At 33.1% G+C, this 252,221-nt stretch overlaps 8 protein-coding genes and 2 long non-coding RNA genes across 11 annotated transcripts; 3 read left to right on the top strand and 7 right to left on the bottom strand.

The window, feature by feature from the left end:
* Window positions 1–21,777: 21,777 nt before the first annotated feature.
* On the bottom strand, window positions 21,778–24,558 carry LOC123658248 (circadian clock-controlled protein daywake-like). The gene is made up of 5 exons (XM_045593688.1): window positions 24,543–24,558; window positions 23,623–23,845; window positions 23,230–23,357; window positions 22,842–22,997; window positions 21,778–22,507 (listed from the first exon to the last, which is right to left on the bottom strand). The coding sequence occupies exons 1-5, from the start codon at window positions 24,556–24,558 to the stop codon at window positions 22,356–22,358; spliced, it is 675 nt and encodes a 224-aa protein (XP_045449644.1). The 3' UTR covers window positions 21,778–22,355.
* A 2,769-nt stretch (window positions 24,559–27,327) lies between these two features.
* LOC123658733 lies at window positions 27,328–30,825 on the bottom strand. Of its 2 annotated transcripts, XM_045594078.1 has the most exons (4): window positions 30,687–30,825; window positions 29,579–29,657; window positions 29,036–29,166; window positions 27,328–27,490 (listed from the first exon to the last, which is right to left on the bottom strand). In XM_045594078.1, the coding sequence occupies exons 1-4, from the start codon at window positions 30,715–30,717 to the stop codon at window positions 27,432–27,434; spliced, it is 300 nt and encodes a 99-aa protein (XP_045450034.1). In that variant the 5' UTR covers window positions 30,718–30,825; the 3' UTR covers window positions 27,328–27,431. The 2 variants fall into 2 exon arrangements, 1 of the variants encoding a protein (XP_045450034.1); XR_006743924.1 differs by lacking the exons at window positions 27,328–27,490; window positions 29,579–29,657; window positions 30,687–30,825 and adding an exon at window positions 29,405–29,572 and having other exon boundaries at window positions 29,074–29,166.
* A 9,673-nt stretch (window positions 30,826–40,498) lies between these two features.
* On the bottom strand, window positions 40,499–43,914 carry LOC123658210. The gene is made up of 4 exons (XM_045593653.1): window positions 43,761–43,914; window positions 42,774–43,026; window positions 42,408–42,538; window positions 40,499–40,661 (listed from the first exon to the last, which is right to left on the bottom strand). The coding sequence occupies exons 1-4, from the start codon at window positions 43,789–43,791 to the stop codon at window positions 40,603–40,605; spliced, it is 474 nt and encodes a 157-aa protein (XP_045449609.1). The 5' UTR covers window positions 43,792–43,914; the 3' UTR covers window positions 40,499–40,602.
* Window positions 43,915–46,540: 2,626 nt separating this feature from the next.
* Window positions 46,541–51,761, top strand: LOC123658209. The gene is made up of 2 exons (XM_045593652.1): window positions 46,541–46,776; window positions 50,746–51,761. The coding sequence occupies exons 1-2, from the start codon at window positions 46,659–46,661 to the stop codon at window positions 51,540–51,542; spliced, it is 915 nt and encodes a 304-aa protein (XP_045449608.1). The 5' UTR covers window positions 46,541–46,658; the 3' UTR covers window positions 51,543–51,761.
* Window positions 51,762–66,147: 14,386 nt separating this feature from the next.
* Window positions 66,148–75,656, top strand: LOC123658545. The gene is made up of 3 exons (XM_045593930.1): window positions 66,148–66,406; window positions 71,982–72,251; window positions 74,422–75,656. The coding sequence occupies exons 1-3, from the start codon at window positions 66,364–66,366 to the stop codon at window positions 74,451–74,453; spliced, it is 345 nt and encodes a 114-aa protein (XP_045449886.1). The 5' UTR covers window positions 66,148–66,363; the 3' UTR covers window positions 74,454–75,656.
* On the bottom strand, window positions 71,945–73,014 carry LOC123658547. The gene is made up of 2 exons (XR_006743909.1): window positions 72,484–73,014; window positions 71,945–72,227 (listed from the first exon to the last, which is right to left on the bottom strand). It is a non-coding gene; the product is annotated as an uncharacterized LOC123658547 (long non-coding RNA).
* LOC123658546 (agrin) lies at window positions 75,065–78,511 on the bottom strand. Its single transcript, XM_045593931.1, has 3 exons — window positions 78,373–78,511; window positions 75,978–76,181; window positions 75,065–75,197 (listed from the first exon to the last, which is right to left on the bottom strand). The coding sequence occupies exons 1-3, from the start codon at window positions 78,398–78,400 to the stop codon at window positions 75,139–75,141; spliced, it is 291 nt and encodes a 96-aa protein (XP_045449887.1). The 5' UTR covers window positions 78,401–78,511; the 3' UTR covers window positions 75,065–75,138.
* Window positions 78,512–84,445: 5,934 nt separating this feature from the next.
* Window positions 84,446–94,851, bottom strand: LOC123658213 (lysine-specific demethylase 3B). Its single transcript, XM_045593655.1, has 7 exons — window positions 93,367–94,851; window positions 93,101–93,242; window positions 91,627–91,757; window positions 91,372–91,460; window positions 89,183–89,396; window positions 86,319–86,843; window positions 84,446–86,132 (listed from the first exon to the last, which is right to left on the bottom strand). The coding sequence occupies exons 1-7, from the start codon at window positions 94,276–94,278 to the stop codon at window positions 85,095–85,097; spliced, it is 3,051 nt and encodes a 1,016-aa protein (XP_045449611.1). The 5' UTR covers window positions 94,279–94,851; the 3' UTR covers window positions 84,446–85,094.
* On the bottom strand, window positions 94,278–220,390 carry LOC123658247 (actin cytoskeleton-regulatory complex protein PAN1-like). The gene is made up of 12 exons (XM_045593687.1): window positions 220,322–220,390; window positions 215,629–215,778; window positions 210,313–210,426; window positions 198,216–198,437; window positions 195,583–195,667; window positions 194,413–194,480; window positions 170,552–170,663; window positions 133,786–133,827; window positions 103,705–104,182; window positions 95,846–96,038; window positions 94,432–95,550; window positions 94,278–94,379 (listed from the first exon to the last, which is right to left on the bottom strand). The coding sequence occupies exons 1-12, from the start codon at window positions 220,388–220,390 to the stop codon at window positions 94,278–94,280; spliced, it is 2,754 nt and encodes a 917-aa protein (XP_045449643.1).
* Window positions 144,658–166,077, top strand: LOC123658214. Its single transcript, XR_006743846.1, has 3 exons — window positions 144,658–144,937; window positions 158,578–158,582; window positions 166,066–166,077. It is a non-coding gene; the product is annotated as an uncharacterized LOC123658214 (long non-coding RNA).
* Window positions 220,391–252,221: the final 31,831 nt, after the last annotated feature.

Raw genomic sequence — 252,221 nt, 5'->3', positions numbered from 1 at the left:
TTACGTAGATCGTCGGTCCAGCGGACCGGAGGACGTCCCACACTGCGTTTGTCAAGACACGGTCTTCACTCCAGGAAACGTCTGCTCCAACGGCCATCAGTCCTGTGACACAGGTGACGAGCCCACTACCGCTTCAACTTGCTAATTCTGTTGGCTATGTCGGTTACTTTCGTTCTCTCCCGGATAGTCTCATTTCTAATCCTATCTTTAAGAGAAACCCCAAGCATAGCGTGTTCCATTGCACGTTGAGCAACTTTAAACTTGTGGTCCAGTCCCTTTGTCAGTGTCCACGTCTCGGCTTTCGTAGTCATTAAGAAGTTTAACCGAACAAAGCTCCAGGGAACCAGTAAAACCCGGCCGCCACACCGCGCCTTCGCGCTATTACAGTGTTTTACCTGTATCAAGGTATAGATATAATAATATACCAGTATTTACTTAACTGATACAAATAGCAAGCCAAATGACGTTTTGATTTTAGTTTAATTATTTAATTTTATTCTTTTAATAGAACATTTTATTTTTTTTAATAACGTAATCGTTCGTAAAGAGTAGTATGAAGCTTACACACATACTTTTTTATTGTTTAGTAACTAGTTTCTAAGAAAAAAATAATACATTTTTTTTCAGTTTATTTGTCAATATAAGACAAATCATTACATAGTATGAAACAAAGTCGCTTCCCGCTGTCTGTATACTTAGTATTTTTATACTTAGTATTCTTAGTACTTATGTATTTTTCTGTCCATTCTGTCTCGTTTTTATAGCTTAAAAAGAAACAGTATATTTGTTGATAAATAGTATGACAGCTCACCCTGAATTAAATATCGTTATTGATATTTCATGTAAAGTATTAACTTACTTATTTGATCTTTAAAACTACGCAACGGATTTTGATGCAGTTTTCTTTAGTAAATAAAGGGATGCCAGAGAAAGGTTTTATATGTACAATACATGCATAATATGGTAGAGGAACACTGATAGTTTTAGAGGTTTCGTTTAGAGGATAAACAAATTTTTTGCGCTTACATTGCAAATATTTATTTCGTATTTTATATTCAGTATCAGCAGTGCACTCGTGTGAAGTCGGGGCGGGTCGCATGCACGTTATAATTTTAACAGTTAACTACGACGAAAACTTCACTCGTTTATCTGTGTGTAGAGAGTTTTTCACTTCATGATGCCTATTTTTTCAAAAGGTAGACTTAGATATGATGCCTTCTCATGTAACTAAAATCTTTTTTTTTTTTCATTCGTATTTAAAATGTGCTTTTCTTCTTCAATATTCTACTGTTCACGGAAGAACTTTTGCCGTCCGTAACCTAAATTCATTCCAAAGTAGAACATTAGTGGGCTGTGTCAACTTGAACTGTTGAAAACTTAACCAATAGTAGTTTACCTTATTAAGACTCTTAGGATGAGATAACACCTGTTTGTTATTAGTCAATTGCATAACTTATATTATATTTTTTTAACTGTATTAAATGTCTTGAATTATACAGAAAAGTATTCTAGTAATTATAAAAACAAACAAACTGACATGACCAATATCTAGATTACTTACTTTAATGATCTTAGAGATAGGTATTTAAAATGTTCATTCGTTTAAGTGCTTTTTGCTAGTACCTTTATTTAGAACCAACACCAATTAATATAATGGAGGTCTAGTGTACATTGGAAAATTAATATCTGTTTTAAAATGAATATTGAGCAAATAGAGTGAGACACCGTCAAACTTAACAATAAAGAAGTCATTTGTTGTGAGTGACACTTTCAGATCGTTCTTATATAACAAAAATAAGATGAATAAAAACATTTCAATTCGTGTTGGCCCGAAAATAAATAAAAATGTTGGAACACAAATGGTTGTTAATTCAATTAATGCATTAATTAAAATTGAAAACTTTTACGGTATATTCAGATTTCATGCAGTGAATGGCGAGTTGAAAACATCGACAAAAACTATGAAAGTTTATAGCATGTTGATGATATGTATTTTTGTTATTCCATATTGTTTACTCCTAAGAGGCGTTGTTATGTCAGATATCACAGGAACGGACAAAGTGGTAAAAATAATGGATGAGATACCGGTCGTGGTTATGGTTATACAACATATTATATTTATGGTGTACTTTTTTAGCATGAGTGAAAAAAATATTATCTTTATAAAAGCAATAGCACGAATAGATTCCTACCTTAACCTGTCTAGAAACAAAGATTTTTTTAACGGTTGTCGAACACACTTGCTGGTAGCTTTGGCTATATTTTTAATAACTTACGCAATAACATGTATATTTGATTTTATTAAGGACGATTCCATGATCTTTTACTATTTAATAACAACGTTCATTGATTTTGAACGTCACCTCGAAGCATTTGCTTTTTATGCGTTTATAAAAATGATAATTGATAGGATTGATATCATTAACAAATATTTAACAAATATTAGTCAACTTAAAAGATATTTAAATCAATGTGAACAAAAACCTTATGCGATAAAAAAAGAAGATTTTCTTTTCATTGGAACTATTTCTAATAAAAATACTAAAATTATAACATTAGCTGCGGCGTATGACGTCATCGGTGAGGCATTTTCCTTAATCAACCAAATTTTTAACCTCCAAATATTTTTGACTATGGTTTCCACGTTTACTTATATCATTATAACAATATGGGTATCGATTTATCCATCTAATACAATGAAGGTATCGAAATCTTTATTAAGTATATTTTTACAGTGCGCGGCCGAACTTCTCTCATTAGGTCTAATGTCCTATATTTGCGAAGCAATGAGCCAAAAACGTGGCTTAACTGAAATATTACTTAACGAACTAATGAGAGATTACGAAATTCCACAAACTATGAGACGCCAAGCTAAGTCTTTTATGGAATTAATAAAAGCTTGGCCACTGGAAATATTAACATTTGAAATGCTAACTTTAAACATAAAATTATTGATTAAATTTATTAGTGTTGTATCAACATATTTAATAGTCATAACACAAATATCCCACTTTTTGTAAGGATTATAGCTTTTTTCGTTATGTAGGTATTGCTAATCAAGGATAAAAGTATATTTCTAATATATTATTTTTATAATCATAAAAGTTAAAGGCCCTAAAATATCTGTGAAATAACTATCACAAATACAATATAAAATCGTAACTTAAAAGTTACAGTAAAATTTTGCCCACTTAATATTATTCTTAACTATTAAGATAACTTGTAATTTCTTTTCATTGTTACAAATAATGATATTGTATGGATAATTGTTTAAAATTATTGTATAAATAAATACAAATATAAGGTATATAAGAACGTTTTATTTGATCAAAATAGAAACCTCATATTATTTAATTAAATCCCACAATATAATATACCCACGGCGTGTTTCCCCGGTTGTGGATAATGTTTATCCTGGATATAAGTTACAAATAGACATTAACAGCACTAGGTAGAATAGGCTATTAGGACCTGTTTGACCTATTGCGAATATAAATTTCGCATAAATATAGTGGATTTCGATAGTAAAAAACAATAGGTATATCAAAAACTTTTGCCTGTTAGATCCCATTATCCGTCAAATAACATTATCCACAACCGATGGAACGGGCCCTACATACCTTTACAACAGACACAATTTTGGAATACTAGCTGTGCCTTCGTCCGCGTGGAATAATAACTGGATATATCTTTTGGTTTATTTTTAACACCAGATTAGCTTTAGCATTTTGTCTCTTGTCGCAAACTTATGAAACATTCACATAAATCTTACACATTTCCATACGAACATTCATTCTCTATTCTTTACTGTTATTTTATACCCTTGAGGGTAAAACTTTTACAAACTTTTATTTGTCATATTTATTTATGACAATCGACAGCCTTAAAAATAAGTTTCAAGTTTCTAGCTCTAAAAATGACGACACTTCCATACAAATTTTATCCCCACCTTTCAACTCCTTACCCCCTTTTAACGCATTAAAAAGTAGCCTATGTCCTTTCTCAGGCCCTAGACGTTCTTTGTACTAAATTTCATTTAAATCGGTTCAGTAGTTATGGCGTGAAAGCACGACAGACAGACAGACAGAGTTACTATCGTATATATATATATATATATATATATATATATATATATATATATATATATATATATATATATATATATATATATATATATACGATATATATATATATATATATATATATACGATATATATATATATATATATATATATATACTAGCTGTGCCCGCGGCTTCGCCCGCGTTGAAATCAGTTTGTCACAAAGTTTTCCCGGCAATCTTCCAGTGAAACTCTCATCGAAATCGGCTTAGCCGTTCCATAAACCTTCCTCTTGAAGCCCTCTCTCTATTGGTGAAACCGCATGAAAATCCGTTCAGTAGATTTTGAGAGAATCGATCACATACGCCTTTGGGGACTTTGTTTTATAATACACTAACTGTTGCCCGCGACTACGTCCGCGTGGTTATGAAGATATGCATTACTATTAAGATGCTTAACGCAAATTATTTTTTTATTTCAGTTACTTGAAATGCTTATCATTCTGAGTAACTTTTTCAAAGGCAAAATTTAGTATAATTTAATAGTTATTTGTATAAAACCTCTTTATACACCACATTTTAAGTTTTATTTTCAGGCTGCAGTATAAATAACCCTATCCTATATCAGGGGAACTTATAGCTGCTGTATATGTTTCATACAAACTATCAACCCCAATTAAACTCCCTTAGCGGTAGAATATCGCAAAATCCGTTCTTAGCGGACGTCTACTAACTATAATCTACCTCCCTGCCAAATTTCATCTTTGTCCACCCTGGATGGACCATCCAGCAGTTTTTGAGTTCTCGTGATGAGTGAGTCAGTACCTTTCTCTTCTTCTTGAACCTTTCTCTTTTATATATATAGATTACGATGCATTATTTGGACACCTCCTCACCATCTATAGAGCATACATTTTAAATTTCAAGTCTCGTACTTCAAAAAAACAGGACTTTTATATAAACTTCCAACCCCCGTTTTATCCCCTAAGGGGTCGAGTTTCATAAAATTCGTTCTTAATAGATGTCTACGCCGTATAAGGAACCTATCTGCCAAATTTCAAGTTTTTAGGTGTTACAGTTTCGAAGATTTCGTGATGAGTTAGTCAACCTACCATCCCCCGTTTTAACCCCAAAAGGGAGTTGATTTCTAAAGATACATTATTTGAACACCTTCTCACTATCTATAGAGCATAAATTTTAAATTTCAAGTCTCTTCCTTCAAAAACATAGGACTTTCATACAAATTTCCAACCCCCGTTTTATCCCCTTAAGTGTCGAGTTTCATAAAACCCGTTCTTAGCAAATGTCTGCGCTTTATTAAAAACGTACTTGCCAAATTTCAAGTTTGAAGCTGTTATAGTTTCGAAGATTTCGTGATGAGTGAGTCAACCTACCATCCCCCGTTTTAACCCCAAAAGGGAGTTGATTTCTAAAGATACATTATTTAGACACCTTCTCACTATCTATAAAGTATACGTTTTAAATTTCAAGTCTCTAACTTCAAAAACATAGGACTTTCATACAAACTACCAACCCCCGTTTTACCCCCTTAGGGGTTGAGTTTCGCAAAATCTATTCTTAGCAGATGTTTATACCCTATAAGGAACGTACCTACTAAATTTCAAGTTTGTAGCTGTTATAGTTTCGGAGATTTCGTGATGAGCGAGTCAACCTACCATCTCCCGTTATAACCCCAAAAGGGAGTTGATTTCTGAAGATACATTATTTAGACACCTTCTCACTATCTATAAAACATATGTTTTAAATTTCAAGTCTCTTACTTCAAAAACATAGGACTTTCATACTGTTTCAACTTCCAACCCCCGTTTTATCCCCTTAGGGATTAAGTTTAGTAAAATCTGTTCTGAGCGAATGTCTACGCCCTATAAGGAACCTATCTCCCAAATTTCAAGTTTGTAGCTGTTATAGTTTTGGAGCTTTCGTGATGAGTGAGTCAACCTACCATCCCCCGTTGTATCCCCAAAAGGGATTTGTTTTCTAAAGATACATTATTTGGATACCTTCTCACTACTATTTAGAGCATACATTTTAAATTTCAAGTCTCTTACTTCAAAAACATAGGACTTTCATACAAACTTCCAACCCCCGTTTTACCCCCTTAGGAGTAGAGTTTCGTAAAATCCATTCTTAGCGGTAGTTTACGCCCTATAAGGAGCCTACCAGCTACATTTCAAGTTTTTAGATGTTATAGTTTCGGAGATTTAGTGATCAGTGAGTTAACCTACGATCCCCCGTTTTAACCCCAAACAGGAGTTGATTTCTAAAGATACATTATTTGGACACCTTTTCACCATCTATAGAGCTTACATTTTAAATTTCAAGTCTCTTACTTCAAAAACATAGGACTTTCATACAAACTTGCAACCCCCGTTTTACCCCCTTAAGGGTCGAGTTTCGTAAAATCCGTTCTTAGCGGATGCCTACGTCTTATAAGGAGCCTACCTGCCAAATTTCAAGTTTGTAGGTGTTATAGTTTCGGAGATTTCGTGATGAGTAAGTCAACCTACCATCCCCCGTTTTAACCCCAAAAGGAGGTTGATTTCTAACGATACATTATTTGAACGCCTCCTCACCATCTATAGAGCATACATTTTAAATTTCAAATCTCTTACTTCAAAAACATGGGACTCTCATACAAACTTCCAACCCCTATTTTACCCCCTTAGGGGTTGAGTTTCGTAAAATCCGTTCTTAGCGGATGTCTACATCCTATAAGGAGCCTACCTGCCAAATTTCAAGTTTGTAGGTTTTATAGTTTCGGAGATTTCGTGATGAATGACCTTTCGCGTTTATATATATTATAGATTATAAAGCTGGATAGTTTGTTTACTTCAACGCGCCAACCTCAGAAACTACTGGTCTGATTTGAAAAAGTCTTTCAGTGTTAGATAGCCCCTTTATCATCACGTTAAGACCAATAGGAACGGAGCACCAATGAATAAAAAATTATGTGGTGTCATGGGACACCAGGTAGGAACGAATTTCCTTCGTATACTATAGAAGCAACACAATTTGAAAAAAAATGTTGAAATATATATATATATATATATATATATATATATATATATATATATATATATATATATTAGTAAGGATTGGCAGCGGTCCTAAAAAGCTAAAGTTTTCAAGAATTCTCACTCAACTTCGAAGATAGGTATCGTTAAAAATATCGTTATTTATTCTTTTTAAAAATTTTAACGGTATATAAAGTATCGAAAAAAAATAACGTTATTTAATGGTATTTTATAATGGTAATAATTGGTAACTTTACCAAGCCCTGGGACAGACTTTGAAATGAGGCAACGCATTGTCAAACCATGACGAAAATAATAGGTTGTGTTGAGCTTTTCTCTCTTCTTTTGGACATAATACATCGCGACAATGAGACACTAAAGGAAGCTCCTAATTTATTAAAATAAACTTAGATAAGGATATGTTCTCTCCCGACTTGACAATTACTAAGTGTTCGTTTATATATTGAGTAGACCGAAGACTCGACTGTGTCTACTCACCACAGAAATACAGCACTATTTTATTTATTATATAATAATTATTATTTTTTGATCTTCTGTAAAGATGAGGTATTCTACACAGTTGGACTACTCCAGATTTGAATAAAATATTTTCTGCTGTGCTAGAGAGGGTAACAGGGATGAAAACTTTGGCAGTATTACGATAGGGGTGATTTCATCGTTAGTCTCGTGCGTCATATCCAGATATTTACAGTCATCTTAAGTTTTAGCTTTCACGAGGTTCTCGTCTTGCGGGATGGTGAAGTTCACTCAAAATACCTGTATCCTGTCCATCACTACGATATCCTTATGTTTGTTTTTACTTGTTTTCCTGTGTCGTCCTGTTCGTGGCAATAGGCAGGTCCTAGAAGACCCGGACTCCATCGCGTTCCAGTACTGGCACCGTCATGTCATTAATAATACGCGATCCTTTATAGTAGGACACCTTTAATTAAGGGCAAGCTATTGCGCGAAAATATTATTATTATTATCAGCAATGCTAACAGAGAGGTTCACTAAGTTAATTCTGAGGTCACAAATAACATAAAACCCTAAAGTAACTATTTAAGAATATTTTTACCACAGCAGTTGTCGCCATATAGGTATAGTCTTTAGTTTGTTTTAAGAAATTTAATATTGAAAGTACAATTGACATCGCTCACAAACCGACGATTGCGGGTTCGATGCCCGCTCGGAATGGATATTTGTATTTGTATAAATATTTCTTTCCGGTCTGGTTGTCTGTTCATGTGGAACACCTACAATGCCTCGAAAAGTGCATTATGCCTTCGGTCCCGATTGTTATCATAGACGAAGGATAAGATAGACGTAGGATAGCGATGGCTACTCATAGTAGGGAATATATCCATCCCGTAGTGGTGCAGCGTTGTGAATTAAGCTTCTCCCACATAAAGAAAAAGGCCATGACTAGCTGTGGGGTTTTACAGGCTAAATCGTGTGATGTTTCATAATATTACGAAATGTACACATTTCGTACAATCGTATTGACGTAACCGTATTTAATCGATGGAAATATAAACCATTGCAACAATGTTTATTCATAATGTCATTTTATAAAATTTGGATTGATTGATTGATTGAGTGATAGATTCAGCCTCTAATGTTTTATCAAATGTTTATCTTGCTATTAATTTATATACTTTATAACAATCACAGAAATGTACAGTCCAGTACTTATTCATAGATAAGCTTATTAAATTAACGATATTAACGGTATTAATTAACGGTATATTTTAAGTGACTTCATTTAATTAAAATTCTAATGTTTGCGACTCGTCGCTAGGTAGCAAAAAAAGCTATTAGCATTTATGAAAACTCAACAAAAACAGAAATAAAACTATCTTGATAAGTATTAAGTGAATTCCTGTCAATAAAACGAAGTATTTTCCAAAGTTTACTTTGTTAATGGAAAATTTTAATAAATAATAAATTTGACACGTTTTTTGTTTGAATAAAATATAAACATATATGAATTAAACGTAAGCTTTTAAGTTAGCTGTAAACAACAGCAAATTTAAAGAGCGATAATATTTTATTTTAAATAATAAGTAAGAAATGTTGTTTGACTAATTCTACATTCGTAGAAAATCTTAAAGTAAAAAAATGAAAAATGTAAATTTTGTTTGAAAATTGACATTATTCAATAACTTTTTATATATTAAACATTATTTGTAAGTTTTCAAAATGATTAAATAATGCTTAATTTTATCATTATTAAATAGTGATCAATTTCCTGACTAAAATTGTTCATAACTATTGTATCAAAAACAGATAGAACATGTTTTTCCAGCAAACTTTATGATAGTAACCGGTTTTAATTAAACTATTAAATTAAACTATTTTTTTAAAGATCATTTGTGATAATGATGATTCATGAATTCCAATTTCTTTAATAATTAGAATTTTTTTTTCTTAAATTAAGTAATAATTTGTAAATTCAACTCAAATTATGCTATGTAGAAAATAGGGTTCAGCATGGGTTAATCCCAGTACCTAATAAACAAGGATTTCCTGGTTCTTTGGTTAGTCAAAAAAAAAACGCAAAATCAAATTTCAGTCCCGTTCCAGTTTCGGTACGGCTGCTAAAGCTGTGTGGCTACGGCAATAAAGAATATAGCCACCCCCTCTCTTCCTGTGAGTGTCGTATGAGGCGACTAAGGGAAAACACAGTTCCACTACCGCCTTAGAACTTATAAAGCCGACCGATGGCGGGTTAACCATCCAACTCTGGCTTTGAAATACACTGGCCGAAGAGGGGCAGCAGCGTCTTCGGTGCGATAAAGCCAACTCTGCGGTCACCAACCCGAGTGCCCAGCGTGGTGACTATGGACAACACACATGAGTTCGCGCCATTTTTGGCGTGAATTTGTGGAGGCCTATGTCCACCAGTGGACTGCAATAGGCTGAAATAATGATGATGATGATAATGATGATGAATTCATATTAAAGCGAACTAGAGATAAAATCTGTGCATCCACGTGATGAAATTAATAACATGTCCTTAAGAGAAGGCTGCTATGGTAAAAATATGACGTTAGAAATATCTCAACAAGCTCTTCAGAAATCTTCATTATACATATGGTAAAAACTCACGTAGAAAGAACCGCTCGATGGAGAGATGAAAGGATACCTAAAGGTTATAAATGGCATTACAAACTACCTCGCGTGGATGGATTCTAAAAGTTTGAGTTGACATTGAAGGATGGATCTGCGCTTTGCAAATAAGAAGCAAAATGTCCGAATACGAGACATCACCTGACCCTGTTCAGTACCATGAGCTTTTTAGCAGCTAGTTTGGTATTACTCGTTAAATAGCCTCCAATAAGCCTCAAGGATCTTAATATTCGGGAAGGTGAAATTCAGAGCTACAATGAAGAGCAGTTTGTACGCGCTTATGCGTTCAAACTTTTGTCTTTCACTTCCATTTCAGATATAATTAGGCCTGCCATCATTTTAGCCATAACAAATAGTAAAACTCCAGCATTAATGGGGTTTACGAGCATACTCTTCCGACCACAATTTTATTTTGCGCTCGATTAGGTAATTGGTTTCTAGAGTGTATGATACTCTGAAGCGATCGCACGATGGTTTCTATGTCAAAATAGCTTTTTGTGCCAGTCCCAACAAAAGGCCGTTCGAATATTGATACCGAGTGACATAGCTTCTCCCGTTACCTTTAATATCGATTGCTGAACGGCATCAAAAGAAATCAAACCCTACGATACTACCATGTTCCATACCAGTAACGTGGCCGGCAAGCTATTAAATCACTAAACTTCTTGCTATAAAAATAATGAAGAGTGCAAAGAATAGTTTTTTACTCAAACTCACTTCTTCACGCATTGATTGTCTATATCAAAGGATGATTGGTGGTGCATTTCCCACATTGTCAATATTTTAAATCGACGCAGAGTTGGTAACTACTATTTTACTTTGCTCTGTATGCCTTCTGGTACATGCAATGATGTTAGTGAAGGCTGATAGAGGCTACCTTGTACTGATTTGGTAAGACACCAAAAAGCACAGGTTCCACTTGGTAAGCCTAAGTTATCTATATATGTGTATTAGAAATGTATCCCAGCAGTTTACTTCTTGCAAAACTTAGCTACATACATTACTTCTCTTTTTAGAATCTCTTCTTCAGGATAACATATACATATATATAGGAACTTGGAACCAGTGACATAGCCCTAAAAAGATGGACATGGACAATTCGCGACGGTAACTGTGCAGATAATGTTTAGTAATTTTTGACTTGTTTATTACTACTAAACACAAGAATAGACAAATAAAAAAATCTTAATGAGAACACTGAGTGATTCAGCTATATTAATTATTCTTTTTTTTTTTGAAAATTACTTAAAATTCAACAATAACTATTTAAATTTTTAATTATGGTACGCTTTTGAAGAATAAAACATATTTTATATGATAAAAACTAAAGGAAAGTACCGAAGTAATAAAAAAACCGGCTTCAATTATATCGCCTTATAAATACGTTTTAGCTCGAAAAGTCTTGTTATTCTCACTTGTCAGATCTCAATTCCTAAATGGAACCACATTACACGCACTACCCTTCGATTAAAAAATCATCGAAATCGGTCCACTCAGTCAAAAGTACGGAGGTAACAACATACATAAAAAATACAGTCGAATTGAGAAACTCCTCCTTTTTTGGATATCGCTTAAAATAATTAATTAAAATATTAAATTAGTAAAGAAAAATTATATTTCAATATTTAGTGTATATTTTTTATTATTGTGGGATAAAGGAACGATATTTCTCAATTCCAAAATCAAATCAAATCACTTCAATCTGAGTGATACGAGTATACTTTTGGCCACAACAGATGCAGATTGCAGATGAAATTTATTATTACTATCGCTTTTCTTGTTTTTTTTTTTTGTTTTTTTTTTGTATATTATAATTTTAATTTTGCTTTGGTTTGAACGTAATTATGTTTTTTTATGCGTTTTGTTTATATGAAATTTTATATATGTAGATAGATACTGTATCACTCATTCTCTACATATATTTATAACTTATTATTATTATTATTAAATTATATCTAATATTTTTTGTGATCTATTTATGTATAAAAATATTATCTGCGATTTGGATGACAGCCCAATTGTTTTTTCTTTCATTTTCCAATATAAGTATGTGGACGGCAGCCATTTAACAACATTTTAAAATCATGCAGTTTGTAGGCCTTAGAAATGTCACCGTAAATAAATTTACTCGAATAAAGTAAATTATTTCTGCTTTTTCTACAACTTCATTACATTAATGGACATTAATTTTATTTATATTGGAAAACAATTGAACTCTTATAAAATAGTGGAAGTTATTCTGTTCTAAGCGCTAGCAAGTTAGACAACTGTTTGTGTGAAAAACTAAATATAATTAAATATCGAAAAATTATGGATAGAAAGAGAAATGAAAAAGCTAGAATACGAATAATTCTTAAGGCGATTGATCCGTTATTAAAGATCGAAAAATGTTATGGAATATTTAGATTTCACTTAATGGGCGACCACCTGGTACGGACGAACAGAAAAATGAAGGTTTTTGGAATCTCATTTATGTCTGTACTCCTTATTCTATGTTTTTTATATCTTATACACATTTCGCACACAATAAAAGTTTTTAACATTGCAGCTATTGTGGAACTAGTAGATATAATGCCGTTAGTCATTGTTGCTATCCAGTATTGTGTATCAACCATCATATTCTTACAGTTAAGTGACAAAAACATAGAGCTTATAAAAACATTAGCTAAAATAGATCACATATTAAACATATCCGTCAATTCAAACCATTTCAGGAAATTAAGAAAAAATGTAATTATTATTTTGTTTGTATTTATATTGAGCTATATTCTTTCGTCTATTCCAACATTCATTATACAAGTAGAAGACAATGACATAAGTTACGAAATGATTTATTTTACCATTGATTTTCCTCGTCATCTCGAATTTATATCTTTTTACATATTAATAAAAATATTGTCTGAAAGATTAGACATCCTTAATAAATATTTATTAAATTTTATAAAATTCAAAGACGATGAAACGTGTTTTTTGTTATTTAATAATATTGAATTTAATGAAGATTATAACAAAAGTTTAAACTTTGTAGGTCGAATTTCTAGTAAAAACAAAAAAGTCATACGGCTCGCTGCAGCGTACGAAGGAATCGCCAAAGCGAATAATTTAGTAAATGACATTTTTAAATTCCAGAACTTCATAACACTTGTATCGACATTTATTTACATTATTATTACACTGTGGACGTCAATATACTATTATCGTACATCTAAATATTCAAAAACGTTTTTAACAATTATTGTGCAATGTATTTACGAAATTTTTATTATAGCCATTATGTCTTACGTTTGTGACTCGATGACTTCAAAACGAAGTGAAACTAAAATATACATAAACATGTTAATTATGGATTATAATTTGCCAGAACCTATGAGAAATCAAGCGAAAGTTTTTATAGAACTGATCGAAGTGTGGTCTTTAGAAATATTCGCTTATATGTTTCCAATAGATATTAAGCTTATTCTTAAGTTTATAAGTGTTTCAACTGCGTATCTTATAGTTATTATACAAATAACGCATTTTTTGTAAATAAGTGTAAAGTTTGTTATGTTAATACAAGTGAAAATGGATCCAGGCCATTGCAAAAATATCGATGAGATACGGGTTGTAATTTTCGTGTTTTTTTTCAAATAAATTTTATGGTTAATTACGCATGTAATCATTACTCTAAGTTGTATTGCTATCATTAATCATTGTTTATGCGCATATTTATAATGAAATCAAATGACAAAAAATAAAATTAACTTTATAAATATTTACGTATTTTGAAATTTTTTATTATATAATCCAACTTCATATAATATCCTAACAAATAACACAGCTAGACCTGTCTTGTCTTATAAAGCACCCTGTTTACCCGTACAGCTATTTTGTCTTATTGTGAATAGACAGATATGTAGTCTGAAAGGTCTGAAGGAGCCTTACACACATTTGACTTACTTAGACAACTTACATAATGTTTAGTGATAGAAGAAGAGGTTTTGCCCACCTATTGGACTTTAATAGGTTTCAGTTCATGAACTTAATTTCTGACTAATAAAAATAATTTTTCAGTTATAATTGAAGTTCGTTAGGAACTCTGACTATAACTCTTTGACTATATAACTCCTGAACTCTTGAGGGAAGATTTTCGTCACCGGATCGAATTGTGTTAAAATTTAAAAAAGTATTAAGACGTTCTTTTGAAATACTAAGTCGAAGTATTTATAATGTAATATAATATAATTATTGTGAATGACATTCTTAAGTGTACAGAATTAAATCAATTTAATTTGTTTGCTTATTCTTTTTTTTTTCTTTCATTTATACATGTAGATATGTGTAATATTTTCTTACAGAAAAGTCATCAACTAACAAAAAATATTTTTAAATTACTACATTTAATAATTACAATAATCAAAGCGTGGTGACTATGGGCAAAACACATGAGTTCACGCCATTTTTGGCGCGAACTTGTGGAGGACTATGTCCAGTAGTGGACTGCGAAGGCTGATGTGATGTGATATTTAATAATAATAATAATAATACCAAAATTAATAAACGCTTCACACTCAACGGCCTCCAGTAAGATTTTCTCCTCTGTCGGGGGTCCGGAAACACGCACAATACACAAGTACAACTCCCAGACCACGGCAAACATCTATATGGCCGATACAAATATTTGTCGTGAGCGAAAATCGAACCCGCGACCGCCAGCGCAACAGCCAGTGCTATAACCGCTACGCCAACGCGTCGTCGATCGATCGATTGTATATTAGTAAATTATCTTATTAAATTTATATTATAAAACGTGTTAATAAGAGTTTTCTTATTAACATTTTTAGCGTTTGTGTTGAGAAATTTCAAGATAAGCGTTAGAATTTTTTTTATAAAAGAATCACGTTTAATACTATCAGATTATACAATTATGGAATATTTGTCATTATTACTATATTTTTTTACTAAAAGTTTTAAGGTATTCTTACGGCTTAAGTTTCGAAAACTAAAAATCATATACAAAATAAACATACGCTACACAAAGTAATAAAATTAGGAAGTTTTATTTTTAACCAAGATTAATTTACCTTAGTAAGTAATTATTATTAGAGTTATACTTCGATGGCACTTATTGTCATAGAGTATAACGACGACATATTTAAGGCCCGCGACGGATGCGGTGTCGCTACGTCGGTGATGGTTATAACTAGACAAGATTTTTTTTCCAGCGGTAATGAGAGTTTTCGCAAGCTGAACTGGTCGTACGACTGTCGATGATTTATGAAAGCTACATATGTTGTTCGTATAAAACTGCAGCGCCGAGATCTAATCTATATATTAATACGTGAAGCACAAATTTTATACCGCTTTTTACGAAAATTGCGCGCACGGAGGAGTATGAAATTTTGCACACTTATAGTTTATATGGAGAAGGAGTGCAGAATGCTAATATATTTTTTAATTATGCATAAAAAAACCATTAAATCAATAAAAAAAAACCATTACACACACTACCATATATTTGACGCACTCGCGTAAATCAAATTGAGAATAGATTATAGACTATCCAACATTGGATCCCTTGCTTCCAATCAGTGAACGTAGAAACCTGAGAATACTTTCTTACTCTCCACCCTTTTATCCTACCCCTCCTTACCTTAAATTTAAATTCACCTGCCTTTCCGAATCTCTTGAAAGAATTCGCCGCTCTTCAAATAATCTATCTCTTTCTACTGATAGTATGAAATGTCATCGATGAATAGTCATCGGTCTGGGTTTTTGTCTGATTCATTTGCTGTTATTGCTGTTCATCTCTGGAACACATTAGCTAAGTCCATCAGTAAAGCTTCACGTGAATCATTTAAGAGACAAGTTAAGGAGTTCTTCTTAGCCAAAATTTTACCTTATTTGGAGAACTCAATAAACACTGTGTAATTGTGTTTTGTTTACTGTCGTCAGCTTATGAAGTATTAAATATTATGTGTGTATGTATGCTTGTATCTGTTTATGTACCTATATGTATATATTTATATAGTATTTGTATAACTTATTTGCTCGTGTATACAACTATTGTCACAAACTTTGCCTTATTTTCCTCGCGTTTTTTCTCTTTTTTTTCTCTTAATATGAATTTTAGTAATTCCCAATTCTGCACACATACAAACATCCACTCTTGTACGTCCTAAGGTTGGCTGGTAGAGAATGCTTTTAGCATTAAGCCCGCCTTTTGTACAATTCTTTAATGTAGGAATTGTACAATAAAGTAGCAATAATTAAATAAATAAATATAGATTAATATTGTTGATCTTTACTGAATTTCAACTATAATAACTAATGTATACTTATCATTTAAATTAATTATGGTCGAATTTCGACCAATGCGCGACCACTAATTATTTCTCAAAAGGTATAAAATGGAAACTAACGTTCTGTTTCCTTGGTGGATGCGTATAAAAAAGCTCTATCAGTTCTCAGCCTAATATCATTAACTAAAGTGACAATGCCTTGTATTTAATTTCTATAAAAACTTAATACATTATCTTCATACGATTATATTATTTTATATAAATAAATTTTATCGTATTTATCATTATGAATGTAATCGTTGGAAAAAAATATATTTTTTATTTAAACTATGGTTTATTACAGCTTCAGCAAACTGCGGAGTAGTACCAAATATTTGAAGCCATTAATAGAAAAATTATGGATGATAAGATTAATGAAAACGCGCGACTAAAACTAATCCTTGAATCAGTCGGTCCTTTGTTGATATTGGAAAATTGTTATGGAATGTTTAGATTTCGCTTAAATAAGGATCAACTGGTGCCGACAAATATCGGAATGAAAATTTACGGAGTCTTTTTAATGTCTGTTCTTGTTTCGTCCTGCTTTGTACAATTTATAAGATATTTCATAACTGAAGACATTGTTGACGCAGAAAAGATTGTGGTGCTAGTAAATGATATTCCAATGGTAATAATTGCAATTCATTATATTACAATATCTGTGATGGTTTTGCGATCAAGTAATAAAAACATACAACTTATTAAATCATTTGCTAAAATTGATCACATATTAAATGTATCGGACTATGGAAATTGTTTCAAGAATTTTCGAAAACATCTTACAATTTTATTGCTTATGTTTTTAATTATTTTCGTTATTGCGAATATACCCTCTTTCCTCTCAGAAGACGTTGATGTTATTTATGAATTATGCTACATTGGAATCGATATCCCTCGCAATCTTAATTCCATTTCATTTTACGTATTTTTGAAAATACTGTCTGAGAGAATGGATACAATTAATAAAGATTTATTTCATTTTATAAAATCACAAAAGGATAAAAAAGTTTTTGTTATCAGTAATGCTGTTACATTAAATAAGGATTTCGATTTTATAGAACAAACGCTTATTAAAAAAAATAAAATTGCATATCTCGCTAAAGCATATGAAATAATCGGTGAAGCAAATAATTTAATCATGGAAATTTTTGAATTACACAATTTCATGGCCCTTGTATCCACGTTTATATATATTTTTATAACTCTATGTACTTCAATATATTATTACCGCACTTTTAGGTCTTTAAACGACCTCTTGCTTATTACGATGCGGGGCACATATGAAGTATTAAAAATAGTTGCAATATCTTACTTATGTGATGAGATGACTTCAAAACAAAATACAACTAAAAGATACATTACTGAATTAGTAACAGATTATGTTTTACCTCAAACTATTAGAACACAAGCTAAGGCTTTTAGAGAAGTAATCGAAGTATGGCCATTAAAAATATTTATTTCTCAAATTTTACCTATAGATATTAAGTTGTTAGTTAAGCTTTTAAGTATTTTCACCACATCCCTGATATTTATTTTACAAGTGACCCATTTTTTGGATTAGACACAATAGCGATGCAAAAATAGCTACATAACTAAAAAAAATATGATATGGCCAAAACTAATCCTTAAAGTGATTGATCAAGTGTGTTATGGATTAATTATCGGCCATAAGGATAATCTATCGTACGAGTATATCTTAAGCCCTAAGTTTACTTTTAAGCAATTTCGTTTATTTAAAAAATTTGTTAATAGTAATAAGAACATTTATTCTTAATTAATAGAACATTTAAATATTTGTGTGTTTTAAAAAAGAAATATTTAATTAAACATAATTCATAACAAATTGAGTGTATTTTTATTTTCTTGTTTTTATAGTTTTAGAATGTCGATTACCGGTATATCCTACATTAGAAAACCGTACTAAGTTCCTTATTGGTATTATGTGGAGACTTGTGAAACAATTTCATATTTCTTCCGTAAAACTGTTTTTAATATATACGATTGGGATGCGATAGGTTTCAGCCTGTAACATTCCACTGCTGAGCTAAAGCCTCTTTCTCCATGTAGAAGAAGGGTCGGATCTTAATACACCATTCCGCTCCATTGTAGAGTGACAAATATAATCCTTCTATGAGTAACAACCGCTATCGTGCGTTTATGGTAACAGCCGGGACCGACTGTTTAACGTGCTCTCTGAGGCACGGTGGGGACAGATAATTAGACCGAAAATAAATGTTTCAATGAACACAAACATGCACTTTGATCAGGACTAGAACACATTACTACATAGTAGTTGTGGAACTTAATAAGTTTAAATGAGCTTTTTTCTGCTATAATATTGATGTATGTTTTATACGATACCAAGAAAGAAAAAATTGATAAAAATATCAAAATGAAACGCATAAGTCATAATTGCGATTAACGAAATTTTGGCAATTCTTGACAGTATATGATCTATATGTTACGTGGAACATTAAAAACACTACATATATTGAGCATAATAATGACGGTAAAGTGTCATGTCAGTGTCTTATGTCATTTGTCCGAACCGACAAGGTAAGTCAGATTTTCAGCAGATTAGTGTTTATCATAACGATGTCAACAAGCCTGCAGCACACAGCACAGCAGGAAATACCCAGCTCAAAATCTGGAGTAGCCTGACTGGGAAAGTGCCTTACCTACAGGAAGTCACAGTTAAATAACACTGCTCTCAAGCAGTGTTCTATTCGTGTAGTGAGTAGCCTGACTAGAGCTCCTGGCAGGGATATCTCTAGGCCTAGATTGATGGCTAAAATAGACAGACGCAGCGGGAGACTTTGTTTTATAAATAATATATATTGATAGTGATAACATTTAAATAATAGATATTTGTCTACAAATCACTTTGGTTAGATAATTCTATTATAAGTACGAAAAATATATGTATTTAATAATTGATGAAACGAGTTACATAAAAAAAGCATAGAGGATATTAGTATTTGTACAATTATTGGTTTCTGGTCTGGGTTTGATGTCTGTCCTTGTAAGTCTCCCCACCGTGCCTCGGAAAGCATGTTAAGCTGTCGGTCCCAGTTGTTATCATGTACACCTGATACCGATCGTTACTCATAGAAATACAGTAAATGTAAAAACCAACCCACATTGGAAGCTGCCAGCATTGGTATATTACAGTGTAAAGTAATCAATAAATCAATATATTACCAGCTTGAAAAGTATAAATAGTGATTCAAAGAAATTTAGAAACAACATTTTAATATTTTATTAAAAGAGAAAATCAATATATTCAATGCCCACGTTTTAAAAAGTAATTACAGTAATGGAAAGAATGTATTTGAAAGTATTGTACTGATCGTCTTCATATTGAAAAATCATTTGTATTATATATTCATAGTACATAGACTACATTAAATAATCTACAGATCAAGCACGTGATACCGAATAAAAAAAATGAACCGCTATAAATGTGAAAACGGCAGAATATAACTAATTCTTGAATCGATAAGTCCATTTTTAAAAGACAGTAGAAATGTTCGGCATATTCAGAATTCGAGTAATTGATGATCAATAACCAAGAAGCGACGCCGACGTTGACGCCGCATTGGCGCAATGGTCACAGCTATGGATTGTGCCTGTTGCGCTGGCGGTTGCGGGTTCGATTCCCGCACATGACAAACATTCGTATTGGCCATACAAGTGTTTGTCGTAGTCTGGATGTTTGTGCAGTCCTTGTGGGTCTTCCCACCGTGCCTCGGAGAGCACGTTAAGCCGTCGGTCCCAGTTGTTCATGTACACCTGATAGCGATCGTTACTCATAGTAGGAAATATATCCGCCAACCCGCATTAGAGCAGCGTGGTGGATTAAGCTCTGATTCTTCTCCTACATGGCGAAGGCCTATGCCCAGCCGTGGGATATTACAAGCTGAAGCGTAAACAAGAAGCTCGCCCTTGTTATTTCAAGTTATGTATGCTGTATGATGACGGTTCTGGTATAATGGTGCGTGTGCAGTGTCGGCGGCGCCCAAATACGGGTCGGACGGTCACGGGTTCGATTCCCGCTCAGAGTAGATATTTTTGTGTTAATACAAATATTTGTTTCCGGTCTGCTTGTTAGTCCTAGTGGGTCTCCCCACCGTGCCTCAGAATCGGTTTCGGTTGTTATCGTGTAAACCTAATAACGATTGTTACTTATTGTAGGGAATATATTCGCCAACCCGCATTAGAGCAACGTGGTGGATTAAGCTTTGACCCTTCTCCTGCACGGGGAAAGAGGCCTATGCCCAGCAGTGGGATATTACAGGCTAAAGCGTAACCTATAAAGCGTTATCGATAATTTCACAAGCTGCAGCGACACAAATAATTCTAGTATCACTCGAAGGACTTCCTATATAATTGTCACTTAGATCAAAAAATACCAAGACTAACGGCGGCCCGCATGTATACTAGGGAATTAGTCTGCCATCTCCGCCGTTCCCAGTTGTAGTCCCGTTTTTCTTGGCCCGAACAATGACTCTAGCTTACTAAGTGGCGACCATTCTGGAGTACTTTCCGTACTCAGAACTACTGTTCGCACTCGGAATAACTGTCAAATTTGAACGCAGAAGTCTACAACCATACCCTTTACGCTTCGCCTCAGTAGCAATAAATGCATGTAGTGGTCAGTTGTTCAGAATCAGAAAATTACGATTGCAATAAACTACATAGATCCTCATCTTTAACTGTGGTTTATTCAGTAAAACCTCGTCCACTAAGCCTGAGCCTTTATTTATATTAAACTAGCTTATACGCGCGACTTCATCCGCGTGGAACAGAGGCGCGCGCAATACTTAATCATTATTTTACTGCGATGTTATTTAAAAACCGCGATATCTACTGAGATACTCATTGAAATCGAATTATCTAAAAGGCTATTTTGTTTTAAATTAAATACTTGTGATGAATAACGTATTTATTTAGATGAGGATTAATATCATATTTATAAAAACATCTTCGCAAATAATGCATTATTTTAGAACAAACTTGGTTAGCATAAAAAGGTTATATAGTGCGCCAACCTTAAAAGATAGATATATGCTGTCGCGGACTTTTTTTTTAGAACTTTTAAAGAGGATCAATTCTGTCATACATGATTTTTGCGAAACTTTAACTGTTTTCACAACGCACGTAGCGGAAGCTCTCAAAAGGAAGAAAGGAAAAGAGAAGAGAAAAGGAAGGAAGGAAAGGAAGAACAAACAAACAAACTCTTCAGCTTTATAATATTAGTATAGATACAAAACGAATCTAGCATTGCAATAAACAAATTGCATAAATATTATTAGTAGTACCTACTTCAATCTGTCAATTGAATCTATAATTTTGATTTCAGCGTATAACTCATTGAAAAAGTGGCGTAAACGTAAGATAAAAATAAATATGTAATTGATGATGAAAGTTTTTTAGATTAAAATGTTGTTGCAAAATAAAAGTCACATTTATTGAAATTTGTTTTTTCTTTTTGTTTGTTGTATTTAGCTAAAGAGGCTTATTGGTAAATAACGACAACTACTTTTAATCACAGCTTAGAGACATGATTGAATTTTAAAGTTATTTTTGTCGTTACGATGTGACGAATATAGAGTTAAAAAAATAGAGTTATATGAGACATAAATAATTCGTACAATATATATTTACATTATTATTTTAATTGGTTGAAAGAAAACTCATATTAATAAGTACCATAGTGATGTGCTTTACTCTATTATTTAGTAACATATTTCGTATTGATTCATAATAATAATGAATATTATGCGCTAGTTAACAGTTAGCACTCATTGTTTACGTACTTATCAGATTATTTAATGGAACCTTGTTTAGTAACTGGTTGAGATTACTAATTATTAAATTTATACAGTAGTTAATTAGAGGGCTTCCTAATTCATTTGCTACCATATACCAGTTTTCGTTCATAAAGTCTAGTGCCACTTTACCTGAAAAATAAGCAATATATTTATCATAAAGCTACTGTATCTACTGTATAAGCGATTAAGAATTATTTTTAAATTTCATTGGTAATGTTGTTTGTAAACAGTTTAACGTTTTACACTTAAACAAACAAACATGTGTACAAACGTTACTGTATATATTGTGTGTGTACTTATGTACGCACATAAGAAGCTATACTTCATTGGCTAGCTAACTTCACGTTGCTAACTTCTTCTTCGTTGACTACTTCAGCGTGTCGGTTTTTTTCATCGTAAAAATTTACTCCTATCATTTTCCTCAAACACGCCACAAGAAGTATAACTTTAAAAATATACTTACTCATATCGGCGTTTCCTTTAAAGAGGTTTGTCATATTATACGTGACGCGACCTTCGAAAGAATGGGACGTTTTCAAGTTTTTAATTTGTATGTACTTTTGACCTTCGTCTTTTGTTATAGAAGAAAATTGAATGTTCCAACGTATCTTTAAATTTCCTGAAATAAAAGTGTTATATGAAAGTCAAACAAAATAAAGAGTCGTAAAACATTTTTATCAATTTACCGGAGGAAATTGTAATGGAGTGTTTTATATATTTGTGGTTATCATCACAGATATAATACAGATAGTATCTATACCTAAATATGCCTTTATTTTAATGATATTGAAATAATAATTCAAATGAAGATTTTAATAATTGATGATTTTTATATAGAAGTATATACTTACTGCTAATGATTGTTGAAAGACCTTCCCCGTCGATTGGGAACATGAAAAGTCGTCCCGTAGACCGATATTTACCCTTGGTGAGCAGGTTGCAATTAAATTGAATATCTAAATTATATTCCTCGATTAGTCTGTAAGTATATAAATTTAGTTTCATTTTTAAAACAATATTTACCGAAAACTGCCAATATACATCACATTACAGTATACTTCTACGCCTGTCCATTTGGCAATGACCTCATCAACAAAACTGCATTTATGCTCCAAAAGACCAAATGTTGGTAAAACCTAGATATTACTAGGTAAATTCTAATCTTAAGATTTACTAATACATATTAGTAAATATAAAGATTTTTATACAAGAGACGATTAATATAAAATATATTTCTTACGTACCTTATATAATCAACATTGCATTTCTGAAGACCTTTTGCATAGGCGTCTTTAAATTCAAGCGTGAGCTCACCAGGAAGTTTTAGAACTAAACTATCTACTGCAAAAGGATCTAACGACGTAATTCCTAATTCTGGAATTCCATGTATAAATTCTGGATAAACTTCTTGAAGCGATCTCTTTAAACATTCAGGTGACGTATCTCTGCATGACACTTTGAAACCCTCTGTTAAATAATGAAAAATAAATAACGGGTATTAATAATTATATTATTTGTTAGATTGTATTCAAACAGTGAGAAAGTAATGGTACCAAACATATAATAAGTTTCTAGGTTCTTAGTTTGAAAATTGTTTATTTACAAAATAGAATAAATAAATTATTATTTAAATTTAATATTGAAGTTTTTCTTTTTAAAAAATAAAATAAAATCATGTATTATGTACGAGCACTAACAAGTGTGAACGAAAATTAATCGGTTAGGCAGTAAATACATTTTTAGATATGTAACATGTTAATTTGACAATATAATATCAGGAAATACAATGAAACAGAAATATAAAATAATACTTAAGTAATACTTACGAAACTGGGTGACGTTTTGAGCATTTGATATAGTTAAAATATAAAATATTGTAAATAAAATAATAGTATAAGTATAATAGCCCATTTGTTCGATCAATGATAGAGTTTCACGACGAAGAGGAAAGTACATCAAGAAGAGCGTTTCACTTATGACAATATTTGTATGATGTCTTTTGGTATTTATAGTGAAAACATTAATTATTGTATAATAAGTAATGACAGTTATTTATTAATCGCAAATAGCTATTAATTGTAATGAAAACGAGTTGTTTCAAAATAATTACAGGTCATTTAATTATGACTATTGAATACTTTTACCATTCTGGACAGTATTATACGTTTTGGTACATTCATTTCAAAGACAGTTCCTTAAAACTTATATTTTTATTTCACTTACAAGTAAAGATCATATACCCTTACAAATCAACTTTAGTAATTAAATTATAAAAAAATACATACAATATCACTACATACTATAAAACAAAGTCGCTTCGCGCTGTCTGTATGCTTAGATCTTTAATACTACGCAACGGATTTTGATGCGGTTTTCTGTAGTAAATAGAGTGATTCCAGAGGAAGGTTTATACATGCATAATGTAGTAGAGAAACACTAATAGTTTTACAGGTTTCTAATTTGATGTCTTTTTTTGCGCTTACATCGCCAATATTTATTTTATATTTAGTATTAGAGTTCCAGCCGGGTCGCTAGTATAAAATATAATATAAAATACATTGTTAACTAAATAATTTCTTATATGTAGAGATTGTGTCTATTCATTCATCATAATCTTGCTGAAAAAGCCTTTATTTTGAAAAAAAGTGTATCTCAATGTATTGTTTTCTAATGTTTATGCGAATTTCACTCATTATAATGAAACAACTTTTTCAGATTCTATCGCGGTTTATTATGTTTTTTAAATGCCAGTGACCATGGTTGCTGTAATGTATTGGAAACGTCAGACATCTAAAAAACATAATAAACCGCGACAAAACCCGAAAACGTTGTTTCGTTATAATGTAAAATTGATTCATTTCAGATCAGTCAGTTCAGTCAGTGAGATCAGCCTATCGCAGTCCACTGCTGGACATAGGCCTCCAGGCCTATAAATGGCGTGAACTCATGTGTGTTGCCCATAGTCACCACGCTGGGTAGGCGGGTTGGTGACCGCAGGGCTGGCTTTGTCGCACCGAAGACGCTGCTACCCGTCATCGACTTCAAAGATTTCAAAGTCAGCAGTTGGATGGTAATCCCGCCATCGGCCGGCTTTTTAAGTTTCAAGGTGGTCGTGGAACTGTGTTATACCTTAGTCACCTCTTACGACACCCACGGGAAGAGAGGGGGTAGCTAAATTCTCGAATGCCGTAACCACACAGTGTCGACCAATGTACACTTTTTATGATAATTTTCTAGACAACACAGTCTAAATCGTTAAACGTTATCTTCGTTCCTACAAAAACAAAATTTGAAGATCATTTTACCAAACTTGGATATAGATTAGACGAACAGATTAAATAGCTCTTCACCGACCAATTCTTCGAGTAAGAGAAGCTTTTTTGCATAAATCGGAAAAAAAAACTATAAATGATTTACATTAAATCAAGAAAAGATAAGTACCTTATCTCATTTCTAAGCAGTGTCAGAATTAGTTAGTCACGAATTTAAAATCTCGCATAAAAACATAAAACTTTCATAACTTCAGTGACTTCATTGTCACTATTAACCGGATCGTTAATAGAAAATTCGATATATTGTTTGTATTTTTTAAACTGTAACTAAGTGCAGTAAAACATGTGTATATATTTATATTTATAATAACGGGACCACATGACACGCACCACCTTTCGATTAAAAAAAGAATCATCGAAATCGGTCCACCCAGTAAAAAGTTCTGAGGTACCACACACAAAAAAATGAATCAGATGAATTGAGAACCTCCTGCTTATTTGGAAGTCGGTTAAAAAGTACCAAGTCGCCATAGATTCCATGTGAGTTAAAAAAGCTATTTAAGGTCAACGGTCGAAAAATTCGTTTTTGTTTAGTTAGATCCCTAAAAAGAATCTTAACAAAAAACGTAGCCCAGGTTAAAATGCACTGCGTTTAGTTTTAGGTTTTCCACAGATATGTATGTATAATATATCATCGGCTATTACATGTAGAGCAGCATTAATTGCCTTTAAGAACAGTCAACAGTATGTGCGTATGTTAAGCACATTAAAAATATCACATATTCAAAAGGGAGAAAGGCACTGTCTAGCTGCACTTCATTTATATATTTTTTTCTGCGCCAAAAAAGCCATAAGAAATTATAAAAAACATAAGACATGTTAATTAATTTGCAGTAAAACAAAGAGTCTAATTATGCTCTTTTTTGTCCTTTCCTATTATAAGAACAAAAACCTTTGGCCAGCAAGTTTTACACATGCGTATTGTTACTGCAGCGTACTTTACACGTAGAAACTGCACATGGCCATTCTTACAATAATTTATAATAATATCTTGTTATCAACAGAAACTCGTATTAAAAGTAGATTTTAATTGCCCTGTAAACAAGTTATTTGTTATCAATTAAGGAACGTTGCGTTGTATGTTTCTTTTAGAAGTAGTTGACAGCGGATTGTTTTTGAAGTAATTGACTTACTTGACTAGGGAGTAACTTGGTGAATGCGTGACGAGAGCGTTACGAAAAGTGTGATCGGGCTAGGTGAATGCAAGTTGCGAGGGAGATATAAAGAGTGAAGGTATAAAGCGCACTATAGTCACAGCCACCTCAGTCCTTTCACGACATCTAATAAATTCATTTTGTTGTAATAAAAAATGAACTGCTAATATCTAAACTTATCAAGTGCAAGAACATAAATACGAAATTACAATCGGGCAAATGATTATAATGAATATTGCTTTATTGCTTTTAATTTATCTGGGAGCTTCCTCTGACATAATGCTTCTGTTTATTAATTCTCCTGAGTCCTAAGCATATTGTTATCGTATTGCCTAACTGCCAGTGGTATCTCATCATATATTCTCAAATATCGACGTAAGCCTCATAGGTATATCTACTTAAGCCTCTAGTAAAAGAGTACATTGACTCGGTTGCATTATTATTTAAAAAAAAATGTTTAACATTAATTTTTAGCACTACTTTATTATACAAGTTAATTAGAACACTCTTATAAGGTTTATTTTTTCTTCTTAAAAACAAAGAATTTAATTATCACAATATAATAGATTACGCGGTAGGCGCAACTGTTGCAGTAGGACACCTCGACGACCTCAGTAGAGTTACACCTGAAAAACGACCACATGATGTTTAGAATATTTATAAAAATAATAATTGAATGTATTCATTTTGATTTGCCAAGGAACTAAGAAAATCGATCGGTAAAACAATAACATTAAGTAATAAAGTTAAAAACTACGATTTAAATATTTTTTTTAAGCATTAAAATATTGTTTTATATTTTATAGCCATTATAGAAGATAGTAAATTTATGATTTTAACGGTCAAATATAAGAGTTGGTTATGTTATTGGTTAAGTGTGATAATTTATGTCTATAAATGTCGGTGAGATTCTTCATATGATTTTCCTTGTATACGTAAGTGGTAGATTTACACAACGGAAAAACAATTGTTAATATTAATTTAGCTAATTAATCTCACGGCCATATTGTGTGAACGCAATAAAATCATAGTAGTTCGTTTGACGAGATTTTATTTTCTTGACTTAACTGTAATATTATATACCAAAAAAAAAAGATTCTTTATACAAAATTTAGTTTTGATTTTTAACCGACTTCCAAAAAAGGAGGAGGTTCTCAATTCGACTGTTTTTTTTTTATGTATGTTACATCAGAACTTTTGACCGGGTGGACCGATTTCGACAAATTATGTTTTGATCGAAAGGTGGTGTGTGCCAATTGGTCCCATTTTTTATTTGAGATCTAATAACTACTTTTCGAGTTATATCTAATAATGCGTTTTTACTTGACGCTTTTTTCGTCGACCTACGTTGTATTATACCGCATAACTTTCTACTAGATGTACCGATTTCGATAATTCTTTTTTTGTTGGAAAGAGGATATTCCTAGTTTGGTACCATGATAAGGAAACAAGGATCTGATGATGGGATCCCAGAGATATCGAGGGGAACTCTCGAAAATCCGCAATAACTTTTTACTGGGTATACCGATTTTGATAATTTTAAATTTAATCGAAAGCTGATATTTATCATGTGGTCACATATAAATTTTATCGAGATCTGATAACTACTTTTTGAGTAAACTTTGATAACGCGTAGTTACTTGACTATTTTTTCGTCGATCTACGTTGTATTACTCGTCGATGTAATTGAAGTCGGTTTTTTTTCGTTTGCGAGCAAACACAATTATTTATAACCAAAAAATATACCTATACACAAATTAGTAATTTATCTGTAAAATATGCTAACATTAAATATCAAATATAATTTTAAATTAATATAGTAGAAAAAATTAAGTTTCTTGTACTATGATAGCAACAAAATACTGCATATTTTAATTCTATTCATATTTAAAAAAATAATAATAGTAACATCGTGTTTATTCCAACATGATGAAATAATATATGTATATTCTTCAAAAACGTTCGTTCATCAGACTGACTTAAAATTGGAAGGTCATGACAAGACTCACAAGGTAAATATATAAGACAAACAGAAAAAGATTAACACAAACCAGTTTGCCAGTTGACTAGACACTTGTCACGTAACTGTGAATCAAATACGGAAAGCGAGACTATAGTCAGAAGATTGTAGCCTAACTATATAAGTTGTTTATAAAATAATGACTACTTACTGACTCCACAAAACTGATCACAGAACAATCTGCTTGGGTTATTATAAGTTACACCGTTTGTGCCGCAAACTGGGTTGTACTCTGACGTCACAGGGCAGGTTCTGCGGCACTGGTCTATGTTGGCTTGGTTTCTGATATAAAAAATACGTATTAAATTATAAACACTCGAATTTATGATAAACGACGAATTTTCGACTTAGAATTAGGGAAATTTATAGAACTGAGAGAGAAATCAAACGGGCGAGGCGCCACTATCTTGATGGTCTTGTGCGAAAACCGTTTTTTAACCTTACTTAAATGATGTTTTTTCGATTCTCATCCATTGAAAAAATCCATTTAAAAAAATCATAACATGTTTTGATAACCAACCCATCTACGTTGGGATTAGCTGTTGATGTGGATGATGTTGTACTCTGATCGGGCACGGGACGCGGTACTGGATCAGGACGAGGTACTGGCTCGGGACGTGATCCTGGGTTTGGTAATTGGGGGCCAGGTCTCCAAGGAGGAAACCGCCCAGAGTTTAACCAATTCCATCCATACCTATCTTCTAAATCACCTTCTTCTTCATTTTGTCGCTTTTGTCTGTTGCTCATGCCAAACGCTTCATAACTTAAAACTGCTGTAAGTGATAAATAATTTAAGTATAAATTGCAGATGTAAGCATAATATTTCTAAATAGAAAATATAAATCTTAGTTAATAGAGATAGAGAGAGATATTTTATTCGAGTTAAATGCAAAAAGGTTAACACATATAATTATGTTATTTTAACCCAACGCAAAGAGTACAATATTAATTGTGTTTTTAAACGAAGATCCGCTTACGATATCTTTGAAGCAGATAAAAAACAACATTTCATTAAAAATAATATTTTATACATAAAAACATAGCATGTGTGACTTTAAAATATTTAATTTACCCTGACTGAAACTGTATGATAATATGTATCTAATGAGTAATCCGATCCATAATTTGTTAAGGGAGCCAAAAAGATTTCATATTTTATACAAATCAAAAAGCTCGTACAATTAATAACACATAATAGACATATTGTTTTCTAATGTTTACGCGAATTTTACTCATTTAATGAAACAACTTTTTTCGGATTTAATCGCGGTTTATTATTATCTTTTGATTCCCGACGTTTCGGATACTTTACAGCAACCATGGTCACGGGAGGAATGAGGTGTCAGACGTCCCAACGTTACAAAGTTATTCGAAACTACCCGACATACATCAATATCTCATATAGTCCGGAGTAGGAATCAAAAGATAATAATAAACCGCGATAAAATCCGAAAAAGTTGTTTCATTAAACATAATAGACACTTATATCGCACCAAATTTAACAAATAACCATACTAGGATAGAACATAATACGCTACTTTGAGCGCCCATAGCGAAAGGACCTTTTACTGTATAATATTTTACATAAAGAAGATGAAGCGGTAGCTAGACTGACAACTAGGCATAAGACCTATAATAAAATTTAAAACCACAAAATTGGTAAAATTGGTAGAAATTTAGTGTTAAACATAAGCTACTAATATTTTGAAAAATAAACTTATTTACAGTTAAATGTGAATTTTCCCAATTAATCTGTTATTAATCTATTATTGTATATATTACAAAAAAAAATAATAACTTACCTATAATAAGTATTAAGAAGAGCTTCTCCATTTTTGTCACAAGTTTAGTATGTTTTGTCTCAAATATGTATGATCACTCTAAGAAGATCAATACAATACTGACGCAGCTTACTTGTGCCTTTGATTATTATAAGTTGATGCTTGTGTTGACGCGTTTACCAACTGGCCTGTAATAGTGTTGCTTATTATTTTTATCGATAATGAATTTACCTGACTTTAATTTTTTACTATACAAATGTTTTTATTATTGTTTTTTTTAAATGATTTTATATCTATATGATGTATAGAATGTTCATTTAACATATGTAAGTTTTTACTAGTCATCATAAATTAATAGACGACATGTATAAAAATATAGTGTGTATACTGAGGGAGGTTGCATATTGTACGTATGTAGGAAATAATAAAATAGGAAAACGTAAACGTGTGCTAGGCTGGAACAGACATGTAGGGACAGCTCACAGGGAGGCTCGATTATGCTATCAGGAATGGCTTCTGTATGGTAAACCTACAAAAGGGAATGTGTGACTCTAGAAAAATATTTAAGGCTAAATTAAAATATTGTTTAAATAATGAACAACAAATAAAAATGGACATACTAGCACAATGTCATGCAGCTAAACAGTTTAGTAAGTTCTGGAAATCTACGCGTAAACTTAATGTAAAATCGAGCTTACCTGTGAGTGTTGGGGGTTTCAGTGAGCCTAAAGATATTGCCAACCTATTTCAGCGGCATTTTAAAGTCGAGTCACCCTTGCTACGCGTGCAGAGGATGCTCGGCGCTGAGTCCAGAGCTAAGAAGGTTTCTAACATATTCACGGCGCAGGAAGTTGCGTCTGTTATTAATACTATGGTGAAAGGAAAGTCTCCAGGACACGATGGTCTCAGCGTTGAGCACCTTAGGTACGCTGGCACGCATTTACCACGGGTCCTTGCTTTATTTTTTAATCTCTGTCTTGATCACGGATACCTACCGCGGGATTTGATGCATACTGTAGTTGTACCTATTGTTAAAAACAAGACTGGGGATGCCTCTGACATGTCCAATTATAGGCCCATATCCTTGGCTATTGTTGTTGCTAAGGTACTGGACAGTTTGCTTGACAAACAGATGGCTAAGCACTTTGAACCCCATGACGCTCAGTTTGGGTTCAGGCCCGGACTGTCTACAGAAAGTGCCATACTGTGTCTCAAGCAGACCGTCTTGTACTACACAGCTAGAAAAACGCCAGTTTTTGCATGTTTTTTGGACCTGTCAAAGGCATTTGACCTTGTCGTACGATGTGCTATGGGATAAATTGTCTAATGATACCACATTGCCACCTGAAATAATATCTATCTTTGCATATTGGTATCAAAATCATGTTGATGGAGTTTGTAGGAACAATATCAGCTATACGGATGACATGGTGCTGCTGAGCCTATCCATTGCTCTGGCGCTCTTCGGGGTCTATTGGCAATATGTGAATCCTATGCGGTAGCTCACGGGCTAAGGTACAATGCAGTGCAAAGTGAGCTTATGGTTTTTAAGTCTGGTTTTAAGAGCTATTTGGAGATACCGGGAGTCGCACTCTGTGGCACACCGCTGTGCCGAGTTAATAAATTCAAATATCTGGGCCACTGGGTTACCGACAGTTTAAAAGATGAGTGTGATATTGAGAGGAGACGTAGGTCGCTGTCTGTCCGATGCAACATGTTAGCACGTAGATTTGCAAGGTGTACGAAGCCGGTTCAATTAACGCTTTTTAAAGCATACTGCCAGTCATTTTACACCTGCAGTCTTTGGGCAGACTACACACAGCGGGCATACAGCGATCTACGGGTCCAGTATAATAACGCATTCAGGATTCTGATGGGGCTGCCACGGCAGTGCAGTGCCTCAGGCATGTTTGCGGAGGCGCATACAGATGACTTTTAGGCCATTATGAGAAAACGGTGCGCCTCCATGTTAACCCGCCTCCGCGGCTCCTCCAGCGGAATGCTGAATGTGTTTGTTGACCGGTGGGACTCGCCACTGATGTATCGGTGGATGCAGCTGCACAAAAGACCGAATTGTGTGACTGTGTCGTACTAACATTAGTTTTTAGGTTTTAGAATGTTACTAACAATTTTTATGCATGAAAATTTTAAATAAATTATAATAATAATTATTATTATTATTTAATTTTAATTTAAGTTTTGATTGTAGTCGTGATTTTAGTTTTGATATTTGATTATGATTTTAATTTTGAATTTATATTAAATACGGTGATAATTTGAGACAATTTATTATATTGACATATTTTTATTTTTATTTGAATTAAATTGAGTAAGTCATTATTTTTAAGCTTTTAATTGATTGAATTTTACATGTTAATTTAATTGAAATTGTTATTTAAATTTATATGAATTAAAATGTATTGATTGAATTTCGATTTTAGTTTTAATTTTCATTGAATTTTAATATTAATTTTTGTTTGGTTTTTGATTTTAATTGCATTTTAGATAGAATTTTAGTATTGATTCTGTTTTTAATGTTAAGTATTGTAATTTTGGTTGAATTCTAGCATTTGTTTTTAGTTTTTAATTTTAAATATTGTATAATATTGATTGAATTCTAGTATTGAATTCGGTGATGATTTAAATTTTAGGTATTAATTGAATTTTAGTAAATTGATAATGATTTTAATTTTAGTGTTGTTTGATTGGATTTTTGATTTAGTATAATTTGTTTTGTCACAATTATTGAAACTAACATAGTTAAGGAAAAAAAATGTAACTAACAAAAATATAGACATACGTCTGAAATAAATTATTATTATTATTATTATTATTTATCGTATTATTTATTTTGGTTGATTTTAGGAAAGAACGCTATTTTTAAACGAGTTAGTCTTAAATAATTATACTATGCTTACAGGTTACAATATAGATTATACTATTCAAATATTAAAAAGACAAGTGATAAATATATTATCAATTAATTCAAATTATAATTATAAAGTTTTTTACTGAAATAAATTTTAGGTCATTAATAAAAATTTATATTTTTTTAATTATCGACAAAGACACATCTCTAGTATATAATTTATATTATAAGTTCAATACAACGTAAATTCCCAATGCTCTTAAATTCCCCGGGGTTAAGGAAATCACTATCTGTATTAATTTTGCTTACTAATGAAATCATACGAGTAATTAATGTGACATTATTCGATCTTTAACAGGTAAAGACATGTGTTTTGAAAAGTATATAATTTTTTGTTTGTACTTGAACTTCATTTTAATAAAAACACCGTTTTATGTAATGGATCTAAAATTCTTTTAATACTGCTACCCAATGGTCGAAATTTGACTATAATTAATTATAAGTTTGAATATTATTAAGGTTCTGATGTCAAAGACTATACTTCTATAATAATAAACAAAAGAGTATATATGCGTGTGTATCAAATACATGGTAGTGAGTGTAATGTTTTATTTATTGATTTAATGTATTTTTTATGAATGATTTAAAAAAAAAAATATTAGCATTCTCCTCTCCTTCTCTATACATATTAACTATAAGTGTTCGAAATTTTATACTCCTCTGTCCGCGCAATTTTTATAAAAAGGGTTACAAAGTTTTTATATTCTATATACATTATTTAATAACACTTGAAATTGAAATCAGTACATGGTATTTGTAACATGTTACCAATTTAGACGACGGTGATTCATTCTATTTTAATAAGTACCTATACTCTTATTTACTCAAAATGTCGAAGTACCGCCAATTTAAAACGAATTACATTTTTATCACGTGGAATCCGTATTTTACTATAATACCTGCTTCTAATATTAGAACTTGTCTATTGTGGTTTTTGTACAACCTTTTAGGTATACATATGTATAACTAACTGTAAGTGTTAAAGAAATAAAACCATGAATATAAATAAGTAACCATGGTACTTATTTACAGTCAGTGTAAATATAAATTGTAACACAAGTAGGTAAGTTGCTTGTTTATCAAAGTGTTTACTGGTATATATATAATTAAATTGTATAGATACATGTAATACAATACTTTAATAGTCATAGTAACGCAGTAATAAGAATAAGAAGGTGCAATATATATATATATATATATATATATATATATATATATTGCACCTTCTTTGCATATATATATATATATATATACCTGGCAAACTTCGTATCGCCTTATTTTTTTTCTAAATATAACAATTACATATATCAAAATAAAATATAGCCTATCTTTCAAGTTGGATCAAACTGCACACGGTGTGCAAATTTGATTAAAATCGGTTAAGTGGTTTAGGAGTCCATTGAGGACAAACATTGTGACACGAGATTTATATATATTAAGATATAGAGTTTCCTTCAGCCGAATTGAGTAACCTCCTCCTTTTTTGAAGTCAGCTAAAAAGCCTTTATCCAAGCCGGCAGCGAATCATTTTAACTCTCTCTTCTACTACTAATCCTTCACGATTTACTAAAAATACCGAGCTGAGCTCGGTCACCCAGGTACTGTTGTAATTATAGTAGTATTAGACATGATATATTACTGCGTTACTATGACTATTAAAGTATTGTATTACATGTATCTATACAATTTAATTATATACATACCAGTAAACACTTTGATAAACAAGCAACTTACCTACTTGTGTTACAATTTATATTTACACTGACTGTAAATAAGTACCATGGTTACTTATTTATATTCATGGTTTTATTTCTTTAACACTTACAGTTAGTTATACATATGTATACCTAAAAGGTTGTACAAAAACCACAATAGACAAGTTCTAATATTAGAAGATTATATATATATATATATATATATATATATATATATATATTTTAATGTATCTTCGGGGATAACTTCGTCGTTTATGAAAAAAGATTTTGATAATTCTTTTTTTGATGGAAAGGAGATATCCCTGGTGATCATGGGATCCTAGAGAAATCGAGGGAAACCCTCGAAAATCCGCATAACTTTACATTAACTACATAATACTTAACATATTACTGGGTGTACTGATTTTGATGATTTTTAACTTAATTGAAAGCCGATGTTTATCATGTGGTCATATTTCATCATTATCTGATTACAACTTTTGGAGTAATCTTTGATAATGCGTATTTCTTGACTATTTTTTCGTGTACCTATATTGTATTACTTGTCGATGTAATTGAAGTCGATTTTTTTTCGTTTGCCTGCAAACACAATTATTAATAATGAATAACCACACGATGTGTAGCAAAGGCAATGTATAAAAAAATTACGATAAATTAAAAATTGATACAAATTAGACAATTACAAGATTGAGAGTAATTGCTTCTCAAAAACTGATAGGCGCTCCAACAAATCGTGTTTTTTTTTTTTAAATCATATTTAAATACGAATTACATATTTATAAAATATGAATAGTATTTTTTTTACCGACAATAATAAAAAATATAAATAAATAATCATTGAATAATTAAAAACTAATAATGATACAATATGAATAATATTTATTCGATTTTACCGACATAATAAAAAATAAGAACAAAGAAATATTTAAATTTATTTATGCATTAACAAAAACTTAGAACTAACATTACAGATACCCAATGCGTTAGTTAAGTTTATTACAACAATAAATATAACAAACAATTTAAACAATTCAATAAAAACAAAATAATCAAAAATATAAAATAATCAATAAATAATCAATAATAAAAAAAAATCAATTAATAATCACACTTAAAAAATTCATAAAATTCATTAAAAACAAACATAATAATAATACAAATTAGTACATTTATATTAATAAAATTAAAATCAATGTCAATATGTAACATTAAATTTATCAATTAATTAAAACAATTCAATAAAATCAATAAAAAGATAATAATAATTTTACGTCTAATTAATTATATAATCAAATCTAAGAAAAAAAAAAAAAAAAACAAAATTCATAAACACAAAAATTCAATAATAATAACACAGATTAGTATATCTATATTAATACAATTAAATTAAATTTTTTATATGTCAGATTAAATAAATAATGTCGCGATTGATCAATTTTTAAAGAATTAAAAGATTAAAAAATAACGAAATAAAAAATAACGAGTGAAATTAGAAAAAGAAAAAGAAAAAATAATTGATCAGGGACATGGGGATTTGAACCATGATCTTCTCGGTTGATACCGACCGGCCGATTTCCCACCGAGCAACTAAATTGACAGATGCGAAATTTACCTTCGTATTCTAACCATAGATCAAGTACTTCATCTATGATTCTAACGATATTTTTCACTCCCTAAAAACAGGGATAAAACGACATTTTCTAAAAATGAATCCTAGCTAGATGGATTTATTTCCCCCGGAACCTTCTATATACTAAATTTTATGAAAATCGTTGGAGCCGTTTCCGAGATTCAGAATCTATATATATATATATATATATATATATACAAAAATTGCTCGTTTATTAGTATAAGTACGACATAATTATGACGTCTTAAATGAAATAAAATATCCACTATAATCATATATTTGATATGTAACTAAATTACACAGTGAATATATAATTATTATTAGTTAATAATATTTTGATATATAATTATTATTAGTTAAATGTAAACAGGATTTCTTTTTATTTTGCGTTTTATAATTAAAAACAATGAAACAAATATTAACCCTACCTTAACATTTTTTCTTAAATATTAAAAAAGTCATAATGAAATCTACTTTACTCCGCCTATTATTAACATTTTAGTAACTACAATTGGGTTTGCTAGCAAATAAAAAAAAAACCAACTTCGATTACATCGACAAGTAATACAACGTAGGTAGACAAAAAAAAAATTAACAAACGCACTAGTCGTCACTACGATTTTCTAGGGTTTCCCTCGATTTCTATGGGATTCCATCATCGGATCCTGGTACCATACTTGGTATATCTTCCTTCCAACAAAACAAGAATTATCAAAATTGGTTCATAAACGACCAAGTTATCCCCGAACATACATTAAAAAAATTATATATATATATGTTGCAGTCAGAACTCTTAACCAGTCAAAAGTACTATTGACTAGCGAAATCAGTCAAAAGTACTTTTGACTGGACAAGTTGGTCAAAAGTGGTTTGACTGAAAATTATTGGTTATTAGTACTTTTGACTGCAAATTCGCGGTTAAAAATACTTTTGACTGACGCTCTCCGTCAAAAGTAGTTTTAACAGCAAAAAAGCGTCAGTCAAAAGCACTATTAACTCGTTAGATGTGAATAAATTTAGTTAAATGATCTTGATAAACCATAATAAATTTATGCCCGCGATCTTCTTGCGACTGCATGTCAATCAGATCGACTTGGCAGCGGCTGTTCATTTCAGTGTGAAGGATCGGTTTCTAAACCTGACCCATCCTTTTCTTGCTTTTCTTCCTTTGGCATACTTTGCACATTGATAAATATATATTAATTATTTCTTTTGTAACATTAGCGTACTTTTTTGCCGTTTCATTCTTAAGTCTATCGCGACCACCATGCCCTATAGAAATATGAGCAGCATCAATAATGTCGTAGATTTCCTCAGCCGCCAAAAATATTTGACAGGTTCTGTGTTTGTAACTAATTTTTTTATATCACAAACTTCGGTGTGTGTTAAAGCGTTGTAGCCTGCTGTACTGTAATGGTGTTTCCTTTTCATTAAATTTCGCGTCTTCCACATCCATTGCAAACTTTTCAAATTTTACTTTTGTCATCACATTGAAATGACTATCTTTCATATCTTCCATCGCTAAAATTCTTTGCGAAAAGCCTTCTTTCTTTTCGTAGTCACTCATTTTTGTTCTAATATCAGCACATTCTCCACTAATAATGAGTAATATAAAAGTTTATATGTGCGTTTGTCGTTATTTTTATCGACCACCTTAACTTTTTAAGGGTTTTGACTGATACAACCAGTCAAAAGCACTTTTGACGGAATCATTTAGTCAAAAGTACTTTTAACCAGCTCCATTGGGCAAAAGTACTTTTAACTGTTATTTTAGTCAAAAGTATTATTGACTAAAGCAAACGGTCAAAAGTACTTCTGACTGATTTTGCTAGTCAATAGTGCTTTTGACTGGTTAAGAGTTTTGACTGCAACATATATATATATATATATATATATATATATATATTGTTGCGGACTAACGCAACACCACGGGCGCACGGTTCCCGAAACGGCTAATAAACCAGAGATATATATACAGTCCACTTAGTATTAATTTAACGTTCGCCAGAACACTAACAATATATATATATATATATAATATAGCTCATTTCTAAACAGTGTCAGAATTAGTCAGTCACGAATTTAAAATCTCGCATAAAAACATAAAACTTTCATAACTTCAGTGACTTCATTGTCACCATTAACCGGATCGTTAATAGAAAATTCGATATATTGTTTGTATTTTTTAAACTGTTACTAAGTGCAGTAAAACATGTGTGTATGTTTATATTTATAATAACGGGACCACATGACACGCACCTCCTTTCGATTAAAAAAAGAATCATCGAAATCGGTCCACCCAGTAAAAAGTTCTGAGGTAACATACACAAAAAAATTAATCAGATGAATTGAGAACCTCCTGCTTATTTGGAAGTCGGTTAAAAAGTACCAAGTAGCAATAGATTCCATGTGTGTTAAAAAGCTATTTAAGGTCAACGGTCGAAAAATTCGTTTTTGTTTAGTTAGATCTCTAAAAAGAATCTTAACAAAAAACGTAGCCTAGGTTAAAATGCACTGCGTTTAGTTCTATGTTTTCCACAGATATGTATGTATAATATATCATCGGCTATTGCATGTAGAGCAAGCAGGCTTTAATTGCCTTTAGGAACAGTCAACAGTATGTGCGTATGTTAAGCATATTTAAAATATCACATATTCAAAAGGGAGAAAGGCACTGTCTAGCTGCATTTCATTTATATATTTTTTTTCTGCGCCAAAAAAGCCATAAGAAATTATAAAAAACAAAAGACATGTTAATTAATTTGCAGTAAAACAAAGAGTCTAATTATGCTCTTTTTTGTCCTTTCCAATTATAAGAGCAAAAACCTTTGGCCAGCAAGTTTTACATATCCGGATTGTTACTGCAGCGTACTTTACACGTAGAAACTGCACATGGCCATTCTTACAATAATTTATAATAATATCTTGTTATCAATAGAAACTCGTATTAAAAATAGATTTTAATTGCCCCGTAAACAAGTTATTTGTTATCAATTAAGGAACGTTGCGTAGTATGTTTCTTTTAGAAGTAGTTGACAGCGGATTGTTTTTGAAGTAAAACCTCTTTACTTGACTTAGGGAGTAAGCTGGTGAATGCATGACGAGAGCGTTACGAAAAGTGTGATCGGGCTAGGCGAATGTATGTTGCGAGGGAGATATAAGTAAGATGGAGCTAAAGAAGTTTTACTTATTCAGTCGTGTGGTCTAAAGCGCACTATAGTCACAGCAGTGTAATAAAAAATGAAACGCTAATATCTTAACTTATCAGTTGCAAGAACATAGATACGAAATTACAACCGGCAAATGATTATAATGAATACCTATTGCTTTATTGCTTTTAATTTATCTGGGAGCTTCCTCTGACATAATGCTTCTGTTTATTAATACTCCTGAGTCCTAAGCAAGTAAGCATATTGTTATCGTATTGCCTAACTGCCAGTGGTATCTAATCATATATTCTCAAATATCGACGTAAGCCTCATAGGTATATCTACTTAAGCCTCTAGTAAAAGAGTACATTGAATCGGTTGCATTATTATTTTAAAAAAAATGTTTAACATTAATTTTTAGCACTACTTTATTATACAAGTTAATTAGAACACTTTTATAAGGTTTATTTTTGTTCCTTAAAAACAAAGAATTTAATTATCACAATATAATAGATTACGCGGTAGGCGCAACTGTTGCAGTAGGACACCTCGACGACCTCAGTAGAGTTACACCTGAAAAACGACCACATGATGTTTAGAATATTTATAAAAATAATAATTGAATGTATTCATTTTGATTTGCCAAGGAACTAAGAAAATCGATCGGTAAAACAATAACATTAAGTAATAAAGTTAAAAACCTACGATTTTAATATTTTTTTTAAACATTAAAATATTGTTTTATATTTTATAGCCATTATAGAAGATAGTAAATTTATGATTTTAACGGTCAAATATAAGAGTTGGTTATGTTATTGGTTAAGTGTGATAATTTATGTCTATAAATGTCGGTGAGATTCTTTATATGATTTTCCTTGTATACGTAAGTGGTAGATTTACACAACGGAAAAACAATTGTTAATATTAATTTAGCTAATTAATCTCACGGCCATATTGCGTGAACTCAATAAAATCATAGTAGTTCGTTTGACGAGATTTTGTTTTCTTGACTTAACTTAAGATTATATACCAAAAAAGAAGATTCTTTATACAAAATTTAGTTTTGACTTTTTATAACCAAAAAATATACCTACATATAAATTAGTAATTTATCTGTAAAATATGCTAACATTAAATATCAAATATAATTTTAAATTAATATAGTAGAAAAAATTAAGTTTCTTGTATTATGATAACAACAAAATACTGCATATTTTAATTATATTCATATTTAAAAAATAATAATAGTAACATCGTGGTTATTACAACATGATGAAATAATATATGTATATTCTTCAAAAACGTTCGTTCATCAGACTGACTTAAAATTGGAAGGTCATGACAAGACTCACAAGGTAAATATATAAGACAAACAGAAAAAGGATTAACACAAACCAGTTTGCCAGTTTTACCATATTTGAAATTGCTGTCGCGAAACGTTCTTTATTAACCGACTTCCAAAAAAGGAGGAGGTTCTCAATTCGACTGTATTTTTTTTTTTTTTTTTTATGTATGTTACATCAGAACTTTTGACTGGGTGGAGCGATTTCGACAAATTTTCTTTTAATCGAAAGGTGGTGTGTGCCAATTGGTCCCATTTAAATTTATTTGAGATCTAACAACTACTTTTCGAACTATATCTAATAATGCGTTTTTACTTGACGCTTTTTTCGTCGACCTGCGTTGTATTATACCGCATAACTTTCTACTGGATATACCGATTTGAATAATTCTTTTTTTGTTAGAAAGGGGATATACTTAGTTTAGTACCATGATATGGAAACCAGGATCTGATGATGGGATCCTAGAGAAATCGAGGGAAACTCTTGAAAATCCGCAATAACTTTTTACTGGGTGTACCGATTTTGATAATTCTTTTTTTGTTGGAAAGGGGATATCCCTAGTTTAGTACCATGATAAGGAAACCAGGATCTGATGAAGGGATCTTAGAGAAATCGAGGGAAACTCTCGAAAATCCGCAATAACTTTTTACTGGGTATACCGATTTTAATAATTTTTAATTTAAACGAAAGCTGATGTTTGTCATGTGGTCACATATAAATTTCATTGAGATCTGATAACGACTTTTTGAGTAATCTTTGATAACGCGCAGTTACTTGAGTATTTTTTCGTCGATCTACGTTGTATTACTCGTCGATGTAATTGAAGTCGGTTTTTTTTCGTTTGCGAGCAAACACAATTATATTATTTTGACTAGACACTTGTCACGTAACTGTGAATCAAATACGGAAAGCAAGACCATAGTCAGAAGATTGTAGCCTAACTATATAAGTTGTTTATAAAATAATGACTACTTACTGACTCCACAAGACTGATCACAGAACAATCTGCTTGGGTTATTATAAGTTACGCCGTTTGTGCCGCAAACTGGGTTGTACTCTGACGTCACAGGACAGGTTCTGCGGCACTGGTCTATGTTGGCTTGGTTTCTGATATAAAAAATACGTATTAAATTATAAACACTCGAGTTAATGATAAAGGACGAATTTTCGACTTAGAATTAGGGAAATTTATAGAACTGAGAGAGAAATCAAACGGGCGAGGCGCCACTATCTTGATGGTCTTGTGCGAAAACCGTTTTTTAACCTTACTTAAATGATGTTTTTTCGATTCTCATCCATTGACTACATTTTAAAAAAATCATAACATGTTTTGATAACCAACCCATCTACGTTGGGATTAGCTGTTGATGTGGATGATGTTGTACTCTGATCGGGCACGGGACGCGGTACTGGATCGGGACGGGGTACTGGCTCGGGACGCGATCCTGGGTTTGGTAATTGGGGGCCAGGTCTCCAAGGAGGAAACCGCCCAGAGTTTAACCAATTCCATCCAAATCTATCTTCTAAATCACCTTCTTCTTCATTTTGTCGCTTTTGTCTGTTGCTCATGCCAAATGCTTCATAACTTAAGGCTGCTGTAAGTGATAAATAATTTAAGTATAAATTGCAGATGTAAGCATAATATTTCTAAATAGAAAATATAAATCTTAGTTAATAGAGATAGAGAGAGATATTTTATTCGAGTTAAATGCAAAAAGGTTAACACTTATAACAATATATAAAATAATAATTGTGTTTTTAAACGAAGATCCGCTTACAATATCTTCGGAGCAGATAAAAAATAACATTTTATTAAAAATAATATTTCATACATAAAAACACAACATGTGTGACTTTAAAATATTTAACTAACCCTGACTGAAATTGTATGATAATATGTATCTAATGAGTAATCCGATCCATAATTTGTTAAGGGAGCCAAAAAGATTTCATATTTTATACAAATCAAAAAGCTCGTACAATTAATAACACATAATAGACACTTATATCACACCAAATTTAACACATAACCATACTAGGATACGCTACTTTGAGCGCCCATAGTAAAAGGGACCCTTTAGGGTATAATATTTTACATAAAGAAGATAAAGCGGTAGCTAGGCATAAGACCTTTACTAAAATTTAAAACCACAAAATCGGTAAAAAATTAATAATAACTTCGGTTTATATACGAAATTTAATGTCAAACATAAGCTACAAATATTTTGAAAAATAAACTTATTGTACAGTTAAATGTGAATTTTCCCAATTAATCTGTTATTAACCTATTATTGTATATATTACAAAAAAAAAAATAATTAAAACTTACCTATAATAAGTATTAAGAAGAACTTCTCCATTTTGTCACAAGTTTATTATGTTTTAGTAAAATTTTATATTATGTTTTGTCTCAAATATGTATGATCACTCTAAGAAGATCAATACAATACTGACGCAGCTTACTTGTGGCTTTGATTATTATAAGTTGATGCTTGTGTTGACGCGTTTACCAACTGGCCTGTAATATTGTTGCTTATTATTTTTATCGATAATGAATTTACCTGACTTTAAGTTTTTTACTATACAAATGTTTTTAATATTGTTTTTTTTTTTGAAAATGATTTTATCGTATTATTTATTTTGGTTGATTGTAGGAAAGAAGACTATTTTTAAACGAGTTAGTCTTAAATAATTATACTATGCTTACAAGTTACAATATAGATTATACTATTCAAATATTAAAAAGACGAGTGATAAATATGTTATCAATTAATTCAAATTATAATTATAAAGATTTTTACCTAAATAAATTTTAGGTCATTAATAAAAATTTATATTTTTTTAATTATCGACAAAGAAACATCTCTAGTATATAATTTATATTATAAGTTCTATACAACGTAAATTCCCAATGCTCTTAAATTTCCCGGGGTTAGTGAAATCACTATCTGTATTAATTTTGCTTACTAATGAAATCGTACGAGTAATTAATGTGACATTATTCGATCTTTAACAGGTAAAAACATGTGTTTTGACAAGTATATAATTTTTTGTTTGTACTTGAACTTCATTTTAATAAAAACACCGTTTTATGTAATGGATCTAAAATTCTTTTAATACTGATGGTGCGAATTCAATTCACAATCTGGATTTTTGTCCTTATCCGTTTTTAGAATAAAATTCACGTATAGCTATCGGTGCTTGGTTCTCCTCTCCTATTTTTTTTTTCATAAACGTTTTATAACAATCACTCTTGACTGGAAAATTTCCCGCCAATCGAACTGAGCTCTGTGCTTCTGCTGTCCAATGGTCGAAATTTGACAATAATTAATTATAAGTTTGAATATTATTAAGGTTCTGATGTCAAAGACTATACTTGTATAATAATAAACAAAAGAGTATATATGCGTGTGTGTCAAGTACATGGTAGTGAGTGTAATGTTTTTTTTATTGATTTAATGTATTTTTTATGAATGATTTAAAAAAAAAATTAGCATTCTCCTCTCCTTCTCTATACATATTAAGTATAAGTGTTCGAAATTTTATACTCCTCTATCCGCGCAATTTTTATAAAAAGGGGTACAAAGTTGTTATATTCTATATACAATATTTAATAACACTTGAAATTGAAGTCAATACATGGTATTCGTAACATGTTACCAATTTAGACGACGGTGATTCATTCTATTTTAATAAGCACCTATACTCTTATTTACTCAAAATGTCGAAGTACCGCCAATTTAAAACGAATTACATTTTTATCACGTGGAATCCGTATTTTACTATAATACCTGCTTCTAATATTAGAACTTGTCTATTGTGGTTTTTGTACAACCTTTTACGTATACGTATGTATAACTAACTGTAAGTGTTAAAGAAATAAAAAACATGATACTTATTTACAGTCAGTGTGTTCGCGACATCGCGCACCGGCATAGCTGACAGGGCGGTGGCTTGCTGCGTATACGGCTGGTGTTGCGTCCCTCCGCGCGCCCCTCCCCTTCTAGCGGTCACTTCTACTCTTAGCCGCACCGGGCTCACATCAAATAATATCAGTCTTTATAAGCATATATATTTTCTACAATAAATACAGTCTACTTGCTTTACATCTTTTATTTACACAAACAAATGGTCCTTCGAATGAAGAAAGCGACCTATAATTATAAAAATTGAAGATAACACGCCACACGTGCCATATTGGATTTTTACTACATTGGACAAACGATCGCCGGCCACAACTCGTGCAGCCCATTATAAGACGTTTGGAGTTAAAGGAACAAGAAGGAAATAGTACAGAGTGAGTTCGTTCCAATTCCTTTCTTTATTTCATTATTTTCATATTCCTTCATTTAATCCATTTCCAATAATTAGGATTGCATCTAATCGATAATTAAGAAAATTTACTTATCTTTTCATCTAATCATTAAACAATTTATGAAGGCATATAATAATAAGCATTGCATATTTAAATCACATACATACGTAAATTTAACAAATTTTACTTGCAGTTTATCTACTTATATATATCTACCCTCAATTATCAATTTTTTTTAACGTTTTAAATACAATATTATACCTAAGTTTTTAAATAATATTCATATTATATAGGTACTGCTACATATTAAATAACATTTCATATTAATTTCTACAATCGGCAATTGATTACAATCGTCGATATTTCTACAATCGTCAATTAATTTATCGCTTAACCGCATCCTACCTACATAATTTACTTGTCCATTATACTCGTAAAGTTCCGCTAAGAACAATAATTATTATACTTACATAAACTATAGAATTGACATATGTGATTAAACAAATACCTACATATTTCAGTTCATAAAACAAATGTTAAATAAATTAAAATAAAAAATATTAAATTTAATAATCATTAAACAAATACATATTATACTTATATTTTTATATTATTCTCTGTTTTGTTTTAAAAATGAGTTCTATTAAAGATTTAATTAAAAAACGCGGAGGCCTAAAAGCTAAACTTACATCATTCGGAAATTTTTTAAATCTTGTTAAAGGTCACGATATATTAGTGGATAGACAAAAATGTGAACTTGAATGTCGTCTTAGTAGAATTAACACTACATTTGACCAATTTGATGCATTACAGGCGGAGATTGAAACATTATCGGAACAAGTTGATGATGAATATAACGAGCGTATACAATACGAGGAGCAGTATTATAGTCTCGTAGGTGTGGCGCGCAGTATGTTAAATAGTGCAACGTCATCACCACCTTCTCGCGATGGATCGGTGTCGGGAGAACAAAATGTCAACTATACTCCTAAATTTAATTTACCGGTCATCAATGTACCACAGTTCGGAGGTGACTACCAGGATTGGTTGGAATTTCGAGATACGTATCTTTCAATTATTCATAACAATACTAATATTTCACAAGTACACAAATTTCATTATTTACGCGCTGCGTTGAAAGGTAGCGCATCTTTAATTATACAAAGTCTAGATATAACAGCAAACAATTACCCAATAGCATGGCAACTATTAACAGATAGGTACGACAACACACGTCTTTTAATTAATAACCACTTACAAGCTTTGTTTAAAACTAATCACATTACTTCTGAATCGAGTTCGGAGATTCGAAATCTTATTGATGTTTTGAATAAAAATTTAAGAGCACTTGGAGCGCTTGGTGAACCAGTCGATCACTGGGACACAATTATTATCTACATGATGTCGAAAAAATTGGATTGTGTTACAAATCGAAGATGGGAGGAATACAAAAGCAGCTTAAATTGTAATTCACCAAGTCTTGAACAATTTATACATTTTTTAAATAATAGGTGTGATTTGTTAGACACATTATATACTGAACCACCACCACCACCACCTTTGAATTACATTAATAAAAATCAATCAAACTTATCGAATAATAACAAAAATTCATACTTTAAAAAAGATATAGTAACAAGTAATGATAAATATAATAAGTATAATAAAAATATTTCATGCCCCATGTGTTCACAAAATCATTATTTGTTTTCATGTCCATCATTCATTAAACTTGATATCGACGCACGAATAAAAAAAGCCACGGAAAGCAGAATATGCATCAACTGCTTACGTCCAGGTCATAATCGAAATCGGTGTAGATTATCAAATTGTAAATATTGTAATCTTAAACATAACACTCTTTTGCACAAAGATGGTTTCAAAAAAGAATTATCATCATCATCTTCTAATTTAGCCCTTACAACAAATGTATCATCATCTCCTTATAGCTCTTGTGTCATATTATCCACAGCTTTGGTGCACGTGAAAGATAAAGACGGCTACTTTCATACAGCAAGAATGCTATTGGACAATGGGAGTACTTGCAACTTCATTACAGAGGAGCTGTGTCACAGGCTTGGTTTGGTAAGACGTAACACTAACTCCACTATTTCTACAATAAATAGTCATACAACAAGTGCCATAGAGATATGTGAACTAGCATTTGAGTCTTGTTGTGGTGATTACAGGGCAGATATCAATTGTTATATTTTGCCAAAAATCACTAATGCTCTTCCTAGTTCTTACATAAACATTACGCATCTACCTATTCCCCCAGAAATTAAATTAGCTGACCCTACATTCAACACACCTTCTTCAATTGACATTTTAGTAGGCGCAGAAATATTTTGGGCAGTATTAAATTCAGAAACCTGTAATATCGGTTCATCATATCCAAAGTTGCATTCTTCTAAGCTGGGATGGCTTCTGTCCGGTTGTATTTATAATAACTATAGGCAAAATAATAATGTCTGTTATCATACTTCTAATCACGAATTAGATCACACTTTAACAAAATTTTGGGAGTTAGATTCAATTTCTTCTCAATATTCATTTTCTCATGAAGAAAAAGCTTGTGAGGATATATTTCAAAATTCTACTTACCGCACTTCAACTGGTCAATTCGTAGTTACAATACCATTAAAGAGCTCACCAGACAGCTTAGGAGATTCATACGCTTTAGCTAAACGGCGATTTCTCGCACTTGAAAACAGATTTAAACGAAATAGTAAATTTAAACATGACTATGATGAATTCATTGAAGAATACATTGATCTCGGCCACATGTCGTTAAATTTACACAATTCACACATCGCCAATAAACATAATTATTACTTGCCACATCATGGAGTAATTAGAGAGTCAAGTACAACATCGAAATTGCGCGTTGTTTTTGACGCATCTGCCGTTACGACGTCTGGTAAGAGCTTTAATGATATACAAATGATAGGCCCTAAAACTCAAGATGACCTTTTTTCTATATTGTTGAGATTCCGTGAACATAAATACGCCGTAACTGGGGACGTCGAAAAGATGTATAGAGCTGTATTAGTCCATGAATCACAGCGCTCTTTACAACAAATTATATACAGATTTAATTCAAATGAACCATTTAAAACGTACACACTTAATACTGTTACATATGGAACCTCATCAGCTCCATATTTGGCCACAAATTGTCTGGTATCTCTTGCTAATGAAACATCAAATTTAAATGCCCAGCGTTCTATTAAACACGATTTTTACATCGATGATTTTTTGGGGGGTGCGAACTCAATAGAATCGGCTATTGAACTAGCTAAGGATATAAGGTCTACTCTAGAATCCGCAAAGTTTAACTTACGAAAGTGGCAATCGAACAGTCAAGAAATTTTAGATAGTTTGAATTTTAGTAATGATCGTACAAATAAAAAATTAAATTTAGACTCTTCACCTTCTAAAACATTAGGATTATACTGGGATACTTCAGTTGATACTTTTTATTTTTCAATAGACAATTCTTTTGAACATCAATACACAAAACGTAACATTCTTTCATTTATCAGTCAAGTCTTTGACCCTTTAGGCTTAGTGGGCCCTTGTATATTGCAGGCAAAAATTTTACTACAACACTTATGGTCGCAAAAGTGTGGGTGGGATGATGAAGTACCACCTAAAATCAAACACGAATTCATTAACATAATCAGTTGTCTCAGTCATCTAAATTCAATACGCATACCACGTTGGACTTTACAAGATAATCCCCAAGAAGTGCAACTACACGTATTCACAGACGCCTCAGAACGTGGTTATGGTGCGTGTGTTTATGTAAGAACTATTTCTACCAGTGGCTTAATTCATGTTTGCCTTTTGACATCAAAAAATAAGGTGTCGCCTCTAAAACCTACAACTATACCTCGATTAGAGCTATGCGGCGCTTTATTAGGTACAAGACTCTATAAAAAAGTTGAAAAATCCTTAACGATAGAGTTTAATGATTGCTATTTTTGGTGCGACTCTACAATAGTTTTGGGCTGGCTCTCAACAGAGTCAAGTTCCCTTAAGCAATTTGTAAGAAACAGAGTAAATGAGATAAAAGAGACCACAAGTTGTATGAAATGGAGTTATGTGCAGTCTAAACTGAACCCTGCTGACTTAGCTTCTCGGGGGGTGAATGCTGACTTCCTCAGCGCTTCCGCACTTTGGTGGAAAGGCCCTGACTTTCTACATACACCAGAATTTCATATTCCTTCTACTCCAAATTTTAATAACATTTCACTTCCAGAGCTTACACATCACGTACATAATAATAATTCATTAATAAATAATAAAAATTTATTACATCAATTAGTTCATCAAACATCAAATTTTAAAAAATTAATAAGAGTATTAGCATACATCTATAGATTCATTTTTAATTGCCGAAATAAATTGAATAAACTTAATAATTTTTTATCTTCTTCAGAATTACAAACGGCACAAAAGCGTCTTCTCAGTTATTCGCAGCAGGAAATGTTCCCTGAAGAATATGCATTACTCATGGCTTCCAAACCAATACCAAAGGGTAGTAGGTTACGAGCACTTACACCTTTTTTAGATTCAGATAATTTAATACGAGTTGGTGGAAGATTAAAAAATTCATTTTACACATACGACATTAAGCATCCCATAGTATTGTGCTCAAAACATCATTTAACTAAAATAATTTTTGAATGTAAGCATAAGGAATTATTTCATGGTGGCGCTCAATTAATTTTATCCAATATAAGAAATCATTTTTGGCCATTGGGTGGCAGAAATTTAGCGAAATCAATTGTTCATGCTTGCATTCGATGTACAAGACATAACGCAAAATCACCACAACCCATTATGGGTAACTTGCCAGCTGAAAGAACGTATCTTGAATTTCCTTTCCTGAATACAGGAGTCGATTACGCTGGTCCGATTTTAATAGCTGATCGAAAGGGACGCGGTTGTAAATTGCATAAGTCTTATATTTGTGTTTTCATCTGTTTTGCAGTCAAGGCCGTGCATTTAGAGCTTGTGACAGATCTTAGCAAGGACGCATTCTTGGCTGCGTTCAATCGTTTCATATCAAGGAGGGGTAAACCTCAAAACATATATTCCGATAATGGTACAACCTTCGTAGGAGCATGCAATGATCTTAAACGTTTTTTAAAATTTAATAATCCTTATATACAAAGTAATTTAGCCGAACTTAATATTAATTTTAATTTTATACCGCCATATTCGCCTCACTTTGGGGGTATTTGGGAGGCTGCAGTGAAATCTGTTAAAACTCTTTTGTATCGTATTTTAAATTTAACACATCTAGTTTATGAGGAACTTTCAACATGTTTATATCAAATAGAAGCAATCCTTAATTCAAGACCTCTTACGCCTTTGTCCACAGACCCTCTAGACCTTACCTTTTTAACACCAGCCCACTTCCTTATTGGACGACCGCTCATGTCTGTTCCTTATCCCCCACTTCAAGACGTGAACATTAATAGACTTCAACGCTTTCAGAGAATAGAGAAGCTGAGACAGCATTTTTGGAGCCGCTATACACATGAATATATACATCAACTTCAACAGAAACAGAAATGGCACGCATCTTCTGGGAAACTGGAAATCGGAGACATAGTCCTGATCAGGGATGCCAGTGCACCACCATTACTTTGGTCTATGGGGAAAGTAATAAAGCTGATGAAGGGCAGTGACGGAGTTTGCAGAGTTGCCGAAGTACAAACAAAGAGAGGCCCTATAATTCGAAGTTTTAACAATCTCTGTCCTCTTCCAGTTAAACAAATTTGAAGATCATAATCTTCAAGGCCCGGGAGTATGTTCGCGACATCGCGCACCGGCATAGCTGACAGGGCGGTGGCTTGCTGCGTATACGGCTGGTGTTGCGTCCCTCCGCGCGCCCCTCCCCTTCTAGCGGTCACTTCTACTCTTAGCCGCACCGGGCTCACATCAAATAATATCAGTCTTTATAAGCATATATATTTTCTACAATAAATACAGTCTACTTGCTTTACATCTTTTATTTACACAAACACAGTGTAAATATAAATTGTAACACAAGTAGGTAAGTTGCTTGTTTATCAAAGTGTTTACTGGTATGTATTTAATTAAATTGTATAGATACATGTAATACAATACTTTAATAGTCATAGTAACGCAGTAATATATCATGTCTAATACTACTATAATTACAACATAAGTACGACATAATTATGACGTCTTAAATGAAATAAAATATCCACTATAATCACATATTTAATATGTAACTAAATTACACAGTGAATATATAATTATTATTAGTTATATATTCATAATAGTATTTTAATATATAATTATTATTAGTTAAATGTGAACAGGACTTCAGTTTATTTTACGTTTTATAATTAAAAACAATGAAACAAATATTAACCTTACCTTAACATTTTTTCTTAAATATTAAAATAAAAGTTATAATGAAATCTACTTTACTCCGCCTACTATTAACATTTTAGTAACTATAATTGTGTTTGCTAGTAAATAAAAATTTATTATTTTATTTTTTAGACAAAATTTTTAATTTCTAATTTTTTACGATACAAAATTAAAAAATACATACAACCCTAAATTTTCAACCCTCTACCATCAACCCCTATTTTTAATAGCGTTTAGTGGCAAGACAACGATTGCCGGGTCAGCTAGTATATAACTATATATATATATATATATATATATATATATATATATATATATATATATATATATATATATATATTGTTGCGGACTAACGCAACACAACGGGCGCGGTGCGCGGCGAGGGACGGAGGGACAGCCCCACCATCGGATCGGAGCGAAGACAGCGGCGGCTCGACCTACGACACGTCAGCGACCCTTTGATTCTACGCATAAGACGATCTTTTTAATTTTTGCTGCATTCATATTTATGTTCCCGAAACGGCTAATAAACCAACTCAACTTCGAACAGTTTTCGACGCTTCAGCGGCCACCTCTTCAGGCGTGTCACTTAATGGTCGGTCCAACTGTACAAGAAGATCTTTACTTCGTTTCGATACGTTTCCGTCAACATAAGTATGTCGTTACTGGAGATATTGAAAAAATGTATTGAGCGATTGAACTCAATCCGTCACAACGCTCTCTTCAAAAGATTATTTTTCGTTATAATTCTAATGAACCGTTAAGAGCTTATACTCTTAATACGGTGACTTATGGCACGGCATCTGCGCCATGATTAGCCCCTAAATGTTTGGTTACATAAGCATCAAATGTCCTTGATGATGATGTGAAACAGTCTAAACAAAAAGATTTTTATATGGATGACTATATAGGGGGTCTTCTACTATTACCAATACCGTAACACTTTGCAAGGGCGTAATATCTACCTTAGAATGAGCTAAATTTAATTTAAGAAAATTAAGGTCTAATAATCTATCAATTTTAAAACAGACATCTCCTTGTTATGATAAAACGAATAATATTTTAAAATTTTCAGAAACTAATTCTAATGTTGCTTCAAAAACTTTAGATCTCAGCTGGATATGTGATTCTGATATTCTGTCATTTTATTATACATATATTTTTTTTTCTTTAATTGTAAGAACGTACAATTAGGCACGTAAACATCTTAATATCGATATATTTTCTAATAACCAAATGTATGTAAGTATACATATATAATAATAATAATTAGATAAATAACATTAAACTAAAAAAACCTTAAGTATATATATATGTACATAATATAATAATTAAAAAATATTATTAAAAGGAGTCCCTTTAGGCAAGGTTCCGAAGATACTGGCAGCGTTCCCCCTTTGAATAGCTAGACTAATTCTTTGTCCGAAGTAGCTGCCAGCTCTTCGGTCTCCTGTGACGTCGAATAACCTTTTCGATATTTCCTTAAAAAGTGTTATAGCACTAGGACCCCACGGACCAAGGGTCTCGACACCGAATGGGACAAAATCATATTCGGAGCCTAGACCCCTGTATTTGTCTGCTTTTGTTTTTTCCGCCGCTTCACAAGCCGCACCAGCTCTGTTGTTGGTTCCATGTAGATGGGAAGGGGCCAGCGTGTCTGAACAGGTTGCATCCCATACCAGCACCCGGCCCATCTTCCATGGAATCAAACTCATACCATCCGGTCTCTTGCCATCGTCTCTTGCAATACCAGTTGGCTCAAGTAGACTTGGCACGTTGACGGTGGCAAGGGACCGGCGTATGATATCGTTAAGTGCGGCATGTCTCGAGAAGCGGCCTGCACTTTTTAGGCATGACAGACCGTGATGTCCTAGCTTATCGACATCACTGCCACAGGGACATTTATGAGGAGCGCAGACCGGAACCCCAAGCGGTAGACAGGTTTCGATTCGGAGCGTGTCAGGCTCAAGAAATGTTATAAAAAGTTCGCATTTGCTAAAATTAAGTTCCAAACCAATGGCTTCAAATTTATTTTTAATTAAAAAAAGGTCCGAAAACACAGTATCCACATCACCTCCTAGGGTTCCGTCGTCCAAATACCATACGTTGAATTTTGAATTTAGATTTTTAATTATCGGATTTATAGCTAAACTAAAAATTGCAGGCCCAAGGGGATCACCCTGTTGACAACCTACTTCCGAGGACAGTTCATTAGAACGATATAATAATTTTGTTGGGTCAGCGTAACTGAGAAGAAGATAATTGTATAATTCCGGTATATACTGTTTTATTTCTGTCAGCAGGGTATCCCTATTTACCGAATTGAAAGCATTTTTGACGTCAATTTTGAGCAACACGTCAGGCCGGTCGTAAGGTAGGAAAGAGCGTAAGGCATGGACGGCTGCCTCACAGCCTCCTTTTACACCGAAGCCTAACTGTACGGGTTCAAATTCCGAATTTAATTTTGGTAAAATTTGTCTAACAGCAATTTTGGAGGCCAGACGTCGAAGTGTTGATCCAACAGCAATCGGTCTCACCCCTCCGTCCTTTTTGGTGAGGGCGATGAGGTTCGCGCCGAAAAGAATGGGAACAATTTCTGGATTGACATTACCGGAATACATAAAATTGATTAATTTAGTGATCGAATTTACAAGTTGCTCACCTGCATCACCCACAGAATGCGATGTTAAGTCTTTCAAATGTTGGGGTGAGATTCCATCTAAACCTGCAGCCGAACCTGGTTTAAAAGATAAAATGGCACCCGTAACATCTTTGTTTTGAATTTGAAGGCATTCTTGCCTTGCTGTTGGTGGGTCTAGAAAAAATGGGTTTACTGGAGCTGGAGGGTGTTTTGTCCGTAAAGCCTGAAGGGTGTCAGGGGTATCTGGTGATAGCACGTCGTTGGAGAACAAAAGGCGAGCGGCACCTTTGAGGTCTCCGTCACAGATTTTGTTTTCGATGACTTTGTTGCGATTACGAGGGGCATCATGCTTGATTGGAGGTGCGGGAGAAGGCGAGGAGCTTAGAGCACAGTTATTCTTAATCTTTTGTGTCAACGATAAATTCGGTTCATCAGTTTTTATTATATGTAATGTGCTGTATGAGAATAAAAATAGGTTCTGCCAGTCTTGAGTACAATTGCTAATGTAACATTTCTGGATTAATTGTGACAAATGCTTAGCAACTGTTATTCGAGCTCCTCGAGGGATTCTTTTAGCTATGGGTATACTATTTTTCAAATGGCTGAGATATGTGTGGAAAGGAGTTGCATCGTTGGCTACATAAGTAGGCGCACGCGGAATAATGGGATGGATGTCTGAAGGTGAACTATTTTGGCTACATTTCCTGTGTGTTTTTGTAGTATGTATTTTGAGGCCTTTCAATGATTTGAAGTTCTTGTTGCACTGTGTACATGTATGGGTCGTGTTCGACGTGCCATCACAAGATTGGGTCACGGACTGCATTTAAAACATTTAAATACATTCATAAAAAAAAGGAATAACTTAAAAACAAATTAAAAAAAACACAATAAAGTAACTTAAAATAAACACCGATTAAAAATAAAAATAATAAGTCTAAGTTAAAATATGACGGCTGCTTGTTTAAATAACCAGGAGCGTCACAGAAAGGTCTTGCAATTGGACGCAGTGGAAGAGACTGATGGCGGCCTTAGCAACCGCATTTGAGCTTTCACAACACATTAGCTTACAGACATTAATTTGTAAAACTCCATTCACTGTTTATTTCAATTCGCTTTTCTTTTTTTTCTGTCATTTTTAATTAATATTGAACTTCATAAAAAAGTAACTAATCGTCACAATCTTAGTGTCATCAGCCAAATTTATGGCCTTGTAGGCCTCTGCGTCATTCAGGCTAAAATTATTATGCAAAGGTTATGGATTGAACAATATTCATGGGATGATGAAGTGTGTACTGCAATTAAAAATCGTTGGTTAGCTTTTGCGAGTCGGTTGTCTTCCCTTAATGAATTAAAAATTCCCCGTTGGGTTCTAAGTGATGATTTTAATATTTTAGAAATTCATGTTTTTTCAGAAGCTTCAGAACGAGCATACGGTGCTTGTTTGTATATTCGTTTTGTGCATAAATCAGGGCTAGTGACTCCTAAGAATAGAGTAGCGCCGATAAAGCCAACGACAATGCCTCGTCTTGAGCTTTACGGAGCCTTGCTTGCTGCAAGGTTGTGCGCTAAGGTACTAGCCTCTTTAACTCTAAATATAAGTAAATGTCGATTTTGGTGTGATTCAACTATCGTCTTAGGATGGTTGAATCACCTCTTCAAATGAAAAGTTTCATACGAAACCGTGTTCATGAAATTCAAGAAATCGCCGAGGGTCACACGTGGTGCTACGTACCGTCAACAGACAACCCGCGGATCTTGTTTCTCGGGGGGTGAAGGCTGATTCCATCAGTAGTTCTTCTTTGTGGTGGCACGGCCCCACGTTCTTATTAAAACATGAAAACGAGTGGCCACAAATGCCTAGATTTAACGAGAAACAATATCTACCTAAGTTACCTTCTTATTCTCTTTTGGTTAATAATACTCCTAATATAGATCTTATTTCTAGTCTAATTAATAAAACATCAAATTTTACCTATTTACAAAGATCGATAGCGTATTTACAAAGATTTATTTACAATTGTCGCAACAAAACTAAATTAAAAGGATATTTATCGGTAACAGAGCTTCATTAAATTTAATAATACAAAAGGTTCAATTGTAAATGTTTCCCGATGCATATGTTATTTTAAAATCTGCTAAAAAGCTACCGACTAAGAATAGACTGTCTACTTTATCTCCATTCTTGGACACAAATAATATAATTAAAGTTGGTGGCAGGCTTTATAATGCTCCATACAGTTACGATACCAAACATCCTATTTTAATTTGTAGCAAACATCATTTTAGTGAAACTTTATTAAATTATTTTCATTTAAAATATTTACATGTTGGTCCACAGGTACTTTTAGCGAATACAAGACAGACTTATTGGCCCTTAGGTGGCAGAAACTTATCAAAAGGTATTGTCAATAAGTGTGTTCGGTGTCGCAGATACAAGGCCGAAACTATTCAGCTTGTAATAGAGCAGTTACCTGCATCACGAACTCAATTAGAATTTCCTTTTTTACACTGTTCCGTGCACTATGCTGGGCCGGTGTTAGTAGCAGACCGAAAAGGCAGAGGTTGTAAGCTTATTAAATGTTATTTGGCAATTTTTATTTGTAATTCTGTAAACGCCTGTCATATCGAACTCGTTACGGCACTATCGACAGAAGCAGATATTGCCGCGTTAAATCGCTTCGTGTCACGACGCGGTAAACCTTCAAGTATCACTTCTGATAACGGTAAAAACTTTGTGGGCACCTTTAATGAATTATCTAAATTTTTTGCACAATCAGATCTTGAAGGTCATTTTGCTGGACAAGGTATTGAATTTAAATTTGTGCCTCCCTATAGCCCACATTTTAACGGCTTAGCTGAAGCAGCAGTTCGATGTACTATACATCACCTTCGTAGGTTACTTCAAATCACTCATTTCACTTATGAAGAGATGTCTACTTGCCTCACTCAAGTAGAGGCAGTTTTGAACTCCCGTCCCTTAACCCCATTTTCCTCTGATCCTTGTGATTTTTCCGCTTTGACTCCTGCCCATTTTTTAATTGGACGACCATTAATGTTTATTCCTCATCGAGAGGTATCAGCTGTTAACATCAATGCTCTTGAACGCTTTAAAAGGATACAACTTATATGGCAACATTTTTGGAGTCATTTCTCATTGGAATACATCTCGTTACTTCAGGCCAAGACAAAGTGGAAGTCCTCAAGATCGGAGCTTAAGCCTGGGTCTCTTGTTTTCTTAAGGAAAAAGCTTTTCCACCTCTTGTTTGGTGTTTGGGAAGGGTAATCAACACATACCCGGGCAGCGATAGGATTTCTAGAGTGGCCGAAATCTGGACCAAGGGTGGCACCATTAGAAGGGCATTTAATAATATATGTCCACTTCTAGATCTTGAAGCCTCCACCTCTCAAGCCGGGGAGCATGTTGCGGACTAACGCAACACAACGGGCGCGGTGAGCGGCGAGGGATGGAGGAACAGCCCCACCATCGGATCGGAGCGAAGACAGCGGCGGCTCGAACTACGACACGTCAGCGACCCTTTGATTCTATGCATAAGACGATCTTTTTAATTTTTGCTGCATTGATATTTATGTTCCCGAAACGGCTAATAAACCAGAGATATATATACAGTCCACTTAGTATTAATTTAACGTTCGCCAGAACACTAACAATATCTAATATATAAAATTCTCGTGTCATAGTGTTAAACATTGAACTCCTCCGAACGGCTCGACCGATTTTAATAAAATTTGTGGGCATATCGGGTAGGTCTGAGAATCGGCCAACATCTATTTTTCATACCCCTAAGTTATAGAGGGGGGAGGATTGAGAGGGTTAATAAAATATAAGGCAAAACAACGTTTGCGGGGTCAGCTAGTATATATATATATATACACACACGCTCGAATTGAGTAACCTCCTCCTTTTTTGAAGTCGGTTAAAAAACGTATAGACGTGTTTTTAGTGATATTATATCAATTTATATTATTAAAGAAACGACCAAAAGATATCATTTCTAAAAAATAAATGTAAAAATTTTTACTTTTCTCTGAAACGCTCCAAGTACAGATAAAAAGGTTCCAGTTTTAAAAAATATCGTAAATTTTTAAAAAGTATAAATTAATTTATAATCAGTTGTCATAATATTGTATACAAGTATGTTGATTGATTGATTGATTGTTAACGGGCCATTTTCCGCAACTCGACGTCTCCGTGCGAAGCCTAGCAGACCCTTCACGTTGCCGACGACTTCCTGGAGCGACCTCGGGGCCCAAAAGTGTAGTGCCCTGTAGTTCGCCACACTACCGCATTCCAGCAGGATATGTGAGACTGTTTCTTTTGCCTTCATGCACGCTCTGCATAGGGGGCTGTCTGTAACACCTAAATCGTGTAAGTGTTTGTTAAGCAAGTCATGTCCGGTAAGAGCCCCGACCAGTAGTCGGAGCTGAGCTCTCTCATAACCGCGAAGTTTGCGGGACAATCCTGGGTTGATCCTCGGAAGAGCTTCCTTGGTCTGCCTGCAGGTAATTAGGTTTGACCAATATTCTTGGTGCCATTACCTTGGTGTTGTGTCGCAGCTGGCTTCGCAACTATCCGAAAGGCAGGGACAGAATGGGTTCGGGTCCGTAGATCCTCAACTCCGATCCCTTCCTCTCCAGTCGATCAGCCGCGTCGTTGCCTCGCGATCCACTGTGACCCTTTATCCATTGAAGGGTAATGGTGTTTGTTTCACTTACCTTTGTCAGAGCTCGACGGCACTCGTATATTAGCCCTGATGTCATAATGTCGCTCTGCAGGGCTTGCAGGACCGACCTACTATCGGAAAGTATACGGATTGGAAAACCCTGTACCTCTCTGGAGTTGATCGCTGTTGTTGCCATTATGATTCGCATGAATTCCGCCTGGAAGATAGTATTATGGATTCCCAGTGGCGATGAGATGTGGATATTCAGGTCTCCTGAGTAAACCCCAGAACCTGTACCTGTTGATGTTTTCGACCCGTCTGTGAAGATTTTTAACTCTTTCGGATTAGGGCCCTCCCCTGGGTCTTCGTGTAATTGTATTCTGTATTTTTTATCGAATACGTACTGTTTGGGTATCCTGTCGGTGACCGCTTTGATGAGCGGTTCCCTGTTTGCCAGTTCGCCAAGTATTCCTCTGTGTGTTACTTTTACGTTCCTCCAGAGGTTTAGCTTCCTGAGTCTTACCGCAGCCGCTCCTGCCTCCTGTTGGATAAACAGATGCAGAGGCGGCAAGTTCAGTAGAGCTTCCAGGGCCGCAGTCGGAGTAGTCCTCATGCAGCCCGTAGTCGCCATGCAAGCCAGCCTTTGAAGTCGTTGCAACTTTGCTTCACCGGTGATTAGTTTGGTTCTCGGCCACCAAACCACTGCACCATAGCTGATAATTGGCCAGATGATGGACTGGTACAGCCACAGAGTGATTTTTGGGGATAGACCCCATCTTTTACCTATCATTCTGCGGCACTGCCAGAAGGCTATTGTAGCCTTGTCGATCTTGCTGTTGAGATGGTTGCTCCAGTTCAGTTTGCTATCCAGAATGATTCCTAGATACTTTACCTCCGGGCTGAACTGTGGCTCCGTACCAAACAGTCTGGGGGGAGGGGGGTAGTAGTTCCCCAGTAGTTAACCCGTTCCGTCTTTCTAGGATTGACGGTGAGTTCGTTGTCTATGCACCATCTCTCCACAATTCGTAGCGCCTGCTGCGTGACATTGCACACGGTACTGCTGACTCTGCCGCTAATTACAATGGCAATATCATCAGCATACCCGATTGTGAAGTACTTGTGCTGGTTCAGTCTGGTTATGAGGTCATTTACCACTATGTTCCATAGTAGTGGGGAAAGAACCCCTCCTTGTGGACATCCTCTGGCTACCAGTGCACATTGTGTGTCAGATGATGTGACTTTGATGACTCTTTTACTGAGTATGTTACCTATCCAGTCAACCATTACCGGATGCACTCCGTGCTTAACCAGGGCCGACGAGATGCTAGTGTAGTTGGTCTTGTCAAACGCTCCTTCTATGTCAATGAAGGTGCCAAGACACATTACCTTGTCTTCAATGGCCTTTTCTATTTTGCTGACCACTGCATATAGAGCTGACTCTTTTGATTTACCTTGGCTATACGCGTATTGATGTGAGTGTAAGCATACTGTAGCTAGGGCATTTTCGCTCAGATCCCGTTCGCACAACCTTTCAAGGGTCTTCAACAAGAACGATGTGAGACTGATAGGTCTGTGAGATTTAGGTTCGGAGTAGTCACTTTTTCCCGGTTTGGGGATAAAAATTACCTTTACCTCCTTCCACTGCTTTGGCACGTACCTAGGAGCTAAACAGGCTACCAAAACAGTGGTAAGCCTTTGGATCAGTCGGTTGCTTCCCCGCTTTAAAAGTGCTGAGAAGACCCCATCCAAGCCTCGGGATTTGAAGGAGTTAAAGCTATTGACAGCCCATTTAACTTTTGATGGACTTACTACCTTGAGTGCATAATCCCATTGCTCCTCTGTTAGGGCTTCGTCCTCCTCGAGCCAATCAACCGACCGCATGATATGGCAGCCTGGGAAATGTGTTTGTACCAGGATGCGCTCTGCTTCTGCTTCCGGCGTGCTCGTGAAGGTCTTGTCTGGCTTTTTCAGGGAGCCTCTCATCTGGCTAGATTGATTTGCTAAAATCTTTCTTACCCTATTGGCATGTACGCATGTCTCTATGTTGCTGCAGAATTTGCGCCACGGGTCGGTACTTCTATACCTTAATCACTTCTTGTATCTGGACTTGGTTTTCTTGTACTCGTCCCAGTCCATATCAGCGCATGTATTTATTGCTCTATTTAGGAGTCGCTTTACCTTTTTTCTGAGTCTTTCCAGTTCAGGTCCCCACCAGTTTACTTTACTTGTATTCTCCGGTGGGATTGATAAGGGACATACAGTTTGGTAGGAGTCTATAATATTGTTAGTTAGCATATCTACCTGCTCTTCTATCTGTCTTATTCCCACGAGTCTGTCTGGATATGTCTGCTCGCTGAGCAGCTGCTCCAGTCTTTTGGCGTATTGCACGTGACTGGTTTTGCGTGAGTTATGCTTAAGGATTGCTAGGACTGTATTTACCTGCACATCGAAGCGTATCCATCTGTGATCTGAGCATGATGCCTCGTCGGATACATGCCAGTTGGAGATAGTCCCGGAGGCCACTTCTGTGGCTAGAGTTAGGTCGATGATTGTTCTACTACGTCCATTCATGTATGTGGGTTCAGAACCCACATTCATGATCTGTAGGTTTGTGGTCATCAAATATTCAACTAGGAGCTTATCTCTTGCGTTTGTTGTTTTCATTCCTCAAAGGATGTGATGTACGTTAGAGTCAGTGCCAATAACGAATTGCAGTCTGGCCTCTTCGCAGTATGTTATCAGCCGTATCATGTCATGCGGCGGTGGCGCATCAGCTTCTGGCATGTAGGCCGACGCAATTACCATCTCCGGCAGGCTGTGGTCTTGCGCTCTGTGCAGCTTTATGGCACACAGTTCTCTAGAACAGAAGCTCGTCAGAGTTTGCGCCTGTATATTCTTGGTGATGTAAATAGCCCTAGTATTTTCCGGGCCCGTATGCGTAATAAGCTTACCTCCAGCGTTCCAGAGTCCGCATATGGTGCCATTCCAGACCCACGGCTCCTGCACGCTTTTTTTGACGTTGGGGCTGTCTCTTGCTTTTGCGCTTGAGCTAAGGTTCACTCCCAGATTGGGACGGACCTCAGTTGTCCCGAACACCCTCGCTCCGTCAGCATAGCCGGTCCCCATGTCCTCCCAGAGGACCCTTCCCCATCTCGTCAGCGTAAAGCACCCAGCTCGTCCGTGCAGTTATGCATGTCCATTTCCCCGCAGTGGCTAGCTATAGGGCTACCGTTTACCTGAAATCCGGACCAAAGAGGGTGTGTTGTCTCCTGTGGTTACAAACCCAGACCACGTTCGACTCAGCCCCCCAGGACTCCTTCAACCCCGCGTACGGCGATTAACTGCGCAGGACACACACAGGTAGGCATTTGCAATTGAGATCCACCGGATCACCTACTATACCCGGCTGATGGCCTGTCATACTTAGCTACAGCAGTCCGGGGTAGATGGTAGTTTGAGGTCCCCGTCTCGACCACAGTATTTCCAGGGTATGCGACCCACTCCAAAAGACCTGACGCCCTAAGGAAATGGGTTCGCCCCCAAGCCCGTACGTCGGCGAGCTTAGGGCGACGAGGACGCGTATGACAGACTTGACAGAGGCGAGCCAATAGCTTAACGCCGCACTCTTAAGCGTACTCACACCCCGCCCTACACCCCATACCCCATATACGAATATATTCACTTAATTAATGCACATAAAAATAGGTGTTTTCAAATCGCGTCAAACAAACGTCTTTGGAATATATACCTACGTTGTAAAAATAACAAAATATTAGAGATAATAATATAATATAATAGAATCGTTACGCATATTAACGTTGAATACATTAGTAATTAACCTGCCTTACATGAAATAATCTTTAAAAAAGCGATCATATAAATTAAATTTCTTAATTCGCGTAATGGCAGACCGTTATTTTAGTCGACCATTGGTCGACCATTGGTCGACCATAGAATATAATGAATATGTGCATATATTTTATCTAAAATTACGTTATTTTATACTGAAGTATACAGCATTTATAAGTAGAAAATTGTTAATAAAAGTGTCTTGTGCAAGGTTACTGACCAGTTCCTTTTACTTATGAACAATAATTTTATAAAAATGCTTTACTTATATTTGTATTTAATGACATTTGAAAAAAAATTGATTGTCAATATAAAATATATTTAATTACGAGTGAAATTAAAGTGTATTATTGTATGGATTGTAAACTAAAAATAGTTAAATATACAAATGTGTTTTAGTTTTTCGGTTAATACAACTCGTTTTTAATAAATGGATACTGAGAATAAACAGATGCTTTAAAAGAATGAGATGCTTTTAAATAATAATAAATGGATTTTATGTAGAATAAATTAAATTTTTAGTTTAAAGCTTAAACTGTGTTAGCACAGTTATAACATTCAGCAGAAACAATAGTAATTAGATTAGTAATAGAATTAGTTTTGGTTTACTGACAATCATTCGGGAGATCTGTCAAGTATGTTGAGTATTGTTTAGGATAAAAAGTTTTTAGGATAAAGACAAAAAAAAAGTAATTACGCAAAGCGGCGCAAATATTTTGTAGAAATTAATTTAATTATATCAATTAGTTCAAACGACCGTAGAAACTAATTTCTTTTAAGTTGGTACAATAGGTATTATCATGAAAGAATGAAAAAAATAAGCCGATCAAAATAGTTATTTTTTACTGTTTATCATATAAAAGGCATGACATAAAACTTTTACCGATTTAGGGACAAATTGAAGGATCATGAATTGATGATGATGACACTATTTGATGCATAACGGTGATCAACAGGTAAAAGCTATGATGTGTGATTCTGTTTTATACCATCGAATTCCACTATATTAATGAGATATTTTTATTCACAAATGTGTGACTAAAATTTGTAGTTTATTACTGGTCCTAACGACCTATTCTACCTCCTGCTGTTAAAGTCTATTCGTTATATTGCACATATTATAAAAATTACATACGTATTTTTAAATATAATTTTCACTGACGTCAAATTTCTGTTATAATGTTAAACAATATATTTTAAAATAGGGCTTACCCGTTATTAATACTTGCAACATTGAGTAATACCTGATTGTCATAGTCGAAAATTGTAAACGGAAAATCCGTGTGACCATTTCTGTTGTATGTGAAATATAATTAAACATTTATTGTAAAGGAACTGTAACTATTTTAACTGAGGTAGAGCACAGCAGGAATTTCCTGTTCAAAATCTGGAGCAGCCCGACTGGGGTAGTACCTCGACCTTACAGAAGATCACAGCTAAATAATACTGTTTTCAAGCAGTATTGTGATCGTGTTGGTGAGTAAGGTGACCAGAGCTCCCTGGGGGGATTGGGTATTGGGTCGGCAATGCGCTTGTGATGCCTCTGGTGTTGCTGGCGTTTATAAGCTACGGTAATATCTTACTATCAGGTGAGTACGATTGTTTGCCGACCTAGTGATAAAAAAAAACTATATATTTTTATTTCCACCCATCAGGCTTAACAGTACACTGCTGGACATAGACCTCCCCAAGTTTTCAGTTTTCACCACTCCGTCCGGTCCTGCGCCTTCTGAATCCAGCAGCTTCCTGCTGTCTTCTTGAGATCGTCAGTCCACCTGGTTGTAGGGTGGCCTGTGCTCCTTTTGCTGAGACGTGGTCGCAATCAGAGAACCTACTTTCCCCATCGGCTATTTTTGCCATCGCTTGCTGCGCGACTTTGAGCCTATGGAAAAGACTAACAATAAAAGACACTGCTTAAACACTTCTGACTTCATGCTCTGAGGTACAATGGACGAGAAGGTATTTGTAATTTCCCGAACGCTGAGCAACCTCTCTCTTTAAGTTGAACTTACCCAAGTCTTCGGTATGTGTATTTAAAGAGCCACCTGTAGGATGGTTATCCTACAATCGGTTAGCTTAACGTTGTTATTCTTTAGTAGCTTCTTACGATACCCACTGGAACAAAGGAGGAATGCATTTTTTTTTTTTTTTTTATTATTTTTCGCCATAGTCAACCAATGAATGCCTATTTATCGGTAGGCCTAGGATTTGGTACGCTACTAGAAGCCAGACACTCCTTATATAATGTGCTTCACGGTGTAGAAATTGTCATTCCAGTAATTTGGGTCTACTATGAGTCTATGATCGTCGGCTATTAAATTTCTGTACTCTGCACATTATCACTTAAGTATCATTAAGCTACGATAGACACTTATCCGCTACCGGTTACCCTCAGCTATCACATGAAGCATTGAAGCCCATAATATGTCAGTACATTTAAAACTAGTCTTAAAGCACTAAGAATCATTGACAAAAATATACCATAATTTTAAGAATACTACAAAGCCAAGTTAAACTTTCTATCGGCTAATGTGATGCCAACAGTAAACTTGTATTTTTTATTTAACAAAACTAAGTTTTATTATAAATACTCACAGTATTAGTCTTACATTTTTTAAAGGAATAGAGTTTGGAGAAAAAACAGTTGGTTGTAAGAGTCATTAATTTATAAGGCAAAGTAATTTCAATATTATCTGAATGAAAAAATGCTCTCTTTTATTCAAAAGGCGCTGGCGTTAAAGTTTGTTATCTCTCATACGTCCTCCGGCCGAGCGGAGGTTATCGCTGCCACCACTACAACACCCCCCTTCCGTTCGCCCTGGACCACGCACCCAGTGCGTCTGGTGCAGTAGGCCGATAAGTTTATACCTATCAACGTGGACTTCTAAGCGGACAGTTTGAATTTCAAATGTGTTCCTCGAACATAGTCTAGACACGATACTACGAGTATTGTAGCAAACTACAATCCTAGTGAGTGTGAGGAAAGAATCTGTGCGAAAGTTTATTCTATTGGACACATTTGGTGGAAATGTTAAGCTGGAGAATACTTTTGTGCGTAATTATAATTACAGGTACGTATCATAACTCTTCTTAATACATGTTTAACTTCACAATTAATGCCACATACAATTCTCATTACTATAGCACACGTTATATAAAGTCGAAATTCTCATAACAATAAATTTAATATTATTGTGTTGCAAATATTAGGTAATTCCTTCATAATTATTAATATTTATTCGTTGGAAAATCATACAGTTATGTGTAAACAATATTAATATTGCTGTAATTGATTTAGAACTGTCTGTAAATCACAATTGGTTAAAGTCCTTCCTGTCTTATCACAGGAGAGGCGTTAAAGCTTAATTACTCATGCGACTCTTCTATGTTTAATTTTATTTCACTTTGTTATTTTACATCTTACGTGTAACAGATGTTCTGACAATCATTAAAGGCTAACAAAGAGACTTAGTTTCTCTAATAGCAATCAGACTGATTGGCGACTTGATCTTTAGGTTATCGCAAATGCGCACTACAGGGGCGCGCTACAATAGTAGATTATTTGTTTGTAAATAATGTTATAATAAAATATGTAATGGACGTTTTGAACATGTTTGATATACTTCTAGCTTCATATGGTATAATTTTAATGTATAAAATAAATTTGAATAAAGATTTATTTTATTTTAATTGAGTAGTTGATATTTTACTGATGTCACTTTCCGATGGCGTTACATAAATGAAAATTAAAAATCAATATGGCATTTTATTTTAAGTTTCCTTAACATTGTTGACACAAGGTATTGCTTAGGTTATTCACTTAGCAAATACTTATAACATGTTTATTTTAATAGTACAATATTGACTCATCTTTTAATTTAACTATTTTTAGTCTCCGTCTTAGTTTCTCGTGTTATAATTCGTTCAAGAATCTAAAACTGGAGAAATGCGCTAGAAGTCAAATATCCAATATGGCATCGATTGAAATTTCTGAATATTTTATTCATTACATGTCAAATATATATTATCTATTTTTATTGAGTTACAAGTAAGTACACAGCAATCTAAGGGTAGCAACATTGCATTGGAAAACCTTTACCACTACTAAACATATGCTTACATGAAGGTAACATAAATAATTATATTATTATAATTATTTATGTTATAATATATTGATCTATAAAATATTGACTTTAGCTCTAGGTCAGGTTACATGACAAACTTTGTACATAACAATCTAATGGGCTTTTTCGATGCTATTATCTTATTTGCCCATAACTACGTATAAACATACATATATTGTACTTTTGGTTGTCTTTAAGAAATCGCTTTTAGTGACTAAGCTGTCACACATAGACAAGCTGTTACACATTTGTTACTAATTTAGTTGTGATTATTTAATGTGTGTAATGAAGAAATAAATAAACTAATAAGGCTGAACACAACTAACTACGCATAATTATAGCACCAGATTATATGAATATCAACACGAAGGAAGTCCTTTGAATGTGTAAATGAAGATTTTTCACATCATTTCTATTTACAAATACTTTTTAAGCGTAGTCTACATATTACTACTGATTCATATACGTATTAATTATTACTTTTTTACAAAATATCATCGACAGTCGACATAATTGTGCTCGGATGATAATAATCGTTAACAGCTAGAGTGCTAATCAAGTATGGTAAGGCATACTGGATCAGGACCCGGTCCGGTCCAGATCACGATACCCTGAAAGAAATTACGCGAACTGAGCCTGAATCGCGCTATTAATGTTTTTAAGCGCACTTAGTATATATACAGTTATCAGGACAGTCTAGCAGGGAGTCCATTTCTACACAGTGGAGCAGTCGTAAGTAAAAGAAAATAATAATAATAATAATAATAATACACTTTATTGTACACCAAAAACAGAAATAATACATATCAAAGAAAGAAAGAAAATATTGACAATAGTTAATTAGAAGTTAATAAATAGAATTTAATTAATAATAATAATCAATTAATAACATAAAAATAAATAAAAATAATTAACATTGAAAGTAAAAACATAAATAAATAATAAATTGGAAAAATAAACGGAAATAAATATCATAATAATTATGTTAAGTAACATATTTATAATACCAATTCGCTTTTTTTTTTGTTTAACAATTTTTTCAAGAATATACATTCGGATTTTTTAAAAAGACCGGACCAAAGCGGCTGATCAAGATGAGATGAGATTTCCTGATCGGGTTCGATTTCCTGATCGGGTTCATATCAGGAAATCTCATCTCATCCTTATCAGGTGCAGACAAATCATCTGCGTTACGTGCCTTATCTAGTCTTGACCAGGCATGCCTGGTTCGGTCCTTATAAGGAAGACGAAAAAATTTCTACTCGGGTACATGTGAAATGTTAAAACTTAATCTACCACACTCCCGAGGTGTGGATGGGCAGATAATTTTACTAAGAAAAGTAAGGATCGCTATGAAGCAGCCATTTCTGATACCAACGAGGCCTGAGAACTTTCTGCGCCTCTCTCTCTCTCTTCTCTTTAACCTTTTTAGCAATCAAAAACACTAAAAACAAATTCAAGTAGTATAAAAATAAATAGTGAAGATGTAAATGTCTACTTCGAGCTCCCAATATGTCCAGCTTCAAGCTACTTTTGGTCAGGTATATGGATACCGGCTGAATTAATATAATTTCGTCATCATAATTGATATGAGACCATTGTCAATAATTAATTTAAATAAGGCGGCCTAGAGCAAGATTTTTGAGGTAATTTTGGGTTGTAATAACTTGAAACCGTTGAAGATGTCTTGATGAAATTGTTCCCTTAAGAATTTATCTACATTGGAAAAAAAAACTTGTATTTTTTTTTTTAATTTTTACGGCGTAGACCACCGAAAACTTCCTCAATCGGCGCCCACTCTGGGCAATGTTGTATACATCTGAAAAAAAGAAATAAAATATACTCTCAATCTGTATGAGTATTCTGAGCACTGGTAAATTAGTACTCAGAAAAATTTGTTACGAAGTGGCGGCTTGTTAATCTTTGATTATATATTTAAAAAAATGTTCTGTATTCAACGAGTTATAAAATGTAGGCAAATTTATTTTTCAACTCAATTCAATGTGGACAATGCCGTCGCTATATCTCTTTTAGTGTGATGTTTTGGAAACAATAATTCAGTACACTAATTTCCCTACCGTAATAATTTTTTGAAATCGTACATGAAAATCGATACAGTTTAAGCAAAAACAAAAGCTTCATATTTTATCAAATGTAGTCTTGCAAGAAAGTATAGTAGCAGCGCTATTCAATGAAATGAAGTATGAAAAGCTAATGAAATTTAATTCGACAAGAAACTTCAATTTTCTAGTTTTGACAATTTTAATGAGTATTAAGACACGAGTATGATATAGATTATTTGTAACCAATAAATAAAATAGAGCAAATAATATTAATAAGGATAATATTATTACTGTTTACCTATACGTAATTGTCAAAATCAAATCATACTTATATTAAAGCGGCGAAAGTTCAAATGGATATTTGTTATGCACCCAGGTATATGTACATATTAAATAAATTTATGCATATTTTGTAAATAATAATATTATACTAAAACTTCCCAAGTAAAACTGGTCGACGCAGCTAGTATACTATAAATACATATCAACAAATATGTAAATAACAAAAAGCGCGTGACACAAGTATTGCGATGATATCATTGCATTGTTAACCCTGCACTGATAACGCTGTTCAAGAGTGTACGTACCAGCACATTCGTTCAGATCACAGGAAAAGTTTAGGAGAATAAACTATACATACTGATTAGATTAACGGGGGTCACACGATATCGCGTAATATTCTGGACCATTAGCAAAACAATGGAATAAACCGGCGACAAAAACGTACTTATAAACATTTACATACATCGATTGCAATTTATTTTCAAATTTACGTTTTTTTTTTTTTTTTTACTTTCCTTCAAGATTTATCTTAATGAGTTAAATGTTATTACTACAAAGTGAAAGGAGAGAAAAAGAAAGCCAACGTGCCGATTTCTTTGATGTCTAGGATTGATACTACACTAGAATTTACTTTACATTATAAATTGCATACCTCGTGACAAAAATTTGATTCATAAATATCTTCGAAAACGCCGTAGAGCCGTGTTGTGGATTATGTTTCACTAATTTTCCTCTTTTTTCTTTAATACTATTGACAGACGGTTAACGAAAATGGGTACAGAACAGTAAGGAAATAATTTACTTCTTAACTTAATTATCTAATATAGCTATGTTTGGTATCAAAAAAAAACTTATAGTATAATAGTTAGATATAACTCAAAAAGATCTCGTCAAATCATGCAAAAATTTAATTGGGGCCACACTACAAGCGCCAGCATTCGAATGAAAAAATAAATAATCTATCATCGGTACACGTAATAAAAAGTTATGAGGTAACATATATAAAAAATACAATCTACAATGCTTTTTATTTATTTAATAACAAAAATTTACTACTTAGCTAGTACTTATGTATTTGTTCATCTGGAACTTCGGGTACGGCTGTAATGTGTCACACTGCACATTCAAAGTAGATGATCATAAAGCTCTCGTATGAATAAATGTTTAACTGAGGTATATATGTATATGCCAATAAACAGCAGGAAATATCTTAATCATCTATACATATAATAAAATGGTAGGAAAGTCAAAACTGTACATTGAATATTTTTTTAAAAGAATACTTGGGGTGTGATCTACAATCGATACCGAAGCCAAAAATATAGTTTTTAGATTTTTTGTCCGTTTGTCTGTATGTATGTCCGGGATAAACTCAAAAAGTACTGTATGGATTAACTTCAAATTTGGCACACATATTATTAAGAAGTCGGGTCAACATATAGGCTACAAATTATCACTCTATTACCTACGGGGAACGAGCAGTGAACCTTTATTTCTTTAACGCATTCTGTAACGACGTGTAATGTAACAACGCATATTTGAATGTTGTTATTATGTTAATAATCATGCTATAAGCTAGCTTCATACTATAAATAAAGACATTCTGTAGTATATTTAGTATCAGCATAACTGAGGTAGGGCACAGCAGGAATTTCTTGCTCAAAATATGGAGCAGCCCGACTGGGGTAGTACCTCGACCTTACAGAAGATCACAGCTAAATAATATTGCTTTTGCAGTATTGTGTTCCTGTTGGTGAGTAAGGTGACCAGAGCTCCTGAGGGGAATTGAGGATTGGGTCGGCAACGCGCTTGCGATGCTTCTGGTGTTACAGGCGTCTATAAGCTACGGTAATCGCTTACCATCAGGTGAGCCGTACGCTTGTTTGCCGAACTAGTGATATAAAAAAAAAAGCATTGCACCCGTGCGAAGCCGGGGCGGGTCGCTAGTATAATATAAGATCACAGCTTAATAATACTACTTTAGAGCATTGTTGTTCCTGTGCCTTTGATGAGTAAAGTGACCAGAGCTCGTGCAAGAAAGTAGATAGCAGGCGTCTATAAGCTACGGTAGTCGCTTATCATCAGGTGAGCCGTACGCTTGTTTGCCGACCTAGTTGTATAAAAAGAAAATTAAACAAAATTGCAATTAGTTATTCATTTATATATTTACATTTCAGTATTGCACAAAGCAGACTCGGCCAGTCTACCGTTTTTACGACCATCTTATATCGGAGAAATTAACAATATAGAGAAGGAACGCAAGGAAATGCGTGCGCCAGCTGATATAATCCGTGCTCTAGTGAGAGAAGGTGTGCCGCCTCCACTTTGTGCAGGGCGGTGTGTGTCGCCACCTGCGGGTCCGGTGTGTGCTTTCGACGCAACTGGGACCGCTAGGACTTTTGCTACATTATGCGAGCTGGAGGCTGTGTCGTGCCGTGAAAGTACATGTAAGTTTTAAAGTACACTTAAACATTTATATATGTATAATTTATTGTCTGTTTGTATACACTTTATTCGACACTACAGTTACAAACTCAGACAATTTCGGGGTTAGAGAATTATGAAGCTCAATGGATGTGACACCATATATTATATACTCGTAGTATATGAATATAAAATAAAACTTTTAATTTGTATATTTTTTTTTTATATGCCGCAGGTAATTTGAACTGTATCTACGTTTTTAACAAATTACTCGATGTGAGTGTGGTGTCGAACTGACTTTTGTCCCTGTAACATATCACGCATTAGTAAAACGAATCGATGGTCACTATTTGAACCTTTAGTTACAAATTAATAAACTTTATAACGAATATAGAATATTTTGAAAAAGTTTCCTAGCTTTATTAGTATTAACGCAAATCATACTTAGCTTCGTTTGAAAGCTTATAATACTTTGAGCGTCATAGAACAGATCGACACAAAAAAATAATTTAAAAAAAAACACATTTTGGTACTAATTTTCAGAATTTCAATACACAGAATGGGATATATTGCCGTTTTATTTTAAGAATAGATAGCGAATATCTTAATTTTCCTCAGAACAATTACAAAGTGAAATTTACAGAACCGATAGCAAACGACCCAATAAATTATTTGACTTCTAATAATAACCGTAGTGACTTTCCATAGTAAATTATTCATTTCATTGACATATTTATCTTAAAGTGATGCGGTATCTTGAGTATTGTGGTTATAAATAGAAGACAATAAATACGAATGGTTTATTAATAAACCAATATCGTTTATATTATTTATAATTAGACATTGTAATATGTTTCCTCAAATAGGCTAACAATGTACGATTAATTGTTTCTATTTTTTGTGCGTTCAATAGAATCTTTAAATATTATCAAAATTAAAATTTCTTTATTTTAGTAAGCTTAAAAAACAATTTTTAATAGTTATTTTCCACATTAAATTTAAGTTCTACTAATATAGGAAAACATAATAATTATATTACGAGTATTTAGTTCAGTTTCCAGTTAAATATTATCGGGAATTTTTTCCGGCCTGTCTTAATCACATAAATCAATCGTATAAACCAAATTATTCAATCATATCAAACGTTGATCTGCTTTAAGCTCTAAAAAAAATGACATGTAATATTCCACATACGGAAAAAAAAGATTTTACCGAACCCACCTAATTTTAACTCCTAAACTAATTCTTATAATTATATTACAATAAATAATTCACGGCACTGCTATGTGATTGCGGCAGTAAAGAATATAGCCCCCCATCTCTTCCCGTGGGTGTCGTAAGAGGCGACTAAGGGATAACACAGTTCCACTACCACCTTGGAACTTATAAAGCCGACCGATGGCGGGATAACCATCCAACTACTGGCTTTGAAATACACAGGTCAAAGACGGGCAGCAACGTCTTCGGTGCGACAAAGCCAGCCCTGCGTTCACCAACCAGCCTGCCCAGCGTGGTGACTATGGACAACACAGATGAAGTTCACGCCATTTTGGCGCGAACTTGTCTATGACCTGGAGACCTATAACCAGCAGTGAACTGCGATAGGCTGAAGTGTTGATGATGATGAAGTGATGAATTCACAGCATCACATAATATATTCACTGGAAGTTTTAAATTAATCGACATCTATTGCTTAGCTCCGTTGAAACTTGATTTTACCCTTTGCAGCTCATAATCTTGATATAAAGATCCCTCAGCCAAAGAACTAAGTAAATTACCTTAAAGTTAACTTATCCCACTACAATTTATAAGAATAAAAAAGGTCAAAAAGGGTTAGTTAATTTAAGACGGTACTTTAAAGATGCTTGATTATCATTTTATAGCGGTTACCTCCTGTTGGGTTTTATTTATGTACATAAATAAGAATTGAAAATCTTTGTGGGTTGTGCATTATATTACATGTGCCTCTACTTATTACGATCTCATGGTGAAAATGTTTTATCAAAAGATTTTTTGGGACATAGATACAAATATACAAATTATTATTTCTACATCATAGCTACAAAAAATTTGGAAAATATCAAAGGATAATTTTGATTATTATTTTACAAAATTGACGTATAAGTATTTACCGAACTTTTTATTTTTATTATACATAATGTAAATGTTAATTTATCCTACTTTCTATTACAGACTACGCAATAACCAGTCTCGGAGAGTGCTGACCTACCAAAGAAGAACAATTATTTTTACAAAATAAATTAACCAGTTAACTTAGCATGCGTATTTGAAAAATATTTAACGGCAGTATACGCCCCGTCTGAAAAAAAACATTAAACTTAAAGCCTAGTTTACGGTGTCATAATCGGCACATTGTAATAGTCAGAAAGTTTAACTATTTGATAATGAAAATCAAGGCAACCGTTCTCAAGAAAAAAGCATCTAACAATAATTTATCAAACATAGTTTTAATGAATTTATTTTTTATACATCGATTGTTGTACATCTCGATTACGTATGTATTTTAGTAAGAATCTTTCAGGTATCACCAAAACTGGTACTACACGTTTTTCGGTCCCTAGTATTAAGTCGAAATGTAGAATAAGGTTTTTTTTTATTTATTGTATAAAATACAAATCGTCACATTCAATGATTGTTGGTTTACCTACACTTAAATTGAATAAACATCAGAACGGCATCAGAATGAAAAGGGCTTAAAATTTAAGTTTGTGTTAACTGACGGTATATAATAATTATATAATACAAAAAAAGAAACTTGTCTTGTTTAGGACAAACTGTAGTGTGTGTGAAATTGTTGTCAAATAACATAATATTATTATGTGGTAATATTTTATTGGATTACATCAAGAATAGAGAAAAGAACATTACTTTCAGTGGAGTGACTTTAATTTAAGAGAGACGAATTCCATCAGATCCAGCGCACGCTCCCTTGCTTAATACGTGTAGAGCTGAAACATAGAGAAAGAAAATTAGTAGTTTAAAATAACATGCATTTAACCATACATCAGTACTTCTTTTTGTACTTGTTATTGTTCCACTAAATATCTACGAATCCTAAAACTCTTTCTGCAGAAATAATTTAGCGATCGATGAATCACGTGGTCAAACTCGTATATTAATAATAATAAAATTAGGTAAAATCCATGAAAAATTGTCACGTTTTACTTATCATCAACGTATTTGATAATCGTTCAATTATATTGACTAGTCGCATTGATATTAGAATAAAAAAATTTGAAAGTGTACAAAATCACAGATTGTTAACTAAAAATAAAAATATAATTATGTAGTACTGTAATTGATTCGCTTAAGTGAATATTAATCAACTTGTAACTTCGCTCCAATATTCCTTGTTTTAATATACAGAATAAAGTATGTTAGCCAGCATAATGTAATTAATCAGATTATTCTTACAGAATTTTAATTGAAGTCACTTTTTATTTAAGCTATGTTACCGGATTTATACCCAATGATGAAATCAACACGATGAGTCATGATTGCGCGGGCGCGAGAACAATACAATGATTCTAGATTTTAACTTACGTCACGTCACACTCTACAGATTATGGAACCGATGGGCACCATTATGTTGCTATCATTGTACAGAACATTTTTTAACCATAAATTAATTCATACCCAATTCTTAAATTATGCGAATGTTCCACGCCCTGGATCAAACATCAATTTATATTCAAAACAATCGCGGAAAAAAAAAGCAAATAACGTACTATCTTTGTGTTCGCAGTTGTGGTTGTTCATGACACACTCGTTTCCGAAAGATTTAGGCTTCGATCCTTGTTTTCCAGCGCAGACTGGTTCAGTTTTGACGGAAGAACAGTCGTGCATACAAGCCTTTTTCCGAGCAGCTTCTGCTTTCAGCTCCTTCAGATCGGTTTTGTCCGGTCGGCAGGAAACTACGACCACCATCGCAACTATGGACAAAAATAAAACAAAACTTGAATATCGATGACAAGTATAAAGTATGTAGTTAACTAAACTTTTATCTTTAGTTTTATGCGCAATCACAACTACAAATTTTAAGTTTAATAAAATACATAATAAAATAGGTAACCGCTTTGGTAGTTGTGAGAGTAGTAGGATATTAGTATTTATACCTACAATATTTCTTTCCGGTTTGGACCTTTTGGGCCTCCTCATTGTCCCTCGGAGAGCACTTTAAGGCGTTAGTCTGGGTTGTTACCATAAATACCTGATAACGATCGTTACTCATAGTACATATCCGCTAAACCGCAGTAGAGCAGCGTGGTGGACTAAGCTCCAATCTTTCTCCTACACGGAGAAAGAGACCTATGCCCATCAGTGGGATTATAGGTTGGATAAAACATCAATCTACAAAAATATATTTAATAGTAAATATTTTATCGTTATAATTTCTTATATTTTATCACACAAGTAGACGAGACAACCTTATTTCTACAAAATGCATTCATTGGTATTGACCATTGAAATATTAAAATTGAAATAAGTAAATAATTGTATTTACTGATTTATAAACGTCATGTTAAAATGGACGTGGAAATTAATATTTATCAGTGAGAGACAATTGAATAAAGCTACAATGAAAAATAAATGTATCACCACATCAGGGTCATAACATCATGTAGGAAGTTTGCTAAATTTTCGATACTATAACACGCAGCTACGCCTTTCTGACCTTAACAAAGACTATTACGGTCATAAAATTATTATCACATAAATGCAGGAAGACGCATCATTTCAGGCTGGTTGTTACCGGTTTAAATTACCTGGTTCATGATGTCATGCTTTAGTTTGGCACTTTTTGTTGGCGACTATTGACATTTTTCCAAATAGCTGTTGCCCGCAACTTTGCATGCGTAAGTACTGATTCCATGGGTTTTTAGAACGTATGTGTATGAATTAATCCAAACCTTGACAGTTCCAAAACTACCACAGCCACCAAGTCAACAGTACCAAGTTTATACAAAACGCTTTCATCGTTTTATCGTAAAACCTATTTATTCGTGGTCAAATCTTTTTATGATAAATATTTATATCTGGCCGGTTAGACAATATTCATATTGTGTAAACTGTATACGTATTGACCGATAGAAACTTGTTTTATCGTTATTTTAAGGGGTACTATACCAATAAAACAAATACGCAAAACCGTACTCAAAATATTTGATTTGGGTAACAATTAATTATTTTTGATTGTTAAAACCACCTGTTTTTTTTTATTTGTTAGCTCTTGGATATTTATTATATTTATTCAATAAGCCTAAACTCAGGCGCAATTAAAACATAGTAAACAATAGTATATTAAAATAGGTTCTTGAAATAAATTCAAATTAATGTCTCATGATTCAATTATTTTTTTAAATGTCAACTCTACTATAAACTCACTAGCTTTGTTATTGTATAAAACTCTACTTCATTCATATCTCTTAGGAAGTTAAGGAAGTTTCTTGAGAATATAAAACGAGGTAAAACAGATAAGTATCAAGACAGCCTTGTGCTGTTGTAGGGACTATTTCGTACATGTTAAAGAAATATATCATAAACTATTCTAATACAATAGCCTTAACTTTAATATAAAAATCTTTATATAATATTATATATATATATAGGCTGTTAGACTGCTAAATGCGTTCATTCAAATGGCGGTTATATAGGGTACTGCATAACCGTCCAACAATATTTTTCTTTGTCCTAAAAACGTCGATAAAGTGAACTAGCTATACAACTAAAAAAAAAGAACATATGGAATAATTATTTTTCTCGTAGAATGTTACCATTGTATATTGCCTTGCTTATGCCTCATGGAAGGTTTTATGCAGAACAAGTCTATCATTAGTAAAAGTAGGTAGGCAAATAGCTCTCTCTTTAGCTCGTATTACAATAATACGAGCTAAAGAGCTCGTATAAGACAAAGTAGAATTTAAAAAGAGCTAGGATTTTTTTCACGTGGAACGTGATTCTTATACTTACAAAACTAAACCCATTTGAAGGAACGCAGTTAGGAGTTGAACACCCTATATATTATAAACAGTTTATAAATATTTTATTCTGGAATATTTTGGTATAATTTATACTATAATACAATTTATATTACATCCACATACAATAAAAAGATTTGCTCACCGAATAATATCAGCGTTGCGGCTCTCATGTTTATTAGTAAGCTTTTACACGTCACACGCTCAGTGTCTACTCTCGACTGGTTAGTGGTTACGAGTGGGCCTAACGCCTGTTACCTTTTATACCAAGAGCGGTGGGGAATGCACACATACAAAATATATCATATGTATATTCTGCAGTATATACATTACTATCTTTAAATTGAAATTGATAAATTGGTATTAAGCGTATAAGTAATGGACGTCAAATAGAATAATCTAGGCTGCTTTATCAAGAGGTCAATATAAGATGTCATCGTAAGGAATAATATTATTTAATGAAAAAATATGTGCACTGCCAGACAGTTCAGTTCATTAACTTTAGTAACTAAGGGCAATATAGAAACGATATGCTAGGGACCATTCATTAATTACATAAAGGTCCTCTAAGGGGAAGAAGGGGTTTCAAAATTTCTACATACCCTTACTTTTAGGGAGGGGGAAGGGGCAAAATTCATGGTGATATTTTCCAAGTCAATATTTTATATAATAAATCGCACGGTCAAATGGTTTGGCAGGGTTCATATTTCATTTGTGTCTGAAAGGTAAAATACATTGTACAAAGAATGTATAGTTTAAAATAGGATAAAAAGAATCTCATATGTATGGCATGTTTTATTTTTAACTAGCTGTGCCCGCGACTTCGTCCGCGTGGAATTAAAAGTTATTGTTCAGTTTGCAGAGTTACAAAATAAATGAATTTCTAAACTAAAAGTAGCCTAAGTTACTCTTTATTACATACTATCTGCGAACAAAAGTCTCATCAAAATCGGTCCAGCCCTTTCAGAGATTAGCCGGAACAAACAGACAGATAGACAAAAAAAATTTTAATAATAATTGATTAAAAAAATAAGACTCAGTCTAGATTCCAACTTATTAGTAAAAATTAGTAAAAATATCTCTTTACACAAAATGATTTTTAAAAATAATTTAATAGTAGTGAATATTCCTGTGATGTAAGATTCTAATAAATGGAGAGCAGGTATTTATGTTCGGTTATACTGCGAAAACTACTGAATCGATTGGAATAATAGGGACTTATACTATAAGATGCAATGTGTTTCGGAGAAGGTTTTAGTATATGATATATTGGTGATTACTTATCGTGTAAAAAAATATGGACGGACAGAGGTCGCTACTACATTATAAAGAAAAGAAGTCAAAAATAACTTTAATCAAATAGGCTTTAAAGAATCATATTAAGATGTTTGCTTGTAGTTACTATACGGAACTGATCTTTTACGAACAACATTTTATTATTTTGTAAAACAAATGAATATCGTACGTAAGAATAGGACGGTTTTACAAAAATCTTATGTACCCTTACACGGAGGTTGGGAGGGTCAAAAATTTACAAAATCATCCTTACGTAATTATAGAATGGCCCCTTATAAATAATTTTTATTTATCACTATTAGGGCTTTTTCCACTCATTTTTCTTCGTATTAATGTGAACGCTAAAAATAGCTTAATATTATATAATTAGTAACATTTATCGCTCTTTACTAATCAATCAATCTATCGATTTATTTTTTGCATGAACGTTGATACAAAATTGTATACAACTTCATACAAAAATAGTTGTTAAAAAAATAACTTTGTTTTATTGCAATCACTGCCTGACCTTCGTGGTGTCATCAAATCTGGAAAATGTCGGTGGAATTCTACAGCACAGGTAACAATAGTGAAATACTATGATGTAATGTAATTGTACCCATGAGACTACAATTTTTTTATCGAGAAGCAGGATGTATCCTGCTGAAAATTTCGAGTACCCAGTCGGGGATTAGTACGTAACCTTACAAAAAAGCACGGCTAAATAACATTGCTGTGAAGTAGTGTTCTGTTCTTGTGGTGAGTAAGGTGGCCAGAGCTACTAGGGAGGGTCGGGGTAGGGTCAGCAACGCGCTTGCGATTCTCCTAGTGATGTAGGATTCTAGGCTACAAATTTTTTGTTTTGGCTTTTATTATATCACAAAGACCTCCCTCCTATTTAATTAATAACAATGCTTGAATTATAGCAGATATTTTTATTAATAACTAGCGGACCCGGCAGACGTTGTCCTGTCCGGAAAACAGCTACCAAATTTGATAGCTTACATACCGATAGCAGCGCCACCTAACGGGTCCAAGTGAGATAAAAACTAACATATCTTCCAAGTCAGACAAAATTACAGATGCTTATAAAATTTGATAAAAATTGGTTCAGTAGTTTCGGAGTTACATACTGATAGCAGCGCCACTTACCAGGTCCGATTGAGATAAAAACTACCATATCTCTCAAGTTGGACAAAATTATAGATGCGTACAAAATTTGATAAAAATAGGTTTAGTAGTTTCGGAGTTACATACCAATAGTAGCGCCACCTGTCGGGTCCAATGGAGATAAAAACTAACCTATTTCCCAAGTTGGACCAAATTACAAATGCTTAAAAAATTTGATAAAAATTGGTTCAATAGTTTCGGAGTAGACATACATTTAAAAATTTTCATTGTTAACGCCCACCCCCGTAATCCTTATTGGGCATGAGTTATCCTAAAATCCGCTCATCGATCATTTCTACATCACATATGTATAGGAGATTCGTACCAAATAAAGTCGATAGCTTAAAAACGGGAATTTTCCATTGTTAACGCCCACGCAACAATACAGGTAATGTGAAATAGTTAGTTAATACCGTTTTTACTGTATGTAAATTAAATTAAAATGCGGTCTACGAATAAGACCAATTTAATCATTAATAACTTACGTAAAATGCCCCCTAATATATTATTAACATGAACTTTATTGAATAGCAATAAAGTTCAAATTTACTCTACATTTTAGTAAAAAAACGTTTGTATGGGAAAAAGAAAAGGGCTGTTTTTAGGGTTTTCACGAAAATTATTCGAATTTTTCACCGTAAAAACCATCCTTGGACTTCAACGAACATTTAAAAAAAAAGAATTCGTAAAATTGATCCAGGCGTTGTTGAGTTATACGCTTACGAACACAATTTACGATTCATTTTTATATATAAGAATAAAAAGCTCATTTTGCGAAACACACTGAAATTCAACACGATGAACATTAGATAAAAATTAGCACATAAGAAAAAAGAAAAAAAAACATCAAAGGACATGTGGAAGAACTAACTACTAAATAAAAATAAATAATAATAATTAAAAAAAATTGAAACAATTGAACTCAAAATTGACCATAGATATTTAAAATAATACTCACTAATAAAGGTAGCAGCGTGTCTCATAAAAAGGTAAGTTCTCGGTTTCAGTTAGGGATAAACCCTAACACCGATTTTCAGGACCACCTATTATTATTTTTTTAATTTCTTCCCGGCGGCAGTGGGGTACAACCAGTGAGTAAATGTAACCATAAAATATACTTACTTTATTTATAGGTATTATTGTTAGTAATATTGTTTATTGTTGAAAAAAAATTAAAGCTTTCGTCTCATATTATTTTGAAAATAATAAAAAGTAAATTCAGTCTGTTAAAAAATAAATATAAGAATGGATGAAGGTATAAACATTGAGTATTTTTTTTTTTCTATAAGTATAATATGTGTGTAAAATGTGGATACAACTTCATTTTAAAATTCGAAACTATAAACAAATTTATTTTACAGAAATATTTTTTTACACGCTTTTTGTTAGCTTCACCAGTATGTTTGTATGTTTATAACCGACTCCTTTGGACTTCATTTTGATCCACTTCAAACGTTCAGATTTCATTTAAACTTAGACTTATGTGAGTGTAACCGATGACAATACACTAATTTGATAAGATTATTCCTTTTTAGTTTGGTTTATTTATAAAAGCGTGTTTTTTTTTGTTTTTGTTTTTAAACTATTATTGATTTTGTTAACATTGCGGTGACTTAATTGAATCATTTTTCAGTAATATATTATTAAATAGTATAGGTAAATAGTTGAAACTCAAAAATATGAAATCTTAAAAAACGAACTTATCAGATGATGTTGCATCAGTTCGCGATAGTCGAAAATTGTCTTGAAATTCAGTATCCGTTCAAGACTTTTCTACAATGAGATAAAATTTTCTACTCTTTGCTTTCGACATCCTGTTATCAAATATTTTATCAATTGCTCAAATAACTCATCTGTTTCAATATCATAAATATTTTTAATAAATATATTACTTGATAACGAACTAATTGATTAATTTAAACTCGGAGTACCTACTCGATAAATCATCATCATCATCATCACTACTATCATCTGGGTAAGGTGATTCAATTAAAAAGTATAAGTTTTAGAACTCATTAAAAAATACTCAAAACATAAAAATTTTATTTTAATGAAATAATCAAAATCCAAATTACTTAAAATAACCGTAAATTTACGACATATATATACATTTTATTCATTGTTGAGGTTGCCAAGTCTATGAAGATTTTTTTTTCTATACTAAACAGCGCACTCTGCTGGTGCAGTTAAAAACTAACTCACGTTCCAATTAAGCATTTTATAGCACAGTTCGACATTATGCGCCACTGAGTCGCATTATGATCTGTAATTGTAAAACTAGTACTAACGCAAAACTAACAAATATTCTAACAGTGCCATCTAGCGTTACAAAGCACTGATAAAATGCATATTATACAATGAATGCTCTCTATTGAGGAGTAGCTATATCACGTACTTTGAATTTTCTTTAATGCTATTTAACGATAGAGGACGCAACAATGGTGAAATCATTTTTACCGTCTGGCGCTATTGGAAACCATTTTGAACCAGATAATAACATGTTTCAACCTAACTACCCTGACCTGTTGGCGTGGTTATCAATGGTCCTGCATTTTGCGCTACGTTGCGGGTTCAATTACCGCCTGGAGTCTTAATAAAAAAATGTTTCTAGTATTTTAATTCAACATTTCTGAAAAAAGAATATCCCTGCAACATTTGAGCATAAAAAACAAGTATTTTAGAGCTACACGTACTGAGAAACATTGAAATAAAAACATGCATTCTTATTCCACGTAAATGATATGTCCAGAACGCCGAGGTCGTCTATAGTTGACCGCTAGGGATGTGACGCAAGAGGTATAAATAAATAAGAAATATTTATAATATACACACACCGTCATCTGTTCCTATAGTAAGCAACTTAATGCTTGTGTTATAGATAACAGCCGACTGGTATAGCTACATTTTTTTTTTTTGATAAACTTACATATAAATAATACATATATAAATAAATATATATTACACCCAGACTCGGGGTGGGAATCGAACCCACAATGCCCGGAGTAGAAAACAGGGTCACTACAAACTCCGCCAACGTGCTAGTCAAAATGGTATAGGTGTTTTTTAAGCTATTCAAAATTGAACTTAAACGTGTTATCATTTCTATAAATAATTTGATATTTGAATGAAACAAAATGTAAAAAACATAAAACTATCAGCTAACACAGAATAGTAAATAAAAAAAAAAAAACAAATCAATCAAATAGTCATAATAAATCTGATATCGCAAATCTGGCGCATCACTAGCGTTTCACCATTAATCCGTTTACTACACGCCGTTGTCAAGCATAGACGACACCATTTTTTTATCTAAGGTTAAGAACGAAGATTACGATTTTTTTTCTCATTCTCAAAATCATCTGGTAGCATCAACGTCATCTCTAAACCCCACTCTCATAAAAGTTTTTCTTCTGTGCTTAAGTTAGCCTTTTTTGTGTCGTGAAATCAAATGGCGGGATCTATTACTCGGTAAGTCGGTACTGTTTTAGTACTATTTGCTACCTATGCGAAAAAAAGTACTTTAGTAGTTGATCCGATGAAGCAAATTAATATAATCGGTGCGGTCGGTGCCAGCCTTAGTTTAAAAGAAATATAGGTAGGTATATGCGTTAAATATTAAGGCTGGCACCCACACCTCTAAATAAATAGTAGGCATATTTAGGTAAGTACTTTGAGTTTTTTAAATATTAAACTTTTATTACTACATTTTTAGTTTAGTCTTTTTAATAATAAAATATTTTTATGAATGAAAAAGTCAGTAAAAACAAAAATCGTAATATAAACATCTTTTTATTCCAACTTATAACCATACATAATATACACAGTACAAAAGAAACTTTTTTGCCTATTACAGCAATAAGGACAAAATGAAATTGTCACATCTTGGTTTACTATATTTTTTACGACATACCAATCAAATTGAGAAATCTAATATAGGAGAAACTTATCTACACGCTGTGTTTTTAATGTACAATGCTTCGAGCGAATACGTTTTTTTTTTTTTATTTCAATACAATAACTTAAAAGTATAGACTTCTTAATATGTACTCGATGGAATTCGAATTAAAAATTTACACATTACATACATATCACTATAACTACATTAAGCTGTTATAATAACTTGAAAAGTTTATTTGTATTTCAATTAAGGAACATAAAACATATCCACATCTCGACGATATCACCATTATCAGACTAAATTTACATTGCACACGTTCCGATCGCGACCGTCGGACTAAATCACATTTCAAGTACATATACACACAAACCGGTACACGATCCGATCCACGCTCAACAATGGCATCTTATACACAAAACGGCGCACAGCGCGTATCACACTCGCTCCCAATCTTACGTTAAATGCGGAACTTAGCGATTAATGTTACGTTCGAAGTTGAGATCAATTGCGAGGCCCACTCGACTTCACTCGGTCTCGGCGAGCGCCTCTTCCAGGCAGCAGAGGGAGTCCTTCACCGCGTGGTACACGATGTTCTTTATCTGGAGCTTGTCCTCCTTGTTCGCGTGCTGTCGAGAGAGCCGCCGGAACTGCTGGGCGAGCTCGAAGCACCGCGACACGTTCTCGGGCGAGACGAAGTCTTCGGCGACCTTGATGCAGTCGAGCAAGTTGCGCACCTGGTGCGGCGCGCCGGCCGGCACGAACACGGCGTCCCCGGCGCACTGCAGGATGGCGTAGCCCTCCACGCCGTACTCGCGGTACAGGCGCTCGCGCAGCGCCGCGTCCAGGTACCACGTCTGGTCGTGCACGGGGTCGTGCTGCGCGCGCGGCCGCGCGCCGCGCTCCAGCTCCGCGCGCACCAGGAAGTCGCGGATCTTGTCGGCGTCGCGCGCCGCGTAGATGTGCCACAGCGCGGCGGGCGGCTTGAGGCGCGCGCGGCGCCGCGACAGCACGTCCACGCCCGCGTCGTCGGCCGCGCGCGCCGCCTCGCGCGCGCGCTCGGGCGCGTCGGCCGGCGCGCTGGCGTGCACCAGCACGTTGACGGCGTCGCTCACGTCCAGGTGCAGGTTGGTGGTGCCGCCGGCGCCGCCGTACGCCGTGTACATCTTGGGGCCCAGGTCCGGCCGGACGAAGCATTCGGGGAGCCGCGCGGCGAGGTTGAGTTTTCCGTTTCGCGAGGTGTATTCGCTCAGGGGCAAAACGCGCATGAGATCGTCGAAGCGCGCCGGCATGAGCTCCGCGAAGTCCTCGCCCGGGGGCCAATCTTTCAGTTTGAGCACCATCGGAGCGCCGCGTTCGTCCCTCAGTCGCTTTGCGGCTAAATCGAAGCCGTCCCAAAACTTCCTAGCAGGTTGATTAGGTACCACTAGACCGGAAGCACAGTTGACGAGATCGACTCGCGTATCGCCGAAATCGCGAGAAAAGCTTTCTGGAGTCCACAAATCCTTGACAAGTAAGCTTGATACGTCTGAGACTAGAACTGGTTGACCACGTTTCCATTGATCCTATAAAAATTAATATCAAAACTTAGTAACATTACAAAAGTGATACACAAAATAATTGAAAATATATGTATATCAAAAGACGAATATTTAATTTGTAACAAAAAAAATCACAATCTGAAAATCAGAATGTAAGTACAATAAAATTATTGACAAATAATACTCATTGATATTATGACTAAAATTTACCTGGAACGGTTTATAATTGCCAGCGTGGACGGGATCTGTGAGGTGCAACAGTTTGCCATCACAGAGCCAAGCATGTGGGACATCTGGGTATAGCAGCTTGGACTCTGTCAGTGTCATAATTCTGATCGGCAATTCTTCGCGTCCTCTGCCACTTCTATCGTACCTCTTGACAACGTTTGACAACGCGAAAGGTTTACCATCTCCTTCTTCGCCTTTTTTCTCTTCAACGACACTAGATATCACGTCATCTAAGTTGTCACTTTTATTCTTTTTCTGTTTTTTCTTTGGTTGGGCCTCACCACCATCTGGGGCGGGTCGTATTAATAGTTCTCGAAGAGTCGAAAAGTTTCCACCTTCTTCTGAATCCGAAGAACTGGTATCAGACTTTTCTTCCTTCGTTTCTGTTTTAACAGGTATATCAGAGAGCCAGCTTACAATAGGCGAACCCGCTTTTCCATTTTCTGATTTCACCGGTGAAGAACCGTTAGAAACGTTTTCTTCTTTGACGTCTTCCTTTTTGACATTCTGTTAAAGAAATGAAATTGTTAGTTATGTGTCAAAACTTTGTAAATTATAATATGGTTGTATCGCAACTTTAAAGGAAGTCGACCGAACGTTACTTGTATCTCTGCTAATAGTACCTGGGTGACCGAGCTTAGCTCGGTATTTTTAGTAAATCGTGTTCAAATACGAATTACATATTGGTAAAATATGAATAATATTTTTCGATCTTACCGACATAATAATAAAAAGTATGAACTGGTTATTTAAATAAAAAAAAACACGAGCGCAATTAGAAAAGAAAAACGGATAAAATCGATCTGAAAACATAAGGATTTTAACCTGGGTCAATTCGATTCGGACAGTGTTCGGAAAATTGCTCGTTTAAAGGTATTAGGTAATAAAGCTGAAAAGTTCGTTTGTTTGTTTAATCGCGCTAATCTCAGAAATTACTGGTTAAATTTGAAAAATCATTTTTGTGTTAAATAGTCCATTTAACGACGAAGTCTATGGACTATTTTTTTCATCAAATTAACGCGTGTAAAACCGCGGGGTACAGCTAGTAAGAATATAAAGCAAAGCTTTTCCAAGCAGCCGTTTTCTTTGATGCATACTAATTTTTTTTATTTATACTGCAGTTGATCGTATATTATAACTAATTGACTACATCTCGTTAACGGTTAATTTGACCGAGTTAGTATCACATTTTCACATAAAATCAATGTAAAATAACTACCACATAACGTGAATAAAAGAAATATGTGTTTTGAACGTTAAGTGAAAGGATCTATTGTAAAATCTCTTCCTTTTTAACCGACTTCCAAAATAGGAGGAGGTTCTCAATTCGACTGTATTTTTTTTTTTTTTTTTTTATGTGTTACATCAGAACTTTTGACCGGGTAGACCGATTTCGACAAATTTTGTTTTAATCGAAAGGTTTTGTGTGCCAATTGGTCCCATTTAAATTTATTTGAGATCTAACAACTACTTTTCGAGTAATATCTAATAATGCGTTTTTACTTGACGCTTTTTTCGTCGACCTACGTTGTATTATACCACATAACTTTCTACTGGATGTACCGATTTTGATAATTCTTTTTTTGTTGGAAAGAGGATATCCTTAGTTTGGTACCGTGATAAGGAAACCAGGATCTGATGATGGGATTCTAGACAAATCGAGGGAAACTCTCGAAAATCCGCAATAACTTTTTACTGGGTGTACCGATTTTGATAATTTTTAATTTAATCGAAAGATGATGTTTATCATGTGGTTACATATAAATTTTATCGAGATCTGATAACTACTTTTTGAGTAATCTTTGATAACGCGTAGTTGCTTGACTATTTTTTCGTCGATCTACGTTGTATTACTTGTCGATGTAATTGAAGTCGGTTTTTTTTTCGTTTGCAAGCAAACACAATTATTCTATTCTCTCCTATATTTATTTAGTTTATTAGCTCCTGTGTTGTAATAGATTACCACGGACGACAGAGACGTTATACATCGACAGATATGTCTACTTATTTGACACAGCGTTATATTTATCCATTCGTTTTTATTTCAAACATATAAACCGTGAAGCTTAAATTATATTTTATAGAACTATAACATATAAAAATTATTTCTTTCGAGCCCCACTGAATATGTATACATTGCGGCTATCACCGATCTCTTCTCTTAGGCCGCTCTGGTGTAGTAGGTGCGTGTGTATGTCACCTAAACCTACTACGCCTTTGGTTTGCGGGTTCGATTTCCGTTCGGATATTTGAACTAATATTTCTTTCCGGTTTGGATGTCTGTCCTCGTGGCCCTCCCAACCGTGGCTCGAAGAGCACGTTAAGCCGCCGGTCCCGGTCGTTGTGATATGCACCCGAGGCGGTGGAGCAGCGGTGGAGTAGCGGTTGAGTAGCGGTGGAGTAGCGCTGGAGTAGCGCTGGAGTAGCGCTGGAGTAGCGCTGGAGTAGCGCTGGAGTAGCGGGGGAGTAGCAGGGGAGTAGCGGGGAAGTAGCGGGGGAGTAGCGGGGGAGTAGCGGGGGAGTAGCGGGGGAGTAGCGGGGGAGTAGCGGGGGAGTAGCGGGGGAGTAGCGGGGGAGTAGCGCTGGAGTAGCGGTGGAGTGGCGGGGGAGTAGCGGGGGAGTAGCGCTGGAGTAGCGGTGGAGTGGCGGGGGAGTAGCGGGGGAGTAGCCCTGGAGTAGCGGGGGAGTAGCGGGGGAGTAGCCCTGGAGTAGCGGTGGAGTGGCGGGGGAGTAGCGGGGGAGTAGCGCTGGAGTAGCGGTAGAGTGGCGGGGGAGTAGCGGGGGAGTAGCCCTGGAGTAGCGGTGGAGTGGCGGGGGAGTAGCGCGGGATGCGAGGCAGAACGCACCTGCTGCAGCGCGGCGCGCAGCAGGCGGCGCGCGGCGGCGCGGAGGGCGGCGGGCGCGTCGGGCGCGGCCCCGCAGGCGCAGGGCGGCAGCGCGAAGGCCGCCCGCACGCGGTGCGCGCGCGCCGCCGCCGCCGCCAGCGCGCCGCCCGCCGCGATCTGCGTCAGCAGCAGCCGCCGCGCCGGGTGCGCGCCGCCCATCGTGCACGTCAACCATCTGCGAACACGTTCTCGCTCACTACTAGCTCTGTACTCCACGGTTCCAACCGCGTTCATTTTAGGAAAGAAAGCGTACTAAAATATTATAACGAAACAACTTTTTCGGATTTTATAGAGGTTTATTATTATTTTTTTTTTAATACATAGACTAGCGCTTGACTGCGATCTCACCTGATGGCAAGTGAAGATGCAGCCTAAGTTGGTGCGCGCTTGCCTAGAAGATGCCTATTCACTCTTGATTTAAAGATACCCAAGTTATACTTCGTTGGAAATACGGAAGCCGGAAGGGCATTCCAAATTTTTTATTAAGTTAGATACGCGGTTATTTGATTGATGAAGGACGTCCTCCCGTGACCATAGTTGCTATAAAGTATCCGAAACGTCGGAGATTTAAAAAACTTAATAAACCGCGATAAAATTCAAAAAAGTTGTTTCATTATAACATGTGAAATTTGCGTAAACATTAGAAAACAATAAATATACTAAAATATTATATAGCCAATAACCTTGCGCGATAAATGGCCTATATGTGACACAAAAATAATTATTGAGTTTGAACTCACTAGTTCCTGAGATCAGCGTGTTCAAGCAAACGAACAAATGAATACTTTATTTTAATAATGTTATTTATAGATTACGGTTCTGTTTAGTATTGGGTTTCTGATTACTGCCGTGCTTTGGTAATACAAGGAACAAGGCAGTCAAGTATAAATATCGAAATCTGAAAAAACTAAATTTAGAATTTTTTACTGAATATGTTTATGATATCATATCAATAAACAATAGGTTAAATTAAGTAGTTTTTTTTTATGGTGTATTTTACAGTTGCAATTACAAAAGCAATATAATGGCGTCAAAATTTTACTAAAAATGAATAACGGTTACTGCTTTTTACCTAAGTGTTAGCCTAATCAATAAATACAGCTTAGCCTAATCAAATATTAGGAATATTTATTCATTTTATTATTGATAGTATTTAATTATTTTTATTTACGATTTAAATATATATTGATTTAATTAATTTATGTTGTACTTTTAACCTTTAATATTATTAGAAATACTTAGTTAAGTGTTTCTAGTAATTTGCCTAAGTAGTTAATAAAAAAATTCAAATTAGTATCCGTATTTTGGAGCGAGAATGAAAATATAAAAGAGACACACCATTTTTAGGTATGTCGAGGACCAAGAAACAACTCTGGAGAAGTCTATTGAACATTACAATTAGGCTAATATCTGTTATATACATTGATAATTGAATAATAAACGGAGAAAACGAGCGATTTAGTTTTATTTTGCTTAAGCTGTGTGGCTACAGCATTAAAGAATATAGCCACCCTCTCTCTTCCCGTGGTTCGTAAGAGGCGACTAAGGGATAACATAGTTCCGCTACTACCTTGGAACTTAAAAAGCCGACCGATGGCGGGATAACCATCCAACTGCTGGCTTTAAAATAAATACACAGGCCGAAGATGGGCAGCAGCGTCTTCGGTGCGAATAAGCTAGCCCTGTGGTCACCAACCCGCCTGCCCAGCGTGGTAATGGCAAAACACATGACTTCACGCTATTTTTGGCGTGAACTTTTGGAGGCTTATGTCCAGTAGTGGACTGTGATAGGCTGAAATTATGAAGTTTTATTTTTACATAAAAACGGCAGTGTACCTATCTCTCTCTATAGCAGGGGACTCTATAGCTTTTTAACAATCGTTTTATATTACATGTGAATCCCCCGGAAATTAGTGACCTTTTCTGCCTATGGACCGACGCACTAAATAATTACGTCGTTCGATATCTAATGTATCAGAGTCATGATATATTTTTTTTTATTATACCTCATTTTATTTAATCGCAACAAAATAATATTATTTACACTGTAAATGTACACCACAAATATCCCAAAAGCGGATAAAAGTCCAAAGAGTCCAAGTCAATGTAGTCCAAGGTTTTGCATTAATATGCATTTATTGATAACTCACCCGAATGAATCTCTTTCGCCACTCGTAGCGGTGTTAGTGGAATTGCTTGTTTCGTTAGGAGAACTTCCTGCTTCGCCTGACGTTCGTGACTGCAAACACAATTAAAATTAATGCTTTAGTATTAATCTAATTAATCTATTTAAATATCAGATATTGATACATTTACAGAAGTTTCGTTAAAAACAGCCTGTTAGATTAAAATGGAATTTAAAATATGGAACTACCATAAATTCAACCAAAATAAACAATCGTTACCTTATAACAATCAAGGCATACGACGAAGCCGCATTTGCCGCAGGTCCAGTGGAAGTTGAAGAGCGTCGTTTCACAAACGTCGCATATTTCACGCACACCCTGTACGACGCGTTTCCACGCTATCGTCTTGTCTGTAACAAGCAAATTTTTAATAAATTAATTTTTTTTAATAAACTCTCATCGACGGTCAACATAGCGTGATGCTTTTAATCTAGGTTTCCTTAACAAACTAGTTTTCCAACGCAAAAACAAACTAAATGTTAAACTTAATTTAAGTTCCGTTGAGAACACTAGCATTCGACGCATGCGCAACAGCTTACAATTGTGATTGCTCGCAAACGAAAAAAACTGTCTTCAATTACAAAAGTAGTTATCAGATCTCGATCAAATTTAAATGGGACCACTAGATAAGCATCAGCTTTCAATTAAAACAAGAATTATCAAAATTATTTATAAACAATAAATTTCCACTGCCCTCTAGTGGATAATACAGGAATACGCCATCTCTCGTTACGTCACGACACTGACGTGCACGCACCGTTACATAAATACGCGTTTAAATATTTACCACTTTCAACAGCAAGAAACGCTTATTTGAGGCCAGATTTAATTAGGCAGCCATATATAATAATAAATAGGCAAAAAATCAAAAATGGATATATAAATCATAAATGTTCGTTATGAACGTATAAACGTATCGAAATCTAGTTACAGAGTATCTGTACACCTGGCGAAGAGGTGTGGCCGGGTGCATAACGGCAACCGTGATTTTTCAGAATTTTTATATGTATTGCCGTGACGTAGACGATATTTTATTTAAAAAACAAGTGAACGAAATTTTTTAACAAAAATCAATTAACAAAAATTTAATCAAAAATACTAGCGACCACATTTTAATAGGCAACCTGGTCGATATATATTCTCCTAATCATAAATATACATAAAAATTTGGTTTTCAGCAAAACTTCGATACATGCACTAATTTGCAGTGGGATCTCATACCATATGCAGAAATATAGAAAGATACACAAACAAGGACACACACACGTTAAATGTAAAAACTTTTACACCCTAAATTTAATTCATCACCATCATCATCATCATCACAGCAGCCTTTCGCAGTCCACTACTGGACATAGGCCTCCACAAGTTCACGCCAAAAATGTGAACGTGAACTCATGTGATTTGCCCATAGTCACCACGCTGGTCAGGCGGGTGGTGACCGCAGGGCTGGCTTTGTCGCACCGAAGACGCTGCTGCCCATCTTCGGCCTGTATGTATATTTCAAGGCCAGCAGTTGGATAGTTATCCCGCCATCGGTCGGCTTTTTAAGTTCCAAGGTAGTAGTGGAACTGTGTTATCCCTTAGTCGCCTCTTACAACACCCACGATAAGAGAGGGGGTGGCTATATTCTTTGGTGCCGTAACCACACAGCATAGTGACTTAACGATAAATTTAGGATGAAATATTTTACCTTCATTTAGATGATGCGATTCTGCTTCTTTTTCTTGTTGCAACAGTTCACAGAACTGATCTCCAATTTCTTTCAACAAGAAACAACTCATCTCGATATCTAATTCTGCTGCTGACGATGATAGCCACAATTTTTTATCCTCCTGCAAAATAAAATTAGTTATTAGTTTTAGTAATAATACTAAGTACATAAACGTAGTAATGTAAAGATTTGTAAATATGATAAGTTTTTTTATTATTATTTTTAACTACAAAATCAATTCTCACCTCTTCTGCGTCTTTGTAAGGATCTGAAAAACCGGCTATAGCTAACTGCCTATTCTTGGCGTATTTCAGTCTTCGAAAAGCGTAAAATCTGCAAAAGATGTTTGGCATGTCCTTATCCCGTTGCGCTGGTGACCAGCGACATTCGCGACACTTGGCAAGCCGCGGCGCGACCTCGAAACAAGGGCCATTCTGGAGGAAAGATTCTGAAGAGGATTTTGATCGAGCCGCAGAAGGAGTCCTGCGAGGAGGATCTTCCCTGCGCCTTCCTCCCCTGCCTCCCCCTCGCGATCTTCTTCCTCGCGCACGCCCTCCTCCTCTCTTGCTGGACGTACTCCCACTCCCACTTCCACTCCCACCCGAATCAGAGTCTTTATCGTCACTCTCTTTATCACTCTCACTTCCACTTTCTGATGCCTTTTTCTTTTTCGTCGAATCGTCGCTTACTTTCTTTACTGTCCCTTTTTTCCGTTTCGCCTTAGGAGGTTTTCGCTTCGGTGGTGATGTCGATTCCCTATCAGAACTTGAACTATCTTCCTCCGCATCATCGATGCGACCGTTTACTTCCTTTGGCTTTCTCGGTTTCGACGTTTTACGTGCACCACGCTGAATAGATTTCGCAGCTACTGGAACAACTATGTTAGAACTCGAATCGTCCGGTTCTGACACTCGAGTTATTGTCATCGGCAAGGTGATACACGTTCCTCCTCCTCCCGAACAATCGCCTTCAATAACAGGCGCCGTTTCGTGTCTTTGTAACCATGCCTTTTTACCTAAATGCCGCACTGGTGCTGAACCATCTCTTGGGCTTGGAGAAGCAACTTTTGAAGGGGTATCGCTTTCGGCTACTGTTGTAACTGGTGGAGTGACTGGTGGAGCAGGTGGCGATGACGTCGTCGGTGGTGCAGATGTCATCAAAGGTGCTGATATGATCGGCGGCGTCGAAGCAACGGGGGGTACTGGTGTTCCAGGTGCAGGACTGGCAGCCGGAGTAATTTGAGGCGCAGGTGATGCACCTGCAGCCCTTTCTGGGGTTTCAATACTACCGTCCGCTGAAGGAACACGAACATCGCAGGGTGGACCTGGCGCTTGTGGAGCTGGTTCAGAACCGAGGGGCGTTCGACCAACACTTGCGGCTGCAGCAATTAGAGGTTCAGGCGCGGGGCTATCTAATCGCCTGCGCTTAACATCTGCTGCTTCAGCCGGTTCAAATGTACATCGCCTTCTTGGTGATAAACGCTCCGGATCCTCCCTCGCAACACCGAGATCTAAAGGTTGCGTCTGACAGGGAGAAGACGCGTTAGAAAGATCGCCATGCGCCCTCGGTGGAGGCCGAGGTTCAGGTGTGCGCGAGTGGGCAACGGGCGGAGGTCGCGTTCGCGTCGCAGGAGAATACGCGGACGGCGGGGGATAGGGTACAGGCGGTGGTTCCGCTTTCGTTAATTGTAAAGGTGGTTCCACGGCAACAGTGTAATGGGGAGAAGGTGCAGGACCCGGGGAGTTACTGCTTGGCTTCCCATATATGTGAGGGGGTGCCGGACTCGAGACCTTCGGTTTGGCCGGAGCGGCTTGGTAATAAGCAGCTGGCGACCTCTGTGGTTGGGGCTGGTACAGTCTTCGACTTTTATCTTGCGCTGGCAATGCAGCATGAGGCGAAGTTTGTAGAGCAGGATGCGGATGAGGTGGTGCGTGCGGCGATAAACCGGTTCGGTAAGGCCGTGAGGGGAGGTAGTGAGGGGATGGCTCACTTCTTGGCTTACTAGGATAAGGATGCTTTTGTTCCAAGTGGATTTGTTTGGCATCGTGCTTAACTATCACAGAATTTTTTTCAGGGACAAGGGGAGGAGGAGCAGGCAGATGTTGATCTTTAAGTTTTTCGTACCTATATGGTGGATAATTGTAAGGCGCGAAGTTAGGTTCGCCTTTGGGAAGGACGGGATGTTGCGGTTGTTTATCAGATTTGGCGAGAGGATGGCGAGGAGCGTGTTGCGAATGAGGCGCGTGCGGCGCATGGGGCACGTGGGACGTGTGCGTCGCATAGTCAGATTGAGACAAACGGTCCGGCGGATGGGCCGGCGGAGAGTAGTACGCGCGCTCAGCAGTCCGCATTCGATCATGTTCGTTCGCCGCCGCGGCCCGGTTTGGGGCCAAACTATTCAACAGCGACCACGACATACTACGTTCCCGCTACAAAGAAATAAGACACTATTAGCACGAATGCCATAATATGTTAAACATTCATATATTCCCTATGAGTAACGATCGCTATCAGTTGTAAACGATAACAACCGGGAACGACAGTTAACGTGCTCTCTAAGGCACGGTGGTGGCGACCGCTCGGGTGTAATTGTACGTGTGCCGTGTCAACAGCGCCTAAGCACAGACGGTCGCGGGTTCGACTCCCGTTCGGAGTGGATATTGGTGTTTATACAATTATTTATTTCCGGTCTGGTTCTTAAAAACGTTTATAATAAATATAAACCTTTTGATTCGCTAGCCTGAGAGATTCTTCGAAATGCCTTGACACTAGTTTTGAAGCAGCATTTTCTTGCTCTCTGCGCTCTTTTTCTTCGCGTTCTTGTTTTTCTCTCTCCCTCTCTCTTTCAATTCGTTCTCTTTCTTTTTCTTTCTGTTGCTTTTCCAGCATCTCTCGTTGCTCCTGATCCCTCCGTTCTCTGAGAACAATAAATAGTAATTTGTTAATTTATTTGACTAATAGAAGTAGGTCAAGGTCAAAAATCAATAGAGAATAAGAAAACAAAATTGAGAAATAATGAAATGAAATATAATTTATCCACGTTACGTTTTTATCTAAGAAGTTATCAATTCGATAACAATTTAGTATCACTTGATACGACAGACGTGATAAAATGTATATACAGATAAGTCACGTCCTAAATTTTTTACTAACTAAAAGCTAACAAAAAATAAAAGCAAACATGAGACAAAATGGATAACAGTAGCTGTGGTTACTTTAACACATATTGAATGGATTCCAAATAAATAAATTTCATATAATGCTAACAATATTTAAGCCTGAATAACAAAATATGTAAATCGTAATGTCCTAAACGAGATGTCTCTTGTTTTTAGAAAATATTTTCCTGTTTATTGTATATTAACGTTTATTACTAAAAATTTAAAGTGTAAAAATGAAATTAAAAAACAGGTTAAAAATCATGTAGCTTCGACTTCTTACGACATATTTTTCATAGAAATTACATTTTTTCTTTTTTTTTTTTTTTGCCACACGATATCCATATTTTATCAATTATCATGACTGAGGAGAATAGGCAAAATGATTGTGTGATTAATAATAATATAGATATGACAATATCAGTGCACGTTTGTTTTGAATTCGTTTTCTGTTTTGCTATTGTCCCACCAGACGTGATAAGAATAGAACGACGATGATCACTAAATAGATCACATACTAAAATATTTATATAATGTGTGGTCCATAAGCGTGGAATACGTTTTATCCGTAAATGACTGTTTTAAAACAGATCCTATTAAAAGCAAGTTTGGCAAATGAATTATGTATACTGTGCGAAATTAATTTATAGGTACGAGTATACGCCTAATAAAGCAGACAAGAGTTCTACTGCGTCCATTAAACAAACTAGTTCTAGTTTTTGTTCATATGGTTATAAGAATGTCGTTTTTTCAGTCGTTCAATACATGACGGTAACGAAAGTTCTAGTACCAATTTATCTTTCAACGAGAAAATAAAAAATTTCAATTTACTAAAAATATTTTATCATTTTTGAAGTGTTAATAACAAGCGAATATACTAAACAAATTTTAAAATTATTAAGTTAAAGTATAAATTATGTTATTTACTTAAATAGCCGCATTTAGAGGAATTATTGTAATATAAATGACTAAACAAAATATAATATAATTATGTATCGCAATGGAGATACCTATTGGTTTATGTGGGTTTTATGAATCAATATTATTGCTGTTAACGACGTTTGATGATTCATTTATTTTCGTAACTAAATTACACATAAACAAAAATTGTAATTAACGATGCTAAGCAAATTCTAACATTGACTACGCGTTGGAAAACTAATGTTGACTGTACAACATTAAAACATTTGGTATTTTCAATTGCTTTTTGAGCTGTATTTTTAATTAGCTAGCTAGCATAATATATAACATTTATACTCGTACATTAATTTACGCGATCAAAGCGATTCTTCCCATATTTGTAGATGGTAGTTATATTTTTTTTAATTATAATTGTATTGAGCCTTAAACATTTTAGTTATCAGACATTATTCATAAACACGTCGATTTCAAGAGTCAAACTTTATATAAGTTAGACATGCTAATCAAAATGCGTTAAGATTTCTAAAGTTGCAGTGAAGTACCGATGCATGTTTAAAAAAATATGGAAAAACAAAAGCACGGGCGTTATAAGCCTGTGGATATGTCACTGACATAAAAAAAATCAAAATGCGTCAAAACTTCCAATGACGTTAATTTTGTGACGGAAATTGTAGTGACTGCTTCGCTTTTTTTAAGTTATGGCGCGATTTTTACAGCCTATTATCACGTCTTCTCATCATAAAATCTTTAAGTACTTCTTTTTTATTAAGGTTAAATTTTCGCGTTCATACAAAGAGATAAAAATTTAACAAATAATATTCTGACGATAAACAACCGAGGTCAATTTTGTTTGTTGAATGTTTTTAAAAAATATTCAACGTACAAAATTGGCCTTGTTACGATTTTATTATTTGTGTTGATATTCTTCAGTATACAATTAACGTAACAAACGACTCCGTTATATATATCAGCAAAACAAATATTATATTTTTATTTATCTTATACAAAGTTATTTGTTTCAATTTTTCTTAGCCTTGAATATGAAATACGAGTAGGTTATGTTCACCGAAGACAAAAGAAGCGACTAGTCGTACTATCATTGAAACGTTGCAGTTCAGTAATATATTTCTCTATACCTAATGTCGATAGGCCCATTCGTTTACTACAACAGAACAAGCAATTTGTAACGTCTAAGCCAATTTCAGCCTTTGTGATAATCGTATACAACGTGGATATGCGTGACTGATAACAAATGATAATACCTACTCGAATTTTAATTAAACGACCTTGTTTACAAAGCTTTGTCTTTGTTTTATTAAAAGTATATTACCAAAATAAACTATATGTGACGAAACGTGCAGAACTAAGATTTTTTTAAATACTTATATTTTAAATAGAAATCAATATTAATGAAAACTTGATAACTATTAATGATAACCCCTTGCACACTTTTTAAGTTAAAATATTGTTATTTTCTCTGTTATTCGGAATACGTAATATGTTTAGTAAAAAAATGTATATACCAAAAATTTTCGTTCCTATTCGAAAAAAAATTACAATGTCTATTAAAACTGTATAAAATTCAACAATAACAATATACTTCTTATACATGGGTATATAAAACCACTTTTCATATAGATAAAATAAATTAAATAACCACGCGTAATATTTCTTAGCTATATTTTGCAACTATGTAAAGTAAAATAAATAATAATTGTCATCGGTCCTAGATAAGTCTACTAAGTTTAAATGAAATATGAACATTTGAAGTGGGTCAAAATGAAGTCCATAGGAGTCGGTTACAAGCATACAAACAGTCATATCGGTGAAGCTAATAAAAAGCGTGTAATAAACACATAACATACAATAATGTAAACAACAAAAGACAAAAGCGCAAAATTCAGATACGAGGAATTGAGAATAATTATTATATTTTTAGTTATGAACATATTATTGTGTACTTACAAATTATAAGAATTCTTAGTTTTTAAACGATTTCAAAAAAGGAGGAGGTTACTCAATTCGATCGTATATATATATATATATATATATATATATATATAATGTATGTTCGAGGGTAACTTCGTCGTTAATAAACCGATTTTGATAATTCTTTTTTTGAAAAGGAGATATTCCAAGGGTGGTGCCATGACAAGGAAAGCAGGGTCTGATGATGGAATCCCAGAGAAATCGAGGGAAACCCTCGAAAATCGTAGTGACGACTAGTGCGTTTGTTTGTGTGTGTAATATTTTTCCTCTACTTACGTTGTATTACTTGTCGATGTAATTGAAGTCGGTTTTTTTTTTCGTTTGCGAGCAAACACAATTATCTATATTTATAAAGAGACATTGTAAATATTCGATTTTCATTGTTTTCAGAAGCTTCAGCCTTTACAATTAGTAGGTACCTTTTATTTTATTTTTTACTGTTTTTAATAAATTTAAACACGTGAGTAATTATTAAAAAAATTGGAATAATTTATAAATTTATTTTATCTAGGAAATTTTATTATTTATTATAATTAGCTAAGCAGAGACATCAGAACACTATTAAATTACAGATTTCATCTTTGTGTCGTCAGACACTATTTTTTTTTTATTAAGTATAGTAATAAATATATAGGACGTCATAGAATAATAATAAAGAAAAGTAATAAAAAGAATTCTGCTAGTAAATCAAAAGATTTTAAAGCAAAAATTTATAATAATATTTAAACTAATCTTAAAACTTGTATCTTGTAACATGTAAAATATAAGTTAATACCAAGACATTAAAACTCATAAAATTTATGTGATATTTTTATATAATATAGTATGAAAAATGTGAATAAAATGAACAAATAGTTACAGTCTAAAAATTAAATATTAAGAATATTGGAACAACTTTGATTCCTAAATGACTTTCTCTTTGAATTGGAAAGTAGTAATATTTTAGAACTTTTTCCACCAATATCAAACAATAACAGCTTTTTGCTTCTCTATGGATTTATACAAATGTAATAATTAACAAATACAATACCTATTCTATTATCACAGTATACACATATATATCACAGTATACATTGCATTCTGTTTTTTATTATAAAGTGGTGGATCGATCATAACAATAAGGAGGTAACAAATAGCAAAACTAAAAATTACTAAGAACGTAACGAACGTGTACGTAGTAGTATATCTTCTTGCAACAAAACATTAATTGACTGCGTCGAGGGAAATCTAACCTCTACTCCCTTCAATAACATTTCACTATGTTATATAACATAACTAGCGACCGGCCCCTGCTATGCACGGTTGCAAAAACTATGTGTGTGTACACAGTAAACAGTTTCCTCTAGTATAATTATTATACATGTATTATACATATAAACCTTCCTCTGGAATCATCTATTCTCTGGAATATCTATTAACTAAAGAAAACCGCATCAAAATCAGTTGCGTAGTTTTAAAGATCTAAGCCTACAGACAGCGGGAAGCGACTTTGTTTTATACTATGTAATAATTGCGCATTACGTCTAACGTACCATTATTTAGCCTATTAATATTATAAGCATAAAAAGTTTAAAAATAATGTCTGAAGGCAACGCCTTTAGCATTTTATGGATAACGCGTTTATTTATTTTACTTACAGATAAAGATCAGATGAATTTAATAAATACGCAACTTTATCTCAGCATAAAATCACTATCGGCACTGACAAAATCCTCGCTGGTGTCGTTGACCTTGAACTACAAACAACTTTCCAGCCCTGACGTAATCAACCTCGAAATAATTCTATTTTATATTTACTTATGCGTTTAACATACTTTATGTGTATGGTTTATGCTGTATTTTTCCTTTATAGATAGCAGTTTATACACAAACACGGTATTTGGTATAATATATTGTAATCTTATATGTTATCGTATTTTATTTTTGTCCATATTTGAAATATGATACGAATGATAATAATCACTAAACGATAGCTTTGTTTTAAGTTATTTTAGTAGGATGAAAATATTAAAATGCAAAATTAACAACAAGGGCAATGTGCAATAAAAATATTTTGCTATCGACAAAAATCTATACTTAAATAAATAAAATTGAGTCTGTAATATTAAACTAACCGCTTTTTACTAAATGCATGTGGATGTATACACGATACATATACCAAAATAACATTTTTTATAATTTTTGTCACTCTGTCTGTTTGTTTCGGCTAATCTCTGAAATGGCTGGGCTGATTTTGACGGGACTTTCACTGGCAGATAGCTGATATAGTAAGCAGTAACTCAGGCTACTTTTATTTTAGAAATTGATTTACTCTGCGAACTGAAGATTAACTTTTTTGTTAAATTCCATGCGGACGATGTCGCGGGCTCAGCTAGTTAACCAATAAAAGTTTATTTTAATGAAACTAAACGAATAATAGCATGTAACAAATGCCTGCTCTACCTTTTCACTTTTTGTACTAATTATTTGAGTCTGTATTTCTAAGCTTTAAATCTATTCATAAAAAAAAATAAAGCCGTCAAGCACAACGCCCTTCAGAGGACATCTATTTAGGTCCGAAATCAAGACAATTTAATTACTAAAACCAGGCACCACAAACATCTGAGCTGTAACCGAACCGGTATCATTATAAATTAATATCTTTAACCTTTATACATACATATATTTAATCTTCATATTGAAATTTAATATATGGATGGATTAGTTAAAACCGAAAAGTCTCAATGTACCTACTTTTTGAGATGATATCATTCACTTTAGAAGTAAATTTGTTTTAAATGTTCGGCAGTACACTAATATCACGAAATCGTATCATCACATCTGCATATTTCGTTTTTTTTTTTTTGTGACGTTTAACAACAAATGCGCAATGATTTTAGCATGATATTGCGTATAGAGACTATGTGTCTTAAAAATATTACATACTATCGTTCTTTTGTAATATAGTTATCGTCAAATACGTAAATATGAATTACGTAAATATACCAAAAAAAGTAAATATTATAAAAACGTTTGACGATTACTGCTTAAATCTACCTGGTAGTATGTATATACAAATGCGAGTTTAGGCAGATTGCTTAGCACTTTTATTATTACAATCACATGATATACGCAATGATTTACGTAACCCACTCCTGGTAAACCGGGAACCAAATGCAAAAATCATTTGTTTTCTGTATGCAAATAAAAAATCTCCTTGTCTAAACAATTCTTCAGATTTGTAATATAATAAAATATTAATATTAATTTATCTCATGTTAAGAAATTCCGGTTTTTTAAGTATTATACTTTCTGTATTTTCCTTGCTTGTAGTAATCTTGAATCATATAAAAACAATTCTTTATAACGCAATGTGCAAGGTCTAAAGGCACAATTCGTTTAATTGTAATTTTAGATTTTGCACAGAAGAATTTCAATAATACATTTAACAAACACCGGCGGTAATTAAAAATAGCTTGTGAATGTACTCATTAAAATGAGTATTCTCACACACGTACAATTGATAGAAGATGAAATAACAAGAAGTTAACTCGTATAGAATAACCGAGTATTTTTGTCTATTGTATGTAAATTAATAAGTTATTTGAAATCGTTTCATGCGTGTAACAATGAGCAGCGGAAGTCATCCTTCCTCTGTGATACCGAGTCAGATTTAAATTGAATTTTAAATGTTTGCCACTTATTAAAATTACATTTGAAAATTTGAAAAAAATTTACGTCATCATCTTTTAAGTAATTGAGTCAAATCAGGTGATATTATTTCTTAGCATCAAAGCTAGTTATACTTCTCTAATAATTATTGGAAATACACATATTACACTGACCTAAGTATGTATGTACATATATTTTAATAATAATAAATAATCATATGTAAATACCAACATTTATAAAACGATTTTATATTAAAATTTTATACTTTTAAAATAAGTATTGACCTCGATTTATTCACAAGGTAGTTAAGTTGTAATAGTTTAATTATTCCACTACCACCTTGGAACTTATAAAGCGACCGATGGCGGGATAACCATCCAACTGCTGGCTTTGAAATACACAGGCCGAAGACGAGCAGCAGCGTCTTTGGCGCGACAAAGCCAGTTCTGCGGTCACCAACCCGCCTGCCCAGCGTGGTGACTATGGGCAACACACATGAGTTCACGCCATTTTTGGCGCAAATGTGGAGGCCTATGTCCAGTAGTGGAATGCAATGGGCTGAAATGATGATGAATGATGATAGTTTAATTGTATTTGAAATTTTATAGTTTCTTGATAAATATTTCATTTACCTGTAAATCATAAGGATTTTAAACAGGACTTTTGATTATAATAGTAATTGATTGTTATCAAAAATCTCTTTTGAGAAGCGCAAAAGATAAAATTTATAATATAATTACTGGTCGAATAATTATTTTACTTATCTTGTCCTCACAAATTATCTAACGTTACATTGGATACATCATTCCTTAACGTCATTAAATTAATAATAAATGTTGGGTAAGAAAGTTATGGCGAACTAACCGTAACAGTCTTTCATGTCTCTCTCTATCGTATGTAGCGGCCGCAATATAATCATCCGCGATGGCGTGGTGCAGCGGCGGATGTATCGGCGGCTGATAGCGCTGCTTCCACAGCAGCTCGTTCGCGTAGAGCGAGTGCGGCGGCGGCGGAGGCAGGTGCAGCAGGGGCGGGGGCGGGCCGCCGCCGTAGCCGTGCGCCATGCCGCGCCACTCCTCCACCGAGCTAGCAGACCCGCCCGAGCGCACGCCACTCACGCCGGAGTCGGACCGATCGTCCGCATCGCGAGCGCACACTATCACACAGTCGTCCTCCTCGGAGGCCACGGCGCTGCCAACACCATCCGCGCCTGCACTCACTTCACTCTTCACTTCACCACCACTTTTGGCGCACACTTCGCCCTTCACCTCCTCTTTTACGCACTTGTTTTCGTCACTGACCTCCAACACATCACCACTTGCACTTACACTTTCTGCAACACCTGCAACAATAAAAAGAAACAGGATTAGATCATTGATTACTTACTTAATTGAATTACTAATACTTATTTTACTTTAGATATCTTGTTGATTAAATATTTTAAATAATAATAATATATTTCGCAGATATCAGACGAGCATCTCGACAAATAAATTACTAACGCCAGCATGTTGATTTGAACACATTGGCCGATGGCCAATATTAGCTCATTCACACTACGCCCACTCATGTGCAAAAATGTGTCGTATACTGCCGGCTTTAATACATCAAATTAAATAACAACTATATAGTAAAATTACTGACATCTACTGCTGTAACAGATATAAAAACTGCTGGATATATTAAAGAATTGTGTTATAGACAATTAAAGGTTCCTCTGCCACTTGACTCACCTATCTGTAAAACTAAAACTATTCATCCGGAAATTAAAACTTTTACGAACGAACTTGATTCCTTGCGGTTTTTCGGTTTTATTTCGATAAGAAAAAATAATACTAAGTCAAGTGCCCAACATATCTATAAAATTGTAATAGGTTAAAGGTTTTAGGTTTTTGATGTCTTAAAATAATTCTTCTGACAGGTAGGTAGGAGTTTGTGATAATTATTAGACTCCAAACAAAATATATTTAAAAGGACCGGTAAAATGTATTTTTACATATTAAACTTTATTATAAATACTGTCATGTAAATTATGTAATAATTTTCAAGGTATCAATTAATTATAAAACCTAGTCTCGATCGCATACCAACCACTTTCACAATGACTTACTGGTTTGACGTAACAATTATTTATTCGAATTCGCGTTTCAAGCTATTCACAATGGAAGAGGACGAAGACGGAGACATGGTTGAAGGCGAAAATATGGACTTCTTATTTTACGTCACACATGAAAGATTGGAAGACCGCCATTATATGAAGCCAAGTAATATCTAACAGGCTGACGTTTGGCGAAAAACCAGAATAGGGGGGCAATGTGACAAACTATGGACATCCATCCTGACGTAGTAAAATTTCATTTAAAACTACATAGTACTAATAAAAAGGGTTCTAAACTATCATAGCACCCATCACATATATTACCATAAAGGTAAAATGTTCGTACAAATAATTATGAGTTAAACGATATTTTCCTTGCTCTGTTTATACTTTATACACAAATAAATACTCATACCTTAAATTAAATACATAACAAATTATAATTTAAAAAAAAAATCTAAAACATTTTATTTACATTCAAAGTATCATTAAAATAGTCATTTACGCAATAGCACGAATTAAAAAGAAACGTTACCGGTGGATTATATCATAACCGAATAAATTATAAAGTCGGTTGGCAATATAAAATTCGACACGAAACGTTCACAATAGGACGAGCCTGCGTGTCAATCGATTGACAATGGAATTTTAATGAGAAGCTGTTAACGACGACGAGCATTTACATAATCATAAATAATAATTTTTCACAATAAACATAACCATATAGAAAATTGTCTATACATTTGGTTTTTGATATTGATTGAGTTTTTTTTTAAATATACGAGTCAGTTTATATATTTTTTGCAGTTCTATAGATTACATAAATTGGTGTGGAGTTATTTTACCTTCTAGCAGTCTGCGACCCCATTTTTCTTATTTATGCATACTTTAGAAGACGAGAAATAACATAATGAAAGATTAGTGTTCTATATCTTAATATAATACAAAAAATGCAAAAATAAATTATATTAACGATTGTAATGTATCAAATATACACGTCTAATTACTGAATAATCTATACATATAATAAAATGGTAGGAAAGTCAAAACTGTACATTGAATATTTTTTTTAAAGAATACTTGGGGTGTGATCTGCAATCGATACCGAAGCCAAAAATATAGATTTTAGAATTTTTGTCTGTTTGTCTGTATGCATGTCCGGGATAAACTCAGAGTACTGCATGGATTTACTTCAAATTTGGCACGAATATTATTAAGAAGTCGGGTCAGCATATAGGCTACATATTATCACGCTATCACCTACGGGGAACGAGCAGTGAACCTTTATTTCTTCAACGTATTCTGTAATAACGTGTAATCTAACGACGCATATTTGAATGTTGTTGTTATTATGTTAACAATCATGTCATAAGCTAGCTTCACACTATAAATAAAGACATTCTGTAAAGAAGCCGGGGCGGGTCGCTAGTAGTACAAATAATTGTGTTTGTGCTTGCAAACGAAAAAAAACCGACTTCAAATTACATCGACAAGTAAGACAACGTAGGTAGACGAAAAAATAGTCAAGAAATACGCGTTATCAAAGATTACTCAAAAAGTAGTCATCAGATCTCGATCAAATTTAAATGGGACCACATGATAAGCATCAGCTTTCGATTAAATTAAAAATAATCAAAATCGGTACACCCAGTGAAAGGTTATGCAGTATAATACAACGTAGATCTACGAAAAAATAGTCACGTAAAAACGCATTATTAGATATAACTTCGAAGTCTTCAAGATCTCAAATAAAATTCAATGGGACCACATGACACGTACCACCTTTCGATTAAAAAAATCATCGAAATCGGTCCACCCAATCCAATCGTAAATATATATAGTTAACATTTGAGTTTGATTATAAATTACATGTAATGTGGGTTTATAATATTAAAGAAGGAAAAGGAAAACAATGTTATTAATGTAATGGAGAAATCCCAAAAACAAAAATGTTCTGTTGTGCAAACAAATCAAATGCAATAGTAGCTGTAAACAAAAGCGACGAGACAATACGAGTCATCAACAACTGAGTACAATGGGACAACAAATAACACTAAGGGGAAGTGCAGCAACGTGCAACGTGTGATGGCAGTTGATTGACAGGACAAACGGAAGATGGGTTGAGAACTTTTCATTAGATGGAATTGAGGAAAAAAAGTCGACAGACTTAGTCTCGCCGGTTACTTTGAACGTACAACGTCGACAGTGAATTCTAATCGCTTTAAATTATTCATGAAAACAGAACTCAAGTGTGAAGACGCAACTCTTGCTTGACATACAAACCGCTACACTAAAATGGCCATGTTGATATAACTAGCCAATACTGTATTAAGGTCGCGTTCACTTGGGTTGAATAATTTAACAGTTGGTTGTTCAAAATATTACGTGTTCTCATTTCTAGGTACTTAAACAAAAATAAAATAAAATTTAAAACTTTTTTTAGCTGTGATTAGTTTGTAATTTATAGCAGGCTCATACCAACAACGCTATTAATAAATCACTATTTTTATTACATACAGCTCTAGCAGTGCATCAAGGTCGAAATCGCCAATAAGTTTCTAAAAATACACAATGTAATAATTACACACGCAAAACACGACTAGTTCATAAATTAATGGAATCGATAAAGCCTAACCTTGTTCACCTTGTAATTAATACATATAATAAAAATGTAACGGATCGCTGTCTGTACATGGGAGATATATAAAAAAATATTTTGGGATATAAAGATAATGTATATATATTTTTTGCATTGAAATATTTTAACAGCTGAAAGTCAGATTTAGAAAATGTATAATGTTTTACTATAATAATACAATTCGAATATTTGCAACGCGATATCAAAACGTGTTTGTTGACTCACGTAGAGATCTCGTTAAAAGCACTAGAGCGTACAGCCTCGCCGAGCGTGTAATGAACACTTCCACTCGGACAATAACCGCTACTTAATAGGATGTTTAATAGTAACGAAGCTTTCTCTGTAGCAATAAACCAATTATCTCGACATTACTTGATTTACGTAACACTTCTTTGCATTTTAAACTTACTATTATAATTCAATTAATGTGATACATTTATTACCGTAAACAGTAATAATTAGTTTAAAACTATACACAATATGTTTACTACTCAAATTATGTATACACATGTAGTTGGTTAAACAATTCTTGATATGAAATTATGTATACATGTGTAGTTGGTTATACAATTCTTGATATGCACAAGTTCATAAGAATTAATGCTCAGTTTTCAAGCTTTCGTATACAATTTCCTCCCTAAGCGTGTTATTCAACTCTATAAAAAGTGATCGTGATCGGCCAACGTATCGGATATCGTGAGTAGTAATGCAACTACCTTGAAGGTATTATGGTTTCGTAGTTGCATCACGATTCCACGACGACCGCATCGCATAAAGTAGGTAATTGCGCAATTACTGCTTACGGTTTCAATTACCTTTTTGTGGCTTATTAAGCATTTAACCAAACAGTAAAGCTTATTGTTATAAAAAAAATCGCTGTTACTGCTTATTGATATTTTCAGACTGTAGATAATTACAACAATGAACTTTATCAACACACGAATGGATTACGAGACATTGATTGAATTCAAAATTTAAAAGTAACGAGTAATGGTACTCACTACTATAAATTGGCTTATAACTTATTCTGACCGTTATGAGTAAGTTAAAAAGTACTTCGTAGTGACGTAATTAATATACATAAACGTCCCTGTTATTCTTATTATATACTTTATTGCACTCAAAAATACATATAGAAACATAAAATAATAGTAAGGCTTATAAGGCAAAGATGGACTTATCTCTAAAAGAGATTTCTTCCAGTCAACCCATGGTCATGAGTAAGTGTTTCATATAGCGAGGCAAACAGTGCAAGAAGTATTCATTAAGAAGTAAAATAAAAATAAGTTATAGTGATATATAATGAGACATGACACATAAATTTCTTATAGGTAGACCAATTATTTTATATACGCATCCATTTTGCAGATGAGTTCCTTTATTAATATTTATTAAGGAACAAACCGATACAGTTTTGGAAGAATCATTATAGTATTTGCATTGTAACATTAGAAACATTATCAATTCATTATAAAATCATTAATCGATGTTAATTTTGCTTTTAAACTTTTATTAACCATGCACATAGGTAAGGAAAAACATATTTTATGTATATAGAACAATAAATAATAATGAAAAATTGGAACCATATGGTGTGCGGATCAGTAGAAAACTTAATGAAAAATAAGTATAATAATCTGCTAGGCATGCTAGCCATTAGCCACTAACAATGCAATGCACGTATACGACTCTACATCGCATTAGAAATAATAAATCGACATAAGCAAAGGTTGAGATTAATATCAAATACATGTGTAACTTAATGATGATAAATTATCGATATCCATTTGTTCTTAATTGTATCTCTTAGTATATAACTATAGCACACATCAGGATCTTGTTAAAAATATGCATCTTATATGTTGCACATTTGACTAATATGTTATAATATTTAGGGATACTCACTTCTCAAAAGTGATTAAAAGAATAATTATTTTGGTACTCTTGAGTAGTTAATCTTCAGCACCACTCAACACTTATATACTTCCACAATTTCTCAACAAAAACACTTAAGTTTAAAGTCACAATCACAAAAACTCCAAACTATTAAGGATCCTCGAAGAACGTTGAAAATTAAAAGCAATCCACTGAGTCGTGTCCTTCAAAGCGGTCAGGAAATCGAAGCAGTCAGGCGTTCACCTGCGCGCACACACACACACACACACCACAACTCCTATCGGCTATGCTATATCAACGTATTATATAAATGTATTATGAACACGACTGCTAAAATTATTCGTTTGAGCGTACTGTAAACAGACGTGCAAAAGCGTCGATGGCGCACAAAGAACTGAAACGCGGGGAAGTGGTAGTCGGCAGAGCGGGGGAAGGGGACTAAACCGCGCCAGTCTCGCGACGACGACGTAGCACAACGTAGCAACAAATGAACGGCAATGCGGGTGTGAGGTGGGCAGGAGACGAGGGATGGAAATAGGGAGACTCTCCCCGCGCAACACTGAGTACACCTGACGGCAATGCATGTAATACCCGTCGTATCCACTATCAAACTAGTCGACTCATCGACTACCTACGATAACATAACAGGAAGGGCAGATGTCAATAATCAGGATACGCAATGTGCGTACTACATAATGAATTTATTTTTTAACCGACTTCAAAAAAATGAGGAGGTTACTCAATTCGACCGTTTTATTTATATATATTATGTATGTTCGGGGATGACTTCGTCGTTTCTGAACCGATTTTGACATTCTTTTTTTTTGTTGGAGAGGAGATATCCCTAGTTTGGTACCATGATAAGGAAACCGGGATCTGATGATGGGATCCCAGAGAAATCGAGAGAAACTCGAAAATCCGCATAACTTTTTACTGGGTGTACCGATTTTGATGATTTTTAATTTAATCGAAAGCCGATGTTCATCATGTGGTCACATTTAAATTTCATCGAGATCTGATTACAACTTTGGAGTAATCCTTGATAATGCGTATTTACTTGACTATTTTTTCGTCTACCTACGTTGTATTACTTGTCGATATATAATTGAAGTCGGTTTTTCTTCGAAACTAATGTAACTTATAAAAGTAAATGATAAATTAAGAAAGTAAACTTATTATTCGTTTATTTAGGTTATACTATCGTATATAGTCATTTATGTTTTCTCGATCAAAATGAGATTTTTTTTTCTCCATGATGAAATAAAAATGTACAGTATAGCGACTGTTATAGGAAATAATTAGAAATATTATTAATGAAGGTGAATGTTTGTGTGTTGTTCATGGATTCTTATTGAATTCAAGTTATGATAACTATTGCTCTTAGAAAAATAAAAACATTCCTTGTTTATCTGTTATTAATAAAAATGTAATCAAAACGGATAAAGGTGATAGTAATATAAATATATAGAACTTTATTAACAATGTTGTATTTTTATGAATAGTTTTATGAATTAGATCGATGAATTGTAATTAATTTTACAAATTCGTTAAGTCCTTAGTACAATAATTCGTTGTACAAGAACGGTTATCTTGTTGGAACGAAATTATAGCAATTATAAAGATATAATTTACAACACGATAACATTATTATAATTAGTAAATAAATAATAAGAATTGTAGCATATAAAGTGAATACTTACTAATCTAAGTATATTTAAACCCGTAAAATTTAGAACATAAACAAAATATCGATCGTTGTCCAACATGCCATGCGTATTCAACAACTTGCTAACAATTTGGCACACCTCCAGAAATTCCGTAGCTGTCATATACTTAAATTGCAGAGACTAATTTCTTACCCACTTACTCTCTTACGACACGTAATTTCAAAAAAAAATTACCATTATGTCAATACATAAAACTTTATGTACTTAAACTATGTATTGAGTTTAAGTCCAACTCTTTTTCTATGTTGTTCCGATCAACAAATAAATCTGTTAACACATCTATTTTTAATTCAATGGCTTGATTCATTATTATCAATGAAATAAATCAGTTATATATTAGTTTTTTTTGTGTCATTGTATTTTTTAACTGTATACGGGCAAGCGGGTAAATTGACATGTAAGCTGGCCTGCGAAGTTTTAGTAAAAACATGCAAAGAGGTCGTGTATCTGTTTTGGCCTTGTGCTAATCGTGTTAGCGGTGATATGCGAATAACTAATGCTATATAATTTGCAAATATAATGCATTTGAATCTTTTTTTTTTAAATAACTGCCTAAGTAACCTGTATATAAAAATTATTATTTGATTCGTGTTGTCTTATTATATTTTCTTTGTTTATTGTCTTACTAAAATATCTTGTAAATCATCTATTAGAATAACTTGATCTATTAGAACAATATTTTCTATTGGACTTTAAATGTAGGTATATGAATGTTAGTAACATGGATTTTCTGCAACCTTCATGTGACTTTTATATACATGTGTTTAATGATAATAATTTTTTTATTATTTTGATGTGTAATTCCTAAAATAAGCGTTTATCGCACGGTGTATTATAAGTAGATATGGTATGTATGTTGATAACTCACACCTAGAATTCGTTGATAGGAAACGCAAACATGGCATTCGATAACCTGGTTGCAGTAACTGATAACAAACCCACTCCATGCCGTGTTTAAAGAAGCTTTATCTAAATAATGCTAATAACTATTGCTAAGATTACATTATAAACTAAGGGCATTAATTATGACAATAACACGTAAGTTCTACGACAAATGCATTAGATACTAATTACTAACATCATAGCTACAGTATAAGAATACATAACAGGCTGCGTCAGCGAAATCTTTTTATACTCTACATACACTTTGACGACGCGTTTGCGCAAAGGTCACAGCACTAGTTTGTGGCTCTTGCGCTGGCGGTTGCTGGTTCGATGCCCGCACATGACAAACATTTGTATTGGCCATACAGATGTTTGCCGTGATCTGGGTATTGTTGCAGTCCTCGTGGAACTTCCCACCGTGCTTCGGAGAGCACGTTAAGCCGTAGGTCCCGGTTGTTATCATGTACACCTGATAGCGATCGTTACTCATAGTAGAGAATATATCCGCCAACCTGCATTGGAGCAGCGTGGTAGATTAAGGTCCGACCCTTCTTCAACATGGGGAAAGAGACTTTTTTTCCCCAGGGTAGGTACATATGGTATGGTAGGGTACATACATATATTTAACAACCATGACAAGGGCGCTATAAGTAGTAATGAAACCGTAACTTGGTTTTGGTACATTTATTTAACCACTTAATTACCTTGTTGATAAGCATTTTGACAAAATATTAAGAAATTAAAAATATGAGCGTTAAACAAGTATTCGTGGAAGCAATTCAAAGATTTTATTGTAGACAACACTTTTAAACAAATAAGTTTACCTACTCGTATGTTAATAAATAAATTAATCATTATAGCATGCAGTGCATTATAAACAAGTGTGTACCCATTCATTATTTATTATTATGAAATTCTAAGTTGAAGTATTCCTAGAGTAAATTTAGGTTCTAATCCGACAAAATACGCCATTGATTATAAATAGTAATCGATTGCTAACACAGCTACAGACAAGGGCGTAGACGCTAATATTACGATTGAGTTAATTTGACGGCCCACTACGTGACGCAATAACAATGAATCATGATGACATTTTATGAACGTTCCGCCAGCTCACGAAATGCGCGATATGACAATAATAAACAAAACGATAAACTATAATGTATGCATGGCACGTTACAGATTTAAAACGGACACTCCTAATAATTACATTATTTTTAATGTTTTTTAACCCTTAACCACCTACCTCCGGTCTCAGATACCGCAACGAATTTTAAAATTTAAATATTTTGATGTGTGCGTGTCGCGCGGCGGAGTGCGTCCACATACCTTTTCTACACATCGAACAGTACCACGCTTGCGATCGGCGAGAGTGCACGTGCGCGCGTTTAGCCTAGGTAAGTAAAACATTTTTGCGAGCGGTCTGTAAGACCGCACGTAGGTGGTTGCGTGATTATTTAGTATTTGATCATTTTTGTTGTTTTAGTCACAAAATGAATAAAAACGACGACAATATTGTAAAATGGCTAGAACAAGAGATGTCACAGGAAGAAAATTTGCCGGACGAGGACTGTAGCGATGTGGAACCCGATGTGACTGAGGAGGATGTGCAGGTACAAGATTGTGAATCTAATTCTGAAATTGAGGGTGGTGAAGATGCCTCAGAAAATAGCTCGATTCGACCAGGACCGACCGTCTCTTTAAGATCTCAGTCTCTCTCCAGATCCTCCTCCAGGCCACCGACCAAGCATGACTCTACCGACGACGATATTCAGCTTTCGCGCTTACATTCTAGAAGCAGGCCCCGAAAAGAAAATTATTTTGGAGCCAATCGTTTCAAAACCACCAGGTATAAAACCAGCATTTCGTAGTATTCTCAATAATTCTACGACACCACTTGATATTTGGTCTCTATTCAAAGGGACATCAAAACCTCTATCCGTCGTATTCTGCAGATCAGAGAAGATTTACCGGTCATTTCTGATGAAGAAAAACTTCAAGTTCGCAAAACATGTTTCATTTGTGACCCAAAAAGAAACGCAAGACAGCTTACTTAAGTTTCATGTGTAAGGTACCAATTTGTTTAGAATATTCTAAAAAAATGTGCTGTCACTTCCGCGAAAAATTGTGAATGTTTAGGCTTTGCAATTTTTTATAATTTATTGTTTAATTTTTGATTTTTTTATTTTATTTTATAGATAGTTCTATTAATTTTTAATAATACATACAAAGAAGTTGATATTTTATGTTCCTAAAGCTAAAGATCTGATTTACTTAGAATAGTTATTTTTGTGCCTGAATTGTTATGTTTCTAAATGTTTTTTGATATTTCTAGTAGATCCTTATGTAAGTTTATTTTAAATGAGTCTTAAATAAAGCTATAATGTCCAAACATATATTTATTTCAAACAAATCTTCTGTAGCTACCTTAAAAATCAAATTAAACGTACTAATCTATGGGAGAGTCTCTGAGACCGCACGTAGGTGGTTAAGGGACTGAAATAAGGGGTAGGTGGTAGAGGGTTAAATGTGTAAAACATGAAAATCTTATATAGAATGCAATACAGAATTATAGTATTTCGTAACAATCTATTATATACTTTTTAATTTAATTGTTACTTACGTTTTATTTACAGTTATAGAAATAAAACAAAGAAACATTATTCGCATATGTGTTAACGCACATATATTTCTTTCTTTGGTGTGGACTAAAACGAAATTATCGTCAATAAAAATAAAATTGTTTTTTAATTATTTCGCAAATTGGGGTAGTACGATTCTGGAGGATGATCGATTGTCGAAAACCGCACGACGCAATAAATTGTTGTCTCGTGGAGAGTAAACATTGGCGTTCGGCCGCATTCATGCATAATTGATGAGGGTTCGAAGTGAATGCGTGGATTCCAGGCGGTCACGACTCTGCTGAACCGCGCTCGCGCCTTCGGCAGCCATTTTGTAAAGCTAGTTTGCCCCGATCGTGCGTTTGGAGAATATTAATATTCTACGATGCACACTGTCTTAAATCGATAGCACCCACCACTTACACGTTACCAACTTATTTAGATGAAACCTTTTTTATTGTAAGTTATATATATTAATATGTCCCTAAAGCGTTTCATGCTTCTAATAATTATTAATTTCTATTGTTACCAACTGAGGTAATAAAGAACGAGATTCATTTAGAGAAGAGACATTCCAATAACATACTAAATTATATGGCACAGTATAGCGCGACATGTGGGCGACTCTCACCACGACTAAATTGTGCATATACATAATTGATATCAAAAGAAAACTTTTGAAATGAGAATCATAATTAAAAAAAAAAAAAAAAAAAAAAAACACTATGCTAAAAAGTAATATCCTACAGATTTCTTTACTTTTGTAATAAATAATTAACAATATTATTTACCTGTATAATTTTCTTGGTAGGTAGGTCCCTTTTTCTGAACAATTGTGTTTGCTCGCAAACGAAAAAAACCGACTTCAATTACATCGACAAGTAATACAACGTAAGTAGACGAAAAAAATTAACAGATGCACTATAGTCCTCATTACGATTTTCGAGGGTTTCCCTCGATTTCTCTAGGATTCCATCATCAGATCCTGGTTTATACCTACTTATCAAAAATTTTAAACAAGTATAACCTATAACAACGATAAATATCATAATTCCTAAAAAAAATAACTATAGACTTCTATAGAGGTTCATTAAGGTTGAAAGTCAACTCCTTTGCTCTACTGGTGAAAGCCTGTGTGTAGCTGTTGTAATAATATGAAATTAAATGCCGCGTTCGTTCGTCTGCTCGTAACCGCAACTCGCCTAATGCTCTCACGTGCATTCACAATGCGTAACCATGAACTGCGAATTACAATGACTCGTCGGCACAACGTCAAACCTTGAGAAACATACTTTTGTTTTTTAGTGCACGCATACGTCGCATTTCTTATACAATCATAATATAAATAATTGAATCTGAACCATCTGAGTTTATGAATTACCTACCGATTTATTCATTGACGTGTTTCGTTTCTCTGCAAAACAGCTGAGCAATGCAGCCGCATTTCCTGGCGTCGAACGACCTATTGTTATAATTTGTACTTTTTTGCCAACATAAGAAGAATAGTGTGTGCGTTCGCATTTATTAATGCACTCGCGTTTGAAGTTTTTTACGAGATATTTACTTACTTACGTGTGGGAATCGAAAGTCATTGAATAGGCAGTCTCGTCAAAGAACATTATGCTTCTCATTTTACTATTTCTCAGCAATTAGTACTACATACCATGTCCCTCTCTATTAAAATAGATCCTTTATCTTTTAATTTACCTATGTATATTACCTATATATAATTTTTTTTTTGTTTCGCTATAACTTACAAATAGTCACCGATCACCTATCCTTATACATAATTAAGTAGAAATTATTTGCAAATATTTAAATAATTTAAATTCCATTTGAATAAAAGAAGCAGTAAATATATAATAAACAATTTATTATTTTAATTTTTCATTTGATTCGACTGTAGTATAAACTCTATATATCTTTATAACTTTTAACAAAATTTGTAGAAAATAAAAACATTATAAAGAAAAACATATTTTGAGTACATTTATTTACATCTTAAACTGATAGCAATGATTCGGTTTCTAATTAACAAGGAAACTCTACGGAAAACAACTGAGATTATAAAGTCGTGATCGGCCACCGTAACTTTTCTAGATTCCTTCACAATTGTCTTGTGTAATTCCGTATTACTTAACAAGATCTTGCTCGATAAAATATAGTTAAAATAAATAATGTAAGCATTTGAACTTGGAAACGGTTTTCTTTAGACGTGCCTCAATAGAATTTCTTTATATATTTAGAACAAAGTGAATAAAAATAAAATAGTTACACATACATACATAGAATAAAAGCTTCCACTAATTTATAAATATAAATAACATTAACTAAATTTTTTAAAGAGCCTTAATTAGTGACTTTTTAAACGACTTCAAAAAGGATGAGGTTACTCTATTCGACCGTTTTATATATCCCAGGTGTGGGAACATGATAAGGAAACCAGGATTTGATGATGGGATCCCATAGAAATCGAGGGAAACCCTTGAAAATCCGCATAACTTTTTACTGGGTGTACCGATTTTGATGATTTTTAATTTAAGCGAAAGCCGATGTTTATCATGTGGTCACATTTAAATTTCATCGAGACCTGAGTACAAGTTTTGGAGTAATCTTTGATAATGCGTATTTACTTGACTATTTTTTCGTCTACCTACGTTGTATTACTTTTCGATGTAATTGAAGTCGGTTTTTTTCGTTTTCCAGCAAACACAATTATAAATATTATTAATCTGTTATGTATGACTGCTTATGACCTTACCTATACTAGGTACTAGGGGTTGGCCTCCCCGGCTTATTCAAAACAGCCGCATTAAACTCTCACCATTAACAGAAAACTGCAGGTTATCAAAGGTTTTCCTTAGAAAATGCAGCCAACCCGCTAGCCGGTAATTTGGATCCATGCCAAGTAATGTTTCGACACGTTACGCTCACCCCTATTGGATATTCAGTGAATTGCATGTACCTAACCACTTTAAAATACGGGGTGCCGCAGTCTTACCTCTGCCAAAATACTGTGCGAATAAAAGAATTACTCCAATACATTTTCTACAAGTTGGCAAACATTAGGTCATCAATAGCTGAGTTATGTGAATTGTTAACATTGAGCGTAAAAACTCGATTATTGTATTTCAATTTCACGACCTTTCATTAATCTAGGTTTTTAATTTTTAATCGATATCAAAATACCCTAAACAGCAAAAATTTACATTGCAAAATTAAAAACGAGTTTATTACAGCAGTGCCAGTACAGGTGGTCATTGACTATGTAAATTAATTTAAAACTTAAAAAAGTAAAATATTATGAGAAGAAATAAACTCCGAAGCATTACCAAGGTTGATTTTAAATTCTCTGCCTGTACCTACGATGGTGTTTATACAGAGGCATCAAACACCTTATTATTTCACGACTTATATATATTTGTGACGATAACAAATCATAAATAAATCTACGAATGTGATTTTATATAATTTATAACCGTTTTATATATTATTTATTTTGTTCTCTTGAGAATAATTTGATTCCTATACGTTGTCCCAGATATTAATAGCGCTAGGCCGATGTTCTTATCACACTCGTAATCTTCTGATTGAATTAGATATGTTATCTAGTCGTATAATATGTATTAAATAAACACAAATCTTTATCATACATTAAATAGCCGTGTCTTTGATCTCCACAGTCTTGCCTGTCCAATCTACTAACGGTACGAGCTTCCGCTCTCAGATGATTGCCATAGAACGATAACATCGTGCGCCCGACGATATAAGCATCCCTTATTTTATTTATTCTCACAGAAGGTCGTCCCCTCGAGCAGCTGACTTCTCTTATGACGTTTTATTTTTTTCTTTTGTGATTATTGAATTATTTTACCGACAAAGTAAATCGATGAAATAATTTTGAGTTACGGATGAATATACTTGATAATACATACGTAACATTACATATAATTATATAAGTTCCTAACAAATTAAATAATCTATACAAATAAATAAAATTGGGGTGTCTGTATGTAACATTAAAATAGCCGTTTTATACTAAATGCAATGGATGTATGTACACGGTAGATACTCGTATACCAAAAAAAATTATGTGGTGTCAAGGGACACTAGGTAGGAACGAAGTTCCTTCGGATAGTATAGAACCAACACAATTTGAAAAAAAATGTTGAATTTTATATATATTTCTAGTTCTTGATTTGTTGCCTGTCTGTATTTGTTCCGGCTACTCTCTGAAACGGCTGGATCGATTTTGACGGGACTTCCACTGGTAGATAGCTGATATAATAAGGAATAACTCAGGCTACTTTCATTTTAGAAATTTATTTATTTTATAACTGAACAATAACTTTTTGTTAAATTCTACGCGGACGAAGTCGCGGGCACAGCTAGTTTATACATATTAGGCTCTTTATTTGCTGGTATTTAATCAACCATTAAAAAAGTAATTAACATTACTTCTGTCCACGTAGCCCCTAGTTAAATTCCAATTAAAAAGAAATTATCGCTGTTTATTTATTGTCAGTATAAGTAGGCTAAATGTGACGGGCGACAACACAGATGACTAACACATGCAAAATTATATTATTACACGACACTTGCGAGGCGTACTGATCGTTATTGTAATATAGTAGTCTCATTCTACGTTTTAGGAAACAGGTGAAGTGCTCAGACATGACACGTCAACCCTTGTTGCAGCGGAGGGTACGCAAAGTAAATGTCAACTCATACTATATGTTACTCATAGATATACATATAAAAGAAAATGTTGATGCAAGGTAGAAATACATACTTACCATAACGAATATTTATTTTTGTTATATTATAAAATAATTTCAAGATAAAAATTCAATGCATGGATAACGTTACATTTTGACACGATTGTGTTCTCCGCTATTATCGTGTATCGACCTACATACATATCAATTTTTGATTTATTATACGCGATGAAACTATGTCGTTTTACATATATTTTCACTCACAGTTACGAGATTATAAATGTGTCTTTATTTCGTGACGTGGTATTGAAGATATAAACGAAGGAACATAAAAAAACATACGCGGATAGCGACTACGTCTACAGTTACAAGCAAATAGTTTGTATATTTAACAGAGTTCCAAAAAGGAGGTCAATTCGAATGTATTTTTTTATGTATGTGTTACCTCAGAACTTTTGATTTATTTCGATGATTTTTTTTAATCGTTCGTGTCATGTGGTCCCATTTAAATTTAATTGAGATTCGATAAGTACTTTTTGCGTTATTGCTAATAATACGTATTTACTTGACTTTTTTTTCGTCGATCGACGTTGTATTATATACACCTACCTCATAATTTTACTGGGTGAACAGATTTCGATAACTCTTTTTTTTAAATTCGAAAGCTAATACGGGTCTCGTTTTAATTTTATTGAGATCTGCCAAGTATTTTTTAAATAATCTTTAATAATGTACTTGACTATTTTTTCCGTGTACCTACGTTGTATTACTAGTCGATGTAATTGAAGTCACTTTTTTTTTTTTCGTTTGCAAGTAAAAATTTTTTTTATTAATTTTTATCCAATACTATCAATTTAATGCTTCCAATAATTTTATAACTATGGCACGGATCATCCATTCGGCTATAACATCACTACATAAATTAAAAATTCAGATATTCGTCACCAAAGCACTAGAAACCAGACAATAAGCGTGGATCAAATATTACTAATGACTCATTAAACGTTGGAACTAGTAACTAGTAAAGTTCTAAAATAAATTTAAAACGAACCGGTTAGTGAATTGGACTGATTAAATCCGATCGCAATACATTTAATTTAAATGCCAATTCGGTTATAACGGCAAGGCCAACGCTATCATGCGAAAATCGACAAGTTTTATGTAGGCCAGAACGACTGTAAGGTAACATTCCTTTACATTTACAGTAGCGAGATTTACGATCGTGATAGTTTCGTTTTCACGTCCCAATGAGTCTGCTGTTCGCGCATTTCGTCCATTTTTGTTCCGTAATGGCCGTTCCGTAACCAATCGAGGAAGATCTTTGCTGGTTCAATAGGTCGCATTGTTCTTGTCATGTATTGATGGGAAGTGATGAAGAGATCTTAGCCCACGTTGAATTTTTAATCGTTTTGAGACATAGCGTGTGACAGGCGTGATGTCCGCACTCTACTTATCCATAGACGAGTTGCGCAACGAATGGGACCACATCGCCTTCGTATGCAGCAGACACTACACGCCTTCACTTTCTCAACCTACTTAGTTAATTTACACTTTAAGCAGTAAACTACAAAAGTCAACAAAATGCGTTATTTCGACGACTTAATTTTTGGTAACTTTTGTTTGCGTGTAAATTATAATAACACAGTCTTAACTAAAACAACTATATATTTACGTCTTGCTTGTACTGAACATGCCTTGTTTCTGTCGCAGTTATTAAACTAATTGATTGTTGATAATTATTTAAGTATTGTCAATAATGTTAATTTATTATATTTATAAAAAACGAAGGTGAAGCTGATACAGGTTTTAAACAAGACGACGTCGAAGGTTATTACATCAGGTAGTTTGAAAGCCTTGGCACTATGCAAATTGATGATTAGGGCGAATAAAACGCACAGTTTTCAATAAAATATTAACATATAGATAATAAATTAGTATAAAATACGTAATTGCATTGGTATATTTTCATATACAGTTTAAATTGAACGTTTTTATTCAAAAGCTCAACGAATGCATCAAGTGATAGGACATTTCTTTAATACTTATCGTTCTATTTCTCTAGCCGAACCGTGAGCCCTTGCCCCTTACACGTGTAGACGGTAATGTTATCGCTCTATTTTGTATGAATCATAGCATCTTGTTATAAACTTAGTTATTTCCAGGTTTGTTAGATATACTTAATCATTAGCTATTTATATAACAACAATACGTAAAAATGTTGTATTTCCAACCAATTAATATAGAGTTCCGGGAAAATTTATATCATATTTAAGTAAATCTCGAGATGAGTGCTCTGAGATAAACAAAAAGAAAACAAGCAAACTAATTTTATTGCGTGAATACGTATTACAATACATATTACCTATGTTAAATGAGTTGTGTAGTTATTGCAAGGAAAATTTATATTAAAATTAACTGGTTTTATCTTAGTGCGAATAAACATTTAACTTGCAAATTTAATTATTGTCTGACTCGCTCGTTTTATATGAAACAAAACCAGTATACAATATAAAATGAGTAATCATTGTGTATAAATTCGTTCTTAACTGTAATAAGGTTACTATTAAATGTTTCCTTTTAATTAATAATTTATAACACACGATTGTTTCAATGTTCTTGTTTTTTATAAACTTATATATTTTTACCAAATTTTCGGTCAAAAAATCAAGAATCAGAAATATTGCAGAACATAAAATATCGGACAATTAACAACATTATTGAATAAAAGTAAATATGTCGTAATTTAATTTAAAATTTTCTAGATAGTAAGATAGTAACATACAAATGAAATGCTACAATTTATTTTGCTAAAATATCTTTAATTACTAAAGATATATTCAAACGACTGGATCGTAAATTTCTATCAAACCGGAATCATTAAATTCTAGGATCGTGAGAGTAATTCAATAATTATAATATTGGAAATTTTGTGAATAGCTTATATCCATAAAATTTCCATTATTTAATTGCGAGGAATTCAACCGCTTCGTGGATGGTGTAACAGGTCCTAATGCACTCAATACATATTATTACGTCTAATTTACGATATATTTAGTCGTAATAAGAAGACTCGTCGAACTGGTTCTGACACAACATGCTCAATTAACGTTCATCCGGTCAGTTAGATCGAGATCGCCTCGATATCGTTACATTACCGTTTTGTGGAAATAAGGAAATTTATTATTAACGCCTATATCAAGTTTTTCATACATTTGTATTATATGAGTACACGCCTTACTTACCAACTGTTATCTTTTCTATACCAGCTTGAACCTTAATTTATCAAAATGTGATGGCTCTAAAACGTGGGCGTTCATAACTCATACTTAATTAAATGCCGAGGTTCTTGACTCGAACTGCTCGGAGGCTATTGCAATACTTGTTATCCGAATCAATTGTTATTTATTTGATTAATTGTTATTCTTAAGTCTACATTAGAGCCTACTTAAGTTTAAAAATAAAACAGTGATTTTTTTAAACAGTTATATTTTTCATTTCAGTTGCTTGTTTAACGTATTACAACATTTATATAGGAAAGTCATTAGCATCATCATCATCATCACTTGAGCCTATCGCAGTCCACTGCGGGGCATAGGCTTCCACAAGTTCACGCCAAAAATGGCGTGAACCTATGTGTGTTGCCGGGCAGGGTTTGCCGGCAGGGGGTTGGTGACCGCAGTGCTGGCTTTGTCGCACCGCAGACGCAGCTGCCCGTCTCCGGCCGGTGTATTTCAAAGCCAGCAGTTGGATGGTTATCAGGGCATCGGTCGGCTTTTTAAATTATAATATAGGAAAACAATAGTTCCATTTTGAACATGATAATTATTAAAATACAGTCTTTAAGTTAGCCACGTTAGGAACAGACGACCGATATATGGTAAAAGTATTTACATATTTATTTATTTCTTAAAAAGTACTAAACAATTTGAAAGAAAAAATAAAAACAGTTACTAAACATCAAATCAAATAATAATTTCATTGTTATTTGATTCGTCGTACTTACGACATTGCGTCATAACATCGTCAAGAAACTTATTTGCGTCCGCCCGCGCTTGTATTTGCCAAAAGCTATTAATTACGGCCGGAGAATAGAATATCTCGCCGGCTAATCCCCCGGAGACGGTTACGGTTACTGACAGCGTTGATTAATGCCTGCGGGAGTCTTTAAGCGCTTCTCATTGTGTGAATGTACCTCCTAAATAACCTTGATTTAAGTGATGTTGTTGGAAATCGTGATTTCACCTTAATGTTATTTCGATAAAAAAAGACTCACTGTTTTTATCAATTTCAATCAATTCCGTTTTTTCTTTCTTTTTTTGTTGTGACGTTGGACCGCTAGTGTTGAATATGTCAATTTGTAAAAATCATAAGCAGATCAATCAATTAACGTAGTTTTCTCTAACGGTGATCGGTAACAAGAACGATAAGAGCATGAAGCACGTAAATTGAAGAGATAGGATTGTTCGCTGGTAAACGCCACAAGCTGGGCCGACAACAGCGCGGTGAACGATAACGGCGTATGCAGAATAACAATTCAATCAACTGTTTATTTCCTCGAATCCGTATGCGTGACAACTCGGGAACAGTTTCATGGCGTCAAGAGCAATATTGAAAACTTTAGTATTAAAAACTTAAGTGCATATAAACCTGTATGTTTCAAGAATATTCTTGATTCATAAAAACTCTCGATGATTTTCAATTAAAATAGTTGTGGATTTGAATATTCAAGAAATCCTTCACATTGGTACCTAATATTCTGTTTATTCGTTGCAAAATTAAAACGTATTTGTATTTTATTCGGAAACTACGATACGTTAAATTATTTTTTGTTGCTATACGGTTGTTTCTGTCTTATATTGTACATACAACGTAGACAATGGGTTTTATAAACATCACAATAAAGGCGAGCTACGCAGTTAAAACAATATTTACTCAAATGTCACTGAAATATTGAGAACTCGAAAGGAAAGTTGTTTCGTTGTGCTGTAGTATTATTTCTGGGTTTACATTCGATACTGTTTTAAGAGGTATTTAAAATGAGACATCAACTAGTAGTTGCGACGAATTAACGCGATACTGTAGCATGACCAAAATAGGTCACCCGGGGGGCCGATAAATAAACCGGAGTAGATATATCTAGTTAACTTGATGTAAAACGTTCCACATCCGCGTACATTCAATCGCCAGTCTAAATGCAAATAACAAAACATTCCAACGGCAACACTGACCAGTTCCACGATAAATAGCATTATAAATTGTAAACGTAAGGAATGGGATTCGTAGTAAAATATACGTGGACATCACAATAAATTTATGCAATTATTGCAACAAAATAAAGATGTCTTTATTTGAAGTACGTATTTTACAGCCGAAATTGATATTTACAAAAAGTTATATATTTCAGACACATAAATATAATATTATCCATAGCAACTTTTGAAGGGCATTTGAAGGTTATTTTGTTTTATTCAAAATATGAAAAGGTGATGAGTAATATTAAGTAAATTAAATGAAATGTACAAATAAAAGAACATTATTTATAACAATATTTTTAACTCGCATCTCCATATACAACGAATATATGTAAATAATATACATTGCGCATATTTTTTCGAGTTTTGCTTGAATATACTACGCTTTAGCATGTGATACCCCACTGCTGGGCATAGGCCTCTTTCCCCATGTAGGAGAAGGATCAGAGCTTAATCCACCACGCTACTATAATATAACAAAATTATATAAAAACGTGCATGCTGCCGAGCAAGCCATCGAATATATTATGTAACATCATCTTTTGTGTGTTGTCTTGTGCCGTTTTATCGGCAATTGTGTAAATAGTGTTACGCAAGCAATCATGAAGTTTATTGGCAATAGTCAACGTCGAACGCCGACAAGGTTAATAGAATACAGACGGTGCATATTGAACAGTATTATGCCACCAATAAAACTAAAGCTTCATAGCATCAATTGAAAGAATATCCTTGAAGAACCAACAACAAAAAAAGTTAAAATAAAGTTATTTCAATGCGAAACTTTTGCCAAGATCAAACAAACAAAGTGCCTCGGGTTACCTACAGGCAAAGATGTATTTAATATTTGTTATATGAACAAAATCTTCAAATAACTAATATAAAATATAAAAAAATTCAAAACATAAATACTTAAACATAAAAGACACTGAACAAGAATAAAATGATATGTCGTATAGTGAAAAGTTTACGAGATGCGCGAGCCGCCGTCTACACATAGCAGTTGGCGCAATTTCAATTCCTGTTTGAAGTATTTTAGGAGCCACGCACGCCATTCCCGGTGCGCTGACTGCCTGTTTACAAATACTAGCGCATACTCGATTCATTTTCACAGAATTTGTAAACACAAAGCCAAAAGAAATTGGTTTTCTCGATGTTTGCAGTGGTATTTTCAACAAAGTCCATAGTATATAGCAATAGAGTTTTAAAAAGTAATTTTTAACGATAATATTATGTAACTTAACGGTCAACATTTTTATGACATGGTTTTTAAGGTTTATATGTATGGTTTATTACATAACTTTAAACATAAAGTAAAAACTAATAAGAGTTATCAGTATTTTACTTTATAATCAGACAAAAAATCGCTACCCATATAGGTATTTAGAGCTAATTGCTCTGACGTAATACAGTTTTATGCTTCTCTGTAGTCATTTGTAAATATATAAGTCGTTAGCTTTTTTTATTGAGAATTGCTTGCGATACAGTTATCATATAAAAGCGGCAACACAACTTCAAACAAAAATACCCTTTTAAAAGTCAAGTGAGTATAAATTATTGATGAATCGGCCCGACCGGTCTTCGAGCGGAAGAAATCGAGCGAGACGGGAGCTGCGATACCGATAAACAAGTTTTGTATTTAAATTTACCTACCCAGTTATATTATAAGACTGTTACATTTTGAGAAATTTACGTCTTCGTTTATGAGAAATCTAATTTGAGTAACATAGACTTTAATGACACTCTACCTTTTTAATTGTAACGCAGCGGTAATAGCACTGGCTGTTGCGCTGGCGGTCTCGCGTTCGATTCCCGCTCACGACAGACATATGTATCGACCATATAGATGTTAGTCGTGGTCTGGGCGTGTCGTGTTTGTGTATTGTATGTGTTTCCGGACCCCAACACAGGAGAAAATCCTACTGAGGGATTAAAAAATTTAACACCTATACACAACAACAAACAACAACAAGAACAAGAGTAAGGACCTTAATTTTTATGGTCTACATACGTTCTATTGGAAAGGCCGTAACTAATTCTGACTCGGCATGACATAAAATTCCTCACATAGTCTATTTGGACGCGTACTTTATTCGTGTAAATCATAAATGTTTTAATGGAATAAAATATATAATTATTCAAAATTGTTACATTGACCTGTTTTTACATTAATTATATATATCTTTTACGTATTCATTAACAAATTAGAATAAATTCGTATCACTACTCGATTAGATACAAAAATTAAGAAAAAAGGAAACGAAAGTCATTATGCAATTTTTTCTAACTTCTTTATGGCTTTGGCAAAAACGCTGGTAAAGAAAGCAAAGATTTCATTCGACGATTATTATTCTTGTCCATCGGCGGAGACAGGAAAATAAAATGTAATTATTTTATTTCAAAACTAAAATCAGTAACGACTGACTTCTGTTTTTTGTGGTAACAATTACTATGATTCTTACAATAAAACTATTGTGCTTAATTTCAATGTGTACCTAATCTGTGTGACATTATATTGATTTTGTTTTATTAAACAATATAATTATACCAACTTAAATGAGACTACTAGTCTATTAAGCCAATCTGTTTTTATAATGACTTACAAAATAAGAAACAGCTGTGAGCATTAACCTTGAAAACTAAGAGCGTGTCCTGCTTTGTCGGATAATAAGCAATCAACCCTCCCATATGAACGAACGAGGCGGAACACGTGTTCCCTCACGCAAAGTTTTATTTATAACTTGAACACTAACTTTTAAATAAATAAAATATTCAGTCTCTTTGAAATAATTGATGTTAGTTACAATAACAATTCTATAACTTCAAAATGTCATAAGAGAAAGAAATATAACAACTTATTTAACGAAACAGGTCAAAAGCAGAGCAAAGTGCCCCCTAAATCGACAAAAAGAGGTCACTGACTGCTCAACGGGGTGGCGTTTACGGGGTGAGGGTGGAGGGGCCGTAATAACACATTTGAAAAAAGAATCCCAAACATCTGCCGCACATGTGCGTTCCGTTTCATGCATGATACAGTGAAATAATGCAAGTCGTGAGCGCAACTACAGGCCAGCGTGGACGAGCCTTTTTGTGCAGTAGCTTTTTGTTGTCTTCACGCTTTGTGAGCGAGCTTTCAATCACAATGTGTTTTTTATAACGATAGAAAATCAATACTTTTGTGATTGTGTTTTCAAACGAAGCCGGTTACTGATAAGTTTTGAGTGATTCTCATTAGATGAACTAAATGAAATTTGCTAGTTAATTAAATAAACGTACACGTAAACCACGTAAAATTTGGCTGATTTAGTTTATTTGGTTTTGCAACACTAGTCAGCGAAATTCCGAGAAGATCAGAACATATTGGATCGGCGCCAAGCACTTTCTTCGCTAAGATGTAAAGGTCGTAGGAAAGTGGCACTTATATTTTATAGGGGAGATAACTATTTTTCGAGTCGGAAAAAATTTAACTTCATACAAATATAAACTTGACAATAGTTTACAATGAGAAGTTTCCATTAACGCTTCATTTATATAGTACATTAAGTACAAAAATACAAATGATAGTAGTGTTTCTACACATTTATTAAATTTATTTGCTATATACTACTCTATTTACCTATAAAATTATTACATTAACGTCAGAGGTAAATAACAAGAAAGAGAAAAAGTAATAGTCCATGTCTCATCTCGTGATTGTCCGCGCGCACTGCGACATCAAACGTTTCTATAATTACTGGCGCTGTCACAGTTCACGTCATAGTATCAAGACGAATTATGTCGGTAAATAGTTGTATCTCTCGAGTCTTGACACGTTTCGATTACATGACTCTGACGTTACCCTGTCATACAAATATAAATACAACATTTTACACGAATACAATATTGCAGTTATCAATTATACTATATTTATGGGCACATCGTTGAACGAGTTCGTGTAAGAGAATAAAGATCGTGTCTCGACCTTTGATTCGTGGGTCCCCTGGGGCGAGACGTACAAATGCTCCTATCACCTTTCCCCTGCGGCATATTATTTTACATAATATACTTAACATGTACAGTTCAATTCGTATTTATCTAAAATAAAAATGGACTGAAATGGAGATTATATTATTGAAATATATATTTCTATAGTAAACATATAGAAAAATGTCAGGAGATATATGAAACTATAATATTTTAATAAAATATTTATATCATGAGTTGTCTCACAAAATTGGATTATTTATTTAACAAAGACATGTTGCTTGGTTTTCTTTTAAATTTACATTTATAATTACATTTAAAAAAAAATATACACGAATATTTTTATTTGTAAGAAAACATTATATAACAATCTAAATTAATGAAGGTGACTCCGCAGATGAATTGTGACAGCGGGTGTACGGAGGGAGGGAAGGAATCCCGTTAAGAGAAAGTAGCCGCCTACACTCCGGCGCAGATCGTGACGACTGGACCGACCGATAACCGCCATCTTGTTTTCAATTCGATATGATTCAATCGAATAAATTCAATTTGAATGCAACTCCAAACTTATAGCAAATACCTATATACTAAAGTAGTAATAGATTCGTGTCTACAAATATAATTATTTCGTGTCATAAAGGCAAACAATACTCACTTATTATAATTTTATTATCGTCGATGTAGGTGTCGCTTTTTTTTGGAAACGAGTTTTTCAATTAATTTCGTTTGTATTAAAAAAAGTAATACATAAAATGTGTGTGTGTGTGTGTTCTTTAATGTTAATTTAGTCTATAACATTGTTGATTAAAGACTAATAAGTTTTAATTAAACAAATTTTCATTCGTACATTATAAGAACATAAGCAATTATATAAAAAAGCCATAACATTATTAAATTTTAATAATTATATTCCCACATTCCGTTAGTAGAGCCACTAAATAGTCGTTATCTAAAACAAATCAGCATTATAGTTCATAGAGCGATTTCAGTGTTGGAGAGTAATGAGCATCTTAGCAATTATTGCGCAAGCGGCAAGATAACATATAGCTGCCGATAAAATATTAATGTTTTAAACTACACTAGACCGGGGAACTCGTTGAACCGGTCGCAGCAGGTGCGCGGGGATTTTAAACGACACCGTGCTAATCTGACCGTGAACCAACACAAAAAGTTGTTAAAATAATAAAACCAGGATCTAATTAGCTACTTTGTGCTTTTTAAGAATTTTCACCCCCAATTTAGGCTTCTATTTGACCAGTAGAAATAAAAATTAAATGTATCTAATACTATTCTAGTACTAGCTATGTTGTCCGTGGTTTCACACGCATTAATTTGAAAAAAAATAGCCTATAGCCTTCCTCGATAAATGGACTATCTAACACTAAAAGAATTTTTCAAATCGGACCAGTAGTTTCTGAGATTAGCGCGTTCAAACAAACAAACAAACTCTTCAGCTTTATAATATTAGTATAGATAATAACACATTATATCTGAAACATTTTTAAAAGCCTAGTCTACCTTTCTATTACAGAGACGAACGTTACAATGACATAATTATAAATGATCGGAAATTCCGATACAAATTAATGAAACGTTTGATAAAAAATTCATTTCTTCAAGGTTCTCAAGGTATGTTCCGTGATATATTTCATTAAACAATGAATAATTACCCTAGTTGATACAAATACCCGATCATAGCAATAAAATACTTTTAATGTAATGTTTATAATATATATATACATATATAATTTTATTAATTCTTTTATAGTTATTCATGTAAATAATGTATTAGGTACGTTATTTGATTATTATTAGGAATGTAAATATGTATTGGCAATATCAATAAGAAGGACCCTTTAGAGTAATGGTAGGTAATGCAATTGTTGATGTCAAGTTTTGTGTTACTAGTCTAAGTAATAAACTATATATTTTTTATCAAACATGGATGTTTTTATATGTATCGGTACTTTCTTGCTGCGATGGTTCGATGGTATTGATGTAACATTCGTTATTTTATTTTGTGTTTTAAAAGAACAGTATAAATAATTATGATTCTTTTTTGCGCCCGACACTGAGTCATCATCTTGACATGTTAATAAAATTTATTAAATTTAGATATATAAATATTAAATATACTAATTTTATTTTATAATAAGTAAATATCGTAATTTCAAAATATTTTAAAGAATATAAACAAAATAATGAATGTACAAAACTGAGGACATAGTTGACATTAATAAGGCAAAATATAGCCATTTATCTTGTTTAAGATTATGGTGCTTCGGTAGGAATATTTTTATTGAGACTGTCTACCTGAAATCCTACCGACGGGTAAAGGTTGCGTTTCGTGAAAAAAGTTTGCATCAAATAAACTTGACTAAAATTACAGGGGAGTCTTGTGGATTTAGTCAAAATAACTTACAAAATATAGCAAAATTCACGACAGTTTTTAGATTTAGAGGAAGGATCATTGACCCTTCGATATGCGGGTTCATTAATGCGATAAAGACAACCGTCAGAGCTGCGCGCAGGCAGGCAGTGCGGGGGCCTGCCAATTATAACGGTACAGACGCTGCCACGGTAAGCGAGCCTTGACTTCACTAACTTTACAAAAACTAAACGCCCGAAAATAAATTCATATATAATTGCTATTATTATGTATTACACCAATAATTATTCGTAGTTTTAACCTATAAAACTATTTTGAACTATAATATTAACTTATATTCAAATTTATTTGCAGTAAAAAAAATAACAACAAAAGATAAACTTAAAACAAACAGCTTCATTAATGCGAGTTACAGATCACCTGTCATAAAAAATAAGACAAACGTTTCAGGTATATCTGATGAATGAAGGTACCGCTTATATATACCTATTATTGAAAACGCTATTTAATTTTGGTTAGTACAATAATAAAAAGACTACATTTACAAGACGCAAACCGGTTTAATCGAGTGTTATGTCACGGAAAGTATTTATTGATCGAGCGAATTAGCAGTGGCGTCGGACTTTCACCGCAACTTTCTTGAGCTCTAAATAAGCCACAATTGCTGGCTGACTCGTTTATCTGATCTCAGTCAAATGTGATTACGTATTGTTCCGAATTCTTTTGTATGAACTGACAATTGGGCCTGTCATAAATTGAACATACATCAATGTCAATGTTGCGATAGAAGTCTCAATGGGTACCTATTCATGAACGCGCCATTTGCTCCTTCTATTTTATGAGATAGCTGTACGTGTGATATACGTGTTTTGTAGTCAATTAAAATCATTTACACAAAACTTTATCTATACTAATATTATAAAGAGGTAAAGTTTCTAACTTTGTTTGTTTGTAGGAGGTAATCTTCACAACTACTGATTCGATCGTGAAAATGCTTTCACTAACAAAAAGCTACACTATTCAGTAGTGATATAGGCTATATTTTATTGTTATTGAACAAAAAATTCAGGGAAAAATAATAGTATATGTGAATGAAGTCGGAGAAATGCGAGCGAGATGAAAACTTTACTATATTTTTGCATTACAATAATAATAACTAACGCCCAACGGAGTATTAGGTACGGGTCGGCTAGTTTATTTATACAAGTATTTACGTGTACTCGACGAGGAATAAATATTTTAGAACTCTTATAGCGCCATCATATTAAGAGCTTTTATTACTATTAACAATTACACGATATAAATTAAAAAAGCTGGGTCGTATTTGAATCTCTATTTCATGCTGCATCGAAAGAACTATCCTGTCATATCGAACGTATGTGCCCCTAGTAATGGATACTTGTTTTAGATTAATCATATCCGTCCAGTCTGCGCTCACGCATAAATAAGCAGGTGTTCATAAACATAAATACATTCTATCGTAAAGTTGCGGCCATAACAAGCGTAATTGCTTCGACGCACGATCCCAAGTTAAATACCACGAACAAAAAATGGAGAGACCGGTTCCACTCGCCATAAAATGGTTTCGGGGCGTTTCGTGCGATGAATATTCATGCTCTTATATATATCTACATACGTACGAATGTAAGATTCGTGATGACGCATCCCAAGCTAAGCCTGTTATCGCTTTAGTGAAGTTGAACTTTTTCTCAATGTTATTTTTATCATGGATCAATAGGCACTAATCATATCGATTCGCGATATGATAAAATAACTCGACAACATATCTAATATTCTGTCACGATTAAATATTATTATACAATATACAAATAATTTAACAAAAACAAGTAATATTTGGCTTTAATAAACTTAAATAAACAAAACTTTTTTTGTTCTGTTATAAAAATAAGTATGGCTTTATCGAAAATATGAAGCGAACAAAAAAGAAAACGAATAAAGATTTATGTAGAAACTCTTATCGAAAAAGACGTGACCCCGTTACTCGGATACCTAATTGAAATTTAGATGTGGAAATAATAATAACAAATGAATTTGTCGTCCGCTATGACCTCTGATTTTTTAAGCCTGTCAGTGTAAAGCATAAGTGGCCCATACATACGCAGATGTCGCTTGGACAAACAAAGATACAGATTTGAATATGAAATTAGGGACACTGATCTCGATTTTTAAACATAAACACGTTTAAGATGCTCTCGTAAGAGTTGGTGTGCACAATGGCATCATGAGTTTTACTTAGACAGTTATTTTTAATATAACAACAAAGACAATAGAAAGAAATAATACTGTACAATACATGTTAATAAACGTGCCTGTTTGTGACATTTGTGTCTTAGATTCATTTATATTTTAAAACGTTCTCTAAGTTATTTCAATTATTTTTAAAAACAATAGCTTAATAATATATCAAGCTATTGTTTTTACACTATTTAGTCATTTATAGTAGGTATTATGCAATTGAGTCTTTTTACACTTTATTAATAATACAATACACATTGAATACGTGCTAATTTACCTTATTACAGTTATCTAAAACTCTTAAATCGCAATAGTAGGCGCACCCTTAAACACAACGTGACATTAAAAAAACATGAAACGTTGCGTTACGGTGACGGCACTGGGACGCCGAGAATTTGGTATTAAAATGATTTGAACGTGCAACACACTTAATATATGCCAATTGAATTATTTATTCTATTCCAGAATATGTAAAACAAAGGCAAAAAGAAATATAAAAGTTTACCTTTTTTATTAATCTCGACAGATTCACGTTCTGGTGATGGTGCTGAAACAAATAAAATATTTTTTATTGTAAAAAAAGTTTACTACAAATAGTAGAGTAAACAAATGGTAATAATTGAAATTAACGTATACAAGATAAAACGTGATAAACTAAAAGTAAATATCACTCTTAAAATAAACAGACGTAACCAAAACATTTCGTCAAAGGAGATGTTAAATATTTATTCACGGAATATTTATAAAGACGCCAAGAATGACGAGGGCGGACCAGTTATAGCAACCTGTTTCGGCAAGTAAAAGGTATGAGAAATATATAAAATAATTTTGTCTATGTTTTTCATATTTCACTACATATAACATATTATTTTATTCATCCGGCTAATTTACATTTTCTGATTCAAAAGACAATTAATTGTAGTACATATTGCAACCCAAGGTTTTCGATATTTTTATGCACAGTGCTTTAGTTCAGTGTTACATTTGTAAGACTGAACTTAGCTTAAGCAGGTGGTCAGAAAGACTATCTACTGTATGTCTATTTCTGTCCTTCGCATCGATTGTCACCCATTTTGCAGCTGTCTGCGGGGTATTAACCCATAAAGTTATATGTATCAGGCAACTAATGGTATTGTGTTACGCCTAACAATATTTTACTTAATTGTACTTCGTTTTCTAGAACGTAAAATATTTAATCACACGAATATAACGATTCTTTAATGTCCGTAAAAACAAGTACTGAATACAAGATTTTCAATAAAATCATCATCATCATTACAGCCTATACAGTCCACTGCTGGACATAGGCCTCCACAAGTTTACGTCAAAAATAACGTGAACTCATGTGTTTTGCCCATAGTCACCACGCTGGGCAGGCGGGTTGGTGACCGGGCAGGCGGGTTGGTGACCATAAAATGTCATACATATATTAATTTCTGCGTAATGATGAACAACGCATTTATAATAGTGACAATAAATTAGCTTCAAACCAGTCATCAATTTCATCAGATACGTACCCGTTGGGCCGTTGCTACTCGACATGTTGTTTATCGCAATTAACCTTATTTCCCTTTCCATCGTAAAAACCGTGACCAAATTTGGACTGCACTTGAGAGACAGGCAATTAATTCATCGAAAAACTTTATACCCATAATTAAAGTGTAGGCGTAAATCGAGAAAACAGCTGGCTATTTATTGCTCGCATGACTTACTTGACATTTTATAGAAACCTGTTTACAAGTTATGCAATAGAAAACCGCACTTAATAATATGCAGCTACTGACGATTGCTAAGTACTCGTACACCTGTCATTCGATGTGAAATACGTTATTTATTATTTAAAAAAATATATATTTCGTTTGTAGTGTTATTATTTTTCAATTCTTAAATTATTCATTATCAACATAATAACGTAGTTAGATTTTTTTGGACTTAGAAAAACCGATATGATAAAACGAGGTTTTAACGTTAAGATTAGGGGTACGATATTGTCTGTCCAAGAGGATAACGTATTCTTATTCATTATTTTGTTAACCTAAATTAGTTCTTTATTACTGAATATATAATTATTAACTATACAAACATTTATTTGATAAATTTATGCTTACAAATATAGGTATACATATATATTAATAATATTAATTCGTTTAAAATGGATACGATGATCTTTGCAAGGAATTTCAAATGGTTTCCTGTAGTATGCCATTATTTGATTCTGACCAATAAACCGGCAGTATGCTTGAGGGAGACTAAAAAACACGCTATTTTTCCCTTAAAAGTACCGCGGGCGCCTTTCTTGATCGGTATGCGGCCTGACTACTCGCTGAACTGGTTAGAACGTGAGAACTGAGCGGAGCAGTGTGCTTTGCCCGATATACCCCCTTGGGTGTTATGCTAAACTAATTTCACTTGGCCGAAATTAGTAATCACATCGTTCTGTATTTTAAGATAGCCTTACTTCCAATTATTATCATAAATATAATGATGTAGAAAAAAAGCTCTTGATGAAAAAGTGACAGACAAAGTATTTTTCAATGCGATATGGATGAAAGGAAAATATAGATACGAAAAGCTCTATTAGCTTTACATTATTATTTAGTTTTTAATGCGATTATAATTATATAATAAAATTATATTACTAATAAAATTATATATATGCGATTACAATTAATAATTCTATCACACAATAGCGGCTGTGTCTTTGTTTATAAAACATTGATAAAATTAAGACACAAAGATCATTCAATTTTTATTTTATTACTTGTAAAAAATTCAACATTAATAAGTTTAAACTTACTATCTTAATACACGTTTTCACTTCTTTTGTCTCTGAGTCAATTTTTAAACCGGTACTTATCATTTGTTGATATTGCTGCATTTCAACAGAACGCCCCAAGACAGAGTGAACGTATGCCAACTCGTTTGACCTCATTCCCGCGAATGCTAGCTCTGTGTAAACTCATATTGGGTTTATGAAAACACTGCTATTTTTAGTTCATACCGAGCCCCACCAGACCTCTCTAAATTATTTGTCTGTTTTACAACAAGAAGGTTTGCCAAGTGTGGGTTTGTTTTTCAATAACTACTCATCATCGCCGTTTTTTTTATGATGAACAGACTTGAAGTTTGTGAATAATGTTTTTTAGTCAGCAAATCTTTGTGCTCGTCCTGATACGCTCTAAATTTCAAGTAACAGTGTGCATACAGAATTAAGTTAACTAATATTTAGCGAACACTCTTTTATGCACCTAATGAATATAAATTTAATTGCAATAAAAAATGAGGTTAGCTAAAAGCTAAATAAATTAAATGGTTATTTTCAAGTTGTAACGTAAGAATTAAAAAAACGGAACACATAACTGACTATATCAATAATTATACGCTTACGCTTCAGCCTGTAATATCCCACTGCTGGGCATAGGCCTCTTTCCCCGTGTAGGAGAAGTATCAGAGCTTAATCCACCACGCTGGTCCAATGCGGTTGGCGGATATATTCCCTATTATGACTAACGATCGCTATCAGGTGTACATGATAACAACCGGGACCGACGGCTTAATGTGCTGTTCGAGGTACGGTGAAGAGACCCACAATGACTGCACAAAGCCACACCCAGACCACGGTAAACATCTGTATGGCCAATACAAAATATGTTTGGTTGTGCGGGGAGCGAGCCCGCAACCGCCAGCGCCACATTCACAAACCAGTGCATAATTCCATAAAAGTAAGGGAGCCTGAAGTACTTGAAACAAATACTGACACAATAAATTATTACCATATATACCTACTCGTAATATAAAGCTATTTTAAAGGTAGAATGACTGCGACTGCCAGCCATGAATTAAAAGGACTCAAAGATCTGTATAGTGGAATGAACCGTTTGATGTTTAACTTCAGCCTATCGCAGTCCACTGTTGGGCATAGGCCTCCCCAGGTTTACGCGTAAAACGGTGTGAACTCATGTGTTTTCCCATAGTTACCACGCTAGCGTTGCAGGCGGGTTGGTGACCGCAGGGCTTGCTTTGTCGCACTGAAGACGCTGCTGCCCGTCTTCGGCCTGTGTATTTCAAAGCCAGCAGTTAGATGGTTATCCCACCTTCGGTCGGCTTTTTAAGTTCCAAGGTGGTAATGGGACTGTATTATCCTCTAGTCGCCTCTTACGACGGGAAACTCACCCACGGGAAGAGAAGGGTGGCTATATTCTTTACTGCCGTAACCACACTGCAAATTTCTTAATTTGACATTTAACTCGGCAATAAATAACTCTTAGTAGGTTTTTTTTTTATATTGTGCTTCCAATTTTCTCAAAAACTTCTTACTAGAAATTTGCCGACTAACACAGATCGGCCGTAAATACAATAAGTGTTGGTCGCCGATTCTATCCAATTAAATAACAACTAACAACAAAAGAAAAAAAAATTGAAATAAATTTAGAATGTATCTTATTTATGTATTTAATACTAAAAACAAAAAGTGTTCTAATATTAAGGAAATATATATTTTACAGTTCAAACCGCAGTTGTTGCGCACCGGGCAGGTTAACACGGGCGTTTGCTTCTACGGTAACCATCTACTTAATGCTTGTATATATATTATTACCACTAAACTCAGGGTAGTAACCAAACCCAAAACCTTCGGAGCAGTAAGCAGGATCACTACAAACTGTGCCAACGGACTACTTAATATCATTAGATATACATTCTTGTTCACATAATAAAAATACCGTATAGGTATATTGTTAACATAATACATACACATATTTTTACTTTAAACAAGTAAACATGAGCTATGAATTGGTTATTTTGTTATGTAAAGAGATCAAGGTGGAAGAGATCCTTGCGACGTAACACCATAATTCTTGTTGTATTGAATTTAAATTATTTGCGTCAATCGGATATTATAATTTCAAGTTAGATTTACTTATGTGCCGAGCCACATATTTTATTTAAATAATTAGAATCTTTGTAACAAACATCACAATGTCAAAACGATTTAATATTAAAAACCAAAAGTAATCGTTAAACAGTTATTTAACTGGTGATATTTGGAATTTTTAATGTAATCTTTTACCTGGCAATTTAGCTGACATTTAAAATATAATATTAACATTTATTGTTACTTTGATTAAATATGACTACAACAAAAAGATCAAAAATTTTAAAAAGAAAAATTAAGATCTCCCATGAACTTGAACGGTGTATAAAAATCTCTACACACATCGTATCAAAGGATCAATAAAAGTCGTTTTTAACCCACGCAAGCTCTATTCCCATGGCCGTCGGAAACAATAACAGATTTGCGACTCTCGAGCGCATAAAGTAGAGAACAATCGGCCGAATGGAAACCAGAGAGCGATATAAATCAAACTAAGCATTGCGTGCGCCGACCGTCCATAGATCCTCGAGTTTCGTTTCTGCACGCCTTCCGTCGCGCCGCTTATAATTACCGAGTACTTTCGCCAACCAACCGGTCGACGCCATCTTGCTATTTATACTGCAAAATGGCGGCGTTCACAGCACGTGTTCTTTTTAGTTATATAGAGAAATGAGGACGGAACACAAAGTTTACAATAAGATAGAAAATTTAAATACGTAAAATAAGTTCAATTTTAAAGTTTAGATATCGTAAATCGTCAACAAGGTGTCGTTGAATTTACATTGAATAGGAAGCCGTTAAGTTGCCATGTAACTGAGCGGCAATGAAGGTCACCTTGGCTAACCGACCGTAGAATCATCTTGATACCGAGCTTAGTACGTTGCTTGCTATTTTTCTTTTATTAATTTGTGATTATATGTTTACTCAATTTTTTATGTTTTTTAAATGTTTTAAAATATTTGTTAAAAATCTTATATTTAACACCATTCAAAGTTAATAATATTTCAAGAAAGTAGTATTTTATGGACGACCTATAAAATACTAAATTATTTTGAATAAACATTAGAAAAATAATTTAAATTAAATATGATGTAAAAAGATAATAAATTAAGAGTAAACTTTCATCTATCTGGTGTAACAAACGATAACAAAATTGCACAACTTGCACAAGTGATGCTTTACGAGAATTGTAGTAGTGATAAGTATTTATCAACGGCAAGTAGGTTAATTAATATAACTATACCTAGGAGCACAAACAGTTTGAGAGTTTATCAGTTATCACCATACTTAAAATGTTAATTGTTTCCTTGGATATATTTATTAAAAGAGGTGTTAATATTAACTCAAAAAAGAAATAACACTATAGAGATTACAAAAATGATAGAGCTCAATGTCTCGATTTCCTGTCAAGTTTGTAATTTGGTACAGGAAACCAAATTCGAAGACAATTTCTATGCAAAACTTGCAAAGGCAAACGTTTAGTATTCAATGAGTTTTGCGGGCCAATGGCGAGTGACTATCAGCCGTCTAGCGCCTCGTACATATGTATGAGCAAGTACATGAACACAACACACGTTATTTAGCCGTGACACACATCCACCCCAAAGATTTAATTAATTTTCTGTTACCACTCCATCATAAGTATAAACTAAATTTAAAATACAAAATTGCTTAAATCTACTATGTTGACAAACTAGTTATTAAATCGTTTTAAAATATATATAATGAGTAGAAAAAGGGATAAAAAAAAATCTCACAATTGTGATGACATCGCTGTATTTTCCTTTTAGAACAATGTAAATTGTGAATATCTCGTTTTTATAGAATTGATAAAATAAGAATAATATGTAAGTATAACACGTAGGTATACATATATTAATTGATATCTAAATTAGACATACAGAGCGCAATTATTTAACTAATAATTACATTTGGTAGGTAAGGAATTTTGTTTTGAGCCAATTAGTTATTTACATAAAATACAAAACAAACTCTGAAATAGCATAATAATCTAAGCTTGTTTTTATCATATTATTCTTTTAAAGAATTCATTTTAGTCATTAAATGTTCGCTCTTGTACGTTCTAAGGTATTCTGGCAGAGAATGCTTTTAACATAAAGCTCGTCTTTTCTACGTTAAACTAATATACTGTGCAATAAAGTATTCAAAGAAAAGTGTAATTAAAACACTAAAATAATAAAATAGCGGTATCAAATGCTGTAAGATGTGTCTATCAAAACAATTCAATTCAAGATGTGTCTATTAAAAAACGTAATGTGAATTGCAAAGCACAATAGAAAAGAAACGATAATAAAGCATGCGGAGTGGTGGTGCGCGACGTGGGAAAGCGAATGGCGGCATTGGCGGCCATCTTGGAGTGGGTTCGTTCGGAAAACATCACGTGTCCACGCGTCCGCCTGGCAACAGAGTATAAACGCTAAACGGAGCGGAACAATTCATGCGCGCCACGTGCTTTTTTATTTGTGCAACATTCCTCTCACTCGCATTCTATTGATTGGCACCCTGCGTTTGAGCTAAAGATAAATTAGTACTATTCTATTATTAAAGTTTAATTTATTATATTTGAAGTGGTGGATGAGCTCTATGTGGTGCATCTTTAGGTTACTAGCAATCATGATGTCATATTTTTTGTTATTGGCGATTTTTATCATACAAATATGTAAGCTTATAAAATAGTAATTATGTTATTAAATATTGTTATTGAGATATCATAACGAAGAGTCGCTAGATCTATCATAGAGCCTCGAGAGAATCTTTTGGCTATAAATCAGATCAAATAAAACTCATTATGATTTTGTAGCGTGTAGAGCATAGTTTTTGTTGTATGTCGTGACAAACGTTTCCTCGACGACCCAACACGCCATGCGTGACTCACTATTATATGTACTTGTTTTGTTATTAAGTTAAAGATTTGTTACCAGCAGTAATAAAACATTTTGTGTGTTATTTCCTTAAATTTTCTATATGATTATACAACCAATAACTTGTTTAATCTATACTAATATTATAAAGCTGTAAAGGTTATTTATTTGTTTAAACGCGCAAATCTCAGAAACTACTGGTTCGAATTGATACATTATTTTTGTGTTGGATGGCCCATTTACCAAGGAAAGCTACAGTTTTTTACTCAAATAAACGCGGGTGAAACCGCAGGGCATAGTAAGTATCTTATATTTAAATTTAAATCAAAATTAACTATTGAATCATAACGTATAGATCAGTCCTATATTTATACTAATTTAAATACTCTAATGTAAAAAATACGTAAATTATTAACTTGTTTCATACTTAGCAACAGTATATAAACTAAATCAAATAAATCTCTAGACGGTGACTCTAATAACCTATTATATTTAAAGAGAATCAAAATAAAAACAAGTTTCCTAGCGAGCACTCGTTACAGTCACACAATTTGTGAAATTTTATTTAAAGAAATATGCAAAAAAATTACCTGGTCAGGTAATAAAAAAAAATAACGGAAAACAAGCTTGAGAGACTGAAACAGATAGATATTACATGACTAGTTAGAGTGAGATAGTTGTAAGCGCCATCTTGCATCGCGACTCTAGTCACGCGCGGTGGAGCAGCGTTTCTATTTTTTGCGCGCTCTCGTTTGACCTCGTTGGTTTATCGTTATCAAATGACTCTAATAATAAGTGGATTTTGCTTGTACCTAATATAAGAGAGCGAATAGAGGAGAGACAAACATAGCTTCTTATCCAATTATATCAATAACCTGTGGGAAAAGATTATCTATTACATTACCTGAGTCATGTCATATAACTTTACTTACGTCGGTACCGTCACATTTGATAACGTTGCCGATAAAGGTATCTTTGCCCATATCTATTTAAGAACAAATCCGTTAATGTAGTAATATATTTTTGGTATACGGCGACATCTCTAGAATAGAAAATAATTAAATAATATTTATATTTTCAATACATTACATATACTTATAGGTACGCTTTGGACAAACAATTTTCATAGTACAACATTGTTTACATAATATATTATTGTAGTTACAAACGCGTACTATTAAATTTTTACTTATAAAAACAACGCAAGTAGGAAACTATATGAGATGATTTACAACCTTTGATTAGAAATGACTACTTCTTAAAGACCTTTAGGGATATACTTGTGTGCCGACCAAGACCGTAGCATGGGTAGCGTCCGTAAAATCAAACGCATCGCAAACATATTGCTGATCCTACCCCTGATCCTCTCCAGGACCTCTTATCCATCACAAGAACAGAACATTATTTGAGAGCAATTTTATTTAGATGCGGCCTTCTGTATAATAACGACTATTCATTAAAATATCGAATTTACTTAGTTCATTAATTGCAGGTATATCTAAGCTAATATTTACTGACTTCCTTTTTTATTTCGTTTTCGTAATTATCACAATCCTCTTTTTAATGTTTAATGCCATCGTTGACTCTAAATATAATGTGGATTCTTTTATTATTCATAATAATATTAGATTGCAGAAATAAATACAATATAACTAACTAATATAAACAAGTCAAGGTCAACGCTAACACGAGACTGTAGAAAAAAAAAAAACGCTTTAGATCAAGTTTAATCGGTCGTGACTTAGTTGTTCTTGGGGTAATGAATAATTAAAAATTATGTTAACAATGTTCGCTATCGCGTTTTCGCTTCAATATCTAATCGCGTTATTAAGTAACTTATCACAAACAATATGAACTGTATTGTTTTATCTAATTATTAAGAATACATTCTTTGTAGTAAAAACATTCGCTTTCACTATGCCGTGTCCTTTATGCCCAAAGGTTGTCTGGAAGAGATCGCTCTTCTAGCGATAAGACCACCTTTGCACACTGTTCTTTATTTGTAATATGTTGTTTGATTGTTGTTGTGTACAATAAAGAGTATTATTATTATTTTTATTTTTTCTATAATCTTGGCTAATAACCACTAAGCCGGGTAGTCGTTGACACGGGCCTAAGTCAAATGTAAATCAACGGGTTAGCGAATAAAGGATTATTAATTTTTTTACAGATTATTCCACAATGTATTTTAAAAGCGTTAGTTTGATAGTTTATAGTATGTATTAGTCGTTAGTCAGATTTATTGGACTCACTTTGCAGAAATTTTCTTACCAATCTTCATTACTGTGTTTAGAACTGTTGCTTTTTGTTATAATAGGTAAGTGCTCACTGGTAATTTTAGTGTATGTCGTAACGTATTTATATTTAGTATTTTGTAAAAAATGCTATTGGGAATATTGTTACTTTTTGTAAATGCCAAATTCGGGTTATTTCATCTTTTACTTCGGTATACTTAGATAGTTTTGCAGCTATTTTTGATTGTAAGTTGTATACTGCTATGTCAATAAGAAAACCAGTCTCGGTTATTTTGTCGATTAGTGTTATATCCGGATTATTAAAAATCTCGCAACCAACAATTACTGAAAATACGTAGTTATTTTTTAATTTTTAACATACTTTGAAATTAAAATATAGTTAACACAGTCTACTCATTAGTCATGTAACTCATGTAGATCCTGAAACTTTGTAAGTTATTATAACCCTAGTCGTTAATTCGTTATGAAAACAAAACTCGAGGCAATGAATAAGACGGTACTATAAATTAACTCGAGTAATGTAATACAAAGTTTATTCGCAGCCAGACAGCAATTACGACGGGAACTTTAAGCGGTATTCACGAACACCAACGAGGAGGCGAGGCGCTCAGAACTCCCTATTTTGGCTCCTATCTCTCACCCCTTTAAAGGTTCATGCTCACAACGGGGGGCGAAATTGACAAAGTTTCACCACCCTTAGTCCTATCCGATTATTTTGAGATCTTTAGACCTGTGTAACTATCTTTGACAGATTAAAGTTAAGAAAAAAATATTGAGCACAACCTAGGAGATTGAATTTCTTAATATTTATAATATAAATAAACTTATTATTATAAATATCGAGTTCCTTATCTTATTATAAAGATAAAATTGTTTGATAAAATGTTAGCTAAAATCCTTACCTAATAGTGTTCTGCGCAGTGTTTCAACGCAAGCTAAAAAAAAGATCAAATAAGCACATTATACCAAAGCAAAGATCTCGAAAAGCTACTCGAGGCGAGTCGGATACTTCCGAAAAGTTGTGAATCTCAAAACTTTTGCAGAAACTTAGCACCTTCAAAACTGTCATGTATATGTCACATAATGTCTGTGAACTGCTCATTTATATATATATAAAACTTAACTTATATATTTTAATCTAGGTGTATTAATAATTGGGTTAACGTGTATGTCATGGGACAAGTCGTTGGATTAGGTATAATATTGCTAGCATCAATAAAAATATGGATTACATAAATGATGAGATGGTGTCTTTAACAAATCCCATTAACATATAAAAATATCTTAAGCAAAATCTAATCGTAAGATTTTATCAAATCAATAATATATACCTAATAGTAACAGTCGATAATCGATGCCCCCAAATCCCGATCAAGCAAGAAATTGCTCAGCGGAAGTGGAAGTGGATAGGACACACCCTCCGAAGACCAGAGGACAGCGCCGCCAGGGTCGCGTTCACGTGGAGGCCGCGCGGGAGTAGGAGACGGGGCCGGCCGGCGCACACGTGGCAGCGGACTATCGACGCCGAGCTGCGAGCGGCCGGGCTTAGTTGGAGGGACGTGGAGCGAGAGGCACAGGACAGGAGCGGATGGAGACGTCTCACGAGGGCCCTTTGTACCACTGGGGTACCTTAGGACAGCAACAATAGTAACAGTCAAACAGAGAATGGATAAGTTTGACGTAATTACGAGGTAGGCTCTATTTGGACATTGCAATTTTTTTTTATAAAAATAAACTTGAAAAAAGAATTTAAAATATTGATAGTTTTGTGACAAAATTTACAAAAGAGTGCATTTCGTATCTTCCATTGTGTTATAAATGTTTGTTTCGCAATAAATTTGTCCTACAAAAATATAGCATTTACTACATAAAAAATAATATAATAAATAAATAAACGCTTGACACTCAAAAAATCTACTGGGGGGATTTTTTTCTGTGTCCGGAAACACAGGCAATACATAAGCACAAACGACAAGGCCACGAAAAATATCTGTATGGCCAATACAAATGTTTGTCATGTGCGGAGATCAAACCCGCGACCGCTAGCGCAAAATCCAGTGGTGTGACCGCTACGCTAACGCATCGTAAAAAGGAAGAAAGAAATAAATAGCACAGTCACATCAAGTGTAACATACCACTTTGTCTGCTCACCACTTATTTATCTGTTGAACCGATGAATATACCTGGTATAATCTGAGGCAAAAATATAAACAAACATTACACGAGTTTCAGAATTAGTCATTCAATCAGTCAGTTAGTTCAGCCTATTACAGTCCACTGCTGGACATAGGCTTCCCCAAGTTCGCGCCAGTCATCCCGGTTTTCCGCAATCCTCATCAGGCCTACACCGGCAATCTTACGTCGATCCAACGGGCCAGAGGACGTCCCACACTGCGTTTGCCAAGACGCGGTCTCCACTTCAGGACTTGCTCTCAGATTTGCGTGGTTTCCAACGGCCATCGGTCCTGCGACACAGATGACCAGCCCACTGGCACTTCAATTTGCTAATTATGTGGGCTATGTCGGTTACTTTCGTTCTCTCGCAAATAGTCTCATTTCTAATCCTATCTTTAAGAGAAATCCCAAGCATAGTCCGTTCCATTGTACGTTGAGCGACTTTGAACTTGTTTTTTTTTATATCACTAGGTCGGCAAACAAGCGTACGGCTCACCTAATAGTAAGAAATTACCGTAGCTTACAAATGCCTGCAACACCAGAAGCATCGCAAGCGCGTTGCCGACCCTATACCCAATCCCCAGGAGCCCTGGTCAGCTTACTCACCAACAGGAACACAATACTGCTTGAGAACAGTATTATTTAGCTATGACCTTCTGTAAGGTCGAGGTACTACCCCAGTCGGGCTGCTCCATATTTTAAGCAGGAAATTCCTGCTGTGCCCTAACCTCAGTTACTTGTGGACCAGAATTAGAAGATAAGATAAAATCTAATTTCAAAACTATTATAGTTGACATAATAAATGTTAAAAATGGTAGAAGAACTCTTTATTTTATTATAACTATTTAATTAAATATCTATGATGTATTATGTATGACGGTACAAATCAATTTAACAGAATGTGATTGAATTCTTATTGAACAGTGGGGTAAAGTGAATAGTGATTAGGTATAGCAGGTTTATATTATTATTTTTTATTTATTTATTAATTAATTATTATCGTTAGCTATAAGTTGAATAAATGATACTGAGAGTCCAACAAAATCTTAAGTAAGTTGGGTTGGTTTATATAAAAAACACAATAAAAATCTGATAAGGACAAACTTACACCTAAAACAAATATAGGAACAAACATCAATCATATAAATTAATAACTGACATTATCCAATATAATTGCATAAACTTTCAATTGAAGGTTTTTAGTATTCAATATTCGTCTCAAATACGGAATCCGAAGGTAAAACAATAACTGTAAATTAAGCTCAGAACTCATTAAAAGCCAGCAGGGAGTTGAGCGCTGGCATGTACATGGCAAATCGTGTTGTAACATCGAACTTAAATTGGTTACATCGAATTGATAATATTTCAAACTTGATTGAATAGTCGTTAATACGATATTGTTTGAATTAACAAAAATCACTCGCAAAAAGCTTTTGTAATGACAAGAAAACAGTACAACGTAATTTATTACATAAAACCGCAATCGTCACAGCGTCATCTGTTTAAACAGAATAATATGTTTACTTTAATTATATCTTAATTTATAATTATGAATATTTTTACATTAATAATTAATAACAAAATTAGATTTGCGTAAATTACACTAGTAAAAGGTCAATCCGAACGTTTGCAAAAAAGGGAAACTATCAATCAACATTTAGTTTGTACAGCCACTTGGAACGCGATTACCGCAAATTGAAGTTGGCGCATTTCCAATTCTATTATAAGAACTACCACAGATACTGTCGTGGAATGAATAAGAATAGGTAAAAGGAAAAGAGTAATTTTAATTCTTTGATACCTATAAATACGAAAATGTTTTTATTTATGACTCGGTTAAATATTCATTTGTTTTTTTTTTTTTTTAATGTTTATTAACGACTTTTTGCGCTGATTTATTATTTGTTTTATCTATTCATAATATCCACTATTTATGCTCAAATTATGACTACCATGTGTACATAATTTAACTTTCTTTTTTGACAAAAATATTCGGGATGCAGCCTGTGACATCCATCTGCCCGACCTCTTTGGAGAAAGAGGCCTCTAGGAGAAAGATTGGAACTTAATCCACGTAGCTGCTCCACTGCGGGTTGTAATAGTGTACAGTTTTTGTTCTACTAATATAAATATTTACATTAAACGCTCATAAATTTTGATGCCCTTGAGATTGTGGTGTACATACATTATGTGTATTTGGGTTGGACTGAAGCCAACTAATTTGCAAAACACTTTAATTTCCTTTTCTGACTAAAAACGTATACACACCTTCAAATTTAATATCGTTAGTAAATTAATGACAATAACTACAAAGATTAATTATAAAACGACAATTCACTTGACTTTAAATATAATAAGTATTAAATAAACATACTATACAAAATACAACGGTATACAACGGTGAGGACTGTATATCGTATGCAAATAGATATATCTCTCACACACAATGTTTTAAGCTAGGTTAATTTAATTTTTTACATATTTTTAATACAATAAAATTAAAGCAATAAATATATTATTCAAGTCATTATTGTCAGTAAAAAAATTGACAAATGGCATCCATTACGGCTGGCACGTTTGGCGCACCGCCACGGTCGACAGCCTCACCTTGACCAAGTTCGAGACGTGCGAGATGTCCGGTTCGTCCGCGATCTCCGCCTTGTGCGCATACGAATTGCCAAATTACAAACATAACACAGTGATTAGCTATTCAAGCTGTGTGATCTAATAGGTATCATACGAATATCATACCATTTTAAAATTGCACAATTAACTTACTATCCATGAGTTATTAGATTCATTAACCATACTAAACAATTTTACGAATAAAATAACTATTAATGTTATATTTAAACATATTACTTAAAGTTGGTTTTTTTTTTTAGTTATTTGATGAATTCTGTGCCATCAAACTCGAGGGTTTTAAATAATACGGAGTCCGACTGAATACCATGACATCTGTTTCCTTTCCCACATTTGTTATACCTTTCCTTTGATAACGACGTATAATTTTGCAGCAATTCCACGCCATTCCATTTTGAATTATTTTTAGAATATAGAACATTACAAAGGTTATTTATTACAATAAAAGAATAGTCTCTGTATGGATCTTTGTTCGTCGGCTAAGCCCTATCTCTTCTACACGTCATGTGTAAACATTAACAACATTGAAGTTTTTTTGAAGGTTTAGGTACTCTAAAGGTATTCTTCTAACTAAAACTATTTACTTTTCTCTAAAAAACTATATGTTAGTTGACTCGTGCAATTTTATTTTCTTGACTGTTCTATTGTTATACCTTTAATCTTTTTAGCAAGCTTTTAGCACAAAAATATTTAATCAATATTTCCGTTTAATAATATTACCGTTTCCTAGTTCCGACGTCTGCCAGTTCCCACGACGCGACACTAATTAAGACATGTTAATAGTTTTTGCTTCTTATTTTTTTTTTTACACTTTCTCCCGCTTTATTCTATTTTGACGTCATAAAAAACCGTTTCGGTAGGTAGGTTACTTTTAAAATATTTGTAACTTGTAATAATTTATAATTCAGGAATTATGAATGTTTATGAATTTTCTACATGCTCACTTAAAATCATGCTTTGATGACTGATTAGTTTTGTTGAATTTATTATTGTCGAGTTTTATCAGTTTAGTGTTTAATTTTATGTGTTATTCAACGATAGCCTTGACTTGAGCATATTATTTTTCGTTCGCGCTCGTGATAATAAAAATTACAATCTTATCTATAAATTACTTTAGTCGTTTATAGTTCTATTAAAAATATAAGTAATATTTAAAATTAGGTCAGCGATAAAATGTCTTGGGTACTTCATTTTTAACGATAAATTAATGTTAATATTAGGAGCATATAATAATATATTTTTATACGATACAAAATTTTTGTCATTGCTAAAACAAATATTATCAGTAAGCATGTTTTTAGGTTTGAAATTGTAAAAATATTAATATTATAAAGTAAGAAAAACTTAGACACCTCTAATCTTAGCTTTAAGGGGCTACACTACCTCAGCTCGAATTCAGATTTCACCCACACTGACACACATGAGAATTGAGAGTGCTTGGTTGTTCATCGCGCGAATTATATGTATTTTCTCCCCACAAACATTACCAATAGTTATTTTTTTTAAAAAGAAACATACAAAATGTTCTTCATACTTATTTCAGTTACCATGCTTAATCTCAAGTCCATAACTTCTATATTTACTGAGATATTAAGGTTTTAATACAAAAATAGAGGTAACTTTGCGATTTTTTTGTATCGAGAAAATTTTATGGAATCGTGTTTTCGAAACATATGAAAGATAGTTATATCCTGAACTTTACCATACATAAATTTCAAACTTAAATGTTTAGTAGTTTGGAAGATATGGACATCCTGCCGAGTGGAAAATAAGCAATTTGAGGTAGCATACACTCTTAACGTATTAATTAAGACTTAACTCTCTCTCTAGACAATCTCTCGTGTTAGGTATACTAACTCAAAATTACTGATTATTGTTTTATTATATAGCCCGCTTATTGCAAGATTATAAAGTATTAAATAATATGAATAAAGCATTAATCCTCTATTGAGATTACCTTCGTATTATGTAAGTGTATTTAATTGAGGTAGGGTACAGCAGGAAATTTCCTGCTCAAAATATGGAGCAGTCCGACTGGGGTAGTACCTCGTCCTAACAGACTAAATAACACTGTTTACAAGCAGTATTATCTTCCTATTGGTGAGTAAGGTGAGCAGAGCTCCTGGGGGAACTGGGGATGGGCTCAGCAACGCGCTTGCGATGCTTTTGATGTTGCAGAGTCTATAAGCTACGGTAATCGCTTACCATTAGGTGAGACGTATAAAAAAAGCGAAATAATGTTTTAGTTTAATAATGTCTTGCATTTGAATTAATAAGTCATTACTTTTCATTTCAAAAATTATTTTTATATGTTCATGGATGATACATCTGTTTGCTGTAAATCTGTTTTCAGATGATTCTACAGTATATGGTAAAGAGTTCCAAAAAGGGTAATAATTTTTTTTTAAATTATAGTTTACTTGGTTTATCTCTCAACCTACATAAAAATCGATTCATTAATTTGAGAGCTACGATGATACACACGTGAATCTCGTAAGAATCTTGTTTTGGCGTCGGCAGTTAATTACTTCACAGATTATACACAGTCACGTGAAGTTTGCACAGATAATAGCGCAAACAGTAATCAGGTCAGCGACTTCGCATTACGTATAAAATGAGCCTCATGGGAAATTAATTCTCTACGCGCTGCTTGTACCGTGGTCCGTTGATGTGGATGACCTCGCTGTAAATACCAGGGTATGCTGTCTACCATAAATCACAAAGATCGAGTACGCAATGAACGCAATTATACAGTGGAAAATGAACTTTGTGTTTTTTTTCACTTTTGTTTTTAGTAGGTAATAAGGCAAAAACATGATACTAAATGAATAATTAAGTTATAATATTATTTTATTATTCAATATTATTACTGCCTTATTACTTAAAGTACACTAAACAAGATAAGTGAAAAAATATAGTGCCTATGTGTGTAATGGTATATCTTGAACAAAATTTAAAACATTTCAGATAATGTTAATTCAACAAACAAACTGCAAGCCTTAATACACCTGCACAGAGTGTTATTTAAAAGCAAACGAATTGAGCTTTATAGCAACGTTCTCAAGGGAAAGTGCGGAACTGTTTCGCAAAACATATTGCACAAGACTGCAATGCAGTAATAAGCTTATCTGTGATTTATGTTCTTTGGGGTGAAGGTCAGATTTATTAAATTTTATTCGAACTAAAACAAGCGAAAACTACTAGAAGTAAGTATTGTAGAGTTATATCAGCGCGTTAAAATTTTAATTTTAACTGGTGGAGTTGTACTTCGTATATACTATCAATATCTTCGAATGCGATGTTTACCCTCACTTGATGAATAATTTTGAATTATTTTATGAAAAAAAAAAAAAAATTTTTTTTTCCATAAATTCTTTTTTAATTTTCACTAGTCGCCCTCAAATATTTTTAAAGACACATATATATAATACTCAATACTATTTCGGGTTGTCTGGAAGCTAATGAGCCATAAGACCGCCACTTGTACTACACATTCTTAACTTGCCTGTATTATTATTATTTTATATTTGCATATTGTGGTATACAATAAAGAGTAAATAAATGAATAAACAAATGAATATAACAGCCCTAAAGTTTATGTCATCGTTTCCTCAATAGGAACATGTTAGTAGCCAGGTTTATTAGATAAAATATTACGTGGTACGGCCTAAAGTGTGCGTACCTAAATTATACTCACTAGTTATATATATTAATGTATGATCTATGAAAGATGTATAGACAGAAAGAAAGCAATACCTTAAAAACTATGATCCTATAACAATATATAACCGTGTATTGTTACAGAATCAAAAAGCTCTACATGATGTGATGAGAGCTTTTGTGTAAAAGTGACTACTTGCTATTAGATAATCCTTCTTTTCACTATTTTATTGCCTTCCAATAAGTTTTACTACGAATTAAATATTAATTTACCTTCATTAACAGTCATCAACTTACCTGAAACAAAGTAATAAAAAAAGATATAAAATTTTAATTGTAATTTGTTTTTGAAATAAATTAAAGACAACTACAATAAGTGTGAAATGTGTTCAAAGATAAAAAATTCAACGTATTCGTAACGGTCTCTTGTAGTAGCAGGTTATTTATGTAATACTGATCAATGTCTGTACACTACTGACCTTTTGTGTTGATGATATATTGAATAGAGGTTCGAATTGCTTTTATGTTTCCTTTAAATTGGCAACATTATATTTGAACTGTACAGAAAGGAGTACCTATGTATAACATGTTTCTACTAAACTACCAATGTTGTATACAAATTATAGCATATTTTTTTAATAAAATAAACATATTTAAGTAATTTATTTAATTTATAATGTCTCCATTGCGTAAGTAAACTATAAAAATGCTAAACTACTTCCATTACCATTTTTCTATGCATATTTATATTAAATACATTATTTTTTTAAGTAATCAATTTATAAAATAATGTTATTATTGTAGGTTACTTATTGTTCATATTTATGTAATAAACTTATAGTTATTCGAGATGTTCAATTAATATTCGTAGCAAAATGCATCACAATACCGAGGTATCGAATAGTTGCAAAATAATAATAAACTTGGAAACTTGTGTAGTATAATTAAATAAATTGATACTCGTAGCGGTTATCGCAAAGGTTTATTGTACGAGGTTATAGGTTATCGTGTTCGACATTAGGTTTTAATGAACATAGGCCAAATATACGTTTATTAAGAAATTCTATAGATAAGCTTGTTTTGGTACTGACAAGCAAATTTGAACAGACAGTAGAACCGGTAACGATTTATCGAAATTATACTTTTATATAAAATAATAACAACGAAATTACGAAAACTTTACGTAACTTATACGTATTAAGCTAGATCAGTTGATTAAACAATATAGAATATGAATTATAACTTTAATTATATTGACGACACGTAAAAAAACTACAATAATAAAGTGGTTTTATACTCAATATCCTCTTATTTTTTTTCAAAGCATCTTTGACATAAAAACGACAATAATTAAAAAGCAACAACGTTTCAATTTTCACTTCCTCGTGACAAAATTAGATATATTTAATGTTTTTTTCAAAATGAAGTACAAGACTTAATAATAATTTTAGGTATAAATATACTCAATCTATCTTATTATGTTAAGTTATCAATATCACTGATAAATATGTTATCAAAATTATCTGTAAGTACATAACTATCTGCTTTATTTCTTATCGTGTACTTACGTGATAAGACTTTCGAGATATCAGCCACACAAGAATGCACATTTAATCGATTATATTATACAAATACCTTTTATTTCGAAACAGTGTAACGCTTTAAGGAAATGACACATATTTCTTACACGTCATGTTTATATTATTATATATGTACTCGTTTTATAATTTATAACATTTAAATACTTTACAAAGATAAAACTAACAATCTCATTGACCCTTATCTTGTTATGAGTGGTAGATATTTATATATAGACTGAGAAGAGCATACATTTTCTTATCTTACCGAAAGACAAAAAAGTATATTCTGAGATAAAATAAATAAGTTTTGAAACTAATTATTTATTCTTGCATCTGTTACATGTCTGTCTTTCAACAAACTAATGCGTTAACACTAGCTCACGATGCGCCACATCACTTTGAAATTAACTATTGAGGTCGCAACGATAAATAAATCTATCCTTATTAAACTTGAGATTTTATAGAAATGTCAATAGACCCTCACACAATGGATCTTAATGCTTCGTACGAAGCGAACCATAAATTATTTCAGGAGAAAGTTTTTCGTTTATTTCGTTACTATATTCGTATTAATTCACACTCAGAGTTATCTGCATTAAATGTTAAAATTTATATGCAAAAAATCATACTAACAGATTTTTTGCAGCAATTTAAAAATTTCCACACGAATTTATAAGAAAGAACATGTTATAGCGCATGAGAATAATTTATGCAGATTTTATATAATTGGCCGACTTTAAAAATACTGTTATGAGAAATATATTTTTAAATTGAATTAGTCGTATCATTTTCTTTATTACCTTCGTTATCATTAAAATTTTATTTTTGTAATTATTATTATGGCACAAATATTTTACGAAAATGAAACGAATGAGAAAATTGATTGTGATCGCAGATCGTTTGATTATGATAAGTGAATATTGCCTAAAGTTTGAAATTACTCTGACCGATTCACTAAAATCGATTACGTCGGTTGGACATAATGAATTGCTGAACGCTGACCGGCTGTGTGAAGTGACCCGAAGGGAACGTCCGACCACATTTTCATTAATAGTCTCGCAATTGATATACTATCAAATATTCAAATTAAGAAACTTTTAACAATTTATTGTGACGTAGTTCCTCTATTTTTAAACACAAAATTTTTGTATTTGTCAAAACGATTAATTTAAATTTTATACGATTAAAATAAAAAATAGAAAAAAAACCACCCATATTGTATTATTTTTATTGTTATTTTTTATTTTTTCGCTTGTTTATTACAATACCTTAAAGTTAATTTTAGATCAGGTAATAATATAAGTATATAGAAATAATTTTTAAAAGGTTAAACCGAAACCTTGAGACGAGTACACAACCGGTTTACTATTAATAAACTTATATTAATATTACACGCTAATACAACGCACTAAAAAGAAGTAACTATAATAATATAAGAATTATATTTTTATGTAATTGGCTTAATCGAATGTAAATTATTAATAATATATTCGCTAAACAAAAAGTAAAAAGTAGTTCATTAAGTACCGGGTGACCTCTAAAGCGTAACTTTTATTAATAGCTTATTTCTATGGTAGTAGAACTAGTAGATACGAGTAATATCATCTTCTTGTAAGTAGGTACTTACTCGGTTACAGCATAGAATAAATTAAGTCGCATCAATGTAATCGGGTTTCAAATTTTTGCCTACATTACATGAATAAAGACTATAAAGCTGCTTTCCATTTTTGTTTACAGAGAATTAGCATATTTATTATAAACACGATAATATCTTGTGAATTTTAACGTGCTGCGTCATGACTCACGAATGACTATTTGTAATAAACGAAAACAAGGTTACACATCTCTTGCGACAGAAAAAATTTACATTAATTTTTGAATTGAAAACAATAATACTTTTTGCAAGCATTTTCAGATGTAAATACTCGTTATTATACAAGTAATTGAATTGTGACATAACAATAACAACGTTCCAGTAATGCTTTGTTCTACCATAACGAACGACAAGAGCGAAATATATAAAAAAGTACAGGAATCCTTTATATTGTCAGCTCAACAATTCTCAGGTCGATAGCAATTCAAGCTTTTGGCAAATGTGTATTACATATAGATATGTATCTATTCGTCGTGTTGAAAACTTATCATACAACAAATAAACTTCACACTAACATATATAAGGTAAAAAATTACATAATTATGGCATATTGCAAAATGTTCCATTAACGGGCCCGGAACGTAAAATTAGACACGTTGTGTAGTACGAGTATAATAGCGCAAATGCGTTGCGGAAATGATAGAAATTTAAATAAATTGATGTTTTTATAATAGTTTTTTTTTTAGTAGTTGTAGTATAGATGCTATCTTTTAATAATTTGTAATTAATTTTTAATAAATTGAAGTCATCAAAAACTATATTTATGTAAGTAATATATTTCGTTTGATATTGGAATATTTATGAACCGCTATGAAATTAGTTACAGGAAATACTTATAATAACAGTCAGTTTCATTTGTAACTGACCGGTTTAAGAATGAGAATAGTTTTATTAAAATAAATAAAATTATTAATAACTCATACTCATAAATATTCTACAAATGTTTCATCCATAACGCGGTTCTTCCAATTGTTTACGATCTTACAAATCAAGCATTACGTCAAAATCCTACGCCCAATAGCTTCTGGCTGAATTACTGTTCTCTATAAATTTATAACTGTGTTTGCTCCCTAGCGAAAATAACCGAGTTCACTTATATCGGACAAGTAATACGACGTAGGTAGGTGAAAAAATTGTCAAGTAAATACGCGATAAAGTAGTCATCAGATTTCAATCAAATTTAAATGGCCACCCATTTTAATTTGATCAAGACAAACATCAGTTTTCGACTAAAATACGAATTATCAAAATCGGTACATCAAGTATTTAGCTATATCAGCCGGCTGTTACCTATAACACAAACATTAAGTTGCTTAACATAGGAACAGACGACCGTGTGTGTATGTTATAAGATATTTATATTTATTTATATTGGAAATCGGTTAAAAAGGAAATTTATAATAATTATAGCAATATTATTCCTACTGTTTCAACTTAATAAAAGGCCAAAAAACATCTCACAACGAATTCGATTTCCCCTCCCCTATGAAGAGAATTGTTTACGTTTTTTTTAGAAATAAAGCAGGTAGCGTATGCCGTTTTGGGATTATGTTTGTAACCAAAAATTCCCTTTTATAACAGAACTATGGACCATTTTTTTTTTTCAACAAAAAATTTATGGTCTACACCCGAAATGCTTTGTGAGTCGCAATTATAAGAAAGAATAACTTTGGGGATCTCTTGTATTGAAAAGAGGGGAGTTTTTCTAAACGGGTAACGACCGTGGCAGGTGGTACATAAAAGTATGCTTTTAAATAAATTCCAACAGAAAGTGCAACAAAAACTGGTTAAGACGAGGCGAGGCCTGCCAATGTCAACCAAAGGTCGAACGATCATCTACCTAAAGTAATCGACATTTACGCAAGTCTATATTTATAGCTTTATAAAATGTTGATACTGTCTAATTAAATGGTCATAAACTTTGAAATGTATACACATTGAAATATTTATTACCCCAAAAATACAATTTTAATAGATTAATGGATTACTGATACTCTGTAACTTTTTTATAGATATAAAGTTGATTTTGTTGGACATAAGTGTTTTGTTTAAGGTCATATTAGAAATCATAGAAAGAGTCTTCTTTAAAAAGGTCGTTATTGAAAACTTCAAAAATTTTGTAAGATTTCCGAATTAAAATAAATTCCGAATTAAAAATTACAATAAGAAAACAATTTTAAAAATTTCGGTGCATAGCTATCATCTTCATAAATACTATCTCACGTCACGTATGTAGGGAACACGTATTCTACTTGCAGTAGAGTTTAAAGGCCCCATCTTTGTATTCATCCGGTCGAGTCCATTAATATAATGAAGCCACAGCGCCAGCACATCACGTTTCTAGCCGTGAGCCACGTCCGCATGTGCCACAAAAGGAATGTTCACTATTATTATTACGGCTAAAAAAACGCTGACACTATATTTTTTTCTCAATATCCAGGTAGCGCAACAAAACCACCGAGCGGGGAAACCGGTCTAGCGTAAAAAATGCTCTTTGTAAAGATAAATACATAAATCATGCGGACTCACGATCACGACCGGTTCATCGCGGTATCGAGTTCGTACAGCTAATGAGACTTCAATCAAGGTCGAATTCTACGTCGGAACAATCCCCTTTACAAACATTTCTTATTTGTCCACGATTTACTATTTGCATTCCTTTTAACATCGGCTTTACGCCTTACGTTATTTAATTTGCGAATTGAAACATACAAGATAAATCTACTAATTCCTTGAAATGTATAACTGAATAAACGATACGACGAAATATAAATGAATAAACGAGGAACCACAGTATATTGATTTATTAGTCATACTGGTAGTATAAACTAAACAATTTAAATGCACTCTAAGAAAATTGAGCTATTAATCGCACACAGACACAAATTTAGTTATAAAATTTTACTCAGTACAATAACGGTTTATTTTATTTTATTTAACAGCACTGGTTTGTGGCTGTTGTGCTGACGGTTGCGAGTTCGATCCCCGCACATGAAAAGCATTTGTATTGGCCATACAGATGTTTGCCATGGTCTGGGTATTTGTGCAGTCCTTATGGGTCTCCCCACCGTGCCTCGGACAGCAGGTTAAGCTATCGGTCCCGCTTGTTATCATGTACACCTTATAGCGATCGTTACTCATACTTGGGAGAATATATCCGCCAACCTGCATTGCGAGCAGCGTGGTGAATTAAGCTCTGATCTTTCTCCTACATGGGGAAAGAGGCCTATGCCCAGCAGTGGGATATTGCTGGCTGAAGCGCGAATAATAAGGATCTTTTTTATATAGTTAATATGCTTAGACTAAAAAAAAGTAACAAAGAAGTTCATCAACTCTTCTTGGCTGGCCCGTTCCAGGGATAATAATCGGCATCGATGAGAACAGCTCTTGTACGACATTGAAAAACAAACATTTCTCATTAGACGAGTAGCGCGAACCAAGCATTGTTCTCCGAGAGGACATAACGGGTCGAGTTGGATTTACGTCAAAGCGTCTTAACCGACAATGTTTGGAATTTTGAACAATATTATCCTTATCTACAACTTTCCACAATGTTAGATCCCTGTTTAAGATAGACGTAGTAACCTTAATATTGCCTTAATACATAATTATGTATATACATTCCTTAGTTATTGTTGATACGTCTATCTATAACCTTAAGTAGATAATTCTTTGAATTGTTAAAAAAATATAAAACTAAATTTGAAAATTTTAATTTAACTATCATTATTGTTATGTATGTAGTTCAAATTATCTTCCAGCGAACGGAACGGAACAAAACGTGAACGAATGGAATGGTTGTAGGTTCAACGACCGATGGACCTCGGACCAATTCGCGACATGAGATTGAATAATAAGTTGATTGCGAGTACGGCGCAAGGCCGGCAGCCATTACTGAGCGCAGTGCCGCCATTTTGCACAAGTGCACCCACCATTTTCATATTAACATTTTACACTATAAATGATAAGCTATTCCATCACAGAAAATTGTTTATATTTTGCAAAGTTATCAAACACATATTGTTTTACTTTCCACATGACGTGAACTACTTCCTATACGAGTATAATTCAAATTTAAAAAGTTATGTAAAACGATCACATATTCAGAATGGAAATACATAACTACCTATATTCTAGTTTAAATTTGCATATTTTATACGCTAGTCGAGGCCAGTATGCGATATTTACATTTATTAGAAATGTTTAAGCAAAAATGAATGCTGTTACGTCAACGCTTTTAATGGCAAAAAAAAAGTCTAAATCAGTTATCACACACATTGTGTTTGCAGGCAAATGAAGAAAAACCGACTTCAATTATATCGACAAGTAATACAACGTAGGTAGACGAAAGAATTGTCAAATAAATACGCATTATCAAAGATTACTCCAAAAGTTGTAATCAAATCTCAAATCATCAAATTCGGTACACCCAGTCAAAAGTTATACGGATTTTCGAGAGTTTCCCTCGATTTCTCTGGGGTCCTATAATCAGATCCTGGTTTCCTTATCATGGTACCAAACTAGGGATATCTCCTTTCCAACAAAAAAAGAGTTAAAAATACATATGTATATGTCAGATTCTCTGTTTTACAGCCATATAGCCGAGTATTACGTGTTTTGAGCGTGCTTAACCAGTTCAAAGAGCCAGCCAGCACAGGTACATTACTTTGATTTACTAAATTAATTGTCAGTCTATGTTGAATTTATTATACCAGTATACATTGGTGATGTAAAAGCAAATTTCGATAACCTATTTATAACAGAATAATAAATAGCCTGTATTTAAAATATCAAACATGAATAAAACCAGTATAAAAATAAAATAAAAACTCAATTCAAATGATTAAGCACGTCTCGTACGAGAACGTTTAAATTGTTATTAAGGCATATTACGTAAGATCGTTATCATAACGGAAATAGGTATGAGTGTGTTTCGTAATTGTGAGATGTATTTACAATTGGAGTAATTAAAATAAATGTAGCACGATTTTATCTGCTTCAGAATTCTTAACAATATATAGTTTTTTAATTGTCTATTCTTTTATTATTTACGATTAAACTTGATGATGAAATTTGTCTAATTTATTGTATAAGTAGTACACAGCAGTGTATGTCCACAACAGTTACCTAATGTTTGTATTTAATATTGTATTCATTTTATTATAATAAAACTAAAAAAAAAAAAAAAAATGTTTAAAAAAACTGTGACAAGTATTAGAACTTAAACAAAAAACGTATCCCCTTAAAAAAAGGTTCGTTGAACAACGATTACAAAGTTTTTTTTTACATGTCTGTATTATTTACGTCCCTTTATTCAGGGTCAGACCCTCGACAGGCAAGTTATGAATCATTTGATGAATGAGAAGGAATGAAAGAGACAGAGTACCTACATAAGCCCGGTCTCCGTAGCAGGTGGCCTTTACACTCCTGTGATTAATGGATCGTATTCGTATACGTTAATGCGAATGTAATTATGCGAATTGAGTATTTTTTTATAAAATCAAAATCATGCAACTAACAAATAATAAACACATCCACATTTGATAGTTATACCATAATTTATAATAAATATAGAACCCGAGAGAACAATTAAATTTGAATTTTCCTTATTTACTTTGCTTGAAACGGGTAAGAGGAAATTGTATTGTACAGAACGAATTTTAATTTTAAGCATAAACATGTCATAAGCATCACGTTTTTATGTGATTATTTATTATAGATACAGATGGTTTGACTTGTCTCATAAATATTCCACAATATTCTACCCCACAGAAACTATATAGACACAATATTTACTATCCGCATTGTCTATTTGATGTCTGTTTGTCTATATAATTATTTCGGAATATTATATACTACTTAATAAATGTAACAAAAATGAATATCGTACCAGGTTTGTTATTATTCAAACGGCAAATAATTAAACGACGACATTTTCTCATAATTAATGTTCATTAAGTACTTGAAGCAATTTCTGTCAGATTTATTCAACGAAGACTTAAACATCTGATTGAAGTATTGCGTGTTAACAACATCCAAGAATTCTTATTTATTGTTCAGTGTCTCGGAAAATTGCTATTTGAATTCACGAAGCCTGGTTTACGAGGCTATTGTCCTTTTAACGACCTTTAGATGACTTACTTAAGATTAAATATTAAATTGTGTATTGATCTACTACTATATTCATAAAGAATGATTGAGTTAAAACATTGTAACCGTCATCTATTTAAAAAATCTAGTTTTGTCACATGAAAGTTTTAACATTATACCTTGGACAAAGTGTACACAATAAAGAAACAAACATTCAATCAATCAAACATGTGTAAGAGAATACATTACAGCTCAAAATGCATGCACGGCTCTTTTGACCTTTTTCACGAGGCAGTGATCATCGTCAATAGAACAAGTCAAGGCCTATCATGCTACGAATTTTTAGAAAATTTCCGTGTGTGAATTGCACAAACACACTTTTTCACATATATACGTTGCTCATCAACGATGGGTGTTCTTGGTAAGTGATATTCACCTCGACGGGTGCGAGTGGTGACAGATGATTATTAAAATTACATATTTCGCCAACCTTTCGCCAGCGATTCGACGTCAAAAAACGACAATTACTCAAATTGACGTAAACTGCGTTTATCCGTTTTTACCCGTAGCAATCGACATTAATCATATTTCTCATAAAAATATAAGCATTTAAGTATAAGACACTAACATTTCATTATAACTTTATCATTATAAAACATTCAAACAACATTATTGAACAAGGCTATGCTTGTGATCAGAGTAGAACATACATCAATATAAATACATGTTTATCAACGTGACCCAACGTATGAATGCATACTTATATACATGTGTATCATACTATACGATACACATTAGCGATAATTTGTTAACGATTACTATAATTAACAAAAATTAAGATAATGGAGATTTAAATTAAATCCACTTACATTCACGCATATATTTCTGTCCACTACTCGTATATAAATCTTGTGATACATCAACTTATTTCTTAGGAAAAGTATGACATAATACTATGAAACAATAAAATGATTTGTTTAGAACTGCTGTAAAGAGACAGGCGTGGCATATTCACAGCACCTATACCTGACTGTGAAAATTGAAATATGTACATAGATGTAAAAGATTTTTTATAATTCCGTGAATTTTATTTCAAACATTTATTATTCTTATTTGGTTTCAAAGATTTAATAACAAAAAATATAATTATACTAACCTAACGAATTAAATAATAATATATTTAACATACAAATGTTCAAACTCAACTGACTAACTTCTCTGACGATAATTATAGTAATATAAGTACAATAAATATTTCATCATTTTTCGAATAATATAAAATGTATTTAACTATTTACCTACTACAAAATAGAGAAAAAGAAACGAACTAAACCTTGTAGATTAATAGATTTATAAATACAGAAAAAAAAAAAAACTCCAGCTTACGAATCCAATTAACAGCGATGACCACTGCTACATTCTGTGAATTTTTTTTTAATATATTTGTGTCGTTAAGTGATGTTGAATGTATATGACTCTACAAATGTGTATTCGCCGATGCAATAGTCATAAATGTCATTCAACGCTACAATCAATTTAATGCGTCCGAGCAGCGATCGTTTACGTAACAGGCGCCATCTTGCCCACAGATATCGTGTACTGTAAGTGATCACAAAAATAAATTACTTATATTCTTTTCAAGTCAATCGGTCAAAACAGTTGATGAGCCTGTATATAATAAACTGTTTATTGAACCAGCTTTAGGCAAATAGTAGCATACATTAAAAAAAAAAAAATATAACAAATTAAACAATAATAACAAAACGTTTTCCCCAGGTAATCAGCCTATAATTTTGATACCAATTTGATAGGTTGATTGACATGGCGTATCCATTACATCGTCTTTATGAGATGAAAAGTTTTGTTGTATATACTTTTTTTTATTGTGAAATTGTAACATTTCATGATGAAAGTATTACCAAAGTCCGTCCTGTCCCATTTAAGTACCTACTTACTTTAAAAATAAACCTTGCATTTTTTTTATATCACTAGGTCGGCAAACAAGCGTACGGCTCACCTGATGGTGCGCCTGCAACACCAGAAGCATAGCAAGCGCGTTGCCGACCCAATACCCATTCCCTTCCTTCCCCAGGAGCTCTGATCACCTTAATCACCAACAGGAACACAATAATGCTTGAAATCAGTATTATTTAGCTGTGATCTTCTGTAAGGTCGAGGTACTACCCCACTCGGGCTGCTCCAGATTTTGAGCAGGATATTCCTGCTGTGCCCTACCTCAGTTTAATTTTTCTTTCCTTTTCATATAACCCAATAATTAAAACAATATTCCTCCTTATAAACCTTTAATTTAAGAATATCTATTTGTGAAGAGGATTCAACGTTAATTTGTGTAATAAATTAGACTAATAGAATAAAATAACGATCTCAACTGTCGGTACCATAAAAACTGAACAAGTTTCAAGGAAAGGGCTGTGATAAATTCTTCTGAGAAACTTAAAAGATTTGATGGTAAAATTCCCTTTAAAGGGTATCATGAATCTTGCCGTTTAGGGCGATTAGAAAGAGATGAATGTATGTGAGATTATCCAGATACGCCTGCATGCTTCGCCCCACAAGAAAGGAGCAAGTTCCCGAAACCGGTTTTCGCTGGACATGTGCTACAAAGGACAAATAAAAGTCATAACGGAGCTAGCGTTTAACACATATAGCGACCTTAAATCTCAAATTTAGCATCATGAACTCCACCTGCTAGTCAATTATGATTTTTTTTAAACGACGTCTCTTTTACTAAAAATATTTTGAAATTAAAATACGATAATTTAATACTATCTTTGAAAAATCTAATGATGATATGAAATGCGTTTTGTGACTTTGTTTTGAGTAGTATTTCTATTGGAGTCTTGTATTCTACTTGACTATTCACACAAGACTCACTATCTCGATAAACGCATAAATCGGGCCGTCAGAGCCTGCTCAATAAATTTCAAAAGAGGGCAAGATAAGACGCATATACCAGAGGCTATTATGGACGGCTGAGGTAATGGAGATCGAGTTAGCAATGTGTGACTGAGATAGGAAATACCTAGTGCCTCGCGTATAACGGCAAACTGGGGTGAAAGTACACATCGTGCTAACGTATGCTCAGTCGAGAAAAAATTTGTTTGAATATTGAATATATATCTACTTATTGATTTCAAATTACTAAAGTTGTTTTTTTTTACTATAAATTTTATGTCATTGAATACAGAAATATAAACTTTCAACATTTATAATTATTAAAAAACTTATTTAGGTACTTTAATATTTTCACTAGGTACAAGGTAAGGAAGTAACTATCTGAGCTCAAGGTTTAAAATGGAGGTTTTTTCATTTACTTATCGAGGTAATTTGGACCTAATTAAGATAATTGTCGAAAAACCTGTTTTAAACTACTTGAAGAATATTTTAAGCGTTTCAAGAATATTTAAATAGAGACACGAAAAACACGCATAAAATATCCATTTATGTAAGCATATTTTTTGTCATTGTTTTTAAAGATTTTTTATGTCAATACATATTCATGAAATAAAATCAAGCATAAATATATTACGAAGTGAATTAATAAAACAGTAAAACTTATCATTATAAGGAGACTGAGTATAAATATGTAAGTATTATTGATGTCTATAAATTCTCGTCGCGTTCATGGCCGCGATCCCAGCCGGCCATTGTTCTTTACGTATTGTTCTTTACGTAACGACAACGTGACGAGCGCGACTTCGCTTATTTATTATGCTTACGCCTGCTCCCGCGCCGGTGCCTCGACCGCGTTTCACGGTGTCGATTTCCCTGACTATTGTTTTTGTAATCTTGAAGCTAATCTATGCATATATTTTATTCCCACTGTAATTATATTAGTCAGCGGTTCACATTTTGCTTATACTTTATTCGTATTTTTGAATCGTAAACACAAATATTGATGATTAACGTAACGTTATCTGCTCGGCTGATGTCACAACTTGTAATAAAGTATGTAATAAAAATACAATGACCTTTATTATTATTTAAATCGTCGCTTAATTATATTTACTGAATTTTTGACAAGTAGTAAACATTATTATTTAAATGTTAGTACGTTAATACTATTAAAATAGTCACCATTATCATCACATCTAACTATAGTAGTCCCGGTTTTCCGCATCCTCACCCGGCCATATTAATTATAAATATTTATTTATTTATTGTTTATACGTTTTAATTAAAACATGTAAATTATAAAAAGATCTTTTATGACCTTTGATTTGGCATTGATGTAAAAATGTAAAGGAAAAAGGTTGAAAACCTTGCGAAACGAAACAAAGAATTTTATATTGCGGTTGTAAATCATTTATAAAGATCCATTTATCATAACGGCCATTGTCTGTCTATTGATGGGAAGGAAAATAAACATGCTTATTTTACTCTAACTATTCCTCATCGTTTCGTCCGCGTCCCAAGAATTTGCAATATCTAACTATAGAAACATTAAACCATTGGATAGATTTAAAGGAGTTTTTTGGAGTGGGTAAGCCGTCACAACAAAGAGGAAAAGTTAATAAAAGCATTATTAAAACCTTATGAAAGGGAAGCAGTTAAGACGAATGATTCACGCTAAGCTTAATTGTGTGTCACTGACCTTCACGTAATTGCGGCCGGATGTGCGCCTGCCATAACACCGTGTACTTATAATCATGCCACGTTCCGTTTCACACAGCGCACCCAAACAAAGCCAATAAGAATTCACTCGAAATTTTTAATGTTACTTTTACAAGATTAAAATCGCTTCATTAAAAGAAGGTGGATTAAGAATTATGAGCGGGTTAGATACATTCCTTCAAGTTTAAAGGGGCATTTCCATAAATAGAATGTGACATGTCACTACGATTCCCTTAACGCCACCCGTTCTAACCCCAGGGTAGTCTTCCTATGCGCTTAGATCGGAATTCAAATTAAATATTGTTAAGTACCTGTATTCTGAACATACAAGGGCAGAGGGAATATTATGTAAAGTACGTTTAAATATATAACTTATCTGGACTACTATATAATAAGGATAAGAAGGTATATATTAATGCAATGAAATAAAAATAATTATACAAACTTAACGAACGTTAAAAAAATTTAAATTCACAAAAAACCCACAAAATTAAAAAAGTTAAGGTAGCAAAAAAAAAAACATTAATGAATAAAAAAAAATACATCTTAACATTAGAAATCCTATCAGGTATATATTAAATAATTGTGTTTGCTCGCAAACGAAAAAAAAACCGACTTCAATTACATCGACAAGTAATACAACGTAGATCGACGAAAAAATAGTCAAGCAACTACGCGTTATCAAAGATTACTCAAAAAGTAGTTATCAGATCTCGATAAAATTTATATGTGACCATATGACAAACATCAGCTTTCGATTAAATTAAAAATTATCAAAATCGGTACACCCAGTAAAAAGTTATTACGGATTTTCGAGAGTTTCCCTCGATTTCTCTGGGATCCCATCATCAGATCCTGGTTTCCTTATCATGGTACCAAACTATGAATATCTCCTTTCCAACAAAAAAAGAATTATCAAAATCGGTTCATAAACGAAGAAGTTATCTCCGAACATACATAAAAAAAAATATATATATATATATACGGTCGAATTGAGTAACCTCCTCCTTTTTTTGAAGTCGGTTAAAAACAAAAACTAGGGATATCCCCTTTCCAACAAAAAAAGAATTATCAAAATCGGTACATCCAGTAGAAAGTTATGCGGTATAATACAACGTAGGTCGACGAAAAAAGCGTCAAGTAAAAACGCATTATTAGATATAGTTCGAAAAGTAGTTGTTAGATCTCAAATAAATTTAAATGGGACCAATTGGCACACATCACCTTTCGATTAAAACAAAATTTGTCGAAATCGGTCTACCCGGTCAAAAGTTCTGATGTAACATACATAAAAAAAAAAAAAAAAAAAAAATACAGTCGAATTGAGAACCTCCTCCTTTTTTGGAAGTCGGTTAAAAAGACATTCCTATAACGGAACGAGTTTTTTTCTGAGCCAGAATTTAGAAAACTAATGTTAATTTGTGGCCGTTCCTGAGTGTTATTAAATTGAGGCACGTTTATCACTACAACCAACAAACAAATACCTATTTTTCCGTATGTACATTATATTTTCATAAATATATTGCGTCGCAAAGATGAGGTTATTGACCTCTTTAAAGTTCTCTCTCAGATACACAATAGTTAATATATTTGAAACTAGGAAACTATTAAGATTTCTGTTTAATAAACATTAGCAAAATTTGAAAGTTATGCAACCAAGTAAAATATCTGCATACTTGAATACATTAAAGGCACAGAGGCGATACGCTGGTGCATTTAACGGTAAATATGTAAAATTATGCAAACAGCGCGCCGAGGCAGGCATGTGCACGCAAAATTTGTACCCGGTGCCAGAATGCAGATTGCTTCGTTACCGAATAATATGATACAATCTCATTCAATACATTCATCTCTATAATAAAAAAAGTTTATATCAAACTTATTTTATGTTAATCTTCTCTATTGGAACGTTATAAATAGTTCGTCTGAACTACTGAGACAAAAATAAAATTACGAGTTTTTTTTTTTTTTTTTAAGCGAAAATATTAACACAACTAATATAAATATGCTGATACGGCTTCTTTTATAACTTTTTACAAGCCACGTCTGGCAGTTACGCCTGCGTAATTTCTGAACTTATCGGAAATTTGGGTTAGAATGTAAGTATTATTCTGTGATAAATTAATAGTGTAATTGTCTGTAAAACGGTCATAGCACTGGTTTGTGGCTATTATGCTGGCGGTTGCGGGCTGATCCCCGCATATGCCAAACGTTTGTATAGCCCATACAGATGTTTACCGTGACCTGGGCGTCTGTGCTTATGTCTTGTTTCCGGAATTAGTTTAAATCCTAGTGGAAGTCGCGGAGTGTGAGGCGTGTTAAAAAAACGATATAAAATCTTTACATCATTCATTATTAAAAATACTTTATGTAATAATAAAAAATTATCGACGATATTGTGTATTATTTCATAAAGTATTAACTTTAAATATATTTTGTAAAAACGTATAATTTCGTCTACATTAGGCATAGAGTTCGCGTATTTTTAAATTTGATAAATTAATTAGTTATTTGGATTTATTTCTTCTCGTGTGCAGATTTGATTTGATTGATGTCATTGATTCACAAAAATACTTCGAATTGTAAGTAAAACAACAATAAAATGAAAAATATAAATAGATAACAGTATCTAAATATTAAACATTACGAAATTCCAAAGATACAAGAAACGACACTGGCCGTAATTGGTTTCTGAATATTATGAAAAGGCGGGACATAGTTTCGGAAGGCGAGTGGCCATGGTAGACGAGCAAAAGCAATTAAAATCAGATTGTTCAGTAAACAAGCGTGGCAGGCCGTGGATGCCAATCCAATATCCGAATTCCGCTTAATTCCGCTTATCTCACAAAGAGCTGTCGCTTGCACGTCCCTTTGTAATTTACATAACATGTACATGTCACGCTTGCACTGTACGATACTTATCATCAAGTTCTTTTGAAAGTCAATTAAATCTTAGTTCTAGTATTTAGTTAAAAGTTATGGCGCGTTAACAATCGAATGTGTTTCAGATAATACGCACATGTACCTAGATTATTTACACTTTAATTTTTCAAATAATTTATAAAAACTGATAAATGCATAACGTTTTCCCTAAATTTTAATTTTATTTTTATTACAGCTCTGAAATTTTCAAATGTCTAGGAAAGTTTTTGAAGATGAAGTTCCAATAGAAACGATCAGGCGGAGGAACGGATGCGGTAATCTAAGTACTTAATTAGCATTAGGCACCTTTTGGGCACAAAGCCATAAAATTAAATCATTCAACATATTAAGCTAAAAAATTAATATTTTTTTATCAATCTACATACTAACCTTGGTAGTCTAAAATTCAAACTTGTTTCTGCCGACGCAATTTGGTTTGTAACGAAAGTGACTGAACTTCGACGAACAGTAAATCTAAGCGTTGCGAGCAATATTGGTCCCGAAGTTCCGACTTCCCGTTTACAACTTTAGAAGTAATATAAAGTTTTCTCTCTGAATAAACTACGATAGCTTTTGGAAGTTAGATTTAGACTACAAAGGAACCATTTTCTTATCCACTTAAATAACCTTCAAATATTTTATTACATTATGTACAGAACTTTAAAACCGGTAATTATAAAGTTTATAAAGCTTATAAACATTTTTCGCTGCTTGAGCCGCATTTTTCCCTTTTTTAAAGTAAAATTTTAAAATGTGCCCAATTTCTTCATTGGATTAACTCATTATGGCAGACAGAAATCAAATAAAACTGGCGGGAAACTGTTTTTTACTTTCTAATTTCATTTTTCAAATGTCACCTTTTCGTGGTATCAAAACCAGCCAGTATTGTAACTTTTACGTTATTACATTTATTTTGTTTAATTTTTACTTTTGGGAAGAAAACTAAAAGAATTTCCTTACTGGTGATATTTAAAAAAATCCCTCAATTGTTTAGATTAGTAGTGTACTTATCATCTTCAATCTATCAGCATCTACTTTATATTGCACTACTCAGTTATATTGTTACTGAACAGAGTAATTAATAATCTCAATTATCTTCCTATTTATGAATGAATTATGTTATAGTTACTTTACACTTAATTAAAATTTTATAAGCATCGTTACATATTAAATTTACTTGATAATAGCGACAACTTTTACATCTTTAATTAAATTAATTAAAATTTATTTAAAATGTGAAATTAAAAAAAAAAATATCTCTTTAATTATTTATCATACTCTTGGTTTCTTTTATCGCCTAAAATTGTAATTAATTGTAATGCAAACGACCGTTACCGTCGTTCTTAAATCGGATGTTAATAGACATATTTATTACTTGGCAGTCGATTGCAAATGGTTGGCGATTCCTATAATGTCGTCATATCGTCATCCATCTCTACAGCAATCACCAGTCAAAGCGTGAGCATTAGTGAAAGTATAGGGTACGGAAGTGCAAATTTATTGAACACCCACGCTTCAAACGCCCATTGTTTAATGATTTTATAGGTTAAATTTATTCGAACGACGCTACGTTATGAGAGAAAGAGAGACTTTTATTACGATACATATTTAACGATCAATAACAAATAATATCATTTAAGTATTAATTATTATTTATATTATTATAAAAGCAGGAATATCTATCGATATATGAATGAATTTAACAAAATAATATAGACACATGCGGTTGAAATGGTGGCGGCGAAACACGCTAATAGATGTTTGAATTTTAAAATTAAGTAGGTTACTAACTATCAAATCTATTTTCTAACAACATACCTAATTCTGTACAAATACAGATAGAAGAAGAACGGTATTCGTGTAATGTATGTAGGTGTATCATGTTTTACGGTAACCGGTTACCTGCAGGTTGCGTCGAAGGCTCAGCGGTCGCGATCTGACCGTTGTTGCGAACACTGGCTTTCTTCCTGCCGCCTGTTGTTGCCGGGCTTTTCGTGACTTCCCTCTCAACCCTCTGTAATAAACGCGTTTCATTAATACTATTATCATAATATATTAGCTCTCTTAAATAAAATCGAAGTAAGATAAGGAATACATCCTTAGTAAAATAGATATAAAGAAAGACTTCTCTATTTAAGTAATGTTTGCGTTTTTACGAATGTTGCGTACACTTGTTAATAAGATGCATATCAGAGAGTTTGTGTTCATCATGTCATGTAATGATAGTTATGAGTATTTCTAATCTAACTATTCATTTAAATATAAACAAGAATGATGTCTACGACAAAAAAGAAATCGCTCCTTATTTTAAAATTAGAATAATAAAAAATAAACTTATTTTATATTTTAGATGAAGAAAAGAAGATGCACACTAGGCATATAAATTTATTTAAATAAATAAAGAGTTAAATATAATTGATATGACCTAGTTTCGCTCTAGTATCTATTCAAATAAAATGTAGAATAGGGGTTGTTGATAAACAAGTATATTTTAATTTCCATAGCCATTTATGATACATCCTAAAGTTCAATTTAAGTGACATTCATATGACTACTTAAAATTAATAGAATGTTATTTGTTACAATTAAAACGTAATTTAGGTAACTATCTAATTTCTAGCTTCGATACATATTATTAAAACTCATCCATGGTGTAGTTAAAAAAGCATTTTAAAGTAATTCAAACGAAAAGCGTTTAGTGTAATGACATCAAAAAGAGCCCTTTAAAATAGAACCATTCAGTCGTGAAGGCGTAATCCACTTATTGCGGCTGACGGACAAATTCTGTGTCCGAATTTTGTTGAGTCACCATTCGTAGTCTCGCTGAGTCACGAAATCACGATCAGACCAACTCAGTGTTGCACGATGGTCCGTCTACTCAGCGACGCACCTACACTTATTACGCTGACTTGCTGAAATGTATTTCACTGCACTGCACTAATGCTGATTGATATTCGATCGCGATAAACTGTTAATTGATTGCGGCCCTCGTTTCTACCACGTTATTCAACTTTCTCTCGTGAGCCAATCTATTACATGACTTATGTCGTTTCGGGTTTATCAATATAAAATGTAATGTTAAAAAACTATCCGTTAAATATAAAAATATATACGGGATTCGTAAGATATAAATTAACAGATCGTGTTACTTATTTGAATTAAAAATATACGAACTGGCTAACTGTAATGCTGACATAACATAAAGTACTTTCCAAGCATGACAGAAATTCAAGGAATTACGAGCGTAGGTCACATACGACGCGTCATGGTATGTATCGTGAAAATGGGCCAATCGCGTTTAGGGAGTGGGGTGTGTGGGTAGCCGACTGTTTATCTGCACCGAAGGGCATTACACCCTGACACTGCGCTGCGTCATCGGGAAATCGACAAACAACGAATATATGCGGAGTAAAAGCAGGATAGATAAATAAATAGATAGGGTTATGTCCTTTAAAAATTTTAAGATTCTGTATTTGTTACAGCAATAAATATTTGAATATCTGCTACAAACAAAGAGTTGCGACATCGATACTCGGTGATATATTGTGAGTGAAGTTATATATTTGTCTATAACTATGTTATACTACTATTACTCTTGCAGGTTTGTTTACTTATTTAGAGATACATACAAATAATAAGAATAATCTAAAATACCATGAAATCATAACATTTTCCTTCCGCCTACGTTCAGACATATTTAAATGTGTATCAAAGTAGTAATCACAGTAAATAAACATTATTATGTTGTGAAAATAGTAGTAGAATAAAACGAACATTTTATGTCAGAAACGCATAGCACAACAATAAAACTTTAGGCTTTACCACATTTCTCCTTTTTAATCTATTTCTTTAATCCTAACTTGTATCATTCATAATTACTGTTATATTCTTATAAGTTTGTGATATGACATAGCCTATAATATATATCGAATAGATACTAATATAATGGTATATACGACAACGAAGATATATTAATATATAACTTGTCACCCGACCGATATATCCTACAACCAACCTAAAATTTTACACGTGGTACAAGTTTGGTGACACAGTCTTTATCTTTTAGTTCATAAATCAAGTTTGTAGGACAACATGATCAATCATTTCGTATTATCAAATCATTCAGACTATGTCACATACAGTAAAACATGAGATAGTGAAGTGAAAGTGAAATGCCGAGAAAGTGTGCACGCTATATGACTGACCTACGCAATCTGACTCCGAAGTGGGCCACGGTTGCTTGCCCAACAGTCGCGCGTTGCTTACCGCTGTCGACTCAACAATTAACATCTTACACACTTCTTAATGTTGGTATAAAAATACAAATATCACATTGAAAATTTTATCACAAAATATCTTTATACGTGGATTACAATAACTCTACAGACAATACATAATATCAACTGATTTTCGGTAAATCAAGTGAACCTTAATTACGTTTACTTATTTTTCAAATTATATTTTAATCACTCTAATGTATGTTATGAATTTGCATTTAATAAGTTAAGAATTTATTTCACTAAAGACACATTTTATTTTTTAAATAAATAAATCAATTAATTAATATTTAATATTATAGGGAACAAAAGTAAAAAAGTGAGTAAAAGTAAAAAAGTTTTTCATAATCTACAATTGCTAACAACGTAATCATAATGTTCTAATAATGAGTAGTACTACGGCTGAAGTAACAATTTTCTACAATTTGTCACCCTACACTCAATCCTCCATCTCAACATCTCAACACGTGTTTCTACTCTTGAAAGGTCACAGACCTTACGTTTAGAATACTTTTTATGATAAAGAAGTTGAAGTGCGAAATGTTCTACCCTACTTCGGTTTGTAAGAGCACTTTGAAAGAAAGTAAAGTTGTTAGTTTAAAAAAATAATTTGTAAAAATAATAGAAAAATTTGTTATTGTATATATATATATATATATATATATATATATATATATATAGATACATTATTTGAACACCTTCTCACCATCTATAGAGCATACATTTTAAATTTCAAGTCTCTTGCTTCAAAAACATAGGACTTTCATACAAAATTCCAACCCCCGTTTTATCCCCTTGGGGTCGAGTTTCATAAAATTCGTTCTTAGCAAATGTCTACGCCCTATAAGAAACGTACCTGCCAAATTTCAAGTTTGAATCTGTTATAGTTTCGGAGATTTCGTGATCAGTGAGTCAACCTACCATCCCCCGTTTTAACCCCAAAACGGAGTTAATTTCTAAACATACATTATTTGGATACTGTGCGTGCAGGGGGTTTTGAAAATTCAGGAATCCAAGGAAATTTAAAATAAAAGACTGAGATCGTACTATGAGCAGTGCTAACCGTATATTAATAAAATAATTTTTATTCACCGTCACTTACGATCGGCTGACGCCTTACGAAATAAAAAAGCAATCGCGTCTTGAAGCGAAGATGAGCCTGATGCTTCAACATGCCCCCGGCCGTTGAAAGCTTGCCTTTCAACAGGATTTCTCCAATAAGGGACAAATTCTCGAGACTGCTCTTCGTATTATGCCAGTAGCAGTCTTGATGTCGACAACTCTGACAATGTTGTCCGTCCCATGATGAAGGGCTACAACACTACCTATTCTCCACTTTAACGGTGGTAAGTTGTCTTCCTTGACAACGACTAGGACGTTGAGCTTGACGTTGCAACTAAGAGATGTACTCCTTGTTCCATTGGCTCCAAAAATGCTGTCTTAATTGTTCAATACGCTGCTAACGATTTAAGTGAGGAGTTGAAAAATTGCAAATGTCCTGCACTGGGTGTGAAGTAAAAGGCCGTCCAATTAAAAAATGACCTGGAGTCAGCGGAAGCATATCCTCTGGGTCTGTAGACAAAGGGGTAAGGGGCCGCGAATTCGAAATACCCTCAATTTAAACAAGTAAGGAGTTAAGCTCCTCGTACGTTAGGTTACAATTTCCCAACACTCTGACTAAATGGTGTTTAGTAGACTTAACACCTGCCTCCCAAAGACCACCAAAATGCGGAGCGTATGCAGGTATAAAATGGAATTTGATTCCGTCACGCGCAACATCTTCTGCTACAGAGTTACAGCTACGTTTTAAAAAATTAGAAAGCTCGTTATAAGCGCCTACAAATGAGGTACCATTATCAGAGTAGATATTTATTGGCTTTCCTCTTCTAGATATGAACCTGCGCAAAGCTTGTAAATAATTACTACTTGTTAAATCGCTTACCAATTCCAAATGAATAGCTTTAGTAGTAAAGCATATAAATACGACTATATATACCTTCACCAACCTACATCCACGACCCTGACGACTAGCCGAGGAAATAGGCCCCGCATAATCGACCCCAACGTTTTGAAAGGCGAAGTCAGCTGGCGAGAGTCTACTGACAGGCAAATTTCCCATTTGTGGAACAATCACTTGTGGTTTGAAACGCCGACATCGAACACACTGACGATAGCAGGCTTTGGCCAGACTACGCCCTCCCAGTGGCCAATAAGTTTGTCTAATTGTATTTAATAATAATTGAGGCCCAGCGTGCATAAGCTTAATATGTTCATGTTTAAATAAAAGTTTAACAAAATGATGAGTGGACTGTAATAGTATAGGATGTTTCTTTTCGAACGAGAATTCAGAGTTATGTAGTCTCCCTCCTACACGCATTATTTTATTATTATCAAGAAAAACATTTAATTTTAATAATTGATTTTTTGGAGATAAACACTTGTCATTTAATAATAAGTTGTACTCGGGAAAGGATTCCTTTTGTGATTGAATGATGATAGTATTTAAAGAATGTTCTAATTCTTCGGGAGAAAAAAATGGTGGAAGTACAGAACGTGTTTTACATATTTGAATAAAACGTAATACGTAACAAACGCAATTATGTAGTCTTGAAAATTTTGAAAACCTTTCGAAATTTATTAATTTATTGTCGAAATTGTAGCTACAATCATTCGCGATTAATGATATATTTGATTTGATCTCCGGTAAGGTTTCTAAATCCTTAAATGAGCTTGGCCATGTAGTGATATCTTGATGCAAAAAGTTCGGGCCAAACCACCACAAGTCTAATGATTTCATAGCGGAAGGATCCACCCCTCGAGATATTAAATCGGCTGGATTTTCATGTGTTGGGACATGCCTCCAATTGCGTGAACTAGTGATATCCAATATTTCAGAGACACGATTTCGCACAAAGGTATTTAATTTATTACATGACATTTTTAACCAACCCAATACAATCATTGAATCAGTCCAAAAAACTACACGTTCTGGTTCATGTCTAAAAGAACCAGTTACCTTTTGATATAAACGTGCACCAAGAACAGCCGCACATAACTCAAGTCGTGGAATGGTTATAGGTTTAATAGGAGCGACACGACTTTTAGCAATTAGTAAACGCACCGAAACATCACCCTCCCCATTCAAACTACGAATATAAATACATGCGCCATATGCTTTTTCCGAAGAATCAGTAAAAATATGAAATTCAAATTGATTACACAAATCGCAAACCACGCGACGAGAAATACGTATATTTTGAAGTGTATTTAAGGTATTAATCATAGCTGCCCAAGTTGTTCTAATTTCTCTAGGTAATTGGTCATCCCACTTCAGCCCTTCAAGCCAAAGTTTTTGAAGTAACATTTTCATTTGTATAACAGATGGTGCTAAAAGGCCTAATGGATCAAATATTTTAGAAATAACAGACAGCATGCCGCGCTTAGTCATCTCTATTTGATCGGGAACATCAATAGGAAACCACAAATTGTCGTTATGAGTTTGCCAGCTTAATCCTAAGGTTTTATTAAAATTATCACCCTCGTTATGAAAATCTAAGCGTGATTGAGATGGTTTTGAAATTAACTTCGGTTCGTTAGATTTCCACTTTCTTAAGGGCATACAAGCGGAAGCAAGTGCATCAGTAATCCTTTGTTTGATGGTGTAAGCTTCCTCAAACGAATCAGCACCGGTCAATAGATCGTCAACATAGAAGTCATGCATGATAATATTTGCGATTTTATTGTCCTGACATTCTAAGCCTATCTGCTTAAGACATCTAGTAGCAAGGAACGGCGCACTAGCTGTACCATAAGTTACGGTATTTAACTGATATGTCTTAAGCGAACTGGAGATATCATCTCGCCAAATAATATGCTGCAGGTGCCTGTCAGACGGATGTATAGAAATTTGACGGTACATTTTCTCCACGTCTGCAGAAAGAACATATTTATGCATTCTGAATCTGAGCAGAATTGACGTCAAATCATCCTGAACATTAGGTCCTACCATCTGTATGTTATTTAACGAGATACCAGAGGTAGTGGGGGCACTTGCATTAAAAACAACCCTTAATTTAGTGGTACTACTATTTTCACGTAAAACTCCATGATGAGGTATAAAATAAGATAAATTATTTAAATTAATACGACTCTCGGACATATGACCTAAAGAAGCATACTCTGACATAAAGTCTTTGTACATTTTGTCGAGTGAAGGCTGCTTTAAATTTCTGCGCTCTAATGACAGAAAACAGCGTTTGGCCCGATGATATGAATCACCTAGACAAGAAGGTGATTCTTTAAGGGGAATTTTGACACAAAAACGCCCGCATGGCAAGCGCGTAGTATTTTTGATAAAATGCTCTTCGCAGGCCTTCTCCTCAATTGAAAGAGCGGATGATTCATGACATACTTCTTCAAGTTGCCAAAAACGCGTAAGTTGGTTTTGAATATCATCCAACTCAATAGAAGTTAAAGAATTTTTATTGTTAGAGTTTGTAAAATTACAATACAGTGGTGGGAATTGAGATGACAACATGTTATTATAGCCGCCGTTAACTGGGCCACAAACCAGCCAACCGAGTCTAGTTTGATATAATGTTGGTTTCCCATCACCTAATATGATTTTATCTGAGCCCAACAAACTCCAAAACACATCAGCTCCAATTATAATATCTATTTCAGCTGGTGTATTGAAATATGGATCCGCCAACTGTATATTGGACGGTATATTATCTATAGTTATATGCCTAGCGGGAATGCTGTCCGTTATAGTAGGCAAAACATGACATAATAAATCATTAGTATATGTTTCGCATAAGGATTCTATACGAACTCGACACATTTTATTAATCAGTGAATTTTTATTATTAATACCTTCAACATATTTGTGTATTTTCAAATACGGTAGATTTAACTTTTTGAATAAATTCTCGGTTATTAAACAAGATGAGCTACCGGAATCAAGAAGGGCGCGTGCGATGTATTCCTTATTATACGCATCATAACATCTAATTAACGCAGTCGACAAAAGGACGTCACCTGAGGTGCGTGTATGCGTGTGCGTCGCGATATTAGCCGAGAATGCAACGTGATTGCTATCGCTGCTGTCAACTGAGACGGAGGACAACGCGACCTTGGCCTTGTCGACCGAGCAATCAGGTGTTTTATTTGAAACAGGATTTTTACAATAATCGGAGTTGTGAATAAGCGTGTGATGTTTGCGCTTACAGATCTTACATCCTGATTTTTTGCAAGAATTAGGATAGTGACCGGACCTAAAGCAATTGTAACATATTTTGTAGTTCTTCAATAACGATATTCTGTCGCTGACGCTAAGTGCTAAAAACTGAGGACACGAATTTAAGTAATGATCGCCGCTGCAATTTGGACAACCGTGTGAAGATGACGAATTGCACTTCTCTTTTGACATCATAGCCCGCATTTTAGTATTTGGCTTTACGTTAGTAACAGAGGGACGTGATGATTCTACGCTTTCAAGAAGATCAGCACGGTTGCGCAAGAAACCCATAAATTGTTCAAATGAAATTAATTTATTTTTATCTAAGGACCCTTTATACTGTTCTAACTCTTTAAATGTTTTAAAATCTAATTTTTTGCTTATTATGTATATTAAAAGTGTATCCCAACTATTAACAGGCTCACCTAGTGAACTTAGTGCCCTAATATTTTTGTTTACATTGTCAATAGTGCGTTTTAATGCTACGGAAGATTCTTTAGTGATCGGTTCGATATCAAATAATGCTGTAACGTGATTATTTATTAATAAACGTTTATTATCAAAGCGCTCGCAAAGAAGTTCCCACGCCAGTGTGTAATTGTGGGCGGAGAACTCAATCGACTTAATTACAATAGCAGCTGACCCTTCCAAAGATGACCGAAGATAGTGAAATTTATTAATTTCGTCCATGTCGTCATTATCATGAATGAGACTGGTAAAGGTATCGCGAAACTCAAGCCAGTTTACATAAGATCCAGAGAATTTTGGTAATGATATTGTGGGTAATTTGACTAACTGATGCCTACATCTTGATTGATTGGATTTTAAATCGACTGTTTCTAATTTTGAAAAGTTATTTATCATTATTTTAGCTTGAGCTATTAAACTATAATACTGCGATTCTATAGTAGACCTCTCAATAAATTCGGCTTCAATATTGTCACACAAGCATTCTAATTGCTGTTGAGTGTTGTTAAAATCGTCATATGTATTTTCTAATTTTTCAACACGCAACTGTAACTCCATTACCTGACAAGGGCTTAAGTTCGAATCCTTTAGTAGACCTAAATAGGTTCCAAATGAAGTAATTCTACCCTTATAACTACCTCGCTTCTTTTTAAGCTCTTTTATATCGGTCATTTTGAAAGGCAGGCGAAGTCAACCTGAAATTCCATAACAATACAAATCACTATACAATGTAACAAATATTTAAAATTATTTTAATTTATGAAGATGGACACAAAATGAATATAATATAATCAGCCTGAGACTTTTAATAATAAATCAATATACAATGTGACAAAATATTTTTAAATTATTAAAAATTATGAAAATGAACACTGATTAATATAATACAACGTTAAAATTTTAAAATTTAAGCACTGCAAGTAGATGTTATATAATTTTATTGTTATATGTAGGTAGGTAAATATTACAGTAACTAATTTGATTAATTACAAAAAACTTGTTAAAAGCTTAAATTAAGCCTTAAAATGAAAAGTATATTGTATAAAAATAAAATAATTAACTAATGTAATACTAAGATTACTGTACTGTATTAATTAAGTACTGTTAACTATGATATACAATATTTATCTAAATAGCTTAATTATAATTGTAAATAATGTATACTTAAACCTACTTATTAATTTTAAATAGCTAATAATGAAAATATACAATAAAAATTCAAAAATTAGTTACTGACCTTATATCGCCTTTTATTTCTTATAACTAAAATAGGTATTACCTTAAAATAAAGTGTTGGGTGATGTAAATTAAATAATTTGCACTGTATTAATTTTAAACTCTAATGTCCAGGCCACTTATTCCCTTCACAGAGGTTTGCAGTTTCTTTGTTCTCACGTTGCTTAATTGATTAAGGTAATTCCAGGTTTTCAAAAGTGAATTTCCAATTTTTCCATAATAAAATCCAGGCCTTAATAATCCGGCTCGAAGGACCACTATGTGCGTGCAGGGGGTTTTGAAAATTCAGGAATCCAAGGAAATTTAAAATAAAAGACTGAGATCGTACTATGAGCAGTGCTAGCCGTATATTAATAAAATAATTTTTATTCACCGTCACTTACGATCGGCTGACGCCTTACGAAATAAAAAAGCAATCGCGTCTTGAAGCGAAGATGAGCCTGATGCTTCAACAGATACCTTCTCGCCATATATAGAGCATACATTTTAAATTTCAAGTCTCTTACTTCAAAAACATAGGACTTTCATAAATATATATATATATATATATATAAATATATATATCATAATATATATATATATATATATATATATATATATATAAATATATATATCATAATATATATATATATATATATATATATATATATATATATATATATATATATATATATATATATATATATATATATATATATATACACTTTATTGCACTCAAAAATACACATACTCGTAGAAACATAAAGTAATAGTAAGGTTTATGGCAATGGTGGACTTATCTCTGAAAGATATTTCTTCCTTTCCAACCCATGGTCATGATTTATTAAGGAGAAAAAAAAACAAAAAAAAAATTATTAAATAAAAAATAATAAAATTTATTTATATTTAAAAAATGTAACATACTACATACTAACAAATACATATAAAGATACATACCGAAATACAAATATACTTATAGATATCCATAAATATATATATATACTTACTATAATACATAAGTAAATACATACAGATTAGCTAGTGAAAGCAAGTTTCTTTAATTTATATTTAAAGGAAACAAGGTTGTAAAGAACGACAAAGAATAGTTATCGTTGACCGCTGTACCTTGTCTCTTATGTTATCATAAGTACCTTATAGCGATCGTTACTCATAGTAGGGAACATATTCATCAACCCGCAATGGAGAACCATATTTGATTAAGCTCCAATCCTTGAACATGTCCGTAAACCCGCAGTGTAGAACCATGTTTGATTAAGCTCTAATCCTTATCCTACCTGGATAAGGACGCCTATGCCTATGTGGGATGTTTCAGGCTGAATGCGATACGATGCAATAAAAATATACAAAAAAAGGAAAAGATATACTAATCGTTAATTTGTGGGATGAAATTTAAATGAAAAGATTTATAAGTGGTAGCTACACAAAAAAAGAGAAACGAACCAGTAATATGTACCGAGTGACTAAGGGCCGGTTTTTTGATCCCTAGTTAAGGCAACCATTAGTTAAAAATTGCAACAAATAGTTAAATTTCTATAAAATACGTTTTTTGACCCATAGTTAGCTTAACTAATGGTTGAAAAAGTAACAAATAGTTAAAATATTTAACCACAGCAGCGTCGAGGGTTTAGCCATATGACTAATAGTTAACTTTTGTTCTCACAAAATCAACATCTGTTCTTTTGTTTTATACCGTGTCCATTGATAATTCTGTCTTCAAAGCAAGGTATTGGGTACCTATATCATTTCGTAACTCGTTAAAATTGAGTATCGAGTTCAGTATTTACGCCGATTTTGTAGGTACCTAATGAATTTAAATATAACCAGATACTTTCACATATCGGAGAGTTCATCTGATGATGAAGGTGTTAAGGCCACGTAATTCGCCGCTGGAGCATTGGGATGATGTCGAATTTTGCAATTTGTTTCATAGTGCGGAAGCGAACTGCGTCAGAGTTAAACTTTTCGGCTAGTGATCGCCAGGCTGCATCTTTTTGCTAATTACTGGCATAATCAGTTTTTTTACTGGTCAATATGGGGTAATTCTCAGAAGCAACGTTAATTTAGATGTCTCATCCTGGTTAAAGTTGGTATTACGTTCTCTACACAAAGAAATGGAGAATATTAAACATATTATGATCTTCAAGAACCGCTTTACATTATGATAAAAAAAAAACAACTCTTGCACTTACTTTTTGCTTGATGTCATTATTTAAGTTTATTTTAAGCTAGTCTTTAATCTTTAATTAATAATTGTGTTTGCATGCAAACGAAGAAAAATCGCCTTCAATTAAATCGACAAGTAATACAACGTAGGTAGACAAAAAAATTGTCGAGTAAATACGCATTATTAAAGATTACTCCAAAAGTTGTGATCAGATCTCGATGAAATTTAAATGTGACCACATGATAAACATCGGATTAAATTTAAAAATCATTAAAATCGGTACACCCAGTAAAAAGTTATGCAGATTTTCGAGAGTGTCCCTCGATTTCTTTGGGATCCCGTCATCAGATCCTGGTTTCCTTATCATGGTACCAAACTAGGGATATTTCCTTTCCAACGAAACAAGAATTATCAAAATTGGTTCATAAACGAAGGAGTTATTCCCGAACATACATAAAAAAAACAAAATATATACCGGTCAAATTGAGTAACTTCCTCTTTTTTTAAGTCGGTTAAAATATACAACTATTATAATCTTGTGAAAATTCAATGAATTTACATTAATTTGACATATCACGTCACGACTAACGCCAAAATGCATTCGGATCTACAAATGTTACCATATGAAAATAACGACTCCCTACGAAAAAATACCTTACCCTAGGTTCATTGCAATGGCAATACTTTAACTATTCGTTAATACTTACTAAAGTTAAAATAGCGATCAAAAAACGAAACTTCGGCTTAACCATTAGTTAGTATCTTAACTATAGTCAATTTGACAAATAGTTAACTCTACTTTTACTACGGATCAAAAAACCGGCCCTAAGGAAGTAATTAGGAGCGGGCTGCGGTCCGAAACTAATCTGAATTCGACAAGGCTCGGTCCTTAATGGTTTCTGTACAAATTGAACTGCAGTTGCTACTACAAAAAAAAGAAGATTCAATTAACGTTACCATAATTAAGTCAACGGATTTTGATGAAAAATTCGGAATAAGATTGAAAATTAATTTTGGAACCATCGATGTATATCTATATTTATAAAAATGACTGATAAGTCAATGAGATTACGTTACACAGACACAAAAAGCGAGTCCCTTTAAAGCAAATTATGAAATAAAAACTAAAACTATCATCGATATAACCCAACGCTAACAATGCTCGTAAAGTTGTGAGTAGGTTGTAATCGCATAAGTGTCACATTATTCTACTTTCTATCTATTAATATTACACTTGTACTTTTTTAATATGAAAACAATAACTATGAAATGTATTATACATAAAATATTTCAAAGAATATATAAATAAATTTAATACTATTAAGGAGAAATATATCTCAGAGACGTTGTGAAAACTAATGAAGTGTAGCATAAAATAGAGCTGAATTTCATTATATAACGTTTGTTCAAGTATATCGAACAATAAGAGAAAATTATTCTGGTAATGAAGAGTCTGTAACAAAAAATAATAATATTCTCATTTCTAACAATTTACGTTCATCGATTTACAGCCGACGTCCTTGTATCTATTAAAGCCATCAAATCTGAATTTACGCACACAATCAAGTAACATAATATGTAGGTATAGATATAGTTGTTTAACGACGCGGGCGTGTAGCACGCACATTATCGTAGGGGCTTTGTGGAAGGCCTTTGATATGCACAATAAACAAGGAGGGCATTGTGGGCGAGTGTAGTGAACTGTAACCAGAAGGTATGCTTTCAGCTATACAACTGGACGTTAACGATGTTCATCGTAAGCATGCTACGATTGTGCTTGTGATTACTAGAGTAATTTTAAAGTTTATTATTTATTATCCACATTACTACATTGTTGAGAAGAAAGATTAAAGATGCAGAAATAGGATTCTATTCGACATTAGTTTCGAATGCTGTTATTTAATTACGTATAAAATGATGTAATTTTTGACCATAAGCATTCTGAAAATACGTAAGTACTCGTATATTATACAATCAACGACAATATAATTTAAAAAAAAAATTCTACTTGAGAATACAGATTTCAAAATTTTATTAAATCAGAATATATATTATTAAAATGGAATTTAATATACCATACACGTTTAACATACAAAGGAAAAATGTTTCCAAGTCCTCTATCTATTGAATCAGAATTCCCGAGAAGCCGTGCCACGTGTAACTTTTAACCTTTGTGCTTCTCGAGAAAGGAACTTTCCTAAATATATTTCAGTTGAAATATAAAAAGAGACGAAGCTTATTTTTTCATTATAAATTCTGTTTACACAGTAATTTATGTGAAGATATTGTGTTGTTATTTTTGCAAATATTAATTTAAGATACAATATCTACAAAAAAAAAAAAACAATTACGAAACGACTATAAAGTATTTTTAATAAGACTTTTTATAAGACTTCGAAAACTAATTATTATTAATGTACATTTTTTCGTGACGTAACGTACGTAAATATTAATAAAAAGAGACATTAACGACCGAAAATCTTGACACAAACAATCACAATATCATTGCATTAATATCATTATAATAAGTTATTTCCATTCTTATGAATATCTTTTATTATTTATTAACATATGTTTGATTAATAGCTATTGATCAATTATTTATCACTCATCATCATCACTTCAGCCTATCGCAGTCCACTGCTGGACATAGGACTCGACAAGTTCACGACAAAAATGGCGTAAACCCATGTAAGTCGCCCATAGTCACCACGCCGGGCGATCGGGTTGGTGACCGCAGGGCTAGTAGTTGGATGGTTATCCCATCATCGGTCGGCTTTTAAAGTTCCAAGGTGGTAGTCGACTGTGTTATCCCTTAGTCGCCTCGAACGACTGTCACGAGAAGAGAGCGGGTGGATATATTCTTTACTGTCGTAGCCACATAGCTTCAATTATATATATGTTAAAGAAAAAAAATGTTTTCATTTTGAGCGTACATATATCAGTGACGTCTTTACTATTTATAGTTAACGTAATTCATCTTTACTTATGTATGAAGAATTAAACACTAGCGGCGCTGTCGCCTTCTCGTAAAACATAAATCCGTCACCCATTATAAACGAAGGAAGCGTTGATAGCGGGTGAATGGCCTATTGAATATCAGGTGATTTATATTCCTCTACCCAAGTATCAGTACCTTCCTGTTTAGATAAGTTATTTTTTGAAACATGCCTATCTTTGTTGTAAATCAAAATTATTTTATTCATAATTAAATATGACATTAAAATATACATATATTATACTATGTTTAATTCGTAGTGCTAAACTATTAATAATTTATTTTATCTTCTTGAATATTTAATAATAATTAACAATTCAAACGGTAATTAGTTGGATTAAAGTATTATTTAATTAATTCATTTTTAAATACAACATTGAATACTCAAATTATCTATTATTATTAATTCATGAGATCAACTATAGCGTGAGAGGTAGCTTGGAAAATTACATAACGAATAGTCATTATCTTATTACTTGAAGTATTACATAATGCAGCTGCACGCTCCAAGCGTCTACAACCATAACAGTACTTAGTATAGTACGCAAGTAAACGAGTACCTCTTAAGTCGTGCCGTCTACACCTTCTTCCAGCTATCGTATATATTATCATTATCAGAGCTCACCCTAATGGGATTATGAAAAGAACACATTTCGCCAGAACTTAGCTTTAAGGGATTTCATAATTAAACGCACTAGTGATTCCGACTTCACGGTTAAATTAAAATCAATGTTATTTTTTTTAGTTGCTTATACTGCAAAAGTTATATAGTAAGTGTGGTAATCGTTATGACTCAACGGCAATAAACAGGTTATTACGTAATCTTTACTGACAGTCAAAAACAATAAATAAACTACATAAAAACTTCGGAAAGAACATTACGATACAATGACCCGAAGAATACTTACAGCGCACGATACACCATTTAAAGAAATAATCCCGTACATTTCCGATACATTCGTTAGCACAAATTCACAAAAAACTTTCTCAGAGCGAATATAAAAAGAAATACCACTTCGCCTCAGGTTGTGCCATACTATGTTCATACGAGCTACGTATTATTCCCTGTACATTTATCTCAATGTGGTCGGAGCGCTGGAGGGCAAGAGTGCACCACGACTCGTCTGACTGCTACCTCCCGCCCCGAACCTCACCTTCTAACCGGTATCCCTAGTCCGCTCCCAAGCTAAGTCGGCCCACTCTAAGTAGATTACAACGTAAATATGGCCATTGGCTACCGATTACCAAGACCGGTTTTTGTACCAAATATTCAGAATTATGGAAACGTTTATCCAAAGCAAACATGAAAGTTTGCCGAAGTTCCTGATAGTAATCGTAAGTTACGTTCGACGTTTTTAATAACATGTTTATATAAATATTCATGCAAATAATAAAAATTGCGAACGTTTTAATGAAAAAGGTAGTACTTGCACCTTGTACTTGTACTAGTGTGGTGTTCTTATACCAAACAAGGCAAAATTTCAATTCTTAGTGTTTATTTATACTAAAAATATTTGTTTATTAAGAAAAATTAAAAATAATTTAGCACAAACATGAATTTCTAAATTTATTATTAGGTACATTGTATTAATTTACTTTAAGGCAAATTTTGTTTAATAATCGTATCCAAAATATGTAAAGCTAAAAATACTATTTAAAATATCCCTGTTTATTTAAGAAATTGCATTGTTCGTCGTATGATATTTGCCAAGCAAGTAAATGGCTTCATGTACGCATGTCAACGTAGATCGCTATGTTGTCAGGTAAGATTTATTCACGTAGTTGAGACATGCGGTGGGCGTGCGTGGGACGCAGACGTTACGAACGCAGGCCGCCTCTGCAATGTTGCGTCTAGAGTATTTAAGCCTGTATCTGGAGCATTATTGCCTTTCACGGAAATATTTTTGAGGACTTGCCAACAAAAACGAATAAATTTTGTCAACATAAATGTTTTATGAAATAAAACTACCAAATCCAAAACTTTCTTTTTAAGGAAAAAACGAAATGATGCCGTTGGCGGCTCGAAATTTTTAGCTAACATTAACAAAATAATACTGTACAAAGGATTCCAATCCACGAGTGAATGTTTATAAATAAAGTCTCCCCGACTGCGGTCGCTTTATAATACCGAACAAAGGAACAATAACGACTAACAAAGAAGTTAGAAAAGAACAAAAGCATATATCATGGCGAGTCAAACAAACTGTTTCCTTCCAATCGATGCAATAACAATAACAATACGGCGATCAGAGCGTGCGTCAATTAACGATGCTTTCGATTGATCTAATTCGGAAGTCGAAACACGCTAACGTACAAGTTTTTCATAGCTTTTAAAGTATCTTGATCGCTGTCCGAATTAACGGTCCAATGATTTTTATCCAAAAGAAGACGTAAAGCATATTGGGCACAGGTGGAAAAGAGATAGAACTTTTGATCAGGGTGTGGCTATCAGTAGCTACTTTGTATTCATTGAAAGCATCTACATAGTTGCACGCGAGTGCATAATTTGTGTATGTGAAAATGTTTATGTGTCTGTATATTAGGCAGTCACGCTTGTGCTAATATATGCTAATTTTCTCGCCAAAATGTACACATTGAAGATAAGAAATGAAATAATGTCATCGACCATAAACGATAAGTAAGTAACGATAATACGGTATGTGGTATTAAAATAAAATATATATCGTAATTTGTTTATTTTATCTAAAAAAAAAAACAATAGCAAAAATGCGGTAAGAAATTATTTAAGGACGACAAAAGAGAAACAAATAATCAATTTTACAGAAAGTTTTTGTGACATACTACATCATAGATGTCAATGGCCAAAACTAATCGGTGCTTACAGAGCAATATGTGTAACGGGCACCGCTGGCGTCTTCTCCGTTGCACAATGGTCACAATTCACCAAAAATCACTTCACAACTCTAAGCGGAACATTCAAAATTGGAAACATGTGACGCTAGTGCGGTGAAAGGTAAGATGCGTTCCGTAAACCGTTTCGAGCAACGAGTAACCGTAGTCGTGCCGGCGCGGGAGAATGGCGCAAACTGGAGCCGGGGGGAGGGAGGGCCCTGCGCGTCACGCCCCGCCGGCTGCCCGAGCAAGCCCGGCCATCAGACACAGGCTTGCATAATTAATTAGACTTCACACTTCCACTCATACATTGCACCTTCCGTAGATGCAAGGTCATCTTTTTTGTTGCTATACTCAACTGTGATAATTGGTATTGATAAATCGTGGGTCTTCGCTATCTTTTTAACGCGGTTTACATTTTGTTTATTAAATGAATAATCGTTTTATTCATATGATACGATAAATGTTAGGTCACCTTATTGACCTCAAAATGTTTTATGTAACTTGAATCGTACAATAGTGTCGTACCTGTATTTTATTCTGAATGTTGATTATGATTTCTTATTATTCAAAGGAACTCGAATAGAATAATCTGATAATGTTGACGTTTGTAAATGTTTTAAACATTTTATCCATGTATTAATATATAATAAATACACTAAGCAATTATATGTGGTTGTCAGGAACATAAAACGAACTGTTATGCAGGTCAAAACTAATATTAACCTTCAAACGAAACAAGAACAAAGTAATGAGTGGCACGTTAAAACAGACCCTTTTGACGTCCCAAGGGGATGGGTTGGGGGATGGCGCGCCAGACGAATCCCGGCATCCCGCACTTGTCGCGATCGATATCGTATCCGCTGCACGGGAACTCGCATTAACTAACTTTGATAGAAGCAGAAAGTCGGCCGATGTTATTGCAAACTTTACCGATTACACGTACCCAACTAACTCTCCCCTCTTCATAGTAAATTAATCAACTGAACACGCGACGATGCCATTAACAAAACTTGTGACTACAAATGGAACGAATCATTTTATATTAAAACACAAACAAATTTTTTTTAATGATTTTTAGACGTTATTAAATTAATATAACCTTAACAATAACACAAAGTAAGGCAAAATTCCGAAAACAACACATCAAACTTTTTTTTTGCATAATACTAAATTTAATTTTATTAATATTAAAACACTAATATTTTAGAGAACGTGTTTATCGAACTTAAAACAACATCATAAAAAAGCGAAGTGGATTTAAATATTGAAAAAAACGAGTGTAATTTAGACCACACGACTGAAATAAAACTTCTTTAGCTTCTCTAACTTATATCTCCCTCTCCACTTCCGTTTGCCTCACCCGATCACACTTTTCGTAATGCTCTCGTCACGCATCACGCAAGAAGTATTAATTCAAAACATCTTTGCTAATAATAAAAATAAAACGTATCCAATAGGGTGAAGACGCTATCAAAGCGAATACATCAACGTAAACAAGTGCCCCGGAGCCAATTCTGCAGTAATAAGAAAAGTTTCAATCGATTCAAGCTGACTCGACTCTCACGGTACACGGCTATGAGAAACTCACTGCATTCTAATGTACACAGATCCGATTGCGTAATTTAAACGTTCGTCGATTTTAAATCATTTGGCATTGAACGATTGCATCGGCATTGAATACACATTAGTTGCAATCAGATAAGATTTTATGCTAAACAAACTGAAATTGTAATACGAAAAAATTAGTTATTCATAACTCAAATATAATTTTTTTGAATCACCTTCAACTGATCCAAAATAATTTAGATAATTAATACGTAAAACTTTAAAATAATTTAATAACAAAATCCACATATTCCAAATTTAGGCCAATTGATTATTTATTCATAAGATTTGGCAGCTAAATGAAAAGTTTTTTGGTTTTGGCAGTCGTCCAACTGTAATGGTTTCTCCGAAAACTTACTAATAACTACAAGCGAGATAGCATGTTTCATATCTGTTATATTTTTATACCTATATTACAATAGGCTAAGACTTATAAACAAAGATAAGTTTCTATTTTATTTTAAAATTGCCTCACATTATTACTCGATGATACATAAACAAAATAACCAATGACTTAGGGAACAACCATGAGTACTATAACCGTAGTGATTATAAAGTTTATAGGAAAACTTAACAATTACCAGAAAAACTTAATGAATTAATTAAGTATACAATGCTTTGGTACTGAAAAACTATGTACATTAGATGGCATCAGATAATTAAGATGCAGAAGACATTAAAAGTATACTCATCCATAGATTTTTTCCAGAGAAAAGAACCTTAATTTTATTCTCACAGATAAATGCAATCAAAGTTACTTTTCATGCAATCTAGAATATATTTTAAAATTTAATCTCGAAGTCACGTTTAGATAGTAACATTGCTGGCAATTTAAGTTGGATTTAACATAAAGCGAACTAAAGAACGAAAGAGTGGAACTATGCTAGCGCTACTGAAGAGTAAAGCGTAGATGATTAGTTTGAAGATGCTTTATGGATTCGCTAGTTCCGAACATTTATAATGCTTCTGTTATCCCTCATGCCCCACGTAGACTTTGCAAGATAAATTGTTTATGAGTTCCAAGCTCGAGGCCTCTTCTCTTGAAAAAGGGTCGCTGAATCAGACAAATTGCTGTGAAAACAAACTCCTCTTGTCAAATCGGAACGCTCTACTCGGCTTAATCGCATTATTGGGAAGAATTTATGTTACGTTGAATATCCAATTCAATATGAAGGTGGATCGTGTACTTATTAACAGTATACGTAACAACCGCTCTGGTGTAGAGGTGCGTGTAGATGCCTAAAACACCGACGGTTTGCGGGTTCGATTAACGCTTGAGATGGATATTTGTATTTGCACAAATATTACTTTCCGGTTAAGATGGCTATATACACAGACCGAAATATAACATATAATATATACAATACATATAAAATACACAGGCTAAACACGGGCAGCAGCCTCTTCGGTGCGACAAAGTCAGCCCTGCGGTCACCAACCCGCCTGCCCAACCTGGTGACTATGGGCAAAACAGATGAGTTCATACCATTTTTGGCACGAACTTATGAAGGCCTATGTCTAGCAGTGGACTGTGAGAGGACTAAATGATGATGATGATGAATGATAAGATGGCTATCCTTTTGGGTCTCCCACCGTTCCTCGGAGAGCACTTTAAGCAGTCGGTCCCGGTTGTTATCATATACACCTGATACCGATCGTTACTCATAGTAGGAAATATATCTGCCAACCATAAGCGTTGTGGATTAAGCTCCGATCCTTTTTCTATATGGAAAAAGAAGCCTATGCCCAGCAGTGGAATGTTGCAGGCTGAATGAAGCGTGTACTTATTGTTGTATTCATTATCATATTTTTTAATCTTAATTTTATGAAATACTCAGATAAAGAAAAGAAATATTATTGCATGATTTCCTAACTGCCTAATACAAATAATGTTGAATAATCTTACGGACACTATCCTAAATGTAATAATTTACGTACCAGGGGGATCTGTGTAATATCGAAATTAAAAATTTAACATGTAAATTGTAATAGTGGCAAAGTACTACATGCTCAGTTCATGGAAATGATTAAATAAGTTATCGTGATAAAATAAACGGCTATTCGCATTTAACACAAACACAACTTGATAACATTGGCACACATGAATACGAGTAAATTACAAACGAGAGCAACGTATGCATACGAAGTAAGCAATATCGATCGTTGCACGCCACGAACGTGACTTACATACCTATATAAAACATCTATTATAACCGCATGATTCATTAACAATACTAGTAAATTAATGAAGAAAAAAACATGTACTGTGAAAATATAAAACCATATATATGACACGCTTGAATACAAAATTATATTATATTGTTTACTTATCAGTATATCATTTTAACAAATTTTATGAAAAATTTGTTTTTGTTGTAATATGAAGTCAAGCTAAGGATATTAAAATGTTAAAAATATATAATTATAATAATGATTTGAGTAGTACATGTGGGTGTCATAAAGGTCGACCCGAGAATTTTTGCCTTTCAAGGTGAAATTTAAAGGCAAATATAATAATAAATATAGCACTATCCAATACCACGTCATGTTCACGTTAAGTAACGATTTTCTCAAATATGTTAAAATGTATTTTGGATTAAATTTACGTTTTAATTTGAATTAAAAATATATCCCTTTTAACACATCACTCAAAAGATTCTTATTTGTATCTGCGCAGTAGCTGGCAGCTGTCCTTCCATAACGTATTAACTGAAGATTTTACCATTATTTAGGGCTAGCCTAATAAAATACCTTATTATCATTCAACCTTCAAATATACAAAAAAGTGTTGGCGTTACGCATAGTCTCCATTTTGAGATGAGAATTTTATAATATTAAAGAAGGTTACGAACTTCAAGGTTATATACTACATTTACAGAGACAATTTATATGAACAAACTAGACGCCAAACGTTCTTGAAGGTTAAGTAAGACCTTGTACTTAGTAATCCATGGGTCCTAGAGCTTTGAAAACAAAACCGTCAACTTTTTAGTTTCCATTGGTCGTTAAATTATTATTAAGCAATAAATACAATTTGAACAGAAGTTTTAGTAAAAAATAAATATATATCCACATGAAATTTTTAATTCAAAAAATTGGTAACATTAGACTTAAAGAAATAAACTACGTATATAACGCATACATATGTGACTTACTTCAGCCTATCGCAGTCCACTGCTGGACATAGGCCTCCCCAATTTCGCGCTACACATCCCGGTCTTCCGCAATCCTCATCCAGCCTACACCGGCAATCTTACGTAGATCGTCGGTCCACCGGGCCGGAGGACGTCCCACACTGCGTTTGCCAAGACGCGGTCTCCACTCTAGACCCGTCTACTCCAACGGCCATCGGTCCTGCGACACAGATGACCAGCCCACTGCCACTTCATCTTGCTAATTCTGTGGGCTATGTCGGTTACTTTCGTTCTCTCGCTGATAGTCTCATTTCTAATCCTGTCTTTGAGAGAGACCCCAAGCATAGCCCGTTCCATTGCACGTTGAGCGACTTGTAACAATGATTATTATTGTTACAGCCTTAAAAACATTTATGCACTCTTTGTAACGAAAAGAAAACAACGCATATTAAATTATTGATCCTCTCTGGCGAAACATTTAAATCGTTTTATATAGGTGGTCTACTAAAATCAGAAATAACAAAATATCATTGTAATACTTATATTTTTATTACGTTAAAAGAAAAGTAACCTGGTCTCGAGTGTAACAACGTTGAACTAAGAATAACAAACCCAGACATGTTTATGAGCTCCTACGGAAAGTTAATTATCTGATAGCCGTGTTCTCCCAGTAGCCGATCTAAATTAGATTTTCACAGAAGTTTTCAATCCAAGTATTTAAGCGAAGTATTCGCTAGCGTCCAACTCAAATACCCTACGATTCACATTAGTTGGTACATTCTTGAACTAAGTCCTCGGTTTCTAGTACAATATTTATATGAGTTCAGTTTTGCAATAGCATAATCATATAACAAGTGCTGTGAATTAATACCACAAATAATAAAATGTTTAAATACTTGTTTACTGTATTTATGTAATGTATGTCACTTAATTTACAGAACGATATTTTCTTTTCCTTTTAATAAACATTAGTAATAAATATTAAATTGACAAAATATACTGTATGACGTTAAATATGACTCAAGACACTGTTTAAAATCTTCCTGCTAGAGTAATTTATTAGTCATATATGCCATATTTAGCTGAACTGGGCACGGTGGCGCTCTAAATCGGCGGATGCGTCACCGAGCGCCGCTTCCACTTAAACGAATAAAATTACATAGATCAGCCCGCCAGTCTGCAATCATAACTCACTCTCCTCTGCTTTAAGCTTAAATTGATACGACTTAAAGAGCTTATTACGCTAAAAATAACAAGACACTATGGAAAAATACAAAAGGATTGGTGCTGTATTATGGTGGCAGAGTAATTTACATACATATGTGAATTAAAGTTTGGAATAAAACAGGTCGAACACTCAAAACGTCGCAATTAAAAATAATATTAAAATAACAAAAGAGAGTTACCTACCTTGAATAGACATAAAATCAACGTAAGTCATAACGCGTTCTTTTTTTCTTAAAAATTCCTATTTTTTTTTTTAAGTCAAGTCACACTTACATCAAGGCTGTTTGCATTTTACAGTTTTTTACTCGACCCGATTGTAAAGAATAAACAAACTAGTTTCTCAATAAAAGCGAGCGAATAAAAAAGGTCTTAACAAAACATATTAATGGTTAAATGAATATTTATATGAATCCAACCAGACCCAAAACAAAACTGGTTTCTCAGCTATACATAACCGGTAATGCCATTAAAATAAATGATTTGCATATTTATAGTCTACTACAATTTACACGAAGAGTTATTAACATAACCGACGTTTGTAATATTCTTAATAACTTACTTGGAGGCTAGAGCGAGATCTCCGAGGCATTACACCAACAACTTCTCCCCGCATAATGGACTCTATAACTGTAAAAGAAATTTTAATTATTATAATTAAAAAAAACCATCAAATTAGTTTTCAAGTTTTACGACTGTTAACGTGCTAAGCTATCGATATTTTCCTCTCTAAATAGAGCATTAACCTTTTATTCACGGACGCTGCTAGCATTTAAAACAATTTTTCAAATATTCTTAATATGTTTTGTTAGCATAAATTTTATAGTTAATGTATAAATTCGACGAATATTATTTTAATATATACAAGGCTGTTCGACTCTTTAACTGCGCTCCTTCAAATGGTATGGGTTCTGTAGATGTTATTGATCACGTTCGGCGTGAAAAAAAATCCTAGCCCATTTAGCCCAGCTAGTCCTAAACCAAGTAAAAAGTTTTAAGGTTTTAATAACAGAACAACGTGAATAATATTTGATGAAGTCACAAAGTATTATATATAACAAAGGATTGCCACCGACGCAAACTACGTTAGATCGTAGTAGGGCTTCTCACATCCAATTATGCACATATCGGAGTTAGATTACACTACAGCCGGCTCCCATTACTATAATAAGATGCAACTATATTTATACGTATTCAGTACTACAAACAAAATGCAACTGTGATAAAATGTTTTATAAACAAAAATTACACTTTATCAGCTATAATTAGATATAAATATAAATTTTAAGACAATATTCTCAATTAAAATGTAATTCATTTTATCGTATTAACAAAATATTTTAATATAAATGAATTATGTATATTAAACGGGAGTATTATGGTTGTAGTCCATTTGTGTAAAAACGTATGGCACAACCGCACAATATGTCGATTACATAATCGACACATGTTTACACTATCACAACTTCCCTCGTGCCACTACTTCCACGTGACGAGTTCAACTCTGATACATTTGCGTCGCAATTTATTAATAGAGAATGTAATAAATATTGCTTTTTCATTATTTACGTTATTGGCATCATTACATACATTTAAAGACATTCTTAGTATATTTATATAATTTAAAGAAACAATGAAGTAATAAATCGACATACACATGCTCGTACATTGTATTACAATTACAATTAAAAATATAAGTGGGTACTACTCTAGTCTTGATTAAAAACTTTACCTCCATCCCCAAGTAAGCGCATCTGAACCAGGGCAGGATCTTCACTATGTTCTTCAAGTACTGTGTCGTCCGTAACAGTCAGCTCCTGTAGGAGAGAGTATGTCATATTAAATTGATATTTACAGTTATAAGCCATTGTTAAAAATAAATACTAAGCGAAATAACTCTTTTTACTATTTAGTAGCACAAGCTAGATAACAAAAATAATAACTACTAAACACATAACTATTTTACTTTCTTAACTGAACTTTCATTGTTTTAAATAAAGTATTTACCCTACAGTTCAGTTGTTTGTGTTTTCGTCTGTTAATACCAAGAGCAATTTAAAGAACGTGTATTTTCTTTGTAATGAAAGGCGAGTTGAGCAAATGTTTTGTATTTACACATAAACAAGATCTAAATTCCTATTAAAACTTTCTCACGCCCACGCCACAGAGTAATTTAAATACATAACAGAAGCGTACCTGTTTTATGTTATTTCATCGTCTAAAAATCGAGTAATAACAAATTCTGTCAGCTAGTTCGAGTACATTTGATTGATGGAGTTTAGAGCGAATGTTTACGGTTGGTCTATAACAAAACTGGTACAAGTTGTGATTTTATCATGTTATCAGAATTGATAAATTTTTATTCGTATAACTATGAATATCATCGTAAACCTCTTGCTTCGTTCAATCTTCTCGATATAATGTCAACTCCCAATTCGTACACTATTAAATGAAGGTTAGTTAGGACTTTAATTTAATTATTTTATTATTGTTTTTTTTTTGTAAATATGGGTCAATATTAATGTAAGAAATCTTTAAAATCTGTCGATTGCAACAATGACCAATATATAAAAGGCTGTTCGTAATTAAATATATATAAATAAACTTGAGGTTAACCGGTCACTATAATAGCTCACGTTGAAAGCAACAAAACAATAATATTATTCCGCGCTCCAAGGTTGTCGATAAGCATGTCTTCGGGCCAAAAGACAAAGTTTGGCGCAAACTTAAAGAAACAAAGCGACAAGTTTAGGGAAGTTGCTCGAATATACGGGGAGGGAGCGTGGAGGTTACTCGAAACTTTGACGTCGGACGAACCAACTTTGCTTCTCACTAATTCGCAGTATAAATTTGTTTAACGTCTCAACTTTTTAACTGTAATTACATAGCGAAGTTCAAGATAGATTGAAGTACTTCAAAGTTCTGACAACTCTCTAAACAGTTTGAAGGCAAATTAGTATAATTTCATATCAGAATAGTTTTGCAGTTGTCGTGTCAAAATAATTATATACATATATATATATATATATATATATATATACTATATTTCTCTGTTTTTAATGTGATGAAGCATGATAACAAACGTACTTACAGTAAAAGACTTTTTAAAATAAGACCAGTAGTTTTATAAATTTCTGCTTTCAAGTAAACAAACTGTATAGAATTTTTACATAACATAACGCAAAATTTGTCTATTGAACAGAATTTACAATTAAGCAAATAAGTAAAAACAAAAGAAGTTCAAAACAGCAATAAATTTAATTTGTAATCGAAGACATTATAACCTTATTCATACATAATGCCACGTTGTTTGTTTTGAGCTTCGAAACACTCGATAAACTTTTACTTGGATCTAACTCAAAGGAGCCGATGAAAGAAAAAACAATAAAGTGATTCAATAAGGCAAAACAACAAAGTTTGTTTTGCGAAGTTGGCAAGGGGTGAACGTTGAATGGGCGACGGGGAAACTTCTACCTGAATGTAAGGGGAAGTTAATATAGATAATCATTGTTACGTTACGAATTCATCAAATTTACAATAGCATTCGTACGTATAATAAATAAGAATCAAAAGTAAATATAATTAACTAATGGACTATCGACAATTATGTCATAAATAATTAATTATTAATGGCAATTAATTATTAAAAAGTGTCTGCTCAACTTCGATAGTACGAAGGACCACGCCTATGTGTTTAATTACGTACAACTGTATTGGATATAAAAGCTATTTCATATTTATAAATTAATTAATGATGATTAAGGCAACATGTGGTGTTTATAAAAACTATAGAAAGTTGCATGTTCGTTCGCTTGTACTTGTCCTCTGTTGTAATTTTTAACATCTTTCTTGTGGCATAAAGATGGTATAAATACTAGTTGTCCTTATAAATCTACCATCGTTACTGGATGCCTCTGCGTCCAATAAGCCAAACAGGTTTTAACCACTTCCCGCTTTGAAATTATGTTGTAGAATGCCTATACAGTTACCCAAGCGCACCTTCTTTCAGCTCGCCTCGTAGAGTTTCGCTTCTTATAGGTATTTGTAAGTACCTATCCTTGCTTCTAGGTATCGCTTCTATAGAAAAATTGTTTGAATATGATTTCATTTATTAAAACATTTCTTTGGATAAAGCGAAATAAAAACGTAAAAACATCGAGGCTTACAATTGTAGTAAAAAGAGTCAAGCTACAATAAAGTTTTTCTTACATAAGTGACAATTTCTTGCAAGTAAGTACCTATATAATTTTTTTTTTATAGAAATATAACATTTTATTATTGTAATAGGGTATAACTATAAGCTACTGATAGAGACGATTGTGTGCATAGTGAAAAATATAAGAAATATATTTGTAAGAAACTTACTCCGGTATGTTCGTTAACCCCAACAATAACGGCGGTGTACCACTGAGTAGCGCCGGCGACCCTATAGACTTGTGCTCGACATCCACCGAGCACAGACGGTGTTGTTGTAAGAATACGTTGACCGTCTTGAACTATTCTCCATTCTGCAGCCTCCGCAGCCAAGGCTGATAATGTAGCAGAGTCTAAATCGTCTTCCGAACCTACTAATGACGCGTCCCATTCCTATAACAAATGAATAAAGTAAATTTCTAATATTTATATTAAACAAATAATGTTTAAAAATAATGTTCTAAAATAAAGTTTAAAAACAATGAAGATCATTTTAAAAGATCTCATAAAAGTCTATGAAACACTTACATTAACTATAACTCAATTTCAAACACAAAGATTAGCTTACAAAGATGTCACAACAAACCTACTTTCTCTTTTACAATACAAATAAGGATATGAGAATATTTATACATAGGTATGTATATATAGCAGCTGTATAAAATTGTTTACTTGCACGTTGTTTAATGCACACATCTTAAGTACAGCCACGAGAGTTGTTAAACGTTATCTATATTACAAAGTTTTGCATCTCTCAGATGTTTATGCGCAAAAGTATGTTCACGATATTATGAATAATACGCGCTGAGATTTATCGAGCTTTGCTCACATAACATAATTCCTTCATACAATAATATAATGTACATAAATAGTGTTATTACTTCGCTAGATTGTTATGAATAGTTTGACCTCGTACAACATATAAACATTATGACCCACATTATCTACACCTATGTTAATAGCCTTACTCCTTGTTGGTTTTATGCCCATCGAGGTTCAGCGGCTGTTGCGATAATTGACTATGTACAAACTCGGTATTAACAAAATTAGAAGTATAATTATAGAATTCAGCTTTTGATAACTACCAAATTTAGTGAGCTAATTCAATTTGATATTTAAGTAATGTAGCTATCATCGCTTTTACCGTGTTTTAAATTTTCTTAATAAACCAAAGTTTTAAATTACGAGTAATTACTTGTAACTAATAAAGGACTTTGTTTCTACTCGACGACGTCTTCCGGGGTCCTTCGGCTCGTAGTGACGTACATACGCATTCAGGGGTGCGTGGTGGCGTACGTAAGCAGCGCAAGTTGCTACAAGGACGTACGTTAATGAAGTGGGAGATTGTCCCAGGACGATAGTGGGGGCATTGGACGTGTCCCTGCCGTCCGAAACAGACTTTGGTAAACAAGTACATTTCAATTATTATTTTTTAAATTTTCTCTTCTTTAGAAAATAAATACTAATCCGCGTTTCGCAATTTCATTAATGCTGAGCTTAATAGCTTTATTGGTCGACATTTGTGTCATAGCTTTTTATATATATAAAAATAACGTAAAAATCGACTCAGGAATTCCAGATATTGTCGAATACATTTAACATTAAATAACATGTACATATAAGTACCTGTAGATTCAAATATGTAAGAGATCATTTATACGATTACATTCTACAACATTATTTATCCTGTAGAATAATGCAATACCAGATAAAATAATTGCATCCTTGTCATAGCAACATTGTTTCCACGTAGTCGAAATTACATAAAACAAATCGAGCACGATCAAAAAAAAACGTGCAGTCTACCTCTACATGCAATGCATAGAACGCATACTCGTATTTATGTCAATGTTACAGCACGCTTGCACCTGTGTGCAGCAGACGTATCCGGTGCGTTGACCCTGCCCCGTACTCCCTTCTATAACTATGAGTTTATTGTAGGCGAATACCAGCGAGTGTTATAGGTTTATGCGTCGGCTGTTGGAGGTGGTTAGGCGACACGGAAATCATTTACGTAAAAAGGCAGACGGTTTGTGAAAAACTATATTTCATACGTTCGCTATTTATTTCTTTGACGTTTAAATTAATTACAGTGCTACTATTATCATATATACACATTGAAGGTGTTTAAAATATTAACTTTATTTTAAGCACAGCAAAAAATACATCATAATAGGTTGTACTATACTGTTTTTTTTTTTTTTTTTATTGCAATTCATAAAACCTTTGAATAAGTAACGATTACTACAATGCCGTGTGGCTACGGCAGAATAGAATATAGCCACCCCCTATCTTTCCGTGGGTGTCGTAAGAGTCGACTAAGGTATAACAAAGTTCTACTACGAACTTGGAACAGAAGAAGCTGACAGATGGTGAGATAATCATTCAACAACCGACTTATAAATACACAGACCGGAGATGGACGGCAGCATCTTCGGTACTACAAAGCGGACATTATCCTCCCGCTTGCCCAGCGTGGTGACTATGGGCATTACCCCCAATGATTTCGACGCACGCACTTCGGCACTTAGTTTCTGGCAGTCTCACTATTCCCTTCTATTGCAGGTGGGGGATATAGAACTAATAGAGAGCCTGGATGTCTAGCGCGAACGTCGAGAGGCCTATGTCCAGCTGTGGACTGCGACAAGCTGAAAACATGAATGACTACAATCCATAGAAATACGATCTCGTGCCCTTAAAAGCTTAAATTTTCACGGCCAAACCATTTTCACTGGGTAATCCGAGATTACGACATCGTAATCGCTCGTTCGCTTGTATTTGTGTAAGAGTCACGCTCTGATGAGCTCGAAGCAGTCTTAGTGACTCAGCAGCGTTACGCAACAGTGCCTCGAGGTTTTTACTGTTTAGTTTGCTCAGTTATTCTATTTGGTGAGTTTAGCTCGTGATTAATACGAGGTCGGAGAGAGCAAGAGTTGTAAGTATTATAAAAGTTTGCTCGGTCTGAGAATGTTTTATTAATTTTTGTTTTGACTATTTCTGCGACTTTCATACTACGATAATAGTTTCATATTTATACAATTACTAATGTAATATAGCTGTAAACTTTTTGTTTGTATTGTTTTTTGTTAAATAGAAATTCGTAAATACTTGGATTTTTTTTTCAGAACTGCGGAGCAGCTGCAGTAAATATCAACCAATCTCAATGATATTGAAACTTAACTACGAATCTGCTTTGATAAAGATTATTTATCAATTCTCATTCACGTTTCCTTTCATAGGTCTAAACACATAATTTAAATTTTTACTTAAATTTTACGAGTATAATTATAGATGCTCGAGTAGATGCAGCACAGAAACTTCGCCAAGTTAGTTCAGCAAATATTAATCAGTATGTAGATAGTAAAACAAGGAAGCCATCATGTATGACATACATTCGCATCCCCGCGGCTCATTCAATTTCCTGTCGCCAGGCTGACATGACTCCCCACTCCCTACTCGCTCGTGATAGGATTATTGACAAGAGATTATAGTTTATGAATAATATACGTGTTTTAGCTTTATTTGCTTATCTCTTGTTTATCTATATGTACATAGAGGGAACCGCTTTCGATTATTATTAGCTTTTACTATGTGTCTAATTAAGCGGAATTTTTTGGTATGTGCAATTAAGAAAATGACATAGATTTATAGCTCCGAATAAAAATAAGTTTATTTTACTAAGAAAAATAAAATTATTAAAAATAGTTTATGTTAGTTCTTACAAAGTATGCGTGTATTTCAGTGGGAACGGACGACAGCCCCAGGGGTCTAACTGTTTTTGAAAATAATACGATTCAGTGAGTGGATCTCGAATCGGCCCCGTGGTGCTGTTCCATTAAAATATCTATCCATTTTTAGTTCATTGTTAATATGCGATTTAAAAATTTATTCGTAAAAATAATTTTTGTTGTAGATCAAAAATGAATGACACTACTGTTATATTAATTTTCATTAATAATACTATCATAGTGTTACCAAACTATGTACTTATCAAAAAGTTAAAAAAATAATTTTAATTTTTAAGTTCCGTAACATCAAAAGAATAAAGTGTGTTCTAATCCTTTTAAAACTTTGATATTAAATTCTAAAGTAGATTCTTGGTCAAGAAACTTAAAACAAAGGCTTGTGAAGTAATAAAACGAAGACATAAAACGTACTCTTCTCGAGTTTATATCGAGTTACTTACGTAGCGAATAATATAAAAAGGTTTTAAGGCGAGACAATGCACTCTGTCCTATCCATCACAGATAAAACACGTTTGGAAACAAACGAGAAACGCAAACACGTAAGCAGAGTGGGGAACTATAAATTGGGCTTTTGTGCTCACTTCGGAACGCCAATGTTGTATACTTTAAGATGCTGTTAAATGAATGAGCAGTACCGCTACTTCTTTGTACCGCAAATCGTCGATTTTAACAAAACAAATATCACTAAGTACCTATATAACAGCTACTTTTTCAATAATTTTAACTGTAAATATAGCAACTAAACAAAAAAACTTTTCATAACAATTAGCTTATAAAAGAAATAAAACTCTATATTTATATATTGTAGACGTTGTGTATTATGATAAATATTGCATTGTTCACTTTCAAACAGTTACACAGGTGTGCATCGTAACATAATCAAGCTTTGCTATTTGCAAAGAGGTACGTAACATAAATCACATCACAATATTTTCGTAGACTTCAGCTCTTTGGCTTGTTTTGCATTTTGATCAACTTAACGAAAATACATTACTTTTGATTTTGTAATTATGTCGAGCTTTCTGCTCCAAACAATTAAATTTCTTAAATACAAAATTAAGTTTTGTAACATATGATTAGGAGTTGAGAAAGGCAGGTTTTAATAAGACTTCCTTTTTAATAAGAAAACCCAGAAATATAGAATTCTATGGACGGAAATATTGTATCTTATTATTATAATGGAATATGTACTTATTAAGGCTGTAATTAACATTTTTTTACATTTTCTTAAACCGTTTATAGATATTAAATTATTAGATAATGCTTTACTATTGATAGTTTTAAAAACAGAATTAAAGGTCATTAATTTAAATTTTCCTTGTTATTCTCTTGAATCGTTTACTGAAATCACGTTCAATAATAAAGGAAAATTAGTAATCAATTGTACGTGTGTATTTGTGAAAAGTAATAAAATATAGTAATATTACTATACAAATACATGTAAAATATTACACGCGATGGCGTGGAAAGTGCGGGATTTTTACGAAATGTACTAATTTGAGATAAGGCCTAATTAAAACGAATTATAGCAAAATTAAAAAGTCAGTCATGTTGTGTTGATAAAAAAAGAAAGTAACAATTCGTAAAAGAATTATATTACCATTTCTCATTATCACAATACTGTTTCAACTGTAGTGGATAAAGGTTATCCTGCGAATAAGTTACGATTTATATACGTACTAATATAATATATTATATAATTTTAAAACATAATTAGAGTAGTAAAGAATAGAGTATATACTCTTTATTAATTACATATATAATAAGATATTTAACGTCAAAACGGATATGAATCAAACTACTTATTTCAACGGATCATCCGTTGCCTATTCGTTTGACCGTTATTATTGGCTGGATTAAAATCCGGTTTGAATTGTAATATTAAGTTCTGGACACTCGGTAGTCGCTCTGACCATTTATCGAAGGTTTAATGGTGATCAGATAAGAGAGATCTGCTAGCTAGATTATCTTACTGATTAACGGAATGAAAACATCATATACAAAATTACGTTTATTGTTTATACTAGAATAATACTAGGATTATACTCGTCTAGCTAAAATAAAAACATATGTTGCAAAATGTATAATTTTTATTTATAACTGTTCAAGTGGATCAAATCGATTCATGGAAAAGTGAGTGTGGAACATAAATGATAAGGTACGATAAAGTAACACGTCTCAATAAAATAAGTATGAATTTACAAAACATTTCATCAGATACCGAAATATAATAAAAATAACGATAAGAATACCTTAAATTGAGATATAAACTGTAAGTAAATGCTTTGTGAGATTATAAATGTAATTACATTTTTCTGCTTTTAGAATTATAATTATTCTAATTCTGGCCATGTGACTTACATTATTACTAATCAAAATAAAAACTGTCACAACAATGTAAAACTAATATCATGTAAATACAAAGATTTTTTTCTACAATAATCGAAATTTAATTATATCAAATAATGATAAGAACTTATATTCCGAAAATTTAAAAATAATAATACCTAGCGATTAGCGATGTTTTTAATACAATTAAATAAAGCAGTGAACAAACTAACCTGCATTCGTTTCACAATCGAAATGCAAAACTTAATGTTACGCTCGCTCGACTTTCATCGCCTCGTGATTATGATTAGCCGTGAACGTCATGCTTCGATGCCCATGGAATTCGTTTTAAATTACAGAATTATTTGACTGTTCATAACTTCCTTAAACTTTAAGTTGTCTTTGGGTAAATGTTTTAATTTAATGTTGAATGTTTGTTAATGTTTATGTTTAGTCCCTTTTGTGCATTTTTGTGTTAATATATAGAAATTAACAAAATTGAGTTGTAGGTAGACTATGTTAACGTCCTTTTTTTCTTTTCCTAGTGTGTATATTATATAATTAAAATATTAAATGTATTTTTAATGTTATTGTCTGTTATTTCAGATTGTGCTTTAACAACGAAAGCCTGACTATTTTTTTTTTCTATCAGTAATAATCAATGAGCTTACAATCTCAACCACGGATCATTCTCATTTGTGTCTTTTCTATCTCACGTGACACTGGCAAAATCGACAGTGCCCCCTGGCACAACTGAAAGCCATTAGGCCCAAGAATTATTATCAAATGTTTTAAATAATTTATATGAAAACACAATTTACAAAACATAACATATTTTACATAGTATATGTTTAAATTTATGATTTTGTTCCTGATAGATATTTTTAGACCTCAATAACTATCAGGAACGATTTCTTATACAATTTTTATCGTTTTACATCTTCAGCCATCTATGAGCACCAGATTTAAAAAATAAAAACAGCCTAATGTCCTAACTTCTAACGTACCTAGTAAGAGTACAACACAAAAAGGCGCTTATCAAAGTATTTATTGAATCGAATTCTACAGACAGAATTTAGCATCCGTTAAATTCAGAATGTCATATTCATCAAGGTTAAAAAATGTATATATCTCGATCATTCAATATTAAATTCTTTTATGTATTCGATATTCATAAAAATCAAATGAATTTGGAATGAACGCAGCTTACTCAAATATAAATTGTTCAACTTTATAAATCAGAATTTAAACAATTTCATAAACATATTACGTATGAAATATAATAACGACTGTCATTGTAAGAAGACACTGTTATTACGTTACATAAGAGCTTGATTCGTTTCGTCTTACGCTACACATGCCTACATCAATGTCACGACCCCCTCTCTCCCTCCTGCCGGCCGCGGCTGGGAGGCATCCGGACAGTCTCTAACTGAAAAGTTTGCTCGTTTAAATTTTGCGGGAACAGTTTCTCCTTAGCTGCGTGTATGGCAAAGTCAGAAAGTTTTCATTATCGCTTAATTAAGTTTTAAGGGTGTTTGATTTTTAATAGTAAAAACCATGACAATTATGACAAATTGGGATTATTTACATATTACAACATAATCTATATAAATGAATTAAATAAAAATAGTCCTAACTAGCTTTTTATTCTGTACGTGCTGTCTAATGTAATACATACATTTCATAAAATAGACTTATACAACATTTGTATTTATAGAAGAGAATTCTCGTTAAACATTCAAAGAAAACAAAGCCATTTAAGACTAATTTGAATTTATGAATATATAGGCAATCGTTTTATTAGTTTAATTAATCACTGTTCAACGAACAGAATTACAACCTTGGAGTTAGAAAGCGAGGCAAAGTAAACAAACAAGAGATTAAAGTAATCCAAACGTCATTTTCGGATGTCAAAATAGAAAAAAATAAATAAGGAATAATACCAAAAGTATATTCTGTAGGAGGCAGCCAATCAATCACGCTTTACCGGGAGGCCGAGCTAACCGAAAATAGCGCGACACTGGCATAACCACCACCTGGCGAATATGTATATAATAAAGGGTGGCGTGGGTGAAACGGGCGCGGAAAATCAATATAGCGGGCGGCGAGAATCAAAACATACCCTTTCCACTGAACCTCCCGGCAGCCGAGCGCTTCTGAACACCCCCTCCCTCTCTTCGCCCGGGGAACACCCCTTGTTTGGCAGACACCGTCCTTGATCTCCCCACGTCGCCCGGGCGCGCAAGTTTGGATAAACACTCGACATTCGTATCGTCTCACTGGAAAATTGGGTCGTCTATGCGCTTCGGACGTTCTTTGTCTAGTTTAGTTTTACAAGTTATTTCGACCACGTAATGTATATAAATTTAATTATCGTATAGCTTAATTAAATATTACTATAAAATCGTCTTTTAAGATAATGCTTCATATAAATAAGACTACTGTAAATAGTCGTTGTTATGTATACGAATTTTGTAGTGAAACGACTTTAGAATCGTTGTGATTAGTAACTCGATGAAACGTAAATGCGCCACGATACAGAAAGAAACATATAAATGTATAAGAGAGAATGAGATAAAATACATTACACAGATTTTTATATTTTCGGTGAAAAAATCTCTCGTAAGCTACTTTTCCGAAGTTTCACTTCTGCCGTTCGTGAATTGCACACACACACACACACACTTTATTATTTTTTCTTGTATTAAAAAGCCGTACTTAAAATCCTCTTATATAATTTATATATGTACACAATTTCAAATTAAAACCAATCTAGGAATTTTGTTGTATTCTAGGTTAATGTTGACAATAACCATTTAGTCTATACTCATGTAAAATTATACAAAAATACTAAAAGAGAATTTTCAATCTAATAATTTATTATTAAAATCAAACACTCGTTTAATTTTACTATTATTACATTCTATGTCGTATTATGTAATTCTAAATAGCATGGCACATACCAAAAATTCATAGGTATTGGTTTATAATTCGGGTTTTGGGCTTTAAGCAAACTAAGCTTTAAGTTTTTAAATATCTCTGTATCGTGGATCTTTAAGGTACCATTTGTAAAAAAATGACAAAGAATATCAAAGAACTTGCAATTAATCGGAAAGAAGATACGCTGTGTCCTAATTTTTTAACATTATTTAATCCTACGTGGACCACCGAAGCGGATTATCCTTCTATCCTTTACTTAATACTAATAGAGGCTTTAACCGAGCGGACCATTTACAGTTTATCACTGTACGGTAGAGTTTACTATTGTATTTTTTTTTGGCGAAGTTGGTCAAAAAGGGGATAACGATTTCATTTAATATAAATACTTGTTTTCTGTACTGTACAAATATATATACGGGTTTATCCAGCATAGCAAAAGCATATACTCGACTCATTTCAAATATATTATTGAGTGGTTGAATATATAGTAATTTTGTTTTAAATAATTTATCAAACATTCTCGTTTGATATTCATGGTGTACCTAGAAGTTATCAAGTAAATTTACCCTTCAACATTCGCAAAAATACAGCAACAAACGACATTATCTTAACATTAAATATTCATGACTACTTGCATATTATGAGATTACGTAAATTCCTTTTAAAATATCAAATGGCGGCATATTCCAGCGAAAATATAATATATTCACAGGCTAAAATAACGTCCACCGTATTAAATATGCAAAGAATTATAAACGGTCCCAGCGCCGTACCGTCATAATTTTTTTTTCATTATTTATTTTGATTCGTGTTTAACGCCAACCTAACAAGACTGCTGCAGTGAGTCAAACGCAAGAGAATAATTATGAAAACATTGAAAATATAATTGTCATTTATTCAAAGACAATCAGAATTGAATAAAACAGGTGATATATTTATTATAACTTTTCGTATAACAATAATGAATTTCCATAAAGGTTGTAAGCGTTAACTAGAAAACTTACACAAGATAAAGAGGGTATTTAAATTAATTATATAACATTAAAATTATTTTTATTTTTATAAGTGTATATACAAGTATATTTTGTTGTAATACAAATCACATTTACTTGGTATTTTTACACCAAATGGAGGTTAAATAAAAGATACCTAGGTAAAGTAGACGAATAGATTTAAATTGAATTTCAATTTAGGTTTAATAATATAACCGAATATTTGTATTACTTGTTTTAATTTGCAATGACATTTAAAATATATGAAGACAAAAGGTATTAAGCAATATATTACTATTAGATTAAATTATGTCATTAAATTGGTTTTACTATTAAGGAAAGAACGACTTTATTTAGTACGACGCTAATTTATTAACCGACTTCCAAAAAAGGAGGAGGTTCTCAATTCGACTGTATTTTTTTTTTTTTTTTTTTTATGTATGTTACATCAGAACTTTTGACCAGGTAGACCGATTTCGACAAATTTTGTTTTAATCGAAAGGTGGTGTGTGCCGATTGGTCCCATTTAAATTTATTTGAGATCTAACAACTACTTTTCGAATTATATCTAATAATGCGTTTTTACTTGACGCTTTTTTCGTCGACCTACGTTGTATTATACCACATAACTTTCTACTGGGTGTACCGATTTTGATAATTCTTTTTTTGTTGGAAAGGGGATATCCCTAGTTTGGTACCATGATAAGGAAACCAGGATCTGATGATGGGATCCCAGAGAAATCGAGAGAAACTCTTGAAAATCCGCAATAACTTTTTACTGGGTGTATCGATTTTGATAATTTTTACTTTAATCGAAAGCTGATGTTTATCATATGGTCACATATAAATTTTATCGAGATCTGATAACAACTTTTTGATTAATCTTTGATAACGCGTATTTACTTGACATTATTTTCGTCACCCTACGTTGTATTATACGTTATATCTTTTACTGGGTGCACTGATTTTGATCTTTTTTGTATAAATCAAAAGCTAATACTTGTCATGTCGTCCGTTTTAAATATGATTGAGATATAATGAGCAATTTTTGAGTAATCTTTGGTGACACGTATTTACATGACGATGTTAAGACGACTGTGGTCATGTTCAATACTTTGCCACAACGCCATCTATCAAAATGTAATGAAATTACTTCGTTCACTATCGATCAAATTACAATATTCCACTAGAGTAGAGAGTAGCAGTTTATTCGTTATAAATATATTTGAGCTTTTAATTTTTGAGTTATCGCTAATACTGGGTATTTACTTGGCTATTTTACGTCGACCAACGTTATATTAACCTCATTACTATTTTACTGGGTGGACCGATATCGATGATTCTTTTTTTAATCGATAGGTGGTGCTTGTCATGTGGTCCCATTTAAATATAATTGAGATTTGACTCGAACTTTTTGAGCTATATCTTATATGGCGTATTTACTTGACTGTTTTTGGAGTTTTCTCCTTAAGAATCGATTTTCATTTATGGCCCCGGAATGAAAAAATTTAACAGTAAAATCTACTGAACGAATGACCTTGTTAGAGATGGCGTTCAGACGTTTTCTAATAACGCAATTAGGTTCCGATAGATGGCGTTATTGCATTCATTTATTTACAATTTGATATAGTAATAATATATTTCTTAGACTAGTAAGCCTTTTTGTGCCTATTTAGACAGTTGATCTGAAGGGGTAAACTCCAGTTGTGCATCGGAGCTGTGTGAAAACATGAACATTACATATTTTTAATAAAAAAGACATAAACCGTAATTCAATATAAATCCGCTTCAACTAAAAAACCCGCCGTAATAAGCGATGTCAGCGCTTCGCGCGAATCGACGACGGGCCTTTTATGAAATTTCTGCCTACAATCGCTAACAAAATGTTAGAAATAACAGTAGAACATTATATAATTCTACAATTTTATAATGTCGCGTTATATGGAATACGAACAAAGTATTACTATTTTTTCGTCGATCTACGTTGTATTACTCTTCGATGTAATTGAAGTCGGTTTTTTTTTCGTTTGCGAGCAAACACAATTATAAGAATTAGATTGTAAGTTATCTAACGCCATCTAGCGGCAAGTGGAGAAAACGTTAAGCCTACATAATACATTCGACACGTGTACTACTTGCTTTAATAATATAAGGGAATAAAATCGTAATGGAATTATTAAAAAAATAATTTACTATAATGAAATTTCTACATATTTAGTAATTGCAAAATATGCAAGTTAACATTATTTTATGACTTACCTGGTACGGTTGAAGATTAGCATAGTCGAGAAAGCTAAGTTGCCTGTCGTGTAGATATTCAACTGGTTGTGCGTCTGCTTGGAGTGTAAGATCCGTAGACAGCGGTGTAAATGTCTGAAAAAAATATGAATTAAGTAGGTACTATAAAAATGTAAATGAATAGGAAGTAACGTATCCGTTGACACAGAAAATAAATAATAAATATTTTCGTTTTTAAATTTTATACATTTTAATATAAGTTTATTACTATAAGTTTTTTTTTGTAATGTTTATAAAATAAAGAATAAAATTTAAATATTTATCACAAAAACAAAATAACAATTTCAAACTATTAAAATCAAAACGAAAAAATTTAATTACTATTTTAACATTAAATTGAAAAGGCCAACGTATGAAGATGTGCTAGGAAATTTCTTGTATCCTTAATAAGTATGACTTTTAATTTTATTTTCTACATTTTTCACATAAGTAAGTATATTTATTGTCTTTATGATGATATTATTAGAAATACTAGAACAAAAACTTTAGATTAACATAGTAAAATTATTTTAAATGAGTTCTGAAAATCCTACTTATTGTTAGTATTGTTGTGGTTTTTGTATGTTTAAAATTATTTTTATTCAGATAGACAGGTTCACACCTGTACAATTTTTTCAAATTATTAAAATAAATTTATAGACTTGTCATTGAGACCTTTCCTGTTAATTCAATTTATTTCTAAAATTAAAAGGTGGATGGATGGTTTCTATGATAACATGAACCTACATACACGAAAATATGTTTTATTCGCAAAAGATACATTTATTACTATTTCAACATGATAAACATAATTCCTGTCAAAATTATTTCAACTAACAATTCGTATATTGAAAATAATAGTAATAATGACTAGCCCGTTGGCGCAGTTTGTAGTGACCCTGCCTTCTGCTCCGGGGGGTTGTGGGTTCGATTCCTACCCCGAGTCTAAGTGTAATATATATATTTATTTATATATGTATTATTTATAATTATATTTATCTAAAAAAATATATGTAGCTATACCAGTCAACTGTTACCTATAACAACAAGCATTAAGTTAATTACTTTAGGAACAGACGACCGTGTACACTTTGAGTAAATACATAAAACAATAAAATATTTAGATAAGCAGTGTAAAATTCATAGCACGTTCACGAATGCTGTTTATAATTCGATGCGGTTAACTTTGAATAACAACTATAGAATCACCTTCGAAAGACCCTTTGCCTCCTACATAAGCGATAAGAATACGTGTTTAATATTGTTTTTGGTTTTATAAAATTCGAAAAATCAACTTAATTTATTTCTCACTTTAGATCATATAAATAAATCGATAATATTCAACAGACGAAATAAATGAAATAAATAATAATAATAGTGACATTTCATTTTACATAAACATTAAAATCTTTTAGGTCGCATTGGCGCGGCGGTCACAGCACTGTCAGTTGCGCCAGCGCGCTGGTGCAGCGGTCGCGGATTTGATCCCGCACATAATAAACATTTGTATTGGCCATATAGATGTTTATCGTGGTCTGGGTGTCTGTGCTTGTGTGGTCTTTGTGTTTCCGGATTCCCGTCACAGGAGAAAATCCTACTAGGGCCGTAGAGTGTGAAGCGTCTATTTAATCTGATTAAAAGAAAGCAGAATTGTTTGTTGTCTGTAGCTATATCATTTGCACGTACTGCTTCTAGTTTAATAGTTCATACATCATTAGAAAAGTATATTTTACTACAAGTCAAACAGCACAGTCAAACATTCGCTGTATTGTATAAATTATTCATTAAAATTTTTTTTTGAAAATAATGTTCCATTGGGCAGTTGTAGGTACCTACTCATTTCTACAGTAAAATGCATTAAATAAAAATTGAGTTACAATTGCGTTTCAAATGTTTCAGTTTGAAGACTTGTTGTTGAATGGCGTTGCTAAAATAGGATTATCCGTCCAATCAATTTGCTTTTGAATCAGTGCCTTTTTTTTTAAATATATTTCTAGGTCGGCAAACAAGCGTACGGCCTCACCTGATGGTAAGCGATTACCGTAGCTTATATACGTCTGCAACACCAGAAGCATCGCAAGGGCGTTGCCGAGCCTATCACCAATTCCCCCCAGGAGCTCTGGTCACCTTACTCACCAACAGAAACACAGCTTGATCACAGCTAAATAACACTGCTTGAAAACAGTGTTATTTAGCTGTGATCTTCTAAGGTACGAGTAGATACTACCCCAGTCGAGCTGCTCCATATTTTGAGCAGGAAATTTCGATGTATAGTTATTACATTTAATTTTATCTAAATCAACATTTTAACGAGACTACTATTTACTGATATACGTACGTATATAAGAAACTAGAAAGTGAACTATGTTTGTACGTAATGTTTATTTATATTGTCTCGGGGTTGGTTGTGCCAAGTCCTTAGCTCCTGTACATTCCTCTGACAAATAAACGTATAGTAAGTATGGCATCATCAACACAATTTTATACCATGTTTATACATATATACCTATGTATATTTGTAAACATATGAGTACCTGGACAATCTTACTAACGATAAGAAATATTAATTTTAGGTTAAATGACTAGATGATTACTATTTAACGAGCTTTGAAGCAATAATTGTTAAGTAATAATTAGTTATTTAAAAAAAACTTATCAGGCACTACATAGAGCCATCGTTGACATAATCTTTTCGCACAATCTCTTACAAATATATGTAACGAATACAATGTAGTATACAATATAATACACTGAATGTATGTCCTTTACATGCAACTAATTGCACTTACGCTTAAAACAGATTCGAATCTGAATGCTGCCTTAACTTACCTACAAGTACAACGAAGGTCGCGTAATTGAATTTAATTGACACAGTTAATTACCAACAATTTTAACTTTTAAATTACAAAACGTTTGCACGTGTTTTTAGAAAAACAAATCTTGTAAACAAAGGGAAAAACTGTTAATAGAGAACAATGCTGGAGTGCAAACAAACGTGACAGCCCAGAAAAAACAAAACTACTCATTAGTAATAATAATCTAACAAATACTTGTATCTAATCATGTATTCATACATAAATACGAAACATGATGCTCGAAAACGTGAATGGGATACAGTATAATTGTGTTTTCAAGCAAACGATGAAAAACCGACTTCAATTATATCGACAAGTAATACAACGTAGGTAGACGAAAAAATAGTCAAGTAAATACGCATTATCAAAGATTACTCCAAAAGTTATAATCAGATCTCGATAAAGTTTAAATGTGACCACATGATAAACATCGGCCTGCGATTAAATTAAAAATCATTAAAATCGGTCCACCCAGTAAAAAGTTTGCGGATTTTCGAAAGTTTCCCTCTATTTCTCTGGGATCCCATCATCAGATCCTGGTTTCCTTATCATGGTACCAAACTAGGGATATCTTCTTTCCAACAAAAAAAGAATTATTAATAGTATATATGTATATATATATGGTGAAATTGAGTAACCTGCTCCTTTTTTTGAAGTCGGTTAATGAAATAAGTAAAAGAATAGCGTAGTTTTTCAAAATAAATAGATTTTTTGGGTTACATTAAAAAGGACTGTGAAAATGCGAACAATACATTTGCTTTAAAATATATATAACATATGATAGTATTTTAAGTAAAATTAATTAGATTATTAATTGCATTCTTAAGTTTTATTTTCAACCAACTTTCAACCGAGTCTTATTTTCAAAGCACCAAAATACAAGAAGAAAAAGTGAGCAGTTCATTTTGGTGGATTTAAAAATACCATAATACAATTTGTGGATATATTCACAGTATCGTGATTAGATATATTAAGATTTTATTATCATTTCGATGGCTCCTAAGTATAGTGACTCAACTCTACTTTTAATAACTTTACAGGAAGTCGATAAGAAGAGTAGAGATTAATATCTTAAAAAATGAAATGATCGAAAATTGTTAGTTGACCCAGTATACGTAGGAGCCATCGATTTAATGTTCATGATGGAACGTTGCTCATAAAACATCATCTGTGGATGTTCTCAAATATCTGCAAGTCGTTAGTGTATAAAGGGCAAGAATAGGTCATGTTTTATCCGTATGGCAAGTCCGTCAGGCAAAAACAAGAATCTGGATTTATTAATACAATTAATTATCTGATTCAGAAAGCTTGTGTTTTTAATGACACTGAAACAGTAGTTTATGATATGTCTTACGGTTATTGGATTAAAATGATTTCGTGAGACCTCAAGAGGTGATAATAATTTGCGTGATGTTCCACTGCATAACTAAAATAATCAAATTAGAAGAATTAAATTAAAACCTATTCTTCATTTTCGTTGTTCCTTTAGAGTGACAGTTGACTTGGACTTGGATAATTAGGCTGTGTGGTTACGGCACTAAAGAATATAGCCACCCCCTCTTTTCCGGTGGGTGTCGTAAGAGGCGACTAAGGGATAACATAGTTCCACTACCACCTTGGAACTTAAAAAGCCGACCGATGGCGGGATAACCATCCAACTGCTGGCTTTGAAATATACAGGCCGAAGACGGGCAGCAGTTTCTTCAGTGCGACAAAGTCAGCCCTGCGGTTACCAACCCGCCTGCCCGGCGTAGTGACTATGGGCAAAACACACTAGTTCACCCTATTTTTGGCAGGAACTTGTGGAGGCCTATGTCCGGCAGTGGACTGCGATAGGCTGAAGTGAGTAACGTATTATGATATAACGACAAAAATAACTTAATATTAACAGCCTATTTCAACTTTTTAAAAGTATACTTAATAGCAATAAAAATTTAAAGCGGATTCAAACGCAAAATCCTGTACAGTATAAGTTTCGTGCGGTAGGTAGTGAGTTCATAAATGTAGCACCTGTGACATATATTAAGACATTAAATCTATCGAAATCTCGAAGCAGTAGATTCTGAGATTAGCGCGCTTAAATAAACAAACTCTTTTCAGCTTTTTTAGCCGGCATAAACAGAAAGACAGACAGACAGACAGACAAAAATTGTAAAAAATAGTATCTTGGTATATGTACCGTGTATATATATGTGCATTTAGTAAAAAACGGTTATTTTAGTATTACAAACAAACATTTCAATTTTATTTATTTGTGAAGATAAAACTGGCATAATTGAGGTCTAATTAAATGTAATACTACTAGTGCCATCTAGTTGACATCACAAGAAATTATTTGTTCTTGCATTTGAATGAGAAACATAGATGGCGCTCTTTAAAATAAATTGTTATTTAATATTGGGACTGTCGAAATATAAAACGTATTTAATAAGACAGGACTTACCAACGCAGGCCATTTGACTTCTAATTTTTCCAATGTTTTAGGAGCCCAAACTAAAGTCCTTTCAACTAAAAATACACGAAACGTCCTACGAGAATACACTGCAACCCATTCACGACGTTGCCAATCGACACCATCATATTCCACCAACACCTGTAACAATAATACGATGTTCATTAGAAATAATATTAGATAGACATTTTAAATTTTATTTTAAAATTAGTTTTTTGTTGTACTGGCCGCAATATTAATTTCGTAAATATGGACAGCGCCATCTAGTGTCTAATAGTAAAACTGCTTGGTTTTTTAAAAGTTTCAAAATACCTAACTCTTTCTTTTTCTCGTCACTAGAGGGCGGATATTTTTAAACTTTTTTTAAATTAAACAAAACGTAACGAAGTATGGAAAACTAAGTCCAACATATGCATAAATGTAATTAAATAAAAACGAAAATCACCAATGAATTATATTAGATACAACCAGAAATTAAGAAAAAAACGAGTTCGCTTTAGACCCCACGACTGATATAAAACTTCTTTACTTGCCCCTACAGTAATATACGGAACGTAACTAACTCTCTTTTGGTCACCAACCCGCCTGTCCAGCGTGGTGACTAGGGCAACACACATAAGTTCACGCCATTTTTGGCGCGAACTTGTGGAGGCCTATGTCCAGCAGTGGACTGCGATAGGCTGAAGTGATGAGTGAACTCTCTTTCTATCTTCACTATCTCACCTATATCTCCCTCTCAACTTCCGTTCGCCTTGCTCGATCACACTTTCCGTAACGCTCTCGTCACGCATTCATCAGCTTACTCCCTAAGTCATTCGTTCGTAAAGAAGTTTTACTACAAAAATATTTTAGTAAGACATAAAAAAACATTCAGAAAGAAAGAATTATAACAATATTAAGAATCGCATGATTGAATAAGGTAGGTAGCTAAACATTTATAATTACATAGCAATATCAAGCAGGACAATAACGCAGGTAACTAACTCTTGATGAATGTTCAAGATTGACCTCAATGCGGATGAAACCGACATGTTCAATGTCAAAACAAAATGAACACATAAATAACAAGTGTTATGTACGAAGATGAAAAACACTTATACACTACATAAGCGAAGTGTACATGACGTTACGAACAAAGCCTTATCAGTTAATACAATACTAAGTGCGTTTATTGCTATTAATTACAAACGAAAGACGAATATTATAATATTCAATTTTTACTGTGATTAACGAACTTCCAGACAATGCTTGATGTTTTTAAACGAAAATGAACTGTTTTTAAATTACGTTCTTTCAATAAGATTATTAATGTCCTTGTCAGATCTCGATTAAATTTAAATAGGGCCACATGACAACCACTACCTTTTGATCTTTTGATTAAAGAAAGATTCATCGAAATCCGTGCACCCAGTAAAAAGTTCTGAGGTAATATATTATATTAAATAATTGTGTTTGCTCGCAAACGAAAAAAAAACCGACTTCAATTTCATCGACAAGTAATACAACGTAGATCGACGAAAAAATAGTCAAGAAACTACGCGTTATCAAAGATTACTCAAAAAGTAGTTATCAGATCTCGATAAAATTTATATGTGACCACATGATAAATATCAGCTTTCGATTAAATTAAAAATTATCAAAATCGGTACACCCAGTAAAAAGTTATTGCGGACTTTTGAGAGTTTCCCTCCATTTCTCTGGGATCCCATCATCAGATCCTGGTTTCCTTATCATGGTATCAAACTAGGAATATCCCCTTTCCAACAAAAAAAGAATTATCAAAATCGGTACATCCAGTAGAAAGTTATGCGGTATAATACAACGTAGGTCGACGAAAAAAGCGTCAAGTAAAAACGCATTATTAGATATAACTCGAAAAGTAGTTGTTAGATCTCAAATAAATTTAAATGGGACCAATTGGCACACACCACCTTTCGATTAAAACAAAATTTGTCGAAATCGGTCTACCCGCTCAAAAGTTCTGATGTAACATACATAAAAAAAAAAAAAAAAAAAAAAATACAGTCGAATTGAGAACCTCCTCCTTTTGGAAGTCGGTTAAAAAATACAGTCGACTTAAGAACCACCTCCTTTTTTACGCGTCGGTTAAAAAGCTTACATTTGACTTACATTTTACTTTGTTTCCTTTGTATTACTTCATCAAGATTTAGTACATTCTTATCATGACTGACTAGAATCTAGATTTAGGTCACTGAGATTCATGTACTGTTACATAAAACCACTTTAAGAACGATATCAAGCTATCTGAATCCAAGTAGTTGTAAACTTGTAACTTTATGAGTTAAATTACATATTATGTACGTATAACAAGTTTTCTAACTCATACGATCTTCATATAGTAAAATAGTGTTTAAGTATTCTGTTATTAATTTTTAAAAAACAAAACTTTAAAAATACAAAACTTTAAGTATAGACTGATAGTTACGAGAGAAATTTGAAATAATAAGAAAGTCAATGAATACTTAAAAAATAAATAAAGTAATAAACATAATATCTCCAAAAAAAAGAATAGCATAATTTATGTACAAACACCACGCAACAACAGACTAGTTTGACGTGACCTTCCGACTCTTCCATATTAAAAACTAATTTGACAGTAAACATTATTTTAATATACGAGTATCATACTGATATTGTATGTGTATGTATTACTCTTATATTTATTTAATGTAAAGACAACGAAAAAAATTACGTACCAATTTAATACAAAATCCCGTGACCTTGCAGTTATTTACAAACACAACTATAACTAAATAACTCCATATTGGGAAGAACGTACTACTACGTTTTATATAAAAAAAAAACTCGTAATTCTGGCAGCTTAAGAGATAGCGTTAAATTATTATCTGTGAAAAACGAAAACTATGTCATCGTATGACTTATTTATTTAAATAAAAGTGCTGCATCGACCTCCCACGTTAATTATTTATTATCAACTACAACCTAACGAAGAGGTTTGGTTTTGCTGGCTCTTTTTTTTATATATGTATATATTGGAGAATTATGGCTACAACATATTGATCGACTAATTGAATATTTTAAATCAATAATAACTTTCCGAATAAATCTCGAATTTATTACTAATATATAAATGAGAGTTAGTTTATAAATTTAATCTGTCGTTTATATATCAATCCAATAAATAAATTAACAATTACAATGTATTGTAGTATAGGTTGTAATGACATTCTTATCATGTGAATAAATATTTATGCATTGTACTTAACACGTGCAATATATCGCTTTACTCGAGTTTATCGGTTATTGTACATTTACAAGAAACATCACTGTAATGTATTGTTTCTCTACTAGGTCAATTCTCTAGTTGAGATTGTAAGGTATTAATCTAAAAAGCTACCATGGTGGATACACATCTTACAATTTTTCTCGAGAAAATCGGGTTTCTTCGGTAGGTATGTTCCTCTTCACCGTCGAGCATGAGGTGAATTTTAAACACAACGGTTTCAGCTAAGGATAAATGGAACGTCTATCCACGTGTCCTATTCTCTATCTCCACTGACCCTACTGGGTAATCTCGGCGCTGTATTTTCAGAAATACTACACAAATAAATTGGGATAGCCTAGGGGGCATTGTCTTCACTTTCCCTAGAATAATTGTGCTTGCAGGCAAACGAAGAAAAACCGACTTCAATTATATCGACAAGTAATACAACGTAGGTAGACGAAAAAATAATCAAGTAAATACGCATTATCAAAGATTACTCCAACAGTTGTAATCAGATCTCGATTAAATTTAAATGTGACCTTGACATGATAAACATCGGCTTTCGATTACATTAAAAATCATCAAAATCGGTAAACCCAGTAAAAAGTTATGTGGATTTTCGAGAGTTTCCCTCGATTTATCTGGGAACCCATCATCAGATCCTGGTTTTCTTACCATGGTAACAAACTAGGGATATCTCCTTTCCAACAAAAAAATAATTATCAAAATCGAACATAAATAAAAAAAAAATATATATATACGGTCGAATTGAGTAATCTCCTTCTTTTTTTGAAGTCGATTAAAAAACCCATATATATTTTTAGCAAATGAATGAAGCCTAATGAATGTTATATTTTACGAACCTACGTATAAAACTGTAAAGGTATGGCACGTACGTATGTAGGTTAAACAGTTTGAAGGATTTTGATATGTTATGTATATGATTGATAATGAAAATAGTGTCCGTGACAAAACAAAAGGAGAAATGTTGTAAACATTTTATATAAAATAGGTATAGTAGGTACATGAGCCCAGTTCTTACGAATTTTCTAAGGTTTTTGATGATAGTACACGGCTTTTTGAAATATTAAAAGCCTTTTTTGAAAAATATAACAAAGAAAAAATACTACATAATAACTAATGCTCTCGTTCTCAAACAATCATCATCAATCACTTTTTCAAAAATTTACCCAATAGTATATAGATACATAATTCAAAATACTAAATTTCACTTTACCAACATATCTGACATAAATACATCTGCATACTATATATATGCATGTCAAATTATTACGATCCATGTTAGGAATGTAACCCATATTCATGAGAAGTTTCGTCTCGTCCCAGTTTCACTCGAAGCCCTACACTACAGGCGACCTTGTCATCGTATCTGTTACGTACACGTAATAACACGTATCTAAGCGATTATTTACTCACTCTGTACATGTATAGAACTGTGCTTACTAAACAGAATAGCGCGCGGCCGTTTGTTGGAAGGACTGCCATTTGTTGTGATTGCGGTCACACGACTTAATAAGGAAGGTAATCTTATTACATGGATTACATATTATGCTTTTGAGACCACGCCGTAAGAGGAAAATCGCAACAAACAGAATACTTAGAATAGTCATCTCGTGAAATAAGAAAAAATGGTCCTAGGTAAAAATATACCTACTAACTTGGGCATTTTATTAATAGAAAACAAAATCTTAAAATATATTAGGTACAACATTCATTCAGATTATACGACACGATCTAAGAATTTTCTGACGTGTGTAAGAAATGTAGCGGTTAACCTCAAAAAGATTAATATAGCATTTCTATTAGAAATTAAAAAATATAATATTTTTGAAAACAGTCTCGTAGATCCCGATCTATATAGATTATTAGTGTTCATAGACATATGTAAAGCATGTAGCACAACGTGTATATATATATATATATACAATAAAAAGAAATCTTTGTTGCTTAATCCGCTTACGCTGTTTTGATAGATAATACGTTAATATTACATAAATATTAGTCTTTAGCTGATTTGAAATAGTCCGTAGCACCTCTGGTGAGCAAGCCACAACATGGCATTTTCAATGGTGTGAAAGAATTATTATAATTTGGAAAATGATTTATGAGCCTTATTATTATTAATCATTGCATAATAATTATACTTATTAATAAAAAATACTACATCGTCAAGATCTAATTTTGCCCTTGTTAGTATTTTGTTTGGAGTTTTCGACGCACGGTTTAAAATATATGGAAATATTAACATAAAATGGGTTACGCCGCCACTGGGCGGGAAAAAATTTATACCCAGACGGTGGGACAGTGGGACGGGTCAGCTAGTTATTTATACACGTAGAAATAATACGTATCTAAACCAATATGTCCACAATACACTTAATATTAATTACCTACGATTCATTAAAATTGTATTATTCCCGTAACAAATTATGTGAATATATCTATATGAATGTCCACAATTTTCTTAATTTCGTTTATTAATCTTGATGACATATTTATTAAAATCATATAATTTAAGACGGTACACCGCATATAATTTATATTATTATCAGAGGCAAATTGTGCGGTGCAGATGTCGGTATGCTTCGAAAATAGAAATGAATTCAGAGGTGTTTGTAAGGCGACTGTGTATGCTATCGCACATTCAAGTGCAGTCAAGCCCACGCTTTCGGGGTGTTGCCAAACCCTTGACTGGCCAACGTTTATAAACAGACCGACTGCAATCGCTTACAATAAACTTATGATATTGAGCTTTATTCCTAACACTTCAATGCAATAACTGAAACATTTTGTGGAAAGGAAAGGATTGCTTGAGAGATGATACAAGTAAGAATCGAGTTTGTACTGAGTTTACGATTGACAGAGCGATCATAGGATAAAATCATACGTTTTATGTGACCCACAAAATATAGCATTACATTCTGAATTGATGGTAGCTTCGTATTAAGGAGAATTAGTTCATTGAAACGATAATAATTTTAGGTTAAACGATGATTTAAAAGTGATTTTGAAATCTATTTGAATAAAGTAAAGTTTGGATTTTTGTTATCAATGACTCTCTAAAAACTCGTACAAGTTATGAGTATTAAAAATGACAATAACAATGTATTTACATTTTTTTAAAACATATTTATTACTGGTATATAAAGTACAAAGATATTTTATTTTTATCTAAGCCGTTACTATTTCATGACATTATTTTATGTTTTTATAAACTTTAGAGACTATATTACTCGATAGATTTGATGTCTCTTGGGTTAGATGAAAATGTCAGTCAATTTATTTATGTTTACATTGAAATAAATAGTAATTATGTATTGTATCAGTACACAACGCAATAGCGATTTTGACAATGTCTTTCGTAATATCTTTTGAAATTATTTTCGTTCATATTATTCACTAACAATAGACCATAATTATATGAATTCTGTAACATTGCGTTCCATCAGATTTGAAGAACATCAATTGTATCTGTTAATTAAGAATTATCAGCTCATTAATTGATGTTAAATAATTATTATTAATTGTTGTCAAAATAAAGGTTAAATCTAGCGTACGTTCTAAGAAGTATATAATTATGTTTTACGAAGTATATATTTTAGTGTTGTCTAGTAAGTAGTACCTTTTGATTTTGTGCGTAGTTTAATTTAAACGCGTTTTAACATTGTTACATCAAGATGTGCGGTAGTCGTTTGAAGACAAGTTTCGAAAAGAAATACACTTAAGTAAGGAATATTATTTTACTTTTGAAGTTTTTAGTTTCATATTTTTCATCATATTTGTATAACTATACTTAATTTAATAAATAAATACCTCTGTCCCGCTTTACCAATGTAGCGATCGTTAATCATTTGTGTCATTGGGAAATTATTCGTCAATGCAAGTAATGCATGTGTATTAACTGTTTCACATAACTTATAATTACATTTTCCATACCACGGGCTTGTTATCCTACTAAAAATTAAAATGTGCTAGTTTATTATTTCTCAAATAACAGCTCAATAACAGTACAATTTGAATTAATTTATTGTTAAAGTGTAACATTGATGTTATATTATATATACCTGGAAAACGTTCAGTGCTAAAACTGAGACCAGATGGCAGTTATCAAGAACATTGCTAACAACAAAATGCTAAGCGTGTTCCGTTATTTATTTGTTTAGCAGCTACTTCTTTACCGGTGCGCGGGAAACACGTTCTAATAATAGAAACGGTAAGTACTTAGTCAAGGTTGTGAAACTAGGTTACTGCGAATGATTATAAGACACTGCCAGACAACGTCTATCTTGTAAAGTTATAAAACTTTCTTGAAACCAAATTATTCCAATTAAAAAAATATTACAACATATCTACTATGTACGTACATCTTACGTGCGTTGTTTAATTCATTGTGTTTATTACTTTATTCATCATCATCATCACTACAGCCTATTGCAGTCCACTGCTAGACATAGGCCTCCACAAGTTCGAGCCAATAATAGCGTAAACTTATGTGTGTTGCCCATAGTCACCACGCAGGGCAGGCGGGTTGGTGACCGCAGGGCTGGCTGGCTTTTTCGCACCGAAGACGCTGCTGCTCGTCTTCGGCCTGTGTATTTTAAAGCCAGCAGTCGGATGGATATCCCGCCATCGGTCGACTTTATAAGTTCCAAGGTGGTAGTGGAACTGTGTATCCCTTAGTCGCCTCTTACGACACCCACGGAAAGAGAGGTGGTGGCTATATTCTTTAATGCCGTAGCCACACAGTTTACTTTATTAGAATACAATATTTTTGAATAGAAATATATATACATATATATTTGACGCTTCAGCCTGTAATATCCCACGGCTGGGCATAGGCCTCTTTCCCCATGTAGAAGGATCAGAGCTTAATCCGCCACGCTGCTCCAATGCGGGTTGGCGGATATATTCCCTACTATGAGTAACGATCGCTATCAGGTGTACATGATAACAACCGGGACCGACGGCTTATCGTGCTCTCCGAGGCTTGGTGGGGACACCCACAAGGACTGCATAAACACCCAGACCACCGCAAACATCTGTATGACCAATACAAATGTTTGTCATGTGCGGGGATCGAACCCGCAACCGCCAAGCGCAACAGCCACAAACCAGTGCTGTGACCGTTGCGCCAACGCGTTGTCTAATAGTTATATGTATATACATAATTAATTAAGATCCGTCATTAAAAGAAGTTCATAATTATGTTTGCCAAAGATTGATTCTTTAACTCTTTACACATTATTTAAATAAAAAGTTGTTCTTTTTAAATACGTGTATATCAACTTGATATTTATTTTAATGAGATATTATTTAATAAATAATCCATAATTACTATTTACTAAAGGAAACAGTACGCATTAGTAAAATAATCCAAAATTAATTTTGTTGTTGAAAAGAGTTAAGCAATCCTCGCTTAAATTCTCGATAAAAGAGTATCTTTAACATATTTCTGTGTATTTATTTGACCAATAATAATCTGTTTTATTACAAAATACACACAAATAACAGAACTTGGTAATAGATTTGATATTTTAAAATTACCAAATGATTCACTAAATACACTATCATCGTTCAACTAAAATTGTATATATCGTTATATAACATTAAAACATCGTCAAAGGTTACTTATCAAAAAGTGAAAGTTGAAAGTAAATGTATCATGGATGTATATAATTTACTTTTTAAATAAGAGAAAGTTCCACAATAGATATTAGACCCAGTTATAAGTTAAACATTTTAATATAATCAGTGAATTTAAGTATAAACTTATATAATTAAGTGTAATTTTATAACTATAAAATTAATACAAATTTTTTCCCGCCTAAATCCTATAAACATTCGAATGACAGCTCCAAATGAGCGCGCCCCACACATTTCCCGACGGGTTCAGTGGGTCAATGAACGCAACAAGCGACTCGGACCTGTCGCACGATCTGTTGCAAAACACTGTCGTACCAACCTTGCGCCTTAGTATCTCCGCTCCGTCGTACACTTTTACTAACAATGAAAAATTACTAGGTATTTAGCTTAACGTAATTCAAAAATATATGTTTGTCGTTTAATTACAATTTCATACAATAGGCATAAATTGCAAAGTACTTTAAAAGGTTCTATTTGTTTTGAGCGTTTTAATAAAGATTGTCCGTTTGAATTTATGTTGGTTTCGAATATTTCATCAAGTTTTAAATACTTATAGAGAATTTTGTGCTATCGTTTATTTGATACTAAGAATACGAACAGTATTTTGTCTTTTTGAAAAGAATTCCGTACAACATCATTAAAAATGCACGAAGCAACTCTTTTTACATTCATAGACGTTAAAGCAAACATAAGGGTAGTTCCCCTTCCATTTCTAAAGTGCTTACTTTTTTTTTTGCTACAATAAAGCGCTTTTGAAGAATATCATACCTTACATATTTAAAAAATGATTTTCGAATTGTAATGTCTATAGCATATTATATGTCTCTCTCAAAAATAGGATTAAAAATGAGACTATCCGCGAGAGAACGAAAGTAACCGACATAGCCCACAGAATTAGCAAGTTGAAGTGGCAGTGGGCTGGCCATCTGTGTCGCAGGACCGATGGTCGTCAGAGCAGAAGGGTCCTGGAGTGGAGACCGCGTCTTGGCAAACGCAGTGTGGAACGTCCTCCGGCCCGTTGGCCCGAGGATTGCGGAAAACCGGGATGTTTGACGCGAACTTGGGGAGGCCTATGTCCAGCTGTGGACTGCAATAGGCTGAGCTGACTGACTGCTGCGCTGATAGCATATTATGTAATAAAATTGTAATTAATTTTAAATATGAAAACTAAAAATCTAACCTGAAAAAGACCTGGAACTATAACTTAAAATTTGGTAAATGTTTCAGTTTGATACACTATCTAAAAAAGTTGTTAATAAATTTAAGTTTTATAAACTCTTGACATAATATATATATATATATATCTTTCAATAAATTAAATTTGATTATAATTCTATTTTGAAGTAATAAATTATGATTGATTGATTAGCTATAAAAGCGTGTTTTTTTTTAAAGTATAATTTATGATACAACTGGGTCGGCAAACAAGTGTACGGCTCACCTGATAGTAAGCGATTACCGTAGCCTATAGAATATACGCTTAGGCTTATAAAACTAGAAGCATCGCTAGCGCGATTCCGACCCTACCCTCAATCCCCCTTGGAGCTCTGGTCACCTCAACACAGGAATACAAAACTGCTTGGAAGTAGTATTATTTAGCTATGATCTTCTGTAAGATCGAGGTACCTATATTAATAAGATAAATTTTGCTTGTTATAAATGATTATGTTCGCACTTATTTATATTTTGTAAAATAATAAAGAAAAGTAAAACCACAAACAAGTTTTCAGAAAATCTTTTCATCAATTTATAGTTATTTTAATGACTCCGAATGTTTCATTAATTAACAATTAAAGGCATAAAACTTCAATATAAATACTTTAATTAAGCATTCAAAATGAATTCTCAGTCAATACCATAGTAAATTGAGTAAGGTTACAGTTATTTTTATGAACTAAATTCAAAACAAATTAACTTAATATGTGCCTGCTTATACCACAATAACTCATTTACGAATAAGTGAGCAAAACACATTTTTTTTAAATAATATGTCTAGGTGAGCTCATTAAATAAATGACCACGATTCAAAACCTGTTATACCTTTATATATAGTTATACCTGTATATATACTATACAATTTCCTTTGTGTGTGTGACACCCTGAAGTTAGCTAGCCAATGGAGTATAAAAATCTTACGTGTGTACATAAGTACACATACACTTTTATTGGACTGCGTCGAGCATAATATTTTAATTTGAGGTTCTACAAGAGTAGGGATTCTATCTTTTTAACCATACCAGATCAGCAGATATCAGCATAACGATAATCACTAAACGACGCAAGATTATATCATCACATATGACAGATAGTTCGATGTTCTTTCTCACGATATTTACGATAAGACTGAATCAGCATTCTAAGAGTTTAGCTTGGATTAATAAACACAAACCAACCGTATCACCGTTGATTACTCGACTAGCTGCGAGGTCACGGTTGTACCGCCTCGCATCAAGCGCTCCGGACATACGTAACCGACGCAACGTGACACCGCGACACGTTCATTGAGTAACTCATTAAAATATCGAATAGTTTTTTACTAACGGCCTGTTTCACCATTTGCTGATAAGGTAATCTGACGTAGTCTAAGTACTTTTATGGTGTATTTTTCTTTTTAACCATCAAACTCCACTTTATCTGTCAGGTATTTCTATTCGTAATACCCAACAGTTGCAGTTTAATGGTTAAGGAAAAACTGGGTTTAAGGCTTGTTTTGTTTCATACTTATAATGGAAGCTGCTATGTATCAGTAGCTTATGTTCAAGATAAACTTCATCAGCAACAAAAACTCACACAGTACTAACAAGTATAAATAATTTTAACTGGTTGTTCCGCTGGCGGTCGCGTGTTCGATCCCCGCTTACTATAGATATTTGTATTGGCCATATAGATGTTTGTCGTGGTCTGGATGTTTGTGCTTGTGTATTGTGTGTGTTTCCGGACCACCACACAGGAGAAAATCCTACTGTGGGCCGTTGAGTGTGAAGCGTTTATAGCAGTATTATAACAGTGACTATTGCCTATTAGTGATATCGTTAGGTATAGAGTTTTAAATAACTGTTTATGATTATCATCTAATATTAATATCTTATCATTTTTATCTTATGTGATGAAAATGTAAAGGTTGTCTCGCACAAATTTACTACAGTGAAAATAGATTCTATTATAAGCTTTTTGATGTCGCTCATAAAGCGTCCAGTTTCGATAAGATCCCATCTAGTGAGATGGGGGACATCGAAATGACAAATTGCGCGACTGAAGTCATCGATCAATTCAACATAAATAATTTTATTATTATAGTCAGTTAGTTTTTGATGGTAATATTCAACAAAATTAATTTTAGCAATGTCTTTTTAGTCGAGAAAACTAAAATGATTTTTAATAAAAATATTAATAAGGACGGAACATAGTAAGCATTTTCGAATTCACGTACTAATAGTAAGTATATCAAACATGTAATTATTAAAAAAAAAAACTACTAAGTATAACCTAATCAACCTAAAATTTTTAAACAACTAAAATATTTAACCATGCTGTAATACAGTTTTATTAAGAACTTTGAAGTAAGATTTTCGTGAAAATTTGATTATAATTGAAGTTCATCACGAACTTTAAAAAAGGAAAAAATACTGGCACCGAATATGGGATAAAATATTTCCAATTTCAAATATTATTTTTATTTAATACCATGAATTAATTTTACTTAAAAAAAAATCTACTCTCATATTAATCAATTATCTGTGATAATCTGTGATATAATATATCCCTGTTAACTTCTAGATTTTCAAGCGATCACTCGATATGGCTGAAGTTTTCTATTAGAGAGACATACCTAACACACACCTGAAGAATCACTGTCGAATGTCTAGTATTTTTATTTAAATTCGGTGGCGAAAAAGAGAAGTCGAAGTGATGTATGTACCATTCCAATGGTGATCCTGGTATACAACAATACATGCTCCCGAGTAGAAAAAAGGTCAGGCTCAACCAGATCATGTATCTGGACCGGATCAGGATAGGATAAGGTACGCCTGATCCGGCAAGCTCTATCAGGACCAGGTCCGGTCCAGACAAGGATAGCCTGATATAAAATATAATCAAGTATGGTAAGGCATAGTGGATCAGGACCAGGTCCGGTCCAGACAAGGATAGCCTGATGTAAAATCTTACCAAGTATGGTAAGGCATACTTGAATCAGGACCAGGTCCGGTCCAGACAAGGCTAGCCTGGTGTAAAATCTTACCAAGTATGGTAAGGCATACTGGATCAGGACCTGGTCCGGTCCAGATCAGGATGGCCTGAAAGAAATGACGCGAACTGAGCCTGAATCGCGCTATTAATGTTTTTAAGCGCACTTAGTATATATACAGTTATCAGGACAATCTAGCAGGGAGTCCATTTCTACACAGTAGAGCAGTCGTAAGTAATAGGAAATAGTAGTAAGTAGTTAATCATTAGAAGTTAATAAATAAAATTTAATTAATAATAATAATTAATTAATAACATAAAAATAATTAATATTTAAAGTAAAAACATAAATAAATAAAAATAATACATTGGAAAAAATAAACGGAAATAAATATTATAATAATTATGTTAATACATATTTATATCAATTCGCTTTTTTTTTGTTAAACAATTTTCTCAAAAATATACATTCGTGTTTTTAACCGACTTCCAAAAAAGGAGGAGGTTCTCAATTCGACTGTATTTTTTTTTTTTTTTATGTATGTTACATCAGAACTTTTGACTGGGTGGAGCGATTTCGACAAATTTTCTTTTAATCGAAAGGTGGTGTGTGCCAATTGGTCCCATTTAAATTTATTTGAGATCTAACAACTACTTTTCGAGCTATATCTAATAATGCGTTTTTACTTGACGCTTTTTTCGTCGACCTGCGTTGTATTATACCGCATAACTTTCTACTGGATGTACTGATTTTGATAATTCTTTTTTTGTTGGAAAGGAAATATCCCAAGTTTAGTACCATGATAAGGAAACCAGGATCTGATGATGGAATCCTAGAGAAATCGAGGGAAACTCCTGAAAATCCGCAATAACTTTTTACTAGGTGTACCGATTTTGATAATTCTTTTTTTGTTGGAAAGAAGATATCCCTAGTTTAGTACCATGATAAAGAAACCAGGATCTGATGATGGGATCCCAGAGAAATCGAGGGAACTTCTTGAAAATCCGCAATAACTTTTTATTAGGTGTACCGATTTTAATGATTTTTAATTTAATCGAAAGCCGATGTTTATCATGTGGTCACATTTAAATTTCATCGAGATCTGATAACTACTTTTTGAGTAATCTTTGATAATGCGTTGTTACTTGACTATTTTTTCGTCGATCTTCGTTGTATTACTCGTCGATGTAATTGAAGTCGGTTTTTTTTTCGTTTGCGAGCAAACACAATTATTTAAAAGGACCGAACCGAACCCGCTGATCAGGATGAGATGAGATTTTCTGATCAGGTTCAGATCAGGAAATCTCATCTCATCCTGATCAGGTCCAGACCAATCATCTGCGTTACATGCCTTATCTAGTCCTGATCAGGCATAACTGGTCCGGTCCTTCTAAGGAAGACGAAAAAATTTCTACTCGGGCTAGTACATATAAAAATTTATTAGGAAGCGGAGTATTTAAGGTCTTCAAAACATCGGAAATTTAGCATAATAAATTTTTCAGTATAGTAGTTAATACTTTTTAGATTTTTCACCGACATAAAAAAAGGAGGAGGTTTCTCAATTCGACCGTATAATATATATAATATATAATTTTTTTATGTATGTTTGTCGTTTATGAACCAATTTTGATACTTTTTTTTTTTGTTGGAAAGGAGATATCACAAGGGTGGTATCATGATAAGGGAACCTAATGATGGAAACCCAGAGAAATCACGGGGAACTCTCGAATATCGTAGTGACGACTAGTGCGTTTGTTAATTAATTATAAACTATGAACTAAAATGTCAAAAATTTACAACAGAAACGGAATGTTTGAATGTTTATAAAGGGACAAAATACTAAATAAAATAATTAACTTATACAAACTATATAAATAATATAGGACCATAATTGACATTTTTTTCAATTGGATTACCAAATAAAAGGAATTAAAACCATTATATACTTAGTAATTGTGTTTTGTTAGCAAACGAAAAAAACCGATTTCAATTACATCGACAAGTAATATAACTTAAGTAGACGAAAAGATAGTGAAGTAAATGCGCGTTATCAAAGATTACTCAAAAAGTAGTGACCAGATCTCGATCAAATTTAAATGGGACTACAATAAGAATCATCAAAATCGGTATACGAAGTGGAAAGTTATACGGTTTAATATAACGTAGGTCGACAAAAAATAGTCAAGTAACTACGCATTATTAGATATAACTCGAAAATCACTCGTCAGGTGTCGATCAAATTTGATTGGGACCACATCACACAAAATAAAACACACAAAGTTAAAACAAGAATTATCAAAATTGATACACCCAGTAATTAGTCAGTGTTAGATTGCCATTAAATTTAAATGGGACCACATGACATACCACCTTTCGATTTAAAAAAAAAAAACATTTAAATCGGTCCAACCAGTCAAAAGTTCTGAGGTAGCATACATAAAAAAATGCAATCGAATTGAGAGCCTCCCCTTTTTTTGAAAATTGGTTTAAAAAGTTTTATTTATACCTGTTTGAAAATAAAAGCCGACACAGGTTATTGTCCCAATTATTGGTGTTACTATATGGAATATATTAATAACTATTGGTATAATTCCTTTCTATCATCATATTATCAACGAACGTCAGCGGAACGAACTGAAACAGCTGTGGGATGCGCGTGCGCCGCATGCATTTTTGCGGTCAACGCACGCACCCGGTTCCGCTCTACTATGTATAGACGTACATACAACCGACAAGTATTATAGGTGTTTTGTAAGTTATAAATACATATCGTTATTTCAATAGCGTTAATACTTAGTGGACTTTGGATTCAAGTGGCAAAGTAATAAAGTATTCCACATAAACACGTGTTGAATTTAAATTCTTTTGTCACTTCAATTTTATTTTCGTTAGTCAAATGTTTGTACGACAAACTTGAAAGTATTTAAAATGTCAAAAAACTGAAATATTTGTTATTATAAGACTAAAAATCATTGCTAGTTTCTTTAACACATTATATTTCAATTAAGTACCTAATCTAATTTAAAGTTTATGACATAAAATAAATCAGTATAAAAGTATAAATATATTAAAAGGGAAGAGCACTACCTGTACTTTGCTATTTTCTTTTCTTTTTACGAAATTTAATTCCTTAACCTAAGAGAATACTTATCATATGAAAATTCTATTGAAGTAACGACCAATGTCCAAAAATATTAAAAATCTTAGAGTAATGTCATTCGGTCACTTGACGTACGTAGTAATGAATCTTGTTTAGAAATTCAACAGTATCGCTTGCAGTCTCGAGATAAACATGTTTAATATATTTGCCTACACTGCTAGAACGCTCAGGGTCACAGGTACGAGTATACACGGAGATAATGATCAATGTCCATCGACTCGCCATTGCGGCTATCTTACTGCCAAGACAGTTGCGCTCCTGCCAATAGTTTTGTAAGTCTCCGTGCATCTGGGGTTCATAACAGTCGTAATGTTCATTTTTGCTTGCTGATTCTTCATCAAACTTTTTTTTGCACAGGATGAGGGTATTGAAAAAAATTATGTGGTGTCATGGGACACCAGGTAGGAACGAAGCTCTCCGGATAAAATAGAAGCAACACAATTTAGAAAAAAAAAAAAATGTTGAATTTTATATAATTATATTTTCGTTCTTGATTTTTTTTTTTAATTTTGTTGATTGGTTTTAATTAAGTACATAAATGTATTTAGGAAATCTAGTATTTTAGAAAATAAAAAATACCGTAAAATAAATCAAACAAAATAATTATAATAATAATTAAAACTATTGTGAAATGAAAAAGATGCCTCTTTATTTATTTTTGTCGACAGTATAAAATTAAATAAATAATTTTAAAAAAAGTTCACTTAATATTTTAGTTTTACAAACGTCATATTATACAGTTGTGTGACTGATATTACGTCACTTCCGTTATATATTTTTCTTACGGTTTTAGTATCGCATTTTTTTTCAGTTCGGTCGCCCATCCAAATGTCAAGCCTGCCACAAGGAACTTCGCTCCAAAAACGTCCGACGATGAGACCTCTCATGCCGTTTCATACGTTATAAAAATGATGTACACTGCAAGACTCTTAGAATAATTTTCTGTGACTCATGCGGTCAAATTATAATTGTTATTGTTCGCAAACAAAAAATTACATCGTAAAGTAATACTATAATTTATAAAATTAAAACGCAATTATCTCAAAACAAAAAGCAAAGGTCATTGATCATTATTGTAGTATTTGTAGAGGACTTAATGTGATAAACAATACGATTTTGATAGTATTTGTACTACATCAAGTAAAATGAAAAAATGAATAATTCACCATAACCGTACCTACTTCGGTAACTGAATGAAATAAAAATATCACGGCTTTTGGGCCAGATAAAATATAATTTAGAAGGTATAATAATTATACCTTCTAAATTAATTATTAAAAAGTGAATGAAATTTTATATCAAATTATTCTATCTTGATATTTTCTCATTTTGTAAACAATATGTGGTAACAATTTAATTTTTATATATATTTAAATAATTTTATTTACTATCCGTGTAAACTGTGGTTATAAACTTTCAGTGTCCCAGATGTAATGTACGTAAACACTGGATTTATAATATACTTTGACATGAACAAAATACGCTCAAAATCAATATCGGGTAGGTCTGAGAATCAGTCAAGATCTATTTTTTATATCCCTAAGCTATAGGGGGGGGGGGGGGGGATTAAGGTGTTTAATAACATATGTGGCAAAACAACGTTTGCGGGGTCAGCTAGAACTGTATAATTAATACCTAATTTTCTCAATTATTAACATGTAAATTGAAATAATGTTAAATATTTACGAATTTTATTGAATGCCAATTAGATTATAAATTGTAATAATTATTAATATGATTAAAATAATAAATAAGATAAAATATATAATATAAACCCAATAATAATATAAACCGAATTTATTGTTTATTGATTGTTGTAAGTCCTAAGATAGCTTAATTTAAAAAAAAAAATTACTATTGAAAAAAATTCAAATAATTTTAGTCAGCTCTACGACACCCATTAAGGTAAGTTGTTTCGACTCCACATTCTTACCGCACAAATTGACCTACCTGCATTTGATTTAAATTTTTAGGTCACTGGAATTGATTCACGTTAATTGTTCACAAATTATAAGTACACTTAACTAGTACCTACTTACGATTTAATAATGTTAATTTTTAATTACTTATTGAAGATAGTATTTAAAAAACAGATTATTATTCAATACATATTATCTTAATTACAAGAACAAATTACTCTTTGTAAGCATGATTGCTCAAAGCCACACACCAGGTAACAAAATGGATGTAATCAATTAGTACTCTAATTAGAACAATTGTACCCTGACAGTAACACGTAGTCATTTTGCTGTAATTTATTTACTTATTACTTCTACTCAAGATCAGAATGAAGTTTCTGCATTTCTTAATCACTGACATAAAATACAATAAAAGTATTTGCTAAATCATACTTTCAGAACCACATATCCCACACTCACACTATACTAGTACATTTTAATAGCCCAAAAAACTAATTAGGTGTTTTTATATCAACAGGGTTTCTACCCTCTTGATATGAAAACACCTAGGTTATTTGTAGGTATAGGTACTTGCCGGTGTACTTTCTAGAACCCACTCGCGTTATATCTAACAACAAAGCTTTGTATTGCGGCGTTCCGATTACGGGGTAGAGAGAACCAGGTAATTACAAGCACTAGAGACATAATTACTTAGAGTCGAAGAATACTGTATTATTACTACTATTGTTATACTAATAATAACCATGAGGTAATTTATTGTTCATCTATCTTAAATATATATGATTAACATTAATAAAGATTAAATGAAACAAACGGATACTTTGAATTTCAAAGTTTGAACAAATATAAGACGAAAAAAATCCGTCGCTTATGTCAGCACTACACAAGCGAGGTCCACAATTGGCATGACGGCTCGATATTGGTGTCAATATCAGAGTACACCAAGGTGAGTTCGAGAATTCATTTTCGTGTCGAATCGATTAAAATACCTAAACAACGTAAACACAACAACGGACACGCAACCTATTTTATACCATAAAATATACACGGAGTTTCTCTTTTGAAGCACTTATCAAATGTAATGAAAAATTCAATAAGAAGAAACTTGGATATATCAATTTCTTTCGGTTAATCCTAAACAATATCTCTGCTCAATCCACATATTAAGAGAATACTATTCAATTCATAACAAATAAAAAAATCACTTGAACAAATATTCATTTTGTTTTCTATATCGTTTTATACATAAAACCCTTTATTCAGTAGGTACCCAGTCTCCCCTTGGGGACGACCCAATTTAAGCCCTCAGCGTTCTGACCTACTTTTGAGAACCGCTCATTTAGTACAGTGGCTTAAAATTGGGGTTGTATATCTACATGCCTTGTCCTCGAATTCTAGGGGTTTCGATGTGCCCGAAGTCTTAAAGTGTTTAATTATGCCGAATTCATTTAAGAACTGAAATATTTGTATAAAATTTTATTCTGTTGTTAACATTAAATTTACGATACCCATTTTTAAAATATTCTAAAAAAATATTTTAATATAATTGTGTACATTGTATATTTTATACAATATCAAGACGTCAAATACTGTAGACGATTTTGTGGAAAGTATGAATAATGTATTTTAAGTGAACAAATATTTTTTTTTTTAAATTGAAACGAATAGTTTCACCCTTTTTTACTTAAGTATATTGTTACATTATACATACTATTAAAAGTAAATTAGTGAGTACTAAAAAACTGTCTCAAAAATGGATTTTAGTTGGCCAAATGACCTATTATGATTTCCACATAGATAAATTACCTGATCGATTTGTTAAAATTAATGAGAAAAAATTAAATAAAAATACTAAAGAAATGTTGTATTACGAAAGTGACAGTTAGCCCAAATCATAGTTCAACGACCGCAACGCCCGCAAATATTGTATGTGGATTTTGTAATGAGAGCTCACAAGGCCGTCGAATTTTTGGCCGCTGATTTCGTCATGTTAAAATATACCGATGTTTACAATTAATTTTAAGCATTTACTTTTTAGAGGACGTTTACGTGTTTTTATATATTTTTTTTAATTTTTGGTATTAATTAGAGAATTACAAACGTGTTTGTTAAATTTACGAAAAACATTTATTATTTTTACAATTACATAAATTCGCTTACAATAACTATTTAGCGAGCAATTAATAAAGTAATTAATTAAGTAATAATTTTTGATTGTATAATTTGTATAATATGTAGATCTTTTTGCTTTTACATGCTTACTGTTAGATTATTATTAATTACACGTATTTTTAACGTTGTGTTATTTTGTTATTAAACAAGTACATATAATCGTCAATCGTCTCGCCACAAGACTCGACGAATTCCAACCACCAGAGCAGGCTGGGTTTCAAAATGGCTACAGCACCGTGGACCACATCCATACTGTTCGGCAGATTATTCAAAAGACAGAAGAATATAATCAACCGCTGTGTATGGCATTTGTGGACTACGAGAAAGCCTTCGACTCTGTCGAGACCTGGGCTGGCTTGAACTCTCTGCAGATATGTCATATCGACTGGAGATATATCGAGATACTCGGAAGATCAGCTGGGCGGCGTTTGGCAGGCTTCGTCGAGTCTTCACTTCGAAGATTCCACAATGCTTGAAGACAAGTCTTCGAGCAATGTGTCCTGCCTGTGTTAACATACGGAGCCGAGACGTGGACATTGACGAAGAGACTGGTCCACAAATTTAAAGTCGCTCAACGTGCAATGGAACGGGCTATGCTTGGGGTCTCTCTCAAAGATAGGATTAGAAAGAGACTATCCGCGAGAGAACGAAAGTATTTGACATAGCTCACAGAATTAGCAAGTTGAAGTGGCAGTGGGCTGGTCATTTGTGTCGCAGGACCGATGGCCGTTGGAGTAGACGGGTCCTGGAGTGAAGACAGCGTCTTGGCAAACTCAGTGTGGGACGTCCTCCGGCCCGTTGGACCGACGATCTACGTAAGATTGCCGGTGTAGGCTTGATGAGGATTGCGGAAAACCGGGATGTCTGGTGCGAACTTGGGGAGGCCTACGTCCAGCAGTGGACTGCCATAGGCTGAAGTGATGATGATAAGTGATGAAGTACATATAATAAATTACATTATCAACAAATTATTTTAAGACGGAATACTTTATTTGAACACTTCCGCATTCATATACGATTAGTATTAGTATTTAGTTTCCTGTCACCATTATTATAGTTTATTTATACATAATATCTATATGTATAGAATTAAAATTATCTACGTACTACCAACTTTTTTTATAGTTATATGTAGTTACGGTACTATGATAAAACATTTTTTAAAGAACTTTTCGGTTTATTTTCAGTCGTAAATCTTCATATTGATTAGTATTTCATACGTAGTAAGTAGTTACTAGCTGTGCCCACGACTTCGTCCGCGTGTAATAGTGACTTTGGACAGCACATTTTTTGGATATATCTTTTAGTTTATTTTGGATTATAAGCACCGTCGTTTGGGTATTTACATGTTCAACGTGATTATTTATATTGCAATATTTTTTTTATTTATTATATTTTAACCGATTGACATGAATCGTTAAGTGAAGCTTACCACAATATATTAGTGAAAACCGCATCTAAATCGGATAAGCTGTTTCTGAGATTAGCATGCAGAAACATATTACATTTACATTTTTATTATTTTTTTATACCACTAGGTCGACAAACAAGCGTACGGCTCACCTGATGGTAAGAGATTACCGTAGCTTATAGACGCCTGCAACACCAGAAGCATCGCAAGCGTGTTGACGACCCAATCCCCAATCCTCCCAGGAGCTCTGGTCACCTTACTCACCAACAGGAACACAATACTGCTTGAAAACAGTATTATTTAGCTGTGATCTTCTGTTAGGTCGAGGTACTACAGTCACTACAGTCGGGCTGCTCCATATTTTGAGCAAAAGTATTGATTGCAACATTATATGTATTGATTGCAGCTTATAGCGGCTTATTTATGAATTTGACAATTTTAGTGTTAAAAATTCCTACGTTACCAAAATAATATTGAACAATCAGTTGTGTATTATTGTTATTATTATTGTCTGGCGCGAACTTGGGGAGGCCTATGTCCAGCAGAATGGTTGCCATAAGAATTTATTTATGTCTAAAATGTAATCTATTCATAATAATTAATATTCATATTCGGATAAGGTTTTGTTAGATAGAAGATTTATTAAAGAATATTTTTTAATTAAAGCTACTAATAAGTATAATATAAATGAATACGTGAATTAAATATTTTAAACTTTATAGAAACTAATTCAAATTGAACTATATTTCAATTTAAGTAAATATCAAATTATATATGAGGACAAAACTGTTGGGTAGTTTAATTGTGTCACGAATGTGATGCAATAATGATACGATCGAAATATTGGCAATAAAACTTCATAATGTACCTAAATCATACCAGCTTAAAAGAGTAACCGGTAACGTCAACGCCGCGCCGGTAGACTACCAACCTTTTTGTAATTCTTAACAAATTTAAATCAAAACCTTCTTTACGACTGTACGTTATGTCGAAACAATATTTGTTGTGCCAAACTACAGCTACTAAGATACATTTATTGCTATAATAAAATTTTAAATCAACTTTATAAACGAGAAAATCTACTGCTTACTCTATCTACTCCGGCGCTTATGTAATATATACGAGTATGTTGCTTTAATTACATAACCAATGTAAAACACCACATTGTTGTATGGGGAGAAAACGGTCGTGTCTTTAAATATGATCTACATTATATTATCCTAAAATTACACATGAGAAACTATATGGTTGTAGTAGTACGTGATAACACAAAAGTTTTGGTGAATCAACAGTAAATAAATCTAGACGTGTGACTAGTGTAGGTAGGTATCTTTTATTCCTATTCTCTTACATTTTAAAAAAGTAGATATATGTTTACAATTAAAAACAAAAATAAATAAATAATGGATAATTATACGTAACTGCTATAATTAAAATAATTTTCATAATTGGAAATTGTGTAGATTATTTGTTTTATTGAATCGATTTAATAAAATATTTTTTTATCCATATACAACTTAATTACACGACGATTTTCCGAATCGAGATATTTGAAATATCTAAGGCCAGTCAATCGAGCTCGATTTCACTTTCATAACGATTCTGTACCGTTTTCACTTTGATGTCTTATTGCTAACAACGGAAAATTTTCAAATACGAGAAACAATCATTAATTACATAGACTAGTGGCATCACCTCTGTATTCGTCCTCGTGATAACTATAAATAGTGGCGCGATAAAGACGAGTAAGCGGCTGTTATCGCTGACAACAATAAGAAATAAACAACAGAGCTTCAGACATCTGGAATATTAACTCAACATAATTCGTTTTTTTTTTAATAAATTTTTGGGACGTACGATTCAAATAGAGAATTGATATGTTTAACAATTAAAAATATAATGGAGTCGGATTCTTAAATAATTCGTATTCCCGTACAATATTTAGATTTACATATTTTTAGCTAAGTAAACAAAACTCAATAAATAAGCTTCTTGTGTTTATGTATTCTCGAAATTAAAATATCTAACTTTTACAGTTCCGAAAGTATAAAAAATGACGTTGACCAACGATCTGTTGGATTCACCTGAGTATGGAATATAAAAATGAGAGTTGTTGTTTCGTTATAATAAGGTAATTTGTTGAATCATCTAAAAAAAGTAACTTTGAAAGATTCTTAAATCAAAAAAAAAAACGTGTGCTTTAGACCACACGACTGAAGTAACACTTCTACACAATAGGCCTGCAAATATACGAAACGTAAATGGCTACGAGAGAAAGAGAGAAATAAAATATGTGCTTGCTACTCTCCCTCTTACTCCGTTCGTCCGCCCGATCACACTTTTTGTTACGCTCTTGTCACGCATTCCACCAGCTTACTCCCCAAGTCAAGCGTGCGTAAAGAAGTTCTACTTCAAAAATATTGGCACGTTCGTAACGTTGAAAGAATAAAATACTAAAAACAACAATATTTACAAATATGTAATAATTAATCATGTAACAGTCTAATCACTATAATTATTGTAAATTATAAACATTGTAAATTTGTTTTTATCCATTGATTCAAATTCATTTCTTTTGTCTATTTGAAAAGTGTAACAACCAACTAACCCAATTTGATTTATTATTAAAGCTTTGTAGTTTAACGGCACGAAAAATATTGATTATAATCATATTATGTTTACAATAATACGGCGACGTACAAAAAAATAAGTGAAATGCAAAGTGCACCTCAGATAAGATAACGTAGATGGTGATTTCGCAACAGTCTAGCTCTACGCTCACCAGACGACAGTCTATGCTGATCATGGTAGTTTAATTTTATACACGTATAATTCTAAAACAAAACAATGCAACAGCTTATATGATTCGTATTATAAGGATATATAAATAAAATACATGTGACAAGTTTTTTGAACGCTAAAAATATGAGCAGTTCCGCTACGATTTCAAAAGAAAATTGTATTCGATAGACTGTTAATAGTGAAAGGTATTTGTTGTAAAATGTCTCATAACGTGTGAAAGGAGGAATAATAAATTAAGTGGATTAAAAAGTCTATTATATATTATTATTTACTATTCAACAAGTAAACAAATATGGAAACTTCTTAACTAGTAACTACTAATCACTTATTTTAACTATTATGTAGCTATACTAAGTAAAAATTAACTAAATATTTGTACTGAATAAATGTTGACATTTATAGACTACACCGTGCGGCGTACACAAATAAATTAAGGTAAATAATTCATCCATACTTATATGTTTACTCATAAATTAGGCTGTAAAACATCCTGCTAAGACACGTATAAACAGATCAGTATTCATCAATTTTAATAGTGTATAAGTATGGGCTAATACTAAAATAAAATATATTAAATCGATGTCAGTACAGGCTAAAATAAAATTTCAAATTCTCTAATTAATTATTATTATGAAAGTATTTTATCGCGCGACAAAAATAGGTAGTTATCTAGTCTAGGAAGGCGTATCTATTTTATTTTTATGACCATATCTAACTTTCTACAGAGTTGTGAGACTACCTTATAAAAAGTTTTCATTACTGCTTTTCGATATTACTATTATTCTGATTTTTTTATACAACTAGGTCGGCAAACATCTGTACGGCTTACCTAATGGTAAGCAATTACCGTAGTTCATAGACGCCTGCAACACCAGAAGCGTCACGATCGTATCGCCGACCCTACAACCAATCCCCCCCGGAGCTCTGGTCCCCTTACTCACCACAACACTGCTGGAAAGCAGTATTATTTAGCTGTGATCTTCTGTGAGGTCGAGGTACTTCCCCACTCGGGCTGCTCCAGATTTTGAGCAGGATATTTCCTGCTGCCATACTTCAGTTAAAAAAAGTTCTGATAAGAAATTCCTAAGAATTGTGTTTTGATATATAATAGAATCTAAGGTGCAAATAAAAAAATGTGTGTGTGTGTGTGTGAGTACTTTTGTACGCACGTAAGAAGTTCATTGGCTAGCTAACTTCACGTTACTAACTTCTTCTTCGTTGACTCTAGACGTGTTTAAATTCTAGATTCTAATCTGGAGTAATAATGATTAATGATCAAGGCCATGATGGCAAGATTAGCAGTAGTAAAAATTAAGTAGTAAATTTAAAGGAATATTCACCGAAATAAAATAACAATTGAACATTTAAGTTCTCCATCGACAAAGGCAACATTATATAATTGTTATCGTTGATTTATCGACGTGTCCAAAATAACAATATTACTTTAGGAAATTAGGACATATACCTGTTTAATCTGTTGTTTTAATACTCGTTACCCTTATGGGTACCCTTAGGGGTATTTTAGGTTCTTTTATATCATTTTTTCGTAATTTTATTCAAAAATATTTTATAAGTCGCAAGTTTAGTCTTTATATTGTGTCTATTTCATCATCATCATCATCATTTCAGCCCATCGCAGTCCACTGCTAAACATAAGCCTCCACAAGTTCACGCCAAAAATGGCGCGAACTCATGTGTTTTGCCCATAGTCACCACGCTGGGCAAGGCGGGTTGGTGACCGCAGTGCTGGCTTTGTCGCACCGAAGACGCTGCTGCCCGGCTTCGGTCTGTGTATTCCAAAGCCTGCAGTTGGATGGCTATCCCGCCATTGGTCGGCTTTTTAAGTTCCAAGATGGTAGTGGAACTGTGTTATCCCTAAGTCGCCTCTTACGACACCCACGGGAAGAGAGGGGGTGGCTATATTCTTTAGTACCGTAGCCACACAGTACATGTGTGTCTATTTGTAGGTTTTAAATTTTGTTTCTTGTCATTCTTAACCGACTTCCAAAAAAGGAGGAGGTTCTCAATTCGACTGTATTTTTTATCATGTATGTTACTTCGGAACTTTTGATTGGGTGGACCGATTTCGACGAAATTTTTTTTAGTCGAAAGGCGATGTATGTCATTTGGTCCCACTTAAATTTATTTGTGATCTAACAACTACTTTTCGAATTATATCTAATAATGCGTTTTTACTTGACTATTTTATCATCGACCTACGCTGTATTATACCTCATAACTTTTTACTGGGTGTACCGATTTTGATGATTTTTAATTTAATCGAAAGCTGATGTTTATCGTGTAGTCTTATTTAAATTTCATCGACATCTGATAACAACTTTTTGAGTAATCTTTGATAACGCGTTTTTACTTGACTATTTTTTCGTCTGCCTACGTTGTATTCCTTATCGATGTAATTGAAGTCGGTTTATTCCCGTTTGCGAGCAAATACAATTATTTTTGGTTAAACTATTTCATAATTTTCTTTTTGCTATTATAGTTACTTTCACATTTTGTTTAGTTTTACTGTACCAGCTTGTGGGCTATACTTTCTTAAATGTTGTAACAGGTTACTTATACAAGCCATCGCAGTGCGTATAAATAACAGTTAATTTCTCGTGTCACGCTCCGTTAGGCAGCGTCGCGTGCCCAGCGCTTCCTGCCAGTGCAACAGTATCTACCTTCTATGAAGGTCTGTTGTGATTTCACGTTGCTGTCTTGATAATATCCTCATCTTATATGTCTTATTTAAGCCTACACAACTTTGAAATTGATTTAAGAGGTACAGAGATAAAACATACTTTGTTTGATACCTCTTATCGTTAGACAACATTATAATAAAATATTATTCATCTAACAACATCAGATTTGGTTTTATTAGGGTTTTTTTTTTGTTTTAATTATGTATTAATTTTTGCGCATTTTCCATCTTATGTGGTCATATGCACTGTGCGTTTAGTGTCAATTAAAGTCATTTACACAATAGAAAGAATAACCTATAGGTAGTTTTATTAAATTAAAAACCCTTACCTCGCACGTTAACGAATTTGTAGTAAGCAATATTCGGTTTATCGCTACGGATAGCTCGAATAGATCGATCTATATGTAGTTATATGGTTACGTAAGAAATATTGCCTAATCTACCTATTTTATTTCGTCGGTTACAAATATGTCAATGTAAAGAATAATAGTTAAAAAATAATGTCATTTAAATGTTATCAACGGACTTACAATGACACGTTTTTTTACATTATCATTAAAAAAAAAATCTCTTGTATGAATTGACTTCTACTGTGAATGGACTGTAATAATTCCACAATTCTTCCTTGGCAAAGGATTGTTACTGTGTAACCCTATATGTGTATTTTTGCGTGCTTTGTACGAGCAAAAGTGATTTCATAAATGAAATAAATATAAAAATAATAATTACTTTCAAATATTTTTAATAAATATACAAAAATATGACCTTAAAACTTATTTAATAGGTAATCTAAATTAAATAAACAACTGTGTATACTCGAAGTAGCGCTAGTTACTATAGAAATCATTACAATATGAAAGCAATTCAGATCTACATATTTATCATTTCATTATGACCAAACTTCTATAAAGTATTATTATAAAATAAGTATAATATGAAAAATTAATGAATTAAAAAAAAGAGGTTTCCTAACCTACACCGTTATACACGAACACACAGAAAAGTCAATTCTATTAACATCCGTTATGAAGATAAATTTACTGTTTTTAATAGCTTTAAAACTAACAAAGTATTATATTCGATATTGTTAAAATTTTGTGTAAGAAGTGAAAAGCGTAAATGATATGATTTTTTTTATAACAGTTATTTCTTCAATTACTGATAACAAATAATATGTTGTATTTGTAACGTATTATTCTTTGCTATTATTTTAATTATTATTGCTATTATTTTAATTATTATTATCAATAATTCATCAACTACGAGACATAGCTTTCGATTGCGTCAAAAAAATGAACTCCGCGCAACCTGTTTTGTGTATTTTAAAAGGTAACTTGTAAACTTGTTTTGCACTAAAACATTTAAAAAGTTTAAGATCTTCTTATTTTAAAATTATTGATAATATGACGAAAACATTCATGGAGCCTGCTATAAAATTTCAAACTTAATGAAAAATATATACTAAATTAAACCTTATTAAAAACGTCATATGACTTTATTTAAAAAATATTTATAAAAATACCATAAAAAAGATAGATTCCATAAAAAAGAGATGAAATTCGAGATTCCATAAATAAGAGATGAATTTTTGTGCATAGTATATAGTATGCACAAAAATTCAACTCTTATTATTTATTATACGGAAATATCTAATAACGATTAACAAAGCATTTCAAGCAAAAAAATATATAATGTGAGAGTAAGCACAATGGTACAAACATAATTAAAATTTGTAACAAGCGTAGGTACCAGTTTTAATTACATTTAATAATATAATAAATATCTAATTTCACGCCATTTTAGGACATCACCAAGAAAAATGTCAGTGAAAGCTAAAAGTTTTGATAACAGATTGACTGAGAGATTTTTTTTTTTCGGGACAATGACAAATTGTTTGGAAATACGAGAATGTTTTAAGTATTTAGTTCCCTTTTTAGTAAAAAATTATAGTAAAGATAGCCTAACGAATTAACTATATGTTCATTTGTGTATTTTATTCAGAGATTTCCTAGATAACCTATGTAATAATTGTGTTTGCTCGCAAACGAAAAAAGAACCGACTTCAATTACATCGACGAGTAATACAACGTAGATCGACGAAAAAATAGTCAAGTAACTACGCGTTATCAAAGATTACTCAAAAAGTAGTCATCAGATCTCGATAAAATTTATATGTAACCGCATGATAAACATCAGCTTTCGATTAAATTAAAAATTATTAAAATCGGTACACCCAGTAAAAAGTTATGCGGATTTTCGAGAGTTTCCCTCGATTTCTCTGGAATTCCATCATCAGATCCTGGTTTCCTTATCATGGTACAAAACTAGGGATATTCTCTATCCAACAAAAAAAGAATTATGAAAATCGGTATATCCAGTAGAAAGTTATGCGGTATAATACAACGTAGGTCGACGAAAAAAGCGTCAAAACGCATTATTAGATATAACTCAAAAAGTAGATGTTAGATCTCAAATAAATTTAAATGGGACCAAATGACACACACCACCTTTCGATCAAAAGAAAATTTGTAGAAATCGCTCCACCCAGTCAAAAGTTCTAAAGTAACATACATAAAAATAAAAAAAATACAGTCGAATTGAGATCCTCCTACTTTTTTGGAAGTCGGTTAAAAATGAAAGTAATTGACACTACAAGAAAAAAACATTTTGTTGTAGAAAATTGTATAGAGAATGAATTAAATATAGAAAATTACATTATATAAAAACAATGAGGATGATAATTATTATCAAAAAAATAATATAAAGAGCATACTAATACAAAATGAAAACATATTACGAGTTTGTGGAACCATAATGTGCAGACTCAAGAATGTAGGTCGAGCGCGCTTCGTGTGGATCGAGCTATTTCCAATCTTTCCTGTGCAACTGATTTCGAAAGTGATTTTGTTATTCTCCAAATTCACTGACTTATTCTGATAACATTGTACAAAGACAAAGAAAGTAACATTTTAGTTATTACGTCCATCTTTATTACACATAAATACTGCATTTTTAACAAAGAAACGCGATAGCGATCCTGAATGTTTTGTTTACGTATTTTCAACGAATTATATATAATTCACAGACAGGTTTAACAAATTTAACGTGACTTTTTATGAAATTAAAAGATAATTCCCGTAATTTTAATCAATGCGGAAATAATAAGCCACTGACGTTATCTTTATAGTTAAACAAATTCTACGTTTCGTCTCATTATATAATTACAATTGTGTAATAATGACTATTACTAGCAGTACTGGCTAGTCAACCAAACCCAAACCAATTAAGTAAACGCTCATTTCCTGTTACATAATTATAACGTTCTGTCCAAGAAACTGAATTATACTATTCTTACATTAGCAAGTACACACACATATATATTGATAATGTATATAAGTAAATAGAAATATTATTATCAAGTCATGAAAACGTGTTTCAAGTATTATTTTAGTTGATGAGGCCGCACAGGTTGCGAAGGGCTCGAGCGAGGTCGCAGCTCCGGTTTTATAAAGTGTCATTCTGTCAATATCTTCACAATGCTGATTGAAAACAATGAAACCAGTTCATTAAGTTTAACATTAATTACATTACGAACCAAATACTTTAATTTTTAGATACATATAATGAATGCTATGTTATTTAGGTATGATTTAAATATATTTAAAATTCGTGAAACGTAATTGAGCGTGTTATTGTCGCATTATTATTTTTTAGTTTAAGTTTCTTCGGATTTTTATTAAACGAATGTTTGTAAAAATTACTATACTAAGTAGGTAAATAGTTCTGTCTATTTGCGTGTACATATTTAGAAATACGTAGAATAATAATACGCGTCATACAGGTAGATTGCGCTTCGTAAACATGAATATTAAATACTGTATAAAGTTAGTATCGAAACAATGAACGTAACAAAGTCACGATACTATTGAAAATATCAATAAAAACCTCCCATAGATAATATCAAGCAATAGCTTTTTTGGGTTACATAAACTGTAATTCTTAAAATTCAAAAGAATAAAGTGATGAATTTTACTGTAAATTGATGATTTAGACGCTTAGTTCGACATCTTCGCAGCATCTCAGTGGAACAAACAGATATCTACGAAAACTTCAATAGTCGCTTTCCCTAGCCATGGCCCCGGTTGATAAGTGGCCTAAAGGGCTCCCCCGCAGCCCGCGCCTCTGCGACCTACTTCCCGCCCTCGCCATCGCCATACCGATCTTTGTGCTCGCCATCGCTACTTGCACAACTTGCTTCGTATCAGCTGGATGATTGTTGATTTAACTATGTATTTAGTAAACCAAAACTAAATGTTTTAGTTCAAATCACATTTTAACTCTTTACAAAGCTAGTATAGCGGAAGTATTTATACTGTATTCATAAAGTACACCTACACGAAGTCTCTCAATGTGTATTTTTGAAAAAAAGTCATTGTTTCTCTTCATTCATAATGTCGAAAATGTTATTTTACCTTAAAAAAGTCTCATTACTGCGTAATAACTTTTACCTCTATGATTTTATTTAACAATATAAAGAATCTTCGTCACACCAGCGTCAAGAGTACATAGTATACACATAAAAATTACATATAACAAATAATAACTGAATTTATAATTTTAAGAATTTATCAATCAATTAAAATCGTTGCTGCGAACGTACCAAGGAAAGTGCCCCTTACATTGACATATCTCTGATAAAATTGAGTTTCACTTCACATTGTTCGCTCACATGGATAGCTACTCGTTATTAGCTACTGAATGACATTCGCACAATTATCATGATTAATTGTATGCCTTCTCGTAGACAATTCATTACTAAATTTAGTTAGATTCTTATGTTTTTAAAATATTTTTATGTCTAGTATTTATCTAAAAAAGTGATGAGACAGTTTAATGCCTATTAAGACTTCACACGTGCTTAAAATTACTACTCACGAACAACAAATTAAATTGATGCAAATTACGAAAATTCATAAATTCAACACGAAGCAAATCAACTTCTGCCATAGCCAATCTTATTTACTTATAGGTACTTTATTGTTCACCAAATCACCACAACTACACATATTTTAAGACAGTTACAGACTGTGAAGAACAATTTGTGGACTTATGGATATTTAGCTATTTCTTCTAGACAACGAAATCTTCTTTTTTTGAATTGATAAATAAAAAAATAAGTGATGAATTAATATTTTTTTAATATTAATCGTTATTTTTGCTTATTCGTTTACCGATTATACAAGTAGCGTGTCAAGGTCGCGTGTTATGGTAATACTGCCCGAATACACAGTATTTTGTCGCTGAAGTTTTTCTATAAAGGGTTTCCATAATTGACTGTGTTAAATTGGCGTAATAAAGCTTATGCCAATTTATATCATTACTTCCTTTCAACACGAATTTAAAGTTTGTAAACTTTTATGTGCTTTGTGGCTACGGCACCAAAGAATATAGCCACCCCTTCTCTTCCCGTGGGTGTCGTAAGAGGCGACTAAGAGATAACAAGGTTCCACTACCACCTTGGAACTTAAGAAGCCGACCGATGGCGGGATAACCATCTAACCGCTGGCTTTGAAACACACAGGCCGAAGACGGGCATCAGCGTCTAAGGTGCGAGAAAGCCAGCCCTGCGGTCACCAACCCGCCTGCCCAGCGTGGTGACTATGGGCAACACACACGAGTTCACGCATTTTTGGCGCTTGTGGAGGCCTATGTCCAGCAGTGGACTGCAATAGGCTGGAATGATGAAACTTTTATATTTTTGTAATGAAAATGGTAATTAAGTATATTAAGGTAAGTATTATTGTATCACATTAAGATCTTCAGATAAAAATTATACCATTGATGTCAACAAGACAACGTTCTATATATTAATAAACTGATACCGCTATGGTTGTAAAAGTCACATTTCGTTTTTCTTTTAATACAACCTTAATTAAACCCTTGCGAAACGAGTGAAATTTAATTCAATAGACCTTGGCATATTGCATTTCTCAAAATAAAAGTTTAAAGAAAGACTCCTTGCCATATTTAGTAAATGATAATAAACGTAGCATTCACAAATCCAATTAGAGGATGTTTTTATCTTAGAAAAAAACGGCTTGGTTAAATGGTTTCAAGTATACATATAATACGGAGCAGACTATATATTAACCTGTTATACAGTACGAAAACAACTAGATGTTGATTTAAGAAAGAGTAGGTAATCATAAATAAATATTCTTATACTCGTGGGTAGTTGTGTTGCTCTAGCGTTTCCTACTCGGCGGGAGAGCGATGCAATGTAGAAAGATGTCTATTTATAAATGGAGAACATAGCAGACGAGAGCTTTGTTGTGATCTTTTGATTTTGAAAGTTTTATACCTGTAGATGAGCGAAAACTCGTCCCATACTCTGCTCGTAGTTTTAGGAAAACTAAAATGAAAATATAGTCATATTTTCGTTGTCCTTCGTGAATTCACAGACTAATACATATTTTTAACCGACTTCCAAAAAAGGAGGAGGTTCTCAATTCGACTGTATTTTTTTTTTTTTTTTTTTTTTTTTTTAATGTATGTTACATCAGAACTTTTGACCGGGTAAACCGATTTCGACAAATTTTGTTTTAATCGAAAGGTGGTGTGTGCCAATTGGTCCCATTTAAATTTATTCGAGATCTAACAACTACTTTTCGAGTTATATCTAATAATGCGTTTTTACTTGACGCTTTTTTCGTCGACCTACGTTGTATTATACCGCATAACTTTCTACTGGATGTACCGATTTTGATAATTCTTTTTTTGCTAGAAAGGGGATATCCCTAGTTTGGTACCATGATAAGGAAACCAGGATCTGATGATGGAATCCCAGAGAAATCGAGGGATACTCTCGAAAATCCGCAATAACTTTTTACTGGGTGTACCGATTTTGATAATTTTTAATTTAATCGAAAGCTGATGTTTATCATGTGGTCACATATAAATTTTATCGAGATATGATAACTACTTTTTGAGTAATCTTTAATAACGCGTAGTTGCTTGACTATTTTTTCGTCAATCTACGTTGTATTACTTGTCGATGTAATTGAAGTCGGTTTTTTTTCGTTTGCGAGCAAACACAATTATTTTTAAGTGTAATAAATATAAATAATCTCGTCATTTATGTACATAATTGTGTTTGCTCGCAAACTAAAAAAAAACGACTTCAACTAGGTACATACACAAGACGAAAAAATAGTCAAGTAAAAAGGCATTATTGGATATAACTCGAAAAATACTAGTTAGATTGCAATTAAATTTAAATGGGACATTTCGATTTAAAAAAAAACAAAAATCGGTCCACCCAGTCAAAAGTTCTGAGGTAATACATACATAAAAAAGTACAATCGAATTTAGAACCTCCTACTTTTTTGGGAAGTCGTTTAAAAATAAGAAAACATCCTAGTTAAAACAGATTAGGTAATTATAATTTTACATTGTGTTATAACTGTAAAACATTGTATAAATTGTTTATTTTATATGATAACATTCTGTTTCCTTTGTATAAACGTAAAAGAATAAAATGTGTTTGTAACGATGTTGTTTAATATTTTCACAAATCAATTTCGGCACAACTTTTGATTATATTGATTTTATTTTGTCCTCGCCATGTTTAATGTACTTGAGGATTTAAGGTTTAAGGCCTTTTTTTAAGACTATGGTCGGTTCTGTCGGACCGGCAGGTCTCACTTCAAACGTTGCGTACATCGGGGCGGTGCATCGAACGCGGAGAGAGTAGGGTCGTTGAACCCCCAGTCATGTGCATTCGGTTTTGTACGCTTAAACCTAATCCCAATACATGTTATAGATAAATACGAGACAGGTGCCACTTTTGACGTAAGCAAATTGCACAATTTTAGCACCATTTCTAATAAACATATGTATATGAGAAATACTTAATATAAATCTACGCAAAACATGCCGATAATTTCGTAATCCAAAGTACTAATTAAATAATTAGTCTTTAGCGTAGCTAACTACCTCTATATTGCTTTGTCCTTGTGACCTTTTTTAACTTGTAGTCAAAAGTAGCTTTTTAAAAGCATAAATGTTGCCTACCAACTAATATTTCAAAAGTAATTAGTATTCTCTTTAATAGAAATCAACTATTTCAACAAGACCTTACATTTTTATTGATATAAAATTATTTCTTTCTCGGTAGGTACCTACATTAAAAATGTTAACGTTGATATCGAATTTTAAATCGAAACTTCGGCGACATTGAGTATCATAACTACACAGCCAAAACCGTCGTTGGTTGAGTAGACTGTAAATTCTAAACAAAATTAACATACTATTTTATTTTATTAATATTTGTAGCGGCTGATAATCATGTACTTTTATATATAAGTATATTTTTATGCTGTTTACATTATGCTTTAAATATAGGAACATATCATTTACGTTCCTAATAATAGTAGATCCAGCATCCAGAAACAATGTAACGTTTTAAAAGTCTAACTAGTATGTATATCAACTTTTATCAACTGATTGAGTGAGTTTACCTGAAATATTGAAGATTTTACGTTATCATTTCCAGAAATTATAACATAAGTAGGTAATTTAAGTTTAATTGATTTACCTACATTCTTTAAAATAACGATTAGGAAGGTACTCATTCGTTAATTAAGTAATAACAATATTTGGTATATAAACTTAAACTTTTTCTAAAAGAATTAGATCGATCAAGAGCAATAAAATTTAAGTAGTTAGGTACTATAAATCACAACTTTAATGACTGGTAACGCGAAGTAACAAATCTGATGCAAGTGGGTACATTTAGTAATTATAAAATTATGTATGAAAGTCCTTTTGTTATTATTGATTAAAAGAATAGATGTAAGTAAGCAACTTTACCTGAAGTTCCTTATTCTTGTTATCTTTATGTGAAGCAGCTCTGATAACACCAGCTTTCCACCCCCATTCAGAAACTTTATTCACGTTTATTTTTGGAACACCATTCACAAATAAAAATCGTTTGCCGACCAAATCTTCACGATATCTAAATGCCATAACGAACTACACAATCACATTATTCACTATAAAAATAAAACTACACAGACGTCAAGAAACACAACGCTCAAACGCATTACACACTACACTGCACGTCGAGCGAGTAGAAACTACGTAGAAATTTTCCAAAGTACAGACAGCAATCTAACGAAGTAAAGGCGGTTGATTTAAATACTACACACCAAAAATATACACCTCCAAGCAAAAGGGCCGCCTTCTGAAATATATTGGTTATATTAGAACCCGACAACTTTAAGATGAGTATCGAATCTAGCAAGTTATCACAAAAGGAACT

Source organism: Melitaea cinxia, chromosome 12 (genome assembly GCF_905220565.1).
Source record: "Melitaea cinxia chromosome 12, ilMelCinx1.1, whole genome shotgun sequence".
In the NCBI taxonomy this organism is placed as follows: Eukaryota; Metazoa; Arthropoda; class Insecta; order Lepidoptera; family Nymphalidae; genus Melitaea; species Melitaea cinxia.
Note: the sequence above shows the minus strand (reverse complement) of the source record. Positions and strands in the feature narration are given on the sequence as shown.

Coding starts and splice junctions, on each gene's coding strand:
- LOC123658248 (XM_045593688.1), bottom strand. Junction 23,358..23,622: donor TGCAATGTTGATTATATAAG/GTACGTAAGAAA, acceptor ATATACTTACAG/ACTAATCGAGGAATATAATT. Junction 22,998..23,229: donor TCTTTCAACAATCATTAGCA/GTAAGTATATAC, acceptor CTTTTATTTCAG/GAAATTTAAAGATACGTTGG.
- LOC123658733 (XM_045594078.1), bottom strand. CDS start 30,717: ATGGAGAAGCTCTTCTTAATACTTATTATAG. Junction 29,658..30,686: donor CTTCTTAATACTTATTATAG/GTAAGTTATTAT, acceptor TATCACTTACAG/CAGTTTTAAGTTATGAAGCG. Junction 27,491..29,035: donor TGATCAGTTTTGTGGAGTCA/GTAAGTAGTCAT, acceptor GTCGTTTTTCAG/GTGTAACTCTACTGAGGTCG.
- LOC123658210 (XM_045593653.1), bottom strand. CDS start 43,791: ATGGAGAAGTTCTTCTTAATACTTATTATAG. Junction 43,027..43,760: donor CTTCTTAATACTTATTATAG/GTAAGTTTTAAT, acceptor TATCACTTACAG/CAGCCTTAAGTTATGAAGCA. Junction 40,662..42,407: donor TGATCAGTCTTGTGGAGTCA/GTAAGTAGTCAT, acceptor GTCGTTTTTCAG/GTGTAACTCTACTGAGGTCG.
- LOC123658209 (XM_045593652.1), top strand. CDS start 46,659: ATGTTAAATAGTGCAACGTCATCACCACCTTCTCGCGATGGATCGGTG. Junction 46,777..50,745: donor CAATGTACCACAGTTCGGAG/GTGACTACCAGG, acceptor TCTGTTTTGCAG/TCAAGGCCGTGCATTTAGAG.
- LOC123658545 (XM_045593930.1), top strand. CDS start 66,364: ATGTTAAGCTGGAGAATACTTTTGTGCGTAATTATAATTACAG. Junction 66,407..71,981: donor GTGCGTAATTATAATTACAG/GTACGTATCATA, acceptor TTTACATTTCAG/TATTGCACAAAGCAGACTCG. Junction 72,252..74,421: donor GTCGTGCCGTGAAAGTACAT/GTAAGTTTTAAA, acceptor TTTCTATTACAG/ACTACGCAATAACCAGTCTC.
- LOC123658546 (XM_045593931.1), bottom strand. CDS start 78,400: ATGAGAGCCGCAACGCTGATATTATTCG. Junction 76,182..78,372: donor CGCAACGCTGATATTATTCG/GTGAGCAAATCT, acceptor TTTTGTCCATAG/TTGCGATGGTGGTCGTAGTT. Junction 75,198..75,977: donor CAACTGCGAACACAAAGATA/GTACGTTATTTG, acceptor TCTATGTTTCAG/CTCTACACGTATTAAGCAAG.
- LOC123658213 (XM_045593655.1), bottom strand. CDS start 94,278: ATGACATCTGCACCACCGACGACGTCATCGCCACCTGCTCCACCAGTC. Junction 91,758..93,100: donor ATCGCATCATCTAAATGAAG/GTAAAATATTTC, acceptor TGCTTGTTACAG/ACAAGACGATAGCGTGGAAA. Junction 86,844..89,182: donor TGCGCGCCGCGCTGCAGCAG/GTGCGTTCTGCC, acceptor TTTCTTTAACAG/AATGTCAAAAAGGAAGACGT.
- LOC123658247 (XM_045593687.1), bottom strand. CDS start 220,390: ATGGCAGTCCTTCCAACAAACGGCCGCGCGCTATTCTGTTTAGTAAGC. Junction 210,427..215,628: donor AAGTCAAATGGCCTGCGTTG/GTAAGTCCTGTC, acceptor TATTTTTTTCAG/ACATTTACACCGCTGTCTAC. Junction 104,183..133,785: donor TGTCGAGATTAATAAAAAAG/GTAAACTTTTAT, acceptor TTATTGTTGCAG/GTGTTGCAGAAAGTGTAAGT.